The sequence below is a fragment of the Mauremys mutica genome, chromosome 1, assembly GCF_020497125.1.
Source record: "Mauremys mutica isolate MM-2020 ecotype Southern chromosome 1, ASM2049712v1, whole genome shotgun sequence".
Classification (NCBI taxonomy): domain Eukaryota; kingdom Metazoa; phylum Chordata; order Testudines; family Geoemydidae; genus Mauremys; species Mauremys mutica.
Genome location: NC_059072.1, coordinates 70,130,961 through 70,419,318, shown reverse-complemented (window position 1 = coordinate 70,419,318; position 288,358 = coordinate 70,130,961). Strand labels below are relative to the sequence as shown.

General features: G+C 44.3%; 5 protein-coding genes and 1 long non-coding RNA gene across 7 annotated transcripts; 3 read left to right on the top strand and 3 right to left on the bottom strand.

Moving 5' to 3' along the window:
- Positions 1-153,520: 153,520 nt before the first annotated feature.
- On the top strand, positions 153,521-164,711 carry KRR1 (KRR1 small subunit processome component homolog). Of its 2 annotated transcripts, none has more exons than XM_044996695.1 (10): positions 153,521-153,686; positions 157,839-158,011; positions 158,324-158,458; positions 158,797-158,922; positions 159,017-159,100; positions 160,316-160,372; positions 160,941-161,111; positions 161,252-161,329; positions 161,462-161,555; positions 163,624-164,711. In XM_044996695.1, the coding sequence occupies exons 1-10, from the start codon at positions 153,614-153,616 to the stop codon at positions 163,764-163,766; spliced, it is 1,134 nt and encodes a 377-aa protein (XP_044852630.1). In that variant the 5' UTR covers positions 153,521-153,613; the 3' UTR covers positions 163,767-164,711. The 2 variants fall into 2 exon arrangements, with proteins under 2 accessions (XP_044852630.1, XP_044852627.1); XM_044996692.1 differs by having other exon boundaries at positions 153,523-153,686; positions 157,836-158,011.
- Positions 164,712-169,484: 4,773 nt separating this feature from the next.
- On the top strand, positions 169,485-198,251 carry LOC123343827. The gene is made up of 4 exons (XR_006572381.1): positions 169,485-169,839; positions 182,473-182,648; positions 186,668-186,767; positions 198,163-198,251. It is a non-coding gene; the product is annotated as an uncharacterized LOC123343827 (long non-coding RNA).
- On the bottom strand, positions 173,099-187,277 carry LOC123343814 (glioma pathogenesis-related protein 1-like). The gene is made up of 6 exons (XM_044979244.1): positions 186,992-187,277; positions 183,093-183,338; positions 178,822-178,931; positions 177,038-177,120; positions 175,448-175,474; positions 173,099-175,361 (listed from the first exon to the last, which is right to left on the bottom strand). The coding sequence occupies exons 1-6, from the start codon at positions 187,199-187,201 to the stop codon at positions 175,192-175,194; spliced, it is 846 nt and encodes a 281-aa protein (XP_044835179.1). The 5' UTR covers positions 187,202-187,277; the 3' UTR covers positions 173,099-175,191.
- LOC123343809 (glioma pathogenesis-related protein 1-like) lies at positions 196,541-207,023 on the bottom strand. Its single transcript, XM_044979232.1, has 6 exons — positions 206,722-207,023; positions 205,534-205,779; positions 202,736-202,848; positions 200,612-200,694; positions 199,254-199,280; positions 196,541-199,155 (listed from the first exon to the last, which is right to left on the bottom strand). The coding sequence occupies exons 1-6, from the start codon at positions 206,899-206,901 to the stop codon at positions 198,884-198,886; spliced, it is 921 nt and encodes a 306-aa protein (XP_044835167.1). The 5' UTR covers positions 206,902-207,023; the 3' UTR covers positions 196,541-198,883.
- Positions 207,024-211,822: 4,799 nt separating this feature from the next.
- On the bottom strand, positions 211,823-257,827 carry LOC123343822 (glioma pathogenesis-related protein 1-like). Its single transcript, XM_044979253.1, has 6 exons — positions 257,499-257,827; positions 250,125-250,370; positions 245,325-245,428; positions 237,683-237,768; positions 215,611-215,637; positions 211,823-215,516 (listed from the first exon to the last, which is right to left on the bottom strand). The coding sequence occupies exons 1-6, from the start codon at positions 257,682-257,684 to the stop codon at positions 215,362-215,364; spliced, it is 804 nt and encodes a 267-aa protein (XP_044835188.1). The 5' UTR covers positions 257,685-257,827; the 3' UTR covers positions 211,823-215,361.
- Positions 257,828-259,309: 1,482 nt separating this feature from the next.
- Positions 259,310-279,358, top strand: CCDC107 (coiled-coil domain containing 107). The gene is made up of 6 exons (XM_045002322.1): positions 259,310-259,554; positions 268,799-269,004; positions 273,518-273,587; positions 276,518-276,608; positions 278,101-278,210; positions 278,706-279,358. The coding sequence occupies exons 1-6, from the start codon at positions 259,392-259,394 to the stop codon at positions 278,996-278,998; spliced, it is 933 nt and encodes a 310-aa protein (XP_044858257.1). The 5' UTR covers positions 259,310-259,391; the 3' UTR covers positions 278,999-279,358.
- Positions 279,359-288,358: the final 9,000 nt, after the last annotated feature.

Here is a 288,358-nt window from a genome sequence, read left to right as displayed (position 1 = left end):
CGCAGAGGAGCATGGACAGAGTCTGACAACCCATGTGATCATAAGCAGAGAGTTCTTTATTCATTTCCAGCATGCTCTTATATCCCATTATGGCAAGCAATCAGACAGTTGCTAATTGGTTAACAAAATTAACACAGCCACAGCTGTAACCCCATAGGGTAATTATCATCCTAACACCTGTTTGACTTATCATCCTATTTACAATTAGCTGGCCGCTCAAGGCCAGCCCTTTACACACAATTCCCAGCGTAATCGGCTCGTCCCAGAAGCCTAAACAATCTCAGCATTTCACACTCCATTGCCAACACCTCCCCCCTCTACCCAAAATCAAAAAGGAGGGAAAGAAAAAAGGGATAAAAACATTAGCAAAACATTTCCAACTTATAACAACATAACACCACAATCTATCACAAGTCAAAATTAAAACTTTATAAAGCCAACCTATATAACCATGCAATTCTTAACATAACCCCAACAACACCAAACAAAAACAAAGCACAACAAATAAATGGTGTAAATTCTACAGGATTCCCCCCTACTCAATAGCACACCAACTTGTGGCAAACTTCTATTACCAAATCATCCCTCAGATGTCAGGCGATCAAACTGACACTGAGGGAGGGGGGGTCCTAGAAAAAACACAACATAAACCACATAAAACGCAAAAGACAATTCTGGCCAGAAAAAAAAACAAACAAACACCACAAAACAAAACATAAAACACATAACATAAATTTAACTCTGTAAATAAATGCATGGTACATAAAATGCTATGCAGCTAACACCAATTTTCTTAATATCTAAAAAACAAAACAAAACTACCCCTATTGGGCAAGCAATCATTACATACAATATACAAATACCCTTAGTACCATCAGGCAAAAAAAAAGGAAAATTACATCATCAATAAAATCATTTACAGTAATACAATTGCATCCTGACTTACTTCTAAATTCAACTGCTATTCCCTCCAGCAACCACAGAGTTAACTTTGTACTCTGCCTAACATTACTCGCTAGTAGTTAATTACCTTTTCTATCAACTACACCCTCAAGGTTATCAACCAGTATTCCAAGCTTGTTGTCTGTTGCCCGCCGCCTGGGCCCGATCCTTTTTTCCTCTTCAAGTTCTCTATCTATTGCGTGCCTGCCTGGGCCCGATCCATATTTCCTCTTGCTAAACCGTACTAGCCCCTACCTTTCTAATATCTTCTGTGAACAACTATCTGTACTTTCCCACCGTGGGGGCTACATCAAATATCAAACAATCATACAACTGCCAATAATCAGTACATAATACAAAATTTACAAAAATCTAAAAAGGCTAACAAAAGCACTTTACATAAAGGTATTTTGGGTCACATAAATTCAAAGCCATTCTCCCAAATTACCTAAATTTATGCCTACAACTCCCCCCTTTGAGAATACTCAACAAACCTTTCGGCTGAGTGTTCTCAAACTTCAAAAACAAAGGTAACCAAGCTCCAGAGAGCCGGGGCAAGTAATGGGGGGGCAATCAATCATTACTTAGAACACACAAATACCCTATACATTCAGGCAAAGCAAAAATTTATCCCAATTAATAAATCATTCAGGGAGGATCAAACAGAAAGAATCCTGGCATAGCAAACAAGCAACTATCCTCCAGGGGCCCAGGTTGTGTACATCTTGTGGCTCTTTCAGACATTCCATCCACCACTGCAGCAGACATCTCTGATACTAACACAGTTGCAATTGCTTCACTGCTACTGCTTGCAGCCTCAAATCCCAAATGAGCAGTGGTAACATCGTGGACTAGTTCAGGAAATAATACTGCAGGCACTGCTTCTAAAGGCTTTAAAATTTCAGCTGAGGTTTCCATAGATGTTACAGTTTCTGCAATGATTTGTTCTTCAATTGCTGCAGCTGTAACAGGCACAAATGTTTTTTGAGCCCCAGAGCTTCCAATACTAAAAATGGGTGAGCCAGTATCTGCCAGCTGCACAGCTAAACTCTCTTGCTGCACTGGAGCTGAATAAAATTTATCACCGTTTGCAAGTTCCAATTTTCCAGATTCAAACAAATCCTTTTCCACTTCCGTCCTTAGCTCAAACTTGGTTTCCTTTCGCTGATTGTCATTTGAGCTTGTCGCAGTCAGTAGAAATGTTTGTTTTGCTTCCATAGGCTCCTCTTCGTCTCCCTTTCCACACACAGGCAGTTCTTGAGGACACATGTCGCTCTGTAGAGGGGCCCCATTTACAACTGCCCCTGGGCATTCTGATACTAGGTTAGATGGCGCATCTCCTACATCATTCTGCATGGGGGCCTCAGCTGCAACCGCTTCAGTGTGCTCTGATTCCAAGGTAAACACAGTATCTTCTACCTCTGTCGTCCCAGGTGCCTCAGTTACCCCACTCTGCATTGCATCCCCAATAAAAGCTTCCTGAGTGATTTGCCGCCCATCAGATCCCTGAAGCCGAGCAGTTCGGGTGGGCTTGCGCAAAGTGATGTCCATAGCAAAGGCAGTTTGGGGAGGGCCAGTGGATCCAAACCCTCGAGACCCGCGGTCAATCGGGGTCGATCGGGGCACACATCCCTTGAAAGGTATTAACTGAGCAAGACGTGTACCAGCAGTTATAGTCACAGGGGGACAGAGGGCACGTACCATTATCCCAATATTCCCCGTATAGTCGGCATCAATAAGGCCAGGCAAAACAAAAATACCTTGTTTCGATGTTGACGAACGGCCAATCAAAAGGGCACTCAGTCCAAATCCTAATGGACCATCGGTGTTGGAAGGAAGAACTTGAACCTCGTCAGTCTCTAAAACTACATCTGTCGCTGTGGCCAAGTCCACTCCGGCACTGCCACGGGTTGCTCCGGTGAGGTGTTCCAGGCAGCCGGGTTGGCGGGTGGAGGCACTTGTGTCGTCGCGCTCCTCCGAGGGGCGCTCCGTGATCCGTTTCCCGGCAGCGGTGTTCCATCCTTCGTGTAACGCGCCCAACAGTCGGCGGCGCGATGTCCAAACTTATCACATCGTGTGCAAGCGCCAGTTGCAGCTTCAGGTAACACATCAGAGGCCCGCTGCCCATTTTGCATAGGGCAGTCCCGCCGGAAATGCCCGGGTTTTCCGCAACCAAAACAGGGGCCGGCTGGCCGGGTCGGTCTTCTAGCCCCCCGCTGTCGCCCGAGCAGGGGTTGTAACGCCACGGCCAGTGCAGAGGCCTGCGCCTTAGCATGAATCGCTGCCTTATCCGTCTCCTCAAGCATAGCGGCCCTACCACATGCCTCAATCATTTCCATCAGGGTCGCAGTCTTGGGCAAGGTGGCTAATATACGGCGGCAAGTGGGATTTGCATTCTGGGTTGCAAGATCAAGTCCAACTGCAGTTCTGGCCTCTGGCGTCAGATTAGGAGATCTATCAATAGCCTCTCGAAGGCGATCCAAAAAGGTGGAATACGGTTCCGATGGGCCTTGTGTAATTTTAGCATAGGGAGGGACCGGCTTTCCCATCTGGGGCACCGCTTTAAAGGCAGCCAAAGCTAGTTCCTGTGATTGCTGCAGGATCCGGGGCTCAAGGCGAGCTTGCAAGTGCGGGTCAACAAAGCGACCGGCTCCCAAAAACATATCAGCAGTGGCCAGGCGCCGAGGATCATCATCCGGTAAATCCAAATTGCGGACAAGAGCCAAGTCAACTCTCTTAGCCCAATCATCTTTCCACAACAGTTTCTGTGTAGGTGTAAGAAGCATATCAGCTAGCTTAATCGCATCGTACGGACACATTGCTTGGCCAACAAATACCTGTTCAATGATAGACTGTACATACGGATTATCTAGTCCATAAGCCATGATCGATTTCTGTGCCTCACGGATCAACTTCCAGTCCAAAGGGGCCCACCGTCTATGATTAGGGTGTTGAGGGTCTGGCGTAATCACCGGAAAGGCCTCGGGTGTTAGACCTTCAAGGATGGCTTCTCTTAAAACCCCATGCCAGCGCTGTACCGGATCCGGAGGGTCTCCAGTTGGAGGGTCCCCGGGGCCAGGCGGGGCGGGGGGGCGAGTTGAATGAAAGCACTTGTGAAGATGCGACCACGATGATCCAGGTGGAAAACCTTCCAATTGGTCCAACTTGTCACATATATGCTGCAGCTGTCGACCCTGGCGCTCCATCTCCTTATAGAAGGCATCAGACTGAGTAAACTGAGTAAACTTAGTCAAATCGGGATATGGGTTCGATGGCACATGTTCCACCCGAGCCTCCTCTGTCCCCCCGCAATCGTGGCACCCCCAGGCCCCGTGGACACGGCATGGCTTTGGAGGGGGTGCATACGGCAAGGCTGTCTCCATAGGCTCGGGCGTATCGGGGGGTAACGGGACCGTAGCAGGATCAATCATGTCGGGGCCGATAGCCACATTGGAGGGTAGTGGGGCCGTAGCAGGGGCAACATCATCCATGGGGAAGGGGTCGGAAGCCAAAGGTATCACCGTGTCCTCACCACCGAAAAACTCTCTGGCTCCAACCGGCAACACAGAAGGCATTCCGGGCGTTGGGCGGCAAAGCTCAGAAAGGGCCGCCTGCACTCCTGCCTCGGCCGCGAGAGTTTCCACTATCTCCTTCGCCTTATTCCATACTGGACTCAGGGAGAAGGCCTCCTTATCACCCCGAGCCACCGACTTCCAAAGCTCGGAGCCTAGCCGCTCCCAAACAGTTTTATCAAAAATTTTACTTGGTTGAACAGAAAGTCCCCTTCTCCGTCCCCACCGCAGCAGACAGGATAACGTATCAGAGGGGAGCTTCTCTCCCTGCCGCTCCGCGATGCGCATCAAATATTCATGCACCGTCCTTTCTTCCGCTGATGCAGCGGTTCCCATGCTAGCTGCTCACCTCTGGGCTGGGGTGTGCCTCCCTTTTCAGACGCCCTGCGGCTTGCCACTCGACACTGAGCTCAGGTGCGCCCCTCTTTTCGGACGCCCTGCGGCTCCTAGCCGCTCGACACTGAACTCAGGTGCGCCCTTCTCTTCGGACGCCCTGCGGCCGCCGCTCGACACTGAGCTCAGGTGCGTCCCTCTTTTCGGACGCCCTGCGGCTCCTAGCCGCTCGACACTGAGCTCAGGTGCACCTCCTTTTCTTCTTTTCAGTTCAGGCCACCAACACTATCCTCATTCGATACGAATCACGTCGGGGTCACCATTTGTTGCATCGCAGAGGAGCATGGACAGAGTCTGACAACCCATGTGATCATAAGCAGAGAGTTCTTTATTCATTTCCAGCATGCTCTTATATCCCATTATGGCAAGCAATCAGACAGTTGCTAATTGGTTAACAAAATTAACACAGCCACAGCTGTAACCCCATAGGGTAATTATCATCCTAACACCTGTTTGACTTATCATCCTATTTACAATTAGCTGGCCGCTCAAGGCCAGCCCTTTACACACAATTCCCAGCGTAATCGGCTCGTCCCAGAAGCCTAAACAATCTCAGCATTTCACACTCCATTGCCAACAGGAAAGGACAGTGCCAAATGTACTTGGAGGTGGGTTTTTGCTTATGGTTTGTGTATAGTCCTGTTTGTGGTGTCTCTCCAACGTGATGCCGCATTGGTTCCCTCCTTTATTAAAAGGATTTTGCTACACTCGGACTCTGTGCTTGCGAGTGGGGAAGTATTGCCTCCTAGAGGCGCCCGGGGGGGTGGTAGATAATTGTCCCAGGTCACTGGGTGGGGGGCTCAAGCCGGTTTTGCATTGTGTTATTGAAACGGAACCCCTGGATACTGAACCCGGCCCTTGTTGCTGCCAACTTAGAGGGGCAGAAGGGTTACATGTATAATCTGCAAATTTTGCCACCTGACTGTTTATCCCCTTTTCCAGATCATTTACGAATATGTTGAATAGGACTGGGCCCAGTACAGACCCCTGGGGGACACCTATTTACCTCTCTACATTCTTAAAATTGACCATTTATTCCTACCTTTTTGTTTCCTGTCTTTTAACTAGTTACCAGTCCATTTAATCAGTCACTAATCCAGTTTCCCTTATAGATTGTGTATTTGCTGTCTGCCTTATCCTGGAGGCTTAGGCTATAGATCAGTGGTTCTCAAACTAGGGCTGCCGCTTGTTCAGGGAAAGCCCCTGGCGGGCTGGGCCGGTTTTTTTACCTGCCGCGTCCGTAGGTTCAGCCGATCACGGCTCCCATTGGGCGCAGTTCGCCATTCCAGGCCAATGGGGGCTGCAGGAAGGGCAGCCAGCACGTCCCTCGGCCTGCACTGCTTCCTGCAGCCCCCATTTAGTTGGTGTTGGTCCTGCTTTGAGCAGGAGAGTGGACTAGATGACCTCCTGAGGTCTCTTCCATCCCTAATATTCTATGATTCTATTGAACGGACTCATCCTCTATGAACTTATCTAATTCAACATTCCTTGGCAATGAGTTCTATAGGTTGACTGTGCATTGTGTGAAGATATTTTTCTATAGCCTTGTTTTTTGAAATGTCTGGACCATTTTTGCTGAAATAAAAAAAAATCAGCCTAAGGCAGACACCCAAGATGGGAAATTTCAGCCCAAATGATTAAAGTGTGGCAACTTTATTCGCAACTGAATACAGGGTCTTACAATGGGAAGTGTTGGACATCCTTAAAAACAGGCAGAGTTACCACCTCTAATTATGAAATTATTTATATACTGCCTAAACTATGCTAATCACGTCACAGAACATAGATGTAGTTCCTGCCCTGAAAATTTACATTCTAAGCCAACTTGCATTTTATCCTAGTTAGTCTCAGTAAAGCTCTTTAGATTTCTCAGCACTTACGCATTATCTCATAATGCACTTCATTAGTAAGCTAGGGACATGAAAAACAATAAATAATGCAGGAGTAAAGCTATGCAAAAGCTATGTAAAGAAACCATTATAAATCTAAAGGCTGGGCCAGCTCACAGAAAGGTTTGTGAACCTTTAAAAAAACTAGGCTATTTCAAGTGACTTTGAGCTGATTTATGGAGTTGGGTAAAAGCCATGTAGAACTTGATGCCATCAGCTGAGGCTTATTTTATGCTTTGCAGCTTGTTTCAACTTGAAACTCAACATGGGTTTGCGCCCCCTGGCTAAAACTGTATTTTTTTTTAAATCACATGAACTCTTATTAACCAAAACTGCAGAAGAATTTGTTTGTTTAATTTAGATTTACATATAATAATGGGGCCCAGTTCTGCATTGCTTTCTAACTTGACCAGTCATCTATAGTTGTGAAAAGTGGCTGTAAAATGCTACCATTCAAATTTGTTTTTTTGTTTTTTTAAAAAGAGTCTCCTCCTTAGTATAGGCGAAATGACTATACAAGGTATAATGCTGTGGAGAATCAGGTCCACTGTTTATTAATGGAATTTGGGTGCACAGCTCAGGTACATATCATTTTAAAAAGTAAGGCAGTGTAATGGTAATGAAAAGAATACAGGAATAGAAATCTCCTATCACTCAGTTTCTGCCATGGGCATACTCCATAACTTTAGGAAACTAATTTAACTTCCATTTCCCTATCTATAAAATGGGGGTAATGCGGATTACCCATGATTTGTGAAGTGCTTTTAGCTCTTTGGATGAAAAAAACACTCTGGACAAGATCCAAAGCTCATGGGATTCAGTGATAAGATTCTGATCTGTGACTAGGGCTCCTAGGTGCTACAGTAATACACACAATAAATACTAACATTGACTTAATGAGCTCTGAATCTGGCCTATTACTACTATGACTGTTAATGGACTCCCTTCTCTGTTTTTTTGTGAGCAGATTGATACAAAGTTCTTGAGGTTATTTGTTGAGTCTAAACCCATTGTTGTCTTCCTGCTGAACTAAAAGTACTCTGCTGACATAGCTTGTGACATTAAAGAACAACAACAGAGCCCTGGGCTTGTGATGCAAATTTAGTCACCAGAGCAGAAAAGGTTTCAGACAAATACATGTTGTTAGGAATAAAGACATTTTGGTATGTGAAGGATGCTAGTGAAAGAGGAAGATATGTTTTAATATGTTTAGCTCAGCGGTTCTCAAACTGTGAGTAGGGACTCCAAAGTGGGTCGCAACCCCATTTTAATGGGGTTGCCAGTGCTGGCATTAGGCTTGCTGGGGTGTGGGGCCCAAGCCCCACCATCCACGGATGAATCCTGAGCCCCACGGCCCTGGGACGAAGCTGAAGCCCAAGCCCCACTGTCTGGATCCCAAGGGCTTCAGCCATGGGGTGGCGGGGCTCAGGTTATAGGCCCCCAGCCTGGGGCTGAAGCCTTTGGGCTTCAGCTTTGGTCCCCTGCCCAGGGCTATGGGGCTCGGGCTTTGGCTTTGGACCCTCCTCCCGGGGTCGTATAGTAATTTTTGTTGTCAGAAGGGGGTTGTGATGAAATGAAGTTTGAAAACCTCTGTCAGTGTTTGATAGAGATCTCTTTTTACAGAAGATGAGCTGAGCTTCTCAGGCAATCTTCTAAGCTGTCTGCGTAGAAGATGTACTAAAACAAGGCAATTCTGAATTTTCTAAGCCATTCAATATCTCCTGAGGCTTTACTTAATAGTTGTTTCAAATGGCCCGAGGGTGAAGTCCTTGTCAACATTGCTAGAACAGCAATAATGGCGTACTATTGTCACCTTAATGACTTTATATACTGCTACATTTAATGGAAAATGTGCCACTTCAGTGGGGCCAAATATAGCAGAAAATAGGGTTTGGAAAACAATATTGTCACTATGGAAATGCCATCTCCTTGGCAGCTGAAGAAATTCATTTAATAAAGTTATAAAAATCCTCATAATAAATGTTAGACAGCTTTATGTAAATGCAATAAACCAAAGTCATATAGAGAAGCAGTGAAACTCGTTTCGCAATGTGATGTGCAACAGAATTATAATGCTGATGAGGACAAAATGATCTATAAATGTTAAACACATAGTTTAACATATCATAGGTTGGCAGTAGTGCTACTGGGTGGGCATGTGCAATATTCGGAAGTTGGGGACAATGTGGAAAGTAAATGGTGGGGAGGGGGAACCCAGCTTACCCTCCTCTTCAGTAAATTCTAAACTTTGTAGGCTGACACCTCAGCCAGAAGAAACCAAGAGAAGAAAGATGAAATGTGTTAAAAGGCAAACTTGAATCTGACAATAGCAAGCTTAATGTTGAAAACATTGGTTTATTTATGTCCAAGCTCACTCCTTCCCTGAACAGGTGCAATCCACCTGCATGCAGAGGGCCTCAAGATGAGACTTTCAAAAGTTCTCATCATTAACTTCAATGAGAGCACAGTTAGGCCAGGTCTATGTGATGCTGTGGCCTTGTGTGGCCCTCTGCACAGGAGTAAATGCCAGCAAGTGTAATGTGCATATTGTGCTTTATGGTTCTGTATTTTTTCTGAGAGCAAGGTCAACCTCTAGGTCATAACATGCTTCAGGTTTCCCAACAAGAGACATCCAAAATGATTTGGGTGCAAATCCACGCTCAGGTCACTGGAGGTAGACTGTGGACCCAATGGCTATTCCCATGAAGCTAAGGGTTAAATTCCCAAATCTCAAAGTCTGGTCTAGTCTAGTGGAACTTTGGAAGTAGAGCTCACCTAGTTCTGAGAAATCAGCTGGGGTCCTTGGAAAAACTGAATTACTCTGGAGAGGTGAAACTCGTTCACCAGTCAGGAGCTTATAAAGAGGATTGGAACATTCTCAGGAGAAAATGACAGCCTCAGCAGTGAAAGGACATGGAATTCTCCAGGACTCATAAAGGAGCTTGGTCTGTAGCCAGTTTATCTATGCCCCAGATCATTGCATAGGCCTTCCAGTTCTGATCTTATATTTGCATTACCTGTGTTCCAGGCACCCAGTTGTTGTGGAACTAGCATAGTTCAAGAAACTGTCACTAACTGGAGAGGAACCTACAACTCACTGAGAAATTTTAAATTTTAGTTCCCCGTTTAATGTCAATCTGTGTGTGGAGAGACTCTTAGTGTAGACCCTGCCCTTGCTACAAGGCATTATACTGACTTGGTTCATAAAATGGGTTATTTTAGCACTTTCAACCTTCCATCATAAAAAGCTGGGCTATTTTGAACAGCCAATCCTTGGCTAAGGACTGTTTTTATTAAAGCTGAACAGCAACCAGAAGATGCATTTATATTAAGGAGCTTTTTGTTCACTGATCTCTTCATAAAAACTGAAGACCTGATTCTGCTCTCATTTACGCTGGTGTAAATCAGTTGTCACCAATGAAACTATCTGATGTCAAAACTAGTGTGAGCTGGAGCAGAATCAGGCCTTGACAGTACAGACAGAAGGTAGCCTGGCAGTGTTTTTCAGAGACAGAGAGAGAGAGCAAGGGTTGATTCAATGCTAAAATACCAATGGTTCTATCAGATTTCATGGTAAATATTTGCAGTGTGTTAGACTGCCTCATGTGCCCCTATTTCAGAATCTATAAAACTGTTCTGTTGAGCTTTGTAGCTGATTGGTTGACTACCCTGCTCAGAAAAGGAAACAAATCAATGTCAAAAGTACATTTGACTTGATTTTAGCACGTGAGTGAAATATCAAGGCTCACATGCAGTTATGTCTGTTTAATGCCTTCAGCCAGTTTCAAACCACATTCGATTTATATCTGCAAATGATTTGCAGTCTGTGACGTGCTCTCTTTCCCATACTGCTAGTTATAAGACTCTCACTGGTGCAGTAGCTTTTCTTTGGAACTTTCACTCCTTTCATTACCACAGTGGGTGGGGAGAGACGTGCCTAGGAACATCTGGTAGGCAAATAAAATACCATTTTCAAAGATTTATAACAGCGAAATGAGTTAGGGCCCTTGTTTTTAGTGGTGCACCAGTGTAACCTAGATAACAAACCGCATGATATAATGTCTGTATGTTGTCTCCTGACCCTGCTGACACTTTACTACAGACATGCTTAACACTAAGCACATAAATGGTCCTGCTGAAGTCTGAGTCTATTCACATGCATAAAGTTAATAACAGCCATACTGGATCAGACCAAAGGTCCATCTAGCCCAGTATCCTGTCTTCTGACAGTGGCCCATGCCAGGTGCCCCAGAGGGAATGAAGAGAACAGTTAATCATCAAGTGATCCATCCCCTGTCACCCATTCCCAGCTTTTGGCAAACAGAGGCTAGAGACACCATCCCTGCCCATCCTGGCTAATAGCCATTGATGAACCTATCCTCCACAAACTGATCTAGTTCCTCTTTGAGCCCTGTTATAGTCTGCTATACCCTGTTATAGCCAGCACATCCCTTGGCCCACGCACTTCCCGCAGCCCCCATTGGCCTGGAGCGGTGAACCGCGGCCAGTGGGAGCTGCGATTGGCCAAACCTGCGGATGCGGCAGGTAAACAAACCAGCCCGGCCTGCCAGGGGGCTTACCCTGATGGGCCGCATGGCAAAGATTGCTGATCCCTGCTCGGTTTCAGAGTAGCAGCCGTGTTAGTCTGTATCCGCAAAAAGAACAGGCATACATGTGGCACCTTAGAGACTAACAAATTTATTTCAGCATGAGCTTTCATGCTATATCCCTGCTATATCCCTTTCTTAATGATTCCCAACATTCTGGTCACTTTTTTGACTACTGCTGCACATTGAGTGGATGTTTTCAGAGAACTATTCACAATGACACTAAGATCTTTCTTGAGTGGTAAGAGCTAATTTAGACCCTTATCATTTTATATGTATAGCTGGGATTACGTTTTCCAATGTGCATTATTTTGCATTTATCAACACTGAATTTCATCTGCCATTTTATTGCCCCGTCACCCAGTTTTGTGAGATCCATTTGTAGCTTTTTGCAGTCTGCTTGGGACTTAACTATCTTTAGTTGTTTTGTATCATCTGCAAATTTTGCTACCTCACTGTTTACCCCATTTATTAATATGTTGAATAGGACTGGGTCCAATACAGACTCTTGGTCCCAGTATAGACCCCATGCATGTGTGTACCTATTTACAGGATTATAGAAGGCCTAGGAAAGTAACCTGTGGCATTACTATAGAATATTGCAACTAAAACATCCAGGTCCCCCCAAAATATCTAAGGTTTAAATTTTATTTTATTTATTGTATGACTAAATATGTTAGAGCCCCTATCACCTTGGATAGGTGTGTCTTATTTTAAATCCAAATAAATAAAATAATACATAGACAGCTAATGGGGTTTCTAAATCTTGGAAATCTATATTTTCAAGAAAGTGGTTATGTACAAATTCTCTTCCTTTCACAGAGCTCTATTAGTATTTAATAAACAACATGAAGCTGTTTCTTCATTAACTGGCTTTTGTCCTCATCAGTTGCCCAGAAATCTAAATTAAAACAGGCTAACCTTTCAGAGTCTGAAATAATTGTATATGTGTATGTATTTTATTTCTTGACTATTTGATTTTTAAATCACATGGGATTTGAAAAGTGGAAGAAGCAAAACGGATTGCTTGAAGCGGATATGGGCTTTTAGACCAAATTAAATTTAGAGGCTGAAAGTATTTGTATACTTCTTATTTGCCCTAATTATTAAGATCACATTTTGTTGTTTTTTATTTGTGTTCTGTTAGGTGCTATACAAACAGTCTCTTCCCCAGAACAGTTTACAATCTAATGTAGAAGGCGACAAAAGAAGTCCCAAAAAATAGTGGGGAAGGTTTAAGGAAGGGCAAGGGTACAATAATAGGATCACATGGTTACATAGATTACATATGTGGACAACTGGCAATTGCCGATCAAGTGAAGAATTCAGAATTCTCAAGTGCTAGCACAATGTAGGTTGCTCTAGTACACCGGATAATTCATCAATTCTGAATTTTTTTATATATAATATGAAAGGTGCCCAGTAAATAGTAATAGATCTTAAGAGAGCTGTAGGAAGTTAGCAATGGCTCCCTCCCTTGTGCTGATCTGGGAAAGACTCAGTGAGCAGGAGCACTTCCAAGTCAAACAGTAGCTTTCCATGGACTCTTCTTGGGTCCACGCTAAAGTCAAAGGGAAAAGAAGGCAGGATCTACGTAAAAGAATAAATGGACACAAATCAGACGCCAAGAATTATGACATTCAAAAACCAGTCAGAGAACACTTCAATCTCCCTGGTCACTCAATTACAGACCTAAAAGTCGCAACATTACAACAACAAAACTTCAAAAACAGACTCCAAGGAGAGACTGCTGAATTGGAATTAATTTGCCAGTTGGACACCATCAAATTATGCTTGAATAAAGACTAGGAATGGATGGGTCATTACACAAAGTAAAACTATTTCCCCATGTTTATTTCCCCCGCCCCCCCTCACCACCACCGTTCCTCACACCTTCTTGTCAACTGCTGCAAATGGACCATTTTGAATACCACTACAAAAAGTTTTTTTTCTCTCCTGCTGGTAATAGCTCAACTTACACACTCAAACGAGAGTGCTCAGTTATGGTAACACCCATTGTTTCATGTTCTCTCTGTGTGTATCTTCCTACTGTATTTTCCACTCCATGCAGCTGATGAAGTGGGCGGTAGCCTATGAAAGCTTATGCTCAAATAAATTTGTTAGTCTCTAAGGTACCTCAGGTACTCCTGTTCTTTTTCCCAAATGAATGTAAGCGCCTAGTTTATGAGACTCTCATTTGTGTACTATGTTCATGGGGTGACACCATAATGTTAATTGTGTCTTTGACATGTGGATGAAGCACTGTTGCCAACATATTCTTCCCTGTTGTATGCAGTAATTCATTCATTCTGGAGTCAGATAATAGGCTAGAAACTGTCATTTCTACTTTTGTGATTGAGTCATTTGATATGGCTGCTGCCAATCCACAATCATATATTTGATTTCTAGGTGGACTATTCATATCATTTCACGGCACATGAAACACCAGTGCATACCTTTTTATACCTTCACATGGTCAAAAACTTCCTCACCGAACTCTTGTATGGATCACTCTCGCAGTGCATGGCCTTCTATAGGGAACACGAAGACATAGTACCAGCCCCAAGGAGCTTACAGTCCACTTAGATTTGACATGAAATGATGCAGGGAGATGTGATATCAGACAAAATGGTAAATGTATGGCTTAGGATTTCTTATTTTCAAAAGTTGCACATCCATGTTCTTTCCCCCCCTACCTAAATTTACATTGTATTAAATATATATGGAAGGATGTGTCATAACTGGAGAGAAAGTAGGAAGAGGTTGATCATGTTGCTTGGAGTCTCCCCCCAGTGTAGACGACCCTCTCAACTCCTTTATATTTTTCTACTTTAAGAATCACTGGGGGGCTTAAATGTGTCTGACTACTGAAAAAAGGTCCATGTTCTATAGTAACTCCTGCATCACATTACGTGTTGTAAACATCATCTGTTCCCTCCTCAGAGTTTCAGGCAGTGAAGTGACTGTTTGGCCTGGTGAATGGTGGGGAACTGTTAAGGCTTAATTTTCACTTTGGGTTGGGTATTTGCTGGTGCTCGAGGTGAGGAGAGGCTGCAATCTTACCCTTGTGATTGTTTTAATATGTATGCAAGTGCTGTAAGTTTTGATAGTATCAGAGGGGTAGCCGTGTTAGTCTGGATCTGTAAAAGCAGCAAAGAATCCTGTGGCACCTTATAGACTAACAGACGTTTTGGAGCATGAGCTTTCGTGGGTGAATACCCACTTCCTCGGATGCAAGTAGTGGAAATTTCCAGGGGCAGGTATATATATGCAAGCAAGAAGCAAGCTAGAGATTACGAGGTTAGTTCAATCAGGGAGGATGAGGCCCTTTTCTAGCAGTTGAGGTGTGAAAACCAAGGGAGGAGAAACTGGTTCTGTAGTTCGCAAGCCATTCAGAGTCTTTGTTTAATCCTGAGCTGATGGTGTCAAATTTGCAGATGAACTGAAGCTCAGCAGTTTCTCTTTGAAGTCTGGTCCTGAAGTTTTTTTGCTGCTGTTTTGATAGACGTTCTTTCTTGTATCTTTATTATAAATATACATGAACAGAAACCACCAATGGTCAGAATGTCCACTTACATTTTTAAAGTCATATAAACTAAATCAAGGTTGTTGGTTTTTTTGTAACAACACTTTAAAGAGGAAATAAATAAGGTTACAAGAAATTTATTTTTTCCCAACTTAAAAAAATTGCCCATCTTCTGTTCAATTTATTTCTTTAGTCTTTAGCTGCTGTGAAAACTTAATGTTGAGAAAACCTGTGTGGTATGCTTCTTATTTAAACAAACAAAAAAACCCAAGAGAGTGCTGTACATTTATCACTACTTCTGTGTTGCTATACAGATTGTAGCTAAAGGGATATGGAATAGCAATTCTAGTTGCAGACAAAGATCCAACCTATTATCTTTCTCAAAGTGTTGCTTCCTATTACCATATTTGATTTCCATGCCTGACTAAACCCACCCACATGCCAGATTAAACCCATTGTGTTTGACAGTTTTTCTTTTGAAGAGGTTCCAGAATTCTGTAGCTGACTGGGGCAAAAATACAGAAATATGACTCAGCCATGAAGGTTGTCGTTTTCTTAATAGGATTCACGCCATTAGAGGAGAAAATCAAAAGGGAATTCCAACAAGCTAGTGCTATGTTTAAGATGCATTGCACAGAATCAATAGACTTGGTGAGGTCAGATCTCTTTAGCTAGCTGTAGTGGGTCAAAATCACATCAGTGGAATTCCACCAGAGATTAACTTGGCCCATTAACATTAAGAGTACAGCCATACCTAGAACTATTCACTGTTCACATTTTCATGCTGTAAATAGCAAATCAAACTTTGCTCAGGGGCTGTCTCTCAGTGAATTTGGGTCCCACATGGAATGACAACAAGGACAAAGCTTGCAGAAATTCCTGTGAAATGAAAATGTCATATTTTGCACAACTCTAATATCCCAAGGTAAGGTATTAGAAGTAAGGGCATGCCTGTGTGGAGAATGATACCGCAGTGCCGTCAGCACTAACTGTCCAGTGCCGTGGTGGGCCAGATATTCAAGATCTCAGAACCCACAACTGGTGTCTTCTATAGAGAGACAAATTACAACTGGCCACTCAGCTCGATAAGGATAGGTGCAGGGATAATGGAAAACCTGCCCATCGCCAGTGATATCATCCATCATAATACAAATATCTCTTTCAGTAGGAGAGTGGGGAACAATGTTAGATGCTGGACACCATCCCTGTAGGCTAAAACTAAATAGAGGAAACTGCACAAGCATTAAAAAAAAAAAGAAACAAAAGAAAAAAGAAACTTCCCTGTGCTGGGCTTTTCTTCCCTAATCTCTAAAGATAACATGCCCTCTTTCCACTCGGGTCTGCCTCAAAGTCGTTTTTCTAGTCCATGGGTTCCCAGACTTTTGTACTGGTGACCCCTTTCACACAGCAAGCCTCTAAGTGTGACCCCCCCTTGTAAATTAAAAACACTTTTTTATATATTTAATGCCATTATAAATGCTGGAGGTAAAGTGGGGTTTGGGGTGGATGTTGACAGCTCGCGACCCCTCATGTAATAACCTCGCGACCCCCTGAGGGGTCCTGACCCCCAGTTTGAGAACCCCTGGTCTAGTCCATTCAGAACATTGAAGTCTGGTCTTGGGCCATAGGCTCTAAAGATATTTAGCTCTCTGGGTTACTCACAAACCACAAAATGTGTCCTTTAGATCTTTTCTTCTCCCTCAGCAACTGTTCTCTGTCCCACAGGTGTGTTCCCAAAAGAAAACCTTGGAATGGGGTAGTCTGTCCTTTTCAGAGTCTCCCTCCCTTCCCCCCACCCCCGCAAGCTGTAAAGGAGGAGCTGTTACCTTCCATTAGACCACCATTTAAAGGGGTAAACTAAAGTGAGTTGCCCTTTAAAATCAAGACATTTGCCTATGCCATGACGTGCATTGCAAATGCAATTTATTGCTCCTGCTCTGTTTTTCAGAGGGAAATCCCCTGAAGTATTGTTTTTGACCTCTTATCTGTAATCTAGTGGCTAAGGCACTGCAAGTGTCTTATGTGCCCAGCTCAAATTAAAAATTGTGGGGAGCTGGGCATCTAACTCACTTTGAAAATCTTTTATGCCTTAGAAAATCTTACTCTATAACCTCTTTCCAGCAGGGACGGTACACAGCACAATGGGGCTCTGGTTTTAGTTGCTAATTATTATACAATAAATAATAATCTTACATCATTTCCAGTGCTTGAGTGGAAAAACTTCTGAGCTGAAGAATGGTAGGGAGAGCAACAAGCAGAGAAGGGAAAGGTAAATACAAAGAAGGAAATATTACAGAAGAATGAAAGGGGGAATGGAACAAGAAATGGAGAGAAAGCCAAGCCAAAACAGGGTAGCAGAGAGAACTAGACACATGCAAAGCCAGGAAGAAGAGAAAATGAAGCAAAAATAGAACAAAGAAAACAATAAAAGTAAGACGAAAAAGGAAATTAATTCAAGTGAAATCTAGAAGGTAAAGGAAAAGGGATAATGGAGCTACATTTTTAAAAGCGAGAGGAGAAAAGAGAATGAGGACAAAACACTGTGTATTGATAGCTGAGCATTCAGGAAAATACAAATTAGAATGCTTCTGTCTCTGCTGTAGAATTGAGAGTGAAAGTCAATTTTCTTTGATCTGCTCCAGTGGTGCAGACGAACTCCGAGGGAATGTACCAATTAAGAAAATATTGAAATTGCTAGTCCAGCGTTTTACATATCTTAGGTTATATCAGAAAGAGAATGCATTTGAAAAATAAATGAACCATGATATTAGCTCTACAACAATTCACTCAACTCTTTGTGGAAAAGGGGAGGAAAATGACTTCCTTTATTCTGTCGATCTTATATGTTCATTACATTATAAAACTGCTATGATTTTGTTTCAAGGTCTTGACACCCAAAATATCAGGGGAAAGTAGTGCTTTATGAAACTAGGCACTTCTTTTCCCTCCCATGAAAACTCAGACAAAACTCTTGTCAATTAATTTTCTATTACTTTATCTCCTGAAATGTCAGTTTTTATTCATGAAATGGCCAGAGACAAACTAAAACAATCTCTTGAGCAAAAAAGTCAACCAGGAATAGTAGTGTAAAACTTCAAGGATTGTGAAAGCCTGCTTGGAGATCGTTAGACTGCAGGTATTTGAAGAAGTTGTTTTGTAGGGCAGATCTACACTTAACAAGCTGCACCGGTGCAGCTGTGCCACTGTATCACTTTAGTGAAGATGCTACCTATGCTGACGGAAGAGCTTCTCCCATTGGCGCAGTTAATCCACCTCAGTGAGAGGCAGTAGCTGTGTTGACAGGAGAAGCATTCCCATTGACATAGTGCTGACTACACCGGGGGCTAGGTTGGTATAACTGTGTGACTCAGGGGTGTTGATTTTTCACTCCTCTAAGCAATGTAATTATACTGATGTAAGTTTGTCATGTAGACCTGGCCTCCAGTAGTCATATGCCCTAGGAATGAACATAGGACAGGGAACTGAGAACCAATGGAGTTCTGTTTGCTACTTACTGATCCAAAATTTCCCACTTAAACCCTAATCCTGCATTGAGCTCCATGTTGGTAAACCTCATGCAGATCTCAGAGCAAGTCTGGGGCCTTAAGCACTTTGCGAACATTTTTAGTTAGGCTTTACGCAGGGGTGCTGGAACAATTTGTATAGTGGGGGTGCTGAGAGCCATTGTACCAAATTGTAAACCCTGTATATAATGGAAACCACTTTAAACCAGCACCCCTACTTCCAGCACCTGCACCTCTCTTAGCAGGTAGTTAAATATCATCCTTGTTGTACAGATGGGGAAAACAGAATCTTGGAGAATTGAGGCCAAGATTCTAATACATGGATGCCTAAATTTAGGTTCCTGCTTTCATATTTAAACAGATAAATAAGTTCCAGTCGCTTCTATTAACATAAATGTTGGTGCTTGACTATGGCCTGAGGAGCCTAACTCTAAGACAACATTTTCAAAATTGGGAGCCTAAGTGCCCTGTTCAAGGTCACACAAGTCAGAATCAGAACTGGGATTGGAGTCCAGATCTTTGGACCCTCACGTCCATGACTAATTTACAAACCTGCCTCCTATGCAAGTCATTTAACCACCCTGCAATTCAGTTTCTCATCTTTAATCCCTGTGCAGTTGGATACTAAAAACTAGTATACATGCAGGAGAGTCAAAAAGGTTAGCCACAGACGTTCTCGCTAACAGAGTAGAGCTTGCCAGGAAAATTCCGACAAAATATTTTTATTAGAATTTGCTTATTTGTAAAAATAGAAACATTCTGAGGAAACTGTTCAATTTCAATGAACTTCTGAAGGAACCCAGGCAGCATTCCAATGGAAACCTACCTGACTTTCTGCCACCTTGGCTGACCGCCCCACCACAGCCTGCCAGGCAAACTGCTGGTGCCTTCAAGGGTCCATGGCTCCTGAGCAGCCTGTCATTCAGATTGTCTCTGAATCAGGGACTCCCAGGCCAGTTATCTCCCCAGGCTGGTTGACTCCTGGGGCCAATGAGCCAGCTGCACTGGGAGTCTGCCAGCCTCGAGAGCCTGTCTAGGCCAGGAGTCTAGTGGTCCCAGGACTTCCAGCCTTCCAGCTTCCCTTCACCCCACCGGGTAGGCTACCAAGGATCCCAAGCTCCCCAAGAATCCCTACTGCCTACCTGATGGACTGCAGGACCTGAAAACACTGGAGGCTGCAGCCCCAACAGGCTGAAATTGATATAATTCTTGTCAGGTTCAAGGCTTCCCACTGACTAGCAGCAGTGAAACTCAGCAGATTTGTGGGCATTCTGGGGAGCATATTTTGTTTTGGAAACACCATGTTTTGGTGTTTCTGAGATAAAATAATGCAGGATTTTAGTTCATGAACACTTTTTAGATTTTTGGTTTTCATCCTGATTTGAGATGAAAACAACTTCTGAAAACTCAAGTTGTCACAGAACCGAACTTTGGTTTCATGGCCAGTTCTACTAATTAGGGATAAGGATCAGGCAACAGTCTGTCTTTTACAATGGCTGTATGTGTTATACTTTGGATAACATTCCCTGTTTGTAGGCTGCCTCTATGGAGCTGTTCCATCTGTTGAACAGCTGCATTCGGGGTGTGGCCATTTGATTATCCAACATTTCTATGGGCTGACACAAGAGTTTCAACATTCAACAGCAGTCATGAAAATGACCATCGCCGAACTGGCTGCTCATGCTGTGCTGCTACAATTGTTAAAAGGGGCTCCCTAAAAAATTGTCCATTGCAATCAGTGAAACACAATATTTCCTGGGTCAAATACTCTTCATTCTTCCCTCCACCAAAAATTAATCAGCGCCACATTGTTTCCCCAACTCCACATTCTATATTCCTTTCCCCATCCCAAATGCCTGACTCCTTCCACCCTTCAAGCCAGTGTTCTCATCCCACCATCTTTTTCCCTACACAGTACCTTCTAGCTGGTTCTTAGCTCTTCCTCTCAGCAGCAGTGGTAGGTGAGCGGTTTTGCTGCCTCTGCTGGCAGCAAACAGTGGTATGCAAGTTGTCCTGCAGTCTCAAGGTGGGAGACTGTCCCTTCTGGTGATGGCCTGGGTGATCACTTAGAAATGGGCCCTAAAACTACCACTTTCCTCTGAGGTTCTGAACCAGTTTCCTTTTTCTGTGATCACAGCAGCCTATGCCCCACTCAGACCCATTTTCCTCATTCTCCATTGGGGCCCAGCTGCATAAAAGAGAGATGAAATTGTCCTCCTGGGACCTGGAGTCTGGTTCTGATAACAAAGAACTTGCATGAGCTCCCTCCATCTTATCAATGCTGGTTGCCAATGAAGGAAAGGAGCTTCATTATTCAGTGAACAAACATTCCAGCTGGTACTTTCACATTAATCAATAAGGACAGTTTTGGGTTTGTTTGTTTTTGTACTTCTAGCTACCTCAGCTCAGCAATCTTGCCTTAACTAAGGGTAACTACTGCAGTCAAGGCCACTTCCAACACCAGTCTTCCAAAGGTCTGTCTATCTCTTTATATTTTGCTACTTCCCATCCTCCTCCTCCACAATGGGCATGATTTGAAAGTCCGCTAACATCAATAAAACGACTCCCAATGACGTCCCTGGGCTTTGGATTAGGCCCAATATACACTGCATAGATTGTTTACCTAAGAAGCTCGGCTACCAGTTTCACTTACCACAAGTGCATGTGGGGAATGTTCTGTGTGGTGTCGGGAATTTTTATGCACTATTCAGCCTTTTTACTTTGTTCCAGTCTCTTCCAGGTGGGGAGGTAGCAGATAGCTTTTGAAGGGTGGTAGGGTACTCTTGTGAAATTGTATTTGATCATCCTGTATCAATAGGAAAGAATGACCTTTTTAGTGTGTCGCCTACCTGTTCTCATTCTCCTGGTCAATGAATCACAGCAAGAGCTTTGATCAACTGTGTGTGAAAATTATACCATAAGGTCGTCTGTCTCTTTGAAAAAGCAGCTGTTTCATTTTATTTGTTTTCTGTCTGAGTTTGTCCTACTGCAAAGGACATGGCGCTTTTCTCATATTTCAAAGAGATTAGTTTTTTGCTTGATTTCACTGCTTTTTTTTTAATGCATTTTCTGGTGTCATTACTTCTCTTCTCAAACCCCCAGAGGGAACAGGCTGCCTGCATTTACTAGCAGAGTGTAAATCATATTAGATTGTCTCCATCCACCAACCTGGCAGTCTAGTGCTAGCACAATGCACAGTCGTGATGGTGCCCTGAGTGCAGGCCGTTGCCCCAAGGTTGACATTGGCTGGGACTGCTATAGAGGCAGCACTCAGATTCCCTTGGAAGAAGAAGAATTTTGTATTTCTGAGAATGGCCCCTGTCCCCAAGTTTGGCTGATGGAATAGCAGCAGTGACTGGCTCTGCTCAAGGGTCATTATGCTGAGAATGGGGGAGACAGAAAAGTGAATGGGGTAAAAATGAGACATTGTCAGCAATGATCCCCTCCGCCACATGTGCAACAAAACATACTTATAATAGGTAGTAAGCAAAATTGAATCACAGCGACTTCCTTCTAATCTATGTACACTTAAAAGTAACACACACACATGCCATTAAACTTTAAAGCAAGGCTAAGGATGTGACTCAAGCCTACTTCCATTTATGGACAGTGATCTGCAAACTTCTTTAGAGTTACAATAGCAATAAATGATTCAAACCTAGGAAACTTCTCATCATATTTGTTTACTCTCATGTAACTAAAATACTGCCCATGTTTTTTTCCCCCCAGTTAAGTCAGGGCCTTCTGTTAATATGCCAAGTGAATTGTTTCTGAATGATCGTGTATGAAAGTAAGGAGCTTATGGAGAAGATGCTGGCATGGGTTTAAAGGTCCAGTAGTGCAGTACTTGTTCAGAGAAAGCTCCCATTGGATCCTAGTTATCTTACAGCATACCCTTTCCACAATCAGTAAGCATCAGGGAACTGTGACCCACATTACTGAAACAATGATGGTGCCCACTAAGGAGCCATTTCTTCACTGAGTTCCATTCAGGAGTACACCCTGTGCCAGCATAGAGCCATGCTGTAAAAAAGAATTAGCTAATGGGCTCAATCTTGCAACCTTCCTTACTGAGGCAAAACTCCCACAGAAGTCAAGGGCAGTTATGTCTGAGTAAGGATGGCAGGATTGGGCCCAGTACTTGTGAAGACCTTTTGAAGTACGCTTATTAAGTTTGCAGATGATACCAAGCTGGGAGGACAGGGTCAAAATTCAAAATGATCTGGACAAATTGGAGAAATGGTATGAGGTAAACAGGATGAAGTTTAATAAAGACAAATGCAAAGTGCTCCTCTTAGGAAGGAACAATCAATTTCAAACATACAGAATGGGAAGAGACTGTCTAGGAAGGTGTACGGCAGAAAGCGATCTAGGGGGTATAGTGGACCACAAGCTAAATATGAGTCAACAGTGTGATTCTGTTGCAAAAAAAAAAGCAAATATGATTCTGGAATGCATTAACAGGTGTGTTGTGAGCAAGACATGAGAAGTTATTCTTCCACTCTACTCTGCGCTGGGTAGGCCTCAACTGGAATATTGTGTCCAGTTCTGGGCACCGCATTTCAAGAAAGATGTGGAGAAATTGGAGAGGGTCCAGAGAATAGCAACAAGAATGATTAAAGGTCTAGAGAACATGACCTATATGGGGATTCATCTAGAATAAATTATTTTTATCATGGATAATTGGTTGACAAAAAATACATATTGAAATAGGCCAGACAACTTGAACTCCACTCCAAAAAGTTACTTGGATGGCTAATAAGCTCTTCCACTCAGCATCATTTAAGAGCTAAAACTAGTCAGAGTTATAATGAAAGCTGAAGTAACTCACATCCTGTTATTTGGCTCCAGGATTACAAAACTAAAATGACTGAACACAATGCAGCAACATACATGGTTTATCAGCACTGCTGCCAACTGTTCTTGGCATAAAAATAGGTTGACTTGTCTTGAAAATGGGCTTCTGTTACTTAAAACACTGGGGCAGAATGCAAATGCTCATCTGGTTGACTATAACTGACATTACTAGTATTATGTAATGAGTGCTGCTGAGCAAAAAATTCCAGGGGACTACAAATCAGTGTATAGGGTCCACTCTGAAGTGTTGAACTTTAAGAGAGAATAATTTTGGTGACCTAATAAACCTGAGCAGGGAAAGAAATTGGTGACATTTTATATCTGCAAATGTCTCAGGAGATCTATGTGAAGAACTGTGTCTGAGTCTTGCTCATTCTTTCTGGCAAGTAAATAATACACCATGCAAGTCTGATTGATTCCCTTGGGCTGTGCACTGCATTATCTTTGCCTTAAAAGTAACAGGTGTGTGGGAGGAAGGCACATAAGGGAAAGGAAGGGCATTGGGAGGATTACTAATGAAAGGTGTCATAGTGAAAAGGCTCAGTCTGGTCAATGGATACATTGCTTTTCATTTCATTGTAATCATAGCCAAGTTATGCAGTGTGAGAGAATAGATTTACATTTTCCCACTCGATTTTATGCAAAGAGGATATTAGTTACTCCATTTTCCATTGTTTTCTTTTTATTATTTCATGCCACAGAAGCCTAGAAATGTAAGCTGATAACACAGACGGTTTATAATTGTACCTGCACTGATTGTTCGGGTTGAGTTGGACAGGATATGCATTACCCAGTCTTGATGGATGATGTGCAAAAGATGTGCTATAGGTATACAGCATCCTTTAGCACTTAGTAATACTATAGTTAATATTACAAATAATTGGGCTGTTTAGTATAACCCTAGGCAGAAAAAGATTCCTTTGTAAACAACTTCCAAAGGCAACCTTGTTCTTCTCTGTGCTTTCTCCCAGTTCATTGCCTCAAATGTTACAGCAGCTGCCTGAGAGCCAGGAGGTTCTTTCAGGAGCAACCCTCATGACACCATGCAGCGCAGGAATATAAGCTCTCTGAAAACCATGAACCAATTAATAAAAAGACTGGCTGCTGCTTATATTACACCAGGTGCCCTTTTAAAAATTCACCATGTAGTGATCCAACATTGAACCAGTTTAAGGCAAAATAGAAATGGAGGGTAGTCCTTTACCAGAGGCTTGAAACTAGAATGGCAGAATGAATCTGTTATGGTTTTCAGCTACTAGGCAGCCCTAGTTACATGTGCTTAATGCAAACAATTCTGCATAGAACAGGCCTGGGAAGGGGAGATATGAACTCACTGAAAACAACTGGTCACCCAAACTCCAGCTGAAGTCAGTGGGTGCTGCAGGTGATCAGCACCTCTGTAAATCAAACCGCAAGTCATTGATTTCAAAGGGGCTAGTTCATTGGATATAGTTTTTAGGAGAAAGCTCATGTGCCATTTTGCAGTATAGAGGAGGATATTCTGGGTCATGAAAGTGCTTGAGAGGAAGTTTGAGTCTGAGTAAAAGGGGGAGAAAATAGCAGTCATCTGAACTCAGTGTAGTTCTTGGTTTTGTGGTAGGACATGTTCCCATGTCAATCAGGAAGGGATTAAAGAGCTCCACTGGGCACAGTCATCCCCAGCCTGGTGCACCTGTAAGGCTGATCAAAACTGGATATGGGCAGGTCCTTAAAAGAGAGGATACAAGCCCAGTGCAGAGGTAAGCAAAGCTAGAGCTCACTAGCCCCACAGAGCAGGGACTGCTTACTAGAACAGCTGAAGAGCCTCGGTCTCATGGACCTTCTGGAAAAGTAGAGGGACAATATTCACGTTTCTTCCCTTTTGTTTAGAACCTTGGGTGCTGAGCCTGGGTCCTTCAAACTCCAGGAGGATAGGGGCCCAGACCCTTTCACCGAGACTAGTCACCTCTTACCTGACCTGGAACTGCTGGGTTAGAGTGCCTGAGCCCCACAGAGCAGGGACTGCTTCCCAGGAGAATGGCTGAAGAGCCTCTGCCACCTGGACTCTCCAGGGAAATAGAATCTGCCCTTTTATTTAGAACCCAGGGTGCTTAGCCTGGGTCCTTCAAACACAAGGGCGCTATGGGCCCAGACTCCTTTCACAAAGACTGACCTGGTGGGGAACTGCTAGGTGAGCCCTGACTGTCTTGTGGGCTGCAGTGTTATTTGGTTTGCCCTTTCCAGTTTTGGACAGCTTTACAACTAGAAGGGGGGCTGCTGTCTCCCTAAGGCTTACAACTGGAGGACCACTCTCTGAACAACCTCTACAGCCAGTGAAAGAGAGTTTGACCCCATGGGGGCACCCTAAGGATACAACCTATGACAGTTCTATTTCGGGACTTAACCACCTACAGCAGCAGGAGAGTATTTGTGTTTTGCAGTGTTCATAGAAAGTTTTACAGCATCCTGAATTCTATCCAGTGAGGGTGGAAATACTTCACTACTGTGTGTCAGATTCTGTTCTTACACCCATGCCACTCCCTTGATTAGAGAGTTAGCAGGTATAATTTTCTGTAGCAATGACCTCAGACAGGCAAACATTTAAATAAAAATCTTAGCATTAATATTATACTGCATGCCACCTTGCCTACAGTAAGACAATATGCACATAGTGATATATACTCCTAGAGGTCATTGTCCAATTCAAGAGTCCATGCAGCTTCTTACCATGTGCACAAAATGGAAGGGTAAACCAGTGCCATTAACAGATTCTGTGAGGTTAGTGCACATTGTGTCTCACTCCTGCTCCCCAGAGTGAACCGTGTGTCCTGCATGGAAGAACTTTGCTACCCCAGCTGACAGAGCACCTGCCAACGGTGGTTCTTGCGGGGAAGATGGTGACATCAATCTCTAGGCAGAAGTATCCCAAGGGTGAGAATGCACCCAGCCATGTGCTTTCTAGATCTGTGTATGAAATGTTACTGCAACACAGAGGAGGCCGCTCCTGTTCTCCCACCTAAGCAAGGCTATCGCTTTCCACCACAGTAGTTCATAATGTGGTGTCACTTAACTCAGGGGCCTGATATATGAGTTCTGAAGAAGTCCTATGTTATTCATTGGTCTTGAATTAGCCTGTTTTTAAAAATAGGACTTGTGCTATCAAGTATAAAAATAGTAAATGTTCAGTCTAGTCCTTGACATTCTGAATGAGGGGTTTTGTCTTTGAGGAGCCTTTCAGAGAGGAGGCATGCTTGGCTGGTCTGTTCTAATGTAATCTTATATTTCAAGTAAGTTCACTGAAATCAATGGAGTGACTCTGGTGCAAGTGAGAAGATTCAAACCCGCTGTATCTTTTTTTTATTATTATTTATAGTTTAGTAGTCCCTAGAGGCCCCAATCAAGGTCAGAGCCCTATGGTGCTATGCACTGTACAAACACATAATAAAAGACAGTCCCTACTCCCAAAGGACTTACAGTTAACTTCCTTTCTCCTAGCCTCTGGTTTATCTCCAGTCTACAGATGGGGAAACAGAGGCACAGAGTGATTAAGTAACTTGCCCAAGTTCTCTCAGAAAGTCTGTGGCAGAGCTGGGAATTTAACACATTTCTAGTCCTAGCCCAGTGCTTTAGCCACAAGACAAAATCCATAATAAAGGGGAACTTTCCACACAGAACACTTGTATTGAGAGAGAAAACAGGAGCAGCTTTTCAAATATCCCTCTTGGCCTTTTTAACTATAACGAGACATACTGTCTGAGATGTCATCTTGATGAATAAGCAGAAGCAAAAGCAGCAGCAGCAACAGAGCAGCAGCCATGACTGGTTTAGGAGATTGTTTCTACTTATGAAGAAGACCGCACTCCTGTTCCTGTTCCTGCAATTAGTGGGTTTCTGAGGCCCTGTGGAACCTCCCCTTAGGCTGGGGGGGGATCCGTTAGCATGGGGCGGGCTTTGCCCACCCCGTTTCCCGGAAACCCAATAGATACTTATGAAGAAGAATACATTCATATAGTGTATGAAGACTCCTCAGTCTTTTTGTGTAACAGTATTGTTGACAGCAATCATTTGGAATGCTCTTGATACACGTACTGGAAACACGTTTTTCTCTGCAACCATGAATCATTCTAGCATTCATTTCCTCTTTAGTGGCCTTTGTTTAGCATTCTGGTAGCTACAGAGAGTGATTCATATCACGTGCATCAATAGCAGCACCAGAGATTTTAATAAGCGCCCTGAAACAGTGATTCAGGATAAACAGCGCACCCAAGCTTTCAGCGCAGCCCAAAAAGGAAAATCCTTATGAGTAACTTGATAGTGATTTCTGGATTATTCCAGTCAAAATTTACCCAGTGCTAGGTAAGCATTTTGCGACAAGAAATATTAAGGGACACTGGGAAAACACAATGCTGCATTTCAAATGACTTTGTGTTCTGCATCGGAGTAGGCTGATTGTTTTGTGGCAGGCCTGCATTCATTGTCCCTTTATGTTCCGAAATAGTATAACAGCTGTTGCTTCTATCTTTAAGTCTGAATGATTGATTATAAAGTGCTTTAACATAGATGTGTACACCCCTACCTCTCTTGGGTGAAGAGCAACAACCAAATAGTGCAGAGTTCTACAGGACAGGTAGACAAATGGGGAATATTGGCCAAGAACATTGGAACAAATCTCTTCTCTTACAAAAGGGCAATAGAATCTCTTTCCTTGTAGAGCAGAGTTGCTTTAAAACCCTATTCCAGAAAAGTCCTGGGACAGAGATAGTAACTTGTGGTTCTAGGAGACCTAGGGTTTTTTCTCAGGTACCACAGGCAATTTTGACTTGGTCCAAATCCTTGTGAGCTGGTGGGTGCAGGAAAGACCTGATATTCAAAACACGGTGTCAAAGAAATGAATCCGTAACACTTAACAAAGCACAGCATGGCAACACTTTCAGAAGGGGGTACTGTTTTGGGGTTCCTATCTTGAGGCAACTTGACATTTTTGGAGGTGCTTAGCACCCATAATGCCAACTGAGCAGGGGTGTGTGCAGGAATTTAAATTTGACCCCTTTTGCAGGGGCACATTCTGTGCTCACACCCTGGCCCTGGCAGGAACTCGCTTTTCCCCCACATCCTGGCAGGAGCTCACTCTTTCCTGCCTCTGCGGCCCCGGGCTGAAGAAGTTCTGTGCCCCCAATGCTTATGGGGGCATGCCCCAGCTTGCCCCTGTTTGTGCACACCACTGCACCTGAGTCAGATGTAGCTGCATGCTAAACATTTCTGAAAATGAGGCCCATTGTGTCTCAGACTGGGCCTCCAAAAACTGAAGCACCCAAAGAACAGAGGCTACGCCTGAAAATTGTGACCACACAAACCTCCTCAAAAGTGCCTTTCTTATAATCTCAGCACTGTGTGCTGTGACTGGCCTATTAGCCTCTCTTTCTGACTTCTCCTGTGTCTACGCTGCAATTAAAAACCTGCAGCTCTTCTGTGCCAGCTGACTAGGGCTTGGACTGAGGGGTTGTTTAATTGCAGGGTAGATGGTGTAGATGTTCCGGCTCAGGCTGCAGCCCAAGTTCTGGGACCCTCTCATCTCTCAGAGTCCTAGAGTCCAGGCTTCAGCCCAAGCCTGAACGTCTACATTGCAATTAAGCCATGCTGCAAGCTTGAGTCAGCTGGCACCAGCCAGCTGCAAGCGTCTAATTGCAATGTAGACATATGCTCTAATGATGCTCTCACCTCTCTCCTAGTTCATTAGAAGACCTGAATTCAGATGTGATATAAAGCATTTCCTTTTGACCGATCTAAAAGTGGTTGACAGATTTGAGGGCTGGAAGTCTGCTAAGCACAGTAGGCTACTGCAATTTAACCTGGTATTTTTGACTTTTAATGAAAGAAACAGCCCATAATATAGGCTCAATTAAACTTTTGGGATTGGACTGATGTTAATTAGTGCAAAGACTAACTCCTCAATTTATATTCTCCTAAGGAAGGTTTGGCCCTTTTCACATTGTGCCAGCAAACTGATCATGTCAGATTCCATTGCTTCACTCTAATTAAAGTCTGGGCATGGGGAACAAGTCACAGCATAGGGAGGCAAAGACATGGCTCTGTAAATAAATTTGTCAAACTGACCTCAAGCAGGCAGGCACCTTTGGTGCCCAAAAATATTTAGCAAGTGCAAATGTGCCAGACACCAGTGACTCGCAATATGCTGCTTTAACAAGTAGAAAGCTCTCTGGGCTGTTTTTAATAGCACCATTTCCCATGTGCTTCTGTTTATTTATCATGGTACTTTGAATGCTGTTGCTCACTGCTAGACTTGACGGCTTAACAGCTTACAGATCTTTGTGTGCTCCTGATTCTGACTTGCATGCAAACTTTTTTTTATAGTGATCAATGAATTCATTTAAACTTTGAACACACTCAAATTTCATGGATATGAACAGTTGACTTGAACATTGGCATTTTTTTGTTCTACTTGAACAAGGCAACAACAACAAAAAATGGGAGAGCTAATGAGAAAAAGCCAATGAAAAGTTAGGATAAGAAATATAGCATAGTCAGCGAGGAAAACCAAATGCAGAGACTCTGGCTAATGTGTAAAATGGAATCACACGGGAAGATGATTGTGAGATTAAAGCATGAGAGTGGTTGGATGGGAAGGGGAAAACCAAGCAGCAGAATGACAGGTTGCCTGGAGATGCATCATATTCCAGCTCCTGTACATAAAGTGGCTGTAGTGTGGCTAGAGATTGAGACAAGAGGAATTGTTTCTTGGGGACAACAATAAGATGCTCGCCTCCTCCCAACCTGGAAGGTTTGGAACTGCACCAAATGGTCCCAGCCCTGCTTCTGTCATGAAGGAGAAATGGGGGGAGGATGGGGAGGAGTAAACAGCAGAGTCAGTCAGCGAGCGAAGAGGTAAGGAACTGACAGCAAAAGCCACAAAGGCAGAGTGCGAATGTGGCAAAAGCAGCTACAACACAGTGACCTAAAATGTCCTAGGCATGCTTCTCTCTCTAAAGTGCTCCCCATCACGTCCCTGGCAGATTCAATGCACTAGTGACTTCTTCTGTCACTGTGCCTGTTTATAAAGATCTGATTATCCAATCAGGGAGCAGCAGCCATACTATGTGACTTAGGCAATGCCTCAGATCCTGTATTCTCAATGTTGAATGTTCTAAGGCACTCTGGCAATGCACCAGAATCATGTTTGCTCCTGTACAATTACACTGATGCTCTTTTCATAATATTGCTCAAGTCAAATCTGTGACTCTCAAGCTAAAACAAGGACATTTTAAAACTATTGTGCATCATACAGTATTTCTTAGAGCTAAACTGAGCTTTTAGGCTCAGCCCTGCAATTGGTTCACAGGCCTGCAAAGAAATTATAATTCGGTCATGTTTACTACAGTATCTGAAGTTTTTGCAGCCCTTTGGCGGGAACTTGCTTTCCCTCTCATGCCTGGTCAGCTACTCTGGCCAGCAAGTAAGGGGAAGTGGAGACGAGGCTCACAAGAATTGTATCTGGAGACTCCAGACCACAGGTGCTGACTTTTCAAAGTGCGGGAGAGTGCTCAACCCCTGGCTCTGCCTCAGGCCCTGCCCCCACTCCACCCCTTCCCCCAAAGCCCCACCGCCGCCCCTCCTCTTCCCACCCTATTCTGCTCCATCCCGAGGACCACATCCTTGCTCCTCCCTCCCAGCCTCCTGCATGCTACAAAACAGCTGATAGTGGTGGGTGGGAGGTGTGGGGAGTGAAGGGAAGGCACTGATTGGTGGGGCCCACTGGTGGGCAGGAGGCACTGGGGGAGGGGCGGAGCTGATGGGGGCTGCTGGTGGGTGCTCAGCAACCACAATTTTTTCCACATGGATGCTCCAACCCCGGAGCACCCACAGAGTCGGCGCCTATGCTCCAGACCCAGATTTGAGATGCAAGTGGGTGGTGGAGGAAATGACTTCATCGATGCTCCTTCTCACCCAAGTAAAAATAGAGCATAATCTAGCCCTTGAGAAATGTGGCGACTTTCCTTGTATAAATTTGTTTTAAAGAAACCTTTTTCACAATTGCCCTATGACAATAAGTGTACAGGATTAATATTTAATCTTGTACCAGCAGATCTAAGATTTGAGCCAATTGTCCTTGTATAAATAAATAGAAGACGCTTATGGCCAGCATAATGAATTAACATGACTGCAATAAACTGGCAATGAATGAGAAAACAGAGCTCCCTTTGTTACATAAGCCAAATCTCAGAAGTCAGGTTCATGATGATTATCTGTCTGCCCTGCCACCTTCCCCCTTTATTTCTGAAGTTATGAAAACTCTTTTGAAGTTATGATCACTCTTGCATTTATAAGAAACCTGGTCCACGTTATCATGTATAAATGTCAGCTGGCTATCATGTAACATAGACAATGAACATACGTGGGAGGTATTTTATTGAACATAGAACACAGATTGCCCTCCAGCACAAAAATAAGATACACATTCTATACATAGGCAGGAGAGTTTGGCTTATACTTAAAGCAAAGCTAGTTAGTACATCGGGGATCTATTCCTATATCTGACTTTTGGCCAATCACTTAATTTCTTTATGCCTAATTTCTCCCATCTATGCAATAAGGAATAATACTGATCTACCTGACCTAGGTGTCATGAGGGTTAATTCGTTAATGATCATGCAGTGCTTTGAGATCTTCCAATAGCAACTGCTGTAGACTTCCAAAATATTATAAAGTACTATTAAGCTATTCATATTTTAAAAACTTTTAATGATCAACTGCCTTTTTTATTCAAAACTGGCATTAACGTGCATTTCATTTATTACTACAAATTCTTATGACCTGGCAGTAATATTTACTCAGGCCTGTCAAGAGTAGGAGAAAGCTTTTTAAAAATCCTCTTAGGTTACATCACAATCATCAAAGCTTTAAACTATTTTTGTACTAAGACCTTGTCTACTCACAAGCTGTACGGTGTTAACTAACTGGTATAGTTGGCTGAGCTTGTGAGATCCTTACACTCCACTTGATGCCATGTCTCTAAACATAAGACTGGCCATACTGGGTCAGACCAAAGGTCCATCTAGCACAGTATCCTGTCTTCCAACAGTGGCCAATGCCAGGTGCTTCAGAGGGAATGAACAGAGCAGGTAATCATCAAGTGATCCATCTCCCATTGTCTACTCCCAATTTCTGTCAATCAGAGAGTAGGGACACACCCAGAGCATGGGATTACATCCTTGCCCATCCTGGCTAATAGTCATTCATGGACCTATCCTCCATGAACTTATCTAATTCTTTTTTGAACCCCATTATAGTTTTGGCCTTCACAACATCCTCTGGCAATGAATTCCACAGGTTGACTGCGCATTGTGTGAAGAAATACTTCCTTTTGTTGGTTTTAAACCTGCTGCCTATTAATTTCATCAGATGACAATGGGTGTTTGGAGAAAATTTTATAACCTTTGAACACTGCATTCAATCAATTCCAAAATTTCAGGGAATGAACTAGACATCATTGAGCAGAAACGTATTGATATTGGTGAAAATTGGAAAAAAAAATGTGACATGGGGAACACATGAAGCCCCCGGTATCTGGTTAGCAAAGCACAGCTTCAGCCAGCCCTGTAATTCTATATGGAATTATAGCCCTGCCCTACACTGGTTGGGGGGGGGGCGGAAATTGATCTAAGTTATTCAACTTCAGCTACGTGAATAACGTAGCTGAAGTCAACATACTTTGATCTACTTACTGTGGTGAGTCGACTGCTGCCCCTCCCCTGTTGGCCCTGCCTGCGCCTCTTGCCACGGTGGAGTACAGGAGTTGATGGGAGAGTGCTTGGGGATCGATCGCTGCCCGCCAATCTGGCGAGTAGTGTAGACATACCCATAGAAATGTAGGGCTGGAAGGGACCTCTAGACATCATATAGTCCATCCTCCCATGCTGAGCTGGGACCAAGTATATCTAGGCCATCTGTGACAGGTGTTTAACCTGTTCTTAAAAATCTCCAGTGAAGGACATTCCACAGCCTACCCAGGTAATCTGTTCCAGTGCTTAGTTATCCTTATAGTTAGAAACTTTTCCCTTGTATCCAAACTAAATCTCCCTTGCTGCATACTAAGCCGATTACTTATTTTCCTATCCTTGGTAAACATAGAGAACAATTGATCACTGTCCTCTTTATAAACCACCTTTTACATATTTAAAACCTTTTGACATGTCCCCAGTCAGCCTTTTCTTCTCTAGACTAAATATTCTCAGTTCTTTCAACCTTTCCTTATAGGTCAGTTTTTCTAAACCTTTTTCTCATTTTTTGTGGCTTTCCTCTGGACTCTCTCTAGTTTGGTCACATCTTTCTTAAAGTGTACTGCCCAAAACTGGACACAGTATTCGAGCTGGGGCCTCACCATTGCTGTGTAGAGTGGGACCAGTATCTCTTGCATCTTGCATAACATATACCTGTTAATACATCCCAGAATGACATTTTCCTTTTTTGCAACAGCATCACGTTGCTGACTCAAAGAACCAGTTCATGGCAGAAATTAACACATTCCAACATAACAATATACCTCATTCTAGCTCAGCAGTCTTTGGGGTGTTTTTTTTTTCTTAAAGCCCTGGTTCCAGGAATCTTCTGATCACATGAGAATGTTATCTTTCAATTAAAAAAAATACTTTCTAGCTCTTGTGACTGTGGAGAGAAGATTGAAAGTGTGACCCAAGTATGCCATAGAGCTCAAAAATCCAGAATGCAAATCAAAAGTCCCCAAATTTTATTATTTTTATAAAATCTCATAATCATGAAATTAATTTCATGATTTTGAGGTCATGCATCATAATTTCTGAACACTTGGAACTGGCAATACTGCATTTATAAATGTTCTTGATCTATGTTATCCTTTCTTCACTGGTTTGTTTGTTCCAGCCAGAAGGCTGCCTGAGAGCCATGTACTACATTCTGCCAGCATTGCTAGAGCAGTGTGTTCATCTATTTTCAAATCCATTTTTATTTCTGTTGCAGAGATTTGCGGGGGCTGGGGGGAGGGGGCAGGGAATCTCTAGTTTTAGGATGTCATCACCCATGACTTCTTGAGTAATGATTAAAGAGAGGTAGAGGACACCAACCGCATTGGCCATCAGATTCTGAATGAAATTCATTACATCTGCTGTGCCTGTAATATGCTTGCCTGTCTAGTCAGGCACAGCTTTCTGTTGTTCCAGCTGTTGCTGGGCACATATTAAACAGTTCCAATCAGCTGGACCCCCCCTACTGATGTTACAGCAGCTTTGTGGGGGGGGGGTTGCTGCAATTCAAACAGTATTGTTCAAACTTTAAAAACTGACCAGTACCCAGAGACTTGATACACTACCTAATGGGCTTTCAATTTTTAACAAGTTTGTGATGGGGTGGACTAGGCCCAGAGGCCCCATGCCACACCCCATCCCAGAGAGGAGCAGAAGAGAAGTCCTCCAAGCAGCCTAGAGTGGTTGCGGGGAAGCAGCCAATGAGGGAGGTTGCAGGGAGCAGCCAGTCAGGGCCCAGCAGACTCTGGCCCTGCAGCTCCTTTTCTGTGTCAGTCAGTTCCTGCCTGGAGCTGAAGGCGAAGGGGCTGTGTTCATGGCTGGCTGGCTGACTGAAGGAGCAGCAGGACCCTGGACAGATCAGTTGCTGGCAGGGACTGGGGGAGGAAGAGGGAGCTGCTGGCTGCTGGAACTGAGCCCAAGACAGTCTCTTGGCAAGGACCAGGGTAGCCAGAAGGAGCTGCAGGCTAGCTTCTGGGACTAAGGACTGAGCCCAGGGAGGGCTACAGGAAGACAGTGTCTCCAGGGAGGAAGCCCGGGGCATATGGCCCCATACCAGGGCTGGTGCTGTTTAAAGACTGAGCTCGGGCAGGGCTTCAGAGGTGGATAGGCCCCTGGAGGACTGTGTACCCTGGAAGGGGTCTGTTCTGTTTCATGTGCAGACTGTGTATGTGATTCAACCAGAGGGTTGAGTCATTGAAAATCCACCTGAGAAACCACTAACAAGGGTCATCACAAACTGAGAGATCGCAGGCACACACACTCGACCAGGGAGCGCTAGCGGGAGGTGGATCATTTAATGGTAATAACTGATGCAGAGCATCTTTCCTCTGACAGTCTCAAAGTGCTTTACAAAGGAGTAGTGGAGTCCCCCTTTCACAGATGGGGAAACTGAATTGCAGAAAGGGTAAGTGACTTTCCCAAGCTTACATAGCAGGTTGCTGCAGAATAAGGAAAAGAACCCAAATCTAGCAGCTCCCCAACTTAACTACTAGATAATGCTGCTTGCTATGGTCTCCTTTCAGCAACATGCATAGGCATTGTCTTTTACATCAGTCACATTTTGTTTCCACCATTGTTTAAAGTTAAAATATACATGTGCAGTTTCATGCATGCACACACTTTAAAAAAATTTAGTACGGGCATATATGGCTCACTTTTGTCCTCATCCCTGGAGCTAATTTCAACTTCATTGTGGTATTTTAATATAGATGGCTGCATGTGTCTATTCTGTACTGAAAGTTATTTTGGGGTATACTGAAGATCACAGATTGGAAATGCCTTTCAATAATGTCCTCCTGGTCTTTCTAATTCAGTGATATATTTCCTGCCCAAAGCTTCTTTGAACAACCAAGCTATGAAAAGAATATCCACAGAAAAGAATAACCAGTGTCTCTGCATTACAAGCACATGGAGATTTTTAATAAGGTCATTTTGTCTTGTTAGTATCTATGTCAGAGAATGAGGCATCAGATTTTTAATAGGCAATATATTTTGCTAATTACTATTTCATTATTTTTCGTTGACCTTGTCAACGGTCTGTATATGTGCGTGTTATAATCTATCTAATGATCCAAACTGCCAAGAAGGGGTTGAAGAGCCAGGCAATGACTTTGTAGACTAATATAAAGATCAAAGTAGTACAACAAACTTCCCCAATTCAGAGTCTGAGGCATCCAAATTCTGTTGTTTTATTCTTCTGACAAAAGTTGGAAAGAAGCACTAATCCTGTCTCTTCATAAAGATTGTAACACAAATGGTAATGGACTAAGCTAAAGCAGTTGTCGCCAACATTGTTGTAAACAAAGGCAGCCAGCAGTAAATGGTATGGAATCTGACCTCCTATGCTTTTTCCAGAACAAATGAAATCACTCCTATTGATCTGGTTGAGTGCTGAGGATTGTGCAAAGGCCTCTTAAAACCTGGGAGCCTGTTTGAAAGGCTTTTGATCCAGTCGCTTTCCTTGCACTGCTCTTCTCTTCCTGATCCAAATTCTCGCCTTTCTGGCCAGTAGCCAGTGCAGTATGAAATGTACAACACTAAATTAACTATTAAGTATTTTGCCCTTTTTTACAGCACTTCTGTGAATGGTTCCTGGTTTGTATCCACAAATATTTCATTCACTGTTTTGGTTTTTAAAAATTCTGGATGTCAGTGTAAACCAGTGCAGCATTCAGTGATGCATTCACTAGTTCTAAGTTGTGTTGGCTGGATTTTGTCAAATAATGTCTTTTCATTGTCTGCTTGGGGAAGCTCAGGAGAATCAGCAGAAGCCATTTTGACTTGTTATCTCTGGGAGAAGCTGTGAGTCTGCATCCTGTATATTGTCTGAGATACTGAGGGTGGGGGGAATTAGTGTGTGTTGGGACTTTCCCCTCCCCCCCCCCGTGTTTGGGATTCTAAATATCTATCATCCAAGGAACTGATTTTTATTTTGAGTGTCTGAGAGTCTAATCAAACATCAAATGTTAGTAGTGTAATGTTTCACAAACAAAAATTCCCTCAAGGCAGCCTCAGATATATGTAAGCTACACCTCTACCCCGATATAACGCGACCCGATATAACATGAATTCAGATATAACGCGGTAAAGCAGCGCTCCGGGGGGCGGGGCTGTACACTGTGGTGGATCAAAGCAAGTTCGATATAATGCGGTTTCACCTATAACGCGGTAAGATGTTTTGGCTCCCGAAGACAGCGTTATATCGAGGTAGAGGTGTATATGGCAACTTCCTTACCAGATCATCCTGCCTATAAATCTCAAAGCTGCCACCCAAAATTTAAGGGCTAATTTACAAAACATAATCAGAAGGACCAAGCTGTTGTGGGCGGCACCTGCCAGAGGCTGGAGTGCAGATGCTCCACAGAGAGGAGGTGGCTGCTATTGCTGAATTGGGACTGGAGGAATCTTCAGAAGCGTCAGTTCATCTGGACAGAGATGATCATGTTGCAATAAAGCCCCTCAGCTATGATGGGGAGGAGAAGCAAGAGTTTACTGATAGCAGCCACAAAGAAGATTCCTGGAGAAATGTGAATGGAAAAAAAGTTAAATTTTGGTCATGTGACCTCTCCAGAAAAGGAATGGCAAACACTTTTACGCACACAGTGTCACTATTTGAGCTCAACTGTACTAGTAACCATCTCTTGTTATTACATGCCATCTTTTTTTTTCAGACCAGTTGGTATCGGCGCTGCAGGCTTCATTGTGGTAAGATACACCAAAGGATGTCACTGAGTATGTTTGTGGAAAATGCTTTAGCTTCATTAACAGCAGAATTAACAAGAATACTGTTTACATAACAATAAACTGTCTTTCCCAGAGTGATTTTTGAGGGTTTACAAATTTGTATAGTCTCCTGCCCAAGGATGAACCTGACACCAGGCCCCAGAGCATATTTGTCCAGACTTTTTTCTGTGCCAAAGCATACATTTCACTAACACTTGTACTTACAAATTAGGTATATCAGAACCTATTTCTAGGTCATGCATTCCTTCCAGTCAGCACAGCTATAAATAATCAAATCATGTCTGGTCACACAAATTCCCCTTGGGCATAAAAGCAACTTATTAATCTCCTTCCTCATCTTGCCAGTAGCCATTACCATAGATTTCTAGTCTCTTCAAACTGTCCTGAGCGGTAACAATGATTGAAAGAATCAGTATGCCCTTTGAGAAGTGCCTTATAAATCTGTTAGAATTTTTATAGCTGGTGCCTCTGAAATGCACAGCCAGCTCACTTCCCCCAAGTGGATTGCCACTAAGGAAGTGGCTGTTGTCATGACAATTCAGAAAGAATGGCAGTATCTGATCCCAAAGTATCTACAAAATATTCTTTTGTCCTACAAAACTTCCTGCTGAGTCACATGAGGGTGAGTCTGGATCCAGAGGACCAAACTACCACAATCCTTCTTAAAGCTTTAACATTATCACCTAAAATAGAGTTCATTTTATATTATAACATGCTATTAAGTTAAATGATATCCCTTTATGCTACCTCTATTGGCTGAGCATATAGCCAATATCCTGACCATGGTCACTTTCTGATTTGCTTGAGCATCTGGGCATCTCTTTTTGGCTACAACAGGTACCCCCGTTGTTGAAAAAACTGAGCTGTGAATTCAAAACCAAGGAATTACAATGGCTTGTTCAAGACTTCACAAAATTAAAAAGCCAACACTGTGTGACTTTGAATGTGCAAATATTTATAAGGGACCCTAGAAACCTCATCCCAGCCTGCACTGCACCCTGTAATGGGTCTAGGCTTACCAGTGCCTAGTGGTTAGATCCCTGGGTGACAACTGTCCCCCATATTTAGTGTCCCTTGCCAGTGGTCATTCCAGCACAGTGGCAGTCTCTCTTCTAGCAGATAGACTAGACTAGACTAGAAGTCACCTTTGAAGTCTTCCCCTTTCTGGGGTAACAGAGCCCAACAAAGTATAGAAAACCAATGTTTCCAGGCCCCTGAAGGCCTCGGAGTCTTACTTCAAGGCTTATAACATCTTTATCCCCCTTATCTCAAGGGGTGGGGAAAATTGAGCCCCCCTCATGGCTGGCTGGTAGAGGAGCCAGGCCCCTCTCTCTCTGCTGGGCTGATTTAGGGTCCTAGGAGTGGTAGCAATATCAAGCATCCAGAAAAACTCCTAAGTTGCCTCCCTGGGCCACTTTCTACCACTTACTTTCCCAGTCCAAGGCATGCTGAGAGTCTCACAAACAATCCAAGGAAAGATAGAGTGAAGGGTTCCTTAAACTTTAAGGACAAGCTTGTCCCTTCTGTGGGTCCTGGAGTAGCTACTGCTTTCATACCCCCTTTCCTGCAGCAAGGACTCCCACTGTACCCTGACTAAGGAGTTTTCGGGTAGGTCCATCTCCCTTCCTGAGCTGTCTGGCTCTCTGATAAATTCCTCCTCCAGGTGGAGCAGCCTCTGCAGATGCACTGGAGCAGGGCCACCTGGGCCCAGATCTTCTCCTTAACTTCTTCTTGCCCAGTGTGGGGTTTATATACCCCAACACACACACCCAGAAAGGAAACCAAACAGCTCTTGAGAGAGTTCACCTGAAAAGATCAAACTACCCTCAGAAGCTCTTTCACCTTTCTCAGCCCAAGGTAGACACCCATTTATCCAAGTGTGTTGCAGCACCTGTCCTATTCTCTGGTACCTCTTTGAGTCACATTTTATATACAGTAAAAATCCTTTAATTTGCTCTATTTTTAGTTAGGTTTACTTTTTGGTTTGAACTGTGATGCAGAAGAACATTTGACTTTTCTTCTCTCCACCCCTGGCCATTTTCTAACATTTTGCTGGTTTTGAACATTCTTTGAATGAATATTCTGAGGCATATTTACACCCCTGTCAATGAGACTGCAGTAGCAGTAGGCTATGTGATCTGATTTTAACATCCATAATGAGGTACCTAAATGGCATAATGCAGGCCTGCGAGAACCCAAAATATTTCCAGCACCCTATTTCCAGGCTTCAGAGCCAGGATATGATTCAAATTGGCTCTGAAGGAATTAACTTTTGATATGACAATAGAGCAAAAATATAATCAGGTCAAATATATTCTCTCTTAATTATGCTTGACTACTATGGGACCTCATCAAGTCTATTGTATCAGGTGACAGGACGGTTTGCAGAAAGGGACCTTCAAGATGTTTTTTGCCTTGATAGCAATTGATTTTTCATCTCTTTGTTGTAATCCCGCTTTTTCTGGTGTCTTTGATTCAGCATCAGATCAGAAAAGAGGATGGCACTTTGAAAATGGTTCACATATCACAGGACTGGAAGGGACCTTGAGAGGTCATCTAGTCCAGTCCCCTGCACTCATGGCCGGACTAAGTATTATCTAGACCATCCCTGAGAGGTGTTTGTCTAACCTGCTCTTAAAAATCTCCAATGATGGAGATTCCACAACCGCCCTAGGCAATTTATTCCAGTGCTTAACCACCCTGACAGTTAGGAAGTTTTTCAATGCAATTTAAGCCCATTGCTTCTTGTCCTATCCTCAATTTACCTCCCTCCTCCTTGTAACAACCTTTTACTTGAAAACTGTTATCATGGGCTCTCTCAATCTTCTCTTCGCCAGATTAAACAAACCCATTTTTTTTTCAATCTTCCTTCATAGGTCATGTTTTCTAGACCTTTGAAAATTTTTGTTGCTCTTCTCTGAACTTTCTCCAATTTGTTCACATCTTTCATGAAATGTGGCATCTAGAACTGGACACAATACTCCACTTGAAGTCTAATCACAGAGTAGAGTGGGATGCTCTGGTTCTCTGGTGCCCCTGGAAGGCGGCTTCTCCCTGCCAAGCTGCTGCAGTGGCTCAAGCCCGACAAAGCCAGTGAGTGGACTCGGGGCAGAGGCCACCTGGGTGGGGTGGGGAGGGCTCGCGGGGGGGGGGGCTGTCCACCCTCCAGAGGAGTTCAGGGGGTGGGGAACCTGGTCTGGGGAGCAGCTCCTGGGCATGGCTGGCACCTGGGCAGGCTGGCCCCTGGGGTCTATAAAGTCTCGTTGGGATTTGCCCCTCAATGAACCAATGTGCGGGGGGCGCAGGGGGGCGTGCAAGGTGGAAGTTTCACCTAGAGCGCAAAATATTCTTGCACCAACCGTGTCCCCAGGGGTGCATGCACCCCAGGTTAAGAACAACTGCACTAAACTAATAAGATCTGCATTTTAATTTAATTTTAAATGAAGTTTCTTTAAACATTTTTAAAAACTTGTTTACTTTACATTCAACAATAGTTTATAGACTTATAGAGAGAGACCTTCTAAAAACGTTAAAATGTATTACCGGCACGCAAAACCTTAAATTAGAGTGAATAAATGAAGACTTGGCACACCACTTCTGAAAGGTTGCTGACCCCTGACATAGGGGCTTAGGTGCAGTAAAACAACAAAAAGGCTAATATGGTAGACCCCTTTAAGACTTTAAAAAAATGTTTTCCTATTGTTTGACATCAAAGCTGTTACCTGTTTCAGAGTAAGAGTTAAACTGAAAGGGCTGTCCCTTGTGTGAATTTATACATAGTGAATGGTTTGTTTCAGTCAATATAAGCATCCAAAACTTTGAACATGTATTGGAACCTGTTTGATCTGGTAGATGGGATGGGGATCTCTGGAAGAGATGTGAGAATTCCAGAAGCTCCTGGTTTGACTGCATTGGAAATACCACTACAACAGAGTTTTTTGTGGTATTCCAGTTCTTTAGCTTCTGGTTATGGGTGAAACCAGGAAGTGTACAGCTACATGGCATTTAAAAGAAAAACTTAATTACCGCTCTCTAAATCTTCAATGAACCATTTGGGATTCTGACTTAATCCCATTTTGTGTTCACCTGTGGTCACCCTTTAAAATTCAGTAGAACTCTTTAACATCATGAGTAAGTTAAGGTCCAAAGTATTCAGACAGATGCACTGTGGTGTTAAACATTACCAGTAGGGAGCAAATGTGTATACAAGGAAGTGTCAGAAAATATTAAAAATTTGACAGTCAAGGAATTGCTTTCCCCCACCCTGGACTACTGAGCCCAGCAGTATCTTTGGTGCGTTCACAATATTATCAGGAATTTCCAGGTGCCAGAAGATGGGCACATTTTAGCATGATTGTCCATCTGATCCAAAGAGTAATGGAAAAGATAATGTGGTGAGTCAGTTCCCAGCTCCACCATTAAAGCAATTCTCTTAACTAGATTTGTGGCTGGTACTAGCAGAGACTAACTGGGAAGGAAGTTCATAGCTTTACTGTTACTAGAGATGGTTGTCATAGACACAGATGCATAAGACAGGGTGAGGTGGGAAAGGAAGACAAAGTAAAAAAGGGAAAATGATTTTAAAGAATCTGAGTTCCTGTGTGTGAGAAGCTTTCTTATAAAAAATTTTGCATGGGAAGATGTATAGAGGTGTCTGTGGTAATAATATACTTAGGGCAACATGTGGAGCCATGCTATAAACTCATAGATTCCAAGGTCAGAAGGGACCAGTGTGATCATTTAGTCTGACCTCCTGCATAACGCAGACCATAGAACTTCCCCAAAATAATTCCTAGAGCAGATCTTTTAGAAAAATATCCAATCCACAAAAAGAACAGGAGTACTTGTGGCACCTTAAAGACTAACAAATTTATTTTAGCATGAGCTTTCGTGAGCTACAGCTCACTTCTTCGGATGCATAGAATGGAACAATTCATGACAAACAATCCACAGTGATTCTTGGTAAACCGTTCGAGTGGTTAATTAAAAATGTATGCCTCATTACCAGTGTGAAATTGCCTAGCTTCAACTCCCAGCCATTGGATCGTGTTAGACCTTTCTCTGCTAAATTGAATAGCCCATTAATAAATATTTGTTCCCCAGGTAGGTACTTATAGACAGTAATCAGGTCACCCCTTAACAAAGAGAAGGTTAGACTCATGGAGCTCAATCTATTTAGCTTATCGCGATAAGGCATGTTTTCTACCCCTTTAATAATTCTTGTGGCTCTTCTCTGAACCCCCATCCCCACTTTATCACCATCCTTCTTGAATTGTTGACACCAGAATGAGATACAGTATTCCAACAGTGATCACACCAGTGCCCAATCAAAAGGTAAAATAACTCTTTACTCCTACTTGAGATGCCCATTTATGCATCCCAGCACTGCATTAGCTCCTTTGGCCACAGCATCACACTCAAAGCTCATGTCCAGCTGATTATCCACCATGATCTCCAAATCTTTTTCAGTCACTGCTTCCCAGGAGAGTCACCCATCCTGTAAATATGGCCTGCATTCTTTTTTCATATATATATACACACTCAGGCATATTAAAATGCATATTGTTTTCTTGTGCCCAGTTTACTAAGAGATCCAGATCTCTCCATATCAGTGACCTCTTCATGGAATCCTCTTCATATTTACCATTTCCCAATTTTTGTGTCATCTGCAAACTAGTTTTTAGATTTTATGTTTTCTTCTAGTTAATTAATAAAACTGTTAGAATCAAAGGGTTAGAAGGGACCACAAGTGTAATCTAGTCCAGTGACTCTCCACCAGGGCCTGACCTGTTTCAGGGGGTCCGCCAAGCAGGGCTGCTCTTATCCCTGAGCCTTGGCACTCTGAGAGGTGGAATCCCCGAGCCCCCTGCTCCGCCCACGCGGGGCTAAAGCTCAGAGCCCTACCACCCTCTGGGGCAGAAGCTCTGAGCTCAGGTGCCCCGGCATGCTGAAGCCTGGAGCCCCCCAGCCCTAAGGAGCTTGAACCCCAAGCCCTGGTGCCCTGGCAGAAGACACCCCATGGGACTGAAGCCCCGAATCCTGGCACCTTGAACCCCAGCAGAAGCCGACCCATGGGGCTAAAGCCCTGAGCCACCCCCACCCCAAGGGGTAGAACCCTCGAGCTCCCACATTCACCCAGCTGAAGCCCGGAGCCTTCCTCGCTGGGCTGTGGAGTTTTTATAGTATGTTGGGGTGGGGGGCTTTCGAAAGAAAAAGGTTAAGAACCCCTGGTCCAGTCTAATCCCCTGCCAAGATGCAAGATTTTTTGTGTCTAAACCATTCAAAACAGATGGATATCCAGCCTCCTTTTGAAAACATCCAGTGAAGGAGCTTCCACAACCTCCTAGACAGTCTGTTCCATTGTCCTGCTGTTTCTACAGTTAGGAAGTTTACCCTCAGATTTAATCATACTGTAGTTTGATCCCATTCCTGCTTGTTCTACCCTCTACGGCAAGAGAGAACAACTTTTCTTCATCTTTTTTATGGCAGCCTTTCAAGTATCTGAAGATCACTATCCTGCCCCTTCTCCCCTTAATCTCCTCTTTTCCAAACTAAACATATCCAGTTCCTTCAGTATTTCCTCAGATGGCTTGCATTCCATCCCTTTGATCATCTTTGTTGCTCACCTCTGGACCTTTTCCGGTTTCTCTACATCCTTTCTACACATCGGTGACCAAAATTGGTACAGTACTCCAGCTGAGGCCTAACCAGCACCGAGAAGAGCACCAGTATTGCCTCCCACGACTTGCATGCTATGTTTCTGTTATTGCAACCTAAAATTGCATTTGCTTTTTTTGCAACAGCATTACATTGCTGACTCATGTTGCGGTTGTGATCCACTACAACTCCCAGATCCTTCTCAGCAATGCTGCTGCCAAGCCAGTGAGCCCCCATTCTGTATTTTGTATTTGTTTTTTCTTCCCTAAGTGTAGCATCTTACATTTGTCTTTGTTAAATTTCATTTAGTTGTCTATAGCCTAGTTCTCCAATTTATCAAGATCCCTCTGAATTTTAGCTCTATCCTCTGCAATCCCCCTTAGCTTTGAACAGTATGCACTCTATTCCTACATCCAGGTCATTAATAAAGATGTTAAACAACGCTGGACCCAGAACAGATACCTGTGGAACTCCACTTGAGATCTCCCTCCAATCCAACACCATTCCATTAATAGTTACTCATTGTTTGTGGTTGTTTAACCAATTATGTATCCACTTAATGGTAGTTCCGCCAAGCCTGCATTTCTCCAGCTTACTTATCAGAATGTCACGTGGGTCTGTGGCAAAAGCCTTGCTGAAGTCTAGTTAAATAGCATAGGACCAAGAACAGATCCCCACAGGGCCCTATTAGAAACAAAGGGAATCATCAGTGAATGGCTATTTACAATTACATTCTGAGACCTATCAGCCAGCTTTTAATCCATATAATGTGTACCATATTAATTTTATGTCATTCTGTTTTTTTTAATCAAAATGTCAGGCAGTACCAAGTCAAATGCCTACCAAAGTCTAAGTATAGTACATCAACACTATTACTTTATCAACCAAACTTGTAATCTCATCAAAAAATATTAAGGTATTTTGACAGGATCTATTTTCCATATACTCATGTTTATTGGAATTAATTATATTACCCTACTTTAATTCTTTATTAATCGAGTTCTGCATCAGACACTCTATTATCTTGCCTGGGATGAATGTCAAGCTGAAAGGTCTATAATTACTTGGCTCATCCTGTTTACCCGGTTTAAATTTGGCACAACATTAGCTTTCTTTCAGTGTTCTGGAACTTCCCCAGGGTTCCAAGACTTAAAGAAAATAACATTAACAGTCCAGCAAGCTCCTCATCCTGCTCTTCTAAAACTCTTTTGTGTCACACTTCAGGGCAACTGCACCTGTATTTCCCTCCCGTAGTTCAGCAAGGGTAACCACGGTAGGCTTCCAGATCCTCAGCTGCCACCTCTCTTGGATGGAGACCCTCATCTCTCTTCCTCCTGACTGGCACAAGGCATATTTTATTTAAAAATATTATTGCAGTATGTGTAGGGTGTTAATACAGGAATGCCTAGGGTCACGGTAACAACATTACATAAACAGTCCTGCCTTGCTTTTTCCTCAGATGCTATAAACAGCATAACTGACTGGGGGTTTTCCAGGCTGCACAGTTCCCTGCCTGCACTGGGAGTTCTTCAGCAAATAAGATTACATAAGTAGTCCTGTCTTGCTTTTTCCTCAGAGGCTTGTGAGGTATCATTTGAAAACTAATAACTGCCCATAGCTATAAGTTACCATGACCCTAGGCATTCCTGTATTAACACCCTACACATACTGCAATAATATTTTTAAATAAAATATGCCTTGTGAGGTATCATTTGAAAACTAATATCACACTGGTCAATAATATCGTTGCAAAATATGTGTAACAATGCTATATGTAAAATTATGGATACTCACTAATATTCTGCTTTAAAGTCTATGACTAAAACGTGTTTAAACTAGGCACGTCAAGGGGTTTTGATAAACAGGTTGTCTTCAGACAAAGGAAAGAGGCTGATACCTCAGACCAGGTGTGGCCCAAATTCAATGGGTTATTCATTCATATCAGAGGTTGCATAATTTGCATAATAGCTAGCAACCGCCAGTAGGGAGGAACCAGCATGGAGCCTTGTTTTCCATACCTCATGGCTCCTTTACTCAGCATGAACTAATGGCCTTTACCTGGGGGTACTCTTCAGAAAAATACATATAAAAGGTGGGGGCTGAGAGCTTAGTCAGGGCATGGGTGGGAGGCCCTGAGAGTGGCAGAGCTCTCAGCCTGGCTAGAGCCTGGAGCCCCTTCTGCCTACAGCCTGGCTCCTGTTCTGCCTGCAGCTCTGCCCTCTCATCTCTCCCACAGCCCTGAGACCAGAGAAGTTCTGTGCCCCTTCCACAGGCCATGTCAGGGAGTGAGAGCTCCTCAAGCCCCAGGGCTGTGGCGGAAGGAGTTTTTCTGGGGGTGCCAAATCTACACTGCCCCGCCCCCGTTCCTGGAAGCAAGAGGTTTGAGAGACTAAACCTCCCCCCACCTCCATTACACACTGCCCATTGGTATAAATACTGAGTAGCTGATGACCTGCTGCTGAGCTTAAATGTAGATCTGCTGGCTCCTTGAAGCCAGTCAGGTGGGCTGGTCAATCAGGTGATTCTGCTGCAGCTCAGATGGCCTTATTAACCAACCTGAAGGCTGAGCTGGCTAGTCCCAGTTGAGGAGACTCAAGCTCAGAGCTTCTGGTACCCTGTGAAGAGAGATCCAACATAACCCCAGTTACCAAGAGCCAACCAAGACCTCCACAGGATTCCAGACTAGGGAGTCATTGATCCTTGTAGGGGGCAGAACAGATCCCTACAGGGAAAATAGGGGAGCTGATACTACAGTGCTGCAACACTCTATCTCAGGACTCACACTCATCATATCATCTGCTTGAGAAGGTGCCAGGGATGGAGCTCAGGGTTAGGATGAACTGGGAGTGTTGGGGAGATGGGGGATTGTATTTTATTATTTAACTCTAACTCTTTCCTTCCCCAGTTCCTATTTTCCTGTTCTCAATAAAGTCCTCCTTTGTTATACAGTTACTTTGGGTGTGTTGTCCCTTTGCTGGAATTTGTGTTGATGTATTTTGTTTGTCTCTTTTGCACTGGCCTTTATGCTCCTTGCCAGTTAGTTGTATTAATGCTCTCAAGGCACAATGAAAAGGACTCAGGACCCAACCTATGTGAAGAGAGGGAAGAAATGGCTTCTAATATTGGTGATAGCAAGCACCAGGGAGAGAGAAGAGGGCAGGTGTAAGCCGCACCCGGTGGAGTGGCTATATATATATATATATATATATATATATATATATAATATATATATATATATATATATATATAATTTTCCTCCATCTTAACTGATATACAGCCTTGACTACAGAGGTTGACTACAGAGGTTGATATACAGCCTTGACTACAGAGGTTGCTAATGGTGACTGCTACAACATAAGCAGACCCAGGTACGTATAAGAATGATATTGGTGATGAACTCATGCTTCTGTTTCATGGCTCACAGTTCAATAGTTGCGGTGCTTGAGGTCACAGAGAGAGAAATGATTGCTTTTTCCTTTGCTCCATCACAATTATTTTCTGACTCTTCCAGATCATCACTGGCTGTAGTTAATATATCTGCAGTTCTCATTCTGTCTTGTGCTGCAACAGAATTAAAAGAAACCTGTTATAAGCAAATGCTGTTGACTCACAAAGCTCTTTGTGACTCTCTCTCTGCATTGATCCAGAATGTCTTAAGGCAATGTTTCCCAAACTTAGGACGCCACTTGTGTAGGGAAAGCCCCAGGCGGGTCAGGCTGGTTTGTTTACCTGCCGCGTCTGCAGGTTCGGCTAATCGCAGCTTCCACTGGCCATGGTTCGCTGCTCCAGGCCAATGGCAGCTGCTGGAAGTGGTGGCCAGTACATCCCTTGGCTCACTGAGCACAGTTTGGCCAGACCAGAGAGTCTGACTTATGTAGACTGATTTACTGTAGCTTTTAATATAGACCATTGATTTAAAAAATCTAGTAAAAATCTTGTTGCCACTGTTAACACATGACACTTATCTTTTGAAAGGCATTAAGTATAACAGATACTATTAGAATGAAGTTAAATGCCCCATTCCAATGTTGACCAGTGTAGTAACTCTAGTGCTATTTGTAATAGAAAGTAACCTCCCAGTGTTGTTGTCTGGATTTCTCAATGAGCTGTCCCCTGCATGCTTGTAAAGAGTCTCCTGAAATCAGTTTGTTGAATATATTGACTCTGAAGTATGGTCATATTCATTTCCTGGACTGGGCAAGACATTAATCTCCATCTAGTGTTATCACACCGGAGTTGTGAAAGAGGTACTGATTACAAGGAAAAGAAAAATGTCCGTTTTCACTCCTTGACAACTACGGCAGTTCTGGTTGTCCAGAATGGCCAACATGAGGGATTTCAGATCCAGAGCATGAACAAGTATAATTACTGCTATGGGCCAAAATTTCCAAACCCTGAAGTCAGGCTCCTAACTCCATATTTAAGAACATCAATAAAAGCAAGGCTGATCTTCACAGTTGCTGAGCACCAGCTGCTCCCATGGCATTAAGTGGGATTTTGGGGTGTTCACTGCCTCTGACAATCAGGTCACTTTTATTTGGGTGCCTAAATGTGCACTTAGGAGCTTAACTTGGGGCACCAAGGCTTGGAGGCTTTGACCATTGTTCTCATAGTGGGGCCTATGGACTCCATCAAATGACTGACTCTTATAACCAGGAAGTGGTGAGCAGGGAGCTGGACTTTGTGGTCTTTCATAACAGTAGAATGAAATTGAAAACCCATACTACTGGGTGCTATGTCGATGAAATCTCCAAAAGGCAGGCTGAATTGGTGATAGTTCATACATTTCAGGACCAAATCATGGCTTTCCTGTATGGCATGCCAAAGGAGGAGTGGGTGCAGGGAATCCCTTTCCTCCTAGAACATACATACACAGCATAGCCATAAATTGTCTGGAGAATGCTAGGCAGCACCAGGAAGAAGAGGGGACTCTGGCTAGAACATGAGACATGCCTTGGTTGGTCTGTGACCATTGCCAGACCAACCAAGAGTGACACTGAGGAACAAGTAAGCTCTCTTGTCTTTCAACCCCACCTGGAATTCAGTTACCTCCTCGGGAACCCTTGTGTGAGTAGATTTGTTCTTCCCAGTGCTGATCAGGCAGGCAGAGCCCTAATAGTACCCTCCTGCCTGCAAAACCTTTCCAGTATGCTTAGTAAATCAGACATAAGCTTAGAGCCAGCTCTAGCTTCCTGAATTGCAATAATACTTAGGCAATACAAAGTCACACTGCATACCTCGCAGTATAGGGAAGGAGCTGTAAAATCCAGATATCAATTACATGCACCGATTAAGAGTATGACCCCAGATAAACTCCATTCATTTTCTCAACAACTCATGTGTCAATCTTTAAAATCAATATGTAAGACTGAATTCAGAGTAGTTTTCAACAGGAAAGTTTGAGAAATATTGACGTCACTGCCAGACTTTTGGTGCCACAATATTAATGTGAGCTCTGAATCTAATTAGAGGCATACACAGCAGAAAATTGACAAAGACAAGGTTAAAGTATTACATGCTGCCTCTACAGAGGAATTAGGTGATGTGCTTTGGATTCCTGATCCAGTACTCTCTGTGTAATGTAAAGAATGCAATTATGAAATAAAGCTAGTAAAATGTGATCTTTAATTGAAGAAAATGGGAGCTAGCATATTCTGATGCCTCTACCATATTATCAGAACAAAAATGTATATTACAGGGTAATAGAACCCTCTTGTCTAGAAGTAAAAATTATTTTGACTTATTAAATTTGACTTTTTCCCCTCTATTAAGTTATTCTGTTCATTTTACCAGTTGAAGCTTCATTTGCTGTCACCTTACTCATCCCTTCTTCAATCCCCCCCCAATATCTACTTTTATTTTTTTCAATGCCAACCTCACTCATGTTTTTACATTCTCCTCCTTTACTTTCATACCCACTATACTTACTGCATATGTTTTTAATTCTTCTTTTAAAATGTTACCACAGATTTCCACCACTTTAAATTTGTGGGAGCAGAATTTGGCCCAATGTCACTTCACTTTAAATAATTCTTAACATAAGTAAATAACAAACTATTGTTTCACTTGGTAATTTTAATTGCTGATTCAAAGTGGTTTTTTTTCTGGGGTAGAATTACTGGTACAACATAGCATCAGCTCCTACCAGCTGGGTAGGGCTCTGGTGGCCTGAAGAAAAAGCTATAAGGAGGTACTGTATATTCTCTAGAGCATGAATACCTTAGGCTGTTACAGTAAGTGGGACATGAGGAAATTCACTTATAAATGGACACTTGTTTTCTTTTCATTGACCATAATAAAGACATTTGTGATAAAACCAGTGGTAGAAGCAAACATGTATATCCAAAAATACCTGTTTGTGCCTAACACATGGCAGACAATGGGACAAATTCATCCCTGCAGTAAATGCCCTTCAGTCAAAGGAGTTACTTCAACAAAGACTTTGAGCTATTATTCAAGCACAGGCATCTTTACATTAAGTAACGATTACTCTTGTAATGCTTCCCAAGGTCAATGCGCCTTTGCCTTATCAGCCATATTGATATTAGTCACTTAAGCTACTGCTGCTTGGGGAGAGCTTTGACTACCTTTTCTCCTCTGCTATTTTGAGGACTTGCACTCCTCTTCCTTCTGCTGCTGCTGCAAAAATTCAAATAGAAATGTTGATAAAAGAGCAGCCATGATAGAATCCAAGAGGCCAAATTCCTCCTTCAGTTAAATATACACACAACCCCCACTAGGAAACAGGTTAAATCTACATTGCGATTAGACACCTGCGGTTGGCCCATGCCAGCTGACTCAGGCTCACGGGGCTTGGGCTAAGGGTCTGTTTAATTGTAGACCAGGGGTCGACAACCTTTCAGACATGGTGTGCCAAGTCTTCATTTATTCACTCTAATTTAAAGTTTCCCGTGTCAGTAATTCATTTTAATGTTTTTAGAAGGTCTTTTTCTGTAAGTCTATAATATATAACTAAACTAATGATGTATGTAAAGTAAATAAGGTTTTTAAAATGTTTAAGAAGCTTCATTTAAAATTAAATTAAAATGCAGAGCCTCCCAAACCAGTGGCCAGGACCCGGGCAGTGTGAGTGCCACTGAAAATCAGCTCGCGTGCTGCCTCTGGCACACGTGCCATGGGTTACCTACCCCTGTTATAGACATTTGGGCTTAGGCTTCAGCCAAAGCTCTGAGACCCTCCCACCTCGCAGGGTCCTAGAGCCTGGGCTCCGCCTCAAGCCTGAATATCTATACCTCAATTAAACAGCCCTACAAGCCCGAGTTGGCTGGCATGGGCTAGCTGTGGGTTTTTAATTGCAGTGTAGACATACCCACAGCCTTCTCCCCAACACACCACCACTCAGTGGCATAAGCTACAACTGAGCGGTTCTTATTCCCTGAATGGAATAGAAATAAAATACCATATTCTGGCCCTACTGGCCACTGTATTAAGGTGCCCGGTAGCTGCAGAGTCTCCTGCAGATCCTGGGAGTAAGTAGCCCTCAAAGCAGCCATGTAGCCATTGCAGACCTGCTTAATGCTGGCCTATTCCCAAAAGAAGATTTCATGATGCTTCTCCATTCTAACCACTTTATCATTGGAGCAGACCTTTCTGGGTTGCTAGATCTATGGATCACCCTCCACCTTGCAACAGGAATACTCTGTTCTCCTCAATAGCCATATGTAGATGTGCACATCTCCACATAAATGTCTTAAATTCCATAACACAATAGCCCTCACTATTCATCTGGTGGACAATTCCCCAGGATAATTACCCTTTGTGTACTTACTCTCATTTATATATGGCAATCAAATCCCCTCAAGTGCCCTTTTCTAGATCATCTTTTAACACTTATATTAACCATTTCTGGTACAGGAAATATTACTGTACAGTTTGGGCCAAATTGTACTCGCCCCACCTGTGCAACGCCCATTGATTTCAGTGGACCATGCATTCATGCAGCCAAAAGCAGAATTTGACACTGTATGTTTTGCTGTATCACTGAAAACTACAGGGGCTTCCTGTGTAAGTCAATACAGTATGCTGTCCTCCTAAAGAACTGTGGGCCTGGCCTTTTAAAGGGGGTTTGGAGCCCATCTCTTTTTTGCAGCTGTAATTAATTGTGGCTACATGTCATTCAACTACCTGATTTAACAATATTATCTGATACTTGGACATCTCTATGGTAGGGTTTGTGTTCACAGTTAATTAGGGGCCCAATTATGCATCTGAAGAAAAAGGTTAGTCCTACAAACATGGCCGTGTATAGGCAAAGTTCTTGCTATGGGATGATGCTAATATGAAAACAGAGTTAGGATGTATTTTATTCATCACAAAGGCTGCTATGTTACGATAGTGCCAGGCTATAGTAGGATGGGCTGTCACCAATCAAAGAGGAAAAGAGCAGCAGGCTCTTGATCAAAAAACACTTTGTAGTTTGTCAGGATTTAATAAAAGAACAAAGGGAAATGATTCCCTACATCCATATGGGTCACATTCCCCATGTTAAAACCGGATTCCCTCTCTGTGGGTGAAATCCTGGTCTGACTGACATTAATGGCAAACCTCTATTGCCTTCAATAGAACCAGGATTTCTCCCTAGATGTTTAACTTGACACTCTGTTTCTCTAGTTTCAGACATTTTAAATTAGTATTTGTCACCATTCCCACTAACATTCTTTCTCTTTGTTTTATTTCATACCATTGCCATAAACTATGATCATGACACACAATAGCAATACCTTACTTGAACAGGGCCTCAACTCTGTTAAAGGACATTAAAGGAGACTATATAATCTCCTTGTTAAACATCAGCCTCTACAGTAATCGAGATGGTAGATTTCTAGTGTGTTCCATTTCTTTTCTCTGCTACAGAATGCAATGGATGACAAGCTACGTGTTAGTCACTTTCATGGTCATGGAATCATAAAAAAGACATACTCCTTGGTTTTATGGTTCATGGACAGTGCTTTTGGTATTTTATAGCTGGCAGTATATTCAGAGACTGGAGAATGGCAGATGGTTACCTTATTGCTCATTGCAGATACAGAATTCTCTTTATGTTGTAGAAATAGGCTCTTTAAGTCCAGAAATCCATGTCACCCGTGAAAGGATTGGAGGAAATGATTTGACAGTCATGATGGGTGTACAATTGTTAGCTAGCATGCATATTCTCTGACTAATGTGTGTTCACATTGTGTATTTATCTGAAATTTAATCAAATAGTTTGAAAAATTGCCTCTGAAATGTATCCAAATCCCATATGATTGTCCCATGGCAAAGGGCTGTGAAATTATCTTCATTGCTCAGGCAATGATAGGTATTTGGTGGGGTTATTACTGAGTTCACACCACAGATGGGCAGGCTCGTTGTACAGAACAAATGGGAATTGTCTTCATTGCAGTCATTTAATTGCCCGTCCCCAGGTAGTACCAGTTAGGGCAAGACATATTCCTACATAATAAATATTGACTCAGGAGAATGATTGACAGGCTTTCTAGGTATTTTCCTTTCCTCTAAAAACTGACTGGTCTCATTGGAATGTGTTCCTTTCCCCTCATCCTCTATCTCATCAAAGAGAAAATTTCTCCCCTTCTTCCCCTCTTGCAATGAGTAGTAATGCCCCTTGATCAGGGCTTGGAAGGTAACCATGTGGGGTAAATATCTCCTGATGCTATTGACTGGGGATTTTGCAGAATAAGTCCAAGAGGTCAGAATCAGAGATCTGCAATCAGAGCGAAGATAGGATTTCTCCCCATCCCTTTATAAGAGGAGTGTCCATTCCCTTTTGTCTTCTCTTATTTATTAAAATGGTTTCCTTAAATGTAATAGAATGACTATTCCCTTCTCCTTCAATGTGAGCTAGGTTCTTGACTATAGTTGAGAGAATGGGTGGAAGCGCGTAATAACTGGGAGATTGTATCAGCCTAAATGATAGCATTGCCATGGTTAGTGTTTTGAAATGCAGAAGGCCAAATTCTGCTCTGTTACACAATTGCAAGTTTTATTGTTTGCAATGGAAGCAGATTCTTCTCATTGACTTTTGGCCTTGAATGGTCCCAATGTCTGAAAAGGAACACACAGCAGGAGAGGGGGAAACAGGACCACAAACTATAGGCCCAGTTCTTCTGTCTGATACATGAGTTCAAGACCCACTGAATTCCACAGGACTTAAGTACATGTGACTGAGCAGAAATGAGCCCTCAGTCATTAATTTCCTTTGGGAAAGCAGAGGGAATACTGGGTTATCACTGCCGGCACACCCTGCACCATAAAGCTTGTTCTCCTACCCCTCTCATCTATGTCAGGTGTATGATGATCAGGCCTCACCCTTTCAAGCACAGCCTCATTTTTGTGTTCATTTCTTTTGGAATGAATGTGTAGCTAACGAGGTGTGCGCCTGGGCAGGAGCATGCTACCATCTCCATTACTCGTTATTGCTGAACTCTGGAGTGCAGCCCAGGCAGAATTAACCTACAACATTACAAATTATGCACATTATAACTAAGAATATAATTACACTACTCTCATGCACCCCATTTTTGTAGAATGTCATTATTTTACTGTTAAAGATGTCCCCTTTGCAGCAGCTCTAAATGTACTTACAATCCGTGGCAGGCTAATTATATATCCATTATGATATTTATTGAATAACTTATTAATTGGCTATAACTACCATGTTATATGAAACAAATTACTTAAAGGGACTTGAAATTATATTTTAGACTCCTGTGTAATTACAGCTGATGCAACTGTAATTTACACGGTAAGCTTCATGAGAAGCAGATCATATCATTGTGCTTTTTAAAAAAGTGTATGTCTGGTAAGAATTATTTTATTATCCCTTTTCCCTTAATTTTTATACCTGATGTCTTTGTTTAAATAATACTTTTAAATATAGAGGACAAGTCAGTGCTGCTTAAGCTTTTTAAAAGATACTTTCAGAAGTAGCATAGGTAAAATAATGTGTACACTGTCTTGATTTCTTTAGCATCAATGCACTTTACTTGCTTTTGTGATCTAGGGGATTTGGTATGTACCACACACTAAGGAGTAAGGGACAAGGAGGAATCCTAAACAGCAAGTCTCTTGATAAACTGTAGTCCTAAATTCTGTCCTCAATTACATCTGTGCAAGCAACCTGGCTCTGGCTTACTACACAGGTAGGAAGAGCCCCAGCTGCTAAAGTATTTGGTAAATGGGCTGTATAAGAGCTCCAAGGTTACTTCTGCTGGTTCATTTTATCAGAAGCAATTGTTTCTGTAGCAGTGACCTTCATTACTACTAGCTAGTCTAAACAATAGAGCTACCATTTTGGTGGGATGGCCGCATTTCTCCCCCTCTATGTTGATTTCAGTGTTGTTGGTTATTCCTCCCTAGATTTGTTTCTTAAATACATCTATGGCCACAAACTTAAGGGAATAGTGTCTGCAGAAATTAGCACTAGTTAAGGATAATACCTGCTAATACTGCCATTGGTATTCCACAAACTGCACAATATTGCATGTATGAGCAGAGATATTCCCCAGGGAGAAACATATCAACACCCTAATCCCTAAAAGACGTGCTTATTCCTCACAACAAAGTTCAAACAGTGAAAGGCACATTTTGGCAACCCCTAGAATTTGTTTTGCAATAGCAGCTGGAACAGCAGTAAAATAACCTTTATACTGAAATAAAATGATACGCAATTAGTAACACAAAAGAGAAAATATGCCACTATTTCTGTTTCTTTCTCAGTGTTCTTCTCAATTTAACTATACATACCAGTAATTTAGTACAGGTATGTTTGTACACAATGTGCCTAAGTATATTTATGTGATAATTGTTGCTGGTAAATACTCTCCTTGTTTCAGCTATTAGTATCTTGAGTATGATGGAGATTCCCTCTAGTGTTAATAGACTGTCACTGTTTTTGAAAAATAAACTCTAGTATGCTTTGGTCTTTTCGTCAGTCATACTGAACACTCACATGCAGAGACTTTTTTGTGAGCCTTAAGTCCATATTTTTTGTTGTTTTATTATGATTGTTTATATACATTTAAAAAGTCCCCACCTCTGTAGTGTCTGGGAACAATTTATATAAATCAGAGCACAGATCCATTTGCCTTACCTTTCATTCTTACCTTCATGAATATCTTAGAAATCTATCATCTGTTTAGTGAAATAAAGTCTTATAAAGAAGTAGGCTGAAATCCTGGCTCCACTGAAGTAAATTACAACATTTCCACTGAAGTCAGTGAAACCTGGATTTCACGCCTAGAGCCTTTCTGCTATTGAAAAATAGAAGATAAGGAGTTACATGGTGCTGTTTTCAAAAACATTCCTTATGCCAGGGGTTCTCAAACTGGCGGTCGTGACCCCTCAGGGGGTCGCGAGGTTATTACATGGGGGGTCGCGAGCTGTCAGCCTCCACCCGAAACTCCAGTTCACTGCCATCATTTATAATAGTGTTAAATATAAAAAAGTGTTTTTAATTTATAAGGGAGTCACAGTCAGAGGCTTGCTATGTGAAAGGGGTCACCAGTACAAAAGTTTGAGAACCACTGTCTTATGCTTTTTATTTTGCTGTTTTTTCTATCTACTTATGTGGTCTCCATCGCAGTAGAATATTGGCTTTCAATCCCAGGAGAATGGATGTCTCATAGACTTTAAGGCCAGAAAGGACCATCATGGTCATCTAGTGTGACCTCCTGCACATCACAGGCCACAGAACCTCCCACCCATTCCTGTAATTGACCCCTAAGCTCCAGCTAAGTTACTGAAGTCCCCGAATCAAGATTTCAAAACTTCAAGTTACAGAGAATCCATCATGTGCATCATTTAAACCTGCAAATGAGCTGTGCCCCATGCTGCAAAGGAAGGTGAAAACCCCCCAGGGTCTCTGCCAATCTGACCAGTGGGAAAATTCCTTCCTGACCCCAAATATGGCCATCAGTTGAACATTGAGCATGTTGGCAAGACCCACCAGCCAGACACCTGGGAAAGAGTTCTCTGTAGTAACTCAGAGCCTTCCCCTTCTAATGCCCATCTCTGGCTGTGGGGGATTTAAATCACAGGATTGTCTACAATGTGTCCCATCTCATCATACCATCCCCTCCATAAACTTATCAAGCTCAGTCTTGAAATCAGTTAGGTTTTTTGCTCCTACTGTTCTCCTTGAAAGACGGTTCCAGAACTTCACTCCTCTGATGATTAGAAATATTTGTCTAATTTCAAGCCTAAACTTGTTGATGGCCAGTATATATACCCACCCAGGTATTTATCCCTCTGATATATTTATAGAGAGTAATCATATCTCCCCTCATCCTTCATTTGGTTAGGCTAAACAAGCCAAGCTCCTTGAGTCTCCTCTTATAACATAGGTTTTCCATTCCTCTGATCATCCTAGTAGCCCTTCTATGCACATGTTTCAGTTCGAATTAATCTTTCTTAAACATGGGAGACCAGAATTGCACACAGTATTCCAAATGAGGTCTCACCAGTGCCATACTTCCCTATCTGCACTGGAAATACCTCACCTGATGTGTCCTAGAATTGAATTAACCATTTTCATAGCCACATCATATTAGTGGCTCATAGTCATCCTATGCTCAACCAATACACCCAGGTCTCTCTCCTCCTCTGTTGCTTCCAACTGATTTGTCTCCAGCTTATAGCAAAAAATTTTGTTGTTAGTCACTAAGTGCATGATCTTGCACTTTGCACCATTAAATTTCATCTCATTTCTATTATTACAGTTTTCAAGGTCCTTCAGATCTTGTATAATATTCTGGTCCTCCTTCATATTGTCAATTCCTGCCAACTTTATGTCATCCACAAATTTTATTAGTACACTCCCACTTTTTGTGCCAAACTCATGACTGAAAATGTTAAATAAGATTGGTCCCAAGACAGATTCCAAAGTAACTCCACTAGTAACCTCCTTCCAGCCTGACAGTTCACTTTTCAGTATGACCCGTTGTAGTGTCCCCTTTAACCAGTTCCTTATCCACCTTTTAATTCTCATATTAATCCCCATCTTCTCCAATTTACAAATAATTTCTCATGTGTAACTGCATCAGATGCCTTGCTGAAATCCAGGTAGATTAGAGCTACTGCATTTCCTTTGTCTAAAAAATCAGTTATCTTCTCAAAGACGGAGATCAGGTTGGTCTGGCACAATCTACCTATTGTAAAACCACGTTGTATTTTATCCCAATTACTACCTCTATGTCCTTAACTACGTTCTCTTTCAAAATTTGTTCCAAGACCTTGCATACAACTGAGGTCAAACTAACGGGCCTGTAGTTTTGTGGATCACTTTTCCCCCCTCTTTCTTACAAATAGGTACTATCTTAGCAATTCTCCAGTTATAGGGTACAACGCCTGAGTTTACAGATTCATTAAAAGTGATTCATCACTTCTCTGATGTTCCCAGTTAATTAAATGGGAGGAAGGTCCTAGCTAGAGCTGGGCAGAATTTTTCAGATAAATAATTTATTTGCTCAAAATTGCAGTTTCTGCCAACTCAAAACTATTAGCAAATTTGACCCAATTAGTTTCAGCTGGAAAAATAGTTTTTTCTGGGGAAGCTTCAGAAAACATATTGTGGTCTGGCCCTTTAGCTCAGTGGTTGGGTATTGGCCTCAGATGTGAGAGACCCCCATTTAAAGCCCTATTTTGGAACAGAGGCTTGGACTCCAGTCTCTCCCCTCACAGTTGAGCATCTTAACCACCCAGCTATAGGGTATTCTGGGGTAGGTTGCTCTTACTCTTTTCTCTTGAAATGGTTCCATTTTGTGTAAATATTTAAATATTCATTGGGGCAGGGAGGGACAGAGAATGACTCTCTAGCCTGATGGAGGCACTCCCCTGGCAATGGGAGATATGGTTTGAGATGGCAAGCAGAATAGCTCATAGCATGGTGGTTAGGGTACTCTCCTGGTGAGGGGAGAGTCGAGTTCAAGTCTCTGGCACACTCAAAACTTAAATAATTTATACGAGGTGGAATAGCTTCAACAGGCAAGTCTGAGAGCAATCTACCTCAGAGTAGGCTATTGCATAGTGGTTAGGATGCTCCCTTAAGAGGTGGGAGAGCTGACTTCAAGTCTCTTCTCCAAAGCAGAGATTCAGACTTGGTGTCCCACATGCCTGGTAACTGTGCTAATGGTTATCAGGGACACCCAGCCTGCAATGTAACATTTCATAGGACCCACAATCAACTTCTCTGATTTGCTGACAAATTCCAAATATTTTTGGAACTGAGCTGAATATTTTTGTCTGATTTTTAGGTTTGCCAGCCAAACCAAAAAATCGGTTATTGACCCAATTCGAGTCCCAGCTAGTTCCTGGCTAGATGGGAGAAGCATCTTGGGGTGAAACAGGAGGCTGCGGTATGGAGAAGTCTGAAAACCATTGCTGTAACATTTTGAGAGTGCCTTACCAACCCTAATGAATTCACCTCAGAATACCAGTTTTCCTGTGGGATGAGGAAGGGGAACATGTGGGCCTCAGTAATTGCCATCAGTGTAACCAGTAATTACATGCTATTTGTGCCCTGTGAAAAGAGAGTCTGATTTCCTCATACATCTGTAGAACTGTCTCTAACGATCACTGCATTACAGTGATTTTTGCTTACATAATGTTCATTGTCAGTATGCAAGATTTGTGTATTCAGTTCCTATGCACAAATGCACTCTTGAGAGTGTTCAGTAAAAATAAAACTTGTTGAGCTGCTTTATTCTGACCCAGTTTTAAGCTTTATGATCAGTGCAGATGATGAATGACTTTCCGGATGTCAGCAGCTGAGATGCTGCAGCTGCAATAAGCCGTTAAAAAAAAATCAACAACCAACTTTTCTTCTCTAAAGATGCCATATTGGTTGCATCCCTTACACTTGGGTCTCAGTCCTCCATGGTGAGACAGGACAGAACTTTCCTAGCACTCAAATCTGGGGTCCTTTGAGAAACTGACAATTCAGCCCGGTCACGAGGTATTCATACCTCCAACTATGTCAGGCAAGGAAAGGGTTAATTCTTTTGAAAGGTAACCAGGCAGAGGGCCTTTTCCCACCATAGAGAAGCTGCTTAGGCTGCTGGCGGGGAAAGATTCACACCAAGGAAGCTGTATAAACAGGAAGGAGAAGTAGCCAAGGAAGGAAGTGATCCTTCCCCCCCAACCCAATCCAAGTAGAGAAAGCCAGGAGCCATGAAGATCCTGGGAAACTGAGTGCCCAGCCACATCACAAGTCTGTACCTTTTCTTTTCCTCCCAATCCAAATGAGTACTCAAGCCAGGACACTCAGACCTAGAAACACGGTGGTTATGGGAAACGGGATATTTTATTTCCCTCCAAAGGCCTGTGCATCTTGCCAGAGACTCTTAAGGTAAGACTGTTTGTGTTCGCTTTCTAATTTGGTTTCCCCTGGGTGATGTTTGGCAATGGACTTTTCCCTTAACCAAGCTGAGGAAAGCCCTGCTCCTAACTGCGACCGGGCCACATCTGAGAGAGACTCCCTGCTTTAAGATGTGTGCATTGAAGAGGCAATGTTTGGTTATGTCCCGTCTTCCCCCGCCCCTGGCAGCTTCTGGTTTCCCACCCTGCATTTCCCAAGCTTCCCTCAAACAAACCCTATTCTGACACTGGTGTCAGTACCTCAATGCTCTCCGCCGTGAACGTTCCAGGCCAATTCCTTTCTGCCCTTACTCTGGTAAAGAGCTCTTCTAGATCCCTTTGCAAGAATCTGCTCCAGGACCTGACTGTGTGCAAGCCTCGCTGTCCTGCAGTACAGCCCTTATATTGTCCCAGCGAGAGCACTTTGTAGCCTTGTCTCTGGCTCATAGCAGCCTGTAAAGTATTTCCCCCCAAATCTCCCCCACCTGTGTGTATAGAGATTTGAAGAGTCTTGAGTATATGACAGTGCCTCTTTTGTTACTTCATGATCAAAAAATCTGAGCTTGTGAAGACCCTGCTCCAATTCTTCAGTCTAAGTAGAACATCAGTCCTTGTGGTACAGTAGGAGAAAAGAATATTTACCTTTAGCTACTACTTTGAGGACACTGTTGGACTGGATTTCTGCACATCTACTTGCCTTCCTGGAGAGCTAGTAAGAGGAGTAATATTTTTTCAGCAACCTGCACATCTACTTTCTGCACCTCTACTTGCCTTCCTGGAGAGCTAGTAAGAGGAGTAATATTTTTTCAGTAACTTTTTTTTTTCCTGGTGATCTCATCCTCCAATATTCTTTGAGCGTCTGTTGCATTGGGAATTTGCTGAGCTCTGTTTCTTGCTCATCCAGGAAACCAAATAGGAGGCACTAACAGTTGGTCTCTGAATGAGGTTGAATTACCAGTGTCTCAGAGTGTTAAAAATCAGAGGAGCCCTAGCACAGGGAGGAGCCCCGCTGGCGCTTCCCATTCCCCATCATGTAGTATAACACATGGGCAGGTAATGCAGAAAGCAGCATGTTACAGTGCTTTACAAGTGAGGTGGATAAATAGTTTAATCTACTGGAGTGAAATGAGCTGCAATTTCAGTGTCTGTACTTAGGTATGGATAATGCCAAATCATTATAAGATACGTTGATTGGAGAATGCTATATATAGCAGGGGTGGCCAAACTTACTGACCTTCTGAGCCACATACGACAATCTTCAGAAGTTTGAGAGCCAGGGGAGCCCTGCCAGGGCTTGGGGCTTCAGCCCTTAGCCCTCCCATCCCCACTGGGCAGGCAGAGGTGATGTATGTGGGGGGTACATGGACCCTCCCTCCCAGGGCCAGCTCCAGGCACCAGTGCAGGAAGCAGGTGCTTGGGCCGGCCAATGGAAAGGGGTGGCACACCTGGGTCTTCGGCAGCAGGTCCCTCAGTCCCTCTTGGAGGGAAGGACCAGCCTCTGAATTGCTGCCGAAGAATGGCATTTAAATCTCAGTGTGATAGATAAACTTGCTTTGATCTGCTTAGCTCTTGGAAGTCCAGGGGCTCTGGGCTGCTGGCCCCGTGCTGCCTGGGGTCCCGAGGGACAGCTTTGTCCACTATTAGGAAATTTTTCCCTGAGAACCCCCTGTAACATTTCGCAAACCCCCAAGGGTTCGCAAACCCCAGTTTGGGAACCACTGCAGTAGGGGAAGGGTATGGGAAATGGCTGCTGTTGAACAGCACAGGCATATATCTGCCCTAACCTTTCCCCCTGCAAAAAGCAACACAGAAGAATAAAACAATGACATACCTGAAAATAAAGCTCCAGAGCCAAAGAACTCTCTTCTTGTTTGTTTGCATTTGTCAACCATGACAAAGTGATTGTTTCAAATGAACTCTTGGAATATCAAGTTTCTTTCAGGAAACTTCCATTGAATTTGTTGTGCTAATGGATGAGGGGAAGGAGAGCATGGAGAAAGTAGCTTTTAAAACAGTAAGGTCTTAGCCCAGTTCCTTGGTTTAAAACCATAAACTAATTAGTAGGTAGGCTGAGCATGCAGTTGGGCTTTACTTTTGCATCAGGAGGGGTGGGAGTGGCAGTTGGGGCAGGGAGGTAAGCAGATACACATACAGTTTTTTTATGCGAGATGAATTTAGACTATACCTCAAAGAATCACTACACTGACCCACCCTAAAATCTTAATCACTGTGGACAAGAATCTCTTCCATTTAGAGAAAAAGACAATAAGCAAGGAAAACAAAAAAATAAGAGCACCAAACCAAAGTAAAACAAAATTAGAAGGAAAATGTAAATAGCAACAAAAACACAAATAAGGGGAAATGCACAGAAAAGGAGGAACTAATAACTACATGCACAGGCTAACTAATAACTATGTATGCTTGCTGGTTGTAGTAATACAAAACAAAAGAATAAAATGACTCATTGTTCTATGTTACTATCTCCAGCAAGTGGTATACAGTTACTAAAGTCTCCTATCTCAAAGTATTTAATTCAGACCAATTTTCAGGACAGTATAGAATAAATCTTAAATTAGACAAATATGTTTAAATACTGTTATGGGTTTAAAAAAAATCCTACACACCTGTCTTCCTTCTCCTTGCATATGGGACAGGGATAGTTGATTGTGCTGGGAATTGTGCTTAATAAAGAGCATGGCCTTTAGCCACTGCCACAGTCTAAGTTAATGCCAGTAAAAACATAGCAAAGGAAAAACATACAGATAAACCTCCTGTTTTATCTGAGGACATTTAATATTTTAGAACAAGAAAACAAACAAACATTCTTTACCTCTTCGAGCTACTGCAAATGAGTGTCAATGCTGGGATAGTGTCTAAAGCAATCAAAATGTGTGTCATCCTCTTCAAAATATTTTCACTAAACCTAGTTCACAAAAATATACAAAAAAGTATGTATTTAGAAGATCTTTATACCAGTTCAAACTCCCCACTAAAGATGTGCCCCAGTGTGAGATTAGTTTGTGGTTTGTTTTCTTTCAATTTTTGGAAATGTATTGTTTTCTAAATCCACATACAAAATACTCGCATTCTTAGGATCTTCATGACTTCTCTGGTATTTGGTTTATAATGTTTTCTTGCGTAGTCATTCATTGGTTTGGCTGGAGTGCTAATGTTTGTTTTTCCTGTTCTTAAAGTCAATTTACTCATTTTTGGCTCTCCATTTTCTCATAACTCAAGGCTTTATGGCAAACAATGGCAGACAGAGGTTATGGGCCTATTACAGGAAGGGTGGGTGAGGTTCTGTGGCCTGCAATGTGCGGGAGGACTGACTAGATGATCACGATGGTCTCTCCTGGCCTTAGTCTATGAGTCTATGTATATGGAAAGTGAGAAAAACACATCTCTTCATTTGATTGTGTTCTGCTTTTTCATAAGAGAATGTTTTTGTTACTCAAGGCCACTGTTTTTCCAATGCCATTTCTGCACTGACCACATGAACAACCCTTTGTGTTTCCAAGGAGTCAGGCGGGCCTGAACATTACTTGAACGAAAACAAAAGCAACCTGTCCTTTTCCATCTGTTCAGTTCATCTACACTTGTACTGGCTAAAGCTTCTGCTGGCCCTTTCAGTTTCCTCTGAGAAAATAGAGAAGTCTGGGCTCTCCTCAAGCTATAAACATGTAAATATGTTTTCATTTGGAACCCCCTTGTTGGCTTAATTCAGCATTCGTGGAAAGGAAGAAAATGACACGCCTTGTTCTACTCAGCAAGAATTGAACTGATTACAGTTTGCGTTACCCAAGGGTACTATAGGCCAGAGCCATTTCTTCCATTTATCTTAAAACAGTGCTTTGGAACAGTCAACAGAATAATCACCTTGTTTTACTCATGTAATCTATGATTTTTCTATTAACTCACTTGAGTCATCCGCAATGATAACATCTTATTTGCATTATAATAATGCCTAGAAGTTCCAAGTGATATAGGGGCCCAGGGTGCAGATGTTGTACACATAGCTGAGAGACAGTCCCTGGTCCAAAGAGTTTACCATCTACATAGATGAGAGAAACAGGAAGTAGTAGTAGACACTTTTCCCAGATGGGGAAATGAGACAGAAATAAAATGTCTTGCCTAAGGTCAAGTAGACAGGAGACCTAGGTTCCGATGACAGACTAAGTCCCAGTCTGACGTCTTAAACACAAAACTATCCTTTGTCTCTAAATCACTGCTGGAATCTAGCTCTCGCACACAAGAAAAGAAATTCAACATGTAAAACTGAATAGATGCCCCATGTAAGAATGAACATGTTTTATCATAACCAATTTTTTAAAATTATACTGTGATTTCCCTTTCCCACACCACCTCTTTTTATGGTTGAACTAATTGGGCTGTTTAAGGACAAAGACTGCAAAGACCTTGTTGACTTTGCAGAATGGATTCTATCAACCCTTTATAAGCAATTATTTCAAAGGATGACTTCAGGGAGGCAATATTCAGTCACAGGGCTTTGGTCCCAGAATGTAGCAGGAAAGATAAGATAATCTCAAAGATCTTTTATATACAGGAATAGTGTTTGTATATAGCTATCTTCTGCAGAATGTCTCTGGAGTCTTAAAAATACCCTTATTTGACAATAGTGCTCAACTGCTAGTGCTGCTTACGTATGTTGCAGGTGTCTAAGATCCTGTTGTAGACATAAGAGGCTGCATACAACAAAATGTGTCCACCAGTGGATGAGTAATAAATAGATAGATTAAACTTGCTGCTATCACCCTAGGGTTTTTTTTGGTTTTTTTTTAAGCATCCTATAGGCTGAAAAAGTCTTAACGGGAATGCAGTTCTTTGTCACTCCTAATAACTTATTTATATCTTCCTCTCACAGCCTGTTCTGTGTCCTAAATACAATCCATTCAACGGGTGGCTACACTTTGTAGGCCAGACAAAAAAATCTGAATGTGCGTTTCACCCAAAACACTCATAATTTAACTCATGTTGGAACTTCTAGGCCAAGATGAGGGAGTATACAAAATCCTAGTTTGGGCCAAAATACATCCCACTACATGTTTTGTCTCTTATGTGGGCCACTTGAGAAGATAGTACATTTGCTATTACCTGACCTTTGTTGGAGTCTCTCATGTTGACAATTACTGACTGAGCAGACAGTGTTTTGTCTTAAAAAATTGTGAACTGCCCATGATGCTGGCAGACCAAGTGCCTGATTATGCCAAAGTCCCCATGTCACAACTGAACACTGACAAATATGTAGCAGGAATCAGGTAAAATAGGTATTAGGGTTATAAGAATGTGTTTAGACGTTATTGAATGCTTGTGAGTTGCTGCATGCAGCACTCTCACTTCCAACATCTTTATCCCATATTGTAAGGTAATATTTAAGCATTTTTATTGTGATTGTGAAACTCACCAGACAGAAGAGAGACATTAACAAGTGTAAAGTGTGGGTCTCCAACAGAAGGTGTTATGTCCCATCCAACAAGGAATGCATGTCGGCACCAGATGGACTATTGCAGCACATTGAAGAGAACCAACAGACTTTGTTCCACTCTTCCCCCTATTCCTCCCCCCACCCCCAACAAAAAGGAGTCATGCAAGAGAATTCCTCCCATCAGCTGAGTTCGCAGCTCAGAGCATATGGGGAAGGAAATAAAAATCCCTAACAAGAAAGAACTATATTTTATGCTGTTGGACTCACAGGGAAGGCAAAATTTTCTAGACATAAGCAAGAGAACCCTTGCTGCTTAGCCTGGGTTAGCCCTAAAAGACATATAGAACTAACTTATTATAGAAGCTTCTACCACCTTTTGAAACCTAAGATTGTAACTCATCTGGGTTTGTATATTTGCTGGTTTTAACCTTGTAAATAACTCTCTTATTTCCTTTTCCTATTAATACATTTGTAGACAGTTGTGGAAGTAGAGAAAGAACTGACAGGGATTTGTAGGGGATCTTAATGCAAGACAGTCTTTGTTAGCTGTAACCCTACTAACGCGAGATTTGTAGACGTGAGGATTGTGTGAGACGAGTGGGAAAGAACTGTGTAAGAAGTTGTTGCGACCTTTGTGTCGATAATGAGGAATGTAGACTGGCGTCTAAATAGAAGTGAGAAAAATAAGATATCAAGATGGCCTGTGTATAAACAAAATGCAGCTGTTGCTCATTATTGTATGTAACAAAAAGTATAAATGCTTGATTTAATTGTTTACTTGGAGAAAGACCTGCCTAGGGCTGGGGCAACCCTGTGTCCTAGCGCACTCCCTCCCTCTATACAATTGTAAAGAGAAAATAAAGTATCTGACTCTGCTGCACCCAACCAAAAAGTAAGAACTAAGTTTTTTCTCCGACACAGTTTATCATAAGATTGGCTACAAGTATTGGCTTCTTGAGATTTTAAAGTGCAATTGACTTGGGGTAAATGACTAGTCCCTTGGGACTGGGAGCAACCTGAATATTGCTGTCATATCTCATATAAGGAACCACCTGTCACAGAGGTAGGTTTACCTGGGTGGTGAGACAGACTGGATTACCCAACGGGACTGTCTGGGACTCCATGCTAAGTACCAGAGGAGTGTGCACTTGATGGTTGGTTGGTGAAATCTAAGTATAGAACTTACAGCCAGTTAGGGGTTTGTGCCCTGCTTCCTAACAGTCAGCTCTGAGGTTGAGCTATGGCAGGACTGCTTGACAACAACCTAAACTTATTTAGGATAATTAATGCTCTTACATGCAAAATCTTTATGAATGTTTAGACCTTAGGGAAGGGTTAGTTTTACACTCTTAGCTCAAAAACATAGTGAGGTATGTAAAGGGCTCAAAGTGAGGGATTTCTTGAGTTGGTTCCATGCTGGTAGATATGTTAGGATTACTGGTTCTAAGACAAAGTGGCTGATTAATTGCTTTGTTTAATCTAAAGCAGTTAAGGCACTCACTTCCCCTAATGTGTATTCAATTATACCATCCGCCACCACTTCCTGTGTTATTGCATATTGAATGTAAGCAAAGAGAGCAGAGTTTCTGGTTCATCGCTGGGCTTTATATACCAAATACGGTACTAATTCTCATACTTCATATAACTCATAATCATAGGTACAAAATGGGGATTCTGTCTGGAATTCACACTTTCTTCTCTGGGGGCTCTTTCTAAAAATGTAGTACAAATTCCCTCAGCGTAGGTGCCAGTTATCAGAAATGTAAAACATGGCAGCTTCGTAATCAACAGATCTGATTATCATAGTGAGTTCTTAATTTTTACTCCTGTTAGTAAGTCAGAGCCAACAAAATGGTGAGAAAGTGAGCTGGATTCTAGTTTACCTAGTTCAAGAACATTGTATTCATTCACAGTTGCACCTATGGAACCACAGTCAAAGGTGGAGAGGAACCAAATTCTGCCTTCGCACCTGTGCAACTCTACCAGATCTAACTGAAGGCAGAATTTGGCTCTCAAATCTTTTTATTACTGGCAATAATAAACAAGCAGGAAAAAACCCAGCTTTGCCATCAGATGCCAAGTTGAAAAACGAATACAACCAAATAACTTCTGATCCACAGTCACTGAGAGACAAACACTGAATCCAACGCTGGCATTTTTACAATCACTTTTCACTGGAACCACATTTTAAAATCAGCATTGTGAGGGCATAAATCTGTCTCTATGTGGCCTGTGAAACAGGAATTGTAGTCCATGATAGAATATGAGAAAAATGATGGGAAAGATTTTGATTATATCAAGTATTTTGTCTGGTAGGAATTGCAAATTCTGCCGCTATGAATGGGACCTAGGGGACTCCAGACCTGTTTAGCTATTTGGCTCTTTTGAACAGCAGGAAGAACTGCACATGGTAATTTTAAAAGCAAAAACTATTTTTAAAGATCATTGTCTTAGAACTTTCTTTAGGTTTTTAACATTTTTAAATAAAATAAAATTTCTTAACGAAAAATCATTTTGAATGGAAAAATCAAAACGCTTCATTTAAAAAGCCAAACATTTTGCAGTTTGTTTGGGGTTTTTTTTCAAATATTTTTAAGGCTTTTGGCAAAATCTACATGAATTCAGGAAATGTTTTGGTGTTGCCCAGTCTGCATATGTTGCTGAATGAAGTCTTGGGCAAAAAATTTCACTTAGCTCCATTCCTGTGTGACCTTAGACAAGTGACTTAATCTGTCTGTGCTGCAGTTCTCTATCTAAAATAGTGATGATACTTGTGATGGGTTCTGTCACAGAGACCTCCTTGGGACTGTCACCTGACATGCTGAAGTTAGCTCTGAGCCCGTTTTCCCTGCTAGCTTGGGACTTCCCAAACCCTGTCTTGTTGAGCCAGACACTCTAGCCTGCTGCAACACAGACCCAGGTCTGGTCCATGCCCACAAAGCTGCAGACTTTAACCAAAAACTACTCAGCAGGTCACCTATCTCCAGCACCCAGACACCCAGTTCTCAATGGGATCCAAACCCCAAATAAATCTGTTTTACTCTGTATAAAGCTTATACAGAGTAAACTCATAAACTATCCACCCTCTATAAAGGATAGAGATATATGCATAGCTGTTTGCTCCCCCAGGTATTAATCACTTACTCTGGGTTAATTAATAAACAAAAGTGATTTTTATTAAGTATAAAAAGTAGGATTTAAGTGGTTTCAAGTAATAACAGACAGAACAAAGTAAGTTACCAAGCAAAATAAAGCAAAACCACGCAAGTCTAAGACTAATACATTAAGCTGATTACAGATAACATCTCACCCTCAGATGTTCCAATAAGCTTCTTTCACAGACTAGACTCCTTCCTAGTCTGGGCCCAATCCTTTCCCTGGTACAGTCCTTGTTAGTTCCAGCAGACCTCTTAGGTGGAAAACAAGGGCTTTCTCATGACTGGCCCCCTTTGTTCTGTTCCACCCCTTTATAGCTTTGGCACAAGGCGGGAATCTTTTGTCTCTCTGGGTCCTCACCCCTCCTTCTAAATGGAAAAGTACCAGATTTAAGATGGATTCCAGTATCATGTGACATGGTCACATGTCCTGTGAGACCTCATTTTTCATTACCCATGGGCTGGCCCACACATACACAGGAAGGGTTGCAGGTAAATAAACCCATTCACAACCAATTCCTAGTCAATGGGAGCCATCAAGATTCTAAGTCGCCATTAATGGCCCACACTTTTCATAATTACGTTAGAACCTCAGAGTTGTACTTCATATTTCTAGCTTCAGATACAAGAATGATACATGCATACAAATAGGATGACCACACTCAGTAGATTATAAGCTTTGTAATGATACCTTACAAGAGACCTTTTGCATAAAGCATGTTCCAGTTACATTATATTCACATTTATAAGCACATTTTCATAAAGCATATGGAATGCAATGTCACAATACTTTTCTATTTAGACTGTAAATGCTTCAGGGCAAGGACTGTCTCTTACTATGTGTTTGTACAGCATCTAGCGCTATGAAGTCTGATTTAAAAACTGGGAACTCCATAGGTGCTACTGTAACACAAATAACAAATTAAAACTATGCTCTAACCCTTTTTTCTGGCTTCCTTGGTTGACCTGAACCTGTTTGGATTTGGCAATAGACTCTCTTCTTTGGACTGAGTTGAGAAAGGCTCCATTCTGAAAGAAACGTGCATTAAAGAGATGGGAATTGAACCAACAATACTGAAGGCAATGGAGTTATGACAATTTACACAGCTGAGAATCTGCTCCAAAGATTTTTCCCCTGTGTTTTACCATCTCTTTCTGGTGATACAGCCCAGATCACTTTTGTGAATCATTGAAATAACCGACTGCCTCCCAGTCAACTCTATACGCACAGGAGAGAGAATCATCTTGAGTTCTTACCCCCCAAAAAACCCATATACTCTCCCTCTAAACGAGGGAGTTAGACATGGACGTCGAGATGACAACAACTTGTATGTTGTGAACTGGTAAATTGACATGGAAATATTTGCTATGACCTCCCTTCTCTGCATCGGGAAGGTTTGCTGGGACATAGCACAGCAAAGAACTGTTGTGTGTGATCATTGTATTACAATCCTCACTACATGCTATTGGTCCAGATTGGTGACTGTACTGTAGAAAAGAGAGATTGAACTGACATGAGAGAAGCTTCCAAAAGTAAAAGAGAAGAAAGAACAGAAGGATAAAAAGATTAAGAAGAATAGTAGGAAATGGATCATAGGGAAATAAACAGGTCAGAAAAGTATGATTAATAGAGGGGAAAGAAAGAAAAAAGATGTTATGTCAGAGATAAACTAATAGCCATGGCATGTATGGTAGGCTTTAAAGTCCAATTTTATATCTCTCGCTACATCATTAAATTGTACAAAACCTGTTCATCTAGTTATGCACTTCTAGATTTCCTTTTACTTTGCTGCAGATATACGCTGCTCTTATCTTATTACAACATGCTTCCATGATTGTTCTGACATATACAGTAGCTATTGTTCAAGGGTAGCAAATAACATCTAATTACTGAATACTGCAGCATGAATGTGTCAAATTATGCCTGATTAAAATCTAGCTTCAACCATAGCAGCTGAGTATGAGTGTGCTGCTTGTAGTTACATGAACAAGCACAATTTTCTAATTTTAATATTCTCATTAGAAAGGTGTATTTCTTTCTTTTAAATACCTGCAGTTAACAAAAAAGCTTGTCTCTTGCTCAAAGGTGTGTGCGTGGGGGGGATTTTTTTGATACCCAAAAGATCAAAGAAACCATGTACTAAGCCAGAAACAAGTGAATGCCCCCAGCTTTCACTTCTGAAGACCTGGGTTTATACTAAAGGGTTAGGAATGTTTTCATTTGTAGCAGTTTTCTGGCAACTGGGCATTTTCCTTCGGGAAGCCAATGACTGAAATTCTGGCTTAGGTAACAAGTGAAAATGAAACTGATGGTATCAACTTAGTCACTTTCTCAACATTAATCCAGCCAATATGAAATCACTTCCTATTTTCAAAAGGGTGTCATTAACAGGGAGGGTTTGGGTTTTTTTAATCAACATGGAAGAAACGCCTTGAAAGATGAAGAAATGGCTTGACAGTGTCCTTTTTAAACAACCTTTAGAACGGAGAGAACCATTTCCGAAAGTCTATTTAAATTCCTGTAAGCATCTGAGCAACCAAGGGAAGAGCATGCCGAGGGATAGATAATAAAAATCAATACAAAAATCAATCCTTAAAATAAAGGACACTGGCAAAAGGGGGAAGAAAAGAGGGGAAAATGGATGCTATGGCAATTGCTGTAACTCTAGTAATATTTTGTCATTTTCATCTGGCTCAGTTTGCTTTTTTTCTCCTGTGATGAAAATCCTACTTAGGGAGATATTTGTCTTTTCCAACAAAGGGATAGTGATGATGAGTGGAAAATGGAATTGGATAATGATAAGAAATTGGTCTTTTTTTCTTGTAAAATAGTTGAGAATAATGGCATTAAACTGGTTACGTGCTTACACGCTGGGTGGTGGTTAGCGTGACCAAATGTCACGATATTATGGGCTTTGTCTTATTTAGGCAACCTCCTCCCCTTCCTCCCTGGACAGAAAAAAAAAAGTGCCCCAGTGTTTCACACTTGCTATCTGATCACCCTAGTGGTGGTGAACAATGTCTAACAGAAATCTGAACAAGGGATCTGGCTGTGCATAAGTGTTGTCCTGGGATATGCAGGAGAGTAGTTGGGCTACCTTATAAAGGTGTTTTTATCTTGTGTGAAGTGGCAAGCATATTAACATTTGAGAAACTGATCATGGGGCCCATAGCAGCCTACCCCACTGTCAATAATAATAATAGATCTAGCGCTTATATTGCACCTTTCTCATCCATGGATCTGAAAGATCTTTACAAAGGAGGTCAGTATCATTACAATAATTATCTAAGCAAAAACCAAACAAGCAGTTTTTTAATTAAATTTTACAGTTTCCCAGAAATGGGATCACCCTAAATGTCAGCATCCAATCACTGCATTCAAAGGCATGGCAGCAAAAAGGATTAGAGTGGGAACTAGGCATGAATAAAATAGACTTGGCAAAGAGAAGGGGAAGGCCTGTGTATTTATTAGCTCAACTCTGTGGAGCACAAAAAGCTGTAGTTAACAGAGAATACTAAAAGTTAGCGATGGAACAGACTTACGAGGTTATCCAAGGCAGACCATTCCCTGCCAGTGCAGGATTGCTCCCTACACTGTGTTCTCCAACTCTTTGTTTCGTCTGATTTTTAAATAGTCACATGTTTAGTTACTAGGTAACTACTCTACAATCTCATAGATCTTTACTGTTCTGATATTCAGTCTAAATTTTCCTTTGCTTAACTTCAGCCCATTGCTTCTAGCTATATCTTCTTGCCCCATGTTAGGCAGCAGCTGTCCTTCCTTTTGATGCTTAAATCCTTCAGATATTTAAGGGCACAGTCCAGCAAAATGCTGTGTGCCTTTTGTTCCACCCAGCACGATGGAATCTAAAGTGACTTGTGGGATAAAGAACATTCCATTTTCTTCTTAGGAACAGGACAGATGTTCCAAGGACAAAATCTTACGTGTTTGTAGTCCTATGGACTTCAGGCCAACTGCTTCCCATTGATTTCCCCTCCCCATTCCCCTGTTGCAATACTGCATGCGCCTGACCTGTGTGGGTGCAAACCCTGAGGGTATGTTTATGTGACATTCCCCAGGAAGCAACCTGAACTACTGTGTCCTCTTAGCTCTCTAGCCTGGGATCCCTTTTATACTGCTTTGCTAATGAACAGCAAACCCCTCCAGGCTCTGTTCACTCACAGCCACCAGCATACAAAGTCACTCCCAGCTGAGTACATTAATAGATACAGGGTGATGCCTGCATATCCCTCAGTCTCAGCCTTGCCCCCCAGAAATGTGCATCTTGTACCGTTTAGTAGCCCATTAGCCCATACAAGCTCATAAATGAGTCCATCATTCCAGCAAAGGATAATGAATATGCACCAGCCTTGTTGTCTCAAGTGGGGGCTTGCCAAACACTTCAACCAAACACACTGGTTTAAATAAAACAATAAATACATTTATTAACTAGAGAACGAGATTTTAAGTGATTTAAAAGTGATAAGACATAAAAGTCAAAGTTGGTTACAAAACAAATAAAAAGAAACACACAAGCTAATTCCTAAACTTTACTAAGGCTAATAAGTTTAAAAGAAAAAAGGTTTCTCTCACCCAAAAGTTTTCAATAGTCTGTACTGGAAAACCTTCAGGCCAGGACGACTACCCCCAGTTCAATGATGCACGTATGTCTTTCAAGTGATCTTGCTGCGATGAGCACAGATGAGGGAAGAGAGGTGATGAGGAGGTCACTGTCTCTCCTTTTTATACTCGGATCCTTTGTACTGGAAAAATCTTTGCTGGGTCATGGGATCAAGTAGTTTCATGGTGTATGTGGGTTGCCAATTGTCCTTCAGGTAAATTGTAAATTTCTTGTTTACAACTCCCCTGCTGGTGAATCTCTGATTAAGCAAGTAATGGCCTGTTAGCACCTAGCTGGAGTGTTAGTGTGCCTTTGTCTTTAAGAAAATGGTCTGAAGACGTTACTGAAATATGCTGTAGTTCTAGGTAACAATCATATAGTAAAACCTCATAGCTCCATATACAATGTTGATACATACATTTTAACAGGACAATGATGTTCAGTAAATTGAGTTTTCAAATCCTACCTCACAAGGCATACTTTGTACAAAATACATCATAACCATATAAAAGTGGTGAACATGGGGTACAAGGTGGCGTGGGTACAGGATGTCACAGTTTACACTATGTGCTGCAGCTGTGCTGTTGTAGCACCACAGTGTAGATGCTTCCTACATTGATGGAAGGGGGTTTCCGCTGATGTGGGTAATCCACCTTTCTGAGAGGTGATAGCTAGTGCGAAGGAAGAATTCTTCTGTCGACCTAGGCATAGCTACACTGGGGGTTAGGTTGATCTAACTGCAGTGCTGAGAATATGAAATAGTTTGCAGTCCTGAGCCACGTAGTTAGGTCGATCTCATTTTTAAGTGTAGACCTGGCCTCTGCTATGCATGTATCCGGAAGTCTACATATGTAAGATGGATGTACACAAAATGTAAGATGGATGCACCATGAAAATCTGGCCCCTGTGAATAAGATGATCCGGCTTTGGCCTCTGATGCTCATTGAAAATGATTATTAGGGTCTCATGTATTCATAGATATAATTGACTAGATCCTTGGGTACAGCCAAACTGCACTTGGTGCAATACCCTGGGAGAGGAGCAAAGGTCGTGTTCAGGGCCGCCCAGAGGATTCCGGGGGCCCGGGGTCTTCGGCGGCGGGGGGGCCCTTCCGTTCCGGGACCCGCCACCGAAGTGCCCCGAAGACCCGCGGCGGCCCCCCCCCCCCCCCCCGCCGCCGAATTACCGCCGAAGCCGGACCCGACGCCGAAGTGCAGCCCGGTCTTCGGCGGTAATTCAGCGGAGGGGGGCCCCCGCCACGGGTCTTCAGGGCACTTCGGCGGCGGGTCCCGGAACGGAAGGGCCCCCCGCCGCCGAATTACTGCCGAAGACCGAGCTGAACTTCGGCGGCGGGTCCCGCTCCGGCGGTAATTCGCCAGCGGGGGGTCCGGGAGCGGAGAAGCTCCTGCGCCCGGCCCCGCAAGGACCCCGCTCCGGGAGCCCCGAAAAACTCTGGTGGGGGCCCCTGTGGGGCTCGGGGCCTGGGGCAAATTGCCCCTCTTGCCCCCGCCGGGCGGCCCTGGTCGTGTTATGCCATTTTGACACTCCCACAACCATGTGGGAACATCTGGGACCTGGTTTAACCTCAGAGACAGTTGGAGCAGCCCTGAAGCACCTCTAACTTGTTCAAGCACCAAGATGCTGTGTGTTCTGGCCATGCCCTCTCTCCCCCCTGCAATGCTGTCCACACTGGGAGTGGAGAGGAGACCAGGGCAGGTGGGGTAGGATTAACTATGTTTTAGTTATTTCATATTTCATTCCTTTTTCTTCTACCAGAGTGGAACAAAGGGGGGACAGCAACAATAACTGCCTCTTTCTGTGTTTTCTCTTCTCTAGACCAGCATTTCTTGAATGTGGCCACCATGCCCGCATGCAGCCACCAGGGGTTTTTCTTGCAGCCACAGCCTCCTGGGCAGTGATAGAGGGTTGGGGAGGCAAAGCAGTGGTCCCTTCCCCAGGGCCACCAGCAGGGGTTGGACCCTGCCCCCTCTGGAGACACAAATGCTGGAAGAGCAGGGAGCTAGTGAGTTCCCACCTTCCTGGAGATGGTAGGGTCGGGCTCTAGCCCTGGGGTGGCGGGCAGCAAGTTCTGGCCATGCAGGGTTCACACCCCCATCGTCCCTGGCTTCCGCTGCCTCTGCCAGCCCGTCATGCATTCCCCCCATCCCCTACTTCCTCCCTACTGACCTCGCCATCCAAGGCTTAATTTGTCCCTGGGCTTGCCAGGACTGAGTAAGTCTGCTGCTGTGAAAATTGATATGTGTATGTTTGTTAATATCATTTTTCACAGCAGCAGACTTATTATCTAGCAAGTATTAAAAAAGTAAAAATAAAAATAAAAAAGCAACCCAAAAAGCAAAAGAAACCACAAAAAAGACAAGAACCTACAGAGCACCTTATTTGTGTTTGTATTCTGTTTAGGTCCAGTAAAGAATAGAGACAACTGTACATTATTTTTATTATTGAGTCTGCAGAAAGATTCAATAAATTGCAATGATTGGGACATGTGTATGTGCATATTTATGTTTTTCCTAAAGTTAATTAAGTATTTTTAAGGAAAAATTTGTCAGCACAGCCACCAGCAAGAGTTGGTGGCCTCCCTTTGAGGCCACCAAAAATTTTGTTGAGAACCCCTGCTCTAGACTGTGCCTATTTATTCCCCTTCTTCTAGGTCATTTAATATCTGTGGCAATACTTTGGAATCTTTCTACTTTATCAATACCCATTTAAGATCAGTATTCTAGCATTGTCCTTGCTAGTGCTTACCATCATTAACTGCCTCCCTTATTTCACATATAACACCTTGGCTTTTTGTACTGATGTTTGTGAGTGGTAAAGTGTACAGATATAGCTTTCTTGCAACCAGCAATAGATTAAAACACAATATTAACCCATGAAGCATGTGTGGTCTCCAGGGAAATGAATTTTGCCGGTGTGTTCAACAAGAAAGCACTGTCATTCCATTAGTTATTCAATGGCCTAATGTCCTGCTTCCAAAGGAGCTTAGGATACTATGGTGTTATCAGAGATGTATGGCGGATCTCTCAAAAATGCCTTAATATGATCATTTATGGCCACTAAAGGAGTTATAGCAGAAAAGGTTCAGGTGTATGACATCTTTCAAAAGCAATCTCAAAAGCCCTGCATGCGTGCACTGTGGGAAGGGAGGAATAAAGGGATAGGATCAGACCAAGGGATAATGCCTAAATCATAAAAAGGTGCACCATGTGAATCATAATGGCCAGAAAAAATTGACTCAAATTGCTCGTAATAATAGCAGGTGCTTCTACATGCTGACAGCCACACTGTATGAAATAACTTAATGGTTGACTCTCCCCTTGATATTGCTTGTGTGAGGGTGTGCCTCTCATGCCTGCCTGTGTTTTATTGCATTGAATAACCCCACTGAGATCATATCTTGTTAGCTTGATTCTGCTGCCCATGCTGTATATTTACTCTGTGCCACATGAATATGGAACAAGGCTTGTAAGAAGTAAAGAAATTTCACAAATCATCTTTTTTTTTCTGTCCCTGAAAAACTCCTCTTCTCCTATCATGAAGATCATTGAACTATTTTTACTAATAGGTTAGTGGACTATGGGCCAATCTTGCTCTCATTGAAATTCAGTGGGAGTTTCCCTTCCACTTCAATGAGAGGAGGAACGAGAACCATAGTTGATGTTATCATGGCATATTTTGCAGCCTTGCAATTAGCCACAAAATGATACTGTTATATTTGTAAGGAGGTGAATGTGTAAAGTTATGGCTGTTACGGGGCTCCTTAGACCTGTTTTAGTCCCTCTCTATTGCACCCTTTAAGTGACCCGCCAGGTTTTCTGCACCTCACTTTGGGTGAAACCCTGTGGTCTAGATGGAATTTTTGGACTGCAGGCCTCCCACTTCGCAACTGTGTTTAATGCAATCGGCCCAACTGCACTGGGCATCTATATTCCCTTTCATGCCAAGGACTCATGACTAGCTACTCAAAAACAGTGTCTTCAGAACAAACTTTATTGTCTCATTCCCTCAAAGGTACAAAGCACATAGAATAAAGGACAAAAATGACCAGAAGGCCTACACTCATGGGTCTGTCTTACACCTTAATCTTTCCTTCACAGCTTTCATATGTACCCCTCAGTCCAGCTAACCTCCACATTTGTGCTGCTTGCCGCATGTTCTCTCTGTGTCCCTTTTCCTGCCTGTCAGCTCTCTAACTCTTCCTGGGCAGCCTCTGGCTGTGCTGTGATAGTTCACCTCATTACCCCTTGCTTCTAGCAAGAGGGACTGTTGCCTTTGCTAACTGGGTGTTAGCTCCCTAACGCCACCAGTCTTTCAGCCAAGTAAGCATTCTCCTCCAGGCTATGCCAGCCCTGTCTTTGCCTTGCAGGTTAACAAGATGTGTGCTCCAGTTCTTGAGTCCGCTAGAATCATTCCCATGTGATATCCAGCCTTGACACCAGCTACTCTCGGAAATCCCAGATCCCCTGCTCCCAAAGGAGCGCTGTACCCCAGTGTGACACTGAGCCAGAAGGAGTTAAGCACTAACAGGCTAATTAACCCAGATTCAACCTTTAGAGACATATTAGTAAATAATGATTGTATTTTTTGTGCGTGTTTACATATATATTGTTGACAATGTAACCAAACGGTTCCTGTCTGTCACTGAATTCTGTTAATTCAGAGATCAAAGGGAGATGTTAATATTTAGCTGAACCGTAAACATAGGCCTTGGCTACACTTGAGAGTTACAGCGCTGTTGGTGGCTTTATAGCGCTGTAACTCACTCCCCGTCCACACTGGCAAGGCACATACAGCGCTGTATCTCCGTGGCTACAGCGCTGCTTGTACTCCACCTCCCCGAGAGGAATAAAGAGTATAGCGCTGCTGCTGCAGCGCTGAGGCGCCAGTGTTAACAGGGAATAATCTTAGTACGCTGTGACTGACCTCCGGAAGCTTCCCATGATCCTTTTAAGTAAAAGGTCCCACTCTTTGTTTTTGTTGTGATGCCTCTCTTTGTTTTGTTGTGAACTCCGGGCTCGGGAGCTGCTTATCAAAAAAACAAACACAGCTCCTGTTTGCTGTGAATGAGCAGAGGCAGGGGGGCTCCCTTTGGAACACCCACAGCTAGTGTTTGCTTGAAGAGAGCGGGAGGGAGGGGGCTTGAGGAGAGAATCAGCGTGGCTGGCGGGCAGGAGGGGGGTCCGTTTGGAGCAGCTGCTTATCTGGTCTGTGAGGAAAAAAACAAAGAGCTGTTGTTTGCTTTCAGTGAGTGAGAGAGGGGTGTGGGAGGAGGTCGGATCTTGCAAGGCAGCTGCTGACACAGTGTCGGCTCCAAAAATCCACTCTCTCTCTCCCCCACACTCCCTGTCACACTCCACCCCGCCTTTTGAAAAGCACTTGCAGCCACTTGAATGCTGGGATAGCTGCCCATAATGCATCACTCCCAGTGCTGCTGCAGATGCTGCAAATGTGGCCACGACAGTGCGCTGGTAGCTGTCAGTGTGGACAGACTGCAGCGCTTTCCCTACTCAGCTGTACGAACACAGGTTTAACTCCCAGCTCTGTACAGCTGCAAGTGTAGCCATACCCATAGTAATATCATTGTCTTTATTTCTCTTTAAAGTATGTAGTAAACTACCTGTAAATGGCAGGAGATGGGCAGTTACCATATGCTAATCCATGCAGCTAATTACCAGGGGTGCTTAGAAAACAGGTGTTTTTACATCAGAGCCACAATGATCGCTTATTATTCACCCAAGAAATACATGCTGTCAAAAGGCTGTCAATAGCCTGCCAGAAATCTATAAAAAGAACTCTAGGCCCCTGATCCTGTTAAATCACTCTCCTGTATAACACATGCCATTTGTGAACACTTATAATAAAAACAAAAGAAGGCTTATTTAAGAAAGAAGAGAGGTTCCACTAAAACAAGAGAGAATAATGTAAACCGATGGTTACAAATAAAAAACAAAATAATAAAACACGACCAAGGGCTCACACTTATTAATAGTTACCTTTCCTATCTAATAGAGCAGGTTTCCTCCCCCTGCTTCCCCAAAGTTCAGTCTGTTGCAGAGCTGGCTGGATTCACAGGAATCAGGTTTCAAACTTTCATGAAACACTCCTGATCAGCAAGATGTCTCCTCTCCTCAGTAAATGTAAGCAGAGGTTCTTTCTCCACTCTGTCATATTTAATCATTGGTCTTTATTCAAGACAAGGCATTTCCCTCACTGTCTTATCATTCCTTTTTATCTCCAAGTGGTTTTGATGTTTGTTGGTTTTCTATTCACTTTTCTGGGTTGGTGCAATGGTGGACAACTGAGCAATAGGTTATGTCATTGGCTAGCCAGGGAGGTTATCAGCTCCCTGCTACTTGAATGGGCCCTCACTGAGACATGAGTTATCAGGGCATAATTTTCAATATAGTTATGTTATTCCTTAAATACTGCCTGTACATGCATATCACAATTATTATAAGTGTTGATAGATTACAAGCTTTCACTAGAGACCTCACATGATACCCTCCAGGGATAAATGCCATGAAAGAGGTATATTAGGTGTAGTCAGTTTGTCAGGTTTGAGACAGGAGTTGCTTGTAAAGAACAGTGAACCCTTTGCCCTTTGGCTCTGGGCCTCTCTGTCACACACATGTTCAACCCTCACCCTTTTCTAGACCCAGAGTGCTCTAGTGGTTTTTTGTTCTCTTTGATCTCTCTCTCTCTTCTCAGCCTTGGCAAAACACCTATGTCATCAGCGCTGAGGCCAAGGTGTTGTCTTTCCATGGCAATAAACTTGGCTACTGTGTGTGTTCGGATGCTCCTTATCTATGTCACTATTGTACCATTACTGCTTAGTTCCTCAGTTCCTTCAACCACCCCTTTTGATCATAGAAATCACAGAAATGTAGGGCTGGAATCTAGTGCATTCCCCACACACAAAGACAACACCAAGTAGACCAAGTCTGACATCCAATGATGGGGATTCCGCAACCTCCCTATGTAACTTATTCCAGTACTTAACTATCCTTATAATCAGAAAGTTTTTTCCTAATATCTAACCTAAATCTCCTTTGTTGTAAACTAAGCCAAATACTTCTTGTCCTACCCTCAGGCAACATGGAGAACCGTTGATCATTGTACTCTTTATAAACCACTTTTTACATATTTGAAGATTGTGTGGGGACATAACAATCTTCTCTTCTGTAGACTAAACATACCCACTTCTGTCTTAACTGTTTTCTCGTTTTTATTGCTTTCCTCTGGACTCTCTCCAGGTTGTTCATGTCCTTCTGAGTGTGGCACCTAAAATGGGACACAGTATTCCAGCTGGGGCCTCCCCAGTGCCGATTAGAGCAGAGCAATTACCTCCATGTCTTACATACGACACTTCTGTTAATACATCCCAGAATGACATTTGACTTTTTTTTGCAACAGCATCACATGAGGGAAATGCAGCTATGCTTTTGTAATTAATGATCAATTTTTTATTAGGGGATAAAGTAACTCAGCAGTTTTAACATCTTGGCCAATGACAACTAGAAACTTCTCTCTAATTAAAAAGGAATATCTCATTATCTAGGCTTGATGCTTTTTTCATAACTGAAGCAGATGCTCTGTACATAATCTGTTGAATTGCTTATTACCATGAAGTAATGCTATGAGGTAAAAACAATATACATGATTTTAGAGTCTGTGAAGAAAGATTGAGAGAGAAGCAATTTCCATTTCCTGAACAATTATATGTTCTTGTCTCTGGCAGAACGAGAAGATACAGTCTTGTGATGGGACATGAAATAGCTGTGAGCTTATAAACTCTTTGTCAACTTTTTTACCACACATTTTCCTGACTCAATATGGATGAAAGGATGGTTCTACTTGAATACCTTTTTAATATATATCAAAGGCTTTTGCCTTCATCTTCCAATAGTTTCGGTTTCTAGTAACTGAAAGGTTTCCTGTGTTTTAGCCCTCTGTATATAAATGCTCCTACCATAGGAGATAAAGTGTAATGAGTTATTTCACAATAAGTTTGCAATAACCATAGCCTCAGAAAGGCATTCCATTGCACAGCAGCAAATATGACCACAAATGAATAGTGTATGAATCGGCTTCCGTATGCCTTAAGGGAATTCCGACTGAAATTCCTTTCTTTTTTAAAAAGAATGAGGTGAGCTTTTAACCCAGGACATAGCTACCGTGGTAAACAAACCAATTAGCCCAGTAGATCAGTTGTAATAGACAATTGACATTTTGATGATAAGCTGCCAGTTCAGAAGTCTATCAGTTGACCTTCTTAAAATATTCAACTGTCAGTGCATGTGTGAACTATCCCAGTTTTTAAAGTATTTTAGGTTGAGTCTCTTTCTTTCAATAGCCACATCTCCTTGTTAACGACCATACAAAACTGTTCAAAATAATTGTGTGGAAAGTGTCAGAATGAAGAGTCAGTCACCGATGTTGCAATGGCCAGAGCTGAGACATCAGTAGATGGTGCAGTAGGAGCAGCAGTAGTGGCCTAGGCCTAGGGTGGCAAATTTGCGGGGGTGGCAAATTTATAATAGTAGCATTTTTGTAATGGTGGCATCAGTGACACCGTGATTCTACCAATCGTAGCATGTATTGAACGTGGGGTTTTGGATCCATGCGTGGTCCCGCACTATAAGCGAAATCGTGCTATACAGATGCGCATTCAAGCGAGGGTCCGCTGTATTTGTAATTTTATTTATAACAACACTTGTACATGTTCAATTATTTTAATGATATTTAGATTCATTTTAGTTAGAATGAATTTGTAAAAAAACTAAAACAAGTTCATATGGGGCTGGGGGCGGCAATTATTTCAGGGCCTAGGGGCAGTAAAATCATTAATCCGCCACTGAGTGGCATCAATAGAGACTGGCAGGGCCGCCCAGAGGATTCCGGGGGCCTGGGGTCTTCGGCGGCGGGGGGCGCCCGCTTCGGCGGTAATTCAGCAGCGGGGGGGTCCTTCCGCTCCGGGACCTGCTGCCAAAGTGCCCCGAAGACGAATTACCACCGAAGCGGGACCCGCCGCCGAAGTGCAGCCGGGTCTTCGGGGCACTTCGGTGGCGGGTCCCGGAACGGAAGGGCCCTCCGGCGCCGAATTACCATGGAAGACCCGGCTGCGCTTCGGCAGCGGGTCCTGCTTCAGCGGTAATTCAGAGGCGGGGGGTCCTTCCACCCCGGAGTGGAAGGACCCCCCGCCGGCGAAGACTGGGAGAGGAAGAAGCTCCAGGGGCCCGGGCCCTGCGAGAGTTTTCCGGGGCCCCCTGAGCGAGTGAAGGACCCCACTCCAAGGTCCCCGAAAAACTCTTGGGGGGGTCTGGGGAAAATTGCCCCACTTCCCCCCCCCCCGGGGCGGCCCTGGAGACTGGGGCAAATGTGTGCTATTGATATGACAGTAACAGCTATTGTAGGCGCTGCATCTCCTTTGCTCACTTGAACCCCTGGTGTAGAAAAGCCCTTGCATATGAGCACAGTCCCATTGACTGCAAGATGCTGAGTACCCTGAACTCTCATTAAGTCCAGGGAGAGCTGAGGGGTCACAGCACCTCCCAGGAGGCACACAGCCCTTTTCAGGATTAGATCTCAAAAGAGCAGTCAACCTTTCTACCAGAGAAGGACAAATCCATTTTTTTGTTCCTGTCAGGTCACTTACTGAATTGCAGTCAATCTCTTTCAATCATGCCAGAGGTATTTTTGTATTGTTTTTGTTTTCATGTAGCAACTGCTACATTTCTACATCTATATTTCAAAACAACAATCCTCACTACCAGTCATCACCGAGGATAGAAACTATGACCATACCAGCATAAAAAATACAGCCACTTATGGAATCACTCCATTAACTGGCAGCAGTAGCAAGCTCTTACCCTCTGTGGGCTGGGCATGTCTAGAGAAAGACATGATCACATATGCTTAGCCAACATGTTTCATAGAATTCAAAGCAGATTTCTTCCAACCAAGCACATAGGGAGCACTGGAGAGGCAGAGATGGACTTGGAAGCAAAGGGAAACACAGGGGCCTGACTACCCCATCTGGTGCTCAACATACTTTTGCCAAAATAGGTAGAAATTAAATTTAATTATCCCAAAGTATAAATTGCATCAAAGAAGATGATCCCTCAGTGGAGCTAGGATGGGTATAATGTGGTGCATATGGCTTCTTCGCTTTTTGGGGGAGCTGTAAGTACAGGGTGTATAGCCTTCCAAAAGGTGGCCAAGCTCAAATCTTTTTTATTTCCTGTAATCCCTTCCAAAAGCTGCATAAAAATGATGAAATTACAGTTGTACAAGGCCTCTTTAACATGCTACTCTGCATGTGAGACTGTAAGCAGATTTTGGTGCCAATGTGGTCTCCTGAGAGGACTTAGAATATCTGTTAGATATACTGGTGATTAATGTAATATGACTTATTCTGTCATGGTTCATACTTGCCAAACTCACCCAAAAATGCAGAAATTTGGCTTGTTTTGGTTTAATTGGCTTGTGAGTTGCTTGTTGGCTACTTTTTGGCTTGTAGCTTGTTTCTTGTTGCTGCTGCTTTTTTTTTTTTTTTGATCGGCTCCTGGCAAGCAGGAGCAAGGTGGGGGGGGGAGAAAGGGCAAGGAGGGAGAAAGTCAGGGATACACAGCAGGCCCACCACGGTCCCAGACTGTAGGCCGGGGGATCTAGTCACATAGAGTGTTGGGGTTCTTAGGGACTGGCTTGTTTTGGCCTTGTTTTGAAATGGGATTAGCTTGATTTTGGCTTATTGTGAAAGTAGGAGTGTTTATTTACCGCGTGAAAGTTGGCAACTGTGTCATAGAGATTTTATTAATATGGCAGTGATGACCTGCTGTGATGTTTTAGGGATCGACCAGACCAGTCAGGGCTTCTGTCACTGCTTTTATGCTGTGCTGCTATTGTTCAGTTCCCTGATATCAATAGCCTGCCCACAAGCACAAGGTCTTACCTTGGCTTTCACCAGCCTAGTTACTCCTTGCAGGGTGACATCAACAGCCCTTCTAGTCCTGAGTCTCCCCAAATCTGTCGTCCATGAGTTCTCAAGTACCAGACGCTCTGACTGTTCCCCTCTGGTTTGTCACCTCCAAAGGCACGAAACCAGCCCCACAGATCAGTTCACTTTGGCGCACACACATACTCCATGCAGTTTGCAGTAGTGCGACCTGTTTGGGGTAAAAATAAACAAAGGGTTTAGTTCATAGAAAAACCACAGACTCCGAGACACAGATAGTAAGGCAGAGCAAACACAGACAAGTTACACAGAAAATAAACATAAAGACACAACCTCAGGCTTTACACTTCTGTAACAGATATCACTTTTCTAATACAAATTAGTGATTTTCTTTTGAATAGTGTTCCACCATATCCCTTACCTACAGGGGGGGGAACCAGCATCCATGGAGAGCTTCCTGCCTAGAGACAGCACCTTGGTTTCTGGACAGATTTCCCTTCAAATCCCTTCCATTTAAAATGGGTTTGCAGGTTTGATTTTTTTTCCCTCCCCTTCTGTCATTGTAGATATTCAATATGAGGAAAATCCCAGTTGTCTCAATATCTTTCCATTTAACTCTAATGGCCCACCTGGGTTAGACAAGGAATCATTACTTTAGTCTGTTTTTGTGTAAACACCTGGTTTAAGAAGTGCCTCTTGCTCACTGCGCTGGTGTGAGGTAGAGCTGAAGTTTATGAGCACAGTTCTACATGTATATAAATTCATAACCGTAGCCTGTGTACATATCTCATACTGATTATTAAGTTTAGAACATTACAGGCTTTAATAAAAGACCTTACTTGGTTCAACTGCTCTTTCATGGGGCCTAAACCTTCTGTTCTCCCCTTGGGGTGTCTGGATCCTGATTGTCACCCATGCATACAGGAGAGCCTGCCTGCTGTGGGAGGCATGCCATTCAGGTGTATAAAACAGAGAGTGAAAGCACTGCCTCCATTACAGAGTAATCTCTGAATTGGGGCTTCTCTACACTATACGTTACGCCAGTATAATTTATATCACTCAGGGGTGTGAATAAGCCACCCCCTGAACAATGTAAGTTATGCTGACCTAAACACCGGTTTGGACTGCTGTGGACGGTGTGGACTGCTTCTCCCACCAACAGAGCCACCGCCCAACTGGGAGGTGGTTTTTTTATGCTGATGGGAGAGCTCTCTCCCATTAGCAGAGAGCGTCTTCATCAGACCCACTACAATGGCGCAGCTGCATCAGTACAGCTGCGCTTCTAGTGTAGACTAGCTCTTCGTCAGATCCCTGGTCATTTTATGATGTTGCTAAATTAAATTAATTAACTGAAACCCTATGCTGCATCTCCAGCATCAGTAAAAACCCGTTCCAGATCTGGCAGGCATGCACAGGCATGAGGAGAGGCATGGCAAGGGGCCAGCAGGGCGGCTGGCAGAGAGGACCAGAGCAGAGCCTCACAGAGAGGCGTGGCAATCAGTCGGTGGGGCAGCAACCGAGTGCCCAAGCAGCAGAGTGTGTAAGGTGCCTCCTTACCTCCCCCCCGCCCTCCTTCCACCCAGGATGGGAGGTGAACTCTGTGGATGAACCTCTGAACTCTGGGGCTGCAATGATCCAGGACAGCAACTGTGAGTGGGGTACAGAGAAGGGATGGGCACGTTAAAGGGACTTTTGGGTTACTGGACTTAAGAACCTGAGGGGAAAAGGACTCTGCCCAACTTACTTGGGGGTGGGTCTTTTTCTCATGGTTTGTGTTTATGAACCCTAGTTGCCATGTTTTCCCAAATTAATGGTGAGTTACTTCCCTTCTTTTATGAAAAGATTTTGCTACACTCAGACTCTGTGCTTGCAAGAGGGGAAGTATTGCCTCTTAAAGGTGCCCATGGGGTGGTGTGTTATTGTCCCAGGTCACTGGATGGGCTCAAGCTGGTTTTGTGTTATATTGTTGAAAAGATATTAGATACTGAACCTAGCCCTTGTTGCTGCTGGCTCCATCTGGCAGAAGGGTTACATCTTTAATTGGAGAGGTGAGGGCAGCTTTACTTGTAATTAACTTTCTAAATCTCAATTCTCATATCCTTGTTTAGAAGAAACAAAAATCCTTTCTCATGCTTGATTTTATTTTGAATAATAAGCCAATAACATTAACTAAGTCAGCACCACTGGGACCATCTGTGACTACAATTAGGTCTCAATGCTCATACATTAATGGTTTGCTGTTACGTGGTTTATAGAACATATCTGCAATACCAAATGTTCTTGTCCATTTCGTCAATTACTAATCTTCTCATTATAGATAGTGCATTTAGTAGTATCCCTTATCAATTACACCATTTTTGTCCATTACAGCCCTCATCTAGAGTAACAGGCATCTCTTTATATACTGCACATGTTTACAGAAAAGAGACCAAGGAAATGACCTATTTACTGTGACTTCTTTTCATGGTATCTGGTTTACCTAATTGATTGAGCAGATGTCTTTTAGCTTATCATCCACTGTATTATCAATTATAAAACAGGTCTGTAACCAAGTCATTATGACAGAAATCACCTGCTAGAGTAATGTCTGATAAGTTAAAAGCATCTTTCCATAGATTATTATTGTATTGATCATAGAAAACAGCAGCCCCAAATCAGTAACAAGCATTTCCTTTTTGGGCCTGTAGTGGGGTGGATTGCCCCACTCCCTGTGAGAGTGGGCTGCGGCAGGCCAGGGCGCCTGCGCAGACAGTGAGCCAATCAGAGAGGGGCTTATTGTGAGCCAATCAGGGCCCAGTTTGGAGACAGCCAATCAGGGCCAGGCTCAGGCATATAAAAAGGCTGCCCAGAGCAGGAGCAGTCAGTCTGTCCCAGGCCTTTGACAGGGGAAGGTCAGTCTTCAAGGGAGGAGACTAGCACCGCGGACAGCGCAGCGCTGGCCAGGCTCAGGGAGGCTAGGGAGCTTGAACCCGTAGCCTGCCAGGCTGCAGGCCCTGAAAGGAAGGGCCTAGCGGGTACAAGGGGCCGTAAGGGAAGCGGCCCAGGGAAACAGATAGCCAAAGGGGAGAGAAGGACAGCGAGGCTGACGCCAGAGGGTCCCTGGGCTGGGACCCAGAGTAGAGGGCGGGCCTGGGTCCCCCCCCTTCACTCCTTGCAGTGCACCCAGCCATTGGCCGTAGGGAGTGGCCATCTTGCTACGCCAGATCCCTGACAAAAGGGATTGGACTCAAAGGGCGGTTGAACATAGTGACTGAGGTGTGGGACTGCTGATCACCAACCCCCGGAAGGGGGCGTAGATGGACTAAGGGGCACTGCCGGAGGGCAGTGGCCTCGAAGAGGACGCCGCCGAGCACGCAGCAACGCGGGTCCAGAGATAACAGAGGACAGAACGACGGACGGGACATCACCAGCCTGCAGAGGGCGCTCCACTGGAAAGAGCTAATTCCCGGAGTCACCAGTAGGAGGCGCCGCAGGGGTGAGTCCAACCCGTTACAGGCCCCTTGACACATTTCCCTAAGGGTCAAGGGTTAGAGTAAAAAGGCACACAATCCATTATTTAATGACATTCTAAGGTCCAGCTAACACTCATGTTATCAATAACATTCCTAGTGTGTCAGTTAAAGCTCAGTGTAAAAACAGAATGGATAATTGGATACAGGCCTGCCCTGATTAGACATTTGTTAGTCCTAAACAAAACACTCTTTAACATTAGAGTTTAGCTAACTCAGAGACGTTTTTGGTATTTTTGGCCAAGGAATCATGAATCACAAAAGATTAATATTTACTAACAGGGGTATAGTCTCCCCTGGGATTCAGGACTACATTCCCAATATCAGGGGCGGCTCTACCTTTTTGGCCGCCCCAAGCAGTCATGCGCGGGAGGCGCCCCGGAGCCACGGGAGCAGCGGACCTCCCGCGGGCATGACTGCGGAGGGTCCGCTGGTCGCGCGGCTCGGCTGGACCTCCCGCAGCTGCGGACGGTTCGCAGGTCCGGTGGCTCCGCTTGAGCTGCCGCAGTCATGCCTGCGGGAGGTCCACTGGAGCCGCGGGACGAGCGCCCCCTCCGCAGTCATGCCTGCGGCAGGTCCGGTCGTCCCGGGGCTCCGGTGGACCTCCCACAGGCATGACTGCGGCAGGTCCGCCGGCCCAGCCTGCCGCCCCCCGGGAAAGGGCCGCCCCACGCGCGTGCTTGCCGCGCTGGGGTCTGGAGCCGGCCCTGCCCAATATACAGGAGCAGAGTACATTCATCTTTCTAACTGATTAAGCCCAAGAAAAGAGGAGTCAAAGTCCTGGGAATAGAGAGGGGGTGGGATCAAACAAAGAAAACCAAGTCAAATCAGGGAATTCAGTATTGAGAAACTCAAGCAGAGAGGATGTGAGTAATCACCAATTTGTTTGTTTTTTTCAGATTCATTCCAAGTTTGCATAATTTTGTACTCACATGTAGCTGACAATATGTTGACTAATTTGACTTTAAGATCAATGCCATGATCCTCAAGTGTTTCCACTCTTGCTCCCAGTAGTCATTTCATCTGACTCGTGAATGTTTTGGCTGAATCGTAATAAATAACTGGTGGGGACCTGCGTTTATCATCATGACCCAAGATGGCCCCCACTTAGTGGAACTCACCAGATGAGGCCCAGGGAAATGCCTCATTTTATACTTTTTTTGTAAAAATTTCCCCCCAAAGAGAATCAGAACCCAAGAGCTGGCCCAACTAATGAAGGGCAAAAAGATGTTTTGTAATATTTACCATATGATTGTCAATGGATAAGAATAGGTGCAAGTCAGTAATCTGTCTCTGTAATCGTTCTGTTTTTGTACACAGGCTGGAGGAGGAGGTGGAGGTAATTTACTGGCAGGCTGTATTTTTACAGTAATATGACTCAAGACAAAGGCAGTCTTATTGTTTCCTTTGATTTGCATTCCAAAGGTACCAAATATGAAAATATTTATTCATTGGGACTTGAAGATCGGTCATAGTGACCTTTGTCTGCTGCTTCAAATCCTGACTGCAACTGTTTAAAATACTACCTCCTATTCTTGTAATAGCCTCCCTCTTTCGAAAAGACCACATAATCCACTAAAACACTGGCATGCATAGTATTCATAAGTCAGAGCTCCTTTCTGCATCACCAAGTTCTCTATGCCCATCATCTGTTATCAAAAGTGAAAGACAGGATCTACTTAAGCATAAATACAAACCAGAGCAAGGTTTGAAAGGGTCAGATCTTGGTAGCCACTGCTGGGAGATAATCTGTGAAATTTTTATCCTTTACACTGCTGCATCTTACACTTCTTGTCTTCTAAGGTCTGAAATATTTCCACTAACCTCTCTTGTGACTATAGTAATCCTCCCCCTTCAAACACATTTTGCTGTCCACCAGCAAAGCTGCACATATGTCTTCAGGATAGTAATGATAGCTGATGGGTCCATCTCTTTAACCAAGGCTGTGATATAACTCAGTATTGCACTGTTTCCCTGGGATGTCTGTGAGTTTGCATTATCTGTTCAGCATTCTGGAGTGTGAAGGGGGTCAAGGATGCTTCCACATGAGCCAGTTCATCAATGTTACCCACAGAAGTCCATTTCGTTTTTCTTCTTTCTTAAATGTTAAAATCATACACAGCCTCACCTCCTGAGATACATTAAATAAACTACTGGTCCAGTCTAGCAAGATGCTGAGGGCTCTCAACACCTGTGCAAGCAATAGGAACTGAGGGTGTTCAGCACCTCACTCAGTGTAAATTTCAGTTTGAGGTTTGAATTGATTACACAGTCTTTCATCTTTGAGTCACTGATTTGAATACTACCCAGGCGGAGCGTCAGATTTGTCAGTGTCATATGTAAAATAGACTGGTGGCCTCAGTTGCAGTCTGCTTCCTAGCATTCACACACCAGAAAACAGTGCCAGTCTTGGTAGTCTGAGCAGACAGCCAAAAGAAGGAAAAGGGATAGGGAGTGAACTACTTTCTGTTCCCTAGGACTGTGTTTACAGCAAGAAATTTAGGATTTTGCCACAATTGCAACTTCACTTAGTTTGCACCTCTACTGACTGTAGCAACATGGAGATTGTTGTGTGGACAGCATCTGGATGTTTTAACATCATGTTTCCTAACTCTGAGTAGGATCACCATGTCTGCAGCTGCAATAGAAGACCTAAATTTGCAAGTGGAGATGTGGCCCAGAAATTAAATGTTAACTGTTTGCAGTTGGGAGAGAAGTTAAATGTTAGGCGATAGTGGAGGTTTTATGCCACACAGGGGAAAATAAAAATTCCTTTGCACTTGACCATTAGGTTCTTGATGGGACATAATACAGAGCAGCGCCGCTTTAGTCTTAAGCTCTCTCTCAGGAGCAGTCTGTTAAAATAAAGCAAATTTGGTGAGGATCACTTCTGGAAGAAGATTGAAAAGTCATTCTTAGCTTTGTTTCCTACTTTTTCCCCCAAAGTGCCCAGAAAGTATGCAGCAACCCACCTCTACCCCATTCTTGGATTCTGTGGCTGCCTTTTAGAACACTTGACACAGCAACTCTGGTGATGGTCCTGGCTACTACGTGACTTCATTTAGCAGTGTAGAGTGGGCCATTACTATTTCCCCAAACCGGGCTAAGGCTTTGTTTATCTTGGATGGCCAAGGCTTTAACATAGTTGGAGAAATAATTAATGTCCCATTTACACTACAAAGTGGAACCATATTGCAGGCCCAGGTTTCCTGGTGTGACTGTAGCGTAAAAAAGCTTGAAACGTATTGTTCTGTAACTCAAATTATAACTCTTACCTGTGGAATCCCTCTTCCGATAACTCTCTCTGCCTTACAATTTGTGGGACCTTTAGCTCCCAAAGATGGGAATTCAGGCCAAGAGCTTCTTATGCTTCTGGCCCTGTTACTAGAAATGGGGGTCTGATGGTTGTCCTTATTTTGTTCCACTGCTGGAGGGAAAAGTAGAGCCAGCCCATGACTTCAGAAGTTAGAGACTGTGGGTATGTCTACACTACAATTAAACACCCGCGGCTGGCCCGTGCCAGCTGACTCGGGCTTGGGCTAAGGGACTATTTAATTTCAATCCAAACATTAAGGAGTGGGCTGGAGCCCAGGCTCTAGGAATTTGTGAGGTGGGAGGGTTCCAGAGCTCAGGCTGCAGCCTGGACGTGAACATCTACACCAGGGGTCTCAAACATGCGGCCCATAAGGTTATTTTCTGCGTCCCGTAAGCTCCTCGCACCCCCCCCTGCTCTCCCCCAGCGTTTACCTAGAGCGGCTCCGGCCCGATGCACACCGGAGACAGGGCAGGCTCCTTGCCTGCCTGCCTGCCTTGCCCCCACGCTGCTCCGGGAAGCGGACGGAACCTGTGGGAGGAGGGGCGCAGGAGTGTGTGTTGATGTTGCTTCAGGCACCACCTCCAGCAGCTCCCATTGGCCGCAGTTCCCTGTTCCCGGTGAATGAGAGGTGCTGGGGGCGGTGCCTGAAGCAACAGCAACACACACACACCATGCTCCTGCTCCCCCACATTCCAGCCACTTCCTGGAGCGGCGCGGGGGCAGGGCAGGCAGGCAGGGAGCCTTCCCTGCCCCCCGTGCACACTGGGCCTGAGCCCGCCCCCTGAACCCCTCCTGCAATCGAACCCCCTGCCCCAACCCCCTGCCACACCCCTCCTGCACCCCACACCCCAACTCCCTGCCCTGAGCCCCTGCCACACCTCACACCCCTCCTGCACCCCACCCCCTGCCCTGATCCCCTGCCAAACCCCTCATCCCTCCTGCACCCCACACCCCAACTCCCTGCCCTGAGCCCCGCCACACCTCACACCCCTCCTGCACCCCCTGGGAGCAGGGATGGGGCTGAGTTGGGGTGGGGATTTCAGGGAAGGGGTTGGAATAGGGGCAGGGAAGGGGTGAGAAGGGAAGGGGCTTCATGGAAGGGGTGGAGTGGGGGCGGGGCCGAGGGCGGCGGGGCCAAGGTGTCAGTAATGCGGCCCTCGGGCCAATGTACTAGTCCTAATGTGGCCCTCGTGGTCATTTGAGTTTGAGACCCCGATCTACACTGCAGTTAAACAGCTCCTTAGCCAGAGCCCAAGTCAGTTGGCACGGGCCAGCTGTGGGTTTTTAGTTGCAGTGTAGACATACCCGATGGGTCACTAACTGGTTACTTGCTTGTGCTTCAGGCTGGCCTGGGATAAGCTGTAATTAGAAGATGAGTATCTCCTGATTGCTTGTGATTCTGGCTGTAGATTTATATAATGCCTGTAAATTAGTACCTAGTATGGAATTATTACACAGTGATGCATACAATGTATAATTATGTCTTATTGACTGAGATGCATGGCAAGAAAAAGCAATAGTGTCAGTAAACAGGTGAGTATATTCTGGTGGAATGACACCTTTGAAGGGGCAAATGGTTCTTAAAAGGTTGGTTGTGCTTTGCTAGTGGGCATTTAAGGGCAGTGGATATCTCATTTTCCTGCTGAATGTTTCAAGCTAGTCAGATGACAGACTGGCTGAGAGCCATCTTGAACTGTTCCCTCCTGTACACCACACAGTTATGGGCACTTCCCATATAGCATTACTGTCTGTACTCTTCTAACATTGCTCCTCGCAAAATGGATTGTGTCATATTCTGCAGGCTGACACCTTTCTGGTGGGCAAGGAGGAGTGTATGTGAACAACTTGTCTCTGTCATGCTCTGCCAGCTTGACTTGTTTGTTATTGTGATATCCTGTCGTGTGTTGGCCTTGAAACAGAATGCCTGAAGTCAGAGAGCTCTCATATTAAATACAGAGATACCTCAAGGATTCTTAATGGGTTTCCTGGGCCCCAGCTGCAATTCATCCCCTCTACTGGCCTCCGGCCAAGCCTATAAACTGCATGTCTTCCTTTCCTCTTTCGTTGTGCTGTTCGTTTTGTCACATACTCTGTGTCCACAGATGTCAAGTATAAAATGGCATGTGGTGTTAATGCTTTAGTGCTGGCACAGACTTACTTCCGGAAGAAGATATGCCCCTAGCAGTGTTGTTTTGCAGGCTACACATCTAAATTTATCATGGCATGGTTATTCAAACAGGCCTGTGATCTGGCATGATGCCATCCAAAAAGACCAGTCAACAGACCATCTAGGAGTATCAAGTGTGGCTGTCAAGGACAGGAATCCCAGGCAGGAATGTCTGCACTCCTGTGTCTGTGGAGGTTATGTGCTCTTGGCTGGAGGATTACTCATAACTCTTCTTGTAATGTCACTTCGTATGTACTATTTTTCTATTAAATATAGAAATGAATTCAAGTATCACCCGATCACTAGCAAGGCTGTTAGTATACCTTTCCTCATGAAATGTTATTTTTCAGGGCATATATATGTGGTTACATTAAATTTCCTAATGAACAGCACAGAACAAGCAATGATCTACAAAGTGCTAGAATTATTTTGGTGCATACCTGAAGAAAAAAGGGAAAATTAATTTCCACTCAGTTTGTTGGTGCTATACCTTGTTAATGGTAGAACTGATCATTTTATATTTTTGGCCATAAAAATGTTTCTGGGTAATGTTTTTACTGAACATGTTATCTATTTTTATTTTGAAATTTTTCATTTATAATTGTCTTCAGAATAGGACATTTTCTTATGACTTTTTTAAAAAGTTTATTTTTCAAAAAATCGTACCGTGTGGTCATCTTAGTAACAGGAAGGAGTTAAAAAATTGCAGTTCAAAATGTTTGCAGGTGAAAACTGCAAGATTTGGTCTGTAATTTACAATATTTTATCTGTGCTAATCCTGGGATTTCAAACTGCATTTTTATAAATCAAACTGATGCAGTGCAAATCTGTGTGCTAATTATAGTGTAAAGATTGATGGTGTATTATCTGAATTAGTAAATAGCTCTGATCAAATATGTTTATTTGCTAAAGTATTAAATCATACAAAACTAAGTACTTGACCATAGAATTTAAATTACGTAGCTAATCACACGTCAAACAGTGTAGGCACTTCCTTGGCACTTCCCAGTTATTTCTAATAGTGTTTGAGTCCCAATTGGCTAATGTGTTGTCTTCTAATCAGGGCCGGCTCCAGACCCCAGCACACCAAGTGCGTGCTTGGGGCGGCATGCCGCAGGGGGTGCTCTGCCGGTCGCTGGGAGGGCGGCAGGGGGCTCCGGCGGACCTCCCGCAGGCGTGCCTGCGGAGGGTCCGCTGGCCCCGCGGCTTCGGTGGAGCATCCGCAGGCACCCCTGCAGGAGGTCCACCGGAGCCGCGGGACCGGCGACCGGCAGAGTGTCCCCCGCAGCGTGCCGCCCTGGTTGGGGCGGCAAAATCGCTAGAGCCGCCCCTGCTTCTAATGCACCATTTTTTGCTGTCTGATTAGTATTCTTTTCTCTCCAGTGGAATTTTTGCTACATGAAAATCCAATAAGCTAAAATATACTTATGGGGCTGCTCCATTTACATCTGGCAACTTTCCATTGTCTTTTTATAGATGTCTGGGCCTCTCTAGGTCCCTTCCAGTCCTAGAATCTATGAATCTATGAATTGCTAGTTATCATGTATGAAGAGTTCAAGGGTATATTATTATTTTTGTTTTCTCAAATTTTCACAGGCAAACTCAGGCCTATTCCTATTTAACTATGTCCCCAAATTTAATTTAATTTAAATCATGACCACTGAATTCATTCCTAGAAAAAGGGTTACTCGTAACTCTCCCTGTAATGTCATTATATATGTGCTGTTTTTCTATAAATATAGAAATTAATTCAAGTACCACCAGAACTTTTAAAAAAGTTCAAAATTAACAACATATGGGGATTTCTTTTTTTTTTAATTTCTCAGCATCAAAACATTTAGACATTTATTGTTACTCGTGGTTCAAACTAGAAATCCAGCTCAAGATGGACTTCTTTAAAATGCTTAAATCTTCAGAAGGATTCATCTGTATGTTTGTCTCTGCTTCCAGACTTGTGCTTTACTGTCCATAATTATGCATAGTTGGTCACTCTGGAAACTCAATAATAAATTGGTTATATGGTAAGTGAAATTCACTCTGCATTCACTGGGGAGTTAATTACAATTAGGGTTGTCAAGTGATAAAAAATATTAATCACAACTAATCACACGATTTAAAAAATTAACCACGATTAATTGCACTGTTAATACTAGAATGCCATTTATTTAAATATTTTTGGATATTTTCTACATTTTCAAATATATTGATTTCAATTACCACACAGGATACAAAGCATACAGTGGTCAATTTATATTTGCTTTTTATTACAAATATTTGCACTATAAAAAACAAAAGAAATAGTATTTTTCAATTTTCACCTAATGCAAGTACTGTAGTGCAATCTCTTTATCATGAAAGTTGAACTTACAAATGTAGAATTATGTGTAAAAAAATAACTGCATTCAAAAATAAAACAGTGTAAAACTTCAGAGCCTACAAGTCCACTCAGTCCTACTTCTTGTTCAGCCAATGGCTAAGACAAACAAGTTTGTTTACATTTGCAGGAGATAATGCTGCCCGCTTCTTGTTTGCAGTATCACCTGAAAGTGAGAACAGGCGTTCACATGGCACTGTTGTGGCCAGTGTCACAAGATATTTATCTGCGAGATGCACTAAAGATTCATATAAAAAGAACAGGAGTACTTGTGGCACCTTAGAGACTAACAAATTTATTTCAGCATGAGCTTTCGTGAGCTACAGCTCACTTCTTCGGATGCATAGAATGGAACACACAGATAGGAGATATTTATACATACAGAGAACATGAAAAGGTGGAAGTATGCATACCAACAGGAAGAGTCTAATCAATTGAGATGAGCTATCATCAGCAGGAGAAAAAAAACTTTAGAAGTGATAATTAAGATGACCCATAGAAGGTGTGAGGAGAACTTAACATAGGGAAATATGTCCCTTCATGCTTCAGCCACCATTCCAGAGGACATGTGTCCATGCTGATAATGGGTTCTGCTTGATAACCATCCAAACCAGTGCAGACCATCACGTGTTCATTTTCATCATCTGAGTCATATGCCACCAGCAGATGGTTGATTTTCTCTTTGGTGGTTCAGGTTCTGTAATTTCCACATCATAGTGTTGCTTTTTTAAGACTTCTGAAAGCATGCTCCACACCGCATGCATCTCTGATTTTGGAAGGCACTTCAAATTCTTACACCTTGGATCAAGTGATGTAGCTATCTTTAGAAATCTCACATTGGTACCTTCTTTGTGGGTCATCATTTGAGACTGCTATAACACGAAATATATGGCAGAATGCAGGTAAAACAGAGTAGGAGACATACAATTCTCCCCCAAGGAGCTCAGTCACAAATTTCATTAACATGTCATTTTTTTTAATGAGTACCAGCAGCATGGAAGCATGTCCTCTGGAATGATGGCCGAACCATGAAGGGCTATACGAATGTTTAGCATAACTGGCATGTAAATACCTTGCGATGCTGGCTACAAAAGTGCCATGCGAACGGCTGTTCTCACTTTCAGGTGACATTGTAAATAAGAAGCAGGCGGCTCCATAATTGTAAACCAGCTTGTTTGTCTTAGCGATTGCCTAAACAATAATCGGTAGGACTGAATGGACTTGTATGCTCTAAAGTTTTACATGGTTTTATTTTCGAATGCAGTTATGTAACAAAAAAATCTACATTTGTAAGTTGCACTTACATGATAAAGAGATTGCACTACGGTACTTGTATGAGGTGAATTGAAAAATAGTATTATTATTTTTTGCCATTTTTACAGTGCAAATATTTGTAATAAAAAATAATATAAAGTGAGCCCTGTAAACTGTGTATACTATGTTATAATTGAAATCAATATTTTTGAAACTGTAGAAGAACATCCAAAAATATTTAATAAATTTCAATTGGTATTCAGTTGTTTAACAGTGTGATTAAAACTGTGATTAATCACAATTAATTTTTTTAATCATGATTACTTTTGTTGAGTAAATCGCGAGTAACAGCGATTAATCAACAGCCCTTATTACAACTTTTAAAAGTTATGTTCTTGGAAGGCAGAAGTCACTTGAGAGAAACAGGAAATGCTTTGAATAATGAAAGAAATTATCAAATCTTCTCATAGATATGTATGCAATTTCCATTGAGTTCAAATGGAGTTGCAAATGTATCCAGTGTTGTCCATCATATCTTCCAATCTGAAAATACACACAGCAAACATAAAGAAAATGTAAACGCTGAGTCTCCATGGACATTTACACTCCCTTCTGTTTTAACTAGGAAGAAAATACAGCACAAACATAGGTAATATATACCGAAATGACAGAAAGAGAGCAAAGTCAGTTTTGATTAGACGGCGTTCATGTATAGGTTTCTGCCGTTGCTTCTTGTTTATACCACTGGAATCCCTTGATAAGTTATATCTGAAAAATTGACCATAGTTCTGATTTTCTTTTTTTTTTTAAGTGCCTCGGTTTCTAGGTTGTGCTATCTTGGGTTTGTTTTCTTCAGACATGTTCAGTACTCATGCCAGCAGTAGTCACTGAGAATTATGAGCTCGCAGAACCTCTTCTACAGTTAGGGTATGCCTCCACTGCACTTGGAAGGTTTCTTCTCAATGCAGGTGGATAGACAAGCACTAGTTCTGCTCTAGCCAGCACACTAAAAATAGCAGTATAGTAGTGGCAGCACAGGATGCAGGTCAGGCTAGCCATCCGATTATATACCCAGGGGATCAGGCATCAATGTACTGGGGTAGCTAGCCCATCCTGCCATGACTACGCTGCTGTTCTTAGAGCACTAGAGCTAGTGCATAGCTCTCTACATATGCTGGGAAGCACTCTGCCCTCTGCAGTCTAGACATACCCTAAAATAGCTTAAGGGTTTGTCTCCAGTTACTGCTCCTGGGAGAATACTGCACCAAAAAAATTAAAAATTCTGGGCACAATATTTTTATATTATGCAAAATTCTGCATATTTTATTTGTCAAAATGACACAGTATAATCACACCAGTTTCAATTATTTCAGTAATTTATTTCAAGATACTTGTCAGCAAATACGTCAACAACATAGAAAATGAAAAAGTAGAGAGTTAAAGACATTCCTACTACAACCCAGTTCCAGTTGGTGGGGGGGGGGTTGCTGGAGAGGACTCTGTGGGGGTCCCCCTCCCCCAGAGCCCAGAAATGGGCCCCTCTGGTTCCCCAAAGCAGAGCTGTGCCCCCCCCCCACCATACCCAGACATTTGTCTCCCCTTCTCCCCAGAGCCCAGCCATAGAATCCGCTCTACTATGCTTTGTCCCACTGAGGGACATGGTGCAGCCCTGCCCTTCCTCACCCTTTGCCAGAGCTGGGTCTCCAGGACCCACTCCCATCCCTGGGCGGATGAGGATCAAGCCCTGCAGCCAGAGCATGCAGAGCCTCCATCACCACTGGGCCAGGCACTCAGCTCACTGCCAGCTGGAGAGCCAGGCTCTGCAGAGTCCAGCAGCCCCAATTGGCAGCCAGCCACTCTGCAGCCCCAGTTCTGTGAGGAAAACATAAAATTCTGCGCAGAACATTAATTCCTCACAGCAATGAAGACTTAGAGAGCTGCAGCAGCACAGTTGAACTGGTGGAGCTGTGCTGCTGTGGTGCTTAGTAAAGATGTTACCTATGCCAATGGGAGAACTTCTCCTGTTGGGGTAGATACTCCACCTCCCTGACCAGGCGGTAGCTATGTCGACAGGATAAGCCCTCACATTGACATAGTGCTGTCTACACCAGGAGTTTGGTTAGTAAAACTATATAGCCCAGAGGTGTGAATTTTCCACACTCCTGAGAGATGTAGTTATAACGACATACGTTGGTAGTGCAGACCTAACCTCAGACTCTTAATGCCTCTATTTTTGAAAATGTTAGCCTCTCCACCGCCAATAATCCATAAGAGTGCTATTGACAAAGGGTCAGAAGTGCTCATCCCCTTCTACAGCATGGAGGCAACCAAAGGAGCAGAAAATGCCCATATATAAGAGGAGGAAGGGGAAAGCCTAAGTTCCCCCTCTTCCCTCGAACATGCAGCAACACAAACTAGTACCGTATGGTTGGCATTCCATGAGTGTTCAATGCAGAGAGGGTATCCCGGAGAGGAAGTGCAAATGGGAGGCAGCCCCTTCACCCAGCATGCTTCCCTGACAAAGAGGCTTAAAATCTATGGCAAGCTGCCACAGAGGAGATGGTTGCTTTATTTATATAGCAGCCAAAAATATATTGGGTGTTTCCTAGTCTGACCAGCATTGACTCCCCACAAAGGGAGTTGGAATGTGCAGCTGTGGTGAAGGAGCTGATCCGTTAGGAACTGCCCTGACAAAGGGGAGAGGAATCTTCAAGAGCGTCCCTCCTTATGGGTGTCTGCAGGGCTGGAATTAGACTTATATGTAGATTCTTGGGCTCTGTGGAGGTTGGGAGCTATGTGCCCTTAATTGCTGCCTGTGTGAGGAGAGGCTGCAAACTTCTCCCCGCAGAGGGGAGTATGAATCAGTAGTTCTGAAAGACTCAACCTCCGTGTCCTGACTACTTTTTGCTTCCTGAGGATTTTTCTACAGCAGAGTGTAAGGATGAGGCCTTTTCCTGTAGCCATATTAGGGGAGCAGCAGCCATAAGCTAAGAAGCAGAAAGTCACATCCTCACATTCCATCTAAATTACATTAAGACAATGTAATGTCGGGCTGCTAAGAAGTTGATCCTGTCCTAATAGGACCGACCATCACCAGATAAAGAAACAGATCTTCAGATGGTTAAAAAAAACGTAGTTTGATAGCATTCTGTCTGGCAAGAAATGACTTGTCAATAGTTGGGGTTGTGAAATCCTAATTTCTTTATTGTTTTCTCTTGATGGTCCCCACTTCCCTATTGTTTATCTGTATGGTCTCTGTCTGGTTCTTTGTTCCTGTCTGTTGCATAACTAATTTTGAGAGGTGTAAATCAATTAAGGTGGTGGGGTATAATTGGTTAAAGGATTGTTTTACAATATGTTAGGATTGGTTAGAAAATTGCTCAGTAATATTTTAGTAAAATGATTGGTTAAGATACAGCTAAGCAAGACTCAAGTTTCACTATATAAACTGGGGTCCAAAAGGAAGTTCTTTGGAACCAACTCCAGGACACAGCCCCAAGATCAGAGCTGCCCAGAGGTGAAAGTAAGCTGGTACAGTCCAGTTCGGCATGCTGGCAAGAGCCGGTACGCCGTGCCGGACCGGACCGGCTTCCTCAGGCTGGCGATTTAAAGGGCCCGGGGCTCCCTGCAGCATCCAGAGCCCTGGGCCCTTTAAATTGCTGCCCAAGCCCAGCTGCCAGAGCCCCGGGGTAGCAGCAGCTGGGCTCCCGTGGGGATTTAAAGGGCCATGGGCTCCGGCCGCAGCGAGCAGTCCCAGCCCTTTAAAGCACAGCCCGAGCCCCGCCGCCACTACTCCAGGGCTCAGGCAGTGGGGCTTGGGCAGCGATTTAAAGGGCCCGGAGCTCTGCTGTGGTAATGGCGGCCAGAGCCCCAGACCCTTTAAATCGCCCCAGGGCTCCCAACTGCCTCTGCAGCTGGGAGCTCTGGGGGTGATTTAAGGCCCTAGGGCTCCCAACTGCAGCCGGAGCCCTGGGGCCTTTAAATCTTGATTTAAAAGCCCCGTGTCTTCCAATTGAGGCCACACCCCTGCTCAGGACTCTGGCATACAGGTAAGTCCTTTAACTTACTTTCACCCCTGGAACTGCCAGACCTCAACACTCTGCCAGTCACATCGTGCAGAAGCTGGAGTCCCCCAGATGACCTGATCCTGACTGGCCATCAAGAAAAGTTCGTCTGCCTTATTGGGAGCGGTGAGCATTGTCTGGGTAGTGTGTGCATTCTGTTTTGATGATTGTTAATAAAAAATGGTTAAGTACAATATTATTGTGTAAGGCTCTTTCACTGGTAGAAGATCCGTCAAACCCACAGAGTGTAAGGTTACGCCCTGAGCCCATGGAAGGGTAAGGGTGGGTGCCTAAATTAACAGGGTTATGCCTGAGCCCTAGGAACAGGATAAGGGTGGGTGCCCACAGAGCAGTGGTGGTTCAATGTGCAGCCCACAGGCCACAGGTTGCCCACCACTGCCCTAGAGTGTGAGTAACAGAGATTTGGTGCAGTTAACAAGGGAAGCATTTAGATCATTGTCTTTTAAATGTTCTGTGGGCTTAAGGGTTATTTATAGCAACACTTATTGTATGAAATAGTCATTTATAACACAAACTCTCTGTGGCCTGAGCAGTTCAGGATAATGTAATCTCTGTCACTGGGTTTGCATTGTTTCCTTTTCTTGCCCTAGGATGTTTGCTTTGTCAGAAGATGCTCATTGGGGGGGTCAGAAATGTTTCTGAGTTTGTAAAAGCTTGTGTGTGGCATGGGGTCTGGGATAGGTGAACAAAACCATTTTCCTTTCAGCTCTAGTTATTTCACAAATGTGTCTGTGAACAGTGTTGCAGTCAATGGGATGGAAATGCCAGGAATATCAGGTATGCTTCTTTGCCAGCAAAATGAACATATAGTTTCAGGCTGTCTGGTCCGGAGTGGCTCACAACAGCGAGTGCCTGCCTCAGGGCAGACAGTCAGTAAACAAGGGCAAGAACCCCTGTCACCGTGCCTGAGAATACCAGATTCAGGACAAACTGCTGAGAAATAGGACAGTTTCACCCCAGCTGGTGGTTATTCTATCATTAGATTATACCAATCTAGTAACAAAAGTGAACTTCTGTATCACCCCATTAGTTAACAAGAAGTCAGAGATGCAGTCTCCTTAGGCTTTCCAGCTCTTGTCTCACCACCCAGACACTGGACTCTATGATAAGTGGTTACTGAAAACCAGTTTCATCACGCAAAGGGTCTGCTAATCTCAATAGATCAGCCACATAGCCAAGTCAATATATAACTCATATCTTACCCAATAACCATGCTGCTGCCAATCCTTTAGTAACTAAAACCTACAAGTTTATTAACAAAAAGTCAATAATGGTTAATAGATCATATGCAAAAAAATAATTGCAAAGTCCTTATATCAGGTTTATACCAGTGATGGAATAAACTGCACGCTTGTAAAGTCTCTGGTAACTTCCAAAAGATTGGCAGGTCCTCAGCCCATAGTTCAAAATGCTCCTTTTTGTTGTAAGTCCATAGTCCAGAGAATCAGGGCAGGAAAGAGACAAAATGAAGATATCTTTGGGGTCTTTTATACCCTTTGCCATATGCCTGGAAATATACTGGCTCAAACAAAGCTCACAGCCAGGTGCCTGGAAAGCTACTGGCCCAAGAAGAAATCCAGGGTCACATGAGCATATCACATGTCCTTACATGCTTTGATAACTCACCGGGGCAGCCATTGCCCATATTTGTGCTGAGGCATCTACAGGAAGAGCTATCTGGAGAGTTGGTTCTTCTTAATGGCCCATCAAGCATTAATAGTTCATTCACAATGGGCTAGTGAGACTGGATGTAAGCTACCTTGTGGGTTTACCCCAGGAACAACCACATATTAGATACAGATATATAGCCAATATTCATAACTTCAGATACAATGATGATACATGGATTTAACAAGGATAATTATACTTGATAGATTGTAAGTTTCTCATTGACACCTTAGATGAAACACTTCATATAAGATTTGTTACAATTGTAGAACTGTGGCAGCAACAGTGATACATATGGTCGTTCTCAGACAGCATCACAACCCCACACTGGTGGTATATTCTGTAATTAGATTTCACCATGCCAGTCACAAATGTGAACTCCTGGATCACTGTGCCGGTCTTACCATGGAGGCACAGACAGTCCCCTTAGACTCTCCAGCCTATCCTGACACTCAGTCAAACTGGACTTTGTGATAAAAGTCACTCAAGTCCAAAATCACACCACATCAGGTTGCTCCCAGTCCCAAGAGACCAGTCACTTATCCTAGATCAATTGGTACTCCAGCTCTTACACCAAAGACAGTACTGGCAGCCAATTCTACAGTCAGCTAATTAAAGGTTTATTAGCTAAGGGAAAAAATGGGAGTTATTGAGAGGTTAAAGCAGGTAAGATATATGTACAGGTGTATTACAGTTTGTAACTCCAAATGGTGGCAGTGATGTAATAAACTGCCAATTTCCTAAAAGTCTTTTCAGGATACCCAGATTGTGTGGGGATCTCTGCTTTGCATTTGATACACTTCCCTGTAAGAGTCCAAACAGTTCAAAGATGAAGGATCTTTCTTTGGATCCCTTCTTATATCTTCTTCTCACAAAAGACAAGCTGACAGCCTCTCTACCCACATAGGCTTTCCCTTTGATGACAATGAGTTAGGAATGCACTCACTCTTTTGACCTTCAACCATCATACATAATGGCCATATGCTTTGAAGTTAGCATTTTCTGTTAAAGTCCTTCATTAGCATTTCATAAGATTTTTTTGATGAGTTATTTAGTTACAGAAGTATGCACAATGTAAATGTTTACCATTACATTGTAACAGGAATAGATAAATGAAAACAATACAAGTAACATTCCACTAGTCCTCATGAAGTTTAAACATCTGAATACACATTTATACATTTAACATTTTGATCTATACCAGGGGTAGGCAACCTACAGCATGCGTGCCGAAGGCAGCATGCAAGCTGATTTTCAGTAGCACTCACACTGCCCAAGTTCTGGCCACTGGTCCAAGGGGCTCTGCATTTTAATATAATTTTAAATGAAGCTTCTTAAACATTTTAAAAACCTTATTTACTTTACATACAACAATAGTTAATTATATATTAGACTTATAGAAAGAGACCTTCTAAAAACATTAAAATGTATTACTGGCACGCAAAACCTTAAATTAGAGTGAATAAATGAAGACTCGGCACACCACTTCTGAAAGGTTGCCGACCCCTGATCTATACTAACACACAAGCAAATTTGTCTGTGACCCAGATCTGACCTGATCTGCCAGCATCACACGTAGCACTGTTCATCGAACAAAGAACATTTCCAGTACCTGAAAACCAAATGCAGTATGTAAATACCCAGCTAACTTTACTCCAGTATGCCCTTAACCATCTCATGAGTGATGATTTTAAGACCTTCCATGGTAGTTATCTGAGATGGGTGTCTGAGCTGAGCTAGTAGTTAACTGACAACTTTAGAAGTAGGGACACAAAATCCTCCCATAATTTAGTAGCAAAGCATGTGAACTCTCTGACTTGACTTTCATCTCCTCAGGTGCAATTTGAAGGAATATCCCTACAAGCTGGGATCTGTGCCTAATGAGATGATATTTTACTCTTGTTTAAACAAGAGTTATTTTTGAAGCTTATAAGGAATTTAGTCTCCAGTGAAATATCTGGGATAATATGGCTTTTGTTGCCATCCCTTTTTAAGTAGAAGTCACATATTAACAATGCGTGAAAGTTATTCAAGCTCTTTTCAACCATTTTCTGAAAGATAAATTGAAGGGAGAAAATTAACTTCCACAATGCACGAATTCAACTCATGCTGTGGTTGCAAGAGCAACTAGCAGTAAGTGACAGTGAATGTAGTAATGACTAGAGCATATCCTCTGGGGCTACAGCTTAAGTCCAATCTTACCCCAAAGTCCTGGTGGAATCAGATCAATACATTTCAACTTCTAGTTTTCCCTGGGGGTGCTCCACCCCCATTCCACCCTGAGGCCCTGCCCACATTCCACATCTTCCCACCCCCTCTACCCCTCCTCGCAGCCCCTGCTCGCCCCCTGCTCATCAGGGGCATTACCAAACAGCTGATCAGTGGCAGCGCTGCCAACAGCTGTGGCTGGTGGGTGCTGAGCGCCCATTTTTTTTCTGTGGGTGCTCCAGACCCGGAGCACCCACAGAGTTGGTGCCTATGGATTTCAAGGCCAGAAAGGACCCTTATGATAACTAAGTCTGACCTCCAAATGTAAAAGTACCAGAAATTTCACCTCTGCCATCAGGACTTCCCAAGACAAATCCAGGTTTCCTGGCACAATAAGTGGGGAAAATCCTACTCCATGGCCACAAAGCCACTTGAAGAGTATCCAGTGACAGATGCCATGAGCGTCCCAGGAGAAGTTTTCAATATCTCCCAGATGCAAGTGCCTGGCACACTGATGGCACACACTGTGATTCTAAGGTGTCTCATTCTGTTGATTCCCTTCTTTTGGCAGTACTGCCAACTCCTAAAACATGATTTCTGGAAGAATGAGGTGGTAAGGTGGTGCCCATGGCATTTTACTACCTTTGCATTTCTTATTTCAGGGCCTTATCCTGCACTTTGAAAAACAGTCAGGATTGCTGATATAATTTTCTTCAACTTCAATCTCCTTTACCCAACCCAATCTTATTTAGATACTAGATCATTCATTCCACTCTGCCAGCTAGGTGAAATGTGACGGAGACAGACAGCTGGGTATCATCAGCATACTGAAGATGCCACTCATTTTCTTGCTCTCCTAGTGGCTGCATATGGGGCCTGGAAGAAGACTCCTATTACAAAACATGTGGGGAAGAAAATCAATTGCCCATGATGACTCTGTGTCCTCTTGCAAAAGGAGCAGAGCCACTTGAGTGACACCAGTCACTTTGCCAACCATTTCCTTTGTCAAAGGCATCTGATAGATGGAAAATACTCAATAGATCTGACAATGTGGGGCTGCTTGGGAATGAGTACACCAAAATATGATTTTATTTTGTGTTTTACTTCTGATCTAGTATGTTGGGATGCCAGAGAGGAGCAGACAGTTTGAATACACTCTCTGAGAGGTAGGTACAGTCCTGAGACTGATTGCTTCATTGTTCAGGCAGTTAGACCCATTCAGCCTTAATGGCTGGCCAACTGGAGGGAAAAACAGTCTGAGGCAAAAGTCACACCTGGGCCTTGTAATACTCCCTTGGTGACATAGCTATACCAGCCAAACCCTAGTGTGGCTGCAACTATGCCAACAGGAGAACGACTGTCATTCAGAGAGGTCATGTATGCAGGCCTCCACTAGAGGGCTCTGTTGGCATAGGTCTATCAGCCAAGGCTCTACAGTACACAGTATGAACAAGCCCAGACTCTGAGACAAAGTGGGACCAGGCTGGGTCCCAAGAGCTCCTTGGCTTCCTAACAGAATGTAAGGTGATTCTGTTCTGGTCCTGTAACAGAAGAGGGAGGCCCAGCTAACTTGGTTTGTAGTGAAACATAAAGATTAGATGAGGTTCAATATGTACTGTATTTAGGCTCTTTGTTTAGTGAAATCTCTTTCTCTAAAGCTTTGTTCCTACAGCTGAATAAAACACTTGGATTTAAGAAGGCTCTTGGTCAGTGGCACTGGTCACAGGTCCCCAAAGATCGGATCCAGCAGGTGCTCGAACCCCTGTCAGTCCTGCGGGTAATAATTAGTTGGCATAGATGGGGTGTTTGTGACCCAAGGATCCCTTCATGCCAACTGGCAGAGGGCACAGGGGTGCATAGGGTAGTACATGGATCTCTAATCTCAAAGGGTGGCATGTGAGGTCTCTACTGACAGCCAGTACCCTACTGGTTGTCATAATCATTGCAAAACATATATAGGGGTAATATCTATGGTGCTATTTATCAATACTTCAAATTATGTTCTTAAGTTCTTGGAGTTAAGGCTGGTTGCCAGGAGGTGATGTACCTTGGAAATATTCCCTTCAGGCAGGAGGTAACAGCCACTTATCTCCCTGTCTGGCCATTTGTATACTGTCTGCCTCACACTGTGTGCCTATTGGCACACTGAGACAGGTGCAAATTGAGAGATTGCAAAATCTACAAGAGCGGAAATCCACAGAAAGAAACAAACTGCAGGGAGGTGCTCTGTTAATGATTAAAAACAGAGGACTGGTCTGGAGTTCAAAAAGACACACAAAATCCTTCATGTAGCAGGCAAACTGACAATGTGCCTGTTTCTTGAAAGGAGGGTCACAGTGAACCTTGTTGTAAAGCACTGTAAATTTTGGGGAGAACAATACTTTATTAGACATGGGAGAGAGACATGAAGCTCTAGAATACATGTTTATAAAATAAAATCATATGTGATTGTTTGTTTCCAATGCTTCTTCTTGCTGCTACTTCAATCTCTGTGCCGGGGCGGCTCCAGGCCCCAGCACGCCAAGTGCGTGCTTGGGGTGGCACGCTGCGGGGGGCGCTCTGCCAGTCGCCGGGAGGTCCACCGGAGCTGCGGGACCAGCGGACCCTCCGCAGGCACGTCTGTGGGAGGTCCACCGGAGCCACGGGACCGGCGACCGGCAGAGCGCCCCTCGCGGCGTGCCGCCGTGCTTGGGGCGGCGAAATGGCTAGAGCCGCCCCTGCTCTGTGCTTTGTTAAAGAAACTTACACTTGATTTCACTTTAAACAAATATAAGTGCTGTGAATTAAGCAGAGTGATGATCTGAGGTGGAACTGGTAAGCTGGGGTGCACTATTTCTTTGGAAGCAGTGAATTTGTGAATACTGGCAGTGTCCAGTGGACCGGGGGCTAGACATTGTAAGGAGACGCTTGGAGGGTTTGAGGGTTGAGGTGTGCCAATTGCTAACCTGTAGAGTGACAATGGGGCTTGTGAGCCCTAGAGGGGAGTGCTTGTGTTGCCTGTGGCTAGTGGAGTTGGGGGAGCTCACCACCAGCAGGCACAGACAGGCATCTTCACAAAAGGGCAGGTGGTAGTGAGGTGCCTCACAACCCTGGGTACCCCCAAGAAGCATCACAGAGTCTTTTCAAGATTCTGGTCTGCGTGGGAGAATTAAGAGTCACCCTGAGACAGATATGGGCAAAGAGGCCCAAGACCTGAGCTCTGTGCTGTCAGAGAGATCAGAAAGGGGGCAGGGATATAGCTAGCCCTGTCATCTTGACAATATCTACTGCTATGGGATCACTAGGCTGCACATTTTCTGATCTCAGCCCTAGGCTGAAAGCTAACTGTATTGGAACAAAGAAAACTGAAAACTCAGCTATGACAGTTGAGAATCACAACTTTTTTCAACAATTATCCCAAAAAAGTGAGATTGGATTCAATCTGATGGTTAGCAAGATCTTAATTGTCGAGTCAGCTTCTTTAAAAACAACTGGGATCACTCCTTATTTATTCCCCTTTCTAAAAAGAAGACCTTGATCATCTTAAACAATGGGTCCACTATCTTCCCACTCATAGGCACCAACTTCTAGTTTTCCCTGGGGGTGATCCACCCCGACTCTGCCCCATGGCCCTGCCCCCACTCCACCCCCTTCTCCCAAGGCCCTGCCTTCGCTCTGCTTCTTCCTACCCTCACTCTGCTCCCTCCCCTGAGGCCCTGCCGCCAGTCAGCTGTTTGATGGCACCTCCAATTTGTTCATTGGGGGATACTGCCGAACAGCTGATCAACAGCAGCACCTTCAAATAGCTGTGGCCAATGGTTCTGAGTACCCACTGTGACAGTGCCCCCCGTAAGGCTTTTTGGAAATATGCTTATGAATGTATATATATGACACAAGTGGAATATGTTGTATGCTACATATGCCATGTAACATATCTATGTAAAGGTTATGATCTACTGAATCAATTAATCCTATTTGTATGCATGTATCATTTTTTGTATTCGAAGTTATGAATATTGGCTGCATACTTGTTTGATTCTAAGTAGGTTTTAGTGAAGCAGTTCGTCAGCTTCCTGAGAAAAGACCATTCTTAGTAAGTGCCCAGTCAAGAAGCCCTTAAGTCAACAATGAACTTGGAAATGCCAATCCACATCTAGGCTTTCCCAGGAATGTGGCTTGGCTGGTAAAGAACTCAGTCATGCATGGACATGTGACTTGCCCAGATGACCCCAAAACTCCATTTTGTAGCTAGACTTTGCATAGGAGAGAAGAGGGGGTCTCCACCCACAAGAGAAAGTCTATTTAAACCTCTGGGAGACTTCTCCATTTTGTCTTCAGCTGGCTAAAGACAGAGCCTCTCCACCCCCAAGGATACCTGAAAGGAACTGGAACAAAGGACAGTAGCTACAGGGGGTGTGAGTGATTGCTGAACCCAGACTAGAAGGAGACTAGTCTGTAAAAGGAAGCTTACTGGGTGAGGTTTTTATCTGTATTCAGTTTCTTAGACGTAGACTTGCGTGTTCTATTTTATTTTGCTTGGTAATTCTCTTTGTTCTATCTGTTACTACTTGGAACCACTTAAATCCTACTTTCTATATTTAATAAAATAATTTTTTACTTAATTAATTAACTCAGAGTATGTGTTAATACCTGGGGGGGCAAACAGTTGTGCATATCTCTCTATCAGTGTTATAGAGGGCGAACAATTTATGAGTTTACCCTGTATAAGCTTTACACAAGGTAAAACGGATTTATATGGGGTTTGGACATCTGAGTGTTAAAAATAGGAACACTTTTGTAAGCTGTTTTCAGGTTAAGTCTGCAGCTTTGAGGCACGTGGTCCAGACCTTGGGTCTGTGTTGGAGCAGACTGGCGTGTCTGGCTCAACAAGATAGGGTGCTGGAGTCCTAAGCTGCCAGGGCAGGAAAGCAGAAGCAGAAGTAGTGTTGGCACACCGGATGGCAGTTCCCAAGGGGGTTTCTGTGATCCAACCCATCACACCCACTATTTTTTTTTCTGTGGGTGCTCCAGCTCCGGAGCACCCACGAAGTCAACACCTATGTCCCCACTGGCCTCCACCAGCCAGGCAAGACCTGAACCCAACTCATAGGCTGTAACCTGTAGCATTTCCAGCACTTCAGAACCTTAGAGAGTAACAATGACTGGCTGAAATTCAAGCAATCCAAGCATGTGTGTATAAAGAGGATGAACACCCGTTACAGAGAGAGACAGATTAGTCCAGATCCAAGCAATGCTTTATTTTTCCATTAAAACTTCTAATGGTGAGAGAGAGCCAGTTCTGTAACTGAGTGGAGGTAGCCTGCATTAGCTGGTTTGACTGCAACACGGAATAGGTCTGCTTGCAGATTCTGAAGTGGCAGCAAAGAAACATTTCCTCCCCTCTGGACTTGAACAGTATAAAGACTTCAGAACTTCTTGTGTCACTATTGGTCTGACTTGGCATGAAATTTCTGCCACCTGTGCTTTCACTAACTCCCCACCTGCTTCATATTTAACTATGGTGACTGATGAAAGCAAAGCCAGGGACAGGCTATTTAGGGACCACTATACTGAAGGTTGAGGATTATTAAATTCCAAAGATGTAAATTCTTATTAAATCAGTTTAGGTGTCTTCTCATCAGAACTGTGATCCTTTTCAACAGGTTTATCTCCTCCCTTTACTGAGGCTACAAGGATTACAGCAGTTCAGTTAAGTGGAACAAGATGCAGATGCTGCCTGTTCCATCTGTACCTTGTACCTTGATCTTCCGCAACCATGCAAAATCTCAAATTACAGCTACATCCACTGAAAACTGCTAGTGATGTCTGGTATTTTTCCTTGTCCAGTTTTACCAGGACTGGGTCTCCTGCTCTTATTCTCATGAAAGTTTTGGTCTGTGTTCTGACAGCTAAAGTAGCCTGGAGACTTAGAGCAGACATATAATAGGGCCACTTTGGATGAGATTTACCTCTATGGCTGGCAGCATTATTCGATCTGTCATCTCCTAAGCAGCTGAACTAAACTTACTCTGGTGACCAGTGTGCCCAGAATATTCCTAAGTCTTAAAATTGCTCATTTGACCTATGCTGTCTCTGTTGCTGACTACCATTATTTCCTGTCACCTGCATTAAAGAAACTCATGGGTGCTGAATAAGAGGTGCTTAAACACAGTGATTAAGGTGGATATTTTCAATTCTACTTGGAGTTCTCACAGTGCAATTTTCAGTAATGTAAAGAGCTGTGTGGGGAAAGGTCTATAAATAATGCTGATATTCATATATTTTAAGATCAGGAAGAACCATTAGATCATCTAATCTGACCTCCTGCATCATAGGTCATTCTCTTTCATTGAGTTACCCCTGTATTGATCCTGATAACTTTGACTAAAGCATACCTCCCAGAAAGCATTCAGACTTGATCTGAAGAAATCAAGAGAGAGAGAGAATTCATCTCTTCCCTTGCTAGTTTGTTCTAATGGTTTATCACCCTCACTATTAAAAATGTGTGCCTTATTTTGAATTTGTCTGGCTTCAGCTTCCAGCCATTGGTTCCTATTATGCCTTTCTCTGCTCCATTAAAGCCCCTGTTAATGCCTGGTATTTTCTCCCCGTTAAGGTACTTAGACACTGTAATCAAGTGATCTCTCAAACTTCTTTTTGATAAGCTAATCAGTTTTAAATATCAAACTGTAAGGCATTTACTCTAGTAATTGAATCATTTTTGTGTTTTTTCTGCATCCTCTCTAAAATGGGTACACAGTAGACCAGCTTCAGTCTCACCATTGCCATGCACAGAGGTATTATCACCTCCCTACTCCTGTGCACTAGTCCCTTGCTTACACAGCCATACATCACATTAGCCCTTTTGGACACAGCATTGCACTCGGAGCTCATGTTGAGTTGTTTGTCCAATAGGATCCCTAAGTCCTTTTCAGAGTCATTGCTTTCCAGGATATAGTCCCTGTTCTGTAGTTACGACCTGTATTCCTTGTTGCTAGATGTATGACCTTGCATCTGGCTATTTTAAAATGCATTTTATTTGAATGGGCCCAGCTTACCAAATGATCCAGATCACTGTGTATGACTACCCTGTCATCATTACTTACCACTACACCAATCTTTGTGCAAATGTTATCAGCAGTGATTTTATATTTACCTCCAAATAACTGTTAAAAATATTGAATAGCACCGAGTCAAGTACTGATGCCTGCAGAACCACAATAGGAAAAAACCTGTTTGACAATTCTGATTTACCATTCACAACTACTTTTTGTAGAGATTTGTCAGTTAACCAGCTCTTAAGCCATTTAATATTTGCTTTAATAATACTGTAGTGCTCATTTATAATGTTGTATAGTACTAAGTCAAACGCCTTATGAAAGTCTAAGTATGTTACATCTACACAGTTACATTTATCAGCCAAACTTGTAATCTCCTCAAAGAATGACGTCAGATTTGTGTGACAATACTTATTTTCCATAAAACCTTGCTGGCTGGCATTAATTATATTCCCTTTATTTAATTCTTAATTGAAGCCTATAGCATCTTTTCCATTATTGTATATGAAACTCATATCAAGATAACTAGCCTATAATTACCCAGGTCATCCTGCTTGTCCCTTTTCAATATTGGCACAATATTAGCATTCTTCCAGTCTTCTAGGATTGCCCTGGTATTCCGAGATTTATTAAAATTATCAGTGGACCAGAGATCTCCTCAGCCAACTCTTTTAGGATTCTTAGGTGCAAGTTATCCAGGCCTGCTGATTTCAAAATGATTACCCCTAGTAGATGTTGACTAACGTTTTCCTTAGTTACCAATGGATTGGAAACTTTGCTGTCATCCTCATGTGATGAGTACTTCACCCTGCTTCTTTCCAAATACAGAACAGAAATATTTGTTGAACACTTCTGAGTTTTCTGCATTAGCAGTTTTACTATCTCAATCTACTAGCGGGCTTATACAAGGTTTAGGACTTATTTTATTCCCAATATATTTAAACTACTTATTGTCCTTGAACATTATATCCTCATACGATTGGAAAACAGACATCTCCAGCATCCATCAGTGTAATTGTCAGTAGGGCCTGTCCTTTCTTGCCTGTCTGAAAAGTGTCTGTCCAACATATTTGCTACCATGAACAAATTAACATGAACTTGTATATTTTTCTTCTGAAGCAAAGCCAAGAGCAGAGGGTTTTTGCTATATGAAGATGCAGGCTAATTTTAGAGATTTTCAGAGCTTTATGCTACTTTTCAAACCTGCTCGGACTTTGTGGCTTCTAAAACAACAGCCTTTGGAAATGTCCACAAATGTTTTCTCATTACCCATTCCTGTATTTAAAACTTGATCTCAGTGATAAAATGCCTGTCTTGGTCTTTTTTAATGAATTGCTGTCAGATGTTAAATTTAGGAAACAAACTGTTTTGCACCACTGGGCTTTACTGCTCAAAGGCATATAATTGCAGAAGCTCCTCACAGTCCTTTCAGGTTCTTACTGAAAGCAATGTGAGGGGGAGGGAGAGGAAGAGGCTTTTACTGTCAATGGGATTCCAGCTGCTTTGTGTACAAAGTCTTTCCAGGACACAAGAAAAGCCTCATTCACAAATTGAATATAATAATCTAAATTAAACCAATTATTTGGTTGACATCCCACCCTGCTGAGGTAAAGGATAATGGTGTGTTTGTCTGCTAGGAAAAACACATGCATCCTTTCAGCAATAAGCAGGCCAATGATACCCCAAGCCAGGCTCAGCAATGTACTGTACCTGTTTCTTGAATAGTCTTGTGGCTGTTAATTATGAGCCAACCAATGAGAATGCTTTGGCATAATTTCCTGGTAATAACCATAATTTGATGTTTTGTGTAAATTTTGATGTATTTAGGCTCAACTCAACTATGGTTTGGCTTTTTTCTCCAACTATTCTAATTTGCCAAGCTCTATGCTTTGTGAACAATGTGAAATACTTGTGTCCCTGCCTGCAGGTATATGGGATCTTGGGGAGCAATTACCACACAGGTGGGGTGCAAAATAAACTTTATTAATAAAATGCAAAAACAGGGAAAATTCAATAGTGAGGGGTATGGGGTTTGTTAAGGTAGACAATTGGGGAGGGGTTTCTTTTGGTGAACAGTAAGGGGGTTTCAATAGTGGGTTACACTATAGTAGGATACAATACAGTGGGTAACCAATTAAATACAGAAATAGAAATGTAACAGGTAGCTAACAATTTTCTATGTAAAGGGTGTGTCACAGCAGCATATAACCAACTAACAGTTATGGAAAAATATGTTAAATAACAAACTATTTTAGGTAAAAATGTGTCACAGTGGTGTAAATGTAGAATGTGAGGGGTTTCAGAGAGGAAAAAAGTAACGAATGGGGTTTTGTGCTAGACTTCAGCAATACAATTGAGGTTTGGCAGTAGGAGCACAGAGACACAGACACACAGAGAACAAACAGACCAGGGAGACACAGAGAAACTAACAGGCTGTAAGTTTAAGCAGCAGAGAGAGTGTAACAAGGTAGGGAAACACAGAGAAGCTCGGGGTGGGGGGGTTGGCAGTGGGAAGACAGACTTAATTACAATTATACAGAACACAGCAAAATCTTATCTATGATCTAACTTAACCAAGACTACACAAATCAGCAAGTAACAAAACACAATGCAACAATTCTCTAAGCCTAACTTACAGAGTACAATGCTAAACCTAACTTAACCACAGCTATGCAAAATGAAATTACAATTTGTCTAGACTAAAAGCTAAACCTAACCTAATGGGTGCACCTTATGCTAAGGGTAGTTTTAGAGGGTGTGGCTGCAGCAGTGGGACAACTGCAAGTGGGCTGCCCAGGATAGAATCCAGGGAGGCACAGCTTGGCAGTGGCACAGGCTTATTTTTAGCAGCACAGACCACGGAGTTAGCTTAGGTCTGTCTGTTGGGGAAACAGAGCCAGCAGCCAGGACAGGGGAAGTTTGCAAGAGGGAGTTCTTACCAATCCCCAGGACAGCAGCAAAGGCAGAAGCAGGCACAACAGTTTCAGCATCAGAGGATACAGAGAGGACTCAATTCGTTCACAATAATCAGGAGATCTCCAGGCAAAATTCGTTGTTCGTGGGAGGGGAGTTAAAAAACGGGGTTATGCTCAAAAATAAAACGAGAGCGGAGAAAGGACCCCCCAGAACCCCTGGCTGATCAGACCAGGCAGCAATGCAGGAACCTTTCTAAGGTCTTGATCAGAAAATGTCTGGTTATAAAGGCAAACTTAGGCAGCTTCCCACCAGTAACTCTGATTGGTTCCTGTTGTGTATTTGGTTGTCATGGGTTTTGTTACTATGGCAACTGAGTTAGACTATTAAGGGATAGCTCAGCCGGTTTCAACCGGCTGAGTGAGCTCTCTGTTTCTGTAAATAAAATGGAGGTTTTGGTTAGCTGTCTGCTCTCTGGCCTCAAGTGATTGCTTCCTACACCAGCTGCACCTAGGACATAACACTGGCGACGAGGGTGGGATTCCGGTGCTGCTCCAGTAACAGAAGGAAGTAGAAGTCAAGGTAAAGACCAAACAAAGAAAAAAAGCTGCTTGTTTGCACTGACTGTGAAAGTGAAACTAAAAATCATGGCTACTCTGACCAGGCCCCTGGAGCCTTTTGATGAGAATACAGAGCAGTGGCATGTGTATACTGAACGTTTTGAGCTTTTTGGTATTGCAAATGACATTACAGAAGCGAAGAAGGTGCCAATATTCTTAACTGTTGTAGGGGCTAAAACCTACTCTCTGCTACGCAGCTTACTACACCCTGTTAAGCCTGAGACTAAATCTTACAGTGACATTGTGGAAATCCTGGGGTCTCATTTCTCCCCAAAACCACTGGTAATTGTTGAAAGATATAGGTTCCACAAAAGAGACCAAAAGGAAGATGAAACAGTTGTACAATTTGTAGCCATTTTAAAAAAGCTAGCAGAAGACTGTGAATTTAAAGAGATGTTAAATGATGCCCTGCGTGACAGGTTAGTGTGTGGCCTCTGCAGTGAAGCTATACGGAAGCGCCTACTGACAGAGGCTCAGCTTACATTACAGAAGGCTGTTGATATTGCTGTCTCCATGGAACTGGCTACAAGGGAGGCACAATACATCGGTGCATCCCCTAGGGTGCAAAAAGTGTCACAAGAACTGACCCACAAAACGGTGCAGAGTCAAGAATGTTACCGCTGTGGTAAGCTGGGTCACCAGGCATCAGAATGCTGGTGTAAGGACCTGGTGTGTCGACACTGTGGCAAAAAGGGACACATTGAGTATGCCTGTAAACAAAAGAAAAAGAGGCCTGTGGTCTGGCCGACAAAAAGAGGAACCTTGCATACCCTAGAGCAGACCCAGGATGATCAAGGTGACACCTCTTCACAAGAGGAAGTGCCACTGCATGTTTTGTCTTTGGCAGCGGGCTCACATGAATACTGGGTAACCCCCTTATTGGAGGGCAAACCTATACGCATGGAACTAGACACCGGTGCAGCTGTCTCGCTGGTTCCTGAGACTGTGTATAAGGAAAAGCTACAGCATCTTCCGCTTAAGGCAACAAAAACTGTTCTGAAGACGTATACAGGTGAAGCTGTGCCCATGTTGGGCACTATTGATGTTAAGGTGGAGCTCAATGGACAGGCGGCTAAATTGCCACTGTTTGTGGTGAGAGGTGACTACCCAGCCTTAATGGGTAGGTCTTGGCTTGGGAAGATTCAGCTGAACTGGGCAGAAGTGCACCGGATGACTAAAGAAGAAACCAGTCTAACCCCTATACTAAGGAAACATGCTGCTGTTTTTGGAGATGATTTGGGAAGTATGAAGGGAATCACTGTGACATTGAACATTAAACCTGGCAGTCCACCAAAATATCTGAAAGCCCGAACTGTGCCATATGCCATCAGGCCAAAAGTTGAAGCAGACCTGGAGCGCCTGGTCACCAATGGAGTCCTAATACCAGTTACCCATAGCTCATGGGCCACTCCTATCGTTCCAATAGTGAAGAAAGATGGCTCTCTCCGGATTTGCGGTGATTTTAAAGTCACTGTCAACCCAGTGTTGTGTGCAGAGCAATACCCGCTTCCCCGCATCGATGACCTCTTCGCAGGCCTGGCTGGGGGACAAAAGTTCAGTAAGATTGATCTGAGTCAAGCATATTTACAGATGCACGTCGATGAAAAGTCCCAAGAGCTGTTGACTATTGTGACTCATAAGGGGCTTTATCGATACTGTCACCTACCCTTCGGAATCACATCGGCTCCCGCCCTGTTCCAGAGGGCTATGGACCAGATCTTGTGTGGCTTGTCAGGAGTTCAGTGCTATCTGGATGATATCCTGGTCACTGGAAGAAATGAAGAGGATCACTTAAAGAATTTAGAGGCTACCCTACAAAGACTGGAAGAGTATGGCCTACGAGTTCACAAAGACAAGTGTGAATTCTTCAAGCCCTCTGTTGAATATTTGGGACACATCATCGATTCTGCAGGTCTTCATAAGGCCCCTGCAAAAGTTAAAGCTATTGTGGAGGCTCCCCCACCTCGAAATGTAAGCCAGCTACGCTCATTTCTAGGACTACTGAACTATTATGGAAAGTTCATCTCACAGTTAGCCACACTGCTAAAACCACTTCATGAGCTCCTTGGGCAGAACAAGGCCTGGAAGTGGACTGAAGCCTGTGATGTTGCATTTAACAAAGCTAAGGATGCATTGTTAAATTCTGAAGTTCTAACGCACTTTGATCCATCCTTACCCCTGCAATTGGCCTGCGATGCTTCCCCTTATGGAGTGGGAGCGGTCGTGTCACACATTATGCCTTCGGGAGAAGAAAGACCTATTGCTTTTGCTTCACGCACTTTAAGCAAAGCAGAAACTAACTACGCCCAAATCGAACGTGAGGCATTAGGAATTGTTTTTGGAATTAGGAAGTTTCATCAGTACCTGTTTGGGCGAAAGTTTACTCTTCTTACAGACCATCGACCTCTGACATCAATTTTTGGACCCTACACAGGCATTCCCCCATTAGCTGCTAGTCGTATGCAACGTTGGGCATTGATACTTTCTGCACACACATATGAAATCAAATATCGGAAATCCACTCTGCACGGCAATGCAGATGGCCTCTCAAGGTTGCCTTTACTGGTCAAACATCAAGATAGTGCCCAAAAGGAAATCTTCTACTTTGAACAGGTAGAGAATACACCCATCACTGCTACTCAGATAAAGAAGGCAACCCGCATTGACCCAGTATTATCCCAAGTTATGGACCTGGTGATGCATGGAAAATCTCGACAAACCTCTCCGGTCTCACCCGACCTTGTTCCCTACATGTCCAGGCGGACGGAGTTATCGGTCCAATCTGGTTGTTTGTTGTGGGGGAGGCGTGTCATTATTCCACCACCCCTGAGATCACAGATGTTAGAACAGCTACATTCCGGTCACTGTGGAATAGTGCGCATGAAGGAAATTGCACGAAGCTATTTTTGGTGGCCTAGATTGGACAGTGCTATTGAAGAGAAGGCAAAAGCTTGTATGTCATGTCAGAGTGTAAGAAATGCACCCCAGTGGGCACCCCTACACCCATGGGACTGGCCTGAAAACCCGTGGCAACGTATTCACGTTGACTTTGCTGGCCCCCTTGAAGGAAGCATGTTCTTGGTGGCAGTAGATGCCCATTCTAAATGGCCAGAAGTCTCTATAATGCAGTCCACTACTGCAGAGAGTACTATCCAAAAACTACGAGGACTCTTTAGTCGTTTTGGTCTGCCAGAACAACTTGTGAGCGACAACGGACCGCAGTTCGTCTCTCAGGAGTTTCAAAATTTTATGAAGGCAAATGGGATACACCACATCACGTCAGCACCATATCATCCATCCACCAACGGATTCGCTGAAAGATTTGTGCAGACAATGAAAAACGCTTTGAAATCAGCAAAGGGACAACACTCCATTCAAAAGCGTCTGGATACCTTCTTACTTTCCTATAGAAACACACCTCATGCTACGACCCAGGCTTCCCCAGCCTTTCTAATGATGGGACGACAGCCGCGCACTTGCTTTGATCTGCTGAAACCTTCTGAACCCAGACAAACTGTGCAACATCAGCAGCAATATCAAGTAATCAGACGGGCACCCAGAGCAAAAGACCGAACCTTTAGCCCAGGGCAGCCAGTTTTGGCTCGGAATTATACTTCCAGAGCTAAATGGGTCCCGGCCACAGTCATCACTCAAACAGGACCTGTTTCCTACACAGTCCGGACTGCAGAGAATCTTACCTGGCGGCGACATGTAGATCAGCTGTTGCCAGGTCATGCCAGTCTTCAGGACCCATCTGCAGTTGAGGGGTCTGACTTCACCCCTCCTGGTGAGACACCGAATCATGAGTCACCTGTTCCTGACTGTTCTCCTCCATTACTGCCGGCAGCTGAGATACCCCTTTGCCCAGCACGAGCTGATACCACCTCCTCACCTATTCGTGCTGCGGACCCTGAGTCCCTAGTACTTTCGGGTGCAACAACACCAGAAGTTCGCCGTAATCCACCTAGAGACAGAAGGCCTCCTCATCGGCTGGATCTTTAGTTAGGGCGAACCCACGGTTATGGGGCAAAATAATCCCCAGGGTTTAGCCGGGAATGGAGGCAGTCTACCCTCCTTCTCTAGTTTAGTGTGTGTTTTATTTAGGGGATGTTCTTATTAGGGGGGGAGGAATATGTTGTGTATTTGGTTGTCATGGGTTTTGTTACTATGGCAACTGAGTTAGTCTATTAAGGGATAGCTCAGCCGGTTTCAACCGGCTGAGTGAGCTCTCTGTTTCTGTAAATAAAATGGAGGTTTTGGTTAGCTGTCTGCTCTCTGGCCTCAAGTGATTGCTTCCTACACCGGCTGCCCCTAGGACATAACAGTTCCCCTTCTCACAGGGAGGAGAGAAGACAGGGAAAAGACTGCAGGTAGGCATAGAACATGTCTGGGCAAGTACTGAGCCCCCAGGTATGACTCATATGCTCAGCTATTTGGCCTTTAGGTCTTGCAGCTCTGGACATTGCCTACCCTATACCAAGCCCAGGTTTTAACAAGGTGATAACAGGACTAACCCTTTGAACAGGGCAGTGGTCCCACTTAGCACACAGCACAAGTGGCCATCCCTTTGAGAAGGCAATGGCTCTTGTTAAACAACTTAAGGGGCCCTCCCTTTGAGAAGGGCAGTGGCACTGGTAAACAACTTAACAGCCAGGGAGGGGCGGCCACAGGAGGAGAACAAAAACAAAATGGAGTAGAGGGACAGCTGTAAGAAACAAAATGGAATAGGGGAATAGCTGTAACAGACAACTTGAAGTTTTCTTCCTTCTTCAAAATTATATAAAACTTAAGCTATAAAACTTGATTTTAAATGGTTCTTTTAATAGCTCCTTTACCACCCATCAGACCATTGCATTCCTTTTTAACTTTTTTAAAGACAAACCAGCACTGGACAATTTTTATTTATTTGTAATACATAAATACATACATATCTGTAGCACTGCCAGACCCCAACCAAGATCAGAGCCCCATTGTGCTAAGCATTGTAAAGACATATAGTAAGAGAGAGTCCCTGCTCCAAAGAATTTACAATATAAATAGACAAGAAAGGTGGGATGAGAAACGGGGCTAAAGTGACATGCACAAGTTCACACAGTAGGTTAGTAGCAAAGCTGGGGATAAAACTTTAATCTCCTGTCTCCCAGCTCAGTGCCCTATCCACTAGACCAGTGATAATCAATTAGATCTACCCATGGGCCAATTTGAGAATTTTATGACAAGGAGCGGGCCATTTGTGCAGAAGGCTGACAAAATTTAAAAAATAAACTTTAGCTGCCAATAAATAAATAAATACCTTGATTGCAACATAAGTATTAGTGTTTCTATCTTTTAACAAAGTTTATAAATCAATATTATTGTCTACAGTGCTTAATTTATAATGAAAGATGTGCCAAGGCTCAGCGCTGACAAGCTCCGGCACAAATTAAGCATTGGCAAACGCGTGTTTTATATCACCTTTGCACCAGTCACTTCTTGAATTGCACTGAGCGCTCCTTAGCCATAGCCGAAGACCTGGGCTAGAATGTATCAAAACATATAAAATACACTGAAGATTAAAAGAAAAACAACCAAGTCAAAACCCAAAGCAAATCAGACTCTATAAAGTCTGTGAAGTAAAATTTGTTAGCTGTTGGGTTTTAAAACCCACTAGTACGTATTTAAGCAAAATATGAATGACCATATGAAATCTAACTTAAATTATAAACCAAATTATGATTAGCTGCCTTGTGTTTGTGAGTAACCAACTGTTACTTTGACAAGTCAGCAAGAATTTTCCACTGATCAGGCTCCCTGTTATTTTAATTTGAGGCAAGTATGGAGGCAGGGGAGCATCATATGAGTTCTTCTTCGAGTGATTGCTCATATCCATTCCAGTGAGGTGTGCGCGCGCCGCGTGCACATTCGTCGGAAGACTTTTACCCTAGCAACACTCAGTGGGTCGGCTGGGCGCCCCCTGGAGTGGCGCCACCATGGCCCCGGATATATACCCCAGCCGACCCACCCACTCCTCAGTTCCTTCTTACCGCCCGTGTCGGTCATTGGAACAGTGGAGTGCGGCTTAGCTGACCTCCACTTCCCTAGCATTCTCATAGTTTCTCGTTCCGTATTGTGTATATAGTTGTAGATATATTTGAATTTTAGGTAAGTGTAGTTAATTGTTAGTAGTTTAGTGAGTTAGTGAGTTTAGTTGGGTTCGGGGCTTAGCCCCCTCCCCGCACCGGGACCGGAGCACATGCCCGGCTCCCCGGGTTTCAAGCCGTGCTCGGCTTGCCACAGGCCGATGCCCACAGGGGATCCGCACGACTACTGTCTGAAGTGCCTCGGCGAGTCGCACTTAACAGCTAAGTGCCCAATTTGCAAATCGTTTAAGCCACGCACTAAAAAGGAGCGGGACATCAGACTTAAACAGCTCCTTATGGAGGCAGCTCTCACCCCTCCATCCTCGGCACCGAGTGCGGCTCAATCGGACTCAAGAAGCTCCTTCTTGGCACCGGGCCGCACCAGTACGCCTAAGCCCTCTCGGCACCGGACGTCGCCGGCTCCAAAGTCAGGCCTGAGGCGCTCGCTCTCACTGAGAGCAAAGAAGACTAAGACCCCTGCCGCTCCGGCACTGCCCGATGCGCGGCACGAGAGCACGGCTCAGCTGCACCGCCCGGCGCCCGCTCCCGCCGCGGCACTTGCTAAGCCGGCGCCGTCGACTCCGGTCCGGCAAGGCCTGTCGAGTCCGGCACCCGTGACCTCCCGGCACCCGCCGTGGTTGAGCTCGTCATACCCTCCACGCCAGAGGTATGCACAGTGGCGAAGGACCTGATTGTGCTGACGGACCCGGCACCGCCACCACCCCCGACACCGCCGGTGCGGGTGATCCTATCAATTGGAAAGCCAGCCCTGATTTGCCCAGCTTCTATCAGCGCCCCTGACCGGCACCGCTCTCGATCGCGGTCCCGCAGACGATCCAGGTCCCGGCACCGCTCTTGCTCTTCGCGCCGCTCACAGTCCCGGCACCGCTCCACCGCGCGGCACCGGTCGGACTCGCGGCACCGCTCTACATCCCGGTCACCGGGCTACTATTCTCGGCACCGCTCAAGGTCCCAGCACCGCTCCCGGCACCGTTCACCTAGGAGCCGCTCACGGCGCCACTATTCCAGATCCCAGTCGACCTCCCGGCACCGAGCCGGTCGCAGGTCCCGGTCTCGATCTCGGCACCGGGATGCTTCACGGCACCGGTCCCCCATGCGCAGGAGCACCAGATCTATCAGGACATCCGCCCAGGGCTTCTCTGCTCCTCCATGGCCATCCAGACATCCGTCGGTGTTGTCCCACGCGGACAGCTATTACTTACAGGACCGCGATGCGGATGTGCCCGAGGGCGTTTCAAGAAGCCCATCCCCAAGCACAGGGTGCTCAGCAGTGGCCCTTCTGGACACCATGGGCGTATCATCAGGCCCAGGGTGCTCCTTTAGTTCCCTCACGTGCTGCCTCATCGGAGCACCGGGCCCCAGAGGCCACAGTTAGTCGCCCTCCACCAGTGGGCACAGATGACCAGTTGGTTCAACTGTCTGCCTCACCAATGCAGCTTGAGCAGGAACCACCGCAAGACCAGGAGGTGGTACAGGACCCCCTTGTTCCCGGCGTCTCGTCTTCCTCCTCGCCGGATGAGGCAGTGGCAGGCACATCATCCTCGAGCCCGCCTCTGATAGACCTCAAGGCTCACCAGAACCTCCTCAGGAGGGTCGCCCTGAATATAAATCTCCAGGTGGAGGAGGTCCCGGAGGTCGAGGATCCCGTAGTCAGCATACTTTCAGCTGATGCGCCCACTAGGGTGGCTCTACCCTTTATTAAAACTATACAAGCCAATGCAGACACCTTGTGGCAGTTGCCGGCCTCCATTCCGCCAACAGCGAAGGGGGTCGAGCGTAAGTACATGGTACTATCCCAGGGGTACGAATACCTATATATACATCCTCCTCCTTCCTCCCTGGTGGTCCAGTCCGTTAATGAAAGGGAGCGCCATGGACAGCAAGCCCCGGCTCCAAAATCCAAGGAAGCCAGGAGGATGGACCTTCTGGGCCGGAAGGTGTATTCGGCGGGTGCCTTGCAACTTCGGGTAGCGAATCAGCAAGCTCTGCTGAGTCGCTACAACTACAACACCTGGTCGGAGATAAGCAAGTTCCAGGAATTGCTTCCCCAAGACTCCCGCCAGGAATTCACGGCCTTCCTGGAGGAGGGGAAAAAGGTGGCCAGAACCTCCCTGCAGGCCTTCCTAGATGCGGTGGACTCCGCAGCCAGAACCTTAGCGTCCGGTATCACCATGAGGCGCATTTCATGGCTGCAGGTTTCCAACCTTCCTCCGGAACTCCAATACACCACCCAGGACTTGCCCTTTGATGGTAAAGGCTTGTTCTCGGAGAAAACTGACCCTAGGCTCCAGAGCTTAAAAGACAACAGGGTCATCATGCGAAATCTGGGCATGAATACCCCCGTGACCCAGCGTCGCACTTTCCGCCCCCAGCCCTTCCGTCTTTACTCTGTGCCTAGGCAGAGACAGGATTTTGGCAGGCGCCGAGGGCGCGGTGGACGCAGACGATACTCAGGTCCACAAACGGGTCAAAGCCGCGGCCCCTCCAAGCCACCGGCAGGTCCAAAGTCATCCTTTTGAAGGTGCGCCCGAGGACAGCATACCGCTTCCCGTTCAGGATCCTTCCCCTCCCTTCTCCAATCGCCTCTCCTATTTTTTCCCGACGTGGTCCCACCTGACTTCAGACATCTGGGTTCTGCGCACCGTGAAGCAAGGATACCACCTCCAATTTGCTTCAACCCCGCCTTACCACCCTCCCTCCCAGTCCCTCTTCAGGGACCCCTCTCACGAGCAATTCCTCTTACAAGAGGTCCAGACGCTTCTCACCATCAGGGTGATAGAGGAGGTGCCAAAGGAGGAATGGGGCAAAGGGTTTTACTCCCGTTACTTCCTGATCCCCAAGTCAAAGGGGGTCTCAGGCCTATCCTGGACCTACGGGGCCTCAACAAATTCCTGATAAAGTTGAAGTTCCGGATGGTCTCCCTGGGGACCATTATCCCGTCCTTGGATCCCGGAGACTGGTATGCTGCCCTCGACATGAAGGACGCTTACTTTCACATAGTCATTTTTCCTCTGCACAGGAGGTACCTCCTCTTTGTAGCCGACCATCGGCATTTCCAATTTGCGGTCCTCCCCTTCGGCCTCTCCACAGCCCCTCATGTGTTCACAAAATGTATGGCAGTGGTCGCCGCCCACCTCCGTCTTCAAGGGCTTCACGTGTACCCATACCTGGACGACTGGCTCATCAGGGGGGCCTCCGCGGAGCAAGTCAAATGACATGTACACGTGGCAAAGGACCTGTTTGCACGTCTCGGCCTACTGCTCAACGTGGACAAATCCACCCTGGTCCCCACCCAGAGGCTGGACTTTATAGGAGCTACCTTGGACTCCACTCTAGCCAAGGCCTGTCTGCCTCAGCCAAGATTCCTGGCGATGGCTGCGATCATCCGCAGTCTGCAGGCCTTTCCCACAACCTCGGTCCGCACTTGCCTTGGTCTCCTAGGCCACATGGTGGCATGTACGTATGTCACCAAATTCGCCAGGCTCCGCCTCCGCGCACTTCAGACATGGCTCAATTCAGTGTACCGCCCGAGCAGGGACCTGTTGGACACTTTAATCACCATCCCGCCGAGTACACTGCGCTCCTTCGACTGGTGGCTGAACCCCTCCATGGTGTGTGCGGGGTTGCCGTTCCACCCACTGCAGCCCACCCTATCTCTGACGACAGATGTGTCATCCCTCGGCTGTGGAGCCCACCTCAGTCACCTTTGCACCCAAGGGCTGTGGTCATCAGAGGAGCTCTCCCTCCATATAAATGTCCAAGAGCTCAGAGCGGTTCGCCTGGCATGCCATGCATTCCACAAGCTTCTGTACGGCCGTTGTGTCTCCGTGTTTACGGACAACACAACGGCCATGTATTACATAAACAAGCAGGGAGGGACCCGATCTTCCCCTCTTTGCCACGAAGCCATCAAACTATGGGAGTTTTGCATAGCCCATGCAATAGACCTAGTGGAATCCTTTCTCCCGGGCGTTCGGAACACTCTGGCAGATCGACTGAGCAGATCCTTCCTGTGTCACAAGTGGTCCATAAGACCGGATATTATCCATTCAATCTTCCGCAAGTGGGGCTTTCCCCAGGTGGACCTATTCGCGTCTCGCGCGAACAGGAAGTGCCAAGTGTTCTGCTCGTTCCAGGGTCATTCACCAGGCTCGATTTCGGACGCATTCCTCATCCCGTGGAAGCACCAGCTGTTTTATGCCTTCCCTCCGTTTCCGCTGGTGCACAAGGTCCTGTTGAAACTCCGCCTGGACAGAGCTCATCTTATACTGATTGCTCCAGTGTGGCCCAGGCAGCACTGGTACACCACGCTGCTCAGCCTCTCTGTAGCCACCCCGATCACCCTCCCACTCTGCCCGGACCTTATAACCCAGGAGCACAGCAGTCTCTGTCACCCGGACCTTCCAGCCCTCCACCTCACGGTGTGGCTCCTGCGTGGCTAGACACCTCGAGTTGCTCTGTTCCACCCCTGTGCAGCATGTTCTGCTCAGTAGTAGGAAACCTTCCACTCGGTCCACGTACTTGGCCAAATGGAAACGTTTCTCAGCCTGGTGTGCGTCACACAGTCTTACACCCTCAGAAGTCTCCATTCCAGTCATTCTGGACTACCTCTGGCACCTTAAACAGCAGGGCCTTGCCTTATCTTTCCTGAGGGTTCACTTGGCGGCCATATCTGCTGTCCATCCCGGAGAGGGTGGTCACTCTGTGCTCTCTCACCCTGTGGTCACTAGGTTTCGAAAGGGGCTGGAACGCCTCTTCCCTCAAGTTCGTCATCCTGCCCCCACCTGGGAGCTCAACCTGGTATTAAACAAGCTTATGGGTCCCCCCTTCGAGCCGCTGGCAACCTGTTCTCTGCTATACCTATCATGGAAGACAGTTTTTCTGGTGGCCATTACTTCGGCCAGGAGGGTCTCCGAGCTTCGAGCACTCACTGTAGACCCCCCCTTACACTGTCTTTCATAAGGACAAAGTTCAGTTGTGGCCACATCCCGCGTTTCTCCCTAAGGTGGTTTCGGCCTTCCATACTAATCAGGACATCTTCCTCCCAGTTTTCTTCCCTAAACCTCATTCATCCCCACGGGAGCAGCGGTTACACTCCCTAGATGTCCGCAGGGCGCTTGCATTTTATATTGACCACACAAGGCCCTTCCGTAAGTCCCCCCAACTTTTCGTGGCAGTGGTGGACCGTATGAAAGGCCTCCCCGTCTCCGCACAGAGGATCGCCTCTTGGCTAACAGCGTGCATACGCGCATGCTATGACTTGGCCCATGTCCCAGCGGGCCACCTCACTGCCCATTCTACCAGGGCTCAGGCTTCCTCAGCCACATTCCTGGCACACGTTCCGATCCAGGAGATATGCCGTGCAGCGACCTGGTCGTCGGTCCACACGTTTGCTTCGCACTATGCTCTAGTCCAGCAATCTAGAGATGATGCGGCCTTTGGCTCGGCGGTTTTGCACTCCACCACATCTCACTTCGACCCCTCCGCCTAGGTAAGGCTTGGGAATCACCTAACTGGAATGGATATGAGCAATCACTCGAAGAAGAAAAGACGGTTACTCACCGTTGTAACTGTTGTTCTTCAAGATGTGTTGCTCATATCCATTCCAAACCCACCCTCTTTCCCCACTGTCGGAGTAGCCGGCAAGAAGGAACTGAGGAGTGGGTGGGTCGGCTGGGGTATATATCCGGGGCCATGGTGGCGCCACTCCAGGGGGCGCCCAGCTGACCCACTGAGTGTTGCTAGGGTAAAAGTCTTCCGACGAACGTGCACGCGGCACGCACACACCTAACTGGAATGGATATGAGCAACACATCTCGAAGAACAACAGTTACAACGGTGAGTAACCGTCTTATTCTTGGGACAAATTCGCCACTCTGCCAAGTTTACTTCATGCCACGAACTTAAACTGACCAGAGACTGATCCTGGAGAACTTTCCCTGTGTTGGGGAATCTCCACAGGCACTAGTGGAGACAAAACATCTCCCTTTTATGCCAGCTGCACCTCCCTTGGCATAAGGGGTTGGAGGAGGTGTGTCAAGGGTGCGTTGTAGAGAATAAAGTTCTACTATATGAGATCCTCTGCTGGCATTTGCTCCGTTTGTGTTTGAGTTTAGTCAGTGGCTGAAGTTAGAGTAGGACTCTTACTTCTTTAATTACCACTAGGGTCAGGCGACTGCCACTGTCCACTATGTACAAATGCAGCTCAAAAGTAGTAGAGCATTGGGCCTTACATGCCTTCTGGTACAACAAGCTCTGAAGAGTTCAGGAAGGTGATGAAAGAGTTCTCTTCAAATTGTTCTAGACTACAAGTGCCTATGGCCTGCTTCTGCTCCTAGAATATTGTGTCATATTCTGTCCCTTTTATTCACTTAAAGTAATACCTTTACTCCATGAATAGTCCCCCTGATGACATCAGTGGGCTTGCTCACTAGGGCCTGGTCTACACTAGGGTTAGGTCAACATAAGCTGCCTTGCATCCACCTGGCTGTGGAAGTATTCACTTAAATTTGGTGCCCGCCAACATAAGTGCTTAGTAACACCACTTCCCTGAGCGGCATAGAGTCACAGTCAATATAATTAGGTCGACACAGTGTCAATGTAGACCCTGTATTGCTTACATTGACTGTTAATGGAAGCCATCCTACAATGCCCTGCATATTACCAAAGGAATTGGGACCCCTTCCCATACAGGCCCATTCCCTTAATTACTATCTATCAGCTGTGGTAACCCCAGGATTTACACTAGTCACTGTTAAGGGATAACACAAAATAGGGTTTATTAACAAAACACTCGGTGGTTTAACACCCAAAGCAGGCAAAGAACTAAAGCAAATGTGGGTTACAAATATAATCTACTTTACTCAATCTTGTGCAGGAGAGAACCAAAACCAGGAGTCCCAGGAAATCGAACAGGAGCAACAGACCAGGAACTAAAACCAGGAACCAGGGGACCAGGAACTTTATGGAAGCATATGCCACAGTGGAACCAGGAACAGGTAGGTGTCAGGAATAGGTAAGTGTCTTCTATCTTCTGTCTTCCTTCTTCTCTGATGTTACCACAAACAGACACAGACTGCCACTGGAGCGGGCAGCACCTCGTATACTGTGCTGAGTCCTTATATAACCTTATGTTACCTGGCAGATTTTCCCCCGCGGGCAGGTGATCTTTCCTGCCTTTCCTACATTTTCCCACCATTGTCCCTGTTACTAGGTAGAACTCTTCTAGGTTTGCCCAATCAGAGGTAAAGGGTAGCAAAAGAGTGCCAAAGTGAACCAATATGAGGTTGACAAACAACAAAATAAAAATGGTGGATAATCCCTAACATGCACTGACAAATCGATACAATTCATACAAGCTCTGCTGTTGAGAACGTGCACCACCAACACAAAGAACCAAGTGCATGTGCACGCGATGTAATAACTGCGGTGGCTGTATGCCGACGTAAGTTAGATCGTCATAATGTCATAGTGGAGACATGGCGAAAGTTACGTACTGCTCAATGTGAGTAGGAAGGGCAGGATTTGGCCTTATGTAATCAGGGATGGCTCTACTGTTTTTGCCGCCCCAAGCAGCACGGGGGCAGTCCGTGTGCCATTAGAGTGGCTCGCGCGTTTCCGCGGCGGTGGCAATTCAGAGGCAGCTTCTGTCTTCAGCTGTAAGACAGAAGCTGCGCCCCCGTGGACAGCTGAACATAGAAGCTGCTGCCGAATCGCCGCAGCCAGGAAACGTGCCTGCCGCCCTAACGGTACATGGACTGCCCCCGCCGTCCGGCGGCAATTCAGCGCGCTGCTTGGGGGCAAAAACACAGGGACTGCCGTCCCTTGCAGATTGCCGCCCCAAGCACCTGCTTGGAATGCTGGTGCCTGGAGCCAGCCCTGTATGTAATTATGTATTTCAAAATTAATTTGTGAATGATTCTATTGATGCTTTGTGATTGCACTGCTGTCCCAGTAAAATAAAGGGCCTGTTAAAAATCACTTTCCCTCCCCCACGGATAATAGAGAAAAGAACTATTGCTAATTAAAATGTCTTATCTACTGAAAAGCTTAAGCAGTTCATCAGAGCAACTGAATTATCTCGATGATGCAGAAAACTCAAATGATGGGGAAATGACTTCTTCATTATAAAATCCTAGAACAATGTGTCAAATCAAACCTGGTTCCCTAAAGTCCTTCAAAGAAAAGACTTCTCAGTTAGTCACAGAACATAATATGGATACTCCTGAAATGTCTTCTATTTAATGAGCAGCTGTTATTGGCTAACCTCATTTTAAATAAGAGAGAATTAGTGCCAGCTGCAAAACTCATTCACTGGATAGTGAAACTTGCAGTTGATATTATACTTGCTATAAATATTTTTAATGAAAAATGGTTTTCTGTCTCTTGAATTGGTATAATAGTAATGATGCTTAGTGAGAGTTATCAAAGTTCTAATGGGATTTTTCTTCATGTATAGCCGGGGCTATTTATTCTGCCATAATTTTGCTGTAGCAGAAATCTACACAAGATGCTTGCAAATTTGTGAAAAATATGAGTTGCAAGCTGTCATAAATATAAAGGGAAGGGTAAGCAACTTTCTGTATACAGTACTATAAAATCCCTCCTGGCCAGGGGCACAAAATCCTTTTACCTGTAAAGGGTTAAGAAGCTCAGGCTGTGGCTACACTTAACACTTCAAAGCGCTGCTGCGGTAGCACTGCCGCGGCAGCGCTTTGAAGCGCTAAGTGTAGTCAAAGCACCAGCGCTGGGAGAGTGCTCTCCCAGCGCTGTCCGTACTCCACCTCCCTGTGGGGAATAACGGACAGCTCTGGGAGCCGCGCTCCCAGCGCTGGGGCTTTGACCACACTGGCGCTTTGCAGCGCCGCAATTTGCAGCGCTGGAGAAGGTGTGTTTTCACACCCTGCTGCAGCGCTGCAAATTTGTAAGTGTAGCCAAGCCCTCAGGTAACCTAGCTGGCACCTGACCAAAAGGACCAATAAGGGGACAGGATACTTTCAAATCTGGGAAGGGAGGAAAAGACTTTGTTTTGTCTGTTCTTTGTCTGTCTGTTCTGTGTGCTTGCTGGAGAAGATCAAGAAAGCAAGCAATCCAACTCCATTAGTAAGTACTAGCAAAGAAATGCATTTGATTACTTTTATTTTGGCTTGTGATTTTCCTTGTCTAGAGGGAGGTTTATCCCTGGATTTGTAACTTTAAGGTTTTGCCTAGAGGGGAGATCCTCTATGTTCTTGAGTCTTTTGTTATTCTGTAAAGTACTTACCATCCCGATTTTACAGAGGTAATTCTTTTACCTTTTCTTTAATTTAAAATTCTTCTTTTAAGAACCTGATTGATTTTTCATCATTTTAAGATCCAAGGGTTTGGGTCTGTGTTCGCCTGTACCAATTTGTGAGGATATTATTCTCAAGCCTGCCCAGGAAAGGGGGTGTAGGGGTTTGGGGGATTATTCTCAAGCCTGCCCAGGAAAAGGGGTGTAGAGGTTTGGGGGGATATTTGGGGAAGGTAGGGCTCCAAGTGGCCCTCCCTAAATGTTTGTTTAAATCACTTGGTGGTGGCAGCATTACTTAATCCAAGGAATAGGGGAGTTTTTAACCTAAGATGGTAGAACTAAGCTTAAGGGGTCTTTCATGCAGGTCCCCACATCTGTACCCCAGAGTTCAGAGTGGAGAGGGAACCCTGACACAAGCATATATTGCAGATGTGTTTCAGGCAAATTTTTGAATCCTTTAAAAATTATAGGGTCAGAGTCAGGTTATTTAGGTCTGACTTTGAAATCCAGAAAACAGATCATCATTTTTAAATATCTCCAGCATATTATATCCCATCACTGTCAATATAGTTTTTAAAAAGGAAACAGTTTTGTGTGATCTAAACTATTTTGTGCTTTGCTACCATAGAAAGAAGAGAATGAATACGGGAAAATAACTTACTCTGGTTGTTAAACTGTACCACGTTTCCCCATGCTGAGTAGTAATTTACTCCATTTTAAGATTCTCCCTAATAGGGACTGCTCATTACGTTAATGTTTCACTTGATGTGAATAAGAGTGGCAAAATCTGGCCCATAAGAGTGATGACCTGCAAGGAATTATATGAAGCAGGACCATGCAGACCTGACCGCCAAAGGGAATAAACTGGAGGTCAGTGGAAAAGGACAATGTGGTATAAAAAAGTGCTCATAATCAAATACAACTGAGTGACTGAAAACAGCTCTTCAGCTACTTACCATGGTAACTAAGCAAATGCACTGATTTGTTTTTAAATTAGTGGGCCTAATTTTCCAATGGAATTACGCTAGTATAAAACTGGAGAAACACAGTGGTGAATTAAACCCAGTGTTTAAAAACAGCATATTGATCTTCTAGGATATTCTTTACTTTTTAAATTAGTTTCATGCATTTATCATACCTGTTTTACCAGTCAAATTGTAAGTGAATCTGACCAGTTGTACACAACACAAATTGCTAATGGGTGCTGTGATGCTGTGGGATGGAGGGGGCCTTGGGGTATTTGTCTCTCCTTTTTAGGCTTAGGGAATGGCTACACGTGCAGATGTAGAGCGCTTTGAGTTAAACCCGCCTTCGGAGAGCACAGTAGGGAAAGCGCTGCAGTCTGTCCACATTTGCAGCACTTGCAGTGGTGCATTATGGGCAGCTATCCCAGCATGCAAGTAACTGAAACGTGCTTTTCAAATGGGGAGGGGGGTGGAGTGTGACAGGGAGTGCGTTGTGCGTATGTGGGGGGAGAGAGAGTGGGTTTTGGGAGGCTGAGAGTATGTCAGCATGCGGTCTTGTAAGTTCAGACAGCAGCAGACCCCCCTACCCCCTGCCTCTCTCTATCACACACAGCATTCCACACTTATCTGTCTCGGAGCAGATAAGCAGCCGGCTGTCAGAAACGGAGCTTTCAAACAGCATATCCGCATTCCTACAGCAAGTTCAAAACAATGAGAAGAGTGGGCCACTTGACTTAAGGGGATTATGGGACCTTTCCGGAGGTTGATCAGAGCACAGTAAAGCAACACCTCATCCACACTGGCTCTGCGGCACTCCAGCGGGAGCACAGCAAACATTATTCCACTCACCGAGGTGGAGTACCAGCAGTGCTGTAGCCACAGAGTCAGAGCGATCTACGTGCCTTGCCAGTGTGGACGGGGAGTGAGCAAGTGCGCCCAGGACTGCTTTAATGCGCTGTAACGCGCAAGTGTAGCCAAGCCCTAAGTCTACACTACACAGCTTTTAGCAACATGGCTGTGTCGTCAGAGCCGTGCTGCTAAAAGTCGTGCAATGTAGCCACTGTTTGTCAGCTCTCCTGCTGACAAAAAACTTCCACCCCGCAACAAGCGGCGTTTGCGTTGACTGGCACTTGTTGAGGCAAAATGTTTGTCTTTCAGGCAGGGGTGCAGGGTGTTAACACCTCTGAAAGACAAAAGTTTTTTCATTTAATTGTCAGGGTAGTCATAGCCTGATAGTTTTAGTCTCCCCTTTGAGAAGCATTGCCAGCAAAGTGACAGGGAGTCTAGTGAAGAAAGGAAACTCCAGGCTGTTTCTTTGCTAAGATGTAGATTTTTGTCCCTACCCCCTTCCTTGCTAAAGAATGGCCACTTAGCAGGTAATGGTCCATCAGCCTTGTTGACTGCTGACTGAGGTGTCAGTTTGCCCTGTGTCTCTGAGGAACTGGTTTTGACACTCCCCAGACTTACCTGGGAAACATTTCAGTCCTGATTTCAGCTTATGTTCGTAACTTTACACATAATGTGCTTGTGACATTGCAGTCTATATGATTTTATAAAAATTTGATAGTGAGTGAATATAATGTAACTGGAATATGCTTCATGCAAAAGGTCTCTTGTAAAGTATCATTACAAAGCGTATTGTCTACTGAGTGTGGTCATCCTATTTGTATAATGGTATCACTCTTGTATCTGAAACTAGAAATATGAAATATAACTCTGAGGACCTATTGTAATTATGCAAAGTGTGGGCCATTAATGGTGACTTGGAATGGAATGAAGGCTTGGGGTCTTACAGTGACATGTGATCATGTCACATGAACTGGAATCCATCTTTAACCTGGTGTTTTTCCAGTAGAGGGGGGTGGAAACCAAGAGGGACAAAGGATTCCCACCTTATGCAAAAGATATATAAATGGGTGGAACAGAACAAAGAGGAGAGAGAAGCCATCATGAAGAATCCCCTAGCTGCCACCTGAGCTGGAACAAGAGCTGTACCAGGGGAAAGAATTGTGCCCAGGCCTGGAAGATGTCCACTCTGAGGAAAAAACTTACTGAAGCATCTCTGAGGGTGAAATTATCTGTATTTAGTTTGATTAGACATAGATTTGCACATTTTATTTTATTTTGCTTGGTGACTTACTTTGTTCTGTCTGTTACTACTCGGAAGGAACCACTTAAATCCTACTTTCTGTATTTAATAAAATCACTTTTTACTTATTAATTGACCCAGAGTATGTATTAATACCTGGGGGAGCAAACAGCTGTGCATATCTCTCTATCAATATTATAGAGGGCGAACAATTTATGAGTTTACCCTGCATAAGCTTTATACAGGGTAAAACGGATTTATTTGGGTTTAGACCCCATTGGGAGTTGGGCATCTGAGTGTTAAAGACAGGAACACTTCTGTGAGCTGCTTTCAGATAAACCTGCAGCTTTGGGGCAAGTAATTCAGGCCCTGGGTCTTTGTTGGAGCAGACAGGAGTGTCTGGCTCAGCAAGACAGGGTTCTGGGGTCCTGAGCTGGCAGGGAAGGCAGGGGTAGAAGTAGTCTTGGCATATCGGGTGGCAGCTCCCAAGGGGGTTTCTGTGATCCAACCCATCACAGTGCTATGTGCATTTTGCCATGATATTACTGATCAGCAACATATGAGTTTTTTAATAATATCTCACAAGGCATACCTTGTACAAACATTGTTACAACACGTGTAGGGTGTGAACACAGGGGAGTATTCTGCCACTGATTCCCAGCCCAAGGAGACAATCATGCTAGCTCTCATCAAGCTAGCACACTAAAAATAGAGTATAGCTGTGGCAGCCTGAGCTGTGGGATGGGCTAGCCACCCCAAGTACATACCCATCCAAGATCCTAGGTATGTGAGAGACAGCCTCTGCCCTAAAGAGCTTGTGATCATCATTAATTCCCTCTGGACCTCCTTCAGTTTGGTTTCATTTCTTTCACTCCACCAAAATTGCTGTTGCCAATGACCTTTTCCTGGCCAATGCTCTCATTGTCTACATCTGCTGCTTCCTCCTAAACTTTGTACTTCTTCAACAATTTTTTGCTCTCCTTGTTCTTTGGATGTTTTGTGGGTATTTGTAGCAGGGTGGATTCCTGCTCCTGCTGAGAAGGGGTTTAAAAAGTGGCCTGGCAGGGCTTGAGAAGACAGCCTTCAGGCTAGGCTGATTGGGGAAGTGGCTGCAGCTGGGGCCACACCCCAAACTGAGCCACAGGCCTTATAAAAGGCCAGGGAAGCCAGGAGCCAGACAGTCTCTCTCTGGCTATAGAGAGAGATGGGCCTAGCTGCTGGGAAATAGAGACCAGATACCTGAGTGAAGCAGGGCTGGGGACAGGCTAAGGAGCTGGGGAGCTCTGGCCTGGAAAGCCCCAGGCTGTGGCCTAGCAGTGGGCCAATAGGTACTGTGGGTTGCAGAGGGCGGCCCAGGGGTAGGACAAAGCAGCAGGTCCAAACCCTCCTTGCCAGGGATGAGTTGGCTGAGACTGCAGTCTGCCCAGAGTGGGGGGTTAGACAATGACTGGCAGTAGCCAAATACTGAGGCAAGGTAGGGATAGAGGGTGGGGGTTCCCTGAGACAGAAGGGGAGACCCAGAGAGAAAGGGATTACTGCTAGGGGGCAGCACCCCATGTAGAAGGGCACCGGGTCCAGGGAGGGACATGGGGGGCCTATGAACAGGTGGATCACCAGCCTGCAGAGGGTGCTCCAGGGCTGGACTGGCCTAACTTCGGAGAGCAACCAGCAGGAGGTGCCGTGGGGGTGAGTCCGAACCCGTTACAGTATTCCTCCTCCTTATTTCCCAGTCTATCAGCATGTTTCAAGGTTCAGCCTTTGATCTCTTCTTTTTTTCTCTCTACACTCGGTTTTCTAGGGGAACTTGCTCAATCTCATAATTTTCGCTATGCTGCTAATTACCAGAGCTATGTTTCTTATTTTGTTCAGACTTTCATCTCAAACTGTCTTTCTGATGCCTCCACCTAGAAATGCCATGCCATCTCAACCTCAGTATGGCCAAGACTAAGTTTCTCACTTTTCCTTGCACAATCTTGTCTCTTCCCCCCCTTTGCTATCAGTGTTGATAATGCCACCATCCTCCGTGTCATGCAGGCTCACAGCCTCAATGGTAAATACACCCTTCTCTACGTGAACAATCATTTCCAATGTTTTAATTGGGTTAATAGTGAGGAGTAACATTAATTATTTGTATATGATTAGTGATTGGTCTCCATTTCCATTTTTTGTAGGACAAGAAGTAATTGGATTAATTTGCAAAAAGGGAGCTATAGGTTAGATATTCGGAAAATCTTTTTAACTATATAAGGATAGATAAGCATTGGAATATGCTTCTGTGGGAGGTTGTAGAATCTCCATCATTTGACGTTTTTAAGAATAGGTTACGCAAACACCTGTCACAGATGGTCTGGTGTACTTGGTCCTGCCTAGCACAGGTGCTGGATAGAAGGCTTCTAGAGATCCCTTCCAGCCCAACCTTTCTATGATTCTGTTTGTGTGGTGAAGCACGATCTGCTAACAATGACAAAATGGCAAAGATAATGGGGAATAATGTGATATCCTATAATAGAGCAAGTCTTCCCGTAATGTGAAAGCCTCACAGTATTTGCCTATCCTATACAGTACTGTATGTTTTTAGGCATTTCAACAGCTCGGCATTTCTATAGCTTTTCTTATGGAATGCAGCAATGCTGACAGCATTGGGCTGGAGCAATATGGTGTGCTCCTTGCTTGACTGAGTTTGCAGTGAGTACTATTATCTTCACCTACTGACATCTTGACAGATCACTAGATTCTAGCAACAAAGATAGAAATTTGAAGAAGCCAGAGTAGTCTGTACTGCAGCAAAATAAGAGAGAGAAGAAAAATGAAATAGATGACTTTAACATCTGTTTGAAACAGTTGAGAGTATGTTCCCAGAATGATAGAGGGATAGAAAGAAGCTTTCTTTGTAGATGGATGGCTGGCAGGCAGAGTTCCTATTTGATTCTTTTAATACATTTTAGGGCACTCAGGCCCAGATCCTCAGAGGTATTTAAGCACCTAATCCAGCGGTGAGCAACCTGCGGCTCGCGGGCCGCACGCGGCCTGTCAGAGTAATCCACTGGCAGGCCGCAAGACAGTGTTCACATTGACCGTCCACAGGCACAGCTGCCTGCAGCTCCCATTGGCTGGGAACGGTGAACTGTGGCCACTGGGAGCTGCGGCAGCTGCGCCTGCGGATGGTCAATGTAAACACTGTCTCATGGCCCATCAGCGGATTACCTTGATGGGACTCAGGTTGCCCACCACTGACCTAATCCCATTGAAATCAATGGGAGTTAAGCACCTAAATATCTTTGAGGATCTGGGCCCTAGAGGCCTTGTATAGGTGTTTTATTGTTTGAATCAAAACAAATAAAATTAAACTGGCAAGTGTATTATATGAATTTTCAGATTGAAAGATTATTTCCAGTTTGCATCTGTTCCATTTAACATTCCTTTATTGCCAGAAGAATATTAATGGTTCTAAGTGGTATGTAGACAACCTTTGATTGCCATTTTATAAAATAAGTGAAAATTATAGGAGCCAGCAGATTTAAAGTGGCTATTGTTTGCTCATGCTGTTGATTTCCCTTCCACTGTAAATTAGAAGAACCGAGCATAGCCGTAGCCAAGATAAAGTTGCAGTATTTTTCATCAGGTATATGAATCAAAAGGTAATATTGATTATTTAATTATGTAATAATGATCCAGATGCAGAACACTTACTGGGGATTAATGACCATAAAGGTGCAGTTAATGGCCTACCCCTGGAGCCATCAACACAAGCCACTTAGTAATGCCCAGAAAATGTCTTGCACCACAATTATAACCTGCTGTTAAAAGCTAAACATTGATTAAAACATAGACATATGGATTATTATTTTTTATGGGTGATAAGATTGAATGGGAATTCCATGGCATTTCTAGAGGATGAATGCCATGTACATTAGCTCATCTGATTGCTTGAATTATCTCAAAATCCCAAATTGTTCTTTTGGATCTGTACATGTTATATGGGGAAGTTCCAAGTGGCTGTAGAGTTCTGTCTACAGATTAGGAAATAATTACTGTACTGCAGAGTAAAGGGTAACAACAGCAATGGTCTGCTCTCTCTCATCACATACCCTGAATTGCACCTAAACAAGGTTGCACTGCATAAAAAAGAAAATATACATATAGGGCATCTGAGGCCCTAATCCAGCATATTGTTTTGAGTAGATGTATGGATTCCTGCATGTGGATCCTTTTGCAGACTGGAGTTCTATATTACTAAAATAAATAACTTTAAAAGGGGACTATCATATTAAAGACTGTCTCTAATGACAAACTGGACCGTCCTGACAATGAAAATAGTATAAATACTCAAGAAAAATATATTGTACAATGTCAAACATGTATCCAAATTTGTAAGAAAAATTATGGATGATATAATATCTCTCTCCTTGCTTTCAAGGACTTAGGTTGTAATAAATTGTGATAGGCAAATACATTGTTGTCACTTAGCAACCTTTCCTGGCTTTTGAAATGAAGGTATTTTTTCTATTGTTTTCGGAATTGTTACCTGCTTATTGTGAAACTGCACCCCATATTCTTCACTGTGAGGAACAAAGACTGAACTGGGGGAAGTGCTGGATCCAGGCTAAAGGGATTTTTAGCCTATGAATGGAACACCTGGGGATTTCAAGCTGTAAAGCAAGTGCAGCTTGCTCCTTAAGAATCTGCAGCCTGCTTGTATCATCTCTTAGGATGAGAATCTGCTATTCATATCTGATCTATGTAGTATATTAAGTTTTTAGTTTGCATTTTTTGTTTATTTGCTAGGTAATCTGCTTTGATCTGTTTGCTATCACCTATAATCACTTAAAATCTATCTTTTGTAGTTAATAAACTTGGTTTTGCTTTATCTAAACCAGTGTGTGGGAATCATAACTCAGGGGCAAAAGGCTATTGCATATTCCTCTCCACATTGAGGGAGGGGGCGAATTTTATGAGCTTACATTGTACAGTTCCCTGTGCAGCACAAGGTGATATAATTTTGGGTTTATACTCCAGAGGGGGGTGTGCCTGAGGAACTTTGAGTAGCTTTTCCATGCAGGGGCTGGTCAGAAAGCCTGCTTGTAACCGCAGTTGGGTGTGTCTTTACCTGTATGTATTCTGGTGAAAGTGCAGGCTAGAGAGCTCTGTAGCTTGTCACAGCAGTACAGCGTGAGAGGGACCCAGGCTGGTGGGTTGGGGGGCTCAGTGGTACCCCAGTTTCAGGTGGAACCCCAGGGGGACCTGTCACACTTATGTTTTCCTCTGTATAGTTAAATTAAGATATAATCTTTTTTTTTTAAATGGAATGGAGGATCACCAGATTATTACATTAACATGGCCAACTTTGTAACTAGACTTAGCAGAATTTGCTGCTTGGTTTTTATTTTGTTTGTTTATAATTTCAGTTGGCAATATCTGTTTATTTTTAAGTATTTTTCTGATTTTTATAGATTTTAAATTTTCACAATAGCAGGAAATTTTAGGGGAGCAGAGAATGTCCAGATAATTACTTATTGACAGCAGATGTTGAGATTCAAAAAGTTAAAGCTTTATAATTGTTAAAACACAAATTATCAGAGAAAGTATCACAATAACATATCAAAATATACAAAGTAAATACTCTTAAATCAAACTCTAATACATTCTCAAGCAGCATTTCTCTGACTTTCCTGTACTGCAAATTTCAATTATTGATAGAAATGTGTTTTCATTTGTGTGTGTGTGTGTGTGTACGGTAAAATCTGTACATTTACCCATAAAAAATTAAGCCTTTAAAGTCTATTCTTAACTATAATAAGGGATCCTAAAAACCCTGTAACATCCAACAAGCTCCAAGCACTCACCACATTACAAAGTTAGCCAAGCATGCATGTGTAACACAGCATACCTTCACCGCCAGTTCTGGAGGTCAGTATTTAAAAAATCATAGGAAGGTGTCAAATGCACAATAAGACCTCAGAAACTAAATCCTCAACTGTGCTGAGCTCCTCCTCAGTGCAGCTGGTGGTAAAGGTGACTCGAAGATCCCTTTTCTGCTCCCCTAATGCTGAAGGAGATTTGATTGACATTTCTATGGCACTTGTTTTTTTTTTACGTGGTGGGTTGCCAACCCAACGCACAACCTTCCTCCTTTCACATCTTGGGCTTGGGACCAAGCAACCATCATCCAATGTTATACACCTACTGAACAAGCCGAGGAAGAGGAAAAAGACTTGTTCTATATCAGACTTCAGGAAGAGATACTTAAGACCCCATGCCACGACATCCTGATTTTGATGGGCGACTTCAACGCTAAAGTCAGTTCCAATAACGACGGGTATGAAGCATGTATGGGGTGGGAAGGAGTTGGAGAGAGAAATGATGATGGTCAACGATTTGTAGATTTATGTCTTGAGAATGGATTGGTGATAGGTGGAACAATTTTCCAACACAAGACAATACACAAGTTGACGTGGATATCACCGGATGGGAAAACCAGGAACCAAATTGATCACATTGCGAACAATCGAAAGTGGAGAGGGTCGTTGTTGGACACCAGAGTATCAAGAAGTGCAGATGTAGGTGGCGATCATCACCTTGTATTGAGTAAGCTTCAGATAAAACTGAGAAAGGCGAAGAAAGTTTATGGGCAACAAATTTTCGACTCAAGGAAGTTGAAAGAACCGTCAGTAAAGGCACAGTTCATACTGGAGCTCTCGAAAAAGTTTCAACTTCTAAATGATTTGCGAACTGGTAATATAAACACTATTTGTGACAACGTTGAGAAGGTATATGTGGAGGCCAGCAAGACAGTGCTTGGCTATAAGAGAAGAGAGCGGAAAGTATGGATTTCAGATCATACATACAAACTCATTGAGGAGAGGAAGATAGCAAAATTACGTATGCTGACTGGAAGTGGTGAACAACAGAAAGCTGTGAATGAAGAATACAGGGAGAAAAACAAGGCTGTGAAGAGAAGTGTTCGAAAAGATAAAAGGGATTATATTATCAGTCTGTCAAGAGAGGCACAGTCAGCAGCCGTGCGGGGCGACACAAGAACTGTGTATAGAATCACGAGGACTTTGACAGGAGGGTTCAGCAATAGGTCAACAGCGGTTAGAGGAAAGGACGGGAGAATATTGATAGAAGAGAGAGAACAAATTAATCGATGGGCAGAGCATTTTAGAGAGACTCTAAATAGACCAAATCCTGAAGAGGTAGTTGAAATAGAGGAAACGAGTTTTCAGATAGAGGTAGAACAAGGGCCTATCACAGAGCGAGAGATAGAAGAGGCCATTAGACAGACAAAAGAAAATAGGGCACCAGGCGAAGATAGAATAACCGCAGAAATGCTAAAAGCCGACCTGAATATGAGTGCCGGGATTCTAGAGGAGCTATTCAACAAGGCATGGGAAGAAGAGAAAGTACCTGAAGCATGGAAGAAAGGTATCATTGTGAAATTACCAAAGAAGGGTGATTTGTCTTTGTGTGATAATTGGAGAGGTATAAACCTGTTATCAGTGCTCGGGAAGGTTTTCTGCAGAGTCCTGTTACAGAGAATAAGACAAGCAGTAGAAGAGATCCTGAGGGAAGAACAAACAGGATTTAGGAGTGGGAGAGGATGCGTTGATCAGATATTTGTATTACGTATGATAATGGAACAATGCCTTGAATGGAACTCGCCACTGTTCATTAACTACCTTGATTTCGAGAAGGCATTTGATAGCGTCCACCATCCATCTCTCTGGAATATCCTAAAAACATATGGATTCCCTCCGAAAGTTATTAACATCCTCAAAGATATGTATGCCGATAATAAGTGTTGTGTTTGCCATGAAGGACAGCGGAGCGAGTGGTTCTATGTGAGAACGAGAGTTAGACAAGGATGTGTTATTTCGCCCATCCTATTTCTTGTGGTTATAGACTGGGTGATGCGGAAAGCCACCGAAGATAGGCCAAGAGGGATCGCATGGGGACCCTCTGGTCATATTGAAGATTGTGACTTTGCGGATGACATCGCCCTGATTTCAAGCTCTCAGATGGACCTCCAAGAGAAGACTGATAGAGTAGGTAGAGCAGCAAGGTGCGTGGGACTTAATATCCACGCCGGTAAGAGCAAAACAATGAAAGTAAAAACAGCCAGCTCGACGACGACAGTAGTATGTGACGTAGAATTGGAGGAGGTGAACGATTTTAAATATCTTGGTAGTTACATATCAGCTGATGGTAATATTCAGAAGGAGATATCTACCAGAATCAGTCTTGCAGCAACTGCATTCTATAGACTTCAGAACATTTGGAGGTCGGCCATCTTGCAAATGAAAACCAAGGTAGAGATCTACGGGTCGAACGTCCGCTCTGTGTTGCTTTATGCGGCGGAAACATGGAGGACCAACAAGAAGATAGAAAGTCGGCTTCGGGGTTTTGAAGGAAGGTGTCTTAGGTGAATTCTTAACATACACTGGCCGCAGCGTATCACCAATGTTGAAGTGAGCCAATTAACGGGCATTAACAACATAGTGGATGAAGCCAAACAACGAAGATGGAGATGGTTGGGGCAAGTGTTGAGAATGGGTGCTGATAGACACCCTCATATTGCCCTACGATGGACACCACAAGGAAGAAGGAGGAGAGGTAGACCATTGGGGACGTGGCGAAGGACCATTGAAGAGGAAATGAAAGGCATGGGAATGAAGTGGGATGAAATTTGCTGCCTCGCTCAAGAACGAAATGAATGGAGGAGAATGGTTGACGCCTTATGCTCCACTGGGAGTGAATAAGAGGAAGAAGAAGAAGAATGCTGAAGGGCACTCCTTAGCATGTTAAGTTGTGCCAGTTGAGGCTTGGCCACTGTGTTGTGTGCTAAACTTCTTGAAGTGGTTTCAGCAACTGGTGCACAGCTGCTGCCCCAGTATTAATCCACCCAAGGATTCCCTACAATTGGAAAACTCTTGTCTGCTCCTGTAGGACAACATTACAGTTGCCACGCAAAGCAGCCAGAACAAGGGCCAGGCATGTGTCTCCTGGTTCCTTGGTTCCACAGTCAATGCCCCACCCTCTTAATAATAGTTCTTTCCCCGCCCCCCACTGTGACAAGTCATTCAACCTCTCTGTGCCTTAGTCACTTCATCTGAAATGTGGCTAATATAATGCCTTTAACACACATAGTGCTCTTTCATTTGTAGTTCCTGGAACACTTTACAAAGATGGGTAAATTAATTAATAGTAGGGTGAGTGTCTGTGAGGATATCCTGTGGTATCTGAAGAAAGAGGGAAGAGGCTTCCTGCTAACAGGAAGGCCCTCAGATACTATGTTGGTAGCCTGGTGCAGAGAAATTTCTACCTCCCTCAAACAATCTATCAGGGGTGAGGTAAGAAGCTTCCCTAAGTCCCGGCTTCCCAATCTATTAAGAACACAATTATCATGCATTTCCAATCACTTGTAGCAGACCTTCAGAAACACAGAAAAGTGTGTTTCAGGCAATAGTATGGAAATATTAAAATCTGTCCGATCCTTACATGGGAGAGCTGACTCGGGGCAGTCGAGGAAGAGCAGGGACTGTTCCCCAGGGGGTACAAGTACTCCAAAAAGACTGGGAGGAGGTGAGAACTTGACCCCATACACTCAACTCCCACCTTGTAAACACTGCGCAACAGCTCTGAACAGCGATGCAGTGTGGAGGAAAGTAAGCTGTACCCTACTACAGACTTTAGTAAACAAGCAGTCTGCTTTACCCAGGATGCCTCCTGGTGCTCCTTCTGGAGCACTGCACCTTCCTGTGGGCTTTGCAATTTTCAAAATCTAGCCCCAAATGAGTGGGGACAGTGTGCACAACATCTCTATATAAATGCTTGCGCCCCATCACCCTTATGAAACCGTTCAATTTTGGTTCTGTGTAGGAACAGTTGCTGTTTATATGGCGCATCAACAAAAGGAATTGAGTGATTACTGCCACCTAATGGTAGAGAGGAAAAATAAATAACTTTTGATAGACAAAGTACATTAAACTGCAAGACAAACCCTTTCTGGGGGCCCCTTACTTTCCCCTTTCTCTCTCACCAAACACCAGCCTAACTTGATCTGGCAGGTGACAGCTAGATTTAGTTCCCTTTGCAGCAGCTCCATGCCACACTTGGGTTCATCAGTAGAGAAAATGTTTCACAACAAGGCATTATAGCTTTCTATGTGCCCAGGGCACAGCTATGCTGCCTATGCAGCACTTCCATTCTCTAACAATGCACTGAATTTGCATTTGTATATAGTCTTGGGCTAGATCCACAAAGGGGACTTAGTCATCATACACATTGACTGCAGGTGGGCAAGACACACAAGGCTAGGTTTGGGGTGAGGTGGGGAACAGCTAACTAGGCTCAAGCCAGTTGTTGGCCTCTGAGTCAGCAGAGTATAGCTTGAGAAGAACTCCAGAGACACCACCAAGAAAAGAATGACCATCCAGCATATATGCAGCATCCTTCACAGATGCACAGCAGGCGTCCTGGATGCCCGAGGCCTGGCTAGTCTTAGCACAACGAAACACTCCACACCTGAAGCTGTTAAGCTGGCTCCAGAGGCAGTATGGAAGCCCAAAGCCAGAAAGTTCCTGGGAGAGGCGGCGGCGCTCTCCCAGTCCGCTCGCCACAGTGAGCTGATGATGTTGTCAGCTGCATGCAAAGTGTGCAGCACTGTCCAGACAGGATTTCTACTATGCAGTGTGTGGCAGGGTACAACCTATAAATCCAGTGGCAAGTGTGGCATTTGCTGTACCCTGGTGATCAGTTTATTGGCTGCATTCGGATGCCAGATGTAAAGAGGAGGAATATTGGCTAGGATTGGTGACCAGATAAGATTGAGGTGTGTCTGCCCTATTTTTCAGCAGTTGGTCCTGAATTTGGTATTCTCAGTTGTGATCCATGGAGGCACGATGACAACACACACACAGAATGATAGAACATACAATCTGACAGGATATTAATGTTCAACAGATCAAGACTTTTAAAATGATACCTCACAAGGCATATTTTGGACAAAACATATCATAATCATATCACCATGGGGTTTCTAGGGTGCTACTTTGAGGTACAAAGTGTCACAGGGAATTTGAACCCAGGTCTCCCACTACTTGGGTGAGCCCCTCTAACCACTGGAAAAATGGTTATAAAGGGGGGAGGGCAGCATCACCTTGTTTTGGGTGGGGCCCAATGTGTTAGGCAATCTCTGAAGCCTGTTCTACACTAAAACTTAGGTTGACCTAGCTAAATGGCTCAGGGGTGGAGGGGATGTGTGTGAAAAATTCATATCCTGCGAGATCTAGTTAAGCTGACCTAAGCCCCAGTGTAGACACCACTAAATTGATGGAAGAATTCTTCCTTGATCCAGTTACCACCTCTCGGAGGGGTGGAATAACTACAGTGATGGAATAACCCCTTCTGTCAATGTGGCAAATGTCTATGCTACAGCAGCACATTTGCAGCACCATATATGTAGCATCTGTAGTGTAGACACAGCCTGAGAATGCTTATCGGATCAGGTCCCACGGACAACATAGGCAGGGGAACTCCTAGTTTGAGTACCCTGCAGGGGCTTAGCTGTAAGATAGGTGCCAGCTGTCAAGACTTAGGCAGTGATGCATGTGCTCTCTGGCAGACTTTTAGGCACCTGGGGACTTCATGAATGGAAACTTAGGTGCCTAGAGAATTTAGGTGCCCACAGTGTTAGGCAGCAGCTGAGTGGAAGTTTTGAGGATCTGAATTTTCAACATAGGCACCTAAAGCGGCAGTTAGATGTCTAAATTCCTTTATGGATCCAGCACTATTGATTTTTTTTTCCATCTGCATGTCTCAAATCACTTTTATAAAAGTGAATAAGCATCATCATTCCTATTTTACAGCTGGTGAAACTGAGGCACAAAGGTTAAACTGACTTGCCTTAGGCCATGCATGAAGATAATGGCAGAACTGGAAACAAAACTGGTTCCTACCCTGGTGCCTGATCCTTTGTCTGTTGTAGGAGACAATGCTAACCATTGAACTAACCATTTTTAATTTCATTACTGAATTTGCAACACAGCCATATTTAATTTTTATCTTAAAGTAATTTTTAAAATGCAAAATTAATGTAATGTTTAAAACATTTTTAACTGAATAATTTGGTGCTGAACATTTGTTTGCCGTCCCTCTTGTCACAAAGGATAAAATGAACACAATGACTGAAGATGGCTGATTGCTTTTCAGTAGAGTTCAAGCTACTGATGTGTTACACAGCAATCCTTTATTTGCATGTAGATCTGTTCAACATGCATAAAATTCACCACCCAGGATTAGCCGGACAGTATATTTCAGCTTCACAGATGCAACTGAATATTCATACATGTATTTAAAGGTTCCTATAGCGGAAGATAATACAATGGAGCTGTAGCTTTTTCTCATTCAGGAAGATGTTAATTTGTTTTTAAAATTGTTTAAGAGAAATTTCGGTTCTATATATTTGATTTACTGGAGAAAAGGAAATTGTAATAGTGCAGAAGATAGGCAAGCTCACGTAACCAAAGTATACGGGCAAAGAAACCTCATTCACTGTGCTTCAGGTAATTGAATTTTGCAGTATAACCTACAATAGGAATATGATCACCTGACCCATGAAAATACTTTACATTTCTTTTCATGTATAACCAGTTTGTCATCCTTGCAAAGAACATTATTTTTAACAATGTAAGTTTCCTGTGGATATATACTCTCTATAAAGGACCACATAATGGAGAATAACAGGCATGTTCTTGCTTTTCTTTCTTTCTTTCAGAAAACTGACCAGTTGTAGATGCAGAATTCAAATGACTGCTTCTGAGTTTAATGGGGCAGATGTTAGGAGGGTCTTTGCTATGTATTATCTAAAGAACAGAAAAATATTTATCGGGTGAATCTTAAATTGCATTATTCAACTGAAAAATTGCATCACTTCAGGGACATGTTATACTTTCTTAGATATAAGCACTACCAAAATACCTCAATTCTAATTTTGGGGGGTTCCCTTCGTGCTTCATAACAGTGAGGCTGCCTTCAAAGTTCCAAAACAAGGACTGAAAACCATATGCACACACACACACGCGCGCACACGCACACGCACACACACACACACACACACACACAGAAAAGGGGTTATCTTGCATATTCCTCTTTCACCTCAGTATTCAAGTTTAAATTTTTTGGCGTTACCCTGGCTCCAATCACAAAGGAACTTAGATGCCTAAGTCCCAGTTCTAGGCGCCACTCTGATCCACAAAACTCCTGCCAAACATTGTAGGCACCTGATCTCACTCTGCACCTAAGTTTCTGCCTGTGGGCATGCACATGGGCTCTAGGCTCAGCATCTAGTCAGCTATCTCCAGCTTAAGCCCCAGAACAATTCATGAAGCAGAGAGGACAGGTGTTCAGATGCCTAAGTAGCATGTGAGGCCTGATCCGGTAGGCATGTTCAGAGGTTGCCTACCAGCTCAGATCTAGTTCAAAATCTGGCTGCTGGAAGAGGAGGATGTGCTGCTACCGCCTTATAACTTTTAGTCCTATGGTTAGAGCACTCATCTGGGATATGGGAGAGGCAGGTTCAATTCCTTAAATAGTCATTGGGCCAGAGAGAGAGAGAATGAGAATGATTTTGTAGACCAGTGGTTGGGGCACCTATCTGGGACACCTAGCGGCCAGTCCAGGAGCGTAGCCAGGTAGAGGGAACAGGGGGAGCAATAAAAAAAAAAAAGGCGCTACCCGCTGCAGCGCTTTTACTCACCTGGCAGCGCTCTGGGTCTCCGGCGGCGGGCCCTTCACTCACTTCGGGTGTCTTCGGCGGCACTGAAGGTCTAGCTGCCTAAATGCTGCCAAAGACCCAGAGCGAGTGAAGGTCCCACCGCCGAAATGCTGCCAAAACCCAGAGCGCTTCCAGGTTAGTAAAATAAAAGCGCTACAGCAGGTGGCGCCTTTTCTTTCTATCGCCTCCCCGGGTGAGTAAAAAGGCACCAAGAAATTGACAAGGCACCACTTGTGCTCAGTGTGGGAGTGGCCACTCCTCCGCTCCCCCCCCAGCTACGCTATTGGTCCAGTCCCCCTGCTCCAATCATTCTTCTGTTATTTATTCACAGTGGAACAGCTTCAACAGGAGAGATTAAGGGAGCATCACATTAGAATATCCTATAGCCCAGTGGTTAGAGCGCTGTCTGAAGAGGTGGGAGACCCCTCTTCAAATCCTTTCTCCCCTTCTGGCAGAGCAGGGGAAGTGAACCTACATCTCAGGTGAGTGTTCTAACCACTGGGATAAAAGTTATAAGATGGGTGGCAGCACCATCTCCTCTGGCTATTTTGTGAGGAAACAAGGCAGGCACCTAACTCATTCCCACAAGCAATAGTTGACCCAGACTCTGAGACTTGCTGCCACAGGGATTTTTTTGCAGTGTAGACATACCCCATGCTGCCCAAGCCACCCAACTCCAGTCAGCAGTTTCCCATTTGTGGATCTCTAAGCAGAGATAGATGCCTCCCTATAGCCCAGACTGAGAGTACATTTACACTACACTTGCTACAGTGGCACAGTTGCAGCTCTGCCACTTTTAGCTCTGTTGTGTAGATACTTGCTACAGTGATGGAAGAGATTTTTCTGTCACTTCTAGTAAACTCATCCTCTCCAAAGGCAGTAGCAAGATTGACAGAAGAATTCTTGTGTCAACGTAATGGTGTCGATGCCGGGGTTTAGGTTGACTTAGCTACTTCCCTTGGGGTTGCAAATGTATCATACCCCTGAGAACATAACTAGCTTGACCTAAGGCCTAGTCTACACTAGGAAATTAGGTCAATACAACTGTGTTGCTGAAGGGTGAGAAAAAGCCATACCCAAGTGACAGAGATAAACCAACATAGCCCCCAGTGTAGACAGCACTAGGTCGATGGGAGAATACTCCCGTCAACCTCCCAGCTGGGAGGTGGATTACCTACATGGACAGGAGAACCCTTCCCATTGGTGTAGGTAGTGTCTTCATTGAAGCTCTACAATGGTGCAGCTGCAGCAGTGCTGCAGTGCCATTATTGTGGTTTATGTGTAGATAAGCTCTAAATTGTGTAGACTAGGCCTAAGGGTATGTGATTGATCTATCGGGGATCAATGTATCATGTCTCATCTAGACACTACACATCGATCCCCGAACACGCTCCCTGTTGACTCTGGAACTCCACCAGGAAGAGAGGCGGAAGCGGAGTCGACGGGGGAGCAGCGGCTGTCGACCCCACGACGCGAGGGTTCAAAGTAAGTCAATCTAAGGCGATCTAAGATACATCAACTTCAGCTACGCTATTCTCATAGCTGAAGTTGTGTATCTTAGATTGATCCCTGCCCTCCCCAGTGTAAAGCAGGCCTTAGACATGTATCACCAAGAGAGGAAGGGGCTTAGGACACACCCTTCTCATCAGAATCTCCAACTGGCTAGCTTAGGCTGGCCCCTGCCTAGCATGTTGGCTTTTGTGGATCATATTCTAAGGCACCTGTCTCCCGCCATTCATTGTACAGGGAGTCTAAGGGCCTAACTCAGGCTCTGCGGATCACAATGTCAGTCTTGTGATTTTTCTAAGCACCTAAAAGTTAGGTGCTATAACTCTCAGCATTGCAACATCTAAGTCCCTTTGTGGATCTAGGCACTTGTGCCTGCATTTCACACTGATTTTACTATTCCTCCCCTCCCCTACACACATTTCACTGCCAGGGACATTTGTACTTGTAGGCATGCGTTTCAGGTCAAAAAATCTGCTTTCTAGTAAATTAAGAAAATCTGAATGATCTCTTCCTGAACTCAGTTGGGAACCTTTCTGATCACTTATTTTCAGACCTCTCTAGGTTACTAGTGTGGGAGGGGGGCAGTAATGAGACATAAAAAATGAGGTGAGGGGGAGAAAGTGTGTGCACATAAAAAAAAACCCCAAGAATTTTCCACTTCACGGAGATTGTGATACTGCTGTATCTCCTATTCCATGCTTAGGAAGATATTATGGTTACTGCATGGGATGGTGAATGTTAAGTTCTATACCTGTCCACTTCATGTGATTAGTGTGGCATATGTAGTCATGAAACTGTGATACTCTTCTCTTTCCTCTGTACTGCACCTTTATGTTTCTAAGTTCTCTCCCGGGATGCACAGTTTAGCAACCATTTTGTTATCAGAGTTCAGTCTATCTGAAAAGTCCTGGTGTGTGCTCTCACATAGACACTTTGTTCTTGTTGGTTCTTGTTTTGCAGTTCTCAATCTAAAATAAAGGTCATTCTGATTAAAATTGTTTTTCCATTCACAAAGAGCAGATATTTTTGGTCTGTCATGCATCCTGAATTATCAAGACCTGACTACATGTATTGTAGTTTTAATAATGAGGTCAACATTGTTCTCTTTGTCACTTTGAAACACAGCAATATATCAGTGAATGTTTGCATTAACTTTATTTTCACCTTTGTTTCTGGAGAAGGACAACTTCATAGGAAAATGTCTGCTACTGTTTATCCAAATTACAAAGTCACTTTCAAAGATCAGTCACTCATCATTCAACCTCCCCTGTTCCTAGAGAACCTAAAACCAAAGCCCTTAGCCTAAATTCAGTTTCACCAGATCTCTGAAGTTTCTTAATAGAAGAGTATCTCCACAATATCTATTAAAATAAAGTTTCAGAGTGGTAGCCGTGTTAGTCTGTATCAGCAAAAAGGACAAGGAGTCCTTGTGGCACCTTAGAGACTAACAAATTTATTTGGGCATAAGCTTTTGTGGGCTAAAACCCACTTCATCAGATGCATGGAGTGAAAAATACAGTAAGCAGTATAAATATTAGAGCACGTGAAAAGATGGCAGTTGCCTTACCAAGTGTGTGTGAGGCGGGGGGCGGGAGTCAGTGCTAACAAAGCCAATTCAATTAAGGTGAAAGCTGACCCCCCCCACTTGGACAAGGACTCCTCATTAAAATAAAGTTGCCATTTTGACAACACTTCAGAATATAGTCCTCTGTCTTCTGAAGAGATACAGCACAGGCAACACCTATGCCGACTTGATCATATTACCCTGTGGAAGTGAAACCATGATGATTCATTGATAGGGTGACCAGATGTCCTGTTTTTAAAGGGACAGTCCTGTTTTTGGGTACCTTTTCTTTGGGGACCTATTACCACTCACCCGTCTCATTTTTTCACAGTTGCTATCTGGTAACCCTACTCATCGATCATTTGGCTGCAATACCCACATCCTGCAATGCTGCTGCAATCGGTCATGCTGTTAGTCAGCAGCAATCCACTTGGTGGCGCTGCTGTCTTTTTCCATTTGTTTGGCTACACATACAGGCATCAAACCCTGGGGCTATATGACGATAACAGTATACCGTTGGCAATTTATAACGTGTGTTACTTTTAAGGACTTAAATCTAAATCCAAAGATTACATCCTAGCCTGTTGTTTGCTATTTCAAATGGTTTAGTACAGAATATAGTGCATTGTGTACAGTAAGCATGTTACCAGCATGTGAAATTTAGTTATAACTGTGTCAAAGACTAAGCTTATGTCTACACTACAGTCTATGTCGACAAAACTTACGTTGCTCAGCGATGTGAATATTCCATCCCCCTGAGCATGTTACATCGACATAAGCATTCATGTGCACAGAGCTATGTCAGCGGGAGGTTTGTTTTTTATGCTGACGGGAGACCTCTCTCCTGTCAGCACAGAGCTTCTTCACTAGACACACTGCAGCAGCACAGCTGTGCCACTGCAGCGCTGTACATATAAATATACCCTTGGTGGAGTACTAGAATAGTTTAATCACATTTGGCAGTCCACCAGTCCCCACACTTTTCCACTCTTTCAGGAAAGCAGAGTACATGAAGGGTGTCATTTTGTTAATTAACTTTTATAGCGATAGCTGGATTTTTTTTTTTATAAAAAATACCTTTACCAAAAAAAACCCCAATTTTTTCCAGAAAACTTTCAATTATGTTAAAATCCTAAAATCCTTTGGTTTATGTTTCTTCTTTATTTTCCTCTCCTTTCTTTAAAAGTTAAAATGTTATCAATTTTTCTCATCAAAAACTACATCTGATTTTTAACTTTCAGGGTGGAAGGAATCAACCTTTTTTTTTTAAGCACTCCTCCTCTTTTATTTTCATTAGTGTTTTGTTTTCATGGTAGAGTATTCACAGTGTAAAGGGTATTTATTCCCCAGAACAATAGCTATTGCAAGTGTTCATTTGCTTTACTTTTCCTATGCGGCCTTCAGAGGTTCCCAGAAAACACAAAGGTGAACACGCACGTCAACAATTTCAGGATTAAAAGCAAACACGTCTTTAATTCCCAATCCTTGGCTTCGTAGGGTTACCAGCCCTGCAGGATTGTCCTGGAGTCTCCAATAATTAAAAAATTAATCTTTAATTAAAGATTAGGTCATGTGATGAAATCCGCAACTCAGCAACTTTTCTTCGGCATTCTGGGTCCAGGGGAAGAGAGACGGGCAGAGTGTGGTTTCTGTGGCGGTGCTTGGATTGGGGGAGACCCGATAAACACCTCGATACCCTGGCGAGAACCTCCACCGGCAGAGCAACAAACGCTGGGCTGGGCGGACGGATCAGGCGGTGCTAGGCCGGGCTGCCTGGGCGGATGGATCAGGCGCTCCAGGCAGGGCGCCCACAGAAGCCAACGAACAGGGGCGCCGCGGTCCCGCCGCTGCAGGGCGCGAGACCCAAGTTGGCCCCCGCCCGACTCCCGAGGCGATTGTTGCCAAATGTGCGCGCGCCACGCGGCCCGGCACGCAGGCGGGGGCGGGGGCGAGGGGGGAGACACTACAAGCCCCAGCATGCAGCGCGACTGGCCCGGCCGCAAGATTGCAGTTACTACGCTTCTGGGGGGGAGGGGACCCGGGCCGCGTGAAGCGTCCGTTTGTGCGTGGGGTGAGAGGTCAGGGCGGTGACGGCAAGATGGCGGCCCCCAGGAAAGCAGAGAGCGGCCAGGAGGCTCCGGCGTCCAAGGGCCGGAGCAAAAAGAAAGCAGGTAAAGGGGCGCCTCGCGGCGGGATCCCAGCGGGAGTCGTGTGTGGCGGAGCGGTTAGACGGCTCGGCCTGGGCTCCGCGCGCCGGCCTAGGACCCCTCCGCGCGCACTTGGGGGCGTCGCTGCTGCAGCAGCCGCCGCCTCGTTCTGGGGGCCTGCGCGCGCGTTTGCCCCTCGGGGCTGTGCTCGCGCTCATCCCTGTGCGGGGGGCGGGGAGAGCACGCGGCCTGCTGTAAGGCGGTTGGTGCGAGCTGCACATGGAGACCTGAAAACTAACCCCCCCGCCCCTCCCGATGTGCAACCAGGAGCCACCGCCTGAGCCCGCCCTGCTCGCCCCCGCTCCCCGTCCCCTGCCGGGCCAGCCCTGCCCCCCCCCCCCGGCACCCGGCGCTGCGGGGGGCGGTGTGTGAAGTGCAACCTGCGCACCTGGCCTGTGCTGCCCGGGGACCGCTCCCGAGCAGCAGCGGTGCGATGCCGCGTGCTGGGCCCTGCGCCCGGGACGCAGGCGAAGATTCAATGGGCGGGAACAATACAGTCGACGCTTAGTAGCAACATTTCGGTGCTCGTTCGCTATGCTGCCCCTAAGCGGCGGCTGCTGCTGCTAAGGGGAATATTGTCTGACCAAAGCCGTGTGAAGAGTTAAGGGTGTTTCACCTTGGTGGGTGTGGGAACCCCAAGTCTTGGGCAGAATGGGGCAGGGCAGCCCCTTGTGGGTAAACAGGCTGGGTGAGCCCAACTGCTGAGGACAAGCTGAGGATGCTCCTTCTGGCAGCTTCATGCTCCACCCTGGCAAGGGATGGATGGCTGGGGACGGCCCTGTGTGCAGCCTGCAATGGTGGGGAGAGGGAAAGGGGTGGCTCCTAGCATGAACAGTAGAGAGGTCCCACAGGGTAGTGGCCTGGTGCGGGTGGTCACCTGGCCCCCCACTGCAAAACAGTACACTCCCACACTCTGCCACTGACAGCCAAAATCGAGGGGACAGCTCAGTGCACAGGGGTCCCTGATACTCCCCACTGCAATATAGCAACCCTCTGCTGTTCACAAGCCAGATGCTGAGGAAGGGAGGAAACCTTCCAGCTGTGTCTGTGCTCCCTGATCCCATGCCCCCTCTTTCAGACCTTCCCCCCTACACATGCTGTCCATGCAGGCTCTGTCAGGCAGGGCAAGTGGACAGGGCAGTGTACCTGGAGCTGTGCTGAAGGACCAGGGTGAGGAGGGGAGTGGAAAGATGCAGTTGGGGGGCGGGGGGGCAACACCTCTACATGCCTCTGCATTTCCCCCTTGGATGTGACATCACAACGTCACAAATGTTGGTCTTATGCGGCGGTTATGTTGCTGTTACTAACTGGACAATTCACAGTAGGGAAAGTGTTCCCAGGGAAATGTTGCTTGTAAGCAGTGGTTGCTCTTACAAGGTGTTAGTACAAATAACTACATCTACATCTGTTTGGGGCAAGCGTAAGCCAGAGTCACAGTGGCACTACACTTCTGTAGTCATGTCAGGAATGGGACATGACACAGAATGAGTGTGCACCGTGATTTACCAGTAATGGGTGTGGTAATGATACAGGGCTATAACTGGTCCAGGGTGCAGGGTGGCTGGCTAGTAGGGATGCTCAGTATATGGTGGGTATAGATGGCTTCCTGTTTCTGGTTGGTTTTTTTGTTTGTTTTTTTCCAAAAAATGATAAACAGAGTAAAATCAAAATGTGCAGCTGAATCACTTCACCCCAGTTGCTTCTCACGCAGACATCCCCAGATAATATTTATAGTGACAGACCCTTGTCCGGGGTCAGGCCCCAGGGGTGTATCACAGACCATGTCTACATTTACGCAGACTATGTTTACATGTATCTCTACATATGTAGCTCCAGATAGGGTTTCCAGATGTACTAACTGGAGACCAAAAGTCCGGTTACTGCGGGGGGGGGGGGGGTGTCATGAACTCATGCCAACCCCTGCTCAACCAGGGCTGCCTCCCCCCAGAGCAGAGAGGGTTCAGCTGGTGGGAGAGGAAGGGAGGTGGAGAGCAGTGAGCAATGTGGGGAGGGGAGAGGAGTGAGCAGAAGGCAGAGCCTCGGGGGAGCAGGGGTGTGGCCTTGGTGAAGGGGCAAGACTTTGGGGGAGAGACGTGGGGAGGGTCTGATTGTCAAAAATTAGAAAGTTGAGAATCCTAGCTACACACTGCAGTGAAAGTCTCTGGCGGGGGGAAGCAGTGCTGCCTCTCCCCTGCCAGAGCCTTTCACTGTGGTGGGTAAAGGCTCTGGCAGCAAGGAGATGACAGGACGCCACACAGATAAGAATAGCAGTGTAGATATGGGATGCACTGTTGAGGCACGTAGAGAGCCATGTAGGGTACATACACTGAGGGGTCTGGCATACAGGGCATTCTACTTGCTGAAGCTGTGCCTCACCATCTCCCCTGCCATTTATACCCATGCTAGCTGGGTGTGCTGTGTCTGTATTCTCCACACCACTGTAAGTATAGATATACCTTCAGATCATATCTGACACCAATAGTTGGTTACAGAGAAAGGAAGCAGGGTGGGGACATTGAGACTAATCGATTTTCTGTCTTTCAAATGCTTCCTTGTTACTTGTAAGCAAATAATACCAAGAATTTTAGACATAAATGGGCCAAGAATTATCCAGTCCTCTGTAAACTAAATGTTAGGGGTGAAGGGCTGTCTTTAATTATTTTGCATTACTGTCTGCTTTCTGCTTTTCTCCCTCATTTATACCAATTATTTCCCGCTCCCACTGTGGTGGTGGTCATCTTTGCCAAACATTTGGGAATACAGTTTGTTTTAAAACACTACACTAAATAAAGGCCTAGTTTTGCAGACTTAGGGCAGGTCTATACTAGAAGCGCTACATCGGCATAGTTGCAGTGTGTCTGGTGAAGACATTCTGTGCCGTTCTATGACAGCACAGTTACTCCACCCCTGCGAGAGGCAGAAGCTATGTCAGTGGGAGAGCGTCTCCTGCTGACATAGTGCAAGTGGGGACAGCACATACGTCTCTGTAACTTGCGTTGCTCGGGGAGGTTTCTTTTGCACCCCCCTGAGTGACACAAATTAGATCGACTTTAGTAGTGTAGACCAACGCTTAGTCACATATATAATATTTAGCAATTCGAGTATTCTCATTGCCATCAACAATAACAGGTTTGACTGCTAGAGTTCTGTTGCACCAATTGCTCCAGTTATGAGGAACTTTTGACAATGTTGGTATGAATTATTTTGTAACATTAAAGTGAGGTGCTTAAAGGCAGATTGTCCTTTCCACCTGCCTCTCTAAACTACTCCAGATAATAAAGAAATGTTACGTTACTCAGTTTGAATAACACACTAAATAATTTTATTGTGGATTCCCACTCCTCAGAGCTCACCCTAATGACTAAATAAAAATTAGCCCACAAATGTCTGTCACCAAATCTTATTTTCTTGTTTCCTGCACAGAAAAATGTCTAATAACTACACACTGTCATTAAACTTGTCTGCCCGGTAATCATTTGTTTTTATTATAATATCTGCTAAGCAGAACAAATATAATCATCTGTGCAAACAAAATGAAACAGTTTAAATCTTTCATAACATTTTATTAGAATTAATCATCATGGGAGTTGAATGGCTCAAGTGAATGTTAATGGTATGTGACATTTCTATGCTCAGGCTCCAATTCAGCAAGCAGTACCACTTGAAAGCTGAAAGTTGTTTGGTGTCTTATGTGAAATGAATTATTAGGCTCAGTCCATTTTCTAAAGAGCAGGTGTCCACGTCAATAGAATCATCATCAGGGCTTATTAGTGTCCTTGTTGGCCTGCATGCTGAGACTACCAAAGATTGAAGTCTCTCTTATCCATGGGTCTACATTGCTGCTGACCTTCCTTATCTGCTCCTTGAATAAATAGAGGAATTTAAGACCTGTACAAGAATTTCAATATTCTTGTAAATCTACAGTTACTCCTGATTTCAGAGGGAGGAGTTGTTACGCAGCATGCCCCAAAAATCAGACACACCCAGCCCAAGATTTAGGACTGTTAATCTAGTTTCTTATGTAATCATTAAATGGGAAAAAAAACTAGTCCATTGTTGGAGGGAAAAGCACTCTAAATCAAGTGATTTATTTATTTTTTTAATTTGTAACAGTAGATGAGTCAGAACTTCTCACTGTTCCTGATGGATGGAAAGAACCAGCCTTTACAAGAGAAGATAATCCTAGAGGGCTTCTGGAAGAAAGCAGCTTTGCAACTCTGTTTCCGAAATACAGAGAAGCTTACTTGAAAGAGTGTTGGCCATTGGTGCAGAAAGCCTTGAATGAACATGTATGAATAATTCCTAGATATATATTAAGTAAACTTATTTCAAAGATTTATTACACCTAATGTTAATCATTTAAAGCAAAATCATACAGGAAAATGCACTTTTTTCACATTATTTAAAGTATACATTTCTTAATATACTAACTCATATTTTAAGAATTTAGAATGGAATCCTGCACTCTTATTTTAATGTATTAAGTTGGCAGTCAGTTTAGAAATCAAACCTGCACGCAGCATAAAAATAGTAATGTTTTATTCTGACGATTGACTATGTGTGATTGACGATTATTTTTAATTTCTTTATAAATATTGCAGCATGTGAATGCGACGTTGGACTTAATTGAAGGTAGTATAACTGTCACCACAACTAAGAAGACTTTTGATCCATATATGATCATCAGGGCAAGAGACTTAATAAAGCTTTTAGCAAGAAGTGTTCCATTTGAACAGGTTTGTAACTAAAGCAACTAATTTATATCAACTATTTAGTAGGGCAACTTTAATATTGTATTTATCTATATTAAATTATGTTAATTTTACATTCATATTTTTAAAGAAGTTTATGATTGTCAAATAAAAGTCAGTTGTGGCGAATAAAATACAATTTTCAAAAGAAAAATATATCTGGGAATACTGAAACTGCTTAGATCAGAGTGTTCAGTTGACTTTCATTTAGTAATAAGTGATGAATTTGTGCTCACAATGACATAGTGCTGGTGGTAGTGCTTATTGCCTGTATGTTTGTTGTTCTCTTTTATTTCTAACATAGCTTTGGTTTTCCTTTTTAGGCAGTACGCGTCCTTCAGGATGACACTGCATGTGACATCATTAAAATAGGGTCTCTAGTGAGAAACAGAGAGAGATTTATAAAAAGAAGACAAAGACTCATTGGGCCAAAAGGATCCACTCTGAAGGTACATCTTACAAGTGTTATAATCAAGATCTTAATTGTGTGAAGTTGTTTATCTAAGCACCAATTTATACTTATTTATTTCCTTTTTTGTGTAGGCTCTGGAACTGTTAACAAACTGTTATATCATGGTTCAGGGGAACACTGTTTCAGCTCTGGGACCTTTTAATGGGCTAAAAGAGGTGAGTGAGAGAGAGAACTCACTAGCTTTTTTAACAGACCCCTTTCACCAGCCCTGCCCCGCCCCACCCCACCCCCACTAACCCTCCAGCTAGGATCCAGCTCCTACCCACCCCCGCAGTTAGCTAGCACGTAGCTACTTCCGAGACAACTCCTCATCCCAACAACCTCAGCATTCTTTAAACCCTCCAGCACTCACCCACTTACCAACCAACCCTAGCATCCCTAGATAGCCTCCATCTGACCTACCCCAGTACTCACCCGCCTTCCATGTGCTTCCCTGCCGTTACTTGGGGCACAGAGTGTTTAACTATCAACTTCACCTGATGGTTATATTCAAATTATTTGTTGGCATGAACATTAACTCGTTGAATAATTTGACTGTCACACGTGGATCTGCACTCAACTTGATCCCTTCCTGTTTTTAGCGGTCTGATCACAGGAAAGGTAAGTGGGTCAACCTACATCATACACCGTAGGGGCAGAAACAATGCAGAAATACATGAGTTTCATGAGGATGGAAATATTGCTCTGAGACATTTGCTGACCAACACCGCCTCATTGTTTCCTTGTATTTCCCTGTCTTTCTGTCTGCCTCCATCTATTATCTCTTACTTAGAGTGTGAGCGCCTTGGGGCCATCCTTTTGTTCTCTGTTCAGCACCTAGCCCAGTGCGCTCCTGGTCCGTGGCAGGGGCAGCTAGGTGCTACAAATGATGATAATAAATATAAAGGTATATGAGTATCAGTATTTTTCAGAGTCAGTGAAACTGGTTTCATTGTCAGATTGAGTGCTGTTTTGAGCTGCAAACTCTTCAAGAGAATGTTATAAGCAGTTGTTTCCACTGGAGTTATAACACAATTCGTGGAAACCTTTCTGTTGATTGTGGGTGTTGTAAACCATTTATTTGATAAAAATCTAAATGTGGTGGTAAATTGTGCCTTTTTAAAATTGAAGATATCACTTAAAAATTTAAAAATCATATTTCTATCTGAAACTTTGTTACTTTTGTTATTGGGAACTACCAAGTAATTAGTTTTAAGATAACTAATTCAAAAAGGTTTAGAGAAAAATATTTCTCTAAAGTTCCACTTGTGCAAAGGAGTTGGAAGAAATCATTGTATATTTAGGATTTTCAGTTACAATATTTTAGAATATTGATTGTGTTTTTCCCTTCCCCTTGCTTTTTTTTTTTTTTTTTTTTTTTTTAAACCTAGGTTAGAAAAGTGGTCCTGGACACTATGAAGAATATTCATCCCATATATAACATAAAGGTCGGTGTAGTCCGGTGCATTATATTAAGGCTAGTACATTACTGTGCATTTTGTAAGGGGTTGCATCTTTGTCTATTTTTCTGTATTAAGGTATGTTCCTTGTCACAAGGTACCTTAATTTATAAAAAGCTGCATCAATTAAGTATTCCTGTGATACTTTATTTTGAGAGTTTCTCCTATAATGCAGTTTTTTAAAGAAACATTTGCAGTATATTGCTTTGATATACTTCTGTGTATTAGGGTACACCATCAGTGTAATCATAACAGTACCTGACAAAGCACCAAAGGAAAAGTGCATATTCATCTGTGTGTCTCCATGATTAGCAGCTTGATACTCATTAATATAATGTCAAGGCAGCTTCCCTGGTACTGTTAATGTCTCTAAGCCCCGTTAGAACGAACTCCTTGAGACATAATTACCTCGCATGTTTGACTGCTCCTGCTTAAACCACTGAATTTCCTTGTGAGTGTAGGTGATTCACTATATATTTAAATAACTGGACTTAGGAAGTATGTCAATTATATGTTTTAAATAATATTTCTTTTTAATATTTTGAAATGATTGAAGACTCTCATGATTAAACGGGAGCTGTCAAAGGACCCTGAACTAAGAACACAAAGTTGGGAACGATTTTTGCCTCAGTTCAAACACAAGAACTTGAACAAACGCAAGGAGCCAAAGAAGAAAAATGTTAAGAAGGAGTACACGCCTTTCCCACCTCCGCAACCAGAAAACCAGGTCAGTCTAAGCCTTGTATAATTCAACAGGAAAGCTAAAAGGTCCTAAAATCTTGCTCCTAAGTAATTGGGAACATTACTTAGTTGATGCCGGATGCTTCCTCAGTATCAGTCTCTAACACACACATGTGTTTTTTACAGGTTGATAAAGAATTGGCAAGTGGTGAATACTTCTTGAAAGAAAGCCAGAAGAAACGAAAGAGGGTGGAAGAGATAAAGGTAAGGTGGTTCTGATTTGTTTCGGCCTTCAGCAAAAAGAAAATGGGTTTGGTTTTTTTGGTCAGTACAGTTCTCATTTTGTCTGATGTGACTGGTAAGCCAAGTGTTAGAACTTTTTTGTTTGTATTTTAGGCAAAACAAGCAGAAGCCGTTAGAAGGAGACAAGAGGAAAGAAATAAAGCTTTTATCCCTCCCAAGGAAAAGCTAGTTGTAAAACCTAAAAAAGGTAATGTTTGTTTCCTGTCTCTAGAATCCTTTCTACTGATTTTTTTTTGTTTGGTTGGTTTTTTTTAAAAGCTAATTTCTTTTGGTTGGTGGCTATTTAGCAAACAGAAGTATATGGAGCATTAAGTATGAAATTCACCTTGTGGGTGAGGAGGTTCAGTGCAAGGCCCCCTCCCTATTTAAATCCATGAGTGGAGCTGCATGAGGCAATGGAATAGATGAAGCAGCCCACAGCAGTGCTGCCTTTGAATGTTTAGTGTAACAAAGTAGGACTCTAGAGAGTGACACTGGGAGAAAAGCCAGAGAGGGCCTACTGGATCATCAGGCATACAGAAGGTGTGTTTGCTACTTCAGTCTGTGCGCTAGAATAGGAGCTATGAAGGTTATTTTTCCACTTTAACAGTTTCTTTAAATTAAAAGAAAAGATGAGCTTGTTAATCATACTTGGTTGATGTTTGAAAATTAAAGATACTACTTAGAGCAGAGGTGGGTAAACTTTTTGGCCTGAGGACCACATCAGGGTTCCAAAATGATATGGAGGACTGGGCAGGAAAGGCTGTGCCTCCTCAAACAGCCTGGCTCCCGCTCCCTGACTGCCCCGCTCAGAACTCCTGACCCATCCAACCCCTCCCCTGCTCCTTGTCCCCTGACCGCCCCCTTCTGGGACCCTTGCCCCTGACTGCCCTTCTCCCCTCGCCCCCCCGACCCCAGTCCCTATCGGAATGCGGCCCTGCGAACATAGGTAGACGACTCAGGAGGAGTAGGGGCAGCCACACAGCTGGAGAGAAGCAGTGGTTTCCCCTTCAAAGCGTCGCTTCTCTCCGGCCGGCTGCGCGGCTGCCCAGTGCTCCTCCTGAGTCCTCCACCCATGTTCGCCGCGCTCCCGCCACTCACACCACCCGCCTGCTCCCCTGCCCCCGCAGTGCAGCCCCTCTTCCCCCCCCCATGGGGGGGTGCACTGGTGCTGAACTGCCCAAGTGCCCAGCCCTGGGGCCCCCTGTTGGGTGGCCCTGTGCCAGGGCACCCTCTGTTCACTGGTAAATCTGCCCCTGAGCCACGCCACCCAGCCGGAGCCAGCCACGCTGCCGGCACAGCGAGCTGAGTCTGCGGGCGAAAGGGAACAGCAGGGGAGGGGCTGGGGTTAGCCTCCCTGGCCGGGAGCTCAAAGGCCAGGCAAGCTGGACCCGCGGGCCGTAGTTTGCTCACCTCTGACTTAGAGGGAAAAAATTGAGATGCTGAAAAAGTATCCCATCCTGAATTGGAACTAAAGGTCACACACTAACATTTTTTTTGCAAATCGACAATCTGGAAAAAAAAATTGGTTGAGATCAATCAAATGTTTGTTTAAAAACTTTTAGATTTCAACCTTCATTATTTTTAATATTTTACTACAACGACTTAAATTGCTAAACAAACTTGTTTTTGACTGAAAATCAGAATTTTTCACTTAGAAAATGTTGAAATGGGACACTTTTGGCAACTTTGAAACTTTTTTCAACAAAAAATGTAGAAACAAATTCATCAAAACGAACCCTTTTGCACAAACAGTTTTGGTTTTGACAAATGGGCATTTTTCTCATGCAAAAAGATTTTGTCAAAAAATTCTCTACCAGCTCTACTTTTACCCACTGTGTATACTTAATGTAAATCTCTCAGCCTTCTAAAATAAATGACAAAAACATTTTTGAAGTTAAAGAGAAGAACTGAGATCCAAAAATGTCGGCTCAATCCTATGCTCAAGTAGGAAGTCGCTTATGTGAGATAAGAACACTTGATCCTATCTCATGATTTCTGTCCAAGAAAGGTGGGGGCAGGAAATCCCAAGTTTCTGGTTTATATGGGTATTAAAACCCTTTTATTAAAATCACAGCTTGCAAAGGCCACTGGCTGGGGAGGACAAAAACACACATGCCAACCTGCCATCCCCCCATCTCTTTCTTTCTGTGTTCACTGTTAGACAGCTCATTGTGTATAAACATGGAATCATTTTGTAGACTGTTTCCAGTAGATACTTGAAAAAAATCAAGAGGGATGTTTCTCATATTTGTATGTTGGTTTTTATTGTGTAGCTTCTACTGAAACAAAAATTGATATTGAAGCAATCAAGGAAAAGGTGAAGAAAGCAAAGAAAAAGAAGCTGGGAGCACTTCCAGTGGAAGAAGTTAAATTAAAGATTGCAGCAGATGAAAAGAAAAAGAAGAAGAAGAAATGATTTGCCAGCTGGAACACTTGCATTTCTTTACACTTGCAAAGGAACTGTTTTTCTACTTTGAAGATTTAAGACTTGGGGTTATCAGCGTTGCTATACTGCCAGTGAACACTGATGAAAAGATTCAAAAACATGTTCATGACAGAGAGACTATGTTGGGGATTTATGGACCTAAATAAGCACTGTAAAATCTTTGGAGCTTGAAAAGAAAAATCATTTGGTATCCTCTCTGTCACATCGTAAACAACTGAAAAGGTACAATAGTATCTTTTCACCATTCACATCATGTATGTGAGAGCAATTAGGAGTTTTAAACCTTACATGAAGGTTTTCAGTATTGCATAATACAAAAAGCAAGTTGGGGAAGGAGGGTTGGTACAGAACGCTAAACATCAGGCCATAAGAATTTGTGAGGAGTATGTTAGGGGATTGTTTGTTTTGGGGTTTTTTGAAGAAATGTTTCTCTAACAGTATAACATGCTTCAGATATGGAGATGTTAAATCTGATAACTTTTTTTGTAAAAGCAACCAGTTGTATTTTTATATATTATATGTCATTCTGTTTATCAGAGCTAATATTTATTTTTCATATGTGTGGTGTGTGTTTCTTAACTATTTGTCTTCTACACATTATAATGTGACTGCAGTGTATGTGGCATTGTTTCCATGTAGGGTACGCAGGTACCTATCATAAGACACTTGTTTAATTTCTTCAGTTTCTGGAAGCAGATTTGAAACAAACTAAGCATTATGAAAGAATGCAAATTTCGGTGTGTGACACTGACATTTATACCCTAACTCTGGGCCAAGGGAATAAAGTACTGAAGGGGAAGTAACTGCTTGAGAAACATACTAAAAAACCTGGCAAGCCCACATGGAACTCACTGAATAACAGAAGTACTTATGTATATATTTTTCCATTAAAAATAAAGAGTTTTGGAACAATTATTAAGCTGATCAAATTTGAACAAGGATATGGCAGTATCAGAGCAGTATGTAACTAAAATTTAGTTCTTACCCTTACTAATTAACTTGTGAAAATTAATGGTTACCATTTAATTGATTTTTCTTGAGTAGCATACCTACATCATGCAATATATGGTGCCACCATCAGAACTGCCCTTTATTAAGTCTCAATCTTTAATTTAACTTTCTGAGTGAGTAGGTGTGACTGGTTTCTTTGAGGCCCTGATGACTCAGAGAGAATATCTATAAACATTAGAAAATCTTAATGTGGAGATTAAACTGATCATATGACTTGATCAGACTGAACTTGAAGGGGAACGAGACATGATGCAGAGATTTGCCCGTTGGAGTTCATTGCAAGATAAGTACCTAATTTTTTGAGCCCTGGTTGTAGATGGTTATATATAAAGTATCTCTTAACTTTAAGTTTTAAGCCATTTTACTCCATTTTTTTGCTATTTCTAAGGCCTGGTCTACACGGGGGTGGGGAGGGAATCGATCTAAGTTATGCAACTTCAGCTATGTGAATAACATAGCTGAAGTCGAAGTACTTACCGTGGTCGACTGCTGACGCTCCCCCTTCAACTCTGCCTGCACCTCTTGCCCCGGTGGAGTTGATGGGAGAGCGCTTGGCAGTCGATTTATCATGTCTTCGCTAGATGCAATAAATTGACCCCTGATGGATCGATCGCTCCACAGGTAAGTGTAGACATACCCTAAGGGACAATAATATTCGATACATTTTCTTTGACTAATGTATGTAGGCCTTTCTCTTAATTAAACCTTTTGTTTTGTAAACATGTTCAGGACCTTTTTATTTTATTTCAGTAAATGGAGATTGTCGGAGGAAAACAGAGTTCTCATTCAGCTTGGGTGCAGCAAGTCAGATACTTTATTATCTCTAGCAATTGTGTGGAGTGAGAGAGCTAAACAGGTCTCTCTCCAGGTAAACAATTACAGCAAGCATTTATACCTTTGTTACATACAATAATGGGCAACAGCTGCATTTTGTTTATACATAGGTCTTCCTGATGTCTTATTTTTCTTACCTCTATTTAGACGCCAGTCTACATTCCATACTTATCTAACACAAGGTCACAACAACTTCTCATGCAGTTCTTTCCCACTCGCCTCACACAATCCTCCCTTCTACGAGCTTCATGTTACTAGGGTTACAGCTAGCCTGATTCTTGCTCACTGAGGGGACTGTTTGCATTGAAATCCCCTTCACATCCCCATCCATTCTCTCTCTACTTCCACAAGATTAAATTGAAATAAAACTCCCAGGAGTAACCAACTGGCTGGCATTCCATTCATACTCTTGAGATTCGTAGATTTTAAAGCCAGAAGTGAACATCATTTAGTGATTATTTAGTCTGGCCACCTACATACCACAAGTAATAAACCTCATAAAAGTACATTTCCCCCACATCTGTGGAAGATGAGCTGGGATTTAGACCCATGATTACTTGCATACAAAGTAAGAACCATTCTACTGGACCAATGCTACTCAACCTCTTCATCTTGGTGACCCCTTATTTGAAATTGAACATTTTCACAACTCCTTTGCAATGTACACCTATACCCCGATTTTACGCTGTCCTCAGGAGCCAAAAAATCTTACCGTGTTACATCGAACTTGCTTTGATCTGGAGCACACAGCCCCGCCCCCCTGGAGTGCTGCTTTACCGCATTCTATCCTAATTTGTGTTATATCGGGTCTTGTTATATCGGGGTAGAGGTGTACTTTAAAAGTAAGTATAAAAAAATCAGTCATAATGATAAGCCTAAGTTAGTTGCGTGTGTGTTGACATGTCAGAATACCTGACATTGAAGGGCAAGGATGTGGTAAGTATGGGAGTGAGATTTTCTTTGGTTTAGATTGTAATAAAACTTTTAATACCTTGCAACTTTGTGACTGACATTCTGGAGTGCAATCCAGACCAGTGAGGGGTTTTTACCACCTGTCGTGCAACCTGGGGTGCCTCAATTTTTTGCTGCTGTAGCTCCCACCGTGGATCCCTCACAAGCAGCCAAACAGCATGGAGGTTACACTTGGAGTGTCTGTGCATAGCTGCAGCTTGACAGCACACTCTGGCTTCCACCAGCCTTGGTGACCACTTACAAGATGACCCCAACACATTCCCAGATCTGAGTTTTCCCCCATAATGTGTATTCTGCACTGTCCAGCCCTTTCCTGGACAGTTCAGATATGTTAGGTCCATTGCCCCTGTAAGGGAACAATAGCCAACAGTTTGCTAATTTAAATGGAATTACTCAAACAATTCAATTGGAATGCCACACTGGCTTAGTTTTGATTAAAGAATAAAACATTTATTTAAGTAGAAAGCGAGAGAGAGTTTAAATGAGTACAAGTACAAAGCATTACAGTCAGAAATGGTTACAAGAGAGAAAAAGATAAAATGCTTTCTAGTGCTAAAACGTAACAAACTAGATGTGGTTCAAGAGAAAATTCTTACAACACATTCCTAGTAACAGGACTGACCAAATTTCAGCTTGGGCTCTCTCCCAAAGTCAAATGGCTGCTGCTGTTGTCATCTTAGGAGAAAGAGAGGTAGGGAGAAATACCTTGGGATGGTTTTGTCCCTCACTTTTATAGTCCAGTCACTCTTTGAAATGGATTTTCCTGAGGGTTACCCCTAGATAAATTTAATTCCTGCTCTGAAATTGGAGTTGTTTGAGCATTGGCCTGCTAAACCCAGGGTTGTGAGTTCAGTCCTTTAGGGAGCCATTTAGGGATCTGGGGCAAAAATCTGTTTGGGGATTGGTCCTGTTTTGAGCGGGGGGTTGGACTAGATGACAGCCTGATGTTCCTTCCAACCCTGATTTTCTATGAAACCCAGTTTCTATGAGTCATGCAGTCTTGTGATAGGAGATTCCATGCTGCTGTTTGCTAAAATGTAGATTGATCTCTTTTTGTCCCTTTCTTTGCCAAGAAATGGCCTCTTGACAGGTGACTGCCCATCAACTTTGATGACATCTGGCTAGAGGCCTCAGCTTGTCCTTTGTCTTTGAGAAACAGGTTTATCTACTCCCCATATGTGACTGGTAGCAACATTTCAGTCATAATTTCATTTTATGTTGATAACGTTACATATAATGTTGCTACCCACGTTTCACCATGATATTATTAACTAGTAAGTTATTAGTCTTCAAATGATACTGCACAAGGCATACTTTGTATAAAGATTAATATTGTGTAGTGTGTGACTACATGGTGCATTCAGTTACAATGACACCCATCAAACCCAGAGATTGTGACCAATTGATTGAAACACATTGCACGATACTATCTAGCCACTGCATAATCTGTCCATTAATATAAAGAAATTTTAATCACCTTCAAGGTTAATCTAATTTTTTAAAAATAATCTAGACAGCCTCCCTAATTAAAAGTATGGTTACTTTAAGATCAATATGAAAATTACCTAAAAACTAAGTCCTATCTATAGTGAATCCTTAGGATCTTTAGAACCAGCCACACCTACCCACCATGAAAATCAAATTAAAGAGGGAGGCTTAATGACAGTCAATGTAGGTTGAATGGGCACCAATGATCTGGACAAGTTATTTAATAATGGTAAGAATCACATGTGCATTGCATACTGCTTTATTATTGTTGTATCCTTGTAAACGTTTGATTGGCTTATATCAAATTGATTGCTTTAAAAAAACATGTATTGTTTTTCTCTTAAAATATGTGTGTGTTCATCAAGTCTTGGATGGCCTACTCTATGGAGCGTGAGTGTATAAGGTCCATCCAAACTTTGGCGCAGTGAAGTTGACTCTCCTAGAGTAAAGACAGTATGTGAATACCCAAAGCTGAATAGTACCACTTTGCACAGTTGCAAAGGAATATGTAGTATTACTCCTGGGGCAATTCTGTGCCACAGTGCACATGCATATTTCCTGTGCCGCACATATTTTTGCAGAAAAGTTGCTGCAATTCTGCATTTTGCCCACCAGAGGTCATTTGGTGCTAGAACAAAGCAGCTGCACCTGGCCAGCCCCAGCTATGATAGGAAAGAGAAAGAGCCTGCCTTCTTCACAGCACCTGTCGGGCCAGATCAGGAGGCAGGGGTTGGGGGGCAGTCAGACAGGGGCTCATAAGGACTAGTGAGGGAGGACAGACTGGGACAGGGGCTCAATGGGAGTGGAGGCACAGGGCCAAAAGGGTGGGAGGGAGGTGCAGGGTCACATGCATAGAGGGGAAGGGAGATGGCTGAGTAGGAGCACAGAGACACATAGGGACAGGGGTGCAGGGGTACATGGAGATGAGGGGAGGGGGCTGGCTGAGGTGCAGGGACACATGGGGATGGGGACAGTGGGTATCTGTGGGGGTGGGGGGTGCAGGGACACAGGGACAGCTGTGCCTGACTGAATGGGATAGGCTAGAGGTCAGCCAGAGTCTGCATGGGGGAAGCTCCTTAACAATCTCCCCCCCACCGCCCCGTTCCATACTTTTCCCACCCATACCTAACAACTCTTCAAGTTCACACCCAGGCTCCTTCCTAGCAATTACTTTTTCCTCTCCCTCAGCTCCTCCATTACCCCTAACTCCCCAAGCCTTTGCACTGCTTCTGAGGGGTGCAGGAAATACATTTCTGTATTGTAGTTTAAATGAATTATTATTCAGAATTCTGTATTAATATGCCTAGTAAGGAATCTATTTGTCAAAAAACATTTCCTGAATCTTTTTTGTTGTCTGTATTTTTATAGACATACTTGCTGACAGGTATTTTGAAAAAAATTACCAAAATAATTGAAACTGGCAAAATTATATTGTGTTATTTTGACAAATAAAATATGCAGAATTTTAAAATATTGTGTGCAGGATTCCCCCAGGAGTAACATAGGTTGCAAGGCTGTGGAGAATCAGGCTAGCTAAATACAGGATTGGGCCTGCTTGAATGAATTATTAAGTAATGTGTTCTGAGCAATTAGAGTCAGCAGTTAACAGACAGCTCTTTCCTTTTGGGAAAGGACATTGCTCATTTATAAAGGTCTTTTCAAATGTTGCTGGTCTAAAACTATTACTTTTTGATTAACTTCACTTAGAAATCAGCCTTTTTTAAGATCCTGAGATGGGGTAAGCATGTCCATTTGTTTTCAATGGCTTCTGTAAAGTCTGTAAATGCTTGTCAGTTAGACCTCAAAATACTCTGGTATTGATATTCTAGTATCTGATTGTCTTGCCTGCCTGGGGTTCTAAAATAGCACTGTATAATGCTTGAACCTTTGCATGTTTTTGTCTCTGAGCTACACCTGTAATTTGTGCTCTCTCAGATTAGAGTCTGAGGTAACATTTCTGTTTGATTTTTCTCTAATGAGTAATGTGGCTGCAACTGTTCAGTGAGTTGAAACTTTTATTCCCACGAGTCTTACAATGTACTTATTTAGATGTTGTTAATAAGATGCTTTTAATTTAATCTTTCTTTCCTAATCATGTCACTAACCTTACAGATTTCATATATATATATATGTAGAGAGAGAGAGAGAGAGAGAGAAGCCACTTTCTCAACCATTCCAGCTTGTCTCCATTAATTGTCGGACGTATTTGAAGCCACTGGAATAGTTCTCTTCTCATCTTAGTTTGCTGTATGACAGAGGCAACACTTAAACTAGTCAATCAAATACAAAAAAACCCTTCTATCTTGTAATAATAGAAACAAGAGTAAAAAGAATAAATTGCCAAGATTCAAGGGACCCTGCCAACATGAAATCTAGTAAATTAAAATATGAGTTCAAAAAGTAGCCTGGGGTACAGCACCTGTCCTTTGGCATCCCTACTTGCTTCTGTGGTTTTACAACTGCACTTTTCCAGTTGTTAAACATACTTTCTTTTTTCCTTGTGTTTTGAAAGACCCACTAAACAACAGTAGAAACTAACTAAAGCCCTAATACTCCAAATATTTATGTATATGAACAACTTTATATGTGAAAGTAGCCCCACTGATTTCAAATTGTAACTGAGGTGGGTCATTTGTGCACTGAATTTGATGGGACTACTCCCTGGCCTGAAGCAAAGTTACTCACATATATGTATACTAAATTGGTCCTTATTTACCTATATCATGAACAATGAAATTAACTAGGCATAAAATGCTGACAGATGCATTCATTTAAAAAAAAATCTGAATAGTTGTAACAACAGTAGGTTTGGAGGGAGAGGGAGGAACTTTGACAGAGTTGTGTAAGTTTCTTTTGTTAAGCTGATGGTGTTCCTTTTTCAGCAAAGGATCATGTCACCTGTGCTGAAATTTGGCTTTAGCTATCACTGCATTTTATTCAGAATGTTGGTATCCCCAGAGAAACTTTGATAGGTGAGATTTTTAAAAAATAGTATATAGTGCATATGTGAGAGAGAGCCAAGAAATGCAAAATTAAGGTTCAAGTAAAAAGGAAAAAATAAAGAAAAAGCCCTATCGATCTTAGGGTTTTATATTGCCACCCATCACTACAGTATGTGAGCACCCGACAAATAAAATCGCTAGCAATAACTAAGTCCCTAGTGAACTTCATGGAATTTCTGTCACTTCTGTTTCAGAGTAAGATCTCTGCTTGGGGAAGAGTTTATGTATTTTTAAATTCATTGTTTCTTTTATGGTTGCTTGTTCAGGGAGTTTGGGGTAGAAAGGTGATATACTGGAAAATCAAGAAATGCTTAATTATGTTTCTGTAAACAATTTAAATGGATGCATATGCCCACCCAGTGTTCATTTCTGACTTATAACTGGTTGCATATAATCATTCTTAGCAAATTTTGTGTCTAATGTCAAGAGAGGATGTGAGTATATAGCTCTAATGGTGTGCTATGTAAGGAGTTGAAAAGGGCAGGTATAGTGATTTCCCCCCCGCAACAATCTACAGTGGCTTGGGCTGTCTGATTCCTAACTGAATGGATTATAATGTTTATGGCCTAGACATACAGAGCAGCTGAAGCAGAAAAGGGGTTGTGTTTAAAGCTGATGGCCTGTATGTGATTTGCATTTATTGTACGGAAGGTGAGGATTTGTAGTTCATAATGAAAATGTGGATGAGTTATGGTGACTTACTGGGATGACTGGAAATGGAGTTTGGGTTTTTTGTGGCCATTGAATGGGTGTCATCTGGTCAGAGTTTGTTTATTGACCCTTAACTTCTAAATGTCTTGGCTTTCAACCATTTGATAAATTCTGTGTTTGGGGTCTTGCATCTAAATTTATGATTTACAACCATCTTAATTAAGCTTTTTGCATGGGAATTTCCATAGAGATGTTTGAGTGTATGTTGAAATGTCAGGTAAATGTTCTAAACTTTTTAAACTCGTCCCGGGAGAATAAGGAAATGTAATAAAATAGAGCACAAAGTAAGCTATGTCAAGGAGAAATCCTTGCTGTGTTTAACTTCACTTCCCACAAAGCAGCAGCAGACCCCATGTGCTCCTCTTTTAGGGCTTGGCTACACTTACGGTTTGCAGCGCTGGTAGTTTGCAGCGCTGGTCATCCAGCTGTGTAGGAGCAGCGCTGGTGTGTGGCCACACTCACAGCTACCAGCGCTGGTGTGTGGCCACATTTGCAGCATTTCCAGCGCTGTTGGGAGTGATGCATTATAGGCAGCTATCCCAGCATTCAAGTGGCCGCAACATGCTTTTCAAAAGAGGGGGGTGGAGTGGGGTCTAGTGTGACAGGGAGCGGGGGGAGAGAGAGAGTGGATTTTTGGAGCCAACACTGTGTGTTAGCTTCCTGACTTGAAAAATCAGAACATTTTTCCGACCCCTTAGTCTTAACTCTTAATTGCAAACAGCCTGCAGGCAACAGGACTCCCCACTGTTTCCCTGCCTGCCTCTATTTGATTGTTTACAGCCAGGTACAGATGATCACAGCAAACAGGAGCTTTGTTTGTTTTTTAGATAGCAGCAGCGGCAACGGAGGAGCTCCACAGAGCTCGTTCACAACAGGGAGGAGGATCTCATTTGATTGTTCACAGATTGATCACAGCAAACAGGAGCTGATAAACAGCTCCGGTAGAAACGGAGCTCCGGAGCTCCGGAGGTTCACAACAAAACAAAGAGAGGCTGCATAACAAAACAAAGGGAGTAATTTAGTTAAAAGCATTCTGGGATATCTCCTTATTCCCTGGAGGCCAATAAAAGCGCTGGTGTGTGTCCACACTTGATGAGCAGCGCTGGATCACCAGCGCTGCAATCGCTACACCCCAACCCAGCCAGGTGTACAGCCAGCGCTGCAGCCAGGGAGTTGCAGCGCTGGATGTGCCTTGCAGGTGTGGACGGTTACTAATTGCAGCGCTGGAAAGCCTCTACCAGCGCTGCAACTTGCAAGTGTAGCCAAGCCCTTAGAGTAGTAGGAGCTGGGCTGCATATAATTAAATCTGCTCATAAAGGACACATCTGCATTTGACTTCACTCAAGCAAACACCTGCACCGGGCTCCTTATGGGTTATGGGGTCCATCCAAGTAAAGTCACTTGTATGAACAGAGCCAAGGCCTGAATCTGACTAATTGAGTTCTGGAGTCTAAGTCCAAAGATGTTGACTGATGCTAAAAAGCCCTGCTGAGATCTCAGTTGGTTCTCAGGTGTTCATACAATCACAGAGAGAACATGAAGTGTGTGTGTGTGTGTCTCTCTCTCTTTATGACCCCTCCAGTCAGAGTCCTCCAGCTCCTGGCCTGACCAGCAATCAAAAAGGTTTCCCTGCCTGTGTGGAAACCTGTTCCTCTGTCAGTCCTTCTGTGAGGACTTCCCCAACTTCTCAGCCCTCCAGTCTTTAAAGGGCTTTATCAACACTTGAGTCTCTTTGGTTCGCTCCTGGGGATTTTCCTGTCCTCCAGAGATCTGAAGAGAGCTGGTTATCCAAGGCTTCAGTCATTCAGTTATGTTCAGGCTCTGCCTACTCATTGCTGATTAAACCATCAGAATCTCATTCAAAGACAGTCAGGCACCATTCCCTTTGTGTTTAGCCCAAGGAGTATGCAGTAAGAATACAGTTTAAAATAATCGTAAGAGCTTACAGAGTGTGCATAGCACCAAACAGTTTGCACATAGATTCCCCAAATCATCGCACAGTCCTGCTTTCTTTGACAGAGCCCCAGGATTTGTCACAGGTAGGGTGACCAGATAGCAACTATGAAAAAACAGAACAGGGGGTGGGGGATAATAGGTGCCTATATAAGAAAAAGTCCGCAAAAACGGGACTGTCCCTTTATAAAAAATGAGACATCTGGTCACCCTAGAGGGGATGCTGAAAATCCTTCTTACTCACCCAAATGTTTTGGAAGAGGTGAGATGAGCAAGTGAGGGCCTTGTCTTTTATTTTGGGGGCCTTGGAGTGAGGCCCAGGCCTGCAAATACTTAATGCGTATAAGTAACATCATTCTCACAAGTAATCAGTTAAACTAATGGGATTGTTCACATAAGCAAAGCTACTCACATGCCTAAGTGTTTGCAGGATTGGGCCCCTTGTATGTAAACATTGTTTAGGCTCTGTAACTACTGAATTAGGATGCACATTGCATAAAGTGAAATAGGTAACTTTTAATGAAAGTTTGAAGTATTTTCTTCTATTTGACTTGCTTTTAGACTTCATTAAACTCTAAAAAGCATGAGCCTATTGTTCTTTATATTGTGGTATAATAGTACCCACAACAGGCTAGGTGCTTTCCACCCAGTCCTTGTCTCAAAGAGCTCATGATCTAATCAAAAGATCTAAGTGAAGAAAATATAATCAGTAGCTTTACAATTACAAATGTTTACACTTCACATGCTCTAGGAGGGAATGCACATTTCAATAAATGTGCAGGTATATCCGGTGCTCAGCCCGCAGTACTAACAAACACTAGTCACCTGTCACTAGTTGGTGCCTGTCAAGAAATGTACATATGACTGAGGAGCAGGAGGATGTGGATGGGCACCAGATGGCCTGTGGCTGGACTGAGGGTGCCTGCTAGCTAAGGAACTTGTGACTCTTCTCATCATCCCCTCAAACATTTAAACAAAAACTAAACACCTACAGGGTCAAATGCAAAAGGTTACAGGCCAAATCTTGCTTCATTTACTCACATAAGTAGTCCAATTGACTTCTATTGGACTACTCCTTTGGGTAAGGACAGCAGCAATTAGCTACATATTAACTGCACAAGCTTGATGACAGGTCCTCAAATAACAGAGCACGTAAAAGAGAAGGGTGAATGCATGCCCTTAACTCTGGCCCTTAACCAAGCAAATTACAGTGAGCCTTCACCTATATTCAGACAGTTACCTTGCGTTAAGGGTTGTGTGTGGCTTTTTTTGCATGTGATTTGAAAATAGATAAATGCACTCATCATTAATAGATTAGGCCTCATTCTACAGATCATTGTGTTAGATTTCCCCACACTAATAAATCTGCACATGGAACAGGAGTAGAATAGCCTGAAGTGTTCCCGCAATCTTTCAAATGCGTATTAGTCACTTATAGATACTTGGGGATAATGCTTCTGTAGAAACCAAACAGCTCCAAACGTCAATATAATTAACAATGGCCTTAAAACTAGAACAGTGATACAGTATTGGTCACACATGGCTTTATCCTGGTCTGGATACCTGTCCCAGTCTGGATACCACCCAGAGTTACCTATAAACAAAACGAGGAATTATTTTTAAGCAGAACTGTACTTAAGGTAACAAATTCAAGAAACAATATCTGATTGTGATACATACTTATGACTTTCTCACGCTCTGGATTTTCTGGCAAGAGAAGAGAAAGGAACATAAGCTTGTTTACCAGTTAGAAACCATTTTAACGAAAAAAATGAAAAATAATTGAGAACTTGAGTACATAATGAGATGCTCTGGGACCTTTGCTTTTCTCACCTGGGTGTAATACAAATATGTCTGTTTCACTTTAATAAAACATTGAAAAATGCCCAAAAGAGGAAACTTGAGAATAACGTGTTTCCACAATGATACTTCCAGGCCTGGCTGAGACGGAACTTGCTCATAACCACCTGCTTCTTTTAGCCCTTAGTAGCGGAAATGGAGGAAGTGGGTTTTGATAACTGCAACTAATGCTACCGCTGTTGACTTAGGCTTGGCTCCACAAAGGGACATAGGAGTTGCAATGCTGAATGTCACAACACTTAACTTCTAGGCCTCTAGAAAATCACAGAACAAGCACTGATCCACAGTCTCAGTTAAGCCCCTATACAATGAATGGGGAGACAGTAGTGCCTATTAATGCATTCCACATAAGCCAATACACTAGAGGGGGAGCAGCCTAAGATAGCCAAAAGGAGATGCTGATGAGAGGGGTGTCTCCTTAGCCCCACTCCCTCTGAGATAGCCCCATCTCCCTGCAGCCTGGACTTAGGCCCTATCTTTGCCTAGTGATCCATGAATGGGAATCCACAGCCTAAAGTCAGGCAGTTTAGGCACCTCTTGCAGGAATGAGTTAGGTGCCCGCCTTGCTCCACGCAAAACAGCCAGAGGAAGAAGAGATGCTGGTGCTACCACCCACCTTATAATTTTTAGCCCAGTGGTTATGGTGTTCTTCTGGGATGTAGGAGAGTTAGGTTCAATTCCCCACTCTCCCTCTCTGAGGGGAGGGAAAGGATCTGAACAGGGGTCTTCCCCTTCCCCAGAAGCAGGTTCTAACTCCTGAGCTTTGGGATATTATGATGTTGGGGCTCCCTCAGTCTCTTCTATTGAAGCTGCTCCACTGTGGATGAATAACAAAAGAGAGATTGGAGCAGGGGGACTGGACCCTGGGTCTTCTACCACCCCAGGTGGATTGTAATGTTGTGTTCTCTGTCTCTGGCCCAATGACTATTAAGTATTTATCCACAGTGGTACAGTCACTGGGCTGAACATTTTCTGAAAACTTTTGCAGCCGGGCTGCTTCATGTTCCTTTTGAAAAACCAGCACATTGCCTCTCTGCCTCCCCACCCCAAGCATGTGCTGTGGAGCGAATCAAATGCTTACAGAAGGTTGGGCCTAGCTGTGATCCCAGGCTGGCTAGCCACTCCCTTGAGGTTTTGTTGCACTGGTGGGGGTATTAGCCTGGCTCCCTCCTAATGCTCACTGGTGTACTAAGAGAGTCTCTTGCTACCTGGGGTGGAAAAGGGGTTCTTCATATTCTCTTTTCCTCCTCCACGTGGATCCCCACCATACATGGCTTTTGGATGTAGGTTCTCAAACGTACTTGAGAGCAAGCAACCACTGTCTTGTGACAATGGTCCATTGATATTGTGTCTTATATATGGGTCTTTCCATATGATATCATTCAGTTAGGGATTTTCCTTTTTACTTACCACATAGCTTATCCACACACTTCTCACCGTTGCATTTGCTGCATGCTGCTCCCGTGTCATAAGGCCGTGTTGGATAATTCCCACTGCAAAGAGGAACAACTTTGTTCTGATATTGACCTTCTTGGGAAGAATTTGAATATCTTGTGTTCATATTTTGTTGGAATTATTTTATCATGAGAAAATACTACAGCAAAGCCCCTTTCACACAGAACATGCAGTGAAATGGAAGAGAGCAGGAATGACTGGACCCCATGTTTAGGAACTCAGTTTTAATGAAGTTTTGTCGGTCTTCTTTCCTGAGTTTAACACTGCCAAATTTCAGCTTCCAGAGACTGAGAACTTTGGAAGTGTGATATTTAGCTATGTCACTGAAAGAGTTACTGTTCCCTTTTGTGCACACTGAACATTTTAATGTAGAGGAATCCCTGCCAGGCTGGCTGGGAATCTGTAAGGGAGCTATTTTATTTCAGTTTACATGCAGACTGTTATAGGAGTCAGTTGTCTCTTCCCCCCCACCCTCTTTTTGCACCCTCCTTCCTTTCTGGAGACTTTCTGGGTGAAATTCTAGCCTAATTGAACTCAATGGGGCCAGGATTTCACCCCATATTTCTTTGTTTATGTAAACCCTCTTGAGGACAAGGCACTCAAATGAAGGATTAAGTGGAGTTTAAGTGGTCCTTAGCTTTTGTGCTCTCCCCCTGCACTGGGTTGAATGTCACTAAATCAAATGGCACACTCGTGGAACTAATGCCCAGATGAAGTATAGTTTGATTCGGTTAACTCACATGCTAAAGGATAGAATTTGAGTGTACAAGAAACACAGCATATAGAGTTTCAATCCACTATTCAGCAGCGGTAAAGGACACCAATAGGAAGCTGGCTCTCACAGTATCAAGAGATGTATTAGAAGTCCAAGGATACTGCATTACACTTTATAAAGCACTGGTTTGACATATTTGTGGGTACAGTCTTGTATTATAGTCAATCTTGGTTACCCTAGGATATGTCTGCACTGCAATGGGGGGGGAGGGAGGGAGGGAGGGAGGGATGATTGCATCATGTAAACTAGCTAGCCTGAGAATTGAGAACAGTGAAGTCACATCAGCATGGGCTTCACTATGGGGTTGTACAAGCCTGCCAGAGACCCTGGGTAATTACTTGGCCTGTGAGCCTGGAACCCTAAATACTTACTTGGGTGGCAAGCTTAGGCTAGACTCCTTGCTGCTGCAGCTTTACTGCTGTTAGTACTTGCTCTAGTTAGATTAAAGCTAGCTCGGGTATGTCCACCCAAGCTGCCACCACACCTCCAACTGCAGTGTAGACATACCCTACATGTAGAGTGACATAGTTAAGTTGGAGAACTACTCCCCTCCGCCAAAGATTAGATAAAAGGAGTGGAGAGGTTTACACAGATAAAGGCTCTGTGTTTTAGGGCTAAATCCCCTGAATTTAAATTTCAAAATTAGGATTGAGTCCCCCAAAAGTCTTAAATTTCCGTGCATGCTCAGAAGTAGCATCAACTGTATGTGACACACCAGTCAGTAGATCAGTTGCTCAAATATTCAATGCAGCCCATCTTCCGGCATCTCCCCTATTTTGCCTTTTTCTTTGGCCCCATTATTGACTCCATTATTCTCCTCGATCAAAGAGAATTGGGCATGGCTTTCTCTGGAGGATCTCATTGCTGCTTCAAGCATTACCCATATGAATTTACCAGAAAGTAACATTTATCACTCCTCCCCCACACCACATTCTTATAAAATAATTGTAATGAGAGGACTTACGCTGGCCCATAGTTGCAAATAAAATGTGCTGCATTAGGTCCACGAAACCCTGTTACCGTAGGGCAAAAGTGAACAGCGCAGCCAACTTTGTAACTTGTCGCCCAAGCAATCTGAAAAGAAGTGGACATAAGCTACAATAAAATATCTGATTTAACATTCATGGGACTACAGAGAGACTGCTACTGTACTTGTGACACAAACACAGAATTGCTGAAATAAGAAAAATGTATCCTAGGGACTCTTTACTTGTCCAGTGGGTCGGCCTGGCTTAACATGAGTGAGGCCTCATTTCTTGGGAGACAGGACTAGGGAGGTAAATGGATCAGCAGTCTGGAAACAGACTGTCTGTACCAGCTAAGAAAAAGTGGAACATCCAGGGAACCATTTACAATGGATCAGTCAGGAACATAAAGATGAGGTACAGAGTTAAGCCATGTCTACACTAGAGACCTGACAGTGGCACAGCTGTACCAATGCAGCTGCACCACTGTAAGGGTATGTCTACACTACAAGAGTAGTTCGATTCAACTTAATTCAAATTTGTGGAATCGACCTTACGAAGTCGAATTTGTGTATCCACACTAAGGACACTAATTCGACTTTGTGAGTCCACACTAACGGGGCCAGCGTCGACTTTGGAAGCAGTGCAGTGTGGGAAGCTATCCCACAGTTCCCGCACTCCCCGCTGCCCATTGGAATGCTGGGTAGAGCCCCCAATGCCTGCTGGGGGAAAAAATGTGTCGAGGGTGGTTTTGGGTAACTGTCATAATTGAACCGTCAATCATACCCTCCCTCCCTGAAAACGCCTGCGGGCAATCTGTTCGTGCACTTTTCTGGTCAGTGACAGCGCGGATGCCACAGCACTGCGAGCATGGAGCCCGCTGCAGTTATGGCCGTTTTCACCTCCTCGCACCTTATCGTCCACCTCTTCCACAGTCAGCTGCTGAGAAATCGGGCTATTTTCAATGGTGCTGCAAGCACTGGTGGACCATAGGGGACGTTTTACCAACATCAACGTCGGGTGGCCGGGCAAGGTTCATGACGCGCGTGTTTTCAGGAACTGTGGTCTGTTTAGACACCTGCAGGAAGGTAGTTTCTTCCGGGACCACAAAATAACTGTTGGGGATGTGCAGATGCCTATAGTGATCCTCGGGGACCCAGCCTACCCACTAATGCCCTGGCTCATGAAGCCCTATACAGGCGCCTTGGACAGCGACAAGGAACTCTTCAAGTACCTGCGAGCAGCAAGCAGCGAGACCTGTGACTGTTCAGTTTCTTTACAGAGAAGCTGAACCTGCCCCTGTTTCTTTACCCAGTTACTGTTGACTATCCTCTGCAGTTACATACCCCGTTCACCCCGTTTCCCCTACTTCCAACACACATGTAAAAATAAAATACATGTTCCATTGTTACTTAACAAAGGTTTCTTTATTAATGACTTTGCGTTAAAGGGTTGAAACTGGGATGCAGACTGTGTTGCGTAGGGTGTGCAGTGATGTAAAGACCACCTCTAAACTCAAGGAATGACAGGCTCCTGCTCCTAGAGCGGTCCGCAGTGCCGGACTGGTTGTTTCAATGGAGCCTGCCATCCCTCCTTTTTGCGACTCTGTGTGCGGGGGCTATGTGACCTTGTGGCGGAGGAGGACGGATACAGATTCCTCTGCTGCGTGACTCTGCGGTCCAGGACAAGGACCGCTGCATAAGATCTGTAACCGCCCTCCCCCGCTACAAAGTCACGTCCCCCCACCCACCCACACAGAACCTGGAAACCACCTCCCATACCGACCAGGGTGCCTACTGACTGCACTGTGTGTGTGACCTGCTGCTGATCCTGCCCCCATGTCTGTACCCTGGTAAAGGTGACTGTCCTATGCAATTACCAACCCCCTTCCCCACCCCCCCCTTCAAACACAGTCTTCTGTAAAAAAAAACATGATGGAAACAGTAATTAACAGCAAAGTATTTTTAATAATTAACTAGACAGTTAGGGGATGAAACTGGGATTGGGGCTTGGGTGAGTCAGGAAGGGAAGGACTTCGCAAAATTTAGGGTATGAGAGCTTTTGGGTACTTGAGCACTCTGCTGGGGTGCAGTGACAGTTTTCACGGCCCCTGGCGCCCCTCCTTCTGGTTATTTTGGGTGAGGGGGGTATGGGACTTTGTGGTGGGGGAGGGCGGTTGCAGATACACTGCAGGGGGGCTCTGTCCTCCTGCCTGCAGTCCTGCAGAACATCCACAAGGCGCCGGAGCTTGTCAAATTTTCCCTGGGCATTTCCTGTGTGGCTGGTCAGAACATCCAAGCTCGGACTGCTGTCCAGAGCGTCAACAGAGTGGTGCAGTGTGGGATAGCTCCCGGAGCTACTAAGGTCAATTTCCGTCCACACCTAGCCTAATTCGACATGGCCATGTCGAATTTAGCGCTACTCCCCTCATCGGGGAGGAGTACAGAAGTCGAACTAAAGAGCCCTCTATGTCGAATTAAATAGCTTCGTGGTGTGGACGGGTGCACGGTTAATTCGAATTAACGCTGCTAAATTCGAATTAAAGTCCTAGTGTGGACCAGGCCTAAGAGTTCCCATGTAGTCACTCTATGCCAACAGCAGAGAGCTCTCCCATCAACATAATTAAATCACCTCCAGTGAGTGGTAGTAGCTATGTTGGAAGGAGAGCATCTCCTGCTGACATAGCGCTGTCCACACTGGTGCTTCTGTTGGTGTAACTTATGCCGCTCAGGGCTGTGTGTTTGTCACACGCCTGGGCAACATAAGTTATACCGACAAGTGCTAATGTAGACATAGCCTAAGTCGTGTGTGGACAGAGAGTGCTGCACAGGGATTGGCTTCTACAAAGTAACCAAGCCAGTCCCAAAATATGTAATGCAATGTATAGTCAACACAATGTAATGTGTAAGTGCATATAAAGGAGGAAACATTAAATTCTCGAAAACACTGACAAACGGGAAATCTTTCCACTGATGCATTTTCATATGTTGATCTTGTGTGACTAGGAAAATAACTTTGCCAGGGTAGTTGATGACTTCTAGCAAATGTGAGGTTAGGTGTTTTTAACCTGTCTCATTTACTTAATTGTAGTCCACTGACCAGCACTACTTTTCTATCTGGAAAAGTGTTAAGAGTTCAAAGACATGATGTGTAATAAAGGCCCAATTCAGCTCATCTCTCACTAAGCTCAATTTTCCCATATGCTGAAGTCAATCAGGTTATAGAGTAGCAGCCGTGTTAGTCTGTATCCGCAAAAAGAACAGGAGTACTTGTGGCACCTTAAAGACTAACAAATTTATTTTAGCATGAGCTTTCGTGAGCTACAGCTCACTTCTTCGGATGCATAGAATGGAACACACAGACAGGAGATATTTATACATACAGAGAACATGAAAAGGTGGAAGTATGCATAACAACAGGAAAAGTCTAATCAATTGAGATGAGCTATCTAAGTTACCCTTTATCCAATGAGAATGAAAGGCTCTCAGCTGGATTCCTGCCTCTCAACATTCCAGGAATGTGACGTTCTGCTCGATAACCATTCCTCCACCCTATTTAAACTTTTTTATAACAAGTTTTAGTGAATTTATTGCTCACAAAAAATGCTGGTATGATACTCCCAGAAACTGAAATCCTCTTTTTGTCTATAGGCAAAGCTCAACAGCTCAGCCTTCATGTCCGCATGATCCTTAGCCTCTTTTCGGTGAGACTGCCAACAGGAGACATGAACCTTATCTGCTATGAACTGGACTGATGCCACAAATTCATTTAACATATAGGCCACGGTACAGTCAGAAGGCAGTTTTTAATGAGACTCTTTATAAAAGTGAGAGAATACGTAGATAGTTAATATAAAGCAAATCTACTTGCACATAAAAATGATGCATATTTTTCATAAATATAGGACCAATAAAGTTGTGCATTGCAAATAGCTTCTGGATTACACAGCTGATAACAGTAACAATTATTTTTTAGTCATCAATCTGAGCTTGATTTTTTGATTGCTGACCGAAAACAGAAAGACCCTGTAGCCAATTTCCAGTCTTGCCCCATTCTGATTTTGAGCAAACTCTTAAATAACCTATATTGCTACTACTAGTCTGAGGGTCTGTATCTGGTTCCTTGCTAGAAGAGAGTCTCTTTCAGGGAAACAAAAATAAGATTAAATTTAAAGGATTAAAAAAAAATCGTCTTTATTTCTCCCATTTTAAATTACAATGGACAAAAATAATTCTGAAGTTGAGATGGAGAAATGTAGCAAATGACTTACCTGAGTGTAATGGCCACACACGTTGCTGCAAGTGTTAGTGCCATAGGTATAGTCTTCGAACTCATCGTACCAACTAGTGAGGGCTGCAGTCACAGAAAACATGCGAAGAGAGCCAGTCCAGATGTTTTCTCCAACAGAAGTAAAGGTAGGGTGGGCCTTCCCGGGTATCTTGAGATAGATATTATGTTTAAACTGACATGTCTTTGCCCATGCTCTGGCTGTCTTTGCCAAATCTGGGTCCCAGCTCTGCCAAATGTAAAGACAGACACAAACCATTTTCAGCTACATTGGCATAACAGTAATGCAAAGGAATTTCCTAGAGAGGCCATTCACAGATGTGAAAATGTCATATGTTCTGCATATCTATTCATTCCTGGCCTCCTCGGAGATTTCCAAGAAAGGGCTCTGGGAGTTTTATAGAACTAGCTGATAAACAGTCTTGTGAACTCATTTTTGGTAAGTTTAACCACTCATTCAGACCGGCACATCAAATTTCTGTTTTTGCTGGAAACCTGGGTTTATAAGACAAACACTAAACTTGTTTGGGAAACAAATGTAGGCATTTAAGCTCTCTTTAATAAAAAATGGGGATTCATTACTGCGTTAAAGAACTAATTTTCAAGAGCACCATAGGCATTTCAGAGCAAATTTGTGTTGCCATCTGTCCAGTTTTATGGACAGTAAGCCAAATTCTGTGAGTGCAAATGTTGGCTCCAAATCCACATTTGCATAAACAAATCTGAATTTGCCTATGCAAAGCGGATAGTCAAATGGCTGTCTATGACATTTGTGTACTCAAATGCCTATTTGCACAAGTGTTGGTTTGGTTTTGCTTTTTCTTCTTTGTGCACACAAAGCCTCCTGGGACAAATGTAGAGTTGTCTTTCTGAAAACTCAACCCTGGGATCTTACCCTTGTATCTTTAAAAAGACTCCTTTTATAGTGAAAATTCAGTGACCCAATCAATTCCATGCTTGCATGAGGCATTCTGATTTTTAGAAAAATTTTAACTAGTGGAATTTCTCTGTTCCACCCCAATTTTTAGCAAACCAGCTCGAGCAGAGCTAGCTCTTGTCTGTTTACCTATGCTGGGAAGCACGGTACCTGCGGAAGTGTCAACGTACCCAAAGGGAACAGTTTGTGAACAGTTGATATCTGCTGAATACTTGCAAGAAAGTGACAGTTCCAAATCCCATTGCAGTCACTGGGAGTCTTTCCACTGATTTGAATGGCCTTTGGATCAGGCCCAAAGAGTGCCTTCCCACAAACCGAGCAGGGGAAAAGGGTTACATTTGTCAGTTAACTTGTTTGCAATGAAGAATTTGACAGTCTCTCTTCCTTGGTAATGCCACTGTAACCTCCCAGTAAGATGTGTATAGTTATTTTGAAATCGACTTTTTCTTTAGATGCTGAAGACACCACAAACACCACCAGCAGCCTCTTCTTGTATTTTTGTTGCTTGCATGCAGAGAAAGAGGAAATGCTTCTCACATACGTATTTCCATTTTAAAAAGGCTGTTCTCAAAAAGGTGGAATGTCTTGAGTTCATTCTCTTATGCCTCTAGATAGAAACCTGAGCCTCATCTGAAGCCTGGTCTACACTACAGAGTTAGATCGTCATAAGGCAGCTTACATTGACCTAACTCTGTAAGTGTTCCCAATAATATGTAGCTCCCACCAATGTAAGTCACCCTCTATACTGACTTAATAACTCCACCTCTGAGGGAGATGTAGCACTTAAGCTGATGTAGTTAGGTCGTCGCAGCGTCAGTGTAGACACGGTTTGCTTACATTGACTGTTGCTGTCTTTCAGAAACTGTCCCAAAATGCCCCATGCTAGCAGTTAAATCAGTGCAAGCGCTCCTGGTGAGGCCGCACACCACTGACACAAAGAGTGTAGTGTGGACATGTAACATTGATTCAATTACGGTGGTGGCTATATATCAGTGTAACTTAGGTCAACTTAATTTTGTAGTGTAGATTTGCCCTGAGGTAAACCAGGGCTCCAAGTGAAATACTGTAATCCTCTTTAGTCATACTTAACTTTTAATTGTTGAAGAGCTAAGCAGTATGTGGTTTTACACTACATTGCATTTCACAATAGATTTTGGCACTTCCCCTATTGCTTCCTCCACATTAGATACCTCATTGGAGGGGGGTTTGATTTAGTCTGACCTTCAGAAATAATGCTGTCAAGGTTTTTAGGCCTCATGCTAGTTGTAATATAATCTTTCCCCTATAATCTGTGAGTGTAATTTTTCAGATTTTGTGTCTAATTTAAAACAAAGGAATTCTGCACTTCATTGCAGTAACCCTAATATACAACCCTAGTGTCCTTTCAATAAGACCTACAGGACTCAGGATGGTGATAAGCACCAGTAAAAGAACGTTGACGGGGGATAGCCAGACAGAACCCAGATAGAACCTAGTGAGAGAGCCAGCTTTGTCTGGAAACTTTGAACCAGCACGTACTGTAACTAACAAACACTATTCTCATGACTGTAAAAAGAAAAACCACTTTCCAACTTCCAATTTGTGGTGTTTATCCAGAAAAAAAGAATTGCCTCTCCAGTTTTCGTCTCAGCAAAGTTACTCTTGGTTTCTGCGTGCAGAGGTTCTGCTACTTAGCGGCCACCTCTTTCCTGGTGGTGGATTCACAGTTGCTGGTCACTCCAATTGCCATATATGCAAATGAGTTTATTAGAATGTTGGCAGGGATCTTGCTGAGCAGGGACACAGTACATCTTATGTGGTGGCAGATATTTCCCTGGAATATATTTGGCCACAGATGCAATATATCTTCATTACTGAACTTCAAGACAGAGAAATCAAGATTTATCCAACGAGAAGATGCAGGAAGCATCACAGTCTAAATATTACCCATTCTAGCAAGAAAGGGAACTAGGTAGAGTGACATGTTTCCCAGGACTTTGAAATTGAAGAAACCCTCCAAAGGACTTTTTCCTCTGAACAGAACAGCAGGGTTTCTGTCACATAGTTATAACACGTTTATCTATGTAGTTTGTGAGTCCCTTGAACTAGGGAAAGGGAATCACTGCTGCAGTTGACAAATGGGAGTTCTCCCCTTAAGGGGATTTTTGTGTATTTTTACCAGAATGCTGGATCTGTCTGTACCCCAGCGTGGGATGGGTAGACACTGCACTCCCAACAGTAATAATCAGGGTGCCTCAGTGGTCCCAGAACTGACAGTCAGGGACTCTAACTTCCTGGTTAGATTTGGTTTTGTTTCTTTTAGGCCTCTGTTGCTGCCCCAGCACCTCCAGCTTACAGGACCACCAGCAGCTGTGAATAATCCTCTGTTGGATGAAGTCCTGAGACAGCATTGCAGGTAACCAAACAGCTATAAACTCTCCAAAGTGACTTGATGACAGTGTCCTCTTCCAGCATAGATTTACAGCATGCAACACTGAAGAGATGGGGGAAGTGGGGGGAAGGAAACTAACTAATGTGCATATTTAGTGCTTCACGTGTAGCCCACGAAAGCTTATGCTCAAATAAATTTATTAGACTCTAAGGTGCCACAAGGACGTCTGTTCTTTTTTTAAATCACGCAGGGGCTGCTGAGCTATGACAGTTTAAAACAAGGAGGATTTTCATAGCATAAACCTCAAGCATTGAAAAATCCATCTGAACCCTGGGAGAGGCACTGAGCAGGTATGTGTCCAGCTGTGATAACTGGAGTCTTACTGAAGTGGTTTGAGGCTTTGGGATTGTTTTTTTGTTTTGTTTTTAAACTATGATTCAAGGAGGGTTGGCATAGCTGAAAAGCTTTCGTAGCCAGTTACAGAAGTAAGTCCGCATGAGAACAGTTAACACCATTACAACGTTCACTGTCTGTGTGCAAGTGAGGAGTAAAATATTGCTGAAGGTCTCCTTACCATGTGAAGCATGTTGCTAGCTGCTGGATTCACCCGGGACCGAAAATTGTTATGAGCCGTCACGCACTCCTCAATAAACTGTTTGTCTCTTGTATCAGGTAAAGTACTTGGCTCATAAGAGTAGCAGCAAACTGAGAGAGCCAGTACGACCAGCCCAGGAAGGGACAGCGTGATTTTCATGATTCTCAAATCTCTCTGACCTTCCAACATTGAAAGCAGAATATTTTGGCTATATACGGTGCTCTTAGCTCCCCAGACGGTGTTTTGGCTGGAAGGCTGAGTTTTATCTTCAAATTACAGCTGCTTAATAGGGTATTGCTAACAGGAAACCAATCGGCTTCAGCAGCCCCCAAAAAGAATGAGGAAATTGTGGTAAATACATTTTGCACTGAAGCTGTTGAGTTTCTGTTTTAGTGAGCATTTGTATTGGCAGGGCAAAGACTAGGCCAGGGTGGGGAGGGGGGAGAGGAGCATGCGATGTCGCTCCTGGCAGGGGAGGGGAGAGGAAGGAGGAACAAGCAGCGTTGCTCCAGCTGGTGGTATGGGGGGTACCGCTGCCTCCCCCACCCCACTGGTACCCCTGTCCTCAATTTCAGGAGGAAACTTCTGGAGTTTAGAATGGCCCAAATTAGTGAACTCTACAGCAAGGCACTTCTTACATAAATGTTAATTACCTGTATTGTAACTGGAGTTCTTCAAGATGGGTTGTCTGCATGTGTTTCATTTCTTGTTTCAGACTGAAAATAAGGTGTAACTTTAACAGATCTGCTCTAGAAATTATTATGGGGAAGTCCTATGGTCTGTGTTATACAGGAGGTCTGAGTAGATGATCACAGGCAGGGCTGTCCTCAGGCATACGCACCTGAAAATTTGGGGGCATCCCGGGTCTTAGTGTCCACAGGGCTGCCCAGAGGATTCAAGGGACCTGTGGCAAAGCAGGGGAGTGGACATAAAAAAGGCACCACCCACTGCGGTGCCTGTACTCACCAGGCGGTGCTCCAAGTCTGCGGCGGCGGGTCCTTCACTTGCTCCGAGTCTTCAGCTGCAGTGGGTCCTTCACTCGCTCTGCGTCTTCCGCAGCACTGAAGGACCCGCCGCCAAAGTGCTGCCGAAGACCCGGACCGCCACCAGGTGAGTAGCCAGGAAAGGGATTCTCAGCCAGGGCTCGTGGGGCCCCTGTGGGGCCTAGGCAAATTGCCCCATTGGCCCCCCTCCCCGCCCCCCCGGGTAGCTCTGAGGGTCCACCTTTCCAGCTCTTCGTATTTGTGTTCTGATCTCTCCTGCTGCAGCCTGGTGAGTCTTTCTCTGAAGGGATCTAGTTCTTAAAAGTGAAAAAGCCTTCCAGTCTGCCAGACCTATTAGCACAAAACTGAAACTGTAAGAGTCATTCAAGTGGTAATGAAGGATTTAACAGGCATTTGCCAACCCCCAGGCATCTACTGTCAGTTTCTGAATGTACTGACAAAAACAGTTGTGCATGACTGTAATATTTACTCAGAATATGTCAGTCTACAGGACCTTAATTTAAAATTTGCTTTAAAAATATTTCATTAGCGTGTTGATGAAGATTATAAAAACATATCTAAAAAATCCTTGCATAGATTTTTAGATGCACAATCTGAGTATTCATCTTTAGCCTTAAATGTTTGGATCTTCAGACATATTGTTTTTTAAATAAATCCTTCAAAAGACCACCCTTATCTAAAATACACATGCAAGCCTGGGCTCCTGTCAGGCATAGGGCCCCATAAATCCTAAGGATGCCCTGATCACAGTGGTCCTTTCTGGCTTTGGAGTCTATAAATCTATGCACAGTGTGTGCCAGAGATTGGAACCTTACAGGCAGCAGTGTTCCTTGGGCCACACCTGTTCCCTTCATGCCTTTGAGCAAAGGGGGCATAAAAGGGGACGAAATGACCAACTGACCGACCCTCAGTTCCTTCATTAGTATCAAGTCAGTATGTTAGGGCATGGCTACACTTGCAGATGTAGAGCGTTGTAAGTTAAACCAGCCCTTGGAGATCACAGGAGGGAAAGCACTGCAGTGTGGTCACACTGTCAGCTGCAAGTGCTCTGGCGTGGCCACATTTGCAGCAGCATTGGGAGCGGTGCATTATGGGCAGCTATCCCACAGAGCACCTCTTCCCATTCTGGTGCTGTGGCTTGTGGGAAGGGGGTGGGGGAGGGCATTCTGGGTCTTGTCCCAATACCCTGTGATGGATCACTTTGCATCCCAGAAATCGCTACGCTTCCGTCCACATTTGGTGCCATCTTTCAACATTTTTTGTACTGCGCGCTCTGCCTTCCCATTTGGTCTGCAAGAATGGAGCCTGAAGTGCTGAGGAACATGCTGATGGGTCTCACCAGCACATCACATTTGGCAGTCAAGTTACTTCTTAAGCTACAAACTGACAGGGAGGAGTCCGACAACGATGTCGACTCGCATAACACATATGACACGAGATGGCTTGTGGCATTCATGGACATGCTCACCACCGTGGAACGCTGCTTTTGGGCTCAGGAAACAAGCACTGGGTGGTGGGATCACATAGTCATGCAAGTCTGGGATGATGAGCAGTGGCGGCAGAACTTTTGGATGAGAAAAGCCACTTTCATGGGACGGTGTGATGAGCTTGTCCCAGCCCTGCAGTGCAAGGACACGCGATTGAGAGCTGCCCTGACGGTGGAGAAGCGGGTGGCTATTGCAACCTAGAAGCTGGCAACTCCAGACAGCTACCGATCGGTCGGGAACCAGTTTGGAGTGGGAAAGTCAACCGTTGGAATTGTGTTGATGCAAGTTTGCAGGGCCATTAATCGCATCCTGCTCAGAAGAACAATGACTCTGGGTAATGTGCATGACATTGTGGCTGGCTTTGCACAAATGGGTTTCCCTAACTGCGGAGGGGCAATAGATGGGACGCATATTCCAATTCTGGCACCAGCCCACCTAGCCTCTGAATACGTTAATCGGAAGGGGTATTTCTCTATGGTTCTCCAGGCGTTTGTGGATCACCGACATTAACGCAGGCTGGCCCGGAAAGCATCTTTTGGAACACTGGCCTGTTCAGGAAGCTGCAGGCAGGGACTTTCTTCCCAGACCAGAAGATCACTGTAGGGGATGTCGAAATGCCCATTGTGATGCCTGGAGACCCTGCTTACCCTTTAATGCCATGGCTCATGAAACCCTACACAGGGAGCCTTGACAGCAGCAAGGAGTGGTTCAACAACAGGCTGAGTCAGCGCAGCATGACTGTGGAGTGTGCTTTTGGCCATTTAAAGGGCCGCTGGTGCTGACTGTATGGGAAGCTGGACCTGGCCGATGACAACATCCCTACGGTTTTATCCGCGTGCTGTACCCTCCATAACATTTGTGAAGGGAAGGATGAAAGATTCACTCAGGCAGGGAACTCGGAGTTTCTACAACTGGAGGCTGAATTTGAACAGACAGAGAGCAGGATTATTAGAGAGGTCCAGCACAGGGCTGCAAGGATTAGGGATGCCTTGAGAGAGAAATTTGAGGCTGAAAGCCACTAGTAATGTCTGGTGCCCTGCACAGGAGTGATGAGAGGTGGTTCCAATGTTATTAGGAATCTGTTTGTGATACCAACTTGCTGTGCCTGTTGCTTTCCTGGGCTAAGGTATCTTTTACTTAATGCAATAATAAAGAATGTTTTCAAAGCCAAAAAATGCATTTATTGAAAAGAAACACAACTGCTTGGGAAACAGAAAGGGAAAAGGGGTGGTGGGAATGGGAGGGGAATGGTTCAATCACAGATTTGCGTATGTCCTGTTCTCATACTCAGCCTTCCTGTCTGGAGTGCTGTGCAATGAGTGCTGCACTTCAGGCTGGCTATACTGCATGGTGATGGGGTCTGAGTGCAGTGGGTAAGGGTCATGGTTTTCAGATCTGGGTGCTGAAGCTACAGGTGTTGGAGGCAGCTGGTGGCGATAAGAAAGTGGGGGAAAGTGGGTTGGAGGTGACATGAGGGCACAAGGGAAAGAGTTTTGGGACAAGGGCTGCGGGGGAACATGGTAGTGCTCCGCCTGCATTGCTTTGAGCACCTGTATTGTGTCTGCTTGGCACTCCATAATGCTTAGCAGTTGCTCTGTGCTTTGGTGCCAGCGATCTGCATTCTGCTGGCGGACTCTCTTTTCACTCTCCCACCACTCCTGCGCTTTTTGATTTTCATTAAGGGATTGCTGCATTACTTCATTACTTTGCTTCAACATGGCCTCTTCCTAATTCTTTGGAGTCTTTCGTCCGGTGATAACAAGGACAGCTGAGATCTCAAGGTTGCCTCTGTAAAGGCAAAATGCAACACTTAACAGAGGCAGCATTGTTCCCACCAGACAGAGCAATGATTCCCCTATACTTAAAGACAAGCACAGTCTACACAATAGCAGAATTTGCCCATCCCAAAGTGAGTGCACATTACCCACAGGAGCCCCAAAATGGTGAGTAAGCACAGGGTCAAGGGGGACTGATTGTTTCACGGCTGTACTGTCCTCTGGGTTTCTGTGCCTTGGGGAGAGCTAACAGCTGCAGGGGGCCCCTATACTGAACACTCTTCCCCACATTTTCCACAGGAGTTCATCCTGGAAAATATCTCACCACTGAGGGTGACCTGGGAAGCAAGGGAGTGTCTTCTACTACAATGTGGCTTCCGCCCTGCCCCATATGCAGCTTGCCTGTGTGCAGCAATGGTCCTCCTGCCCATCACAGCACAGTGACACGGACATGTTAGCCTGACTGGGACTAGGAGCACAGTAGTTCTCCCAAGGCACCTGTGCAAGCGGATTGCCCAGCTTCTTCATGAGACCTTTGAAGAGATCACTAGGCCAATTACCGTGATGTGAGACATCATATCAACGCCGTATGCCACATCTAGGCATGCATGCATCCCTAACCTTCCTCACCCCAAGAGCCCACACCGAACAACTTCCTTCCCAGAATAAAAGCCGTTTACCGGGCACCTCCTCTGGTGTTCGTCCTTTCCCAATCACTGGCTGCTGTGACTGGCTACCTTCCTCCTGGCTTGAGCACAGTTCCTGGCTGGATGCATCTAGGGATGCCAGGCTGTCTCCCACCTCCTCAGCAACCTCGCTCCTGCTTTCCCCCTCCTCCTCCTGCCTCGTTGAACTGGGCTCTGAAGTGTCCATGGTGGTCCTCGGAGTGGAGGTGGGGTCGCCCTCCAGTATTGCATCCAGCTCTTTGTAGAAATGGCAGGTCGTGGTTTGCCTCACAGGCTTTGTGGTAGGCATGCCACAGTTCCTTCACTTTAACCCTGCACTGCAGTGCATCCTGGTCATGGCCCCTTTCCATCATGTCCCTTGATATCTGCCTGAAGGTATGGTAATTCCTATGGCTGGAGCGCAGCTGGGACTGGACGGCTTCCTCCTCCCAAACACTGATGAGGTCCAGCACCTCGCCATTGCTCCATGCTGGGGCTCGTTTGGCATGTGGAGGCACGATCACCTGGAAAGATTCACTGTGAGCACTCCATGCCTTGCTGAGCAAACAGGAAAGGGATTTTCAAAATTCCCAGAGAATTTAAAGGACTGGCCTCACGGTTGGTCACCAGACGGCAGAGCAGTAGCATTCAAAGTGATGACCAGAGTGGCTAGAACAGGCATTGTGGAATAATTCTAGAGGCCAATCAGAGCGCATTAACAGGCCAGGGTGTCCACACTGGCGCTGTGGTGCTCCAGCTGGGATGCAGCAAACGTAATTCCACTCACTGAGGTGGAGTACCAGGAGCACTCCAGCCACGGAGTCCGGGCACTGTATGTGCCTTGCCATTGTGGACGCATCGTGAGTTAGGGTGCTCAAGGCTGCTTTAATACGCTCTAACTTGCAAGTGTAGCCAAGCCCTTAGACTCAGCAGTTGAGGGGAAAAGAGGGTGGGTTGTGAAACACTCACAGACAACATATCAACAACTGCTGTTATGTACAGAGAGCTGGGTAACTTCCCTTTCTGCTTCGAGTGCATGTGTTCCACTCCTAGTGACTCAGAAACACTAGTCAGTCAATGGTGTGGGGTACTTGGAGTCTAACTAAATAAAGATTGCGGGTAAGACCTGCCAAAACCGCATCAGATCGACATTCGTCTATGACCGAATGCTTGTGAGGTTAGGTATGGTCTTCCGGGTATTTGTTTTTTATGTCTGTCAGCTCTAGGACTGATTCTAAAAGAAGCTGCAGCTGTGTATGCTCTGGCAGAGGGTGCTTTACTCCTCCCAGGATGTTTTAGATTTATCACACATCCTAATGCAATCTGACACCCACAGGCGACAAGTTATAGTGGGGGTTGGGGGGAGGGAGAGGCATGGAGGATCATGTGCCCGGCCTGATTTCTGCCAGGGTTTGCTGGCCCCAATCAGTTACATGGTGCAGCCTGGCCCTCTCTCTGCATGTTCCACAGGTTGACTGTGCACTGTGTGAAGAAGTACTTCATTTGGTTTGTTTTAAACCTGCTGCCTATTAATTTCATTGGGTGACCCCTGGATATTGTGGTATGTGAAGGGGTAAATAACATTTCCTTATTCACTTTCTCCACACCAGTCGTGATTTTATTGACCTCTATCAATCCCCCTTTAGTCATCTCTTCTGTAACTTGAACAGGCCCAGTCTTATTAATCTCTCCTGATATGGAAGCTGTTCCATAACCCCAATCATCTTTGTTGCCCTTCTCTGTACTTTTTCTGATTCTAATATATCATTTTTGAGATTGGGTGATCAGAACTATACACAGTATTCAATGTGTGGGTGTACCATGAACTTATATAGTGGCATTATGAAATTTACTGTCTTATTATCTATCCCTTTCCTAATGGTTCCTAACCTACTGATAGCTTTTTTCACTGCTGTTGCGCATTGAGCAGATGCTTTCAGAGAACTATCCATGATGGCTGTAAGATCTCTGACTTAAGTGGTCGTAACACTGGCTGACCAGGTGCCAGCTCATGCCAAGGACCCTTGGCCTCACTGAACATTGACAAATGCATAGCTAATAAAAAAAAAAAGCCAGTCTGGCTCACCTGTGTTTGTATTGTTAAAATAGATATTAGAGTTATAAGAATGTGTTTGGACTTTATGAAATTCTTGTGAGTTGTTGCATACGTTAATCTCACTTATAATATCTGTATCCCATTGTCACACTGTCTAGAGTGGTTCATGACTGTGAATGCCTACCTCTGGGCAGAGATTTAAAAACCAGGGCAGACACCCTAAACTGGTGGTGTGTTTTATCAGATTTCACCAACTATAACAGTCTTACCATGGAGTCACAGACAATCCTCTTAGAAGTCTATCTTGCCACCCAGATAAACTGGGTAAATGGTCTCTTACACCAAAAATCACACTATATTCAGGTTGCTCCCAGTCCTAAGAGACCAGTCATTTACCCCAGATCAACTGGTACTCTAGATATTACACCAAAGCTAACACCTGTAGTTTTATTACAGGATTGTCTATCTAAAGGTTTATTACCCTTTTGTTTTCTATCTTTTAGCTAGTGGCTGATACAGGAGAAGACCTTCTCTCTTATCTCATGACTCCTTACTTTGCTTCAGAGCCTTTGGTGATGGACCTTGACAAAAGTTTTCTGAAAGGCCCATTACATTATATCCACTGGATCACCCATGTCCATGTTTATCACCCTCAAGAATTCTAATAGATCGAGTCATGATTTTCCCTTTACAAAAGCTATGCTGACTCTTCTTCAATGCACCATGTTCCTCTCTGTGCCTGATAATTTTCTTCTTTACTATAGTTTCAACCAATTTGCCTGGTATTGAAGTTAGGCTTACCAGCCTGTAATTGCCAGGATTGCCTCTGGAGCCTTTTAAAAAAATCAGCATTACATTAGCTATCCTCCAGTCATCTGGTACAGAGGCTGATTTTTAGCAATAGGTTACATAACACAGTTAGTAGTTCTGCAATTTCACATTTGAGTTCCTTCAGAACTCTTAGGTGAATACCATCTGGTCCTGGTGACTTATTACTGCTTACATTTATTAGCTTGTTCTAAAACTTCCTCTACTGCCATCTTAATCTGGGACAGTTCTTCAGATCTGTCACCTAAAAATAATGGGTCAGGTGTGGGAATCTCCCTCACATCCTTTGCAGTGAAACCTGATGCAAAGAATTAATTAGCTACTCTACAATGGTCTTAAGTGCTTCTTTAGTAACTCAGTCACCCAGTAGCCCCACTGATTGTTCGGCAGGCTTCCTGCTTCTGATCTACTTTAAAAAAAATTGCTGTTAGTCGTCATCTTTTGCTAACTGCTCTTCAAATTCTTTTTATCAGGGGCTGTGGAGGAAAATCCTCCTTCCCCCTGCAGTGGTGGAGCAGTCTTTATTGGAGTTTGGAGGTAGTGCATTGGAGAAGGCTTCCAGACTGGTACTGAGGATGCCTTTGGTACAAGGCCTATGAAGCCAGCATAAAAGATTCAGGAAAAGTAGAGGTGGCCAAATCCTCTGGTGCCATAAAGCTCGGCAACAATTATTGGGGTGCTGAGACAAACCATGACCCCATTGGTAGTGGAGTTGGTGGCACATGGATGATATGTGCCAAAAGCATGCGTGATGAGGTAGATGTGCTACCTATCAGTTCTGGGAATCCTCTGAGTGATCCCAAAGGGGCTGGATGCCACCAGTTCCAAGCGCCCAGCTGGTAAGTCCTTTCAGACACCAGAGGGGTGACAGATTGGCTTTGTGCTGCTTTTTTAGCAGTAGAGGAGATTTATCCCTTTTTCTTTTAGGAGCATCCTTACATAGAGATCCATTCCGACACACCTGTGCAGGGATTTACCCCTCTCTTGGAATGAGATGAAGGAACAACTAGCAAGGTAGTAGGGGAGTCCTTCAGAGAGGCAGCAACAGCCTTGGAGGCTGAATAAACAGTTGTTGGGGTGCTCTTATTTTAAAAGTGCTAAGGACTAGATGGATCCTGCCTCCTTCCAGGTTTTGAGGCAGGCCTCACTTATTTGTCCAGGAGACACAGTTTTAATCTGCTAAATCCATGGATGCTAGGTCTTTCAGTAAAATCTCTACAAGAACTGCATTTGTTCTTAACATGTCCCTGTCTGAGGCAAAATAAACACGTTGAATGTTCATTGCTGAGGGGTTTAGCCACCTCAAACAACGAACAATATTTAAGCCTGGGAGACTTCTGGCCCCACATGGAGATAATTCCTGGTACTGGATAAGGAAAACTAAGAGAAAAAAGTTCACCTTAATTAAAACCAAACATACACAACATTATCAACTAGTTACAAAAAACTAAATGAGAACTGCAAGTGCAAGAGACTGGACGCTGCTAACTGGTTCCATCTCATAGCCAGGTGGTAAGATGAAACTGAGGGTTGGTTAGTTGCTTTGCCCCCGTTATGCTCTTGGATGGAGGACTCCAGGGCAGGAAGGGTGTAGTCATGGGCTGGTGGACTGGCTGGCTAAAGCGTTCAAATCTCCAGCACACTTGGTGCATGGGTACCAGAAGTGAATACACACAAAGTGCTTGAAAAAAAGTGCCAGGTGCTAAAACAAACTATTTTAAAAATGAACGGGGTTTTATTTAGGTTTCTAATGTAAAAAGTCTTTTTGTATATCATTTTCTGAAACTGACAAATTAACCATTGTAAAGGGGCTTGTGTGTGCAAATATAACTTTTAAATCTCTTCACTGTTCAGTATCCAGATATGTGAACAGGCTTATTAGTGGACGGGATGCATTAAGGGTAAATAGTGGGAGGAGAGAGTTGAATCCATCACAACTTTGAGTCTTCCCCAAAAATGTTAGGTTCCCCTCTCCAGGATGGACTCTTCCTCTTAGCTCACTTTCTCCACCCATTCTATTCCTCTTCCCCCAAAGTTGAACATTAGGAATGCATTGCCATCTTTACATTTTGAATTTCCAGGCTTTCCATGGTAATTCACACAACCGAAAGTTAAAGTTCCAGTTTTTCTATTTACTAATGGAATATGCAGGTATTTTCAAATCTGCATCTATCCAACCTACAATCCAATAAAGGCCACTTTCCCACTGTTATGTGCTCTCACACACTCCTCAATAACACAAAAAGCTCTTTCCCTGAGGATAATGATGCTACCTCTCAAGGCAGATAGTGCTATAGGAGGCAAAATATCTGGCACAGAAATTAAAATAATAAGAATTAAAATGCAAAAATAACTTTTAGTGTACAGTGATTAAAAGGCTAAAGATAATAAATGGGAGATTTTATATATATGAAAGCAATATATGACAAACACAACTAAACTGTTTTTGTAGCTGTGTGATTGTCATTCTTATTTCAGAGATGTAGCAGTAACAATTCATGAGTATCTTCAATGGATTCATAGAGTCCAAGGTGAGAAGAGATCATTGGGAGCTCCCGTATAACACAGCCAACCATAGAACTCCCCAAAATAATTCCCAGAACACAGCTTTTAGAAAAACACCCAATCTTGATTTAAAAATTGTCAGTGATAGAGACTCTACCATGAACCCTGGTTTTCTCTCTGACTGGTGAAGTATCAATTTACAGCCAATAAAAAAGAAATATTCCTTTTTTCAGGGTAATATCAAACTCTGCATTTCCCTGCTGCAGACAGTTAACTGAACAATGCTTTAGCTGTATCTATATTTTTGAAGGGCAATAATGACTATCATTAATTTTATGATCCTTAAGAATATTTGTACCATAGCTCAGCATGAGAAGTGCAGCCAAATGTCCTACTACAGAGCACAATCTGATTGCCTTACGAGTCAGGGAGAAATTTTTCTCTTGGGATAAAGCATTGCACAATCAGCCAGGCGCGTAATGGGTTATTTTTCTGTAAATAATTGGATATAGGCCATTGCCAGAGTCCTAATATAAGACTATTAAGTCTAGTCTGGTATCACAAAAGAACACTGGGCTTGCAATGTGGTGGCTTACATTTTAGGTGAGTAAAGTCATGTATAGCTCATTTGGTATGTAATTCAGTGTTTATTGTGTATTAAATAGATACCTCTCCTGCTCTTTCCCTGTCCCCACCCCCTCAACTAGAACTGCAGGGACTTGGGGGGTTATTTTAATCCAAGCTAGTTGCTAGTTTAATGTCAAATCCAACCCATTGGTAATAAGTAAATAAGTCTTTTAAGGCCTCTCTCTGTCCTACCTCTGCTGCAGTACCACTTGTGCCCCTTGTGCTGAATCAACACTTCTGGAAGCAGCACTAGAGTGACTGAGCAGAGGCTGCCAAGTGAACAAGACAAGAGCCTCATGGCAGTGCTGACAGAGGTAGGATGGACACTTATTAAAACCTTATGTATGGAAAAACAGCTTGGGGGCAGAAATAGAAGGTAAGAGGGGAGTTCCCATGATTCTATAACCCAGTATTTCCCAAACTGTGAACGCTGCTTGTGTAGGGAAAGCCCCTGGCGGGCCGGGCCAGTTTGTTTACCTGCCCCATCCGCAGGTTCAGCCAATCGCGGCTCCCACTGGCCATGGTTCGCTGCTCCAGGCCAATGGGGGCTGCTGGAAGTATGTCCCTTGGCCCGCGCCACTTCCCGCAGCCCACATTGGCCTGGAGCTGTGAACTGGGGTGATTCTCATGATGTGTTTAAGGGACATCATAACTTGACAATGGTGACGGTTAGGAGAAGGCAGTTATAGTGAAATGTCTAAAGCTGTCACCTTCTGGCCTTAAGTTCTAAGGTGTTTCTTAGGGAAAAGAATGGACAATGAAGAGGTACGCCTGGGGTGCAGAGAGGTACAAAATCTCTGGCTTTGACTGAATAGTTAACATGCACACTTCCTCCTCTTCCTTGCCCCAAACAACCATGAGCAGCCCAGGAAAACTGGCTGGTACTAATGCTTATGTACACTGACAATAGGAGGCAAATGGAGATTACTCATATATAAATATCTGGGGATACTGCCATTGTACTAGTAAGACAGCACCAATAATCAGTAACACAAACAGTAGCCTTACTACTAAAACAGTAATACAGTATTGGTCACATGAGGAGCGTGGAGGGTTGGGGCGTGGAGCACCAGAGGGGTTGGGGCGTGGAGCACCAGAGGGGTTGGGGCGTGGAGCACCGGAGGGGTTGGGGCGTGGAGCACCGGAGGGGTTGGGGCGTGGAGGTATGTCCCAGTCTGGATACCAACTGGAGTAACCTAGAAAACAAAAAGGAGATAATGTGTATATATCAAGGCATGTGATATGTAGAAGACTCTAAATAATTCAAGTAACAATATAAGATTGTGATACGTACTTTTCAATGTCTCACGTTCTGGATTTTCTGGTGAGAGATGAGAAAGAAATGTAAATATGGCTATTGTTCAGCTTTATTTATCAATGAAAAATGGATAGCCCATTGGTGGTGGTGATATTCTGAACAACAGTCTAGGATTTGTGTTTTCTCCCTGCCTGGACAGCAAGTCATACTTAAGGATCCTCCTCAATTTTATAAGAGTGTTAAAGTACGAAGATCCACAACTGCAAATTTCTACAGAGACTTGTTGAGTTAAAATGTGGTCATCACCCACTTTCAGCCAAAGTGGCAGAGACTTGAGCCAGATCACTCAGCAAATCATATAAAGCAACCCATGATGTGAAAGGCACAAGAGAAAAGCAGCAAATGCCATTTAGATGACTAACTCACTGACTGCATCTGCAGTCACACCCCAGGTAGATTTCCAAATGTCCCACAAAAATGACCTGTGTCAACAAAACTGTATCCCCAGCTGAGGGGTATCTAAAAGTTTGGCACTGACTGAACTGATTTTAAAAAAAATGATGTAAGATGCAGTAAATAAAATTGGTATCACAGAGATGAGGGAAACTGCAAATATAAAAGGTGGGATTTATTGTTTTTAAAAGGTCATGGCTTTACATAACTTTAGAAAGTGCAATAAGGACAGACATTTGTGCTGAAAACCCCCACTGGGCAGGGTGTGGGGGAAGCATTTAGCACAGAAACAATTTTCATTAATGGCTGAATCCTGCAAATGGATCTGCCTGGACATAACCCATGGAAGTCAGTCATACTCCATATCAGAACAGTGGATATATTTGCAGGATCTAGCCTTAAATGTTTGAAATTTCTTTTCACATTCTGTGAAATGTTTCTGGTAATCCCTTGATGCATCAGTCTGTGACATCAGATGCCATGGATTGCAAAACATGCCAGCAGGCTTTCACAGCCAGGAAACAAAATCTAGGTATTTGTGTGGTTGGAGCACTCCTGAGCCTGGTTAGTGAGGCTATTCATTCTAAAAATAGATATTTTCATTTTGTGTATTGGAGTTGGTCCTTTAAGCATCCCTGCACTTACTGAAAATATCACTGATGTTAAAGATGGTTCCTGACTTCAGTGGGATGCTACATAGCAGTAAGGATCTGTGTTGCAGACCCCTTTGCAGGATCAGGCTTTATTATTATTATCACAGAGGTTCTTCCATGTCACTTCTGAATTCAGATGTAACTATTTTAGGAAAAGTACTCCAGCTGATGGAATAATGTCAATAACTCATTTAACTTGGTACAGCTTGAATACCTGCCATATTTCCCCTGCCAATTACACAACTTTGCTTTCCATAGAATGCCCTTAGCAGATTCCCTTGCACTTACCACAGAGCTTGTCCACACACTTTTCACCATTGCAGTCACTACATGCTGCTCCTGTTTTATAAGGCTGTGTCGGATAATTCCCACTGCAAAGCAGAAAAATGTTGTTTAATCTTTTGGGGGAAGAATTTAAATACATCATGTGATTTGAACTGTTACAATCACATAAGAGTATTCGGGGGGGGAGCCCTGAACCCGGAAATGACAGGTGTTCTCAGCTGATGATGTGCACTCTACTCAAAGGGTCTTATATACATCATTTGACCCTCCCCTCCCCACTCCAGTGTTTAAAGACAGAAATGACCAGACTCAATTGAAAGTTCTTGTTTCTGTTCAGTGGTTACTACGGCTGACATTCTTGATGAGCTGTTCTAGTGGCTTAGTCTTGTCTGGTGTGGGAACAGTGTTGTGGTGAAAGACCACAGAGGCAGCAGCTAAGAGGTTCCCTGCTACCCAGTGAAATCACTAAGAGCAGGGCTGGCCCTCAGAATGCAGCGGCAGTGAGCCGCAAGTGAGCAGCAAGCGGCGGCAGAGGTGAGCAGTGGCGGAGATAACAGTGGCAGCAGCAGCAGAGTGCACCTGCAGAGATGACCACATTGGTAGAGGTGGTAGCAGCAGGCTCCCTTTTCAGGGGTGGGATGTGTGAACCCACGTGAAAGCACCTCTGAATTCTGGGCCCTCTAAGGACCCCCGACTATGAGTGGGATGAGACTAAAAACTGAGTGATTTTAAGATGGTAAGAACATTAGGTCCGTTTAAAACTGGTTTTTGCTTGTCTGTTTTTATCAACACCTAATTATTATCAATGTCTAAAACAGCTGGGAAAAAGGAGAGCTATGTTGAAGATTCAATGCTCCTGCTCATTCATAGGTACGAGAGAGCTACTGATACACAGCTGAGATCTCCAACAAATCTTCCAGCAAAATCAAAGAAGCACAAATGTGACATTCCTGAGATTTGAGTTGAAGCAGAAGCTGCTCTCCCCACAGCTTTTCAATTAAACATACAAAACTCTGTAACTTTGTTACATTATCAAGACGCTAAAAGGGGCACAAACCCCATTTTAAAAAAATCCTTTGCAGGTTATCTTTAAACTACTAACATTTTTTGCATTAAAAATGATATTTGTGAAGGGCCTCCTTTTGTACACATTTTAGCATGTTGACAGCAATGAGATTTACATAATTGTGCAGATCTTGGTACAACTGGAACTACATTAGACAGGTGTTGTTATAGAAATAGAGAGCTAGTATGGAGGAAATAAGAAGTCTCCCAGGAAGTGAGCTTTTGTTGGCTGTTACAGTCCTTAACATGCCTTAATAATCTGCTATCTGTTTTGGTGTACTAGTAATGGGTGAACCTAAAATGGTTTTGTGGGGAAGTAACTTTTTTTTTTAAATTGGTTCTTTAGTGGTTTTAACCAGAAGTACAATAGAATAGTCAGACTGAAACAACAACAAAAAACCATTATTACTGGGTTGCTAGCCAACACATACTAAAGTGAGGGGCAGTACCTATCCTCTTCCTGTAATAAAGACCCAATAGATAATCAAACTGGAAATACAGAATAGCCACAGAACTTACTGTGCCTCTTTTTCGCTTGAGGACCTAGTTATATAAAAGATCTCCCTCGTGGCTGGATTCATTTCATGCCCAGTATAGGTGTGATTGGGTGGTATATTTTTATTAGAAATTAGTCACGCTTACCCCTTGTCAGAAAAGCTGTAACACTGGCTAGTTTGCAATTTGCCAACTTGTACTAAAACAAGTGCACTGTTCAACCCTGGGCTTCCACATGGAGAGGGACACAGTGAAGCTCTAGCTGGCAATTTGTATTTCAAACTGGTTTACTTCCTCCCGCTCCCGCCCCCCCCCCCGATGCAGTTTTTATACCTTCTGCATCTGCATAACTTCTAATCAGTTTTTTTGAAAGGGCTATTCTGCAGACTGTGAGCAGGGGAGGAGATGATGGGCACATCCTTTCATGCCTCCATACCAAAGGTCAATGGCAACTGTTTCTCAAGTTAAGGAAACCTGGGTGCAGCTCTCTGGCTGGACCACTCCAAACATCAGCCAGAGTGGAATTGATCACCTGCTCTGGGATCTTTTAAAATAACATCAACTTACGCTGGTGCATAGTTGCAAACAAAATGTGCTCCATTGGTGAGTCCTTTGAAACCTGTAACTCTAGGACAGAACTGAACTGCACAGCCAACTTTGTAACTTGTGGCCCAAACAACCTAAAAGGAAAACCAAAATACATTAAACTTTTCCAGGACTACCCAGAGACTGCAATTATGATATTCAACAAGAAACAAGTAATTGAAGGTGTGTGTGTATTCTAACAGCAACCACAGAAGCGTTAGTTACAGCCTAGGGAGCCATTTAGATGAAGAATTCCTGTATTTACTATTTGGCTTGTGATTTTGTTATATTGGAATCTTTCTTAGACTCAGATCATCCCCCTCCTGCAGAAGAATCCCCCAGGACTTGTGAGGACAGGGGAGAAAAATCTAAGGGTATGTCTATACTACAGGATTATTCCGATTTTACAGAAACCGGTTTTTTAAAACAGATTGTATAAAGTCGAGTGCATGCGGCCACACTAAGCACAGTAATTCAGTGGTGTGCGTCCATGTACCGAGGCTAGCGTCGATTTCCAGAGTATTGCACTGTGGGTAGCTATCCTGTAGCTATCCCATAGTTCCCGCAGTCTCCCCCGCTCATTGGAATTCTGGGTTGAGATCCCAATGCATGATGGGGCAAAAACAGTGTCGTGGGTGATACTGGGTAAATGTCGTCACTCAATCCTTCCTCTGTGAAAGCGACGGCAGACAATCATTTTGCGCCCTTTTTCCCTGGATTGCCCTGGCAGACGCCATAGCATGGCAACCATGGAGCCTGTTGTCACAGTCACCGTATGTGTACTGGATGCTGCTGACAGAGGCGGTACTGCAGTGCTACACAGCAGCATTCATTGCCTTTGCAAGGTAGCAGAGACGATTACCATCCCTATTGCACCGTCTGCCATTGTAAATTGGTGATGAGATGATAGTTATCAGTCATTTTGCACCATCTGCTGCTGTCATGGGTGCTCCTGGCTGGCCTCCCTGAAATCAGCCGGGGACGCATGGACAAAAATGGGAATGACTCCCTGGGTCATACCCTTCTTTATGTTTTGTCTAAAAATAGTCAGTCCTGCCTAGAATATGGGGCAAGTGTTCTAGAGAACCAGAGAGCACAGCCACTCCGTGTCAGAGCCCCAGAGATCCCGCAGAAATGATGAGCTGCATGCCATTCTAGGGGGTGCCCCTGCAACAACCCCACCCGTTGCTTCCCTCCTCCCCCAACCCTCCTGGGCTACAGTGGCAGTGTCCCCCCATTTGTGTGATGCAGTAATAAAGAATGCAGGAATAAGAAACACTGACTTTTAGTGAGATAAAATGAGGAGGAGGCAGCCTCCCGCTGCTATGATAGTCCAGGCAGTACAGAATCTTTTCTTTAGACATGAAAGTGGGGGCTGATGGAGCTCAGCCTCCAGCTGCTATGATGAGGACGGTTACCAAGCCTTCTGTACCGTCTGCCAGGAATGACCGGGAGTCATTCCCATTTTTACCCAGGTGCCCCCGGACGACCTCACCGAGGCCAGCTAGGAGCACTCACAGGCTGATGATGACGATGGATACCAGTCATTTTGCACCGTCTGCTACCGGGAAGGGGATGCTGGTGTTCAGCGCTGCAGCACCCCATCTACCAGCAGCATGCAGTAGACATAGGGTGACATTGAAAAAAGGTGAGAAATGATTTTTTTCCCTTTTCTTTCGGGGAGGGGGAGTGTGTAAATTGACGACATACACCCTGAAATACCTGGGAAAATGTTTTTGACCCTTCAGGCATTTGGAGCTCAGCCAAGAATGCAAATACTTTTCAGAGACTGCGGGGACTGTGGGATAACTGGAGTCCTCAGTACCCGCTCCCTCCATGAGCATCCATTTGATTCTTTGGCTTTCCGTTACGCTTCTCACGCAGCACTGTGCTGAGTCCCTGCTGTGGCCTCTGTCTATCATAGCCTGTAGATTTTTCCAAATGCTTTGGCATTTCATCTTCTGTAACGGAGCTCTGATAGAACAGATTTGTCTCCCCATACAGCGATCAGCTCCAGTATCTCCCGTACGGTCCATGCTGGAGCTCTTTTTGGATTTGGGACTGCATCGCCACCCGTGCTGATCAGAGCTCCACGCTGGACAAACAGGAAATGAAATTCAAAAGTTTGCGGGGCTTTTCCTGTCTACCTGGCCAGTGCATCCGAGTTCAGATTGCTTTCCAGAGCGGTCACAATGATGCACCGTGGGATACCGCCCGGAGGCCAATACCGTCGATTTGCGGCCACACTAACCCTAATCCGACATGGCAATACCGATTTCAGCGCTACTCCTCTCGTTGGGGAGGAGTACAGAAATCGGTTTAAAGAGCCCTTTATATTGATATAAAGGGCCTCGTTGAATGGACGGGTGCAGGGTTAAATCGGTTTAATGCTGCTAAATTCGGTTTAAACGCGTAGTGTGGACCAGGCCTTAATATCCTCTCACTGAGTTCTCCCTAGATCAGTCTGTCAGAGCATGCCTCCTTCCCCCTCCATGGCAGGTTCAATGCCAGAACCAGCCATCTCATGGATCTCTCCCAGAGAGGCAGAGGAATATCTGCATGGAGGTGCTCTCTCTCCACACCAAAACCAAGGCCAGTCGGTCTCTTGCTGCACAGCACCCTCCTGACTCTGTCCCTGTTTCTAGCACAAAGTTCTCCTAACCCACACTTTGTAAATCACAATTTTGTAAGTGATTTAGGCAAAATGTGTGTCTTTTTTTCTCTTCAAAGACCCCAACTCATTTGAAATTAAGATGGAAGAAACGAAACAAAAGAATCACCTGGGTGTAATGGCCACACATTCTTGTACAATAGCGGGTCTCAAAATTGTAGTCTGTGACTTCATTATACCAGTTGCGGATAGCTGCACTCTCAGAGAAGAGAGAGAGAGAGCCAGTCCAGATGTTTTCTCCAACTGGAGTAAAGTTAGGGTGCACTTTTCCTGGTACTTTAAGATAGACATTATGATCAAAGTGGCATCGCTTTGCCCATGCTTTGGCACTCTTAGCTAAAGCAGAGTCCCAGGACTGCAGAATGAAAAAGACATGAAAATTACTTGAAATGCCATGACTTGCACAAATTCAAAACGTCTTTAACAGAAACGTTTCTCTTAATCCTTCCTGCCTTCCAGGCCTATGATCTTGGACTCTTCTCTGCTTGTCTCCCTGCCCCACATCCAGTCTTTCCTAAAATCCCATCACTCGTTCCCTTTCACTACAAAATCCCCTCTTTCCTGCCTGTCCCTCATATATTGAAAGACATTTAAATTTGTGCACTCATCTCTGATGTGCTGTCAAGCTATGACAATCTGAATGGGAGAAATTCTAAGTGTCTTATTGAAACACGCTGCAAATTCTGCCCTCCGTAACTGAACTAATTTAAGGCAGCTTTTAAACAGCGAGGGCTCAGTCATGAGCTCAGCTGTGCACCTGCACAGGGATTAGGGGTCATAAGAAGTCCCTTTACTTTCTCAAGCTACTCACTCATCAGACTGTGTGTGTGGCTGTGACGGGACAGTAGCTGCTGTCACCAGGGGGAGGAGTGGCTGGGCCGGGGAAAGAAGTGGGAAGAGCCTTAATTTTGACACTTCAGCATGCTGTCCCACACACTTGAGCCAGGACAGCGCGGGAACTAAGCTGTGCCAGTATTACAAGGGCACTCAAAGTCTATTTGGTCCCTCTCTTTCTCCTGAAACAGCACAGCAATGCAATGCCCTCCTGACTCAGGCAGGACTGCAACTTGGCAATCCAGTCTTAAATGAAGGACTCACCTTCCAAATGAGGAAGACTGAACAAGTCTGTTCCCAGCTGTAATCATTAATTGCCTTTTTTTTTTTTTGGTATTTACTATGAACTACTAACAAGTAGCTAAAATATTCACAGAACTAGTCAGAAAAGTACAAGGCAAATGTGTTAATTCAACAGCACAATCCAATTTCCATTACAAATAGATGGTGAAGGTCTCCTTACCATGTGAAGCATGTTTCTGGCTGGTGGATTCACCTTGGACCGAAAGTTGTTATGAGCATTCACGCACTCCGTAATAAACTGTGTGTCTTCTATATCAGGCAAAGTATTTGACTTATAAAAATAACAGGAACTTAAAAGGTCTAGTAATAGCAGAACACCAAGGAACAATCTGACTTTCATGATTCTCAACTGTTGTTTTTGATTTCTCTCAAAACGCTGTAAGAAGAATCTCTTAGGTGGATATGGTGCTGTTTGCGTCCCACATAGCACTCTGGGGGTGCGGTTTCAAACTGGGTTCTCTCTTCCGCTCTTGTCAGTTTCTTAAGACAAAATCATGCTGATTCTTTCCCCTGTGATAACAGGAAATGAATTGCTTCAGCAGCTTCAACATAAAAGTAAGGGAACTGGTTTGTCACTTCAATGTTGCTTAATTTAAAAAGAAAAAATCAAGTTGCCCTCTGTGGAAGATGCCTTCTTACCTTTATGAGACCACAGTTCAATCCCCTCCTACAAGACCTCATGTCACATTATTTTTCTTTACAAATGAGGAAATGTGGATGGGATCCCTAGGTCAGCTAATCTTTGGAAATCAAGGAGGCACTACCTCTTCTCCAGGAGCTTTGTGATGCCGCACTCTGATTTACAGAAGAATCCCATGGGAAGTGCTGGATTTCATGACCCCAACCTCAGAAATTGGTGTGGCTTGTCAGCTTGGGGGTAGTGCTTAACCAATAGGGGTATTAGCAAAATTAGCTAATGTTTATGCAGGCCTACCCTTCCAGGTGACTAGAGGAGGGGCACGTATTTACACCAGGCAGTTCTGGAGAAGCCCCCTCTCACTGTGACTGAGAGGGCATAATATTGTGCATTTGGCCCAAAGGTTCACTGTTAGGCATCAGCACTGAGGCAGCGTGGAGGCTATGTTGACTTTATTCCCCAGAAATGGTATGGTTGGCTACAGTGTCTATAATGGTCTGGTTAAAGCAGCACCCCATTCTGAACTGTCAGGGAGCCCCAACATGGCCACTGGTCTCCTGGGAGGGGAAGAAGTCTCTATCTCCAGTGCAAACAATATTTGCAAACTCATGGATGACAGGAGAGGTTTTTGGCTGCAGGCCGCTTTTGGGGGCTACACAGCTCCTCTGACAATACATACCTGGACCTTTCCCTCACCGATGGGCTGCTCAGCACCTGCTTCCTCCTACAACTGTTGCTTTCTACCCTTCCATACTTCAGACGCTCCACAAACTCAGCCAAAGCCCCTTAGCTTTAGAGCGCCTTTTGAGGGCCACAGCTTCTCAGGCCTGCATATCCTTCCTTTCAACACGCAGTGGCCGGACATTCGAAACACAGCCGTTTCCAGGATGGAATACGCTGCTTCTGGATGTTGGTGCCCAGGAAGAATTCCTGTTACTCTTCCCTGCTACTTTTTTTCTGATGGATTTACCTGATTGACTTTCCTTTACCAAGCAGAAACTAGGGACCAGCCGCTGGCTCTTTGCAAATGGACGTAATCAGCCTGAGCCACTAGACGTGTCAGAAGATCCACCACTAAAAGCAATGCTGTGACTTGCTGCGGCCACAGCACAGAGTACTAACCACTATGTGATCATGACCAGCCACCAGGTGACGCAGCAGCTCAGGGGAAAATGCTCAGATCTGTGCTCTTGGGGTGGCCACCTACCTCACCTATAGCCACAGGTATTTCTCAAGTCTCCCCATTACAGTTAAAATCGCAACAAAAGGAAAAAAGACAGGAGGCCAGCCTGCTGCCTCTCCGCTTTTCTCTCTTCCTTACTGTAGTGAGGCGGCCTGGCTCCCGGCCGCTCCTGAGAGGGAGGAGCCAGAACAGCCGCCACAGTGGGCGGAGCCACTGCCGCCTGTCCCCGCCCCCCGGAAGTCAAGGGGCGGGACAGGAAGTATAAAAGCCCCGGCCCAGCGCTCACTTGCAGCCCGGCGGCCGGAGAGGACAGACGCTCCTGACCGAGCTCCTGCTGGACTGAACCTGCCCCGAGCCTGGTATCCTGAAGTGGACTGGCCGAGCCTTCCCCGAGCCCGGTATCCTGAAGTGGACTGGCCGAGCCTTCCCCGAGCATGGTACCCTGAGGAGGACTGGCCGAGCCTCCCCCGGGCCCGGTACCCCGAGGAGCTGCCCGAGCGTAACCCCGACCCGCGTCCTGAGGAGCAGCCCGAGCTAGCCGACTCTCAGCACGACGAGGAGCCCATGGTGTGGGACCCAGCGCCAGACACCAGCAGGTACCCATGGAGGGGGAAATGGAAAGTAGCCCGGGGGTAGCTGACCCCAGTCTGGCTACAACAGACTGTGAGCCGATGTCGGTGTGTTGCGGTCAGGACCCCACCACCACAGCAGCAGACTAACTGCCACTGTTAGGGCCCCGGGCTGGGACACAGTGGAGTGGGTGGGCCTGTGTCCCCCCTGCCACCCCACTCACGGGTGGCAGTCTCCCCCTCACCCCAGCGCTCAGACAGAGAAGTCTGGACTTATCGGCTGTTGCTCAGCTCCTGCCAAGGACCTGAGCCCTGAACCATTGCTGTTGCTCAGCTCCTGCCAAGGACCTGAGCCCTGAACCATTGGTGTAGCTCAGCTCCTGCCAAAGACCTGAGCCCTGAACTATTGGTGTAGCTCAGCTCCTGCCCAAGGATCTGAGCCTAGAACTGCTGATTTGCTGCCCCGCCCTGACTGAGGGCCTGGGCTTAAATCACTGACTCTGTGGGCTCAGCCCTGCCTGAGGGCCTGAGCCTAGAACTGCTGTTTGCTGTCCCGCCCCGACTGAGGGGCTGGGCTTCATTGACTGTTTGTTTTTGCTCAGCCCTGTCTGAGGGTCTGAGCCCTTGGACATTCGGAGACTGAACTGTGGACTTAGGCCGTGTAGTGAGGCGGCCTGGTTCCTGGCCGCTCCTGAGAGGGCCGAGCCCCCTACACTGGACCCTTACACTTACCCTTTGACCAGCTTCCACCCCGTTTGGCTGGGTGATTGTCCTCATGCCATTGGCCAGAGTATTTCCCTTTGTGTCCCTGAAATGTGCCCTGATATGCAGGTCTTGAAGTTGGGCCCAGTGGTGGAAGGCAATATAGAGACTTTCAAAAGGGCAAGCAGCCAGGGGTGGCCTTGAGTGCTAATTGTCTCTCTGGAGGTGAAAATCAACATTGCGGGGTGTGAACAGAAGTTGCCATAGAAGCAGGCGGTGAGGAATGTGCTGGCTGGGTAAGGCATTTCTTTCTACCATTTGAAAGGTGTTGTCCTCCCTATCAGGGAAAATTGAACCCCAGTCTCCCACATGACAGGTGGGGATACTCACCACTATACTAACAAGGAATGGGGTAGGGCCTTCTACAGCATGGAATTCCAAGAGACCAGCTGTGGCCAGCTTACACCACACCAGGGGCCCCACCAGGCACCCCTTGCTCTCTTCACCTTCCCAAAGGCTTTGGTTGCAGGCTGCCTTTGGGGGCTACACATCTCCTCCCACAACACCTGCCTGGGACCTTTCCCTCAATGATGGGCTGTTCAGCACCTTCTTTCTCTGACAACAGTCTCTTTCTACCATCCCCCTTCCACACTTCAGACGCTCCTCAAAGTCACGCCATTACAAACTCAGCCAAGGTCCCTTTGGCTTTAGAAGCGCCTCTTGAAGGCCAAAGCTTCTCAGGCCTGCAGATCCTTCCTTTCAATGCATAGCAGTCAGACATTTGAAACACAGCTGTTTTCAAAATGGAATACGCTGCTTCCAGATGTTGGCACTCAGGAAGAATTCCTGTTACTCTTCCCCATTACTTTCCCAGGGTTGACTGACAGTGCCAGGAGTCCCGAGAAGCAGAAGAAGCGTCTTTTTTTTTTTTTGTGGCTCTAGAGATGTGGAACAGCGCTGAGTATCACTAATAGAAGCCAGAGAACTTCTTATTGAGGCTAAAGTACTCAGTGTTGAGTAGGAGTGACTAGGCTCCAAAGGAGGGTGAAATGCTGCCTCCATGAGGAGGAACCTAAGCCTGGTGTCCCTGTCTTTTTTGGTGCAGGGGCAGAAGTTTCTGCAGATTTTGCAGTGCTCCCACAGGTGAGGTTCCCCCAGACACTTAAGGCAGCTGCAATAGGGGTCACTGACAGGCATAGGCTTGTGGCATGAAGCACAAGGGTTAAACCCCTGAGACTGAGGCATGGCCCAGCAGGGTTCGCTAATCTAACTACCTAAGTCAACAACTAAAATTTAACTACTATGAATAAAATAACTATGCACAATCAAAGTCCACTGAGAGGAGTACTTGTGGAAAATACAAGGAAAGCTGAAGTTCCAGTGACCTTCACAGGTGGTAAGAATGAACCGAGGGGGCTATGGGTCAGCAGAACCCTTTATATCTGCACTATATGTGTGCAACTCTAGGGGCACCAGAGCTGACCCAACGGATGCCACTGAGGGAAATACTTTCCAGTGGTGGTGCTCGGGGTGAGCACACACGTACATTGGAATGGACATGAGCAAGTACTCTAAGAAGAACATAAAGTGAAAACAAATCTGAAGACAACTAAGGCTACCGGATTCAAGTTAAAGTGAGAAAAATCTGTGCTACAGCAAATTACTGTAGGGCACGTATCCAGAAAAATTCAAACTATAGTTTAAATCCTACCTAAAAATGTATCAGAACTGCTTGATTTTCCACAATATAATAACATGTCAAAGGAAATTCATGCATTTGTTTCCCCTTCATTCATATTTTAATCCAAAATACAATCAACACAGGTACATTAGCAAAGAGGCCCCTGTGGAACTGCAGCCTAATGATGGGGGTAATATTTCCAGGAAAAATCTGTTGAACAAAACCAAGCACAAGCATGCATCTGACGAAGTGCATATTCACCCACGAAAGCTCATGCTCCAATACATCTGTTAGTCTGTAAGGTGCCACAGGACTCTTTGTTGCTTGTCCAAGCACGCTGCTGATGCTTTACAAATAATTAATGCTTTAAAATACAATCAAAATCACATACACTGCAGGAGTCTCACTACACAATTCATTACTGCTAGTGTAATTCTTTCTTAGGTGTCTACAGTGGACACACAGGCTATGGTAAAATAAAATGCAGTCTGAAGGTGAAAAGAATTTATTTGAAGCAAACAAACATGGAAATAAAGTGGTCATCTATAGTAAACAAAACCTTTGTTGTCTTATACAATTTTAGATACTAACACTATATTAACAAACATACAAATAGCAGAAAAGTTGGGATAAAAACTCAGGACTCTCAGTTAATCTCTCCTCTCATCTTTTGAGATGGCATGTGCAGGGCTTAGAAGATGTGGAGGCCTTTTTAGGGTGAGTGTCTCTGGCCATCCATTTCAAATTTTTCATGCTCACAAAGGTGCAATTCCATCTGGAGTATACATTCCCATTCTATATGAGATTTGAATTGAACATGGAATGATTGTCACAAAATGGTATGTTTCCCCTTCAGAAAAAGCTTTGTTAGCTGACAACCATGCATTGTGTAAAGCATGTCAATCATATCCTAATCCCCATTTTGATTAACCTGTAGGCATCTTCCAATCTCACTCTTTATCTTCACTAACAGAGAAACAATTTAGCTGAAAACAGCTAAAGAACAATTACATGCTAGGCTCAGCATCTGAGATGTGAAAAAGGAGCTTCATGCATACAGAAAAACTTACCCACTGAAAAAGGAATTGATGGTAAAGTAATTGTCTCCTAATCAGGTAAGCACCACTATCTGCTGGTTAAACAGTTGTATGACTCACATGTTTTTGTTCAGGACTTCATAACTAGAGCTCTCCAAGAAATGCATAGCAAACCTCAAACCCACTTAAGCTGTGCCTTGAGTTTAAGGTTTACAAGCCTCAAACCATGCTGGCAGAAGTCTGGCCAATATGTGCTGAGGGTGTTCACACAACTTGGAAGACAACATATCTCCTCCCTCCCTCCTTTGCTTTCAAACTAGTTTCTTTTGTTTTCAGAGAGACATATGAGATAAGTGGATTCTCAAATTTTGTTACAAGGGGAGCTACTAAGTGATGATGGAGTTCCCCCTGGTGGTTTGAGTAGGTATAATTGTATTATCTTCCATAATTGTATTATCTTCCACAACTTGGAAATCCTATGTTGAGTAATGTTTGAATATTGCTAGATTTTTGTTGTTGCTTGCAAGAAAGGTAGTGCCTTAAAGTTATACAATAACATTAAACAGAAAGCTTAAAACTTTAAACAGCTTTATTACAAATATAAACCTCTGTACGTTAGGGATTAAGGACTTTAAGCCACATTTTCAAAGGTGTGAGCATTTGAAGCTCACTGAACTCATTGAGAGCTACGAATGTTGAGCCACTTTGAATATTGGGTGACTTTTATTTAGGTACCTAATTATGGCTTTGCCTGCCCAACTTTAGGCATCCATTTGTGAAAAATTTTGCCAAAGTTTAAAAAAATGAGCAACCTTCTTGGTAACTTTAGCTTTGAAATAGGTATGTTCTAAAAGTTTAGAAACGTAAAAGAATTTATGTCCAATAACTGTTTTAAAATAAGTTTTTATGAACAGATTCACTTTTACTCTGGGACAGTCTATAAGATGAATCAGTACAGTTCTGAATATAGTATTATATGACAAGTATAATGTTTTAGAACTACAATGGAATAATAAAGGTATTATGGGCCAAATGTTCCCTAAAATGAACATGGGTGAAGGTCCCATTAACTTCATCTTGAGCACTGGGCATGAAAACATGGCAGGATTTGACCTTGTGTTTAAATAAATAAATAAATAAATAATTCAAACCCTATCCATAAACCTTTTGAACTAATAGATTCCTGAGACAATACACATTTTGTAAGAAGTTACATATTTACCATGTAGACTAGAATTACTTTAAGCAATCTCAGTGCTTGTCTACACAAACACTTTAGTTTGCAGTGAGCCGGGGTGTAAATCTATCCTGTGCTAACCTGCTGCACACTGTGTCTGTGTGGGCTTGCTGCTGTGGACTAAAAATTGTGTAGTGCACTTTAATCTACTCCTATTTCAAAGCAGAGAAGATTAAAGCACACTACAGAACTTCTAGTGTGTGGCAGCATGGTCCTCATGGACATTTAGTGTGTAGCAGGCTATTGCTGGGTAGATTTTACACCCCAGCTCACGGCAAACTAAAAGTGATTTGTATAGACAAGCCCTCAGTAAATATTAGACATATTGGACCAATCTTGGCTCTAGAACTTACTATATAGCAAAAGAAAAATTCTTTAAAATCCCTGAGTCAATACATGTGGTCTTTTGCAGCAATTCAAGTTAACACATATCTAAATAGGATACCTTTAATGCCTTTAAAGTCTCTTGGATAAAATACAGGTAAACATACACCTCTACCCCGACATAATGCGGTAAAGCAGTGGGGAGCCCTGGGCCTTTTAAAGCGCCGCCTGAGCCCCGCTGCTTTACCGCGTTATATCCGAATTCGTGTGGCGCTCCGGTCCCTTTAAATCACTGGCCAAGCCTGGCTGCCGGAGCCAGCTGGGCTCGGGTGGTGATTTAAAGGGCCAGAGGCTCTGGCTGCTGCGGGTAGCCCCAGGCCCTTCAAATCCTCACCCGAGCCCTGCTGCCAGAGCTCCAGCGGTGATTTAAAGGGCCCGGGGCTCCCCACAGCAGCTGGAGCACCAGGCCCTTTAAATCACCGCCAGGGAAGCCGGTCCAGTCCGGCACAGCGTACCGGACCGAACCCAATATAACTCAGTCTCACCTATAAGGTGGTGAGATTTTTTGGCTCCTGAGGACCGTGTTATATCGGGGTAGAGGTGTATATTTATCAGAGGGTTTGGAATGGTTCTCAGATAAAATTCAGTATTTGTTTTACATTTAAAAAATAGATTAGATCTCGATATTTAAAAAACAGTGGTTGTGACAGCAAACCAGAAACTACAAGAAAAGTCTAAACTGGAGCATTTTACTCTCACTGTATATTTTTTTCCTAAGTTCAAAACAAGTCAGGAACAAATTAATTGAAGGATAATTATTTTTAATAGTTGAAACCTTAATGAATAGCTGCCATTTACAAATTTATATACATTTTTCTAGAGCTATATTAGTACTACTGAATATTTATAAAATGCTTTCTTTTTATAGAAGTGATATCTGATTCTGTTCCCATTTTATTTGGAGTTTTGACTTGACTCCAGAAAAGTAGGATTGGGTCCATAACAGTATGATTCTATAGACAGACATCTAAATTAATTAGTCACCACTTCAAATATTTATAGAGTGGAAACTACAAATATTATCAAGTGGAAACACTGTTTTAATTTACTTGTTGAATTCTAGATGCTAGGTGTTCCCCTTTATTTGTTAAAATTTCATCATGGAAAAGCCATTTACTAGATATCTCTCTGATGATTCTTGCCAGACTGTCACCTTTAACTTAAAATTTTGCCTTTTTTATTATTTTCACTTATAAATAAGATATGTAAGGGCTTAGAGCAAAAATAATTTACTCTTTATAACCCATTAAACATCCACAGCCCTTTATGATATGTTTTTTAAATGATCAAATTCACTGTAAAAACATCAATCAAGAGAATTCTCTTAAGGACTTGTCATAACTTTTCATGAAATATATATTTCAAATAGATTATTTAGATATACTCATATTTGAATAATGCTTCTGCATAAGAAAAACAACTAGAGAAGCCAATAACATCAGTGCTGGTCTTAAAACCACAACAGCAATACAGGACTCGTCACATACGATCCTATTCTCCCAGGGTGGATACCATCTTGTGTAACCTATAAACAAGCATACAAACACAAACTCTTATTGGGCACAACGTGCTTATAAAGAAATAAACTTCAAGTAATAGTGTAGAATTGTAATACATACGTATAATTTTATCACGTTTTGGATTTCCTAGGGGGAACAAAAGAAAGAAATAGTTTAATCAGCTAGGAACAAAATAGTTACTCACCTTACAGTAACTGTGATTCTTTGAAATGATTTATGTGGATCTCAGTCTTGTCGCACGTGCTCTGCATGCACAAGAGTTCAGAATTAATTGACCAGCAGTGTCCATTTGGGTTGCCCACTCCTTTGCACTCCCTCACCCAAGGGCAGAAAGGGCAGAAGGATGCCAATTGCTATTTAGGTGTTTCACCACCCAGAATCCAAATGAAAGACTCCAAGCTACACAGAAGGAGAACAGGTTGTGGGATCCACATGTACAGAACATCTCAAAGAATCAATTACATCTCAAAGAATGTACAGCTGGTGCCCGACCCCAGATTAGCAGGACGCAGATATTGACTTTTCATGAATTTACTCTTACTAGAACAGACAGAGGTAGAGCCGTTATCAGCTTTTCATTCCCCTGTAGGGTTGCGGGAGTGGGGAAAGAGACTTGTGGAGAAGTTTATGTACACAGAGATATCATAGAATATCAGGGTTAGAAGGGACCTCAGGAGGTCATCTAGTCCAACCCCCTGCTCACAGCAGGACCAACACCAGCTAAATCAACCAATCCCCAATTAAATCAGACTTAGGTTCTCTATAATCAAGGGACCACAGATGTCCCAACACCACTTCAGCCCACTGCACATTGGGCCAAAGGCTATGCAGCCTCTGCCTAAAGAGATAGGAGAGGCGGGCACAAGAGGGAAAAGAGAAAGGACCCAGAATGAGGGTGTAGAGAATAGGAAAGAAAGGAGGACAATGGGGATAAATAGGAAGGAAAAGGGGTAGGAAAGTCAGGACAGGGGAAAGAAACCCAACAGGAATAAAGGAGCTGTTCCCCCACTTCTACTCACATCCTACCCTACATTTCCTTTGGAAGCATCCCAAAAATCCTCTCACAGCCAGCACAGCCTCATTCCCATGTTCCCAACAAGTTCAGCCATCCTTCTCAGAGGCAGTATTTCCACTCAGTCGCTAACAAAGTGCTGCAGCCTGCTAGCAGCATTGCCAACTCCTAAACAGCTGGAAGACAGTGCAATGCTGGAAAGACGCTCACCTGCCAATCTGCGTCCAGGCCCCTCCCTGGCATGCAGTTCCAGCAGCCGAGTGGAGGGCAGCAAAGTGGGATCGCACAGCTGTGAGAAAACTGCATCCAATTCCCTGCTCCACAAGTTGCACTTACATAATGGAAAGTGGCAAGCGGCTTGCATACAGCAGCCCCTGAGAACAGTATTTTATAATAGCCTTGCCAGTAAAATCTATTGCTACCAAGGCAAAGTACAAAGAGCCCAGAGACTGAACCATGCAGTGAGACAGACTATTCTGAGTCCTAGATTCCAGGATTTAGATGTAAGAAGAAGTGAAAACCTTGGGAGGAATTTTCAGACAGGGTCTGACTTGATTGAATATATTCCCAAAAGCCTAAGCAAGCTTTGTTTGTTTCATTTAGGACAGGTTATGTAAAAGGTGCAATCCTATATGAATCACATGCTGGCTCAATTTTATATTTAAATATGGAAAAAAATCCAGGAGGATCATACAGGGAAAAACCATGCAGCTGCTCCTACAAACTCCAAAACTGGTCCTTTACCAAGCAAAGACCTAACCCTGTTCTTTTGACTTCCCTGGTCACCCTTGAATCCTCCTGAGATCTCGATGAAACTTTCATGGAGGTACTCTGCAATCGTCTCTCAAAGGTTTCTAGGAATGGCAGCATTACTTTTCTTTGCAGTAGGACACTTTCTCATGCCAGTCCATGATGACTTTGACAAGCACCATTACAGTAAACTGGCTAGCAGCATGCGGGCCTGGGCAGCTTTGGGACGCTATGCAGTCTGTGCCTTTATCTCTCTTCTGAGGGTATCAGCTAAAATCACCACTGCCTGTGGAAAAGAGTAGCAGTGTTCAGTGCCATTGCCCTGAATATAGTTCCTCATGGAACTAAGGACCAAATGTTATTGTTTTTGCAACCAAGTAATTCCCTCCTCATTTCCCTTTTCTCACTGCGAACCTATGCTGGGCCATACTCGCCATCACCAGAGCTAGGGCTGGACAGTGGTGCCAAAGTTGAAGTGTCCATAAGCATATCTTGTTTACAACTTTAGGGAAGCAATGGAAGGGAATACTGAAATTTAACTTTCACTTTCCATTGTGACTATATATACAATCATACCTCTGTATGTTTTAACTGCAGCTACTGCCATTGCTGCCTCAGGGGTTGCCCCTGCACACCTGTGGAACACCTGACCATAATAAGGAGAAAGAACAGGACTCAGGAAGCTATATTCACTGAGATTCTGCAAAACTGGAGGGTGAATACTGCAGACATTATGGAGAGGGAAAGAGTGGACAAGAAAAAGGCCCAGCAGGAAAGGGAGAGAGAGATGCACCAGGACATAATGGGGATCCTCTGGCAACAAACATAAAAGCTGCAGACTTTCTTCTTGACCTACAGATTCAACAATCATAGGCCTGGTCTACACTAGGACTTTAATTCGAATTTAGCAGCGTTAATTCGAATTAACTGTGCACCCATCCACACCACGAAGCTATTTAATTCGACATAGAGGGCTCTTTAGTTCGACTTCTGTACTCCTCCCCGACGAGGGGAGTAGCGCTAAATTCGACATGGCTATGTCGAATTAGGCTAGGTGTGGATGCAAATCGACCTTAGTAGCTCCGGGAGCTATCCCACAGTGCACCACTCTGTTGATGCTCTGGACAGCAGTCCGAGCTTGGATGCTCTGACCAGCCACACAGGAAATGCCCCGGGAAAATTTGAATTCCTTTTCCTGTCTGGCTAGTTTGAATCTCATTTCCTGTGTGGACGTCGTGGCGAGCTCAGCAGCACTGGCAACGATGCAGAGCTCTCCAGCAGAGGAGTCCAGGGAATCTCAGAGTAGAAAGAGGGCCCCAGCATGGACTGACCAGGAAGTCTTGGATCTCATTGCTGTGTGGGGCGATGAGTCTGTGCTTTCGGAGCTGCGCTCCAATAAACGGAATGCAAAGACCTACGAGAAGGTCTCCAAAGCCATGGCACTCAGAGGATACAGCCGGGATACAACGCAGCGCCGCGTGAAAGTCAAGGAGCTGAGACAAGGCTACCAAAAAATCAAAGCGGCAAACGGACGCTCCGGAGCCTAGCCCCAGACATACCGGTTCTACGAGGCACTGCATGCCATTCTCGGTGGGTCTGCCACCACTGCCCCACCAGTGTCCGTGGACTCTGACGATGGGATAGTATCGACGGCCAGTTCCTCGGCGATGTTCGCAGACGGGGAAGATGAGGAAGGAGATGAGGGGGGGGGGCAGTCGACAGCACTTACAAAGCTAATTTTCCAGACAGCCAGGATCTCTTCATCACCCTCACTGAGATCCCCTACCAACCCTCCCCAGCCGTTACCCCGGACCCTGAATCAGGGGAAGGATCAGTCTGTAAGTGCTTTAAACATGTTAACATTTATTTTTAATGGAGCAGGAATAGTTACTAGTTGAAAAGAAGGTCAATATATATGGGGATAGAACAGAAATCCTCTTGGGAGATCTCCGAGAAGCTCTCCTGGAGGTAATCGAAAAGCCTCTGCATGAGGTTCCTGGGGAGAGCTGCCTTATTGGGTGCTCCGAAGTAGCACACTTTTCCACGCCAGGCTTTCATCTGGTACTCCGGGACCATTGCCTCAACGAGCATGGCAGCATAGGTCCCTGGTTTGTGCTCGCTTTCACGCAGCATGCGCTCTCTATCTCTTTCTGTGACCCTCCTCAGGGTGATCTCGCTCGGAGACTCCTGCATTTAATTAGAGTAATTTGTTTACTATTAGTATTGGGAGTGCTTCACTGTTCCTTTGCATAACAAGAAGCGTCACTTTACAGCCACAGTGGTGGAGGCTGCAGAGTGGCAGCATACAGGGATCTTTCCCAGGGAACAGACACGAGGGGGTGAAACAGGGGCAGAGTTTATGCTTTCAGGATTGCCTGCAGCAAGAGGACAGTGGTATACATTCACTTTTAAGCAGCCAAAAGTCTTTGGCTTACCATGCCTGGCTGCTCCACGGATTCTGCTGTCCTGCCCCGCTTGTCTGATCTGCAGTGCAATCCCCCAGGCAATGAAAGCGAATTCCGAAAATTCGAACTTTCCCTGAGTGCGGATGAGATAGGTGCTGTGCATGGTCTTGTTCACAGAGACTGACTAGACTATGTTTCTTCTTTGCAAAAATGTATCTTTGTAAGGAATTCACTCCCTTTTTCCCATCACACAGCTGCAACTGTATCCCGACCTGCTCCAGCATGCCCCTCACAGAGGCTGGCGCAGATTAGGCGGCGCAAGAAAAAGACACGGGACGAGATGTTCGCTGAACTTATGGGCTGCTCCTGAGCCGAGGCGGCCCAGCAGAGCCAGTGGAGGGAGAACCTCTCTCAGCAGCAGCGCTCACACAGCGAACAGGAGGACAGATGGCGTCTGGAGGACCAGCAGGCGACTCAAATGCTGCTTGGGCTAATGAGGGAGCAAACGGACACGCTCAGGCGCCTTGTGGATGTTCTGCAGGCAGGAGGACAGAACTGCACTGTATCTGCAACCGCCCTCCCCCGCCACAAAGTCCAATACCCCCCTCACCCAAAATAACAAGAAGGAGGTGCGCCAAGGGCCGTGAACACTGTCATTCCACCCCAGCAGAGTGCTCAAGTACCAAAAAGCTCTCATTTGCTAAATTTTGAGAAGTCCTTCCCTTTCTGGGTCACCCAAGGCCAAATCCCAGTTTCATCCCCTAACTGTGTAGTTGATTATTAAAAATAGTTTGCTGTTCATTACTGTTTCTGTCATGTTTCTTTACAGAAGACTTTGTGTGAAGGGGGGGGGGGCTTTGGTAATTGCATAGGACAGTCACCACTACCATGGTACAGACATGGGGGCAGGATCTACAGCAGGTCACACACACAGTGCAGTCACTAGGCACCCTGGTCAGTCTGGGAGGTGTTTTTCATGTTCTGCGCATAGGCGGCAGGTGCCCTGCTCCAGCTATATTTGGAGCTGGGTCTCTCCCCCGGCCCTGCCTGGATCGGGCCCTGGCCCCCACGGGTCTCCCCCCGCCCCGCCGCGCTGCGTCCCTGCCTGACAGTAGAGCGGCTCCCCGCAGAAATGCTGTCTGCTGCCCCAGGGTCCTAGCGCCTGCCATCCACAAATGGCAAGGTAGGCTGCCCTTACCCTGCCCTTCCACCATAGCCCTGAGCCTCTCCAATGCCCCAAACCCTCAGCCCCAGCCAGAGCCCTCATCCCCCTACACCTCCTCCCCCCTTCCCACACACCCCTCACCCCTTCCTACGCCCCCACCCCCAGCCCAGAGCCTGCACCCCTCACCCCTTCCTGCACACCCACCTGTAACCGTCCTCCTCCCAGTCCTCCCCCGCCACAAGGCCACATAGTCCCCGCACACAGAGTCCCAAAAAGGAGGGATGGCAGGCTCCGTTGAAACAACCAGTGTGGCAGTGCAGACCACTCTAGGGGCAGGAGCCTGTCATTCCTAGAGTGTAGAACAGCACTGCACACCCTACCCACCACAGTCTGCGTCCCTGTTTCAACTCTTTAACGCGAATTCATTAGTAAAGAAAACATTGTTAATTAACAATATTCCATTAACTTTATTTTTAAATGTGTGTTGGAATGGGGGAGACATGGTAACCGCAAAAGAAAGTCAACAGTAACTGAAACAGGGGCAGGTTCAGCTTCTCTGTAAAGAAACTGAACAGTCACAGGTTACCCTGCAACCTGAGGAATCTATCTTTCAAAGCCTCTCGGATGCACAGCGCTTCCCGCTGGGCTCTTCTAATTGCACAGGTGTCTGGCTGAGCGTAATCAGCAGCCAGGCGATTTGCCTCAACCTTCCATCCCGCCATAAAGGTCTCCCCCTTGCTCTCACAGAGATTGTGGAGCACACAGCAAGCAGCAATAACAATGGGGATATTGGTTTCGCTGAGATCCGAGCGAGTCAGTAAGCTCCTCCATCTCCCCTTGAGACGTCCGAAAGCACACTCCACCACCATTCTGCACTTGCTCAGCCGGTAGTTGAAGAGTTCCTTGTCACTGTCCAAGGCGCCTGTATAGGGCTTCATGAGCCAGGGCATTAGCAGGTAGGCTGAGTCTCCGAGGATCACTGTAGGCATCTGCACATCCCCAACAGTTATTTTGTGGTCCGGGAAGAAACTACCTTCCTGCAGGCGTCTAAACAGACCAGAGTTCCTGAACACACGCGCGTCATGAACCTTGCCTGGCCACCCGACGTTGATGTTGGTAAAGCGTCCCCTATGGTCCACCAGTGCTTGCAGCACCATTGAAAAGTAGCCCTTTCTGTTTATATACTGGCTGGCCTGGTGGGCCGGTCCCAGGATAGGGATGTAAGTCCCATCTGTAGCCCCACCGCAGTTTGGGAATCCCATCGCGGCGAAGCCATCTATGACGACCTGGACGTTTCCCAGGGTCACTACCTTTGAGAGCAGGAGCTCAACGATTGCGTGGGCTACTTGCATCACAGCAAGCCCCACGGTAGATTTGCCCACGCCAAAGTGGTTTGCTACTGACCGGTAGCTGTCTGGCGTGGCAAGTTTCCAGAGGGCTATGGCCACTTGCTTCTGCACACTCAGGGCTGCTCGCATCTGGGTGTCCTTGCGCTTCAGGGCAGGGGACAGCAAGTCACACAGTTCAAGGAAAGTGCCCTTACGCATCCTGAAGTTTCGCAGCCACTGTGATTCATCCCAGACTTGCAGCACTATGCGGTACCACCAGTCCGTGCTTGTTTCCTAGGCCCAGAATCGCCGTTCCATAGCATGAACATGTCCCATTGCCACCATGATCTCCACGGCACGGCGTACCGTGCTTTCTGAGAGGTCTGTGCCACTCTGTGACTTCATGGCCTCACCGCGCTGCCGGAGCCTCCTCGCCCGATTTCTCAGCATCTGACTGTTGAAGAGGTGTACAATAAGGTGCGAGGAGTTGACAACGGCCATAAGTGCAGCGATGATTGCAGCGGGCTCCATGATCGCAGTGGAGTGCTGTCACTAACAGGAAAAGTGCGCGAACTGATTTCCCGCCAGCGGGAGTGATGGTTGAATGCTGACAGTTACCCAAGACCACCCTCGACACAGTTTTCCCCCCAGCATGCATTGGGGGGAAATCCCAGAATTCCAGTGGGCAGCGGGGAGTGCGGGAACTGTGGGATAGCTTCCCACAGTGCACCGCTTCCAATTTCGACGCTTGCCCCGTTAGTGTGGACTCACAAAGTCGAATTAGTGTCCTTAGTGTGGACACACAAATTCGACTTTGTAAGGTCGATTCTACAAATTCGAATTAACTTATATCGAACTAATCTGGTAGTGTAGACATACCCTTAGGCTTGCCTCCCTTTGCAGTCAATGGAGAATTCCATTTTAGCACCTCTCTGCACCCCCCAACGTTCCACATAGCATCATGGGCCATATCCCTACCCTAATGCTCCATGCCCAGGGACAGTAAGGACAACCACAGCTTCACATATAGCAAATGTGGGGCTCACAGGTCAGTGTCTGTATAGCCAAAATGAACTGAAATGGACATGAATGTGCTTTCTCCTTGTTAAGTTCTGTTCCATTAATTTCAGAAATGTTTATTGTATTTGTTTTTTTAATTGCATTTTTTGCACAGGTTTTGGTATGCAATAAGATCTATATTTTGGAAAATAATTCAGCTGCAGAATGCCTAGTGCTACTGAAAGTGCCCATTAATAATTGTTGTACAGGGTGATAGAACCTATAGGATCAGTGACAGTGTAATAATTATATGTACAGCAAGAACCACACAATTAACAGGTGCATTAACAAACAGTGTTATTCAGAAGTGTACACTAAGCACCATACAATACCTAACTGCCCCCAAAACTTCAGGGCCTGATAGAACACAGTCCACCACACCACATTACTCTGACTGACTGTTTAAAGTGCTCTTTCAAAGATCTCCCTCAAACATATAGCTCTGTGTTGTGCTCTTCTAATAGCCCTTGTCTGGCTGTTCAAACAACCATTCCAGCAGCAACTTTTTCCCCTTTGCCTTGATATTCTTCAGGGTACAACAGGCAACTGTAACCATGGGGCCACTTTTTGCACTGAAATCCAGTCTTGTGAGTAAATACTGCCAGTGTCCCTTCAACCTACAAAAAGAACATTCAATGTCATTCTGCACCTGCTGAATCTTTCCTTGGTGCTGTTGAGGTGACTGGTGTATGACTTTGTGGGCCAGGAGAACAAGGGGCAAGCTGGGTCCCCCAGAATCATTATTGGCATTTCAACATTGTCGAAGGTAATCCGCAGGTCAGGAAAGAATGTCCTTGCTTGCAGCTTTCTCAACAGTCCTGTACTGTTAGAGATGCGAGCAGCATGCATCTTCCCTGACAAGCCAATGTTGTTGATGATTAAATGTGCCCGATGACCCACCAGTGCTTGCATAACTGTAAGAAAGTATTGCTTTCTGTTGATCTACACCGTGGCAAGGTGGTCTGGTGCCAAAATAGGGATGTGTGCCATCTATTGCCCCACCAGTTTGGGAACCTCATTGCTGCAAATCCAGCCATGATGGCCTGCATGTTATTGAAAGTTACAGTCCTGCATAGCAGGAGACTATTAATGGCCCTGCACACACATAACAATGGCCCTCATTGTGTATTTTCCAACTCCAAAAATGATTTCCCACTGACTGTTAGCAATATGGCATTGCAAGCTTCCGCTGTGTGCTCACCACTTTCTTCGCAGCTGATAGTGCAGCTCTGGTTCTGGTGTCCCTCCGCTGGTGGGCTGGGGAGAGCTGGGCACACAGAGCCAGGAATGTGGACTTTCACATCCAAAAGTTCTGCAGCCACTGCTCATCATTCCAAACCGGAATTAAAATGTGGTCCCATCAGTAATCTTTATTTCTCAGTTCCAGAAACAGCGCTCCATGATCTGTAGCTGCTCTGTGAATACCAGCAGCAACCTGGAATTAATTTTTGCTATGTCCCACAGCAAGCTTTCCTCCACAAAATCATCATGTTCCCTGTTGCTGTGGTTCTTCCTGCAACTACCAGCGGCTCGTTTGTCCCGTGTTTGCAACGCTCATGAAAATAGTACAGAGCTGTGAGGGTTCCATGCGTCTGGCAGAGATGGCAGACAGAGAGACAATTTTCTGGATTTTTTTTTTAAAAGGCATGAAAATTATGGGCTATGAATGGCATTATGGTTTGGAGAAAATTGCATGATGGGAACTTGACCCCTTCTCCACCATTCATTGTCAAAATTTCCCAAAAGAAAGTGTGTCAGACAATGGTGAGTTACACTCTCTGGGATACCTACTCATGGTGCACTGCTCATCGACACAAGCTCTCCTAGTGAGGATGCACAGCACTGGTGCAAGGAGCCAAGTATGCACACAACCGATATACTAACTGTGGCAGCGTTATGCTAATGTAACTTGTGCCAATCAAAGTTTGTAGTATAGCTATGGCCCAAGATAACTAAAAAATATCAAGAGAAATTAAAATAAATATAGTAACTACTGTAATTACTATGTAAAAAGTGTAACAACAAGGATGCTGACGGTATTTTGACTTGCTGCCACAGGCAATACAAAAGATCTGAACGGCTACTGGGGTCACTCAGCCCTTTTTGCCTTGGGAGGGGGAACAGGTATTCAGGTGCACACACAACCCCAACAAATACTCTGGTCAAAAGATGCTGAATACCTGCTGATGGGGTGCATGCATACCAAGCATGGGGACCACATGTACAGACACTCCAAGAAGGATTTTTTTTCTCTTTAAATCTTCATTAGATAACGAATGGAAATTGTGCATGGCAATCAAGTTATTAGAAGTTAACCATTTTTAACGACAAAGTTTGTTTAAAAAAATTGAGATCTAAAGTGCTGAGTATTATTGTTTAACTTTTGTAAGAGCATTTTATGTGGTGCCCTCCAGCATCCAAATGAGGCAGCTTTATATGTGTCTTCTACACTGATAACTATTCCTAGTTGGAAAAATGTTGTTGGAGTGGGAAGGAAGATAGTACCTTTTTTATTTTTCAGTTAGTGGACTGGCCTGGTTCATTTTTAAAACAAACAGTAAACACTACATAATCTTCAATATACTCTACAGATTTGGTAAATATCATCCCTATTATACAGATGAACAAAGAAAGACAGTAGTTTAGGCCAAAATTTTCAGAAATGTCTTCTAGATTTGTGTGCCCCGATATCTGGGTGCCTAGTTACTGCCTTATGTCTGATTGGTGCTCAGGAAAAAACAGTTACTCACCTTCTCGTAATTGTTGTTCTTCGAGATGTGTTGGTCATGTCCATTCCAATCAGGTGTGTGCGCGCACACATGCACAGTAGCTGGATAATTCTTCCTTTAGCACCATCTGCCTGGTCACCCCCTGGAGTTGTGCCTTCATGGTGCTCAATATAGAGCCCTGCCGACCCACTAGCCCCTCAGTTCTTTCTTGTTGGATACTCAGAAAGGGGTAGGAAGATGGGTATTGGACTGGACATGAACAACACACCTCAAAGAACAGTTACAAGAAGGTGAGTAACTGTTTTTTCTTCTTTGTGTGCTTGTTCATGTCAATTCCAATCAGGTGACTCATAAGCCTAAGTTCGGGGAGGTGGGGTCGGAATTTTCCACTGATTGGAGCACTGCTCATCACATTGTCTCTGGCTTGCTGAGTAATCGCATAGTGCGTGGTGAAAATGTGGATGGAGGACTACGTCGCCACTCTGCAGATTTCCCGAGCAGGGATCTGCGCAAGGAATGCTGTTGATGAAGCCTGCGCCCTGGTAGAGTGAGCAGTGATTGGGAGTGTGGGAACCCCAGCCAGGTTGTAGCACTCACGAATGCAGGACGGGATCCATGATGAAATACGCTGTGATGACACAGGCAGCCCTTTCATTCTGTCCACCACTGCCACGAATAACTAGCCCCATTTTCTGAATGGCTTCATTCTCCTGATGTAAAAGGCGAGCGCCCTGCGGACATCCAGTGAGTGAAGTCTCTGCTCCCTGCTACTGGAGTGCAGCTTAGGGTAGAATACCATGAGAAAGATGTCCTGGTTGATGTGAATCTGCGACACAACCTTCAGGAGGAAAGCAGGGTGAAGCCTGAGCTGAACTGTATACTTATAGAACACGGTGTAAGGAGGCTCTGATGTTAAGGCCTTGAGCTCAGACACCCTCCTAGCCAAGGTTATTGCTACCAGGTGTCTGTTAAAGCTGTCCCCCTGCTGCACTTTTTTTTCTCCCTCTCCTTTCTGGTTGTTCTGTGTCCACCCCTCCCGGGCCTGCTGTTCATGGAAATGACTTGTGCAGACTAACTGGAGCCATTGCTCTGCTCGAGGGAGCAGGGGCTTTTGGCTCCTTTGTTCAGACCTGGGCTCGGTGTAGAGGTGCACTGCCCAGATGTGCAAGACCTTATATGGCCACATAGCTGAGCATGTGAGTCATGCCTGTGGCTTAGAGCTAGCCCGGACATGTCTGTGCTCACCTGAAGTCTTCTCTCCTCCCCTGTAAGAAGGGGAACCAATCAAAGTTACTGGCGGGAAACTGCCTAAGTTTGCCTTTATAACCAGACATTTTCTAATCAGACCTCGGAGAAGGTCCTTGCTTTGCCACCTGGTCTGATCAGCTAGGGGTCTTTGGGAGGGCCTCTCCCCGCTCTCGTTTGTTTTTGAGCTTACCCCCGTTTTTAAACTCCCCTCCCACGAACAACGAATTTTGCCTGGAGAGCTCCTGATTGTGAACGAATTGAGTCCTCTCTGCGTCCTCTGATGCTGCTGCTGTGCCTGCTTCTGCCTTTGCTGCTGTCCTGGGGATTGGTAAGAACTCCCTCTTGCAAACCCCCCCTGTCCTAGCTGCTGGCTCTGTTTCCCCAACAGACAGACCTAAGTTAACTTCGTGGTCTGTGCTGCTAAAATAAGCCTGTGCCGCTGCTAAACTGTAACTCCCTGAGCTCTATCCTGGACACACACCACTCTGCCCTCTAAAACTACCCTTAGTATAAGGTGCACCCATTAGGTTAGGTTTAGCTTTTAGTCTAGACAAATTGTAATTTCATTTTGCATAGCTGTGGTTAAGTTAGGTTTAGCATTATACTCTGTAAGTTAGGCTTAGAGAATTGTTGCATTGTGTTTTGTTACTTGCTAATTTGTGTAGTCTTGGTTAAGTTAGATCATAGATAAGATTTTGCTGTGTTCTGTATAATTGTGATGGTCTGTCTTCCCACTGTCAGCCCACCCGCCCCAGGCTTCCCCAGCCATTTACAGTCTGTTTGTTCTTTGTGTCTCCCTGAGTTTAAATCTCCCTCTGCAGCGCCTCTGTCTTTGCTCTCTGCTCCACCACGTGCTTCTCTTCCCCCATCCCAATCTAGCATAAAACCCCATTGGTTACTTTTTCCTCTCTGATACACCTCACATTCTACATTTACACCACTGTGACACATTTTTACCTAAAATTGTTTGTTATTTAATATATTTTTCCATAACTGTTAGTTGGTTGTGTGCTGCTGTGACACACCCTTTACATAGAAAATTGTTAGCTACCTGTTACATTTATACTTCAGTGTTAATTGGTTACCCACTGTATTGTATTCGACTGGATTGTACCCCACTATTGAAACCCCCTTACTGTCCACCAAAAGAAACCCCTCCCCAATTGTCTACCTTAACAAACCCCATACCCCTCACTATTGAATTTTCTCTGTTTTTGCATTTGCTTAATAAAGTTTATTTTGCACCCCATAAGTGCAGTAATTGTCCCCCAAGACCCCCTACCTGCTGGCAGGGACACCAGGAATGCCACCTTGTACGAGAGGTAGAGCAGGGAGCATGTTGCCAAGGGTTCAAAGGGCGATCCCATGAGTTGGGACAGGCTGACTGATGTGAGAATATAGCTTGTTGAGCCCTTTTAAAAACCAGCTAACCATAGGGTTAGCAAACACCGAGCAGCCCTCCTAGCCTGGGTGGAAGGCCAAGATGGCAGCTAAGTGTACCCTTATTGATGACACAGAAAATCCCTGCTGCTTCAGCTGGAGGAGATAGTCCAGAATGAGCAGTACTGAGGCTAGCATTGGGGATGAATGGTGCTGTGTTGCCCAGATTGAAAATCTCTTCCACTTGGCAAGGTAGGTAGCTCTTGTAGAGGGTTTTCTGCTGCCAAGGAGGACCAGTCTAACCTGGTCTGAACAGGAAAGCTCCATCAGGTTCGACCATGGAGCTTCCATGCCGTGAGGTGAAGCGACTCGAGGTTTGGATGTTGAAGACGACCGTGATCTTGTGTCAGAAGGTCCGGGAAGAGCAGCAGCATGACTGGAGCTTCCACGGACATGTCTAGGAGAGATATGTACCAGTGCTGGCAGGGCCAGGCTGGAGCTATCAACATGACCTGAGCTCATTCCCTTCTGATCTTGAGGAGCACCTTGTGAACGAGCGGTATGGAAGGAAATGCATATAGGAGACCCAGTGGAGGAATGTGTCCGCTCTGGAGCTTGGGCTGTGATTTTGGAAGGAGCAGAACTGCTGGCACTTCCTGTTGTGTCGCATGGCGAATAGATCTATCTGGGGAAGGCCTCACTTCTGGAAGATTAAGTTTGTGACGTCCGGACAAAGGGACCACTCATGGCTGTGAAATGACCTGCTGAGGTGGTCCGCCAGCTCGTTCTGTACCCCAGATGTTTGCAGGTGTATTGAATGTTCTACACAGAAATCCCACAACATGAGGGCTTCCTGGCACAGGGGAGAGGAGTGTGCACCCCTGTTTGTTGCTATAGAACATTGCTGTTGTGTTGTCTGTCAGGACTGATACCCACTGTCCCGTTAAGTATGCCCGGAATGTCTGGCATGCTAGGCGCACCACTCTCACCTCTCTGATGTGGAGAGGTCCGCCTGAGTCCTGTGGTCTCCTAGATGTACTCCCCAGCCCAAGTCTGATGTTTCCATCACTAGCGAAAGAGATGGTTGTGGACTGATGAAGGGGACCCCTAAACATACTTCCTGAGAGTTGAGCCACCACAGGAGGGAGTCAAGGACCGGGCAAGGCAGGGTCACTATCCTGTCCATGCTGTCCCAGGCTGGATGATACACTGACACGAGCCACGACTGAAGAGGTCGAAGCCTGAGTCTGGTGTGCTGTACCACATAGGTACAGGCAGCCAAGTGTCCCAGAAGCTTCAGGCAGTTTCTTGCTATGGCGATGAGAAACTGTCTGAAGCCTCGAATGATGTCAGCCAGGGCCTGAAACCTCGCTTCTGGCAGGTATGCCCTGGCTTGGGTTGAGTTCTGTACTGCCCCTAGAAACTCAATCCTCTGGACAGTGGACAGAGTCTGTTTTGCTTCATTTAGAAGGAGACCCAGGCTGTCGAAGATGGCTCTGATGAATTTGACATGAGGTTCCACTTGGGTCCTGGAGAGGCTCTTGATCAGCCAGTTGTCGAGGTATGGAAACACCTGAACCTGGTGCCTGCGCAGGAATGTGGCAATGACTGCCATGCACTTGGTGAAGACTCGAGGTGCTGCTGGCAGGCCAAACAGAAGGACTATGAATTGGTAGTGGGTATTGTTCACCACAAACCTGAGGTACTTGCTGTGGGGCTGAGTGATTATGATATGAAAATACGTGTCCTTCCAAGTCTAGGGTGGCATACCAGTCTGCTGGATCCAGGGAGGGGATGATGGAGGCCAAAGAGACCATGCGGAACTTGAGTTTCTTCACAAACTTGTTCAGTTCTTGCAGATCCACGATGGGCCTGAGGCTGCCTTTGGCTTTCGGTATTAGGAAATACTGGGAATAGAAGCCCTTGCCCTTCTGCTACTGAGGAATCTCTTTCACTGCCCCTAGCGATAGGAGCAAGTGCACCTCCTGTATAAGGAGCTGCTTGTGAGAGGGGTCCCTGAAGAGGGACGGGGAAGGGAGCTGGAAGGGCAAGAGGGCACAGAATTGGATGGAGTATCCCCTCTCTACCATGTGGAGCACCCAGCAGTCTGAAATAATATGGGACCATGTACGGTAGAAAGGGGATAGTCGGGACAAAAAGGTAAGGTGGGGTGGATCCAGATCTTGCTCTGGTGCGTCGTCTTTGACCGCACCAAACACGGCTTGGATTGTCCCAAGCCCTGGCCAGAGGTTTGACACGACCTTCTCTTGCCACTCTGATTTCTCCTTCTGGAGCCATCTTGGCAGTTTTGATGATCAAACGGCTGAGGAGGTTGCGGATGGAAGTGTCTCTGCTGCGCTGAAGGTGTATAGAGGCCCAGGGACCTGAGGATGGCTCTGGAGTTTTTAAGGCTGTTTAGCCTTTCGTCAGTTTTCTCTGAGAAGAGAATCTCACCCTCGAACAGCAGGTCCTGAATGGTTTGCTGTACTTTGGAGGGGAGGCCAGAAAGCTGGAGCCATGAGCCCCTTCTCATAGCCACTCCTGTGGCCATAACCCTGGTGGCCACATCTGCCCTATCAAGTGCCACCTGAAGGGATGCCCTTGAGATCAGTCTCCCTTCCTCAACCAACGCCGAAAACTCGGCATGGAAGTCCGAGGGGAGCAACTCTGTGAATCCACCACCAGAAAGTAAGGCTGGGGGTGGGAATAGAGATGTTTGTAGCCCTTGGAGGGACAAAGTATCGGCGCTCATTTGCTTTGCAGTAGGTAGCAGCAAGGCTGGGGTCTACCACAAAGTCTTATGTCCATAATTGTTTTGATTAATGGCAAGGGTCAGAGGGGGCCAGGATGCTGACCATATGGTCTGCATTGTCTACAACTTCCTCTGCCTTAATGCCCAACCCCTGGGCGACCCGGAGCAGAAGCTGCTGCAACACGCTAGAGTCTTCCAGAGCTGGGGCCACTGAAGTGCCTGCCAGGGCCTCATCTGGTGAGGAGTGGGAGGAGACTAGTAGGGGAGGTTGTTGCTCCCTACCATCCCCACCTGAGGGATCTTGTGAACCCTGGGGGGATTGCGATAGGTTGGCCTGGTCCCAGTGCTGCGAGAGGCCTGGGGGCTGATACCGGGACCGGGCCCCACACGAGTGCCGGTGTTGGCACCTGGAGTAGCATGTGCGCTGGGGTTGTTGTAGGCGCCATCACAGCCAGCGCTGATAACGAAGGCAGTGCCGGTGCTGTAATTGATGCTGAAGGCACATCGTGCACTGAAGGTTGGGATGCTGACACCGGTGCCAAAGGTGTGGTCAAGGTTGGCGCTGCGGTCGGTGCTGATGCCGAGGATGGCACCACAGCTGTTGGCATTAATGACCGAGGCAATGGCGCCGTTGCTGATCATGGCAGAATGAATGTCACAGAGGCCACTGATGCTGCTCCTGAGCGGGACCCATGGCTCTGATCCTGGGCTTGATGAAAGGCCCACAGAATCCAAAAGGGCCACTGAGCTGGATTTTTCCAATGAGGGGGCCACTGCATTGGGCATCCTATGGTGCCAAGACGTGGATCTTCTGCTCCTACTACAGTCGGAGTGGTATGAGTCTCACTCTGACTTGGAACAGGAGGACCAGGGTGGCACAGCTCCTCTCAACGTGGAGTGTCAAGAACCGGGGAACTGACTGCACTCCTTTGATGGAGGAGCTGGCATGGAGGGGTGCTGAGATGATGGGGATCGACGTGCCATCATTGCTGACTTTCCCTTAGACTATCCAGGGTGCCAGGATGGAGCCTGCGGTGCCGGCACGCCCTCCTGTCTTGGCGGCGAGAACAGCGCTGTGAGTCTGAGCAGGTCCTGCGCTGCCACAAAACCCTCTGGGGTGGATGGGAGTGGCAGGTGTTCCGATGGGTTCAGTGAGCGAGACAGGCCCGAACTCAACTGCCTCACGTGGGCAGGAGTCACCATGGCCCCATTCTGAGCTTCGGAGCCATGGCCCAACTGAGGTGTCCCTGGTGGCTGGTCCGTAGGTCTTACTGAGGAGGATCTGCCTCTCTCTGACCTCTTTTTCTTCTGCGCCGGCGATTGGGACCAGTGCCGAAGGTTGGAGTGCCCCTGAGGGGCTCCATGACATTGCTGAGCTTCCTTGCTGGTGTCTTTCTTCAATGCTGGCTCTTTCAAGGATGGTGCTGGAGTGCTTCGCGTCAAAGATGACATGCTGGGAGCGGGATCCCCGGCACCTGGGTCCGACAGAGGTGGGAGAGCTGCCTCCGTGAGGAGAATTTTGAGATACTGCTCCCTCTCTTTAAGGGTTCTTGGTTGGAATTCCTGACAAATCTTACAGCAGTTTTGTTTGTGCCTGAGTGAGGGTCACCAAAAAGAGGTGTGTGGGTCACTTTTGGGCATGTGCTTTGCACAGAGATGTCAAATCTTAAAGCCCAAGGATTGCAGCATGCTCTTGTAACAAATGGGGGTGAAACGGGGGGAACCCTCACGTAACTGAAAATTACAGAAGAACTACTATACTATACTAACTAATTAAACTGGAAACTAACTATGTATAGCGTAAATAAAGAACTGCTGAGCCACTTGCCAAAGCATGAGCAAGGGGAAGTTCCAGCTACCGTCACTGGCGGTAGGAAGAAACTGAAGGGGTGGCAGATCGGCAGGGCTCTGTATTGAGCACAAGGCTGGCTCCAGACACCAGCCGACCAAGCACATGCTTGGGGCGGTACCTTATAAAGGGTGGCCAATCTTGGTTTGGCGGGGCGGCGCTCGGGGTTTTTAGGTTTTTTTTGGTTCGGCGGGGCGGCACTCAGGGGGGAAGAGGGGGGCATTGATTTTCTTTTTGGTTTGGTGGGGCGGCGCTCCAGGGGTGGTGGTGGTGTGATTTTCTTTTTGGTTTGGCGGGGCAGCGCTGGGTTTTTATTGTTGTTTTGTTTTTGGTTTGGCGAGGCAGTGCTCGGGGGGTGCGGGGGTTGGTTCGGCGGGGCGGTGCATGTTTTTTTTGCTTGGGGCGGCAATAAAGTTAGAGCCGGCCCTGATCGAGTGCCATGAAGGTTTGACTCTAGGGGGCACCCAGGCTGACCCACGGATGCTGCTAATGGAAAAATTATCTGGCTACTATGCACGTGCGGGTGCACATACCTGACTGGCACTGACATGAACAAGCACTCGAAGAAGAACTGTAGTTCATGTGTCTCAAGCTGGCCACTTAATTCAGGTACAAAGGATTATTGACTGATTCTGAAAATAAAGCTAATCTGAGATCTTTCTGTCCCCTGAGCAAAGGAAGACAGAAGGCATAAGATTTTGGAAGTGAATCACTGTCTAAATAAATGATGTAGCATGGAGGGCTTGGGTTTTATGGAGCACTGATCCATCTTCTGTGGGCAGAAAGGGTTATATAGGTTGGATGGCTTCCACCTCAGTAGAAGGGAGACCAATTTCCTTGGGGATAGGCTGACTAGAGTAGTTAGGAGGGGGTTAAATTAATAGCAAAAGGGGAGAGTGAAAAAAAGAGAGAAGATATGAGAACTCAGCACAAACTAGAGATGTTGAGAACAAAATTAACCAAGGAACCAAAGGACATGAAGAAATTGTTTAACTGCCTATATACTAATCCTAGGAGCTTGGGTGACAAACAAGAGGAATTGGAATATGTTAGCATAAATTTGATCTAGTTGGTATTACTGAAACCTGGTAGAATGAGTCAACAATTGGAATGTTAAAAATCAATGGTTATAACCTATTTATGAAGGATCAAATGGTGAAAGGGGAGAAGTGGCACTTTGTCAAAAATGGCATTACCTATTTGAGTCACTGATAGCTTGGAAGACAATTATTTTGAATCATGGATCAATGTCTTAACAGATAAAGCACAAGATGAGATACCAGTTGGTGTCTGCTACAGACCACCAAATCACACTAGGGAACAAGATAACTACCTCCTTATGCACCATTTATAATGTGTAAGGATGCAAAAAACAACAAAATATTGGGTGATGAGGGGGAATTTCAATTTGAGTGACATGATGGAGATCTCATGCTGCCAGTACTAAAGCATCCTTAAAATTTCTAAACATTATAGATGACAATTTTCTAACTCAAAAAATGTTGCAACAAAAACACAAGAGAATTCTATATTAGATATTGTCCTAACAGATAAAGAGGGACTGATTACAGAACTAAAAATTAGTGGCAGCTTAGGTACAAGTGACCATCACTGGATCACATTTACAATGTGCATGCAGAATAAAGTCCAGACCAGTAATGTGTATACATACACACTTGGTACTTTAAAAGATCTACTTTCACAAAGCTGAAAACAATTATGAGCCACCTCAACAGAGAAAGAATTTAATCAGAAAAATGTGATTGATATTTGGGAACCATTTAAGAACACCTTACTAGATGCCCCAGTGCCACAACTGAGGAAGAAGGCTATGCTGGTTTAAAAAAACCCAACCCTGGCTTAGAGGGGAAGTGAAGGCAGCTGTAAACAATAAATATATAACAAACAGAAGAACGGGGAAGTTAATAATCATTAATATAAATCAGAAGTTAGGAATTGTGGAAAGTTAAGGGAACCGGAGGGATGTACAGAGAACTCTCTGGAGAGCACAGTTAAGGGGCCATTTAGGGATCTGGGGCAAAAATCTGTCTGGGGATTGGTCCTGCTTTGAGCAGGGGGTTGGACTAGATGACCTCCTGAGGTCCCTTCCAACCCTATGATTCTATGAAATGTAAATTAAGGACAATAATATATTAGGAACAAAAAGAATCCTGACAATAGTATTGGTCAATTACTAGGCGGAAGTGGTAGAATTATCAATAAGAATGAAGAAATAGCAGAAGTGTTCAATGAATATTTGTTCTGTATTTATGGAAAAAAGATAATGTTATCACCACATGATGAGACTGTCTTTCCATTCCACTAGTATTTTTGGGGAATGTTAAGCAGAACCTACTAAAGTCAGATTTTTAAATCAGCAAGTCCAGATACCTTGCATCCAAGAGTTTTAAAAGAACTGATAAAGGAGCATGCTGGACCATTCATGTTTATTTTCAATAAGTCTTGGAACACTGGGGAAGATCCAGAAGACTAGAAGAAAGCTAATATTGTGCCAATTTTTAAAAAAGAGTAAATAGGATGACCTGGGTAATTATAAGCCTGTGAGCCTGACATTGATCCTGGCAAGATAATGAAGCAGCTGATATGGTACTTCATTAATAAAGAACTCAAAGAGGGTAATGTAATTAATACAAAAGAACACGGTTTTTGGCAAATAGATTCTGTTAAACTAACTATTTTTTATGAGATTACACAGTTGATTGATAAAGATAATAATTACTTAAATAATAATAATGGTTTGATGTAATATACTTAGACTTCTGTATAGCATTTGACTTGGTACCACATTACATTTTGAGTAAAAACCCTAGAACTATATAAAATTAACATGATGCACATTAAATGGATAAAAAACTGGCTAAGTGATAGGTCTCAAAATGTAATTGTGAATGGGGAATCAACGTTGAGTGGGTGTGTTTCCAGCAGGGTCCTGCTGTTCTTCTCCCTACCCTATTTAATATTGTGATGGATGCCTACCCCACACCAGGCCTGAGTAGAGAGAAAGGGCCAATTAAGCCTGCATCAGGCTGCACCTGGGGAAGAGTCAGGGCTTTTAACTGATGAAGCCCAGCTGGGCAATGGTCAGGCTGAGCTGTGATAAAACCAGGAAGTAGAGCTTAAGAAGGGGGCTGCAGCAGAAAAGGTCTGTAGTCACTCTCTGGGCTTAGAGAAGTAAAGGAGGAAACCTGGGGGACAACAGAAGCCTTAGGATCCTGGTCTTGAGAGAAGGGTGTACCTAGAGAAGGAGCCTGATCAAGGCTAAATAGAAAGCTGCCCAGGGAAACAGCAGCAAGGTTTGGGACAGTGCAGCTTTTGGCTGCTGGTTGTAGTAGCCTAGGCTGGAAGGGAACCTAGCATATCTTTTAGGAAAACCCACCCTTCTTGATTTGAAAATTGTCAGCGAGGGAGAATCCATCCAATGGTTAATTACTCACTATTTAAAATTTACCTTATTTCTAGTCTGAATTTGTTTAGCTTTGACTTCCAGCCAATGGGTTATGTTATACCTTGCTCTTCTAGACTGAAGAGACTATCATTAAGTATTTGTTCTCTGTGTAGAGCCTTATAGACTGTAATCAAGTCACCCTTTAGCCTTCTCTTTGTTATGCTAAATAGATTGATAGATTTGAGCTATATGGCAAGTTAAAGAAGCAGTTAAAAGCAAAAATATATTTTTACTTTGTTTAGTCATGGTTGCATTTTTTTGGCCCTCTTATTGTGGTGTGTGTGTGTTTTTTATTTTATTAATTTTTTTTTTATTTGGGGTATACATTTAGTTTGAGCCTCTATTATGGTGCTTTTTAAAAGATTTCCATGCAGCCTGTGGGCAGGTCACACTAGTGGCTTTCTTTTAATTTCTGTTTAACTAGCCTCTATATTTTTATATAGTTTCCCACTTTTGAAGTTAACTGCTACTGTGTTGGGTTTCTTTGGTATTTTCCCTGCCTACAGGGATGTTAAATTTATATGAAACAGCCCTGTGAAGGATGGCCTACTCCTATAGATGGTGTGCAGGCTGCACGTCTGAAGGGATAGGTTACTCTTTTACATCTGTCACAACTGTTTCCCAAAAGTGACTGGATACTAGTGAACAAGTAAATGTCAGATACACTGTAAGCTGCCCAAAGAGTGCTTAGCTGAAACTCTACTTTTTTGGATCAGTGATTTTAAATTGCTTATTAGCCTTTAACAGAAAGTCAGTGATTGGTAGCATCTTGTCCCAATGGCAGTAATAACTGGCTATGACCAGTCTGGTAGTTTGCAATCCCCATTGAGATGCTAATTCTGTAAGACTTGAAGTACTTGATTAGGTGCTTTATGGATAGGATTGGACTTGAGTATTCACTAAAGTGCTTTGTTGAATTGTGGCCTGAGACAGTGCTGAGATGGCATAAAGAATATAAGGAACAGTTTATCAGTAGGGTAGATATGGTTTGCCTCTTCCTAGTGCCTAATAAATTCACTTTTACTTACTACATAGGTTGTCCACACAGGTGTCCTCTTTTGAGCACAGACTACATGACGATCCTGCTTTATAAGGTTTTCTTGGGTAATTGCCACTACAAAGGCAGAAAAAAATTCTGTTAGATGAATTTCACTGTGTACAATTTTAATAAGATCATACATTTAAGGTAATAAACACATTCAGGGCCGGCCTTAGGGAAAATGGCACCCTGGGTGAACTTGCATTTTGGTGCCCCTGGGCCCTATGGGTGTGGTGCCCCCAATTCCTGGTTCTCCGTGGGCTCCTCACCCTCCCACCCCTGCACTGTGCCACCTTCACCCCTAATCCCTGCGTCCCCCTCCTGCACCCATGTGGGGAAACTGACCTGGATGCACAAAGCAGCTGGCATTGCTGCTCACTCCCCACTGGACTGCTGCTCCTCTGGAGCTGCATAAGGAGAGGGCGGGAGAGCAGTAGCTGCTGATGCCTCAGCACAGCCCAGGTGGGGAAGTGACTTGAATGCAGGGAGCCCTGGTGTTGTGTGTGTTGTGTTGAGGGAAGTGTGTGTGCGCCTGGTGGGTGAGTGTGGCTGGGAGGCAAGGCACGGAGGAGTGGGTCTCTGTGGCCTGGGGTGGTGCTGGGCTGTGAGGAGGCAGGGAAGATGTGTGTGTTGGGGCACTAGGGAGTGGGAGTTCTGGGAAGTTGTGGTGGTGTGGGCAGGGAGGTGCTGGGTGGGAGTGGTGGTGTGTAGGGTGCTGTACATTTATGGGGGGGAGGTGCAGGGCATAGTGGGTCCAGTGGGGGGCCCTCTGGCCATAGGGATTTGGTGAGGGGCTGTTGCAGAGGTGCTTTCTGAGTTCCCGAGGTGTGCTTCATCCCTGTCCTGCCCCCCGCTCCACCCTTTTCCCCCCAAGGCCCCATACCCACCTCATCTCTTCCTGCCCTATCCCACATCTTTTTGAGTACCCCCCACTGCCTTCACTCTGCCTCCTTCTGCCCCTGCTCCTCTCCCTCCCCCCAGCACCTCCTGCCCACTGCTGAACAGATTATCAGTGGCACACTGGAGACGCTGTGGGCAAGGGGGAGGAGCTGATTGGCAGGGCTGCTGGTGGGTGCTCAGCACACACTATTGTTTTTCCTATGGGTGTTCCAGCCCCAGAGCATACACGAAGTTGGTGCTTATGGGTTGTCGGGGGGTGCTATGTGGCATGGCATGGGCCCGGCCCTGAGGAAAGGGGCATGCTAGCAGCACAGGGCCAGGCGGGGTGCTGTGCATCTGGATACTGCCGGTTTGTAAATAGTGCCCTTGCATTGGGCTCGGCAGAGCGGGGCCGCCCCTGCCATGCCCCACTGCCCTGGCTGGTACCTCACTCTGGGGATTGATGTCCCCACACCATGCTCCATTGCTCCCATGGGGGCCCACAAATACATATGATGCTGGGCCCACAAAAGGCTGGTCCTGAATACATTAATATAAACTTCTCGGCATATTTTACCAACTGGTAAAACCATGTGGAAAACAAACATTTTTTTAAACCATTCTTTGTGTTCACTCTTCTCCTTCCTCTGTTAAAGACAACTGCATTAAAATGCTACTTTTCTCTCCAAATAGAAAAAGCTAATGATTTATAAATCAAACCCTGCATAAGTGTACAAAATTTCTTTAAAATGAATATCTGGTAGGAGAGCTTGGCTGCAACTAAGGTAGATATAATTGAGAATTTTCTGTAGGCAGGAAACTCAATACACTCCCAAAGTAACTTTCAGCAAAAGATTTGCATGCTCTTTACAACTGATTTAAATTTCTGAGATAGGCTTTGATTAACTAAAACATTTAAGAACTTGCTTAACTTGAAGCGAGTAATCCTACTGAAGTCAATCGGACTTAAAATAAGAATATGCTTTAAGTGCCTTGCTTAATTGGGACCAAAGTGCTTAATAAAAAAAGACCAAATCAACAGCACTGACTTCTCTCAAATTAGTGCAGGCTGTGAGTTGAAAATTAGGATATCGTCCTAACTCTTGATGAAAGATTCATATGAAGGCTGTTTAACTGAAGTATGCTGGATCTGATAAATTCATCTGCCTGTAAGATTAATGCCTGAATATCACTCTGGAAGGCAAAGTGGAAGTAATTTCATACAAAGCAGATACCTCTATAAATGAAGTGGTGAAATGGAGAGGAAAACTCAGATGGTAAAAATCTAATGTATTATGAAAGCTTGTCACAAATATAAAGCCTCTGAAAGCGACATCCTTCTAGAATAGGGGTAACAAACTCAAATTTGATTGCAAAATGATTTGTTGGGGGTACCAATGAAACACATCCACACACCTTCCTATTAATGGAATAATTCCAGGCTAATTTCCTAGTCTTTTATTTTAAAGATCTATTGTGTACTGTAAAGTGCTTTAGAATCCCTATGTAAAAACCAGGTCCAACATACCTTCAAATTCCTGATTTAGTAGGACCTTCTCCCACTCCCGCCCCCTACTTCATATTCTTTGGCAGCCAGTAGGCCATTTCACAGTTATGCTTCTCAAGCTCTTTCAGTCTAGTGACATGTTGGCTACATTATTCTCTGGAGAAAACAATGCAGCAACCTCCTGAACTGTAATATTTGTGCCCCTTGCTGCCTATAGATGTTCCTCCCCACTGCCTCCAGTGGTTGGATACCTGGAGTCCCAGACATTTCCACACAACTGGAGATGAAACAATATTATCTTTGTTTTCCAGGTGTATACCTTTACATATTCTGGGACAAAAGAAACAGGCTAACAAACAGCATAAAAGTGTCTTCTTTCCCAGATACACTGTAAAGAGGAATTTAGCCAAATTAAAGTATTTGCACTTTTAAAATTCACCAGAGAGGTTTTTAAATATGGATAATTGATGAGTCCTGAATTACTGCTGTTTGGTCAGAGACTGGGCTTAAGATGTACTTTTTTCTGTATGCTACAAAAAAAATAAAAAAGGCGGTGGCGCCTCTGCATGTAGATATGGAAACTATTAGGACACAACTCCTAGCATTATGCTGTTGGGAAATCTTATGGGGCCAAGATACTTGCTTGTTTTATGTTCACTGACGGTTGTAACCCTTCCAATCTCTCAGGGTCCAAGTGCCTCCCCTCTTGTCCTCTCCCCTTTTCCAGACACCTTTCCTTCTTAGAGTTCTATAGCTAGGCCCAGGAGTTCAATAGCTTTGCATTCTTTAATGGAAATGTTTCTCTTGGTTAGATTACTTTTGGTCACAGAAAACAGGGAAATTGCCCAGCATTTTTTTAAATGCTGGGCAATTTTACACTAGTATAATTTAATAGAGCAGCATTTTAATAAGCCATACAGGAAGTGCGGTATTAATGTCAGTTTGTATCCTTATAGTGAAGTATGCTTTAACAGTCCCTCTCCCCCACAGAGACTTTCATTGTGCATGTTCTTATAGATGTTGCCTTTTCTCAGGTTTGACACAGTTAAAGCACCCAAACAACCTTAACTTTGCCATATAGTGATACCAAGGGAGGGGAGGAGGGTTGATAGAAAAAGAAATTGTGAAATTTAATCTAGGACTACAAACACTAAAAATGCATTAATCATACTGTATGGTTATTGCATGGTGTTCCTACAGGACAGAGTTAAGGCTATTTGGGTGCCTTAACTGTGCATTTCTGTGACTCAAGATGTTTGCATTTATTTTAAGATTAACCTTAACTTTGAATTTCCTGGTTTTAACTGCTTGTTTTGGGGTAATCACAATTCCTCATTACTCTAAATCAGTGTTTCCCAAACTTGGGACACCGCTTGTGTAGGGAAAGCCCCTGGCGGACTGGGCCTGTTTGTTTACCTGCCCCGTCCGCAGGTTCCACCGATCGCGGCTCCCACTGGCCACGGTTCGCCGCTCCAGGCCAATGGGAGCTGCTTGCTTGGGAGACAGGGGGAACCACCCCTCAGCACTCACCAGCAGCATGGCTGGGTCTGGGCCACTGCACTTCCCGCCGCCGATGAGTGCAGACCCGGCCCTGCTTCTGTCCTCAGGGGAGTGGGGCCGGGAAGAGGCAGGACGGAGCAGGGGCAGGGGCTTTGTGGGTGGGGTGGGGGCAGGGCTGGAGCAGAGAGGCGGTGGGAAGAAGCGGAGCAGGGGCTGGAGCAGCACGCAGTTGCACAGGGCACCAGGAAATTTGGTGCCCCAAATGCCCTGGTGCCCTACGCAGCTGCATACTTTGCGTATGGGTAAGGATGGCCCTGCTCTGAGGGAGGCCACTCCACCTCACTACACCATCTAGTAACTGATAGCCAATACACACGTTTAGTAGAGTAAGTGTCAGCAAAGAGTCTTAGGCCCTGACCAGTTGGGGCAGGGCAAGGCAATTAGTCTTTGTCATGAACATACAGCTAAGGGTAGCATAAAATCCATCCTTTACTTGTAAAGGGTTAAGAAGCTCAAATAACCTGGTAGGCACTTGACCAAAAGGACCAATAAGGGGAGAAGATACTTTCAAATCTGTGGGGCAAGGTTTTTGTTTTGTGCTCTCTTTGCTTTCTGAGACAGAGAGGGACCCAGGCAGGAAAAATACATCTCCTAAAGCCAGATCTGAAATAAGCATCTAAGATTACAAAGCGTAAGTAATAGCAAGGAAATGTGTTAGGTCAGGCCTGCACAACTCGTAAAGTGGCGAGGGCCACATTCCTCCAAAGAAAACAGCTAAGGGCCAAAACCTCCGGGCCCCGCAGAAACACCCTGCCCCAGGGCTGCCCAGCCCTGCAGAAACAAACCCTCCTTCCCCAGTGCCGCCCCACCAAAACAGCTGTGGGCCAAAAAGGAAGGTTGGGGGTGGGGAGGTGATACTTGATTTTAAGTCAACCGGGGGCTCCCAGGTGAAGAGGTGGCTGGGAGCCCTCAGGGGCAAATTAAAGGGCCTGGGGCTCCGGCAGGGCCAGCTCTAGGTTTTTTGCTGCTCCAAGCAAAAAAAAATTTGGCTGCCACCCGTCCCAGCCCTGGGCTCCCCCCTGTACTCCCCTGCTGCCCCAGTCCTGGGCTCTCCCCCCACTGACCCACACCCCCTACCACCCCAGCGCTGGGCTTCCCCTTTTCCTCCCCACCAGTGCCCTCCCCCCATCCCGCTGCTGCCCCAGCCCTGGGCTCCCCTCCACCAGTGCCCGCCCCCACCACACCTCTTGCCACCCCAGCCCTGGGTCAGCAGGAATTTTGGATGTGCACAAAACACAGACAGGATTGGTTCCCGTATGGTTACAGAGCTGCAGTAAAGTGGAACAATTTTCAGCTTGTGTGATTGGAGGATATCTGGATGCATATTATAAGACTGTCCTCCATAAATGAGGAAAAGTTGAGGTGCCTTTATTATTCTTTTGTTCCACTCTTTCTTTCTATGGGGAATTTGCCAATGCAATATCACTGTCTTCCTTTTAAACAAACAAAAAGGCAATGGCTGTTGAAAATAGCAATTCCAGTCCTAATAAGCATTTCTTGCTCAATTTTATCCTACTTTTTCTACAGCAAGTTACAGTAGATCAGTATATTTGATTTGGGAGAAATGAAGTAACAGCTGCCCAAACTGAGCTTGAGCACCCCTGAATTTTGAGGTGTTCAAATCTGGAAGGCAGGTGCTGGGTGGGGGGGCTGTGGGCTCCACCGGGGAGTATGGCAGCAACATGTCTGGAGCTGCATGGAGCCAGACATGCTGGTCTGAGTGACAAGGTAAGGGGGCTGGGGGTGGGAGAAGGGGTAGGAGTTCCAGGGGGCAGTCAAGGGACGGAGCAGGGGGGGTTGGATGGGCCGGAGGTTCGGGGGGGCAGTCAGGGGACAGGCAGCAGTTGGATAGGCATGGGAGTCTCAGGGGTTCATTAGGGGACAGGTAGGGGGTGAGGTCATGAGGGGAAGTTGGGGGGCTCTCAGGAAGGGGCAGTTGGGGACAAGGAGAAGGGAGGCTTAGATAGGGGCTGGGGTCCCAGGGGCAGTTAGGGGCAGGGGGCAATCGGGGGACAAGGACCAGCGGCATTTAGATAGGGGGTGGGGGTCCTGGGGGGCAGTTAGGGCAGGGGTCCATGGAGCGGGCAATCAGCAGCCACGGGCTGGGATTTAAAGGGCTCTGGGCTCCCCGCAGCTGCGGGCAATGCAGAGCCCTTTGATTCCCTGCCGTGGCTGGGATTTAAAGGGCTCTGCACTCCCTGCGGCCGCGGGGCCAGCCTGGCTCGGCCCACCAGAGAATGGTTCATCCCTGTCAGTCTCAGAGGTGGGGCACTCCATCTTGCTACAGGCACTGAAACACCCATCTAACTTTGAACCAATTATCTGGTTCATGCATTTAGAAATTACTCCACAGAGAGAGCCTACAATGTAAGGCCTCTCCTAGTGCAGAAGTTCCCTCCTCTGTTAGAAGCAGGGCCGGCTCCAGATCCCAGCATGACAAGCACGCGCGTGGGGCGGCAGTTGTCGTCAGGGGCAGCAGATTGGGCCGGCGGACCTGCCACAGCCATGCCTGCGGGAGGTCCACCGGAGCCCCGGGACAACCAGACCTGCCACAGGCATGACTGCGGACGGTTCGCTGGTCGCGCGGCTCGGCTGGACCTCCCGCAGGCATGACTGTGGCAGGTCCGGTCGTCCCGGGGCTCCGGTGGACCTCCCGCAGCCATGACTGCGGCAGCTCAACCGGAGCCGCCAGACCAGCCAACCGTCCGCAGCTGCGGGAGGTCCAGCTGAGCCGCGCGACTAGCGGATCCTCACCAGTCAAGCCAGCGGGAGGTCCGCTGCTCCCGGGGCTCCGGGGCGTCTCCCGTGCATGACTGCTTGGGGCGGCCGAATATGTAGAGCCAGCCCTGGTTAGAAGGTGTAAGATTTACTAACAAAGCTCACAAAATTAAAACTACTGACAGGTGATATTATACGGGGCCTTTATCCGTTAGCACCCCTTTGTGGCAAGATGGGAAGTTACACCAGCTGACATCATACCCCTTATGCCATCACACTCAGGTGTTCATCTTCCAGCCCTCTGCATTAGTTCTTCATAGTCTCTGCCCCCTTCAAAATAATGGGGAGTTGGAAGTTCCATGGTTCTAGTGGTGGCTAAATAGCCCTAGATCTTCTGGATTTAGAGCGTTCTTCTTCAAAGTCCTTCTTCAAAGTCCACGCCATTGGGTTCCAGCTCAAGCTCTCTGCTTGGAACAGCCACAACCAATCCTTCAGTCCCTGGCCACTCCTTGAGCTACATCTCCTCCTCTGTAGACTTCCCAAGCCTCTCACTCTTCTTCTCCCTCTTTGCTGTGTTGCTTCTGAGGCAGTTTCTCACCGGTCTATTGGAGGGATCCTCTTTCTGGAAACTGCCTTTCTCCTCAGGAGTTCCTCCTTTGAAGTCCTTAACCTTTTATCATGCCTAGATGCTTCCCTGGCTAATTAACTACCTCCAGGTGAACCTGAGCTACCCCATTCTCCCTGGTGGAGCCTGTCAGAGGTAGGCTAGTCCTTGGGCCAGCCAACTTCTGCCAGGCACCATTAATCAGAGTTCATGGGTCTTTAGATGCCTGAATTAACTGAGTATTGAATCATTTCCCTGATTCCACACACTAAACTACTGATGTGTATGGATTCCAATTTATTTTTAGAGGAATAAATATTATTAATACTGTCTTCATTTTAAAATGTTTTAAAAATAACTTACCTTGGTACATAGTTGCATATAAAATGTGCCGCATTTCTTATTCCGGCAGTTATACGACAAAAAACAACAGCACAGCCCACCTTATGAGAATTATCCCAAACAACCTAGAAGAAATAAGATTTTTTTCTTTTACAAAATAAAGCTTAAACTGTGCTCAATGTGAACTGTTCTAATAGCCAGGAGCATCTCAGTTCTCATGAGAGTCCTTTGATTTATTTGCTTTGTACAGCCACCTATTACAATACAGAAAAATAAAAATTACTTACCACTTACTGGAGTTCTTCAGGATGAGCTTCTGCACGTTTGCACTTGTTGGATCAAGGAATGTGTACCAGAAGTTTCCAGAATCTTCTATGCAGCAGTGTCAGTTGGTCACTCACTCTCTATTTCCCCTTCCTCTTAGGGTTCCCACAGTAAAAAGGGGGAAGTGGTCCCAACTATTCCTCAATTCCTTCCACTAATTTTAGAATTCTTAATCCAAGACTCCAGGAAAGTGGGTGAGATGTGTAAATGTACACAAGCTCATCTTCAAAAACTTGTTACTGGTAAATACCCATTTCTTCTTCAAATGGCCTTTGCACATTCCCACTTATGGGAGTTTAGCGAGTAGTACAACCACCAGGAATGCAAGTTGAGGAGTTCTAGGTGACAAAGACAGCAGAACTGCCAAAATAAGCATCAGTTCTGGATCCCAGTTCAAGAGTATAATAGAAGCGACAGCATCTCTCGCTCTCCTAAATGAAGCTTCAGCTGCCAAAAAGAACTACCTGATGCACGTATAGAATTTTGCTTAACATCCTTGTACATTTTTATGATGATGACAATGTGAGGGAATGCTATGGAACCTTCCTGAGATCTAGTTGAGTACACTTTCATATCTCCAAGTAGTTGAACATATGCTAGGTCATAAGAATTGTGATTCATAGTCTGAGTCACCTGACCAGTCTTTGAGCTGTGATGGACTGATCCCTGATTTCATTCCCGTAATAGTGTAGGGAACTTGTGGCTAGGTTTGTTGTGTAGGGGAATGCCAGGATTGGATGAGGGGTCCCAGGTCCCAACCACACATTTTTGTACAAACACCAACCCTCCCTCTGAGCAGGTCAGAGTTAACCACTGGAACAAATACCACACTTAACAATACGACAGCCCTTTTACTTAACCCAGGCAAAGACAAGAACAGGCCCAGGTCAGTAACTGTAGCAGGGGCTATATAGACTCCTTTGCCCCCGATACAGTATGCAGCACACTGACACACACACACACACCCTGCCAGCTAGACACATACTGACTATCTGCTCTGCACCAATAAAAATCTCCCCTCCCCCAAAACCTGTTTGTGCACTTTGATGCTGGCATGCATTGTGAGGATGGGTCTTGCTGCGTGGTCTCAGCAGTCCTGTTGGCTTCAAGCTGTAAAAGTCCTATTTTGCAAGCCCCAGTGTAGCAGCTAGCTTTCGTCCAAGCAGCTCCTAGTTCATGCTCTGCACTCTGGTGGTGTCTCCGTCTCTGCCCCAGCTCAGAGTTGCTGCCTATGTTCATTCTTTCTTTTGTTTTTCTTTTTCTTCTCTTTCTAAATCTTCCCAAGCTTGTTCCCTGTCCTGCCTCTCCCCAGCCATTGCCTCACTGGCTCAAACCCTCCCAGGTGGTCTGTAGTTAATTCTGTGGCCTCGGTTTGGAATGGCACTCCCTCCAGCCAATCAGGTCTGTGCAGACAGAGTAATGGAGAGGAAGGAAGGGGGAGAAAGGAAGGGAAAGGGAGAAGTGGCTCTATCCAGTCCCCCAGGTTGGTTCCAGGTGGATAACTTAAGGACCTTTGGACATTCAAGTTATGGTGCCTACCTCCCTGGATGTGAATGTATCTTGATGAAATAGTGAGGCTAGTAACCTGAAAGCAACTGAAATCAGACACCTTTTTAGACAGCAATTAAGGTGATGATGCAAGTAAGACCACATTTTTCATATAGAATATGGCATATGGAGGGCTAGCCACCTTTTGCTTTTGGATCAAGTAAAGTAGTATTTGTGTGTGTGAAGTTCCAAGGACTAGAAGAACCTGCACACTTTCTTGAGGCCCAAAGTCTGGATATAGATTTGGATGTCCTGACAGCTGAGAAAAAATAGTTATGTCAGTCTGGCAATTGGTGAAAACTCTTGGTGCCGCAGAAAGGACAAAGTGTAGGATTCAGCTTTATTGATAGAGGTCTCCTACTACGCAAACCAGAGTACGTTCATTGGAACAGACAGATTAAGATATAAAAATAGATGTTTTTTGAGGGTGTCTCATCACATGTGCTCCTTTTAGCTCAATGTGATTGATGGGCAGACACCATAGGCAGAACAAATATTTCTGATTGGAAATAATCAAGAGGTCTATCTCTGGCATCCACAGAAAAGTGACATTGTCTTGCATCAGCTCCCTGAGAGATGACATGACAGGGTAATGCATCTCGAGATGAGGAAGTCATATAGCCAACTCTGCTTTATAGCAGGCAATTCTCACCTGCAGAGGGGTGTGTGGGGGGGGCAAGGAATATACCCTACAGACCAATAAGCCTGGGTAACTTGTCTTTACCCCTAAGTGTGAATCCAAAAGCTCCAGCCTACTGTTTTTTCCCACTGGCCAATGTCACTACCTAAGTTCAAGTGAGTATAAAAATATTCATCACTTTTTAGGGTCCAGAAACAGAAGATCTGCCTCCTCCAAGATGGGGGGATTTGAAGCTGGGACCCTCTCAAATGTGAAGCTTGTTTACTACTCTCATCCAAAGAAGGGCTCAGTGAAGACCCAGGATGAGAGTTCTTAGGTGTCTGTAGCACCAAGGCAGGGCTCAGCAACACACACAACAGCACTGATGGTAGTAGCCAGTATCAGATATTAGGTATTCTATTCTATATATTTTTTTGTATCAACCTTATCACTGTAGTGTTTGAACATCTTGCAGTAATGCATCAAGCAACATGGCTAACATCTGTCACATGTACTACATTTCCTCTCTTGTCCTCTCTTCAGAGGGGAAGCTGTACCTGTACTGATGGAAGAGACGGCTGGGTCCTGTGAGGGAAAGGGTTTCTGTGTAGGGTTTCAAAAGTGATACATGAATCACCAGATTAATCTTCAGAGAGCGGGGTAGTTGGAGTTCAAAAGTGACTGGATTAACCTGTTGAAGGATCTTAAAAGGACCATGGAACCAAAGTAAGCATTGAGGATATTGAGGGGCAATTAGATGATCTGGCACCCTTGGCAATTAGAAGAAACAGGCAGTTGGGACAACACCCACTTTTATAACCTCAGAACTCTACATGAGGGAAGGGAAGAGGTGATTGGCCCCCACTGACACTGATTCTGGAAGTTCACAATACACCTGCCTTGGTCCCATAAGTGTAGAAGCCACTTGATGAACTGTCAGTCACTCTGGTGGCTGTTAATAGGCTTCACTGCATGAAAAAATGCAAGATCAACATATAAGCATAACTCACAATCTGGTGTTTCATAATTAAAATAAAGGATGAAGTCTTTTGTTTAAATACCCACTTCTATTGGCTGTTAGCTAACAATTTGAGCCTTACAAAATTAACTACTGCTTCAGAGAGGTAAAATGTGACAACATTTGCCATACTGGAAAACAATTCTGTTTCAAAGTTCATGTGGATTCACAATCATTTAAGATTTTCATAAAGCTTATTTACCTTTTTGATACAAATAAAAGAGTTATATTTCTGTCAAATAACAAGTTACCTCTTTTCTTCCCCCCTGTGATGGGGCGTCTTCCCTACACGGGCCTGTAAGGGGTTAATAGAGCCCTAGGGAAGCTGAGAGAAAAGCAGCCAATAGGAGAGGGGCTGCAAGGAGCAGCCAATCAGGGCCTGGCAGGCACTTAGAAGAAGACTGCAGGGCAGAGTGGAATCAGTAGCTGCCTGGAGCTCAAGGAGGGGAAATCAGGCGCCTAGTCAGGCAGAAAGAAGCTAGCACCCTAGACAAAGCAGTGCTGCTAGCAGGGACCAGGAGAGCTAGAGAGACCTTCTGGCTGGCAGCTGGGATTTGCAGGTTGAGGCCCTGAGGCAAGGGCAAAGAGGGTGCTGGGGCCATAGGAAAGTGGTCCAGGGAAAGGTACTGATGAATTGGAGGGGATGCAGCATGTGGCTGCCATCTATAGGGTCCCTGTGCTGGGACACGGAGTAATGGGTGGGCCCAGGTTCTCATACCCTCCCCCACTGCATAGAGCATGATACAGCCAGAGGGCTGTGTCATGAAGAAGATGCCGCGGTCCTTGGAGTGATGTGGGTCCGGGAGCAGAAGTGACGGCGGACAAGGCACCACCGGTAGTGGGCATACTGACCTAGGGAGCTAATCCCCAAGACGGCCAGCAGGAGTCACCAGTGTGGTGAGTGGAGCTCCATCACACTCCCCATTTTCCCCTACAGAATTTTCTTTATTTCTTATAAGATTGAAAAACTTAGAAAAGAGGACTGAGGTGCCTTGGCTAGATTGAACGCCAAGTTAGAGAAGATTTCTGTTTACAAAAGTTAACATAATCACAGTACTAGCTAGGAAGTTTTTCACAGTTGTTGTGTAACCCAGGGTGATAGTTTTCAAACTATCTTAAGAGTTAGCAGACAGTATGATGATGGGGGCTGTACAAGTATCTAAATGGAACACTGAAAGAAAGTGGGGGTATGGGTCACTCACTATAACAGCTATTTTCCACTAACTGGTAATTATTTATTGTCTCCACCAATTCTAATTCTTGGGATTATGCTTTGAGCTGTGTAAACTGTTTTAGCAATGAAAATTGTTACCTGAGTATAATGACCACATGTTTTAGTACACTTGTTAGTCTGAAGATTGTAGTGCTGGACTTCGTCGGTCCATAATTTGATGGCTTCAGTGACACTAAATAACCCGTAAGGTCCAGTCCAGATATTTTCTCCAACATGCCCATAATGAGGATGGGACATATATTTTTCCATTAAATATGGACTATGTTTAAAAAGGCATTTTTTTGCCCATGCCCTCGCAGTCCGTGCTAAAGCTGCATCCCAAGTCTGCAAAACAGTAAAGTTGAAGAAGCTATGCAGAGAGTTAAATTACAATGGCGTTTGTATCCATCAGACAAATTAAGGTAGAAAATGAATAGCTATGAATTGAATTTGACTAAAATTGTCATTCTGTAAAACTATACAAATATTTTGTTCCCCTTCTGTCATCCAGTCATGCACTCCAAAATCCTGTCTTTAACTTACCAGTGAACTTTAGGGTAGCTGTATAGAAATGTAAACTGACTTACTCATAGAAGAGCGACAAGGTGGATGATTATTGAATCAACTTCTGCTGGTGCAAGAGACAAGCTTTCGAACCTACATAGAGCTATTTGTAAGGTCTGGGAAAGGTACTCAGAGGATATGACTACACAGAAACTAGATGTCTGCATCTGGATCAAGCCAACTGACTCCGTCTTGCAGGACTCGGGCCACAGGGCTGTTTCATTGCTGTGTAGACTTTTGGGTTTGAGCACAAGTCCTGGGACCCTCCCCCTCACAGGGTCCTAGAGTCTGGGCACCAGCCAGAGCCTAGAAGTTTATGCAGCAATGAAACATCCCCAGAGCCTGAGCTTTGTGAGCCTGAGCTGGCTGGCACGGGCCAGCCACAAGTGTCAGTTGCTAAGTAGATATATCCAGAGTGTGTCAGCTAAATACAAAGAGGAACAGATTGTTGTAAGAGACCATTCAAAGTGAAGTGGGCAGTTAACACTTCTGCAGATGTAGAACAAAAGACAGTTGTGTTATAGAATGAATCACCTTCTATGACTCATTGCAACATTTTATTTTATTGCGTTGGTGTAGAAAACTTTGGTCTGGTCTACACTACAAAGTTAGGTCAACACAAGGCAGCTTATCTTGACCTAGTGGTGCATGTCTCTACACTTAAATTTGGCTCCCGCCAACATGAGAGCCCTGTTACACCAACTTAATAATGCCATGTTCCCAAGTGATATAGAGCCAAGGTTGATGTACTTAGGTCAACGCAGTGTGAGTGTAGATTACTGCATTACTTAAGTTGACCATTATTGTCCCCCAGCAGCTGTTCCACAATGCCCAGTGCTGACAGCTCTGGTCACCATTGTGAACTCCACTTCCAAAGGTTACAGAGACTGGAAGCCCCTCCCCCCCCTTAAAGCCCTGTTAATTTTTGAAATTCCTTTTCCTGATTGCCTGGCTTGGCGAGCACACCTAGCAGCTCTCCACTGTTGAGTGCAACTGCCCAGCTGACCATACCAGCTACATGCTCCAGATACACAGACAGGAGGTATTGGATCTCCAGCCATAGAATGGTGGATATCTATGAGCAGATTGCTTGGGGATTCAGGACAGGGGCTACGACAGGGACCAGCAATGCTGCGTGAAAGCCAAAGAGCTTTGGTAGGCATACCAGAAGGCTAAGGAGGCCAACAATTGGTCTGCAAACCTGTCTGCTTTTACAAAGAGATGCATGCCCTACTTGACAGAGCCACCACCACCACCCCAACAGCACTGTGTATACATCCAAAGAGCCCGAGTCACAGGCCTCTGCCGTGAACTGGGAGAAGGAGGTGTATGGAAGAAAGGGAACCAGCTGCCCAGTGAGCCAGGATCTGTTTCTGACTCCACTGCAGTCCAACCAGTCCCACCAGGCAAGCCTGGATGAGCCCAATGCAGGGGAAGGAACCTTGGGTAAGTGTGTGTAAACCCCCACCCCTTTCCTTCCTGGGTTACTTGGTAGCAGGCAACACTCACCTGTGTGCCTGGGTGCCTGATGTTGACATTAAAAGAGATCTGGAGTATCCCAGTGGTGGCAAGTGGCACAGTGAGATACGTACCCATGATGTACCACACTCTACATCAATACTAGCACTCCTGGTGAGTACGCACACGGCCAACAGAAGGAGCCAAGTATGCATATGCATAAGCAATGTACTAAGTGCAGCATGAGTGTAGACATGGCCTTAGTTTTCAAGATCACTTAATAATCATTGTATAAAATTTAAAAAATACATTTTTGTTTTTAAGAAAGAAGTGACTGAAATAATTTACATTACTTTACACACAACTGGTTTTTTTTTGTCAAATAGTTTATTTGGGAGTTTTAGTGTTCACATATCAATCAAGCAAATGTCAAATTGCATAAATACCATAGTTTTGGTTCTGTGCGTATTACTTCTTTAAAAACACATTTTCTGAAACAGAGCTTATGGAAACAGGTAAATACACATAAAATCCTCCAGCCAGTGGCGCATTATCACATGGGCCAACGGGCCCTGTGCCCAGGGGGCCCAGCCAATTTGGGGGCCCTGCAGGAGCACCAGAACCAGGCCCCAGCACCTGCTCCTCCTCTCTAACTGGTGCCCCACTGTTCTGTTCCTTTCCTTCCCCCTGAAACCTCACCCTGTGGCTGGGCTGGAAGATGGAGCCTGTGGTAAGGTAAGCATATTCGCTCCTTGTGTGGAACCGCTCACCAAAACCCCGCAGAGCTGGCCGAGGGGCCCCCTTCCCCCATGCGACGTGGAGCTGGCCTGAGGGGCCCATATGGCACATAGGTGGCGTAAGGCGGCCCCCGTTTCCCCATGCGGCACGGCGCTAGCCCAAACCCCTCTCCTCTGCCTCTATGTGGGGCTGGCCTGAGCCACCCGCCCAAGCCACCCTCCCCTAACTTTTTTGCTTGTGCCCCCTCTTACCAGTCCACACCCCACACCCAGGATCTGGGGCCAAGGTCGGGGCCAGGAGTGGGGCCATGCCTGGGAGTGGGGCTGGAGCTGCAGCTGGGGCTGGAGCTGCAGCCGGGAGCAGAGCCGGGGCTGAGGCGGGACCAGAGCACAGCTGAGGTCAGGGCAGAGTTGGGCCCCACTGCTCCCCCCAAATGTTTTTCCATACCCCCTTGGGGGGCAGGCCGCACAGTTTGGGGATCATCACCCTTCACTGCACTCCCCCACCACTATATTGGTTACTCTAATCCTTTGTTTCTTGGAGAATAAGGATTGGCTTGTTTGTGTAGTCTTACTGTGAAGAAAACTGGCTTAAATGAATGCAGTCCATTAGTTGTAACTGAAATCATGAAAACACCAGGAAATTGTGTCAAGAATATCCTGGTATCTGTCTACTGAGATAAATGTTGTTGATTAAGGCACATTCAAAACTGACTCCACCACAAGTGACTGACTCTGGTTGGGATAATTCTCACAAGTGGAATATTAATGTTAGCTGCACCCTCACTAATGCACATCTCTTTGAACACTAGGTTTCTCTCCTGTGCTGCCAGATATGCATTAAAGGGAGAGGATACTTTCCTCCCCATGCCTCGTGTTACCAAGACCATGAGTGGAGGGATTAGGTTCCTGAAATTCCTTACTATTCAGCACTTGTCCTTAGAGAATGAGAGATTTTTGTGGAACATCTGTGTGAAATCACACATACAATAGTTTTCTTAAACAGATTTATTAATAGAGAGAAAATGGTAAGTTATAAAACAAAAGAAACAGTTTGCATATCTGGAAGGGCACGCCCTCACACTGGTATGGGGGAGGCTAATGAGCTGTTCTGGGCCTGTTCTGTAATAATAAGGCCTTTGTCTGCAGCCGTATTATAAGGCCTATTGTAAGGCCGCAAGACAATTTGTTTACATTTACCATCTGCAGGCACGTCCGGCCGCTGCTTCCTGCCGCTCCCATTGGCCAGGAACAGCAATCCGCAGCCACTGGGAGCTGCGGGCAGCCATGCCTGCGGACAGCCAATGTAAACAAACTGTCTTGCGGCCCGCCAGCAGATTATCCTGACGGGCCGCAGGTTACTCACCACTGGCCTATAAGCTCCGGCTATATTAAAAGAGCAGCCGAGTAGCAGCCATTAGCTGAGAAGGTGGAAGTCACATCCTCACATTCCATCTAGACTACATTAAAACAATGTAGTATCGGGCTGCTAAAGAAACCCTGTCCTAATAGCACCCACTATCACCAGATAAAGAAACAGATCTTAAGATGGTTAAACAAAACTTAGTTTGATAGCATTCTATCTGGCAAGAAATCACTTATCAATAGTTGCGGTTGTGAAATCCTCATTTCTTTATTGTTTTGTCATTTTATGTTTCTGTCTGTTACATAATTAATTTTGCTAGGTGTAATTAATTAAGTTGGTGGGGTAGCACTGGTTAGAGAATTTTGTTATATTGTTTGGTTAGTAAAATTTTAGTATAATGATTGGTTAAGGTATAGCTAAAAAGGACTTAAATTTCACGATGTAAACTGGGGTCCAAAAGGAAGTTCTTTGGGAACCAACTCCAGAACACAGCCTCAAACAGAGCTGCCAGACCTCAATACTCTGCCAGTGACACCATGCAGAACCTGGAGTCCCCCTGATGAACCTGATCCTGACTGGCCATCAAGAAAAGTTCATCTGTCTTATTGGGAGTGGTAAGCATTGTATGGGTAGTGTGTGCATTCTGGTTTTGGTAACAGTTAATAAATAGAGAATAAAGATATTAGTGTGTAAGGCTCTTTCACCGGTAAAAGACCCCACAAACCTGAAGAGTGTAAGGTTACACCTGAGCCCACAGAAGGGTGAGGGTGGGTACCTAAATTGACGCCTGAGCCCTAGAAACAGGGTAAGGGTGGTGTCCTAAAGTGTAAGGTTATGCTTGAGCCCTAGGACAATGATCCCACACTTTCACAGGCCTTGGGTGGCAGGCCAGTCCTCGCCCACAGACAACCTGCCAACCTGAAGCATATTCTCACCAGTAACTGCACTCTGCACCATAGTAACTCTAACTCAGGGACCAATCCATGCAACAAACCTCGATGCCAACTCTGCCCACATAGCTACACCAGCAACACCATCAAAGGACCTAACCAGATCAGCCACACCATCACCGGTTCATTCACCTGCACGTCCACCAATGTAATATACGCCATCATATGCCAGCAATGCCCCTCTGCTATGTACATCGGCCAAACTGGACAGTCTGTATGGAAAAGGATAAATGGACACAAATCAGATATTAGGAATGGCAATATACAAAAACCTGTAGGAGAACACTTCAACCTCCCTGGCCACACCATAGCAGATCTTAAGGTGGCCATCCTGCAGCAAAAAAACTTCAGGACCAGACTTCAAAGAGAATCTGCTGAGCTTCAGTTCATCTGCAAATTTGACACCATCAGCTCAGGATTAAACAAAGACTGTGAATGGTTTGCCAGCTACAAAACCAGTTTCTCCTCCCTTGTTTTTCACACCTCAGCTGCTAGAAGAGGGCCTCATCCTCCCTGATTGAACTAACCTCATAATCTCTAGCCTGCTTCTTGCTTGCATATATATGCCTGCCCCTGGAGATTTCCACTACATGCATCAGACGAAGTGGGTATTCACCCACGAAAGCTCATGCTCCAAAACGTCTGTTAGTCTATAAGGTGCCACAGGACTCTTTGCTGTTGTTACCCTTTATGTCTCTAGCTAGTTTAATCTTGTTTTGTGCTTTGGCCTTTCTAATTTTGTCCCTACATGCTTGTGTTATTTCTTTACATTCATCCTTTGTCATTTGACCTAGTGTTAACTGGCCACTTCACTTTGAATAGTCTCTTGAAATTTGTATTAACTACTTATGGTAAATAATCTGTTCCATCTTGTACTTAGCTGTGATGCTGGGAGTACCTTTCTGAGACCTGAAGAAGAATCTCTGTGTAAGCTCCCCTCAAAAGCTTGTCTCTCTCACCAGAAGTTGGTCCAATAAAAGATATTATCTCACCCACCTTGTCTCTCTACTATGCTGGGATCAGAATGGCTACAGTAACAATACACACTTTGGATCCCTAAACATTTCTCACCAGTCAAGCTGCTTGACATTTTATTTTCACATCCATTGTTCTCAGTGATGGGATGTTGCTCTCATGTTAGAAACTAGATAAATCCATCACGCTGGCCACAGATGTTCCCAGGCCAGCCTATGCTGTGAGGAGGGCAAGGAACTGATGAGAGAGAGAGAGGTGTGTGTGTGTGACACCATCAAAGACTACAGTCCCCATGATGCCCTGTGGCACCTCCCAGTCCCAGAGGTAGCTTGAATTTCCCTCTCTTAAGATCTCTCTTGTCAAGTTTCCTTGGCTGCCATTAAATAAGATATTTAAATAATTAAATATAATTATAAATGAATCACTCCCTCACCCTCAACCCTGATGAATGTAATGTGTGGGTCTGATCGAGAGGTGAGGCTGCAGCTTCCACTGCAGTAAAGGAGAATTGTAATGGCCTGGCCCCTTTTCAATATCCCTTTCTAAACAAGAAAGGTTCTCTGTACACTGCAAATCCAACAGGCCTGGGGGGAGCCAAGTTAGAACCGGGTAGCCCCTGGTACCGAATGGTTTACTCTTGCAGTGAGAGGGTTGAATAGTGTTTCTGAACTGGGCAGCAACTCGACAAAGCTCAAGGCTGAAGCTTTATGTGGTGGAAATGTTAAAACATGTTTTGGTCCTGTCCACAGCACACAGTTGATCTGTATTTAACGGTAGTGTAAATGGCTCCCCGCCTGCTGGATTTACATTGTAGATGAGGCCTTTTTGTTTAATCTGTAAAATAGGAACAATTATACTTCATCATTCCCTTTATAAAGTGCTTTCGCAGCACCAGCCATTTAAGTGTTAATTATTCATTAATATTTTTATTTTTCCATTTCTGACTCTTAGGTTGCTTCCAGCCTTGATCTTTCATAGGGGCTATGGGACAGCGCTGCCTCCAAAGTCTCCCTTGGGACAGCGCCCCCTCCAATCAGCCCCTCCTCCAACGTCCCCGTGGGACAGCGCCCCCTCCAACCAACCCCTCCAAAGTCTCCCTTGGGACAGCACCCCCTCCAATCAGCCCCTCCAACGTCCCCCGTGGGACAGCACCCCCTCCAACCAACCCCTCCAAAGTCTCCTGTGGGACAGCACCCCCTCCAATCAGCCCCTCCAACGTCCCCCGTGGGACAGCACCCACTCCAATCAGCCCCTCCTCCAACGTCCCCCGTGGGCAGCGCTCCCTCCAACCAACCCCTCCAACGTCCCCCGTGGGACAGCGCCCCCTCCAATGTCCCCCGTGGGCAGCGCCCCCTCCCACCACTCCTCCTCCTGTCTCCCACGGGGCTGCAGCCCGCCCAGCCCCCGAGCGGCCCCTCCCTACCATGTAGAGCATGTTGGCGGCAGCGGGCCGGACGGCGGTGCGGTGCTTGTTGTGCTCCCGGACGCACGCGTCGATGAAGGTCTTGTTGGTGATGTTGGGCAGGACCGGCCTGGCCCTCCCGCGCTGTGCGCCGCACACACCCGCCAGCACTCCCAGCCCCAGCACGGCCAGCAGCCAGAGCCGCATGGCGCCGCCGCCGCTCCGAGCGAGGCTGCAGTCACAGGCGGCCTCTGCCCGGCGCCTGGCGCGGCCCCAGTCCAGTTCTCAAACGGCTCCCCGGGCGCGCTCGCGCGGTGACGGTCTCTGCAACGGTCACAGAGAGAATCTCCCGCCCCGGGGCGAGCCCGACCCCCCGCTCTGAGTGAGCCCCTGCGGGGACCCGTCCAACACACAGTACGGACGGTGCCCCCTCACAACATTCATGCACTGACAGTCTCCCTCTAAGTCGTGCCCGCCACTCGTCCACAGTATAGACTCTAGTCCGCATCAGGGTTCCTCCCCAGCAGCGCTTTCTGTACCCCCCTCAAAAAGAGTCATGTGTAACATAGCCCCCCTTCCCTCCCATTGGCATCTAGCCACAGCACTCGGACACCTGCTGATTTCCTGGAACTCACACATAATAGCATCGCTAACTCTGCTCCTCTCCCTGAAAATCATCTCTTCCTCAAAACTGTTATTAACTGCCCCTAAGCAGCATTGCCAGTCTCTGCAGCAGCAAAGAGCCCCTTCTCCTGTGCATTTGTCACCCCCTGGTTGCCACCAAGTCTGTAGACATATGAATGAGACTATAGTGTACTTTGTGTCCTTGGATTGCATAGATACCTCCTGCATCTTGGTAAAACATATAGCTCCTGACAAACAGATGTCAGGAGGAGGAGTTATATTTGCTAGTGGCTTTAAAATCAGAGAAGGCTTAGACTCTGGAGATCTTTCTTGGAAAATGTTTGAAACAGGTGCAACCTGGAAACATCTCATAGCCTCCAGAAACGTGTCAAGTCCACGCCGGTATTCCCAATATACTTGTTATAGCGCAGGTTTTCCATCCCCATTCTTTCTAACTACCTGAACTATTCGACTTCTTGCCTAATTACATTTTTCACTGTTCAGTAATAAGGATACATGCTGAATTAAAAGTGTGTGTGTGTGTGTGTGTGTAAAGAGAGAGAGAGGAATTATTTTGAAATTGTAAATATTTCCCATTACGTAATGAAATGTCTCATCTATTTAGCTACAATAGTCCAATAAATAACAATAATTAATTATTTTATTTATTAAAGACTTCATCTATCTCAATCTAAAACAGTCACGAGGAAAGGCATTTGACATTACTAAATCTTGTTTTTTGTGAATGATGCATATGTATAATGTCTTCATTTTTATTTTGAATTAAAGGATGTGTGTTTAGTATAATTGTGCTGCACTGAAAGGCTCAGTAGTGTGGTGTATCTGTGTGACCTGACTGTGGCATTAAGTGGCTCCTATAGTGGTGTTTCAGTGGTGGGTGTAACGGGACTGTACTGCACCACGTGGTGTTCCTGTGGTGGGTGTCTTAGGAAGACTGTAAGGCACTAATTGGGTGTTTGGGGGCTGTGTATATTTTGTCTGTTTTGCAATGAGGGAGCGGGACTCCCCGTCTCTATTATCCCATGACAGGGTTTGGGGACAGCCACGGCTGCAGCGCTGTCTGAACCAGGACAGATCCCGCTGCTAGTCGAGCCCGCAGGGGGCGATACCGACAGGGGAGGAGCAGCCGCAGCACGGCTGGAGCCGCCTCTTAGCCCGGGCTCCTTGGCAGCTCCTCGGCGGGTCCGACTCCTTCTTCCTCCTGAAGGGGCAGCAGGCCAGGGCTTCGCAGCGGGCACCGGGCTGCGGGCGGGCGCGCTCGGCTAAGCCATGGCGGTCTCCGCGCTGCAGCAGGGCATGGTCTCGGTCGTGCTGCTGCTCTGCCTCTTCGTGGCGGTGCCCAGGCTGTTCGGGGGCGGAGGAGGAGCAGGGAGGGCCTTGCGGGGGGCCCCGGCTGGCCCCGGTCGCTACGATCCCTATCCGCCCCCCACAGGTACAGAGGAGCCGCCGCCCGATCCTCCCTTCTGTCTGTCCCGGCAGCGGGGGAGACTAGTGGTGCCGGTGGGCCGGCTTTGGGTAACCGCCTGGTTCCCCCCTCCCCCGCACTTGTTCCCCTGGTTGGAGGAGGGGTGGTGGGAGAGGATTATAGGCTGCGACTTCTCTTGTACTACCCACCCCCGCTTGGGGGTGTGAGAGATGGCGCAGTCTGTGACCCTGGTCTCTCTGCCCCCATCCCCTGTCGGGAGGTTCTGTGGAAGGGGGTGAAGCCACAACTTGTTTACGCCATGTCTACGCAACAAAATTATCTCGATCTAATTTATGTTGTTCTACAGCCACCACAATTATTAGATCGCCCCTGTGTGTTCAGGCTTAGCTCCTTGTGTTGGTCCTCAACACCACCAGGAGTGCTTGTACCAATTTTATTGCCAGTGTGGGGCGGCTCCTGAAAGCACCTAGTAGTTGATGTAAGCAACTCAGTATTATACTGATGCTTTGTTGACCTAATTACATTGACCCTGATTCTAGGCTGCTTGTGGAGGTGATGTTACTAAATTGGTGTAGCAAGGCACTTGTGTCAGCTGGAGTAAAATTTAAGTGAAGACACTTCCACAGCTAGGTGATGTAAGGCAGCTTGTGTCAATGCAACCCTACAGTGTAGACTAGGCCTTGGCCTTTGCCTCTCTCTTTGTAAACTTATCTGTGGCCAATAGTTGGAATTGCTTTGTGTTCTCATGTTGTTTACAGAGCTACACATCAGAGGCTAGCTTGAAAAGAATCTTTTGACAGTCAGCTCAGGATAAGTCAAACTATCTAACTTCCTACACTCACACAGTGTTCTGGTGCATAAAATAAACATAACTATTTGCAGTCAACAGAATGAAGTCGTGATAAAGGAATCACAAAATAGAGATAATGATAAGACACATTTTGTTTCATTTAATAGAGAAGAAGTAACTGGGAGCATTTCCCCTATCCTAAAGTGTAGATGATGCTCTCTTCTCAAAAGCACAGATTTTATTAGGCTAACAAGGTATTGCTTGTAACCACCTGGTGTTCTTAGTCTTTTTTTTATTATTATTATTCCAAATAATTGGTAAAAACATTATGCAGGGAAGTGTGAAAAAGCTGAGTGTTACAATCTAAATAAGGAAATCAAATAATGTTCATTGGTGGGTAATGTGCTAGTAGTTACTTCTGTAAACAGGCATTGGGGATGATGTTTGTTTAAAACTAATAATCTTCATCTGTGCTGAGATTCTAGCTGTTCACTAAAGCCAAATCCTTGTTTGGTCTAAATTGGTATGGAACGGTGCTAATTTATGCCAGCCAAGGATTCGGCCCTATATTTCTAAAGGCAAGTGGGCCATTTTAATATTTGTAAAAAGCGACAAAGAGTCCTGTGGGACCTTTATAGACTAACAGACGTATTGGAGCATAAGCTTTTGTGGGTGAATACCCACTGTCATTTTTTAATATTTGCAATTAATTAGATCAAGACTTATGATTTGATAAGTTGAAGGCAGTTTTAAACCAGGAGATATAACATAAACAGTATATAATTTCTAATAATTCACTTTTGAATATTTGAGAATAAAACGGGCAATTTATGAGCCTCTATATAATGTGTAAATCTTTATGTGCAGGTCAGAATGACCCTAAAGCTTAGGAGTACTTGTGGCACCTTAAAGACTAACAAATTTATTTGAGCAGAAGCTTTCGTGGGCTACAGCCCACTTCATCAGATGCATGTAGTGGAAAATACAGTAGGAAGATGTATATATGTACATACAGAGAACATGAAACAATGAGTGTTACCATACACACTATAAGGAGAGTGATCAGTTAAGGTGAGCTATTATCAGCAGGAGAGAAAAAGCACTGTTTGTAGTAGTAATGAAAATGGCCCATTTCTAACAATTGACAAGGAGATGTGAGGAACTGGTGCAGAGGGGGGAGAAATAAGCACATGGAAATAGTTTTACTTTGTGTAATGGCCCATCCACTCCCAGTCTTTATTCAAGCCTAATTTGATGGTGTCCAACTTGCAAATTAATTCCAATTCAGCAGTCTCTCATTGGAGTCTGTTTTTGAAGTTCTTTTGTTGTACTATTGCAACTTTTAGGTCTGTAATCAAGTGGACAGGGAGATTGAAGTGTTCTCCAACTGGTTTTTGAACGTTATAATTCTTGACGTCTGATTCGTGTCCATTTATTCTTTTACATAGAGACTGTCCGGTTTGGCCAACGTACATGGTAGAGGAGCATTGCTGGCATATGATGGTATATATCACATTGGTAGATGTGCAGGTGAACGAGCCCCTGATGGTGTGCTGATGTGATTAGGTCCTATGATGGTATCCCCTGAATAGGTATGTGGACAAAGTTGGCAATGGGCTTTGTTGCAAGGATAGGTTCCTGGGTTAGTGTGTTTGTTGTGTGGTGTGTGGTTTCTGGTGAGTATTTGCTTCAGGTTAGGGGCCTGTCTGTAAGCAAGGACTGGCCTGTCTCCCAAGATCTGTGAGAGTGATGGATCGTCCTTCAGGATAGGTTATAGATCCTTGATGATGCTCTGGAGAGGTTTTAGTTGGGGGCTGAAGGTGATGGCTAGTGGCGTTCTGTTACTTTCTTCTGTAGTAAGAGGAGGCCCTAAGATATAAACCTTGGTATCAGAGGCCTGGTATGAGGCCTGAGGCCTGAACTAAAGTAATGGTCAAGACTTTGCTAACATAAAGCAAAGTTAAGCTGTGAGCCAGAGGCAGGCCCTGCTCACAGGAGCTGGCAAGAAAAGGGCTGATGCTGCAAGAAGATCAGTACCTTTTAGGTACGTAACATTCACATACTTGCACATTCCACACAGATAACAAGGAACAGGCTGGCCCATCCCAATGAGAGGGGCAAAAGGGTAATATGATGGATAAAGTTGTTTTGTTCGAACCAACATGTACAAGGTAGAAGGCGGTGCCTTAATACGTAGAAAGGTGGCACCTTAATACGTCAGGTGTGATGTGTAACTTGTTTGTATCTGTGTATAAGAATGCATCCCTGGGGAGGTACCTTTGTCCAGCCTAGGGGGCAGTGGAAATCCCGCCACTGACTGAGCTGAGTCCATTGTCAGGGAGTACATATGTACTGGCTAGCTGCACCTTGTCAGCACCCTGGACTACGTTTGCCGGGGAGCCGGAGGCTGTACTTTTTTCGACAATAAACCTGGCCGACGTGCCTTCGTACCTTACTAGACTTTGTGGTTATTGGGGGTTCTCATCGGGTCTGCTGGGTCAGCTATCTGCGCAGAGCTGGGGCAGCACACAGAGGGAACACACGCACGCAGCTGAGTAATATCAACATTGGAGAGAGCAGAGCACCACACCGATACCGCTCTGACAACATCTTCGTTGGGTCTGTCCTGTAGAAGGTGACTTCTGGGTACTCTTCTGGCTCTGTCAATCTGTTTCTTCACTTCAGCAAGTTGGTATTGTAGTTGTAAGAATGCTTGATAGAAATCTTGTAGGTGTTTATCTCTGAGGGGTTGGAGCAAATGCGATTGTATCGTAGAGCTTGGCTGTAGACAGTGGATCGAGTGGTGTGGTCTGGATGAAAGCTGGAGGCATGTAGGTAAGTATAGCAGTCAGTAGGTTTCCAGTATATGGTGATGTTTATGTGGCCATCATTTATTAGTACTGTATTGTCCAGAAGTGGATCTCTTGTGTGGGTGCAGGGTACGGCAGGGGGTTGGGGTGCAGCAGGGGGCTCAGAGCAGTGGTTTGGAGTGCAGGAGGGGTGTGGCAAGGGGTCGAGGCGCAGGGTGCGGCAAGGGGCTCAGGGCAGGGGGTTCGACTGCAGGAGGAGCTCAGGGGGCAGGCTCTGGCCCGGCGCACACCAGGGGCAGGGCAGGCTGCCTGCCCTGCCCCCATGCGGCTCCAATCCGGGAAGCGGCTGGAACATGGGGGAGGAAGGGCACAGGGGTGTGTTGCTGTTGCTTCAGGCACCGCCCCCAGCATCTCCCATTGGCTGGGAACTGACCAAAGAGAGCTGCTGGGGACGGTGCCTAAAGCAACATCAACACACACCCCTGTGCCTCTCTTCCCCCACTTTCTTTCTTTCCACTTCCCGGAGCGACGCGGGGTCAGGGCAGGCAGGCTAACTGGTATCAGAGCACCTGAAGGGACTTTGTTAGGATTTTGGCCCTTAGGAGGTTGGTGACTCTTGTTTGTCTGCTTGCAAGGCACCAAAGAGGGTGACCTTGGCTCCTCCCTGGGGCAGTGCTCTCTTCTGCCCCATCGGAAGATACTGACACTGGAACAGTGGCAGATGAATGGGGCCTTTGAGTAGATGTGACCCAGGAGATTGGGGTGGTATTTCTGGTAACAGGGTCCCTAACAGAGAGACTGATGAGATGACCGGCCTGGCTGTGGCCTTCACTTGGTGACCAAGGAGGTTTCTATTGATCTCCCGAGGAGAAATAGGTTCATGCAGGCTTCCCCCATTCTTGGAGAATGAAAAACATATGGAACTTTGCTTGGCATATATCCCTCTCCTAGGCAGAGTAGGCACTGAGAGTGCCCATTGTTAATAGTCATCAAAGCATGGAGGATACATCTTGAATCCTGGAGTCCTAGCTTTTGCTGTCTCTGTACAGGGGTGGGGAATGGTGCTTAGCCTAAAGGAAATCTACCTGGGAGAGGGTTCGGGGTTTTTTTGGTTTTTTTTTTGTTTTATATTTAATTGGCCTGGATTTAAAAAAAAAAAAAGAGACTAACGACTAACTGATTAATAAAAAAACAAAACCCATGGGTTCTCAGAGCTTTGGCTCCAGCCCAAGCCTGAACATCTAAACTGCAGTTTTGTAGCCCTGCAGCCTGAGATCCCTAAGCCTGAGTCAGCTGACATAGGCCAGCCAGTGATGTTTTTAATGCAGTGTAAATATACCCTGTATGTCCTTTTGAGGGTGTGAGGATCTCTGGGGCTACAAAGGACACTGCTGGCCAAAAGAATCTGGTCTCTCACATATGGGACATATGCATACCAAGAATGGAATCCATGTGGGCAATCACTTGAACGTTCTCATACTAGGTACCTCTTAATCCCTTTTGGAGGTTTGACAATTACACCTTAATTTGGTCATCATCCATCTGGCCAAGAAGAACAAAAGAACAGAACTTTTTGTAGCTCATCAACCCTGATAATTAAGGTTAGGGGTTTCCACTGAACTTCAAGAGATCCCTGCTGCATCTGAGTATGTTCCATGCCCAATTACTGAAGATGAGTTGGCTGCAGGATGGATAAAAATCAATACTTATTTTTAAAAATGGATTTTTAAAAATTAAATTACATTTTTAAAAAACTATTCAAAATTAAATTTGAGATTGACAACCTATGTTAAGACCTGAACTTATTATAATATTTAAAAAAACATTTAAATTAAATTTAAATTATTCAAATTTAAAGAGTCAAACTGCTGAAATGTTGGAAATCATTGGCTAGGCATCTGGAATCAAGTGCTAAACTACCTTTTGACAGCAGTAGTCTCTTCTTCAGGTGTAGAGAGAACGCTTCATTTCAGTTTATTAATGTATTTCATTTAAATGACTAATCCATTCAAAACTGAGATGCTGATTGGCAGCTGAAAAAGCAGGAGAGCTTGTTTTTTCTCTTCCAATCTATGAATAAAATCAGGATGTGATCTACTAGTTTTAAAATCTTGAAGTACATGATGACCAGAAACAATTGGAACTATAGCTATACTTCCTTTATTTAATAAATAAGTTAGTTTTAAATGTAAAATATATCTTGATAGGCAAGAAAAAAGTTTATCAGTGAATTTAAGATGGGTTTTATTTAACGAAAAACACGAAACCCCACCATTTTAAAGTTATCTTTAATTCCAATTTCCCATCTACATGCAGCTGGAAAAACATCTCAAGCAACATATGAATCATTTAGTAAATAAGATGCTATACTAAAAATATAAAAATAAGAATATGAATAAACCTCTTAAGCTATACATCTCAAGCAACATATGAATCATTTAGTAAATAAGATGCTATACTAAAAATATAAAAATAAGAATATGAATAAACCTCTTAAGCTATATAATTAAATATAGCATTTCCTCCTTGTTAGCAAGAAGTACCACCAAACTTAAAGGCTATATTTAATTACAAATCAATATATTGATCAACCAATGAGAGTCAGCTTTTCATTAGAAGGACTTAAAAGTGCAAATGCAAAATGAGATTAAAATTCTTTATTTAAATAAAGATTTCCAGCTTGCTGATTTAAATCATGATCAAAATCAATGAGTTAGATCAAGTCATCCTGTTTGACTGGACGCCAGGATCTGGCCCATCCTGTGCATTACCTACTGGAGCCAGTGTTTTGGTATAGTAACAAAGTAAAATAAACTCAGTTCCCTATGCCAGTTCAGAACATATCCAAACTCTGACCCATACATTAGGTAACACCCTTGCGCATCTTGGATGTTTGGCCAGTAAATCGTGCTGCCTATTTTCCCATTGGTTATTTATGCAAAAGAAAAGACAGAAGAAAGTGCTTTAACTTGTCCGTGTGTGCTTCAAAGGTCGCAGAAGTCATGGATTCTGGAACATCTCTGCATCCAGCTGCTTGGGCGGCCCTGCAGCCAGCTGCAGTGGCCGCTGCTGGAGTGGTGTTCTCCCTGCCCTCCCGAGCAGCAGCAGCATGCACTGCTGCCCCCCATCCCCCAATTTAGTCATGGGTCCTTGGACAGATCACTGATTGTGAATTTTTGTTTATTGCCTGTGACCTGGTCATGACTTTTACTAAAAATACCTATGACTAAAGCATAGCCTTAATCACGAGGACTACACAAGATGATTGATCTAAACAAAGTCTAAACTAATAACTACATAAATAGCTTTTTTTTAAAAAAAAAAAAAAAGCTAGGAAATAAGAGATTAAAGTAACTTAAATGTTTTTGAAAACAAACAAATCTGGAAATAGGTACAAATGGCTATGACTGAGCACAAGTTAAAACAACAAAAAGTAAAGACTAACTATTAATGGGCAAAATAACTAGGTGAAGGAAAATATGTATCTCGAAAATATTATTGCATGGTATTTTTTCCATGTCACCTTACCCTTTTTGGTTTAAGACTAAAATTCTTGTCATCCATATGTTAGGAAAGAATCTAGTGACTTTTGGACACTATAGTAAAAATACTGTGGTTCTATAAAAAGCAGGCTTTCTCAATTTGAACACTGATCCATTAATCAGAGCTATGCCAAGAGTTTGATATGAACCTTAACCCCAAAATCTGCCTGGATTTGAGTTAATACAAATGGCCAAATGAGTTAACTATGTTATTCAAATGTGTTTTGCTACCTGCCAATGTTGTCTTAAACTCTTTAGCTCTGTCTGGATATCCATGAAATTGATTGAGGTAGCTGTTTGTGTTGTCTTGAGTTCTGTCTGCATTAGTTGCAGTAGCTCATGTGATATCTTTTAATATGGCTACCCAGCTCTACTTCATGTTCCAAGGAACAATTGGATATGTAAAACTTGCTCAAATTTCAGATGCTGCAAACTGATTAAATATGACAGAACTTGAAGGGTTGTAGAGAACCACTCCACTGAAGAGCTAATATTAATCTTAATTATAATTCCAGTTCATCATTAGAGGTCTGAACGTTTTTAGGTGAGGCTTTGGAATTTTAAGATCATTCTAAAAACCTCTAAATCATTCTCACATTAGACATTTTATTCTAGATTTGCAAAATATCATGGTTTGGGGTCTTTCCCCTGCATCTAAGTTCATATTTTCACTTCTTGACTTAAAAAAAAACACATATCAAAACCACTCTTCCTCATAAAGGAATCTATTTTAGTAATCTTCTCCTTTGACTGTGACAAAATTGCAATGTCTATTTTTGTTTAAGGCTTGAATCCCACTTGTACATACATCAAGATAGCAGTGTCCAGTGAAAGGTAATACCAGGGAGTGTGTTTTTAAAGTACATTATCACCTGCTTGTGAAGTGGTGTTGAATGAAACAAGGCTCACATCTCTGGAAAATTTAAGGCACGTTGTTCAATAGGCAGCAAAATATGGCCATAGGCTAGCAACTATTGGCAGAAGTAGTAAGCTTACTATGATTCACATGAGAACTGGCTGTAATTATGTTCTTCATTATTCTCACTAGAAATCCTCAGCTGTGTTGGTGTTCTGAAGCATATTAGAAGTTGTAGCTCAAGTGCGACCTCACAGTTAAGAATGCATTTGTTACTTATTTCTGAGGGAGGGGGGGAAGAACGCTGTAGTCTGAAACTTCATGCTTATTTTTGTCTTAAGGGTATATACTTGTTGGCAAATGAAATTTTAGCAACCTTTACATGGCTATTTTCTAGATCATATTGGTATGTTGGAGGCAGATTTTTTCATGCTTCAAGACTATTCTTGCTCTCCTCAATTCAAATTTCAAAGATACTAATTTTTGAAACTTCAGACTCCTTGTTGATTCAATCATCAATAGGACATCTTAATTAGACATATGGAAATCCTTTTTAGAAATAGTTAAGTGTTTGGAAAATGTGTACTGCACATATGTAATACTATACTTTTTTTCCACTAAATATTTAACTCTACTGAGATATGACACTCTTACACATGTGTAAGAGCATTCATAATAACACTGAACCTAGAGCTGAAACCTGTATTTTACATACGCTAATCTGGTTATTTCAGTGAATGTCTCTTGCTCAGACAGGGAAACATTAAATTTCTGTTTCTAAAAGTAGATAATACTGAAATCAAAGCTCTTATTATGGAAAAATTACTGAAAATTTGATGCTAATAATAAAAAGCAGTTCCAGTAGGTTTGAGTTCAATGCCAGATTGCTATTTGTATTTTGATTTTAATGTCAGTGTATTATTGGTTTTATCTAACTTAACTGCAGTTTGCAATTACTTTGCTAGATTATTTCCATTGGTAAGAAAGAAATCACCTGGTAATTTGTACAGTTTTATTTAGTAGCTTTGAAGAAAGAGTATCTTACTTTGAGAATTTTTTAAATATACCCCTTACTGTGCATACGTGAAAGGGTGGTCTATTGTAACCTTGTATGTGGTTGTTCTATAAGAGCTTTCAGTTGACACAATATTAAAGAAATGGTGAATCTACAAGGAGGAAAATCTCGGAACAGTCTCATTTTGAAATTAACTACAAGGCTAAACTTTTTCTTTTAAAATATTTCATTTTGCAGGTGCCTCTGAGAGAGTTCATCAGTCTCATCTGAATTCAGGAAGTTCTCAAAGTAAAACATACCAAAGCTTTCAGCAGATGAGGAATGTAATGGAAAAGGACAGGAAGAGTGAGAGAACTAGAGGCAGTGGCAAAGACTTAGCGTTTACCCTCATGCCCTTGTATGCTATTGGTGTGGGGGTGTTTGCAGCATACAAATTCCTAAAGGTAAATATTTAATATCTTAACCATAGAAGTGAGAGATGGTAAAGACCTAACAGGTCGTTTGTTTCTCCCCTGTGTCCATGCAGATTGTTCTTTAAAATGCACCTATTTTGGGTTTTTGCCCAGTGTGCTTTCAAAGATGAGCTGCAAAGTAAACACTATGCTGTTTACTTTTTTTTTTTTTGGGTGTATGGAGACTTTCTAACTCTCCTTTTTTCCTCTTGTCTTTTACATTTCAAATCTAAGATCCTAACTTCCCACTCTGGGTCTTGGACAAGACTTTGGCGATTCAGCCTCATACTATAGTACTATTCATAACCTAAACAGCGGCTCAAACTCTCTCTCTTCCCATGCAGAAACGTGTCATAGAGTATCAGGGTTGGAAGGGATCTCAGGAGAACATCTAGTCCAACCCCCAGACAGATTTTTGCCCCAAATGGCCCCCTCAAGGATTGAGCTCACAACCCTGGGTTTAGCAGGCCAATGCTCAAACCACTGAGCTATCTTCACCTGTACTCTCCTGCACCTAGAACCCCTCAATGAGTCCCTGTGCATACAGATCCCCTCTGCACCTGGATCTCCCACAGAGCTGCCTGCTTCTAAATTGCACCTGGTACTCTTGCGGGAATTCTGCATCTAAAATTAAAAATTCTGTGCCTAAAAACTTTAATTTCTGCAAAATTCTGACATGTTATTTCTCAAAATAACAAAGTAACAATAATATAATCACACCATTTTCAGTTATTTTGGTAATTTATTTCAAAATACTTGTCAACAAATAATTGACAATGGTGTGATTATATTATTGTTGCCGTGTTGTTTTGACAAATAAAATAGGTAGAATTTTTTTGGTGCAAAATTTTCTCAGGAGTAAATCTACCTGCCCTGTCTTAGGACATGCCAGAAGGGTCTAAAGGTACCTAATTCATGTAACTCGGTACCTTCTAGAGCATGCTAGCAGCATTGTATAGACACACCCTGAAATCTTTAGCAGTAGGAGAAGTCTAGATTCTTTTTTTTTTTTTTTAATCCCATCAGTTATGCTGCAACAGTGGGGAATTTTGTTTAAAAAACATAACACCATATCTATTTTTAGTGCTGAAAGAGAAGTAATAATTGCTAGAAAACTGGAAGTGAGGTCCTGATATTTATTTGCATTGTGGTAGCTACTAAGATCTCCAGTCCTAGAACTGGACAACAACATTCTGGGCACCATACAAACACATAATAAAATGGCAGACCCAGCTTTTCTGAGGTGATTATCGTCTAAATGAGACCAGAGACTACAGGTGGGTACAACAAGCAAGGAGCATAAGGTAATAAGTCAAAACTGGTCAGCATGAAAAGTAGTTGTCACATTACACCAGCTGCCTGACTGCTGTTGAAGTTTCTTTTGTGGGCATCAGGACAGAGGAGAGTTTTAAGGAGGCTGATCAGTTGGCCTTGTGGGTGTTGATAGGGAATCTCCTCCCATGCATGAGGAACAATATGGGAGAGAGTGTGAAGGTGCTTGTTTGTAACACATTTGTTAAATTTACAAAGACTAGTGTCATTTCAGCAGCATCCACTTTGGCAGTTGACATCTTCATGTCTATATGAGATAATGGAGGACAGGCCTCAAAAGTACTTCTGGGGAATTCTGCGCCACTGCACACGTGCAGAATTAATGTCCCCCACAGGTGGTTTTTTGTTTTGTTTTTTGTTTTAGAAAATAGATTCTGCTGGAGAGGTGCGTTAGTTACACCTTTTACCCACCAGGGGCAGCTGTGATGCCAGAACAGAGGGCAGTTGGCTCAGGGGCTGGAGCAGCCAGCTCCAGATAGCGAGAAGGGGAGACACTGCATTCCTCACAGTGCCCCACCAACAGGGCCAGGTGAGGAGACACAGGATATTGGGGGTTGGGGGGGGGGCGAATGGAGAGAGTGGGGCACACAGGGCGGCTGTGGGTCACATAGACTGGGGTTCAGAAAGGCAGGGGGACAGACTGGGGTGGGGGCACAGGAGCTAGTGGGTTGACAGCATTGAGCCAGGGTTTGAATGGGAGTAGGGGTGCAGGGTGATTGGGGGGGGGGGCAGTGGGACTTGTTTGCTGAGAGGAGAGGGAGGAATGCAAAGGGGGCTGACATAGTCAAAGCGATGAGCCATGAAAACTATTTTTGCAGCACTATAAGCAGAGCAGACTGCATTTCTCAAAGCTGGAAAAGAAGAGGTAGTGGTAATTGAGACTCAGGATGAGGACCCATGCTACAAGAGACTTAACTGTATGGTTGGAGAGAAAAGGTCATTGCTAGAGGTTGCTTATCCAATATAAAAAGAAAAACCACCCCCCCAACGCAATTTGCCTTTTAAATGCCCCAGATATATTTGAGTTTTCCCCAAGAAAAATGGTGGAAGCCCTAGATATAGATAGGGCTTCCACCATTTTTCTTGGAGAATTCCAGGGCCCGAAAGGCCTTATCAAGAACATTTTCCTGACATTCAGCATACCTTTTTTAAATAATGTTATCACTTCCAATGAGATTTCTCTCTACCACTCTATATGCTGGCATTCCTCAGCATACTTGGTGTTTATACTCTTTGCATACTTGGAGATTGTCATCACTTAGCTACATATAGAGCTTTATTAACATACTGTAGTTGAGGCAGTCAGCATACATTGATATGTTCAGAAACTTGAGTTTTAATTGTCTTGCATAATTATATGGTCTAGGACAGGGGTAGGCAACCTATGGCACGCGTGCCAAAGTCAGCACGCGAGCTGATTTTTCAGTGGCACTCTGCTGCCGGCCTGGGTTTTGTCTGTAAATGGCTTTCCGTTTTTTGCAGTGCACTGTGCAATCTTGTAACTTCCTTCTGTAGCTTTGGCTGTAACACTGGATAATTTCAGTTGCTGATGACTTATGACATGCAGGAGACCAGGCTAAATAAGCTGGTGGTCCCGTCCGACCCTGGACTCTCTGGCTTATCTGGCCCCCATCACTGCAGTAGCTGAGCAATTCACTATTTTTAAGACGCTTACCCTCCCAGCAGCCATGCAGGCAGTTGTTCCCATTGTATAGAGGGAATACTAAGGCACAAAGGAGACATCCACACCGTGATAAAAAACTCGCTGCACCAAGTCTCAGCCCGGGTCAGCTGACTCAGGCTTGCAGGGCTAAAATTAGCAATGTAGATGCTGCGAGACCCTTTCTGGGATCTCAGAACCTAAGTGTCTACATCACTCTTTTCAGCCCCGCGAGCCAGAGCCAGCTGCTACCTGTTTGTTGCAGCACAGACATATCCAAACAGGCTGAGTGACTGGCCCAAGGTCACACAGGAAGCCTGTAGCAGAGGAAGGCAGGGGTGGTGAGTTGTATGGGCCTGTGGTGCCCGGGCTCCAGGAATATTCAGGGCCTAGCTCCACCAATATTTGGAGAGGTTAGCAACTGATCACTCGGAAGCCTATGTGCAGCTTAAAGTATCCAAATACGTGCCAGACATTGGAAAACTCAGCAAGGAAAAGCAAGGCCAAGGATCACACTAAATTGACAAGATCTGCATTTTAATTTAATTTTAAATGAAGCTTCTTAAACATTTTTAAAAACCTTATTTACTTTATACACAATAGTTTAGTTATACAATATAGACTTGTAGAGAGAGACCTTCTAAAAACATTAAAACATATTACTGGCACGCAAAACCTTAGAGTGAATAAATGAAGACTTGGCATGCCACTTCTGAAAGGTTGCCGACTCCTGGTCTAGGAGGTTACATTTCTGAAGGTTTTTGTGGTTAAATATAAATTGAAGGTGTTAATGTGTCTGCTAAAACAAATTCCCCTTAATAGCAAATTCCCCAATTGAACAGCCTTATAGCAATTTTCATGCATTGTTCATGTAGTGACTTGAGAAATTCTGTAAACTGTTTTGAATAAAATGTGGTACCTAGTTTAAGGTGGCACTGTAAATCAGTGTGGTTTTTTGTTTGTTTTTCTATGTGCTTACAATGACATATTTGAGGTAGAAGTCAAAATATTGTGCATTGATGAACATATGTAAGATCTTGAACATAGTTTTATATACACAGTTTTGTTATCCTTGGCTTGTTTTCTGGTACCCTTGCAATAAATTGTCTGATTCTGAAGTGGGTACTTCTGGTGAGATTATATGAAACAAATAAAATTGTTTTGTTTTATATAATGCATCTGCTGAAAGCAACAGGACACCTGCTATACTAGCAAAACTAGAGTGATTTGGATAAACATTTTATGGACATTATTTCACAAATGTTAAAATGTCACTTTTGGCCAAAAGCTTTGGATAGTTTCAGTGAGAGCTTTGCTGCGTTTGACTTAGTTTGAGGAGTGTGTGTGTGGGGTGGGGGTGGGGGGTCAAGGGTGAATGAAAAATCACAAAAAAGTAAATAGTAGCTGAAACTTTTAATACATTTAGATGCTTAAATAAGGTTTTTATCTTCTAAAACGTATATTAAGCTATTATATTGCCTTAAGTATAACTTCACTTTTTTTTTCTTTAAGATGAAATCTCAAGAAGGAAGTTCTTCTAAGAAAGAGAAAAATACAGAAGAAGATAAGGCAAAAGAAACAGGCAAGGCATCAGTTCAGAACATGCATAATTGCAAACTGCTTAGTTTTTCCTTTTAAAATAAAACCATATGCATTCATTGATATGTTGCAGAACAAAATCCAATCCCTTAGTTTATTAAAATGCTTTGAAGAACATTGGCAAGACTATTAATTTTAAAATTAGGTGCTTGGGTATGTGATAGGCATAGAGCAATGCTCAGTAGTGGCATACTTAGAATCGTAGAAATGTGGGGCTGGAAGGGACTCGGAGCAGCTGTCTAGCCCACCCACTGTGCTGAGGCAGCACCAAGTATACCTAGATCATACCTGACAGGTGCTTGTCCAGCCTGTTCCTAAAAGCCTCCAATGGTAGGGATTTTAGTCTTCCTTGGAAGCCTAGTCCATAGCTTACTATCCTTTTCAGTGAGATTGTTTTTCTTAATATCCAACCTAAATCTCCGTTGCTGCAGATTAAACAATTTACTTCTTGTCCTGCCTTGAGTGGACATGGAGAACAATTCATCACTGTCCTCTTTATAACAGCCCTTAACATATTTGAAGACTGAAGTCCCCCCTCAGCTTTCTTTTCTCAAGACTAAATAAGTCCTGTTGTTTTTTAACTTTCCTTATAGTTCTGGTTTTCTAAACTTCTTATCCTTTTTGTTGCTTTTCCTGGACACTCTATCTTGTCCACATATTTCTTAGTGTGGTGCCCATACTGGACACACTATTTTAGCTGAGGCCTACCATTGCTAACTAGGGTGGAACAATTACCTTCTGTGTTACATACAACACTTCTTAATACATCCCAGAATATTAGACTTTCTTGAAACTGATTCACATTGTTGGCTCATATTCAATTTATGATCCACTATAACACCCTTATCCTTGTCTGCAATACTACTGCCTAGCAAGTTATTTCCCAATTTTGTGTTCACACATTTGATTTTTCCTTCCAAAGTGCAGTACTTTGTTCTTGTCTTTATTGAATTTCATCTGGTTGATTCCAGACCAATTCTTCAATTTTGTTTTTAATTCTAATCCTGTCCTTCAAAATGTTTGACATCAAGCTGGGAAGGGTTTCATCCTCAGACTTTACAAGGATGTTCTCTTCTTTATTCCAAGTCATTAATGGAAATATTGAATTGTAATAGACCCAGGACTGACCCCTGAGGGACTCCATTAGATACACCCTCCCAGTTTGACAGTGAACTGTTGATAACTACTATTTGAGAATGGTCTTTCAACCAGCTGTGTGCATCCACCCTATAGTAATTTTTTCTAGACTACATTTCCTTAGTTTGCTTATTAGACTGTCATGTGGGACTGTCAAAAGCTTTACTAACATCAAGATCTATCACACATACTTCTTCACCCCAACCAGTGGGCCAGTAACCCTATTAAAGAAGGGGCCCGTCAGGATTTATTTTTGATGAATCCATGTGGGCTATTACATGAAACCCTATTATCCTGTAGGCACTTACAAATTGATTGTTTAACTTGTTCCAGTATTTTTCCAAGTATCAAAGTTAGGCTGACTGGTCTCTAATTTCCTGAGTCGTCTTTGTTCCTCTTTTTAAAGATATGTACTATGTTTGCTGTTTTCCAGGCTTCTGGGACCTTACCCGTCCGCCATGAGTTTTTGAAGATAGTTCCCAATGGTTTTGAGATTGCTGTGTCTAGTTCCTTAGGGTAAACTTTGTCAGGCCCTGCCATCTTGAATGCATCTAATTTATCTAAATATTCTCTAACTTGTTCCTTCCCTCTTATTGTTAATATTGTGTTAAGCATTTGGTCGCAGTTAACCTTTTTATGGAAGACTTAAGCAAAACAAGCATTAAACATCTCAGCCTTCTTGATGTCACTATTGTTAGATTTCCTTCTCCCGCTAAGCAGTGGACCAATGCTTTCTTTTACTCCTAATGTATTTCTAGACCCTATTCATATTTCCTTTTGTTTCTTGCTAGGTGTAAAACATTTTGTGTTTTAGCCGTTCTGATTTTTGTCTCTACATGCTTATGCTATTCTTTTGTGTTCATCCTTAACAATTTGCCCATGTTTCCACATTTTTAGAATTCCTTTTTTCATTTTTCAGGTCATTAAGGAGCTATTTGTGTGCCTTTTACACACAGTCAAAATGCTAAGGGCATGACTTGTTTTTGGTTGGCTTGTTCTATTAAGCAATGAGGACACACCATACATTTAGAATAACTTGCTGTAACAGGACACTCTTGGTTGATAAATGCAAAGTAATGCACACTGGAAAACCTAATCCCAATTGTACATACAAAACAATGGGATCTAAATTAGCTACTGCTACTTAAGAGATCTGGAGTCATTGTGGCTAGTTTTGTGAAAACATCCACTCAATGCAATGTGGCAGTCAAAAAAGCTAACAATGTTAGGAATAATTAGGAAAAGGATAGATAAGACATTAAATGTCATAATACCACTATATAAATCCATGGTATGCCCATACCTTGAATACCGCATGCAGATGTGGTCACCCCATCTCAAAGATATATTAGAATTGGAAAAAGTACAGAAAAGAGCAACAAAAATGATTAGGCCTATGGAACAACTTCCATACGAGGAGAGATTAATAAGACTGACTCTTCAGATTGGAAAAGAGATGATGAAGAGGGAATATGATAGAGGTCTATAAAATCATGACTGGTGTGCAGAAAGTCATTGGTCAATTTTTTTTTCCCCTCTCATTTGTCTGATAACTGGAGTTTACTTTTTCTGAACTCCAGTTCCTCCTTTTTTGGTAAGGTAGTGCCAAGAGCTGAGCAACTTTTATCACACAGTCACACCCAAGTTTTACAGAGAAGGGGTTACTTTATTTCTTTTTTATTATGTTTTTGGTTAGGCAGACATTATTTGGCTTTTATTTCTTTGCTGCCATTTTGCAGTGCAAACACATGTCTAATACACTGTCTTCTCTTTTAGAACATCAGCTTTTGGAACTGGAGCAGCATCTAGCACAGACGGAGAAAATTTTAAATTCTTTATTGACTCAGTTAGACCCACTGTCAAACTGGTGAGTAATTTCAGGATAGGGAATACAGGTTATGCCTTAAATAAAGTTATACTAATTGACCCCAACTTTTTAGGGATTTACAAATATCTCAAAAGATCATCTTATTTATGAGGTGAAAGGTACCGAGAAACTTTGTTTGTAATGTAGCATTTGTATGCTGTACAGACAGTAGCCAACGCTGCAGATTTAACCAGGCATTACTATAGACAGCTCCCTTGTTGACATACAGATGTAAGCAGCATAGTAATGGGATGATAATACTGCAAAGTGGTATTTTCATATTTTTCCACATTCAAAACACCCATATAAAACATGTTCACCAATTTTGCTTCATTTCTTTAGAAACAATACTATTACCTTAAGTACTAAGTAAAATTCCTGGTTTCTCAAATGATTTTTAATAAAGATTGTCTTCAAAATTATGGGAAGCCCAGTTGTAGAAAAACTAATCTTAATTGAAACTTAATACAGATGCTGAGGAAGGAGAAATAAGTATAGTTCTTAGTGAAATCTCTTCTAAATACACTGTAAACCTAAATAGCATTTGAAATTCTTTTCTGGGGATTGGATGGCTCATGAATGTTAACATAATATGGAGTTTCTTCCCCTTCCAGATCATGGGTAGTGACCAAAAGTAACTACTGTTTGATAGCTACCATATTTGGCCTGTATGAACTTATCTTATTTGGTTTAGGTGGCCATGAATGTATATCATAGGGACAGATCATAATTTCTGATCCGTTGCTAGTCTCAGTAGAAAACTAGGGAATAGCTAACAAGAGCTACTTATACTTCTAGAAAAGTACCTTCCCTGAAATAGGATTGAGGCACACTAATTGGGAGTGTTGTAAATCAGCAATCAAGAGTACTCAGTTCACACACACATAGGGACTATGTGTTGACTTGACACCTTTCATGAAAACTATGTTATTAAATTAAAACAAATGTATTACCTTGGTGCTGTTCTTGAACTTAATAACTTTCACTACATTATTAAATTTAATAGGTTGAAACTCCTTATTAAATCAGAAAATTAAATGACAAACTTGCAACTGGTTAATACTCTAACAGCAATCTCTTCACAACAAAACATCTTGATAAGACACACTTTTATCTAAGCTGTAATGTTCCCTTTCTGAGGTCTTATTTAGACAAGTTGTCTAGAATAGCTTTCATTGTTAATTCCATCTTTCAGTGGGCACTTCAACTGGAACACCCATCATAAAACTTCAGTAATGAAATCAGCCAGTAGCCATATTTCAGTTTTTTGCTTTTTTTTCCCTCAATCTTCAGAGGAAATGTAGTGATGGTTGCCAACAAGTTTTAAAACTGGTTTTAGTCACTCATCCAACCATGATAGTAGTAATTCACCTGGAAAAAAACAGTTTGATCTATTCTGGAGTCAGAATAATATTTTTGGTGCAATTTTGACAAGTATTAATTTCCAGTTGTAGCTCAGGTGAACCTTCAGCTTCTTGTCTCTTCATTTCAGTGTTAATGCTTTGGCTTGTGAACAGAAAGATGAAATAATGACACAGCTCCAGTCCATTAGACAGCTGATGAAGGAAAGTGGATTGGATAAATCAGAAATGAAACCAAAAGGTACTTCTAATTTTCAGTCAATGTTGTAGATCCTTATTACAGTAAATCAGTGTTTAGCTTACTTAAGTTGTAAAGAATTGAATGTTCAGTTCATACATCTTGGATGCAGTATGGTTCTTACTTCCAGACTGGTGGATATTATCAGATGGTATTTTAAAATCTTATTTTTTGCCACTAATTGTCTATAAAAGTAGCAGCTCAATTTTTACCTGACGGGTACCTAGTTACAAATTAAGATGTTGGATCTTTAGAGGTGGGAGCACAGCTCAATCCTACCAGAATACACTGCTGCATTTAGAGCCAGAAGTCCTCTGCTGCTTTATTAGTGAGATTGGAATTGACTGAATGCATCATGAGCTCTCGACCTCAATAGGCTGCTAATGCATTAGTCAGACTTTTTGGAGGAATTAAAACTGAAACTTCTAAAAATGACTTCTGAAACTGAGAACCCTATCACTAATCTTAAATCTTCATTTTCTTTTTTTGTAAACTAAGATGTTAATCACACATGTAATGAGAAACTTGAAGATCTCATTCAGTCATTTGGCAAACACACTCAGGAAAAAGCAGATGACAATGAAGATCATAGTATTGAAGATCTGCTTGAAGATACTGATGGTTGTTCCAGAAAGGAAGAGCATGAACTGTGTGACTGTGAATTCACACTTAGTCAGCTGATTGAGCCAAAGGTGATAGAAGTTCAAGAAATAATAAATAGAGAGATACTGGAACCAGAAGAGACTGAATTAAGGAGGCGTAATAGATATGAATTAAATATGCATATATAAAATGTTCAAAATTAAAGAATTGTTGCACATAACATTGTATGCACTTTTAAAATATACTGTCACTGCTATATGCTTTAAAAGTAGAGGTGAAATCTTGCCCCACTGAAGTCAATGGAAGTCTGCAATTGACTTCAGTGGGTGGCAGGCTTTAACCCAGAATGTTTACACATATACTTCTATTTATTTTTCCTATAGAAAATATTTCTGTACTATCTGTATATAATACACTGAAATTACACATGGTGCTTCACTAAAGCATCAGGATTTCTTAATACAATATTTGTTTTCATACCTAATTAAAACTAAGAGGAATGGATATAACTCATAGTGATTATTTTAAATATAGAAATCATAGAGTAATTTAAATGTCTTTTTCTGGAGTTGCACATGTAAACTGAAGAAAGTGTACTGCTGGGGGGATTCTGGTGCCTGCAGAAAATAGCTCCCTTGTAGAATTCCTGTGCTTCCCTATAGGGAAGCAAAGGGAAGCCATGCAGGACGAGGGGGGGTTACCATGGGTTCAGTTTTTGGGGGGGATTTCCCCCTCCAAACAGAGGTGAGGTATGGGGGGAGGGAGGCACAGAGTTAAGTGCCACTGCCCCCGCTCATTTCTGCAAGCGCACAGCTACCCATCTGAAGGAGGCTGCCTTCCGCTCTGCTGCCTCTGCAGCTGAACACCACCCCTGAGTCCTAGTGCTGATCGTATTCCTTCTGTGTGCTGGAGCTTTCCTGTTTCCTGTGCGACAGTGAGGGCCTGCAGTGGGCCTGGTAAGCAGGGGTGGGGGAAGAGGCAGTGGGGAAGGAAGGGGGTGGACTAGAACAGGCGGAGGGGAATGTGGGAGTGAGGGGAGGTGGATAGGGGAATCGTGGGGGGACGAAGGTGAACCCTCGGCAGAAGCTGGGGCTCCCCCGTTAAGCAGGCCCATCGAACCCTCACCCTGACAAACCCTACTGCCGTACACCTGGACCCCTCTGAGCCCACCCCACTGATCCCCCAACCTGCTGCACCTGGATCTTCACCCCATCAAGCCCCACTCCCCCAAACCTGGACACCCCACACCCAGACCACCCTGCTCCAACCAACTTCACCTGGATCCCCTGCTGAATCCCATTGCCCCTGCACCTAAAACCCCCCCAATGAGCCCTGTGCATCCAGATCTCCCACTGAGCCACCTGCACCCAGATTGCCCCACACAGAAACCTCTCACCCTATGCCTGGATCCTCATACACCAAGCCCCTCCACACTTGGATCTTGCTGGGCTGAGCCTGCCCACCCATACTTGGTGCAGAGGGGCAGGGCCCCAGGGTGTTTGTGGGGCGGGCTCAGCCCTTGCACTGTGCAAGGGTCAGGTGCAGCCTCACAGCCGAGTCCCTATACAGGGGGGCTTCAGGGTGCTCTCCCACCTCAATGCAGTCAGTGGCCTATGCTCCCCACTGCCATGCTGGAGCCACATTTATTTATTGACAAATAACATTTGCAGAATTTTAAAATACTGTGCACAGAATTTTTAATTTTTTGGTGCAGAATTCCCTCAGGCGTAAAAATAGCTATTCTGTGCATACTGAGAGGAACTCCAACCAGTTTTGACTGTATTCCTGTACTTTAACAATTCCTGGAGGCATACTGTCATATTCTCTTGAAGGAAAATGGAAATGACTATTGTAGGGATGTCCTTTTAAATAGTATCTTTTTAATAACTATTTTCTTTATTTGTAGAATTTTATATTAATGGTAATTCTCTTGCATATTCTATCTTAAAAAAATTATAAGGTCCGACCTTCATTTGCATTATTATGGAAATTGTGGATTCCCCAATATTAGGCTTCCACCCCAATTTTGTTTTTAAATTTGCTTACTTTGCACAGTCCACAATTTTGCATACATTTTGAGGTTTGCAAGACACTCTTTCCCTCTCCCCCAATTAGTACATGAAATGATCTTGAAGAGTTTTGGACAGGATTGTAACCAGGGTTGGGGGAGTGAGTGAAAAGCTTTGGATGGGAGGAAGAGGAGGGTGTGAAAAAAGAGGATGGAAAAATGATTCGGGGGGGGGAGGGAGAACAGCAGGGAGTTCAGCCCTGCAGCGGGCATAGTATTGCCCCCCCTTACCTCTGCATTGCTGCTGGTGGCAGTGTTTGCCTTCAGAACTGGGTGCCTAGAGAGTGGCAGCTGCTAGAGCTGGGTGCCTGACCGAAGGGGCTGTTTTTGTTTTGTCTTTTGTTTTTCTGCCTCACCCTTCCTGGTTCTGTGCCCTGGATGGCTGCCTCGCGCTGGTTGCGGCCCTGTAGTTGCACCAGATTGTCTGGTTATCAAATTTTTTTTTGAAGGCATAACATAATAGTTGAATGTTTATTGTTCCAGCAATTTTTTCTTATCAAATAAGTCAACTGTGGCTCTTTTCAAATTACAGATATTAATATAGGTCCATTATTACTTTTCTTTGATTTCCCTCCCCCTCCCCCCCACCAAATGTCTTATCCACAATTCAGATGTGGGAAGATCATCCTGCAATTCAGGCAGGGTCTTAATTATTTAAAATAAATTGCCAAAACAAGTTCAGTTGTTTTAATAGAAGCTCTAGAATTTAAGTCTACACAATACAGGCTTAAACTTGTATACAAACTAGATATGAGATCACACTTCATCTATTAGTGAAGTGTAGCCAACTTAAGTCGGGAATGCGACAGCTGTTTAACATCTCTAAGAACAACAGCCAGGCCTGTCACCAGAGCTGATCCAGAGAACAGAATGGTGTGCTGTCAGGAGCTAAGTTATGGGATGTGGACCTGAGTGAAGAGGATCCTAATGGGCCCTTCATAAGGGAACAAATGATACTACCAGATTCTCTCTGGAATGCATAAAGGGAGGCTGTACCAGGTTGGGAAAGACACTTAAAGAAATGGAGTCTCAGGTGACCTTCAGTGGGATTCTACCTTTCCTTAGAGGAAGAGAGCAAAGGTGAGACAAGATTATGATGATCAACAGATGGCTCAAGCAGTGGTGCTATAAGGAGGGTTTTGGAGTGTTTGACCGCTGGGAAGTATTCATGGACCGAGGACTCTTCTCATGGGACAGACTCCACCTGAGTAGAGAGGGAAATAGACTTCTGGGTTGGAGCTTGGCACAACTGATTTAAAAGAGCTTTAAACTAGGAACTCAGAGGAGATAATTGGGAGATGATCATATAATCTTCATGCCTGATTCTAATATTGACTGGAGGAAAATCAAGAAAGAGAATACAGCAATGGAGAAAGGAACGGCAGTGGGTAGAAGAATGAACATTAAGAGGAAAGACAGTGCTCATATCAATGAAGCTAACAGGTAGGTGACATTGGCAGTAGAATGACTGTACCCAATTGGGTGAGGAATCCAGGCGAAGCCAAGCAGAAACAACTCAAATGTTGGTATACCAATGCAAGGAGCCTGGCTAACAAAATGGAGGAACTAGAACTATTCGTGCAGGAAGTGAAACCAGGTATTATAGGAATAACAGAAACATGATAGAATAGTAGTCACGACTGGAGTACAGGTACTGAAGGGTATGTGCTGTTCAAGAAAGACAGAAATAAATGTAAAGGTGGTGGAATAGTATATTAATGACAAGGTAGACCATAAAGAAATTAGAAGCGATGGAATGGATAAGACAGTCTGTTTTGGGTCAAAATCACTTTGGGGAAGAAAGCTACCAGAGGTTCCCCAGGGCTAGTGCTTGGGGTATGCTACAGACCCCCAGGATCCAATTTGGATATGGAGACCTCTTTAATGCTTTTGATGAAATAAATAATACTGAGAATTATCTGGGAAGTTAGTCTCCCATAATCACACACACATTGGGGGACAAATGCTACTATTAATAGTAGGGCCCAGATTTTCCTGGGTGTGATTGCTGACAGATTTCTTCACCAAATAATCACTGTACCAACAAGAGGTGATGTCATTTTAGATTTGGTATTCGTGACTAGTAAGGACCTCATAGAAGAGCTAGTTGTAGGGGACAACCTTAGTTCAAGTAATCATGAGCTAATTCAGTTTAAACTAAATGGAAGGATAAACAAAAATAGATCTGTATCTAGGGTCCTTGATTTTCAAAAGGGCAAACTTTAAAAAATAAAGGGAATTTGTTAAGGAAGTGGACTGGACTGAATAACTCAAGGTTCTGAATGTGGTGGAGGCTTGGAATTACTTTGTTACAGTTGCAAAATTTAATAACATAATCAGATCAAAAAGACACATACATGATTCAGATTAGCAAGGACATGCACAAGGCAAAGCAAGTGTCAAAAGACTTACCTGTAATGGGAATCTTAAAATGTTGATTTCCCACACTTGGATAAAAGTTGCATTTAAAGCTTTGGTTGTATTACAAGTTAGTTTTAGTTGTGTGAATTATGTATTGCTGCTTATGCAGTTTGTTGAGATGGTATAAATCACATAAATGCCTTCACTGCTTCATATAATAATTTGACAAAAGGGTTGCCTTGTTAGTAACAATTGTCAAAGCAACAAGAAGGGGACCTGTGGACCAATATATATGCTGGGCTAAGATTATATGTAGTACATTAATGTGTATTAAGGACACTATCAATATTGTGTTATTTCTAGCAGTTATATGGCCTGAATTGGCTTATGTAATAATATATGGAGCTACACCTATCTCATAGAATTGGAAGGGACCCTTCCAATGACCCTGAAAGGTCATTGAGTCCAGCTGCTGCCTTCACTAGCAGGACCAAGTACTGATTTTTGCCCCAGAGCCCTAGGTGGCCCCCTTAAGGATTGAACTCACAACTTTGGGTTTAAGAGGCAAATGCTCAAACCACTGAGCTATTCCTCCCCCTGTCTTTTCCTAATCCTGTTCTCTTATGCTAAGTATCCCATAACAGTTTGAAAAGCTTAAATTTAGCTTTGGCATTAGAAAATAGTATCCAATCAAAAGATAAGGAAGGTATAGAACAACAAGATAAGGACCTGTGACTGAAGGGTTGGATTTTAGTGATATGCAAAGAGTTTTGTAGCTTGCAAGATCATCCTATAAATACTCCTAGCTGAAATTTGTAACTTTGGAAGAATGCCTTTTGTGTAAGTGTATTGAACAATGCTCCATGAGATGGAGTCCTGAACACTGGTATGGTACAGAACCTTTTCCCTTGTACTCTAATATTATTGACTTTTAGCAATAAAGGTGAGTGTTATTGGTTATTTTGTCTCTTGAGTATATTTCATAATGAACCAAAGTGTGGTCCAGCAATTGACTGTACAATTTACCAACAACAAAAACATGTTAAATGTTGTTTTATGTTTTAACAGAATGATTATATTAATAAAAATGAATTTTAAAATGTATGGCAAATCAGACTCAGGATCAGGGTACAATGATAGGTGTTAAAAATAAAAGCAATATATGTGGGAGTTTAAAAATTACTGTGTGTATGATGGGAACTTTACATTTGCACCTCCTTCTTTAAACAAGACATTTTTGGTAATTGGGACATTTTTAACAAAGGGTGTTATACTGGGCCAAAGCAGTATTGGTACTCAGGGATGAGTTTTATAATGTTATGATTGCTAATGTTAAGCAAAATGGAAAAGGGTATTCTCCCTGAAAGAGGATTTTCTTAGTATAATCTATTTAGAGTAAATACACTGGAAGAAAAATATTGATAAATACCGGAATGCTTCTTGGATACAGCTACCATATGTCTCTCCAGGGCAATATAATAGAAGAGGGATTGCAGTACTCTTTGCTAAACACGTCCCTTTTCTTGTTTCAGCATAATTTACAGTTATAGAGGGCAGATATATTTTCATTAAGGGGTCCTTGAAAGGTAAATTTCTCACCGTAACTCATGTATATACTCCCAATCAAGGGCAAACTTTCTTTTTAAAAATCCATTTCTAGTTTGGGAAGGTGATATTACTCGGGGTGGGGGGAGAGGATGTTAATGAGGTACTTAATCCCCTTTTGAATTGATTGAATGTGCCCAGAGGGCATCCAGGGGTAGCAAGTGCAAATTTGTTCCATCAGTTAGAAAATGATGATCTGGCAGATGTCTAGCTGGAGATAAATCTGGATGTCCAGGATTATACCTGTTATTCCACTACTAATAAATCTTATTCCAATCTTGATATGACTTTCTTTTCTAGGACGTTAGGCTAACTTGGTAAAAAAAAGCTGATCTGGGAATTATAACTTGGTCTGATCAAGTGCCTGCATATATTATATTAAAAATTGGGATTCAGTGGAAAAACCAAGTGCCTGGTGGTTGACTAGAGCTTTGCTGTATGACACAGTCTAAGAATTCAAGAGCTGGAAGAAAATTTTCAGAAACACATAGAAGTAAATAAGGAAGGGATCAGTAACAGTGTTCTCTGGGACACTAGAAAGGCAGTAATGAGGGGGATCCTTATAAAGCATCATACCTCAAAAAGATGAGAGGTCTTGGAGAAGAGTGTTTGGTTAAAGAACTTTCTGATTTGGAAGGTAGGCATAAATCTACAGTATCTAAAAGGGTGCATAAGAAAATAATAACAAGGAAGATTAACCTGTTACAAACAAGTAAGGCTCAGCAAACACTTAGATATATTAAACAAAAATGTTATGAAAAGGGCAATTAAATTGATAGGTTTTGAGCCAGAAAGTGTGTGTGTGTGTGTGTGTGTGGTGGTGGTGGTGGTTGGGTGGGGGAACAGGATTAAATCCGTCATCCCTCTGATTAGAAATAAAAAGGGAGATTTATTCATTGGCATCAAACAAATCTCTGAAGCATTTGCTAACTTTTTTTTTATATTTTATATGCATCAGAACACCCCAATCCTGAATTTTATTACGGTAATAGATATTTAAGAAGTGTGAGACACCTCAGCTCTCAGAGGAGGATGTGCCAGCTCTAGATAGGCAAATTGCTGCAGAGGAAACTGAAGGTGTAATTAAGAATTTAAAATCCAATAAAGCTCCAGGTCCCGATGGGTTTTCTGGGAGTATTATAGAACTCTAAAGCAGGAGTTGGTCCGAATTGTTTAATGCTATATTGCAGGGGAATGAGATTCCAGATTCATAGAATGAGGGCTTGGCTACACTTACAAGTTGCAGCGCTGGGAGTTACAGCGCTGGTCATGCAGCTGTGTAGGGCCAGCGCTGGAGTGTGGCCACACTGACAGCTACCAGCGCTGCAGTGTGGCCACACTTGCAGCACTTTCCAGCGCTGTATTGAGAGGTGCATTGTGGGCAGCTATCCCACAGAGCACCTTGTCCCGTTTTGGCGCCGTTTTGGCGCTGAGTATTGTGGGAAGGGGAAGGAAGTGTGTGGGTCATTCCGCTTCCTGTTCCAATGCCCCGTGGTGCATCGCTTCACATCCCAGCATTCTGTCTTTCCGGCAACGTTTGGCGCCATTGTGAGTGTCTTTCTGTGTGTGTGAATCGCGATTTCTGTGGGAAATGGAGCCCGAGCTGCTGAGGACTGTGCTGATGAGTGTCGCCAGCACAACACGTTTGGCAGTCGAGCTATTCCTTCAGCTCCAAAGTGACAGTGAGGAGTCCGACGATGATATCGATATGAATTTGCCTGCCGCGTGTGACACTACAGTGCTTGTGGCATTCACGGAAATGCTCAGCACTGTTGAACGCCGCTTTTGGGCTCGGGAAACCAGCACTGACTGGTGGGATCACATCGTCATGGAAGTCTGGGATGACGAGCAGTGGATACAGAACTTTCGTATGAGAAAAGCCACTTTCATGGGACTGTGTGCTGAGCTCGCCCCCACTCTGCGGCGCAAGGACACAAGATTGAGAGCTGCCCTGACGGTGGAAAAGCGGGTGGCTATTGCAATCTGGAAGCTGGCAACTCCAGACAGCTACCGGTCGGTTGGGAACCAGTTTGGAGTGGGAAAGTCGACCGTTGGAATCTTGTTGATGCAAGTTTGCAAGGCAATTAATCGCATCCTGCTAAGAAAGACCGTGACTCTGGGGAACGTGCAGGACATTGTGGATGGCTTTGCACAAATGGGTTTCCCTAACTGTGGAGGGGCGATAGATGGGACGCATATTCCTATTCTGCCCCCCCCCCCCCCACACCTGGCATCAGAGTACGTTAATCGTAAGGGGTATTTCTCTATGGTTCTCCAGGCGCTTGTGGATCACCGTGGGCGTTTCATTGACATTTACATAGGCTGGCCTGGAAAGGTGCATGATGCACGCATCTTTCGGAACAGTGGCCTGTTCAGGAAGATGCAGGCAGGGACTTTTTTCCCAGACAGGAAGATCACAGTAGGGAACGTCGAAATGCCCATTGTGATCCTTGGAGACCCCGCTTACCCGTTACTGCCTTGGTCATGAAACCCTATACAGGAAAGCTTGACAGGAGCAAGGACCGGTTCAACTACAGGCTGAGCCGGTGCCAAATGACTGTGGAGTGTGCTTTTGGGCGTTTAAAAGCCTGCTGGCGGTCCTTGTATGGGAAGCTAGACTTGGGGGAAAGCAGCATCCCCGCAGTTATATGCGCTTGCTGTACCCTCCATAATATTTGTGAAGGGAAGGGTGAAACATTCAGTCAGGCATGGACCACCGAGGTTCAAGTCCTGGAGGCTGAATATGCACAGCCAGAGAGCAGGGCTAATAGAGAGGCCCAGCACAGGGCTTCAAGGATTAGGGATGCCTTGAGGGAAGAATTTGAAGCTGAAAGCCAACAGTAATGTTGGCTGCCTTGCATGGGAGTGAAGTGCACTGTTTACACTGTTATTCTATTATCCCTAAAATGATTTGCAGTGCCTGTTTCTTTACTGGGCTAAGGTATCTTTCACTATCTGCTATAATAAAGACTGTTTTCAAAGCCAAGAATTGTTTTATTGAAAAGAAAAAAACTTCCTAGACAGACAGACAGACAACATTTCATGAACACAAGAGGGCAGGGGTGTGGGTTGGTGAACTGCACAGTCACAAGTTTGCATACGTCCTGTCTGGAGTGCTGTGCAATGAATCCTGCACTTCAGGGTGCATAAACTGCATGGTGATGGGGGTTGAGTGCAGAGGATAAGGGTTGTAGTTAGCAGGGCTGGTTGGTGAACGTACAGGTGTTGGAGGCAGCTGGTGGTGGTAAGAACCTGGATGCTGGGGAAGGGGGGTTTGAACTGACATTGGTGCACAAGGCAAAAAGCTTTGGGACGGGGGTGGGTGGGGGAGTAGCACGGTAGTGCTCTGCTTGCATGGCAACGAGTGACTCGATAGAGTCCGCTTGGTGCGACAGGATGCTTAGCAGCTTCTCTGTGCTTTTCCTCTTGGCCACTGCATTTCTCTGCCGGGTCTTGCTTTCCCTCTGGCGGATCCTGCTTTCCTTTTCTCTCCACTCCTACAAGTTTTTACTCT

Excerpts from the sequence above, each read along its gene's own strand:
- CCDC107 (XM_045002322.1), top strand. The coding sequence starts at position 259,392 with ATGGCGGTCTCCGCGCTGCAGCAGGGCATGGTCTCGGTCGTGCTGCTG. Across the intron at positions 259,555-268,798 it reads TCCCTATCCGCCCCCCACAG|GTGCCTCTGAGAGAGTTCAT; the intron begins GTACAGAGGAGC and ends TTCATTTTGCAG. Across the intron at positions 269,005-273,517 it reads CAGCATACAAATTCCTAAAG|ATGAAATCTCAAGAAGGAAG; the intron begins GTAAATATTTAA and ends TTTTTCTTTAAG.
- KRR1 (XM_044996692.1), top strand. The coding sequence starts at position 153,614 with ATGGCGGCCCCCAGGAAAGCAGAGAGCGGCCAGGAGGCTCCGGCGTCC. Across the intron at positions 158,923-159,016 it reads CAAAAGGATCCACTCTGAAG|GCTCTGGAACTGTTAACAAA; the intron begins GTACATCTTACA and ends TTTTTTGTGTAG. Across the intron at positions 161,112-161,251 it reads CTCCGCAACCAGAAAACCAG|GTTGATAAAGAATTGGCAAG; the intron begins GTCAGTCTAAGC and ends TGTTTTTTACAG.
- LOC123343814 (XM_044979244.1), bottom strand. The coding sequence starts at position 187,201 with ATGTTGGAAGGTCAGAGAGATTTGAGAATCATGAAAATCACGCTGTCC. Across the intron at positions 177,121-178,821 it reads ATTTGCAACTATGGGCCAGC|TGGGAATTATCCAACACGGC; the intron begins GTAAGTCCTCTC and ends TCCTCTTTGCAG. Across the intron at positions 175,475-177,037 it reads GTGTGTGGATAAGCTATGTG|AAAATCCAGAGCGTGAGAAA; the intron begins GTAAGTAAAAAG and ends TTCTCTTGCCAG.
- LOC123343809 (XM_044979232.1), bottom strand. The coding sequence starts at position 206,901 with ATGAAAGTCAGATTGTTCCTTGGTGTTCTGCTATTACTAGACCTTTTA. Across the intron at positions 205,780-206,721 it reads CCAGAAACATGCTTCACATG|TCCTGGGACTCTGCTTTAGC; the intron begins GTAAGGAGACCT and ends TTCATTCTGCAG. Across the intron at positions 199,281-200,611 it reads GTGTGTGGACAAGCTCTGTG|AAAATCCAGAACGTGAGACA; the intron begins GTAAGTGCAAGG and ends ATCTCTCACCAG.
- LOC123343822 (XM_044979253.1), bottom strand. The coding sequence starts at position 257,684 with ATGCGGCTCTGGCTGCTGGCCGTGCTGGGGCTGGGAGTGCTGGCGGGT. Across the intron at positions 250,371-257,498 it reads CCGCCAACATGCTCTACATG|ACTTGGGATGCAGCTTTAGC; the intron begins GTAGGGAGGGGC and ends ACTGTTTTGCAG. Across the intron at positions 215,517-215,610 it reads AAAACGTGATAAAATTATAC|GTTACACAAGATGGTATCCA; the intron begins GTATGTATTACA and ends GCTTGTTTATAG.